The 288,358-nt window shown below is 46.6% G+C and overlaps 8 protein-coding genes and 3 long non-coding RNA genes across 15 annotated transcripts in view; 6 read left to right on the forward strand and 5 right to left on the reverse strand.

The window, feature by feature from the left end:
* Window positions 1–153: 153 nt before the first annotated feature.
* Window positions 154–9,188, reverse strand: LOC119381570 (ganglioside GM2 activator). Its single transcript, XM_049412828.1, has 5 exons — window positions 9,109–9,188; window positions 7,339–7,549; window positions 5,882–6,049; window positions 2,437–2,592; window positions 154–379 (listed from the first exon to the last, which is right to left on the reverse strand). Exons 1-5 carry the CDS (start codon window positions 9,186–9,188, stop codon window positions 230–232), a joined length of 765 nt encoding a protein of 254 aa, XP_049268785.1. The 3' UTR covers window positions 154–229.
* A 20,148-nt stretch (window positions 9,189–29,336) lies between these two features.
* On the forward strand, window positions 29,337–38,795 carry LOC119382925 (toll-like receptor 4). The gene is made up of 3 exons (XM_037650841.2): window positions 29,337–29,518; window positions 34,305–34,447; window positions 36,096–38,795. Exon 3 carries the CDS (start codon window positions 36,125–36,127, stop codon window positions 38,720–38,722), a length of 2,598 nt encoding a protein of 865 aa, XP_037506769.1. The 5' UTR covers window positions 29,337–29,518; window positions 34,305–34,447; window positions 36,096–36,124; the 3' UTR covers window positions 38,723–38,795.
* A 4,397-nt stretch (window positions 38,796–43,192) lies between these two features.
* LOC119381571 (solute carrier family 23 member 1) lies at window positions 43,193–56,525 on the forward strand. Its single transcript, XM_037649346.2, has 9 exons — window positions 43,193–43,252; window positions 46,092–46,232; window positions 47,222–47,379; window positions 47,997–48,126; window positions 48,822–49,003; window positions 49,962–50,076; window positions 50,603–50,744; window positions 53,168–53,421; window positions 56,211–56,525. Exons 1-9 carry the CDS (start codon window positions 43,193–43,195, stop codon window positions 56,523–56,525), a joined length of 1,497 nt encoding a protein of 498 aa, XP_037505274.1.
* Window positions 56,526–66,421: 9,896 nt separating this feature from the next.
* Window positions 66,422–80,606, forward strand: LOC119382927 (uncharacterized). Its single transcript, XM_037650847.2, has 8 exons — window positions 66,422–66,641; window positions 68,303–68,603; window positions 71,203–71,515; window positions 75,448–75,605; window positions 77,718–77,827; window positions 79,261–79,287; window positions 80,368–80,436; window positions 80,495–80,606. The coding sequence occupies exons 1-8, from the start codon at window positions 66,422–66,424 to the stop codon at window positions 80,536–80,538; spliced, it is 1,242 nt and encodes a 413-aa protein (XP_037506775.2). The 3' UTR covers window positions 80,539–80,606.
* Window positions 80,607–86,400: 5,794 nt separating this feature from the next.
* LOC119382926 (sodium-dependent dopamine transporter) lies at window positions 86,401–202,428 on the forward strand. 4 transcript variants are annotated; one of them, XM_037650844.2, is made up of 16 exons: window positions 86,401–86,567; window positions 127,423–127,635; window positions 170,626–170,824; window positions 180,044–180,184; window positions 181,667–181,810; window positions 182,755–182,869; window positions 183,884–184,016; window positions 184,083–184,217; window positions 184,918–185,146; window positions 192,971–193,218; window positions 195,650–195,749; window positions 196,119–196,219; window positions 196,844–197,023; window positions 197,797–198,036; window positions 199,612–199,836; window positions 200,813–202,428. In XM_037650844.2, the coding sequence occupies exons 2-16, from the start codon at window positions 127,555–127,557 to the stop codon at window positions 201,044–201,046; spliced, it is 2,505 nt and encodes an 834-aa protein (XP_037506772.1). In that variant the 5' UTR covers window positions 86,401–86,567; window positions 127,423–127,554; the 3' UTR covers window positions 201,047–202,428. The 4 variants fall into 4 exon arrangements, with proteins under 4 accessions (XP_037506772.1, XP_037506771.1, XP_037506773.1 ...); XM_037650843.2 differs by lacking the exons at window positions 86,401–86,567; window positions 127,423–127,635 and adding an exon at window positions 127,111–127,342; XM_037650845.2 differs by lacking the exons at window positions 86,401–86,567; window positions 127,423–127,635 and adding an exon at window positions 142,736–142,900.
* Window positions 202,429–214,000: 11,572 nt separating this feature from the next.
* On the forward strand, window positions 214,001–216,597 carry LOC119382928 (uncharacterized). The gene is made up of 2 exons (XR_005181580.2): window positions 214,001–214,719; window positions 216,243–216,597. It is a non-coding gene; the product is annotated as an uncharacterized LOC119382928 (long non-coding RNA).
* A 5,145-nt stretch (window positions 216,598–221,742) lies between these two features.
* Window positions 221,743–222,980, forward strand: LOC119381574 (uncharacterized). The gene is made up of 2 exons (XM_037649348.2): window positions 221,743–222,202; window positions 222,763–222,980. Exons 1-2 carry the CDS (start codon window positions 222,106–222,108, stop codon window positions 222,978–222,980), a joined length of 315 nt encoding a protein of 104 aa, XP_037505276.1. The 5' UTR covers window positions 221,743–222,105.
* A 33,707-nt stretch (window positions 222,981–256,687) lies between these two features.
* LOC119382932 (cytochrome P450 3A14-like) overlaps window positions 256,688–288,358 on the reverse strand; it is a 39,143-nt gene continuing 7,472 nt past the window's right edge. The window contains exons 3-5 of the mRNA XM_049412829.1: window positions 259,818–259,909; window positions 257,898–258,038; window positions 256,688–257,172 (exon numbers count right to left, since the gene is read on the reverse strand). Coding sequence (XP_049268786.1) covers window positions 256,872–257,172; window positions 257,898–258,038; window positions 259,818–259,909 — 534 coding nt within the window. The 3' untranslated portion in view covers window positions 256,688–256,871. The remainder of the gene's footprint in view (window positions 257,173–257,897; window positions 258,039–259,817; window positions 259,910–288,358) is intronic.
* On the reverse strand, window positions 263,983–267,297 carry LOC125757139 (uncharacterized). 2 transcript variants are annotated; one of them, XR_007415076.1, is made up of 3 exons: window positions 267,043–267,297; window positions 264,701–264,832; window positions 263,983–264,076 (listed from the first exon to the last, which is right to left on the reverse strand). XR_007415076.1 is itself a non-coding variant. In XM_049412349.1 (2 exons), exons 1-2 carry the CDS (start codon window positions 267,278–267,280, stop codon window positions 264,744–264,746), a joined length of 327 nt encoding a protein of 108 aa, XP_049268306.1. In that variant the 5' UTR covers window positions 267,281–267,297; the 3' UTR covers window positions 264,668–264,743. The 2 variants fall into 2 exon arrangements, 1 of the variants encoding a protein (XP_049268306.1); XM_049412349.1 differs by lacking the exon at window positions 263,983–264,076 and having other exon boundaries at window positions 264,668–264,832.
* Window positions 272,376–276,202, reverse strand: LOC119382934 (uncharacterized). The gene is made up of 3 exons (XR_005181584.2): window positions 275,601–276,202; window positions 273,506–273,558; window positions 272,376–272,484 (listed from the first exon to the last, which is right to left on the reverse strand). It is a non-coding gene; the product is annotated as an uncharacterized LOC119382934 (long non-coding RNA).
* On the reverse strand, window positions 285,977–287,595 carry LOC119382933 (uncharacterized). The gene is made up of 2 exons (XR_005181583.2): window positions 287,431–287,595; window positions 285,977–286,321 (listed from the first exon to the last, which is right to left on the reverse strand). It is a non-coding gene; the product is annotated as an uncharacterized LOC119382933 (long non-coding RNA).

Here is a 288,358-nt window from a genome sequence, read left to right on the forward strand (position 1 = left end):
CGCAGCTTGACTGATAGCGTAACTATTAAATGATAGCTCACAGTCTCTGAAACGCTTTATTCCGTTCACGCATACTAAAAAAAAAAAAGAATATTTACACTCTTTTGAACACTTAACACTGTAGTCTTCTTTGTGTCTTCCTGGAGTAGAAGCACGTTCGTGTATAAGATGAGTGGACTCCGGGCTAAGCGAACAAAACGTAGCAACGTAAAACATCTTGAGATCGACGTCACTTCAGTGACAACGTGAAGTGTACACAGAAAAGGGGTTCACTCCGACTTCTGGCTTTCACAGTGACTTGGTAGTCTCCCGACGTTATCCAATCCGGAAGTAGCAGCGCCGGCACTTCGAACTCCTTGTTACGTACAGAATAGTCCCCCTGAAAGAAAAAAAAAACGACAAGCAAGGCTTCACCTTAAGAGTTGCACAATATTTTCCGAACGTCTAAGATTTTCTTTTGTACAAGTGCCTATGTTGACAAGATCTGAGTAGGCCATTGCATTTATTCTGTATTGATTGTTTTCGTAGGCTATATGCACGATGACTTTGTATTACCTGATGAGATACTCTAATGTGGCATACATTAGCTGAAGATATATTCTAAAGTAGTGTGTTCAGATCCCACCGAAGGAAAAGGCGATTTTTCGTCCACTTCAATTCATTTCAGTTTTACGTCACAGTTAGTACATTACAGTTAAAAGACAACAATTAACGCTCTCTGTGTTTTACCTGGCCTAATTGTCTGTTCGATTCAATTGGTTTTGTCAAACATATAAACAAGCCCCTCGGAAAAAATTCCCATTCTTTGGTTCATTAGCTGAAGTGTCATTTATAGTGACGTAAGAGCCAAATGTTAGGCAAGAAATATCTGTATTGCGTTGTAATCTAAAAAACTTACAAGCGTATTAGACTTCCAAATATTTACGGTTCCTAACATTTTCGTTAGAGAATATTAAAGCCAATCACGATACGGGACACATCATTAGCGAAGCAGGATGTCCGATGGAAAAACGCAATTATGAAAGAGAAGCACTGTGAACACGGGTCTGGTTGCCGCAGGATGGCTGGTGTTCCTATGATACGGTTGATGCAATCAGCATTGTTTGAAAACTATTTTCACAATATGTTTTCGGATGAGGACGTTCTTGGGAATATCGGCCAGAATGTCTGATACTGGTGACAACGCTGAGACGTCATTACATTTGTACTCTACTAGCAGGGACGTGAGAACTGAGCATATCGTGAACTTCTAGTAATGACTTATTATAACTTACGCAAAATGAAATCGCAGCCGCGTTTACAAAGTAGATGTATCATAGCTAACAGCAGACATGTGGTTGAGCACATCGTGTAGCTGATGATGAGTAAGCGCACTTCATATTTTCTAGCATATACATGTACCAACAGGTCGACGTCTGCACAATGTTCATTAAGGTGTTACACCAGCAGGTAAACATCACCAGGATTTCGGGGCCTGTGCACGTAGCGCCATCTCTCGTCGGTAACAGCGGTGGCCTGCCGTAATTGAATGGGAAATAGGCGAAAAAATATCTGACGAAAAAATGCTAGTTAGCAAAAACAATTCCCGGTTCTATACAGCAGAGACTTATTTGAACATTCTTTAAAATTACAGTGTCCAACCACAAAGCGCGTGGCTTCCCAGAGTGTTTATTATTTTAGAATGGGGCCCCATGTGTTTCTAATGGGCGGTGTTGAATTTTCCCGGGAAGCCACGCGCTTTGCAATGCGATGATGTAATTTTACCGAAACGTTCCAGTGGGTCTCTGCTGTATAGAGCCCGGAGTCGTTTTTGATAAATAGCTTTCTTCGCGAGATACGATTTTTTCCCCCACCTATTTCCCGTTCAGTTATGGCAGGATGCCGTTGCTGCCGCCGAGAGATGGCGCCACGTACAGATGTTCCCAAATCCTATGAATGATTCTAATGGACTTGCACAATTTCTTTGTTTCTGTCATAAATAAGGGGGAGGGAGGGGAGCACCATATATGCACTCAAAGTCGCCGTTCGATAAGTACACAGATCGATATTCCTTTCTAGCGTGTCGCAAGAAGTGCTTTCTTGCGACACGAAATAAGACAAGCGTATAAACAGCGGTATAATGCATCAGCAAGTACAAAAAATAACATATCAGGAGCAAAAGAACGAAGAAAAGAAAATAGCAGTGTATATTGATGTTACATATTAAATATTTTAATCGAAGTTGATGAATTAAATTTGTTACTTATTTGACAGTTTTTCGCCTGCTAAGGGGTGTGATATCTAGAAGTCAAACACAAAATAAATTGTTGTGACGGCTAAAGCTACTTATCTTCCGCCTTTAGTTAACTATCTAGAGTGATCGTGTTTCACAGTGTACACTATTCCGGAAAGCTCCTACACACCGGTACTGCGCGATAAATGAAGTTTTGCGTTTACCTCTTTTATAGGGCATCCGCACGGCAGCCCCAAGAAATCGTAGAACAGAGGGCAGTCCTGGACGTCGCAAATGTCGTCGTAGTCGCAGGAACCAAAGTCATTGACGCAGGGAACTGTGACCCACAAGTAGACCTTCTTTTTCATGATGATGTTCACCTGAACAAAGAACGTAGAGAAAGTGAATGCTAAAGGAATACTTAGAACAGCGTTTAGAATAAACAAAATTGCTATTAGGACGGACGTTCTGAGGGAACATTGCGGCGTCTTTCGTGTATGCGCGAAGCATCAGCTGCTCATAGCTTACACCGGAAACACTAGCCGACAGTAGCCAAAAGTTAGGCAACGATTAATCATTGCTAGCGAACATTAGATTATATGCATGCAGTGAAATACAGTGGAATGGTTTAACATCCGTAACGGCTCCTTACTTAACATCGGTAACGGCTTTCCGATGGAAATTTTTGTCGACATTTATCACTATTCTAGTCCACATTTCGTCTTGATTTATTGTCTTATATGATAGTTATTATGTATATGATTATGTATATTATATGATTGTTATTATTCCGAAGCTCCAGTTTATAGCCAACAAGATGCTTCGGATCCGAATTGGAAGAGGATGAGAAAGTTTCCAATCTTTATGGTACATGTAACGTGCCGAACCAGATAATGAGAGCCGCAGCGGAGGACTGCGGGTAAATTTTTACTATCAAGGTTTCTTGACTGTGGACTTACACCTAAATACACTTAATTTATTATTATTATTATTATTTTCCATATAAACCCTGCGGGAATGCGGTTGTCGTTACCAAAAATCAAACCTGTGACATCTAAGAAGTACTTGTTGCTGGGCTAGTTGGTTCATCGTAAAGAGGGAAAATCTAGACGCCTTTAAAACCACGAAAGAAGAACGAGGAAGAACAGGGAAAGAGCGTCACTCGCAACTGATTTATTCACAGAAGAAACGGAGAGAATATATATACGCCGCACCACACATGCGCACACCACACTGCATCACCTAGTCACTACACATAAAAAAAAACACGAGGTCAATAGAAAGGCATATCTAATCGAGCAACGACGAGCAAAATTGGAACTGAGACATGCGCAAAACCAATGATGTGTCACTTACACACAAGTCGCCTTTCTTCTTTATCCAAAAAGCGTCCATTAATTCCCGGGCCAGAGCATCTGAGCTTTTGGCAAGAACAGAAACGATTGAAAACCTCGCCTCACAAGAACAGGAATGGCAATGTACAGGAAAATGTATGGCCGAATTATTTCGAGGTGACAGTTCATGTTCTCTAACTCTGACGTTCAAACACCGATTAGTTTGGCCGATGTAAACCCGACCACAACTAAGTGGGATTTCATACACCACGCCCACCGAGAAAACCACATACTTCGAAGCGTGTTTCTTCCCTCAAGTGGAGGCCCTCGGTGGTTTAGAAATGCGTGGACATAGGCCAGCCAACTTACGTGGCGCAGAAAGAACTGCAGGCACATTGTACCTGTTAGCCACGTTCGTAAAGTTGTGCGCTACCATATGAACATAAGGTACGACCATAGGGGTTTTGACCATGGGCTGCCTGCTTTTTCTTGTACCCTTCAACTTTTGAAGGAGGGTTTCGGCAACGGATACAACGACAGGGTTAGGATAGCCAGCTGAATGCAGCCGCCTGACTTGATCCATGTAACTATCGTGCATACTGTGAGGACAAGATTTCACCAGCGCTCTTCGAGACACATGGTCGTAACGGCCCTTTTAACAAGTTTAGAATGGGCCACATTAAAAGGTAACAGCTCTTTGCGCGAACGTGGGCGACATGCGCGTGTGCGGAACGAGTGCAGTGTGCGCATGTGTGTTGCGACGTATATATATTCTCTCCGTTTCTTCTGAGAATAAATCAGTTGCGAGTGACGCTCTTTCCCTGTGCTTCTTCGTTCTTCTTTCAGTGTTTTAGGCGTCTAGGTTTTCCCCCTCTCTGTGAGATATAGCTCAGCAACGGAATTAAAACGGCTTGTAACTTCAAGTAACATTCGAGTATTTTAGCACCAAGTTCTCAGCCTCCGCTACTTCTCGTTCGTTGGTTCGCCACATTAGTCACTTCGGACGAAGGACATTAGTCCTTCGCAGTGCACACTACATAGACGTGATTCTCTCCAATTGTGTATCACTGCACCTGGAGATGTCCACACCCACCGGCTTACCCCCCTATTCTTTCACCCTCACATTCCTCCTGGGAGGCTGCGCCGACCAGCTCAGAGCCGAAGGAGCAGCGTCGGCTGATGCAGCGGGCACGGGGAATGGCGCGAGCCAATTGGGACCTGAACTAAGGACTTCACCCTACGAGGAAGACCTCTTATTCTTGCACAAATAAAAGTGTTTTTTTTTTCTCTCTCTCCAACTGTTGCATTCTCTTGAAAATGCTAAAATATTAGAGACGCAGTGAGAGCAGCGTGCTAGAATGTAGCTACGGAAGCGAGAAATTTGAATCTGATCCCACCGGGCACGCCGTTGGTTCACCTCCTTGCAATCCTCCTTGTTCCTCTTTTTCGACGAAGCTGCTGTACTCACGCAAAAGCAAAGCAATGCCTTTCAGAAAAACCTGACAATGGGATAGTTGGTTAAACATGATAAACTTTCTTTGCGCAAACTACGACAAGCACTGGACACTGCGAAGAAATACACATCCAGAACAAACATCAGTGCAAACTATGGACTGTTTAATGGAGTGATGAACATGAGTAATATACAGAGACTACACGCATGCGCAGAGATGCCCTAGAGTTACTGTATATGCTACCTTTAGGTAGCAGAGTTGCGCATAAGTCTGGCTAACAACCACAGCTATATGTGGCGAAGACGCACTCCGTTTTTGCAGGCGACATGCCTAGCAGGTCACCGATCGACACGTTTGGCGTGTCGAAGACCAGTGATTAACATTACTGTGAATGACTAGTGTCAATTCAGTTCGCTGCAGCGCCGCCATCGAGAAATACGAAAATTGGCCCGAGCGTCAGCTTCTCCGCAATGCATAGTTGCTAGCGGCGTTTGGAAGACAGGTGCGCAACTCTGCTACCTAAAGGTCGCATATACAGTAACTCTAAGATGTCCTAGCTACCGACGCCATCTAGCCTCGTTGGTCAGCCTGTTTCCTTTTGGCTGAAAGACGGAGCGCTTACACACGCGCCTCGTGCAGCCATTTTGATAGTCTATAGGCTTGGACGACCTTGTTTTGTAGGCTTTTTTTCGGTAACTAAGGTATCTCTGCGATTGCGCGTAGTCTCTGCATTTAACGCCTGTTCATCACCGCATTAAACAGTTGATAGCTTGCGCTGATAGGTTCTGTACGTGTCTTTCTTAGCAGTGTTTTGTACTTTTTGTAGTTTGAGCGATAAACGTTAATAAGTTTCAGGCGCCGCCGGTGCGCTGCGTGTTTACCTTGATGGGCGCGGTGACGTTTCTGGACACCTTGATGGCCGACGTGACGAACACGGAGCCCGGAAAGCTGAGCGGGTCCGGCCTGAGGCGCAGCTCTTCGTACTGCACCGCGTCGTAGCGCGAGCCGCAGTTCCGCACGGAGTACTTCCGCACCGAGTCGCCCCATTTCTGGAAGGCCAGGAGCCACTGACGCCAGGTCACACACCGGAACACTTTAGAGTGAACCACTACTATACGTGCATAAGCACACGCTCTCCCTTACGCGGTCACTGTGTAACACTTAAGCTATTCAAATTCTGAAATCTGCATGAATGAAAGTAAGGAACACCACTCTTCTTAAGTAATAATAGATGAACATAACCCGGATATCAGGTGGACTGGAAACATTATACGCTAAGCTATTGTTATGTCATTTCCTTTTGCTACGCGCCTTCATGCATATTTATAGCTTCAAAGCCGCATTTACCCAAGCAATATATGAAAAGCCCAAGAAAAATACATTTTAGTTCTGCAATCTCGAGTTTTCTCAATTTTGTCAAAGTACGCGTCACAGAACTTGCTGCAATGCAAATAAGACAGAAGCTTAGGGAGATGTGGAGGTTTGAAGAGATGAAAAATCGTCGAGCAAAAAATGTCACCAGCCGACGCATCGACAAGGGGACTTGCATTCGTCAATTCCAATGTCGAAACGTTCGCTTCAACTACATTTCTTGTTGGACGATTTCTTATTGCTGTAATAGTATTAACGAAAGAAAGGCTCGTTTTTCTTTGCTAGATACAACAATAATGAGAACTAACAGACAAGAAAGGCAAGGAAAGTATAGGGAATATTATTTGTAGTAATTATGATTAAATGCGAAGTGGACGAAAAAATAACTTGCCGCCGGCAGGGAATGAACCTGCGACCTTCGAATAACGCGTCCGATGCTCCATGCCACTGAGCTATGGCGGCGGTCATCCTCAGGTCCACATTATGGGGTATATATGCGCATTTAAACCTAGGTGTGTTAGTCAGCGCCGCTAGTAGCCATGACGGCGAGTGTGGAGCACTCTTTTTCTGCGTGCTGGCGTCACGAAGCACGTGATTTTTTTACGAGCTGGCAGCTGACCAATAAACCCTCGCATGCAACGGAAAGCAATCCAGTCTGCCAGAACGAGATCCTCGCTATGAATGAAGGAAAGAAGGGGGATCTTAAGGGCTCGTTTTTCTCTGCTAGACACAACTTTCTGTCGCTTTCCAGTCTGTTAGTTCTAATTAATGTTGTGTAATAGTAATAGAACTTTATGTCATGAACAACATTTCGCAATGCAAGCGCAATAACGATTTCGGTTAGTCTGTTTTCTCAAGCGCGGCTCAAGAACTGCTGTTCTACATGTGACACTAATGACACGCTGCGTGTCCTTACGGGAAAGTGATTATAGTAGTAAATGGTGTTGTGAAGTAATGATGTACTCACAGCTTGGGGAAGGTCTGGAATGTACCGCTCTGGAACCTGGGGCGTGGACAACAGGAGGAGGTACCTTTCCCAAGTGACGTCGCGAATCTTTTGAACGTCTACGCTGTGGTTGAACGCTTTCAACGCAGGGCCGAACGGATTTTTCGCCACTGCTTCAGGTAGGAGGGCAAGCAGTAAGGTAACCGCTACAACAGGTGATATCACGGAATTCCTGTTGGAATGAACAAAGAAGGTGTCTAAAACAGAAACGGAGGAAGAGAAACAAGAACATCGTAACATTTTCCAGCGCTTGTGGTGACAAATATTGCTACCATCGAGAAGTATGCAGCAGCGTAATCCCATGCGGATAATAAAGAAGTCGCGAGATGCTTGCTACACTGTTACCTACGGGTAATGCATGTAAGACCCGTGTATAATCCTTTTGACGAGTGTCATTTGGGCGTGGCATTAAAAGTGAAAGAATTGAGGAAAGCTGCGCAGATCACGCGCGCAGTGTTACATGAGGCCACCCTCGCCTTGTACAAAAGACAGGAGCTCGTTTAGCCGCCTCATGCAAATGACAATCAAGTAGGCAGGACGGGGCACTCCAGTGGCATAACGTTTTTCGAATTGTTGAGTACAGCTCCGCGTGAAACGAGTCGCCTTCCTTATACTGCAGGGAATAAAATAAACCTGAATATGAAGCCATGTTTTTCTACACGTTTTTTTTTTTTAAGTTCTAGTTCTCGATGCCCATTCGAGTTGCAGTCTCCTTAGTTCTAGTTTACTTGCGTTTCTTGCAGTATTTGCTTCCGTACTGTTGCCACTGCTAATCTGTCGTCATTCTGTTTCACGTATGTCCTAAAGGGAAACCCCAACAATCACTACGGTGCATCTCAGTTCCTATATATACAGTTGACATGTCTCCAATTGCTGGGACGGGTTTTTCAGGGTCAAGTATGCTATGTTCTTTTGAATAGCACTGCATGTACATACACTGCACCCAACTTTTATCTTTCTCCTTTTTTGCCACAGCCTCGTTCAAAAGGTAGCCGTGCTCTCATCAAACACAGGCTGCATTAAACGCTCATCGCCTCTCTTCGTGCTCTGCTCAGGAGCTCTGTAACAAGGGCACACGCATTGGAAGAACGAAAGAAGATAATTTAAGGGAAGAGAATTCAACCAACAAACAACAAAGCTGAGGAAGGTATAGAGGACGTTTTTTTTTTTTTGTCTTTCAACTTACTGTACTCATTATGATATGAACAGGAAGAAATTAAAGTGGACGAGAAGATAAGTTGCCACCGGTAAGGGCCGAAAACCTGCAAACTTCAAATAGCGCGCTTGATGGTCCACCCATTGAGCTGCGGTGGCGGTCGTCCTCCCGTCCACATTATCGGGTGTTTTTGAGCATGTAAACTTGGGATTTAGTCAGCGCCGTTCGTAGCCATGACGGCGAGTGTGCAACACTCATTTTTGCCAGCTGACGCCACCTAGCCCGCGATCTTTTAACGAGTTGGCAGCTGACCAATAAGCCCTGGCATACCACACTGGTTATGAATGAATGAAAGAAGATCATTTAAGGGCTCGTTTTTCTTTGTTAGCCACAACCTCAATGAAAACTAACAGACAATGAAGCCAATGATAGGGGACGCTATTTCTAGTCTGAACTTATTATAGTCATTATGGTGTAAATAAGAAGAAATTAAGCGGACGAAAAGAGAACTTGCTGCCACACACGCATTGGAAGCGGTACAAGAGCACCGATCATCGTAAGGCATTGACACGTACCTGGCAGTGATTCCGACGGACCTCTGTCTGGTGTCTTCGCAAGTTATCTTCCGCTGCCGCCGGCCCTGGTCGGCCGCCATCTCTACGGCGGCACAGCAGCAGAAGCAGCGGCGGCGCGGGCGTACTCACTCCTTCTTGACGGTAGCCGAACGGCGACCGTGTGCGATGTCCGCGACTGTGGCTCGCGCTGATCTCGTGCAGCGCTGACCTAACGCGTCTGCTGCGACGCCGACGGTACACGTCCGTGTCACACACTATGGTTGCCCCGACGCTCGCGCAGCCGCCTCGCTTTCCGACCTCCGGTAGCGACGAGAGGATGAGGAGGAGGTAGAAGCGTCGGTACAATATTTGCCTAATGATGGAAGTAAGAGCAAGGAGAGAGGGAATCGTAGGGGGAGCCGCTTGCCCACCGCCGAAAAAGTGCGGCGCCAGCCCGACCGACGCCTCTCAGTGAGTGTGCGTGTGTGTGTGCGTTTGCTAGCCCCCGAACGACACGTATAGAATGCAGACGCTCCATGAAGAAGAGAGCTTCGCGAACACGGATACGCGACAGCGAAGAAGCCTCCTCGTGCAGCAGAATCCGGGTATCAGTGTGGCCCCCACCGAACTCGATGAGAGCCTGTTCTCGAAAAGGGAGCGGTGCCCTCTTCCCCCTTATACAACCACCTCCGTCCGAAAAATAAAGCGCAGAAACAGGACCATTGGTTTTGCCGATGTTGCTGCGATCGCTCCTTAAAGTTGGTTTTCTTTTCTTTCTTTCGGTGGCCGGGCCGTCGGATCGGACGAAGGCTTGCGACTTTCGAAGATTCAGAAAAAAAAAAAAGGCGGACAAGGGCGGCGTGCGCTGCGCTTACTTTTGCTGACCCCGAAAACGGCCAGCACGGTGCGAACCTGCTTTCAGAAAGGATACGCTAGGCAAGGACGTCTACGTAATGTTCCGTGGAAAGTGTGCCCATTTTAATTTTTTTAGGGGGGGGGGGGGGGTAAAAGCAAATACGAGTGTATCAGCGTGTGTCTAGGTGGCTGGAAGGGTGCGGGACTCCCGAATAAATCGAAAAACGAGTGTCTAGATCCTTGATCTTATGTTAGCTTATATGACCTCTCTAGTATCAGTCGTTATTAAGGAGATCACTTCGTGCTTGCCTCATGAAACCAAACGCGAAAATTGACCGTCGGCGTCAACAGAAGCGATGCAAAAATTCATCATGCGATGACATCACAATATGACGTCATCGTGACATCATCGCGTTGCATCGCGGCTTGCTCATAGGTGGGCCAATCTCGGAGGCATCTAAAGTGCAGAAAACTTGCAATGCCTCCGATCCCGGAGGCGGTGCAAAACCACGCTAGGTGCAGAAAGCTATCGGAAGCGGGAGGATCAGTACAGATGAGTGAAGAAAAAGATCGTTTTTACCTTCTACTCATCTTAGGCGAATGCATAAGGGATCCTGTGAGTTTTTCTTTTCACCACAGGGAAAAGGGGAGGGTATCCTGCAAGAGTCGATTGAGTGGACTGTTCATATCAGCGAGCATGGACTGGACAGGGCTCTAGAGGCGACAACCAGGCGATTAGTGACCGTCGGCTCTAGAGTTCTGTCGAATCATCGTGGGCTCACCCGCTGAAAAGGTCAATCGGCGAACTTAGTGGACTCTAACAGAATAAACTCCCGCAACTGACTTCACTCCACCTTCTGCAGAAAAAGGACATTTATTGTAATATCTGACTCGTAAATATACAGCGCCGTCAGCTTTATTCAGTGTTATTGAATATTATATGTGTCGTTCACAGTTTCGATAAAGATTTGTGGGCTTCATGCATTGAAATTTGTTCGATTGCTGCAGAAGTTTGGTGATCTTCAATTATGGAACGAGAGAAACAATCTCGTTCGGATATAGTTCGTTGGCTTGGGGAGTTTCACGTCCCAGAGCGACTCAGGCTATGAGGGACGCCGCTGTGAATGACCGGAAAACTCTGACTAGCTGGAGTTCTTTAACGCGCACTGAAATCACACTGTACGCAGGTCCTTAGCACTTCACGTCCATCAAAATGCGGCCGCAGCGGTCGGGATCGAACCCGCGTTTTCCGGGTCAGCAGCCGAGCACCGTATAACCACCGCGCCACCGCGGTGCCTATTTGTTCGGCGCAGCTTCCTTTCTATTACGTAATAAAAAAAAGAGTGTGATAAGAAATTTCACGCACTAGTAGGTAATTGGGGCGTCGTCATCGTTAAAGCAGGAAAACAAGATTGAAGGCAACGTCAAACAAATAAAGAAAACTAAGCAACGATCTCACTAACAGAGAGGGCAACAACACCATCGCCAGGCCGGAAACAATACACGAAAAAATAACCGATTAACATGTAAGCAAACAACAATAACAAGCGTGACAAGCGAAGGCTTCATGTACTAATGGGTTATCCGCACGTTGGTAAGCTGACGCGCTAGCGAGATATTAATGTCCAAACGTACAAAACCGAGCTATGCAAAACATTCTCAGGTGGTCGCGTACAAACAAACGATTCTGGTAACGCGTGAGCAGATCCATGTCAGATGAGGCACTATTTGGATCGCGAGCGCGTCCGGGTGTTTGCTTCTCGTCCCTATGGTTCCGCCGAGGACCAAGGCAAGCGTGACGCGACGCGCTGCCGGCCCCAAAACCGGGTTTTTCTACTTTTTCCTCTTCTCTTCGCTGGTAGCACGTAGCACGCGTCGCAGCTACCGTTGCATGACGTTGCCCTGGCTGCAGAACGCTCCTGGTCTTACAATGATCATTCAATTAAACAGGTCTCGTCACTCTGTACTGATTGCGACATCGATGCACATATAAATCCACACGAATTCTGGAAGCGCACCCTAAAGGACCACAATAACGATTGTCATCCATCCATCCATACAGGAGACAAGAGAGAGATAGAGAGAGAGAAAAATTGGGGGACGCTTAAGCTTCGCTTTTAAGAGTTGAACGCGATAGCGATATCTTGCCCCTAGTGCGCACTTCGAACACTACGAGTGTTTAACCGAATGCGCGCACTAAGGTGTGTGCCTTATGTAATGGGTAGCATGCTTTAAACCAGGAGCAATTATGCGCGAGAACCTTTTTTCGAAGTTGCGATGCACCCACTACGTGGTCTTATGGGAATACGCGCAGTAATGTGTGTGTATTTTGTAATGGGTGGCTGTCTTTAAACCACCAAGTCGTTATGATATTGACATGGTGTGACGCCCGATGGCAATGTACGCCTGTACCACGCGATATTACTGCGATATTACGTATCGTACTATGACACCTGTATACAGGACGCGTATTTTTGGGAAGCATGAAAGTTACATTTAATGCAGCTCTAAGCAGAGGCTTGGCTGTGTGGTAGAACATCTGCTTACCACGCAGACGGCCTGGGTTCGATTCTCACTCGGACCCAACATTTTTATTATTTATTTTCTTTCCAGCTTTTTCGATTTTTCGGTCACGGACAAGATGATGATATTTCGCTCACAACCAACGGCGCCGACGCCGACGGCGGAATTTCTGCGATACGAGCTCTTTAACGCTATCGCGTTAAAAACGTTTATTGTGAGCAAGCGCACTGTGCGCCCAAGCTGAGCGGCCTCTTCATACCAGGTAGCCGCGGGCCTTCACCATCTCTCGTGCCCGTTGAACCAGGCTGCGCTGATTCTTCAGGTCAGGGTCTGATAGCTTGGCCTCCCACTGCTCTTCGGTTAGTGAGCGGAGCTAGGATTTTAACGCGTTAGCGTTAAAGAGCTCATTTCGCAGAAATTCTGGTGTCGTTGTCGGCGCCGGCATCGGTGTCGTTGGTTGTGAACGAAAAAGCCTCACCTTGCACGTGCCCGAAAAATCGAAAAAGATGCCAATCGAATACATAATAATAAAAACCTTCGGTTCGAGTGGGAATCCAACCCAGGCCTCATGCGTGGCAAGCAGGTGTTCTACCACAGAGCCCCGCCACTGCTGGAAACTGCTTCGAAAAAAAGAAAAAAAAAATTATACGAATGACCTGTAGTGGTGGGAGTTTCCTTAACGCATGCGCGGCAAAAGCGAAAAATCGCGCCAGGCGTCAAAACATGTGAATTACGCAACGAGCGGCTGTTTTATAGGCCCACCCATTATTACCAAGCGCTCACACATATTTAATCATAATTATGTGACCTATGCGTTCATATTTAATCATAGACATTTAAATCATCATCATTTATGTGACCTATACGTTCTCGGGAAAACATTTGTTTGGTTAAAAAAAGACAACGTGGCACTTCAAGGATCACTTGCTGCCTCTAACAGAAATGTTGTATTATACACAACGCCTGATAAAACAGAGGCCGGTTTATAGCATAAACTTAAGTGATTAATAATGGCGAATTAAGGAAGTCATTATTTGTAAACATGTGTTTTTCTTCCGATGCGCTGATTTCATGCCATGGCATCCTTTGTCATCCTACTGTTTATCACTCGATCCCAATGACGTTGCCTTCGTGTATTTTTTTTAAGTTCGGCTTCTTCTATGCGTTGTTATTCTATTTTATTTTTTAAATATAAATAAAGGAGAAATCTGGTGGCTGCTTTCTGTATGCTGCATAATGGGGCATCCCAATGTTTCCGTTTTAGTGTTTCTGGGGTCTGTTCTTCAGCGCAGCCTCCTCGCACGTTGTGATGAACGTCTTGTTTCTCGGTTTCATTTTCCGTCTTCATTTTTTTCTTTTTGATGAAACTACAAGTACCGAGCATGGCATGGGTGGCTCCTTAATAGCCTGTTTTCTTGATTTTATTGATTCATCGTCATTCGGTCGGCAACAATATACGTCGATAATTTCAGCCTGTGTTAAAGTCACTGCTTGCTCTCGAAGCACTGTCGGTAAGGCTGCTATCATGAAGTTCCGTACCTGATTGTAAGATGGGCGAGTTAATTAGTTCGGGTAGCCAGCCAGTTGGAGCCAGTTTAACGCTACCTTTTAGGGCACGAAGTACTTCTACCACGGAGAATTGAGGATGCAGCGTGACCTTGTTTTTTTTTGTTTTTTTTTCATACGAACCCCCGAGCGTTACCGGAATTGACTGCGTCTGTTCCTACAGGCAATTTTACGCTGCCCGTACCCGGCAGAAATATATTTTTCCGCTTCACTTTGCGCAGCGTGATTGTAGCTTCCTGTATCTTTGGATCTGGAGTCGAGCCAACACTTCAACCGGTCTACTAGTCTGTCTACGTCTCAGTATCCGTTGTCTTCGTTCACCTTTTTTGAAATGTTTTGTTCGTCGTTTCCTCCGAAATGGTCGCCCTCTTGCTCCGGTACGTACGTGCGGCTCTGTTCGGTGTAAGCGTTTGAGACTCGTAAAGCTGCCGGTGCTGCCACATTCAAGGCCACGGACCTTGCACCACGTGCCTACATGGCGAAAGCTGTCTCACGAGGCGGCCTCGTGTAATGGCTTCTCTCTAGCGACTGTACGCTTCCAACAACCGAAAAGAAGGATAAAAGCGTCTCGTGCAGGAACATGTACACGAGAGGCTGGCGTGTTCTCTGAACGCTGCTGTCTCCAGTATAAGCGCTACCTGCAACCAATGCGTGCCGGGCTGCGTTTGAAAGGGCAAACACTTGACACCTGTACTTCAAATGTAGAAATGGTCATGGAAATAAGAGCAAATGAACGTCAAAGTTTTATTGTTTCAACGAGTATGTTTTCTTTAAAGTGGGCCTATTTCAACGTCCGCTGTAGTATAGACCAACGACTTAAGCTTTAGCTCGCCCTTGCTGTGTTGCGCTAGTACTCTAAGCCGGCGTGTGCGCCCCGTTATATATCTAATAAGCTAACTTTTGAAGGTCGCCCTCCACGGCGTCATCCTTGATGAGTTCAAGATTCGTCCACTGCTCTCTCGCTGCATCGTCGGCGGGACACTACTTCGCAATGTACCGGGGCAGATTTTCTTACTTCTATAGTCAATATACGCATAAAGCGAGAAGCGAACTTGGATGTTTTTTTGCGATCATCTGCGGTGTGACGCGCCGTTCTACTTCCCGCAAGACCGTATCCAAAAACACGGTTCATTTTGCCTCGGCAGATGCACTTCTGACAGTGTTTATTGATTTCACGTCCTGTGCCTAAGAAGCGGCGTCTAAGCCTTGACTATCATCGACGCTTGTCACAAGCCACCCGATTTCTGAGAACATAGTTAAAGGGCACCTTCACTTTATGGCCGTTAGCGCAGTGCTCACTCACACAAAAGAGAGAGGCTCCTTTCCATCGTCAGAAGATACTATCACAATTAAGCATAAACATACGGTGTATCAGTATAAAGCAAATGAGTAGGGTGCGCAGTTTCGAAAAAAAAAAAAAACATAACCGCAGCCTAACCCCTGATAAGCGCGCAAAAAAGCTCCGACCGAGAAATAAGCAAAAAAGAAAACAAAATCTAAACAAAACAAAACACGTCGGGTATTAAAGCGTATACTATTAGAATAACAATTTTGCGGAGGCACGCAAGGAGTTGGAGGGTTTGTGAAAGGGATAACCGTCATTCATTTGGTGTTTATGCGCACGCCTCTAAACCATGCCCCAGGATGCGCGCGCTCTCCCTCTCCCAGATCCTCCCACGTCACAACATATGAGACAAGCCCATCCACTGGCCCACAATGGTGCCATCTAGTGCAACACTGATCCAGGCCATCCATCCTACCACATGCGTGGTGGTTATGCCGATGCTCTGTACAGTCGCGCCCAATATGACTGTAACAGGGGAGCACGTGGCCTCCCGAGTGCAAAGACTGCTCATGGCTTCCACTAGCCCTTATTTCCATAACTAAACACTGTTCTCGCACTGAGAGATGATTCCATATAAGAAAATATCATTTAGTTGCTGAAACGAAAAAAGTTGGACCAATGTACAATCTTTGAATTCATGAGGCCACATATTGAGCGCTACTGTACGTATAATGATATAATGGAACTCCATTCTTCAACGCCTCTCGCACCCCTCCTTGAGAAAGTTGGACAAAGGGCCCAAGGTGCACTCAACTAACGCTCTAGCTTTCTTAAGTGCCCATCTAAGGGGGCTGCACCACGAACCTCACCACAACCACCACCATGTGCAATCGCCATCTGTACAAAGAACGGCGACGCGGACAAAACGTCGAGACAAATACACGTTTCATTCTTATTTTGCAGCTTCGTCACAGACAGCCAGCTAACAGCTCTATCTCGCGTGGCTAGACAAGAGACCGCGCAAGGTTATTTCGAGGCTGCTACCTTAAGTCGACCTTCGAATGAATTATCATGACCGAAGAATTAGCGCTGCTGAAGCATGCATCAACACGTTTCGTAACTCGCTCGCTCACGCGGGCATATTAGCTTTTCTTTTAACTCTTTACATGAACCGCGCAAAGACGAGAGGGTCTCGGCAAATGTCACTCATGTGCGAACGTTATCCTTTCACCAGCGCCTGCAAACAGGCTGATCCGCAAAGAACGGTTTTGAGAGAGGAGAGCCTTTGGGGCTGCAAGAGGCTGCAGCTCCTGCAGCGCCATTCGAGGTCCCTCATCCACGGCGACCGTGCTGGCACGTGCTGTGGGAGGCGGCTGCGGCATTACGCTGTGCTGCACTCGAGCCAACCGGCGAAGGACGTAAGCGTAGCGAGCAAAACATACCTTGCGCGCCTTCACGTAATTCGCCGCTGCGCGGTGGCTGACTGCGCCACGGGACTCGACGAGTAGCCGCGAAGGCTGCGCGAAATTCAAGCGTCGCTGTGGAAGCAAGCTTTCAGAGAGCTGCTAAGGTATTTTCATCTGATGAGGATGAGGAGGAAAATGATGAATGCCGCTGTCAGAATTAATCAACTATGGAATCGAGGAATGATACACTGTAGAAAATAATGAAAAAATAATGGAAAGGGGATTGGAAAGGGAAATAATAGAAAGGGGATTGGCCATCACTCGACCAATTCCTTGCAGTGGGTATGAGCCAGGCTCAGAGGACAACAGCAACAACTACGACAACCCGTATCTGCAAAGCGCTACCGACCACTGTGATCATCCCGATGCATCAGTGGAGCATATCACCATAGAATGCCCGAAATACGACGAACAACGCGCTCAACTAAGTGATCGATTGAACAGCCTCGACAGACGACCACTTACAATCAGCAAAGTGCTTGGACCGTGGCCACATCCCGATAATCAAAGACGCGCAGTGAGCGCTCTTCGTGATTTTTTAATGGACAGAACTTTAATGAACTGTTTATAGTCGTTATTATCGCTCCCTTTAATAGCGTTGAATTAGTAATGAACATATGTCATAGTCATCATATATGTAATTACCCCCCATAATTATATGTACGGACTATAGAGCACTGCACGGGCCGTGATTCTCTGCCAGGGCCCGGCCCGAACCCGGAACTCTTTGGAGTTTACCCTCCCGAACGCGGCCCGCGGTGACTCAAAAGCGAGACCCGAGAAAAAATTTCACCTACCCGGCCAGCCCGACCAGAACACAGATCAGTCCCGACAGGGGCCCGAGCCAATAATCTAGATGCTGCTGCCCGCAGATAGAATCGGCAGCAAGGCGTTTTAAGTAGCAAATATTTTCGTTTTGTTGGCGCATGCTAGGCAAACAAGTACGCTTTAATCTAAGGTAATTCATTGTACAAAAGGGCGTCCGCCACGGTGGATCAGTAGTGACGGTGCTCGGCTGTGGGTTCGATCCCGGCGGCGGCGGGCGCATTTCGGTGGAGGCGAAATGGTAGAGGCCCGTGTGTTGCGTCAAGCCAGTGGACGTTGAACGCCAGAAGGTCAAAACTTCCGGAGCCCTCCACTGCGGCGTCTCTCATAATCATATTGTCACATAAGTGTTTGTGCCACTGTGGACTAGAGGACGCTACTAGCCGAAGACGAAGTTGAAGTGTCTCGGGCTTAGATCGATGCTGCTGTACTGGTCATAGTGCGTCAACGCTACACCTCTTACGTATTGTAAATATACTGTAAATACTGCAACTCTACGCGTAACATTTTGGTGGAGGTGCGGGGTAGTCTCTACGAAAATCGGACCTGGATCTCCGCAGCGGACGTCACATCGGTTCCGCTGCTATGGCTACCGAAAGTGTCCCGGCCACTTCGACACCAGTGCAATACGTCATGAACCCGCTACGTGATCCGGGAATCTTCACCGGTACTGGCAAGGTAGACGTCGAAGAGTGGCTGGCGATGTACCAGCGCGTTGCCAACAGTTACAGGTGGGATCCAACCCTTATGCTGGCGAACGTGATATTCTACCTGGGGGAAACCGCAAAGGCGTGGTTTGAGACGCACGAAACCGAGCTCACAAGTTGGGACATTTGCAAAGAGAGGCTACGTGAAATCTTCGGGAGACCAATCGGACGCCAAGCGGAAGCCCAGAAGGAGCTAGCCTCCCGTGCCCAGACGTCCACCGAATCGTACATCGCCTACATTCAGGACGTTCTGGCACTTTGCCGAAAAACGGACAGCAACATGCCGGAGGCAGATAAGGTCGGACACATTATGAAGGGCATCGCCGACGATGCATTCAACTTCTTGCTTTGTAGGAGCTGCACAACAGTTGATTCCCTCATTAAAGAGTGCCGCCACTTCGAACAAGCAAAAGGCAAGCGCATCGTCCAACGCTTCGACCGGCTTCCTAATACGGCTCCGACCTCATCCTGCAACGAACCTGCGCCGTTGCTTCAACCAGCATCACCAACTTTGACGCAAGCCATACGTCGCGAACTTGAGGCTATGGCTCCGAGCGCTCGTGGTCCTCCCCATACGCATGACAATCTGACAATCTCACTAATTCAAGCTGTTGTTCGCCAGGAAATTGCGAATATGGACATCCCGTCCGCCGTTAGCCCCCGTCCCACCTCTACCGCTCCGATCATTGCTTCTGCTGCACCTCGACAGTATTTCTCGAATCGGTACCGAAACCCATCTGAGTGGCGAACACCGGACGACAGACCAATCTGCTTCGTGTGCTCCCGGATCGGCCATATCTCTCGCCACTGCCGTGACCGCTGGAATTCATCGCCTCGACCATATGTTGACCGCCGCTACGAACGCGCCTCTCGTCCTCTGTCACCCCAAGCCGACCCGTCCAATGCTGGCCCTGCTGCTCCTCCATTCACCAATAGCCGTTCGCCCTCACCGCAGCGCCGTCAGTCCCGTTCGCCTACATCTCGGCGTCCCCCGTCCCCATCCTACTCAGGCCGCTTCTCGGGAAACTAACCAATGCAGCCCCTGGAGGTGAGGCTGCGTTGACGACCCTGACTGCAAAACCTCTGTTGACCCTTGCTCCTGAACGAAACCTAATCGAAGTTTTTGTTGATCATGTGCCCGTTAAAGCCCTCATCGACACTGGTGCTCAGGTGTCGGTCATGCGCTCCGACCTTCGTAGCCGTCTTCGAAAAGTACTAACGCCCGCCGAGTCGCCTGTCCTGCGCGTAGCCAACGGCAGCACAACAGCCGTAATGGGAATGTGTACAGCCCGTATTACCATCGCCGACCGCTCAACGTTAGTTCTGTTCACTGTACTTGCGGAGTGCCCTCACGAGGTGATTCTCGGAATGGACTTTTTGACTGTTCACTCTGCCCTTATTGACTGCTCAACCGGTATTCTGAGGCTTGAGCTACCCCAGTGCTGTGCCGACACCACCGCAGATATCCAGTCCCGACTTCGCTGCACTGAATTTGTTCGGCTGCAACCTGACGCTGCGACTTATGTGCTCATGTCACCATGCCCACCACTACGGGATGGTAATTATGTTGTGTCCCCACTTTTCGACGTCCTGCTAGAGCGCCAAATCGTTCTCCCTAGCTCCATCGTTACAGTCACCAACAACCGTGCGTGGCTTCCTATCCTGAACTTTGGCTCGTCTCCACAAGCTCTTCCTGAGGGTGTGTCTCTCGCTGTGTTGTCCCCTTTGGAAGAGTCCGGAGTGTCTGCTCTCAGCTATGAACAACCATCTCAGTTGGCTCAACCTTCGGCTCCGACGATGCTATCTAACGACAAATTCGCCAAAATGATAGCTCCTGACTTACGACCTTCTTACGCTGATGCCCTCCGCCGCGTTTTGATGTCCTACGAAGACATATATGATTTCGACAATCGCCCCCTGGGTCCAACCGACATTGTAACCCATCCGATCCACACTGGCGACGCTCCGCCCATCCATAGGCGTCCCTATCGTGTGTCGGCGGCAGAACGTCATGTCATACAAACAGAGGTCGAGAAAATGCTCTCGAAGGACATTATCGAGCCCTCCTCCAGTCCGTGGGCATCCCCTGTCGTCTTAGTAAAAAAAAAGGACAATACTTGGAGGTTCTGCATAGATTATCGTCATCTGAACAAGATCACGAAAAAGGACGTTTACCCACTTCCGCGTATTGATGACGCCCTGGACTGCTTACATGGTGCCAGTTATTTCTCTTCCATCGATTTACGTTCTGGTTACTGGCAAATCGCAGTCGATGACAGAGATCGCGAGAAGACGGCTTTCGTCACCCCAGATGGTCTCTACCAATTCAAAGTGATGCCTTTTGGACTATGTAATGCCCCAGCCACCTTCGAACGCATGATGGACTCTCTTCTGCGTGGTTTTAAATGGTCCACGTGCCTATGTTACCTTGATGACGTTATTGTATTTTCACCGACGTTTGACAGCCATCTCCACCGGCTCTCGGCCATCCTTGACGTCTTCCGACGAGCAGGCCTGCAGCTCAATTCTGCGAAATGTCATTTCGGCCGTCGTCAATTACGAGTCCTCGGTCACCTGGTGGACGCTACTGGCATACAGCCGGATCCTGACAAAGTGCGCGCAGTCCGCGAATTTCCACCTCCTCGTACCTCTGCTGATGTCCGAAGTTTCCTGGGGCTGTGTTCCTACTTCAGACGATTTATTGAGAACTTCGCCGAAATCGCTCGTCCTCTCACCAATATTCTCAAAAAGGACAGCCCATTCAAGTGGGGACCAGAGCAAGCTCAGGCATTTTCAACGCTTACGAGTCGCCTTGTAAATCCGCCCGTTCTGGGTCATTTTGATCCGTCCGCTTACACTGAAGTTCGTACGGATGCAAGTGGCCATGGCATTGGTGCTATTTTGTCCCAACGACAGCGGGAGGTGAATCGTGTCATCGCCTATGCTAGCCGCCTTCTATCGCCCTCAGAGCGCAATTACTCGATCACAGAACGTGAGTGTCTCGCCCTTGTTTGGGCCATTGCCAAGTTTCGACCATACTTGTTCGGACGACATTTCACCGTGATAACAGACCATCATGCCTTATGTTGGCTGTCCTCACTCAAAGACCCTACGGGACGCCTCGGTCGCTGGGCTTTACGCCTCCAAGAATACACATTTTCTGTGTCCTACAAATCTGGACGGCTACACAAGGACGCCGACTGCCTCTCCCGATACCCCATCGACCCACCTGACACCACCGAAACTGATTCGGATGCCTGTGTTTTGTCGCTCAGCGACTTCCTACACGTCACCGACGAGCAGCGTTGTGACCCACACTTGCGATCTCTTATACAACGCCTCACCTCAGAACAAAGGGACGGCACCCTCCGTATGTTTGTCCTGCACGACGGCACCTTATATCGACGCAATATGACACCACACGGTGCTGAACTGCTTCTCGTTGTTCCTCAGCACCTGCGACCATCTATCCTCTCGCAATTGCATGATGCTCCCACCGCTGGACATTTGGGCGTTTACAGAACTTACGATCGCGTGCGCAGACGTTTCTTCTGGCCTGGCCTATACCGCTCTGTTCGGCGCTACGTCGCTTCCTGCGAGCTCTGCCAACGCCGCAAAAAGCCTCCTCTCCCACCCGCTGGGTACCTTCAGCCTATAGCTGTCCCCAGCGAACCATTCTTTCGTGTCGGCCTGGACCTCCTTGGCCCTTTCCCGACGTCGTCCGCGGGTAACAAGTGGGTGGCCGTAGCGACTGATTATGCCACACGTTATGCCATCACGCGAGCCCTCCCTACCAGCTGTGCAACCGATGTCGCTGACTTTCTCCTCCATCAAGTCATCTTACACCATGGTGCTCCTCGTCAGCTGCTGACTGATCGAAGTCGCTGTTTCCTTTCGCAAGTTTTCGACGACCTTCTCCGTTCTTGTGCAACGTGCCACAAGTTCAGCACCGCTTACCATCCTCAGACAAACGGACTTACTGAGCGCTTGAACCGTACACTCACGGACATGTTATCCATGTACGTGTCTGAGGATCACCGCGATTGGGACTGCACCTTACCGTTTGTGACGTTTGCCTATAATTCGTCGCGTCACGACGTTACTGGCTATTCTCCGTTCTATCTGCTGTATGGCCGCGACCCGCTCTTGCCTCTCGACTCGCTACTTCCTTCAGAGGCAAACTCAACCACATTCTACGCTCACGACGCCATCGCTCGAGCGGCGACGGCACGTCGCGTTGCCCGTGATCGACTCCTGGCGTCTCAGGCCGACCAAAAGCGCCTGTACGACAGTCACCATCGGGACGTGCGTTTCAGCCCTGGCTCCCTGGTCTTGCTCTGGCTGCCTTCGCGTCGCGTTGGCCTGAGTGAAAAACTGCTGCCGCGCTACGCTGGACCTTACCGAGTTCTTCGCCAAGTAACCGAAGTCACCTACGAGATCTCGCCACTCACCCCCAAGCCTTCGTCCCCCTCACCAGCTACTGAGACTGTGCATGTTTCCCGACTAAAACCCTACATCACGTACACCGACCCGACGCCCCGAGACGGTGCTTCTGCCGCCGGGAGTTAATGTCACATAAGTGTTTGTGCCACTGTGGACTAGAGGACGCTACTAGCCGAAGACGAAGTTGAAGTGTCTCGGGCTTAGATCGATGCTGCTGTACTGGTCATAGTGCGTCAACGCTACACCTCTTACGTATTGTAAATATACTGTAAATACTGCAACTCTACGCGTAACAATATCGTGGTTTTGGGACGCAATACTCCAGATATTATTACTATTGTACAAAAGGGCCTCACTGTGGTAACAGTAGACCGGTCTTATATGCATTCATATATTCATATACAAATTGATTAAATTCGAAAATATTTTCTTAACACCGCTAAAAAAACAGCCTGCGAAAGGCTAGTAGTTAATGTACATATAGGGTGTTCAGTAGCAAAAAATATAGTTAGGTTCGTGTTTATTCAAGTTCAAGATAATTCACTTATTTTTCTGTATGCATGACAACAAGAGTAGGGATGTTTATTACATTCACAGGTCCCATAGTAATGAAACTCGAACGTAACTCCTCATAGTAAAATAAAAAGTGGGCATTAAGTGCAGATCATAGCATGAAATACATAAAACGCTTTCACAAAAGAATAGTATTACAGACTAGAATTGTGCGCCTTTAAAGAAGCAATCGAACAAGTAATGGCCCGCACTTAGTGGGCATAAATGGAGAGTGCGTAACCAGCGCAGCCCACTCGTTTGGTGTTGGGCACGCTTTTGCCGCCACTTACGCATTGTCACGCGTGAATGACATGCTTGACGTGGTTGCCTTTCCTTTCCCGATTTGCCGCTACTTGAGTCACAAGATCGTGGCCCGACAGTATTCAGGAGCAGAGCTGTTTGCAGGGCGACTGAAATATTGATAGAATCGGGCGCTATTGTAACGCTGCGACAATGCCTTGCGTAGCGTGTCCTTTTGTTCGCAACAGCCTTCCTCATAGTTTACGTGCAATGGTTCGAAAAAAAAAATGGTATTGCATCAGCCATATATCTGCGCTGCATTCGCTTGGTTGTTTCCTGCCATTCACAACCTCACCTCACTAGACTTCAATATACCAGAACCTAGTTGTTAATTCCGATATCTGTGCTCTACGGTAAATCAAAGCTGGAAAAGAAGACATCTAGCTTGTATATACTATAGTAGTTATCAGGGGCGAAGACATCAATCTTTTTTCTTGGGGGGGAGGGGGTATCTACTACATTTTTAGATATGTTCGTGTGTGCGTTTAGTCGCGCGTGTACGCAAAATCAAAACATTTCAGGAAAATTTAAATCCCCAGCACCCCCCCCTCCCCGCCTCGCTATACAGTAGTTATGAACACTGAGGTTGTCGTACAAGAGCATTACTACAATGCACGTATGTTGGAAACGTCTCATGGTTGTCACGTAGAGCGCAGACAGTGTACAGCGTTGAATAATTTAGACTGTTCGGCTAGAACACATACAATTTATGGATTTGTTTCATAGCATGCGTTCCACCTACTCGATATGACAAATTGTTCGGTGCTATTCGCTGTTACAAGCCATTCCTAGCTGCAGAAAAATAAAACCGTTCCTTCGTAATGGGAAAGAGTTATGGGCATCTGGCTTATTGGTACGTGCTACAGTCCATGGCTTTGTAAAAGACGGGGAATTGTTCGAGAGGCTCGTTTCTTTGTTAGACAGAACAAATGGAACCAACAGACAGTTAAGCCAAGGAAAGCGCAGGGGACATTACTTGCTTTTTTTTTAACTGTAGTGTAATGGTTACAACCTAATTTGAAAATCATTAAAGTGGACGAAAAAAGAGCCTTTCCGTCGGTGGGATCCGGACCCACAACGTTCGACGATGCTCTACCAATTAAGCTACGACGGGGGGTGCTGCCTCTTTCACTTCTTGTTTGGTATGCATGTGCGTTAAATCCCTGGAAGTGTTAGCCAGCACTACTCGTAGTCAAGGAGGCGAGTGTGAAACACATTTTTTTTATTTGCCCGACGGCGTCACGTTGCACGTGATCTCTGCAGGAGATGGCAGCTTAACAATAAACCCTCGCATGCTATGGATTGTAGCACTCAATCGTCTTTAACCGTAAATCATTTCGTTCATGCATCCATGCGTTTACTTATGGAGGAAGCTTTCGGAGCACGTGAGTCCCTTGAAAGAAAATGTTACAAAGAAAGGAGGGGTTTCGAATAAAGCGCGCGTAAAACCAAGGTCAAATTAACGTCGTTATGGAGACGGCGGTGGTACACTCGTGCGGTGAAGGACGCTAAGACAATTTCGCGCGCACTGAAGCGGTGGCCGTAGAACTTCGTAGGGAATTTCCCTTCTTAGCACCCGCGTGTGGTGCACGGGTCAGGCAGCCGCGTGCCCTGTCCGGCGCCAAAGTGTTGAAGACACAAAAGGCATCGCGACTGATGCGAACACTCTTTCGCCGAACCGTTTACCTGGCTGGATAACTGTTATGAGAATTCGCTTATGTAGAGAAATAAAGAGAGCCCTCGCAGAAATGGTTACGTTGATTCATCCGAACGCTCCTTGCGTCCATCCAACATTACCTCCATCTCCGTCAGTGCGCTTTTCGTGTGTGTGGAAGGGCTGAGGAAAATAGCACCTCTTGCTTTCCACAATAGTTTGATCAAACCTTCTCTCCCTCAATCCCGCCTTCTCTCGAAACTTCATATATGATAGTTCTCTACACAATTCTATGTACAGATGTATCTCTCGGAAAAAGCCGTATATATACTGTAATGATGCAAGAGCACAATACGTACTGCTGCTGTTGTTGTTTTAAGTGCGGAGCACTTTAGGGGGCCGGGCTGTCGTAGGCTGTGATCGTATGCTGTCGTCGTAGTTTGTCTTAACGCAGGCAAAACATACCATAGCCATCTGAGCGCGCGCTCGTGCCAAAGAGAAGTTTTAATTCTCTAGTTCTTCGAGCGCCTTGATGATGATATTAACGCAGGCAGAACCACATATAGCATAGCTAACTGTAGTATATTGAGCGCGCGCTCGCACCAAAGAGATGTCGTCTTCCTCTTGTTCTTTGAGCGCAGGAAAAAACCACGTATAAAAATAGAAAAAAAGAAAGCAAGCGGAAAATGGAAAGAGAGAGAACGAAATAAAAAAAAAGAGGAAGAAACATAGAAATAAATAGAAATAAAGAGAAAAAACACAGAAAAACTGGAAAAGAGAGCAAGAAAGAAAGAGAGTAGGAAAGAAAGAGAAAACTGAAGAGAAACAAAGAAGGCTGCGCAGTTCCGTTCCTAAAATTATTGTGGGTTCCAGGTCACTGTGGATTACAATTAAATGAAATGGCCGATTGCTTAGCGCGGGCCTCAATGGATGGCCCAATAATGTCGGTACTTCCAGTAGTGGAATATCCAACAGCGATCAGATATAGAAAATTTGCAATTTGTACAGATATAATGGAAACAATAACGAATTGGACGGACTATCAGCATTTGAAATTTCCATGGAAACCTCAGTGGAGTCAACCTAGACGATCGGAAGTTATGATAACCAGATTTCGATGCCGTGTCCTCCCATTAAACTTATATTTACACAGGGCTGGCCTGGCGATATCGCCTCTCTGTCATTTCTGTCAAGAAATAGAAACTGTTGAACATTATTTTTTGTCATGTCGCAGGTATTCACTACTTAGAAAACGACTTTTAGTTATTCCATTTTCGAAAGTAGATTTAAATTTATCTGCAGAAATAGTACTAAGCTTCGGTGCTTCCGTTTTGGGACATTGCCGCAGGGATGTATTCGATACGGTGTGCAATTTCATTCAAGCTACGAAACGTATCCCATTTTAATCTCTACTTTAATGAACATTCTTACAGTAATTAAAATGTGTTGAAATCTAACAGTTTAAATTGAAATCAATTCCAAATTGTTTGGGCCAGAGGAATAGAGCTGTCTGATCTGCTCACAATTTTTTGCACAATTGCGGAATTGGAAAATTTTTAATACATTAGCTGTCATTTCCTTTTTTTTCAATCTTTATTTCGTTTTTTATTATTATTAATAATACTCATTCTTGAAGTTATCAGACAGAAGTTACGATACGCAGTCTTGGCCAATCCCCCAGAGTGGGTAAGTGCCATAATTTTGAGGAAACAAACAAAGAAACAAGCTCCGCACTTCCTTCAGGCTTGACGCGACTAGTGAGATCGAAGCTGCCTTACTTTTTTTTTCACCACCGTACTGCCATGTAACGTATCCCTTTAAAGCATTGCTATTCGAATGTCGTTACGGTACTGCAGACATAGGAAGGTCGGCCAATAAAACGAGTCGTCGTCGGAAAGTTCCGCGTGTGGTCGATCCCCATTTCTTTCGACGCCAAAATGAACGGAACTACACAGGTGCCTTGGGACACGGTGAAAATGAGAAAAATTAGGAGGAGGCGTCAAGAAACACAAGTGAAGGAAAAAATAAATAAATAAATAAGTAAACGAATATCGTTGCCACACGAGATTGCCACGTCAGAACGCGCATTCATTGCAGGCAAAAGCTATGGCAGCCCAGCCCTAAGAACACAGCCAATACGCCGCGTCTCAGAGGTCATGCGATGGGCCGACACTGCGAGAAAAAAAGCTTCGCGTTACGTCGCTTGCCTGGGCTGGCTGCGTGATGTAATACTCTCTCTTCTAGTTTATTTCTTCGCCCGTGCTGTGGGATTTGTCGTTTTTCTAAGGTTTGTCTACAGCGTCTGTGAAGCCATTGTCGTGTTTCCGTGAAACCATTTACGAAGAAGCGGCCACCAGAAATTGTCCTAGAACTCACCTGAATGGGTGCTTGCTTGCACTGCGGCGTTGAACGACCCTCGTTCGCTGCCGACGAGCGCTGCATGCTTTCCCTATATTTGTGGCCACATTGCTTCCCTGTGCTGAAGCTGGCCCCGCCACAGTGCGTCATCTGAAAGGACAACATATTAGAGCTTATTTTAATTAGAATGTATTGTAACAAGAAAGATCTTCGCAACGTGTCGAAGTAAACTGTAAACAGGAGTAGAGTAGCTGCACAGTAGCTGCACAGCTTGCAATGTGAAAAAAGCTCGAATCTATCGGTTCAAAACACTTTTTATAAGGCTTCTCGCTGATAGGTGTCATTAGAGAAGCAAGAAATAACCGCACTAAATTATTCGCGTAATTTTTCACGGGTTGCTACGCTTGGAGTGCTTACAATATTATTGCTTCTTTAGAAAACATTCTTTTGCGTAGGTCATCCCTAACTGCGTGTTGAAGGTTGCGACGGAACTCGCGGTCTCTACCAACAGATACGTGGCTAAGACAGGAATATAACATCTAATAATGATTCCCAAATGTTTTTCTTTTCACCCCCATTTTGTTTACAAATTCATAAACTAATTCTTACGATTTATTTACACGTAGTGTTGTCAGAACAGTTGTACCAGTCCATCTTTTTTTTATTATTTTTTTAAAATTTCGCCAATATTTACCCCTGCGTAAACCTGCAAGTAGCAGCCTAGATCTGCAATGCTTACTAGAGCACGTCATCGATTAAAGCTGCCGACTTTAAGCTATACCTACAGCCATAGGCGTGCTCAGGGTTCTCGAATGGGGAGGGGGGGGGGTCAAGTTTTACCACAGCCTCCTAGGATTACAGTGGCAGTAGAGCATATATGAAATAAAGCAAGCTTCGCAATGGGTGCAAGAACGATAGTTTTCGTTGCCGGTCTTCGGGGGGGTAAAGACGCGATGTAAACAGTTCTTGGAACAAGACATCAGGTGTCCTCGACCGCCATTGTCGACGAAAACCTGCATGGCCATAACCCACACTCTAAAAAAAAAAATGACGGGAGAGGACCGACCGAATAAAGCTGCGGGGTGGACTTGGTGCCCTCCTTAGGTCAGGGGGCGGGGGGGGGGGGGGCATCTGGGCGTAACTCTATGGATACAGCTGCTCATGCATACTAATAATCACCAATAAAAACGTCGAAACTCGGAAATAATTTTTCATTCACATTGCCAATGGTTAGGCGAATGCTAGGTATTGCTTCATATCCCTCATTGCGCTAAACGCTTGGCCAGGAGAGCTACGATGATAGTCGAAACACCGGCCTTTTGATCCAACAAACCCTTTCCGGTGGGACTACTCGTTTAGTATGCATCCTTCGCCTGTATTGACATTTGGCTTTCTAGCAGGCACGTGTCAGAAGTACCCGTACGGATGGTTCCGTAGTCCTCCGGTGAATGGGTGCGTCACCTTAGCGCTATCAGCAAAACTCATCGTCTCCTTCCAACTTCAGCGACGTGTGACGTTTCGGCCTCAAAGGACGCGCCGCGGAAGCGGCCGTGTAATTACCGGACGAGGCGTAAAGGCCCGCCACGACAGTGACGTCGACGGGACGCAGCTGATGACGTATAGCCTCGAAAAGCGCTCGGAGAAAAACTGCGAAGAGCAGTGGCAGCCAGGTTTCCTTCGACGAGTCCCGGCGAGGCTGCTGCTGCTGCTGCCCGATGCGAGCGTGCGACGTGTGTAGTGAGGAGTACGCCCTTGAACGTGGTCGGGCCTACAACGAGAGAAAGAAAAAGCGGATTCCACGGGCCGAGCAAGGCGGGATACCGAGGCTGTGTCTTATTCGCACGTTGGAGTCGGTTGCTGCAGCATCGATCCTCAACTGCTTCGTCTCGTTGGAAACGTGAGTAGCCTTCACTTGGCGCGAGCCACGTCGTTAGCGTTAAGTAACAAAAACGAATCGGAACAGTACCGGCGACATCATATATGCTGAAAAACGGTGATTCCGTTGTCTCTCGGGATTTAATGGCTTCCATTCGGCCTTTAGAAAAATCGCGATCGTCTTCAACGACATATCGAAGACGAGACTGGCTACCGTTCTCCAGTTTGGTTTGACTCAGAAGTGAGGTTCATTAAGTGTTAAGAAAACATCCCGCATGCGTACCTCGAGCCCTGAAGGTCATACTTAGGGACATCGATTAGGCGCGCTTTACGTGATGTGCACAGCATTGCTCGAAATAAAGCGTGTGCGTGCATTTCTTCTCATTACTAAGACCCTTATTCTTCCTCGAGCATATGTTTTAAGAAACACAGTTTTGTTACCATTCAAGCACTGGTTATAAATATTTCGTAAACAAATTTCGCAGCCGGTAATAGGCTGCATTGTGGAAGCTCCCTTAGGTCATAGCCCGCAATTTTTATACCTCCCTGGGGAAATCGGAGAGAAATTTTATATTTACGAGTCTGCATAAAATAAAGTACGAAACATTTTTCATACACTCTTTCAGTTCAATGTAACAAAGCAAAGCATACAGACTTTGATGTGCAGACATTTTACGGCCCGTAATACAGTTGTAAACAAAGATTCATTAAAAATGGCTTCTGAAGGCGCTGAAATGGCAGATGCTAAACTACGTTTTAGAATCTTAGCGCACCAAGATGCTTCAAGTGAACACTCGTTACGATATTTGGCACCTGACGTTAGCTTAGCGTATTTCTAGATTATTTTGTGTGTGTGTGTGTGTGTGTGTGTGTGTGTGCGTGCGTGCGTGCGTGCGTGCGTGCGTGCGTGCGTGCGTGCGTGTGTGTGTGTGTGTGTGTGTGTGTGTGTGTGTGTGTGTGTGTGTGTGTGTGTGTGTGTGTGTGTGTGTGTGTGTGTGTGTGTGTGTGTGTGTGTGTGTGTGTGTGTGTGTGTGTGTGTGTGTGTGTGTGTGTGTGTGTGTGTGTGTGTGTGTGTGTGTGTAGGGGACTGTTGTTGCTTGGGTACCCGCACTCCCGTATGACTACAGTAGCAGAAAAACTTGGCGTAACTGGCAATAAATATTCAAAGTTGACTGAACAGCGCGAAAACAGGCAAGTAAAAAGAAAATAAAATATCTGTAGTTTCGGGTCAGCCCTCGTGTGTGTGCATTGTTTTATCGGTCGTTGTTTCTCTTAAAACTGCCCTGTCAAGTGTCACGAATAGACGCGGCTATGGTACACACTCAGCCGTCAACTGTACTACATATATGCTAAAATTTGCTATCGAACGACATCACTTTTCAACAGTCCATCTACCATTGCTGTGATGGCGGGCTGCTCTTACTTGCGCTAGCACAATTGTGCGCCGTACAGTTCTATGCTATGTACTGTTACATTGATGTTAATCGGTTCACTATATACCGAGTGAACTCACCTTGTATGCACTCTGCGACAAACCTTTTTTTTTTTTTAAGCCGTAGACTGTTCTAGCCCCTTGCACCAACTTTAGATTTAAGCCCATGACAAATACGTCTTTATTCTCTCTCAGCATATACAACACAGAAGTATCCATGGTACTTAGGACATTGAAAGAACAGCGTGATTAACTATCGCTGGAGGGTTTGTAAACAGCGAATTTCCATTTTAACTTGAAATCTGCCAATAAGAATAAACCGTAATACGCCGTGTGTGCCACTATAAAATACAGAACTGGCTCGGGGTGTTCGAAGATACCATGCTTTTGTGTTATATATATACTGAGAGAGAATAAACACAATTTTTTCATGGGCTTAAATCAAGTATTCAAAAAGGCCCCCATGTGGCCGAGCAAACTTATATCTAAAGTTCGTGCAAGGGGCCAGAACAATCTACGGCTTGGAAAAAAAGTTTCTCACAGAGTGCATACAAGGTGACTTCACTCGGTATACTGAACCGATTAACATCAATGTAACAGTACATAGCATAGAACTGTACGGCGCACAATTGTGTTAGCGCAAGTAAGAGCAGCCCGCCATCACAGCAATAGTAGATGGACTGTTGAAAAGTGATGTTGTTCGATAGCAAATTTTAGCATATATGTAGTACAGTTGACGGCTGGGTGTGTGCCATAGCCGCGTTTATACGTGAAACTTGACAGGGCAGTTTTAATAGAAACAACGACCGATAAAAAATGCACACACACGAGCGCTGACTCGAAACTACAGATATTTTTTTTTCTTTTTCCTTGCCTCTTTTGGCGCTGTTCAGTCAACTTTGAATATTTATTACCAGCTACGCCAGTACTGTTACAGCAAACAGAACCCGCGAGTAACCTCGACTCTGCTGGACTTGAGAATACATTAGAGACACTCCCATGACAAAAAACGAAATGACAAAACAACATTACACGAGTAGGAGCCTATTTCCTCCTGCACACATCCAACTTAACAGGGCGCAAGCAGTGACAAACAATTACAAGTACGTTCACATTACTCAGCTGTTACAATACAAGGAGTGGCATAATATTCAAGCATGAATACTATATGTAAAGCATGCAAGGTAGATGATTGTACACTAGAACATTTGCTCAGGGAATGTGGGTCGCTTTCCCTGGCATTACTCGTGACAGGTCCTCAAGCATTATCAGGTAGCAAGACCACAAGCCGCAAGTCCTAGCTGTCCAGTACGCCCATCATGGGGCCACGAGGCTTGACCTCCCGGTTACAACGTGGGAGTAATTAGGCGGGCTCTCCAACCCTGTGCAGGACATTCAGTAAAGTTTATCCCTGCTCCTCTGATTGACCTTCCTGCATTTCCTTCCTCCTCCTCCTCTCTCTCTTGCATCTTCAACTTTTGAAGAAAACATTGGAGGTGATATGACGAATACAAACTTTGTCATTGCGTCATAACGGGGAACGGAAACACGCCTTGGCGGAAGCGATAGGAATTAACTTATTGCCGCCATGCATTGTCATGCGAGGTCAACACGTGAGGACCTTTCATGGACTCGTCGACTATAGTATCGACAGGCTTAGGACGGCCGCGTGTAATGGAATATTCCACCTAGCAACTGCGTTCCGTCCAGAGAAACAACAACGAAACACCCGTGCGCTGCCGGCGGAGGCAAACGACCACCTTAATTTCGAGAAAGTAAAAAAAAAAAGAACAAAAAAACACAAAACAAGCTAGGCTAAGGCATCTATTAGACGGTGCTTGGAATCGAGGAAAGAGCGCATTGTCAAGCTCCCGAGCTTCACGTTCTGTGCCGCTTGTCGTATTCCGCGGACGACCTTGAGGTATATGAGATGTGCCCGGGTGATGGGGGCTCACGCTGTAGTCGCTCATATCGTTTCTCTTTCTTCTTGATTTATTCTTCTTCGTATTTCCTTCTTGCCTTTTTCTATTTGCACGACTCCTACATGCGTTTGCGTTTACATCGAGAGAGCCGGCCCATTTCGTGGAAGTAGAGGTTACGTGCGCACGCTCGACAGCTCGTCACCTCGCCAGGGGCTGGTTAAAACCGTGCAGTATAAAGAAATCCATAGTTGGCGTCAGCCAGCAAGTCAGCAGCTGAGTTTGCGGAGTTATTCACGCGTGAGAAATATCTAGTGACAGCTGCTCGCTTGGCCAGTCATAACAATCGACGTTCGCCTAGATTTCCAAACCTATGACGAGAGCCAATCGGCAATCGCTTTTACGAGCAACAACCGGCTTCGCTCTTAGATTCACCTCCTGACCGATCGACCCCGCCTTGTCTACCGCTTCACGCTGTTTTTCCGCTAGGTCCTCGTTTGCGCAATTCGCGTTTTAACTTCGCAAAGTGAGGGTACAGTCGTGGCGTTGCGCACCAAGTCGATGCATTTGCGTGGCGGAAGATGCTGTTTTCAGGAGTAGCTTGTTACACGTGGTTGGCGTCAGCAGATGCAAGTGAATTTATTTCACCTTAAGTGCACAAGGAGGTCACTCTGTGCTCCGGAGAAAAGTTGATAGTGCGGTGCTTCCTAACGCGAGTAACATGCATTTGTCCCGAAATGTGATAATTCTATTTATCTGAACCCACACTGCGTTATATATTTCTATTTTCGACAAAAGCAAGCGATAAAGGTGTACAAAGGGACACGCTAAGCTGCAGAGTTAGACGCGTGGATATCAAAATTATTTTTCTACCTTAACACGATAACTTAATGACCTTTCCATGACAAACCTGTTGTTTCCGTTCCAATAGTTCATTTTACCTGAAGTACTTGCTATGAATACTGATGTAAAGGTTGTTGTTGTTGTTGTTGTCCTCTGTGCATGAAAGGTTTGTACATGTTCACTTGAAGAGATAACACTCTTTTATAGATGTGAAGCCCCCCAAAAAACAAAAACTCCAATGTGCTGAAGATTGCCTAAGCGAGATTCACAATAACTTGAGCCTAGCGGCGACAATGTTTCTGCACCCTGCCACTTTAGCTTCAATTTTTGCTGCGCTGGCGTGATTGCTACAAAGGTCGCCAATGCAAAAGTGACGCGCGCTGTTGTTTACCTCTGGGAAGCAACATAAGCACCCCAACATCCAGGATCTTCCTTGTGCAACAGGAATGGCATAGAAACAATCCATTATCTTCGTAGGAGCGTGTTTATGAAGCCTCACCTGTCCTGCTACCTTGAAGGTTTTGGCGTTCGCGTAGTCTTAAAGCGCCTACTTAATTCAAAACCAAGCTCAATTACGTTTGTGACATAATATTGTGCATTCTTGCCTCTTTCAGCGCAGTGTACCAAAGGATCTCTACACGATGGGCGTGAAAAGCTGTTTTCATCCGACCTACCTGCCAACCAGAGTCAACCGCAGGAGATAGCGGCCGCGGTGGAAATGTGAAGCAGCTTGTAGCGTGGTTGAACATCACGACAGGCAAGTAGTAGCACTTCATCTGAATTACAGGGAAACAGAGCTCATAGAAATATACTTATTCGGTATATAAGATCAATACACTTTTTATGCAAGCGCCGGCCGGCTAAAAGACACACTTTTGTTTTAACACGAAAGTGTTTTATGCGGGGGGTCCACCACGGCTCCACTGACGTATTTCCGTCACGGATATGACGTTGTAAAATATATAGACTAACAGATGGCAAAGAAAAAACTAGAAGAAAAAGTTCCGCACCGGGAGTCGAACTTACGACTCCTCGCTCTGCTGCGCGCTTCGCGAAACGACTCGGCCACAGACGGCACGTTCTTCGCCACACTAACTGCGAGCTATTTATATGCACCATTTGCCGGTGGCGGTACTCAGAGATCGGTGGCAGAAATCGGAGCGTGTTTTCGTTATCACCAGCGAGATGGCGCGAAAGGTCGTTGCCCCATGTGTTGCGATGAGCGCGCCTCTACTAGGCGTGCTCACTTGTACGCGCGCGCTTATCTCGTGGTGGCGGTGGTTTGTACGTCTTGTGCTCTCACCGCCAGTGTGCGTTGAAGTTACAGAGAGCACGAAGGTCCCTTCGCTCACTGCAGCGGCCGCTTTTGCGAAAGGAGTGTGCTGCTCACACACGAATAAGTTACAACTGTGACAGTTCACGCTCATCCTGTGCATACTTGTGCGTTTGTTTCATGCGTCCTCCTTTGCGTTTGAGCAACGCGATTTAACTGCCCAGCTGTGACAGTTGTTCGTTCGCGCTCATCCTGTGTATGTCCTTCCCGTGCATCTTTTCTGCTTGAGCAGCGCATTGCAAGTTTCGAGCTGTTTGCCGTTCTTCGCATGACATTACAATTTCTTGCTATAACATTCATTCCTTCGCCCTTGTGGCGAAACAATCCACAATAAGCGCTCAACTACGTCCGTGAAGACACGTGTCACTTTCGTGTTATACCGATTCCTATGACAGAGGGATCAACCATGTTTTTTTTTTCTAATGTATACAAACTGTCTCTCATCAGGGCTGGATAGAATATTTTTTTTGGTCTTACTGGCAGTGTATAAATCTGCTGACATTCACTTTAGATAAACGCTTAACAGGTCGTCGACAAAAATTTAACTCATCTATTTCAGAAATATTTTACAGACACGTTAGGAATGTTTTATGGACACTATGGCTAAATGCTTATGAGAATGACCACATTTTTTTCGTGCATAAGGCCAGTCACTTTTTTAGTGTTCTAATATCAACGATTAGCAAGAGCAGCTATTTCTGTCTTTTTTGTATTTTTGTGTGAAAGATGGCACAAATAGTTTTCCATGTCCAGAAAACTGAAAATGCCATACAAGCGCGAACACAAGCAGCGTTAGTTGGCAACACAATAAGCAAGTAAGAAACTAAGCTTTCTTTCCCTTCCAATACGTTAATTTTTACCATTCGGGTCAGTAATGCGCAGTAGCCTTACGTAATCTCATGTTAAGTGATATAGTGGGGTAGCTACAGCTTCAGTAAAATGTACTCACCTCAGTCTGATGAAAGCACTTCGTCATATGACACGTCAATTTAAGACAGTTAGAGACAAAAAAGTTTGTAAGTTTTTTATGTATTATCTAAAGCACGCTAACCACACTTTTGCGCACACGCAGGCGGCGTCAATGCTCGGCACGTTAGAGCCATGCGAGAGGCGCCTTTCGTTCCGGCATGGTTCTGGCTCTGGCTATTGGCCTGGGGACCATGCTCTCGGGCCTGGAAGAGGGATGAGATGCCGTCTCACAGCAGGGTGCGAACCCTCGACTCGCTCTACATTTCACCCCAGTTCGCTGTTGCCCTCACCGTCGGCAGGGGAAAATTGCTGGCTGCCTGGTTTCGCAACAACTGCGGCCTCCAGCACACCAGCGACGGTGGCCTGGTCATCACCGGCCACCAATGCTACGACGTACCCACGGTCGACATGTCCTCGTGGGCCGTACCGGCATCCGGCATTGCGATGTACCTCACGTCAGTGCGTTACCTCTCGGAAAGAAGCTTCGCAGGCTACGGTCCTGTGCACCACGTGCACCGCCTGGAGATCTTACAGAACAAGATCACCAACATTCGTCGGAGGTCGTTTGTGGGCTTCTCCAACGTCACTTTCCTCAGCCTTGCCGACAATCCGATCAAGTTTCTGTCCGGCGAGGCTTTCGTCGGCCTCGACAGCCTCAAGGTTTTGGTACTGTTCCGAACGTGGCTGCACGAGTTTTCTACAGTCGTCGCGGCTGTCAGTCCTCACGTGCTGCCCAGTCTCGAGATCTTGAACCTCGGCGGTACGCAAATCTGGCGCATCGAAGAGTACGACCTCGTTCCCATGGAGAACTCATCGCTCAAGCACCTCCAGATCAACCTGTGCGACATGCTGACCTTCATGCACCCTCACGCACTAAAGCCACTAAAGCATTTAGAGGGCTTTTACTTCAGGGACAACTTGAACATGCCTCTCGACAACATCATCGACGTCATCACCAACATCACTCAAGAAACTTTTCGAGTAATTGACGTCAGTCAGCCCGTTTCAAAGACTGCCACGTACACAATCTTGCAAGCAGTGTCTCGAACAACGGCGGAAATAGTGATCTTTATTCGGCTTACAGACGCTACGTTGACCAAAGACTTCTTTCCCCTCATGCCGCGAGTTAAGTGCATAGTGCTAGAGTCTGGAAAGATACGAGACTTCAAACCCAAGGCCGTAGCCAACCTTCCGAATCTTGAAGAAATAAGTTTCGTCAGGAATCAGTTCCTGGGGATACCCTCCGGAATCCTGGAGCCAAGACTGAAGGTGCTGGACTTGAGTGGCTATGACCGCGGTTTCATTCAACTTGATGTTCCTGACTACGTATTCGGCAAAATGTCTAACCTTAGGGAGCTTTATTTGCGTTACAAAGCTTTGCCTTCTCTAACAGAATATACATTCTGGGGCCTGGTAAGCTTAGAGAACTTGGACTTGAAGAAATGTTCAATAGATTCACTTCCCGAAGGAGTATTTAAACACCTCATCAAGCTTAAGCATATTGATCTCAGTCGAAATCCAATATTTCGTCCCGGCTCCTCTGTTAATATGAGGGCGTTCCAAGGTATTAGTTCCCTAAAGACTCTCATACTTTCTGATACAAAGCTAACAGACTTGTCAACGTCATTATCCTTCGGAGATCTTGCAGGCTTAGAGTATATGGACTTGTCTAACAACTCCATATCAGCGCTACCCGATGATTTCTTTAAAAGTAGTCATAACCTCGAGCATCTCAACCTTCGTCAAAACTTCATAGAGAGTTGGAAGCCAGACAAGTCATCCATAACAAAGCTTAAGAGCTTAGATTTATCGCTCAACAAACTCCAGTATTTTAATCGCGACGCCTTGCGAAGCTTTGACCGTCTTCACATCCTAGACCTCTCTGAAAACGTTTTTTCGTGCACGTGTGGCATCCGGCCTTTCCTGGAATGGTTGAGGGGCACCAACGTCACGGTGCGTTACCTGCCGTACACTACGCTGTACACGTGCGGCGATCCTTTAGAGATGGACGGCAAGGCCATCCTCACAGTCGACTCTCTCCTGCAACGAACATGCAAGCCAACGCTCCTCGTCAGTATCGTGTGTGTAGGCATTGTTATTCTAGTCATCATCAGCTTGCTCGTAGCCGGCTACATTTATAGGCGCCGCTTCGACCGCTGGCTTCGGTCGCAGTCCACGGCGCGTTCTGCCGCCAGCAAAGTGTACCTGTACGACGCATTCGTCTCCTACAGCAATAGCGACACACAGTGGGTCATCAGCAGGCTGCTGCCCCAGCTGGAGTGCAGTACTATAGGAAATCTTAAGTTATGCGTCTACGACCGAGATTTCGTCGCTGGACGCAACATCAGCGAATGTATCCTAGAGAGCATCAAGCAAAGCCGAAAGATCATTCTGGTGCTATCCAACAGCTTCCTCCAGAGCCCCTGGTGCAAATTTGAAACAGACCTTGCTCAGTACACGCTTCTGGAAGAGAATCGCGACGCCTTCATCCTGCTTAAGATCTCTCGCCTCGACGAGACGCTCCTGTCGCCAAAGCTGAACTACCTCCTCAAGACGCGTATCCACCTGAGCTGGTCTCAGTCGCCCAAGGAGGAAGTGGTGTTCTTCAACAAGCTCCACAAGGCACTAACAGACGACAGAACTCGACCTCTTTGCGAACAAAGTGCGCCGGCTGCCGCCCCAAAATTATTGTTCTTCAAGAAAGTCAAGAGGAAAGCTAACCTTGTCTAGTTCAGGCTCACGATTTTCTCAAAACCATGTGTTCAGTGCTGTGTGCTTGGAAAATGTGCCATGTGTGCTGCACGCAGTCGTGCGAGCGAAGAAGTCAGTGTTGTTGGTGTTTGTTTCCACGTCTTACGCGTCCAATAAAACTTGGTGCTTGTTTTTGAAGTGTTTTCGCGTTATCTGCGATCATGCGACGCAAATAATTGCTCACAAATAAATCAGATACAATCATGTAGAGTTTCATCAAGTACTCTGGCACAGTATTTCCACCAATCAGCCTTCCGAACAGGTCACTTGTGAGTAGGAGCTCTGTGATCATGTTAAGCAAATTACACCATGCATCAAAATCTGTAGCCAATAAGTTGACAAGGCAGCAGCCCTTGCGGTACAGGGCAAAGGTGCGCTTTATGTAGGCGTGATATCTTGGCGCAATTACTTTCGTTCAACGTATGCGTTTTTCCGGCACTGTGCGAAAATAGTGCATTTAGCAAAAAAGTGGCAACGATAATATCCGTAAACACTGACGTTTCTGTTTCAAAGTCACCATCACTGTGGTTTCGGAAAAAACAAAACAAAACAAGTATACAAACGGAAAAGGGACTACATGCAACCCCTTCTGTTGCGAAATGCTGGCAAAAAATTGCCACGTGAAAATACTCGTTAGGGGAATTCCGTCAGCCTATTATAATGCTTAGCAGTGGCCAACACGTGCCGCGGAATCGGCAGGAGAAACCAGTCACACTACCTTAGATTTGACGTGAAGGGCTGTGCATAAATATTTATTGAAATGTGCATGTCTAATACGCCACACCAGCTACTATCGTCCGTAGTATAGAAGCAGGTGCTATCTTAATCTGACTGTTAATGACGAGTTTCCGTTAGCAATAAGTGATACTACTTGCATTTTTTGTGAGTTGTATTTTACTGACCGTAAATTCCTGTTTTGGAGAAGGGAACGCTCCTGTGAGGTTATCTCCATCTTTCTGTTGAATGTCCAAGTGAGCTTCGTGAATGTCCAAGTGATCATTCGAAGCTTCTTTCAAACGCATTCGAACTCACTACATAGTGTCAAGAAAGAGCTTCGCACGTCTTCCCTGCGTAGAAAAAGATATATTTCTACGGCAATTTTTTGCGCGTGGTCGACACAATGCTTATATATGTAACGTGCGATTTCTTATGCCGAATGTACTAAACATCCAAGCCGTGTTTATGTTTCTTTTCTTATTGCTGTACAGCTGTGCGTGCGCTTCTGAATGAATGCGCTTATGTGGTTATAAACCTCGCACTAAACTCGCACTATAATGCCAATGGCCACTTCGGAGAATTAATGATTAATTAATTATTAATTAATTAGTTCATTCGGATGCGTCGAGTGGAACACGAACCAACCTTTGTGGTTTTGCTTAATCGATCCTCATCCAGCCAAAATGAACACAGAAATGTAGCCACCACCATAGTTACACGGTGGTGGCACCATTGAAGCAAAGTGGTGGCTGCGTTTAAGACATGATATTTCATAACACCTTAAGCACAGTTGCATAAATTCAGGTGCGTTACATTTGTAAAAGCGCATAAAGCCAGAAAAAAGTGGAGCGAAATTCATTCATCATTGTTGGTCCCTTACTGATGCAATGGAGGGGAAATGGCGTGCTTCCGTGTTTGTGTACTAAGGCTCCTTGTCGGTACTGTAGCCGTACATCAGAAGATCCGGTTGGTTTTCCGCGGAACAAGGATTGAACCCGAGCAGCTATCTCGCGCACGCTTGGTACACGAGAGGGATTGTTGATTCTGAAAGTTGCATAGCCGGAACGTGTACATCTGCCTGTGTTGTTGTGAGCGCGTTGCATGGCGTAAAGAAATAGAGCAAATTCGAAAACATCGGCGTCCTTTTTTCTCTTTTCCCCTTGGGGCCTGAAACAAAATCCGTCCTCAATAGAAATTAGTCAACGTTATTTAGTTAATCTCGCCCTGTGGTTATACGCAACACGTCTTTCGAGATGAAGGACGAAGACGAACGCCAATCAGGTTCACGCAGGCTCGAGCTGAAGAAGAAGAATAGCTGCACGCTCAAACGCTCACGTTCACCGCTGCGTCTTCATCGATTCAGCAGGAAGCCGCAAAATGGTGAGGAGCCCTAGGCATTTCAGCAGCGGAAGCGGATATCTATTCTTACCCCTTTCTATGGGGAGAGTTCTAGAATGTCAGGCTGTGCGACGTTGCTATAGGGGCGATTTGCTATTCCTCTAATGTCAATTAGCGACAGCCGTTCCTTCGTGTAAGAGGCTCGCCCCAAACAATCCGCGCTGACGTGTTCTACGCTGAATCGCTCTAATGAAAAGGCTATACAGTTGAAACTCGATTTAACGAAGTGATGAGGGCGCTCGAATTATTTCGTCAAGTCGGGAAGTTAGTAAAATTGAGAAAGCAATTTTTCGGTCCTTCGAAATCATAAATTCTAACGTAGCGTCGCCCGAAAGCTACCGCGGCATTTTATTTGCCACTAATACACGCCTGCGCGTGTGAGAAGTGTGGTGTATTGGTTTCGGTTCCGCTTTCGGAACCCGTTCTTCTGCTCTCAGGGGGCTGGGCTCAGGGGTATCGACGCGGCCGTACGGGACGCCGACGCCGAACGAAGAACCTAAGGGCCCGGCTCCCGGAGCGCCGGCCGGGAAGAAGTAAGGAGCAGCAGCCGAGACCCAAGCGGAACTCTTCATTGACGTCAGTGTGTCTGCCTATACACAATGGAACTGCGCCCCCTGAGGGCAGAAGAACGGGTTCCGAAAGCGGAACCGAAACCCATACACAGAAGTCCGCGGGGACAGCCCGAGCATGAATTCCTCCTATGTGCGAGCGATACAGGCGAGGAAGCTAGGGCAAGCTGCCGATATTCAAAGACTGGAATAACGAACGCAGTTCATGTGCAAGCAGGCAGATGAAGAAAGTTACAAGGAGGCGAACAATGCCGTCTGTCACATAAACTATTAAATTGCCGTAAAGGAACCACCATGTTCCCTGATTAGTATTTGCAGAGAAAACAAACACATACCCCCCATCGCCAACTATAGTGTCGGGGCTGGGGTGGTTAGATGTTTTAACGCGATAGATTTATAGCGCACGTCTGAAGAAAAGCCGTCTATGTAAACACTGAAAATAAATCACTGCATTTTTGCTCCCCTATTTGCGGAAAAACTTCGTTAAATCGAGTACAGTGTCATGAAAGCTTCGTTAATTCGAGTCGATGACAACATTGAACCCTTTGGGTACCTGCCCGGGGCATGAAAATTTCCTCGTTTGATCGGGAAATTCGTAAAATTGGCTTTCGTTGGATCGAGTTTTAGCTGTATTACCGGTGTCACACGGTCACTTCCGATTGCGGTTGGGCCTGACCCAAATCAAATTTCTTGATCGTCATTGGCTCCTTTACGCAAACTGCAGGAAGAAATCCACTCACTTTTGAGAAAGTTGAACGCGATCAAGCTTAATCGCGATTAGCAGTGCACCGCGTGACACCGGTATGAGTGTTCGTGCTCCGAGAGCTGCGAGAGATTCAAAGCTTGATAAACAGGGAAGACGAAATGTTCAGGTAGCTGCCCACTGAGGATAGGATAACAAACTCCAGGGTCTTTGACAGTCGCATGCTGCTCGAGAGGTGTGTCCCACAATGCGGATAGTGTTCAAATTGCCCCCAGCAGTTCGACAATATAACAAACGTCCCAAATGTCTCATGGGCGCCATGGAAAAGATAACGCGCGTGACACGAACATCGGTAGCATTGCACACTTGTTCTACTTACCTAAATATCATGAATGTTGTAATAAATCACGATTGTTGGAATGAACACCAGAGAACATCTATATGAAGGCGCTATGTTCCGTCTGTTCAAGCATGTGCCTGTGGAGCAGATAATCAAGAATTCTGTGGTAGTGTACAGAATGCTCAGAATTAAAATCCCGCCGTGCCCGTAGCCAGAAATTTTTTCGAGGGGGGGGGGGTGGGGTGGGGTGGAGGAGCCCACTTGCTGAAAACCTTGACTATTTCAGAAAAACACCTCGTTTCATTATTTATTTTTGGTAAAAACACTTACTTCACCAAAATTTCGGGAAAGGGGGGCCGGCCCCTAGCCCCCCCCCCCCCCCTGGCTACGGGACTGAATCCCGCAGACGGAAAGTTTTTGAACATCTTTATTTTATCTAATGTACGCATGCCCTGCGTTGACGTCACCTGCTTATGTGTATTTATGGGTGACGTCACACCGAAGGGTGGATCGTTCACCGATTCGTAATCTGTCAAGTTAGCCACAAAAATGTCCTCCGCAATTATAAAAACAATACGCTCTGGCCTCAGGACATCTCGGACTACAAAGTGGGAACGCCACCTCGAGGCCTCCAAGACGTAAGTTCTCAAGCTCGCTCACTCAAGCTTGCTAGAACTTTCACATTGCTTAATTTGTATCGCGTGCTTCGAATGCAGGTATCGATGCTCCAATCGCAGGAAAATGGCATGCCCTCATCGTCAAGAAATCGCTTCCGCGTTCTGGTGAGTGGCGACTGTGGCGGCATCTGTGCCTCGTCCCAGAAAACTTCTAATGCGCGGACCTTCCGCCCCCTACCCCCGTGCTTCTGAAGTGTGGTAATGCATCCGCCGGGCGGCTAATTCGAATTGCAGCAGTGCGCGCACTTTGTGCCGCACGATCCCGTTAACAGAAATCTTAGAATTGCTCAGAATCCTAAAATTTGAGACATTTGACCATAACTACCTGAATGTGCAAGCTAGGAAAATGAACTATATGGGGATACCATAGGCTTTCTTAGACGGGGTAAATTGTCTCGGACAGAAAGTATGCGAGCTAGAACGCAGCAGAATCGCAAATCGGTTCTGCGGAAACCCGCAAGGTGGCGTAAGAGTTACGAAAGGGAAATTGACAGCCACCCGTTTGTAGCACGAAGCCACGAGGAAATACGTGCGGATTTCTCAAAGATAGCTTCTTAGTTGCCGAAGCTTCTTAGTTGCCCCGGACCAGGACGAATTTATCGGCAACTAAGAAGCGTTACGAGAAATCCGTATGGATTTCCTTGTGGTTTCGTGCTACAAACGTGTGATTGTCAATTCGCCTTTCTTAACGCAGCAGAAGCTATGGTAACGTAGTTACGTAGTTAATGGTTGCAACTACGTAAAACAGAAAATTTCGAAACGGGACTTAACAAGAAAATAAAAATGGTGAACTCAAGAAAAATGTTCGCAGGATTAAAGTTTGTCAGTTGGAAAAAATATTCAATTGAATTAGTTGTGATCATTGTCTGCCGGTGTGTCGGTCTCACTGAATGTGACAGCAGTCATGAGTTCATGCGTCACAGCGAAACCACTCGCCCATTTTAAATGTCGTCTGCATTGCGTGGACACAATATCTACGCTTGCTTCTGCCTTCGTACACTTCTAACTTTTTTGACTGATAAGCAAGTGTAAAAAGGGCCGGCGCAAACTCGCAAATACTACGATGTCAAGGCTGTCTGCCCAAAAGCCCGACTCGTAAAACGCGTTCCAACTTCAGTTTCAGTTTATTATTTCTTTCAAATATAAAGGTACATGGTTAGTAGTATGCAGACGAGGGTCCCATAATCAAGTGACTGCAGTGGGACCCTCGGTTAACAATAACGTTGAAATGATTAATCATTACAGCATGTTAAAATTATACAATCCAAACGTGAGTGAATAGTGAACATACTAGTGAAAAAAACACGCATTCGATGCAATATAACGATTACATAAGAACTTGTTACACAACTAAATGAGCACACCATAAAATATAAACCTAAATTTACAAACATTTTCAAAGTTAATTACGCATACAGTTTTACATAAGAAATAATTACCGTTGACATCCTAATTATACAATAAGAAAAGTTGAAGTTCACCTTTAAATGCATGCAACGATGATGATTTTAGTGTGTAGGGTAAGTTATTCCATAATTTGATCGCTGCGAAGGAAGATGTCATTTTGCCATAGTTGGTGCTACATTTAGGAAAAAGGAAGTTTTGATTGTGGGCAAACCTAGTGCTATTAGAGTTTATGAGCTATCTAGAACCGATTAATTCACACGCAAGCTGCTTGTTAAGCTGTTTAACTAAAGTTATGATTAAGTGAAAATTAAACAAGCCAGACACAGGTAGAATGTAGTTAGCCTGAGGGAGTGGAGTAGCATTAGAATAAAAAGAAGTGTTGGTGATAATGCGAACGGCCTGATTCTGAATGTGCTGTATGGTCGAAAGATGAGTGTTATATGTATTTCCCCATGAAGTAATGCCATGGGTGATGTGACTATGTATGAAGGCAAAATACAAAGACAATAAGGCATCAAGTGAGAAAAATGGACGAGCTTTAATGAAGGCTCTTATACCAAAGGCAGTTTTCTGTTTCACGCAAGCAATATGATTTGTAAACTTCAAATAAGAGTCTAATGTTACGCCAATAGAACATATACAGTCAGCTGCAGGAATGATATGGTCAATCGACACTTGTGGTATGAAAAGGGAGCACTCTTTGAGAAGTTTTAAAAACCATGAACTGAGTTTTAAGTGCTTTTAAAATTAAGTTCTTTAAGCGACACCATTTAACAACATTGTTCAGTTCGTTGTTCAGGTTAGTGATCATAGTTGATAATGACTTATGTGACACGGAAATCGTCGTATCTTCAGCGTGTAGGATAACTTTAGAATCATTAAGGCAATTAGGTAAATCATTAATGTAGATGCAAAGCAGTAAGGCCCCAAGTATAGAACCCTGCGGTACCCCTTAATTAATTATTTTAACATTAGAATGAACGCCCCCTATGCAGACTGATCGTTCGCGATCAAGTAGGTAATTTTTGATGAAGGTTAAGGATGGACCAGTGATACCCAAAGGTTCTAATTTGGTAAATAAGATATTATGACTAACAGCGTCAAAGCTAGGCTTTCGTGAAATCAAGAAATACAGAACCGAAAAAATTACCGTTATCGAGCTGACTTCGAGCTGTCGAGCTGAACTTCGAGCTGACTATAACATTTTGCGCAGTTCGCATTTCTATCTCGTACATTTAGTCACGTGGTGCAGTTAATTGAGACGAATGTTGAGTATGCCACGTCCTTTCTATGTATCCTGCTATTCTTGACCTCCCCAGTAAACGAAGAATGTCCATTCCATTAGATATCCATGGACTGCCATGTTAATCTAATGGGCATTTGTTGTTTACTGGGTTGACTTGCATAAGGCTTAAGCTTAAGGTTTGTGCTCCAGGAACAAATGAAAAGCTAATATCTTATAAAATACATTTTTGTATAAGCCGCGCATTACTGGTCAAGGCATGGAGAAATTCATCGGACGCACGTCTCTCGACAGGGTAAGCTTCGACCGAAGCTTCCAGCGATGCTTCACTTCGACAAGGAGCAGCCGCACAAGAGGAAGCGAAAGAAGCTGGCCGCCTTCTACGACGTCCACGAGCAGCCAATTATTATGCTGTCCTTTCTTTTGAGCCTGCAGGTAAGGCCGCCTTAATCTTTTTTTTCAGACGCGTAGAAAGTTATCCTCACGATAATCAATTTTCTGTCTTCTCAATCGCCTATTACTAAGAAACACTAGGAGGGAGCGTCACATGACAATCTCGAAGCCTAGTCATGAAAAGTTTAAGGCTGAAATGGGTTCTGGCCACGTGATAGGCAAGTGCTACTATTGGTCGGCTCGGTTTGGTTGCGTCTGCTGTGGGAACTGCGGAGGCCTAATCCTACCCAGGAGGTACCACGCGCTGGTCGGGATAGGCGGAATCGGAGGAACTTGGCTTGCAGAGGCTAGTGGAGTCACGTGACACTCCTTCCTAGTTTTTTCTTGATCCAATCATTACGCAGCGTGCACAGTCACGTTCAATATGAGCTGGAACACGGTGGCCGAGGTAAAAGAGGCAACGGCGCCGAACACTGGCGCCGCGATAAAGTTTTTCTTAATAAACTCTGCTCCAGTCAACACTATTTTATAGACCGATATCACGTTTGTCGTTGTCGCCGTTCAGGCTCTGAAATCACTTTGATCGTGGGGAAACGTGTTGCAGCTCATATTCGGCGTGACTTTACCTTCGCAACCACATCGTTCATGAAGACAATCAGGTCACTTAAGTAACAACGGCATTGCTGTCTATTCTCGGAGGTGTGCAGCGTGACACAGACGGAGACAGGAGACAAACACACAAACGAATGACGCCGAGTGTGAACCAAGTCGCTCAAGACAAAGTATTATTAGAACACATTCATGCGATGAGCTGTAGTCGAGTGACACTGGCTGATAACTATCATGCCGCAGTGCAATGTAATACAGCCACTGAGAACGAAATTGTAAGATTAACTGCCCAGTGATCGGTTAGTTGGCGAACTGTTCTGCACTACCGCTACCGATATGCTTCATTTTGGCTGAACTACCGCACAGACATCCTGCACAGCGACTTCTTCGCTGTAATATTGTCACCGACCTCTTTCTGGCAGCACTACATGACAGTGCAAGGCTTGGCGGTGCTCCAGCCTAAGGCACTGTCCAAGTTCCTGTGCACGGAGGAGGACAACCCGGCCATCGGGCTGCTTGTGGGCTCCACCTCCTTCATCGCGGGCGTCGGCACGCTCGTCCAGACCACCGCTGGAGTCAGGTGCGTTACTACCTGCACACTGCCGGAGGATTGCTTGCTATCCTCAATTATAAATTCTACATCGCTGGTAGGAATATCATCTGCAGTGCACTATATTTAAAAAGCTGAAGCGGGACTTTTACCGTCACATGAACCCGTATTAATCGGCGCCGTGGCAGCTTGGCACCTAAGGTGGCACGCTGCTAAGCTCGAGGGTGCGGGTTGAATTCAAGGCCACGGGGGAAGCAACGAACACCTGTGTGCTTAGATTTAGGTGCACCTTAAAGAACCCCAGGCGGCCGAAATTAACCCGGAATCCTCCGCTCCGGGTTAATTTGCTGGCAGACTAGTTGGTTATGCATCGTTCATATGAATAACAGCACAAACTCAACGAGAAACCGAAAAGACATAGGACAGAGTGCATATTGATGGTGTTCCATAAATATGCAAGCTGACCTAAAGATAAACTGTCAAAAATCAACCCCTGAGTGATGGGGCTACTGCGGACGAGGACGAAAGGCAAGCGCCATTCGTAATGCCCCTTTATGCCGCAGTTGTTCACCCACTTAGCGATAGCATAAGTAAAATTCTCTCGGCTTTACGAGAGGGAACTACACGAGGTCTCACTGTGCTTGCAGGCTTCCCGTAATCCAAAGCGGTGCCCTCACCATGTCGTCACCCGCCGTCGCTGAGCTGAAGTACGACAGCGTCCCGTGCCCGGACAACAGCACATTCGACGACGAGATCTGGACCTCAAGGATTCTCGAAGTACGCGTCTGCTAATTGTTTACAATATTGACATAACTGGCGATATCTTCCCCATGAAGATGTGAGAAAAAAAAATAGAACCCTGATTCAGTGGGTCAAAAAAAAAAAGATGGTTTTCTAACTGGTAATAGTTACGTCGACACCCTCAGATCGAGCGAGGCCTTTTGTCAGTGTAAGGAGCCAATTCAAAACTCAAATAAAACATGTATCCTCGCAGCGAATAACACTGGGTTAACGAAGCGAACTTCCGTCAGGTGAGATTGTGTGTGTTGATTTTTTGGCAGATATTGGTATTGCAAACGCATATCGAACTCGCATCCCCATAGGCGCGCGCACGAAGGGAAGGGGAGGGCCAAGGCGTTCCCCCTCCCCCTGATCATCTAAAGGGGGGCACAATTTCTGCCCCATACCTCCACTCAGCACGACCTTTCACGTCATTTTTAATGCGCAGGGTTATGGCTACGCACGTTTTTGACAATAATGGCGAGCAAGGACACTTACTGTTACATTCGAAGAGCTGTTTACTTCCCACCTTTACCTCGGAAAGCCGAGGACCAATGGCAGTCCTTTGTGAGAAGGACGTCATCGCTTCATTTTCATCTTTCCGTCCATTGCGGAGCTCGTTTTCTTTCGTACTCCACCAACGGCTTCGTAAAGATATAACGCTCACAACAAGGAGGGCGCGGCGATTGCAGGTGCAGGCCAGCACAGCCGTTGGTGCCTTGACTGAGCTCTTCATGGGTGGGCTGGGCTTCGTGGGGCTGTTCCATCGCTGGATCACGCCACTCACCATGACGCCCGCCATCGCGCTCATCGGCCTTTCCAACATCTCGGCAGCCACCGAGCCCGCGAGCACGAGCTGGACCATAGCCGCCATGTGAGTCATTGCCCGTTCACGTGCACCAAGTTTTACAACTTTGAGAATTTTAATCCGCAACACAACTGCGTTGACGACAAGCAAGACAGCTGTAGGTTGCAGCATGTATGTGCATAATGTGCGTGCTTGCGTGTCTGCGCGTTTGTTTGTTTGTGCAACAGATGAACGGTCAACGAATGGATAATCAGATTATGTGTGTTAAGCTAAATCCTAGAAATCTTCCATATGCCATTCCAATAATTCCGTGTCTTTCCGTAAAATTTTTACGGAAATATATGGCAGCTATACGGAAAACATATGGACTCTACGTACTACATGGATTCCGTAAGGAAAGAGGCACCTATTGGAGTGGTATACGGAACGTTTCAGTGAGGATGCATGGCGTCTGAGCTATACAATTATAGCCAGTTGCTTGAGCAAGTTGGGATATGTATAGCGGCTGCGCTGAGCGAACATCAGACCTTATTTGCGAACCTTGCTTTCTGTACGTATGGCGTCTGTATTGCGTATTTTCTTTTGTTTATTTACATAACACCACCAGCCACCCCTTAGCTCCCATGCCAATGATATAAGCCAAAATAGACTTTTTTCGAAAGGAAATATGGAACAAAAGCAAATCCCTACGTGGGTGAAACCTCAATAGGAATATGGAATCTCGTGCATTAAGCGAAATGAACAAAGCGAAAACAAACAAAGCAAGCAAGTAAAGCAGACTTTACAAGTAAGCAGAGACTGGGTGAACAAGTAAAGCAAACACGAGCAATCACGTACAAAACAACATAACAGTGCCAACATTGTTATGGCAAGAAATAATAACGAAAACGCGAAAGTAAAAGCGACACAAGTGACGCCCATGTAGGGAAATCAGCGTAGCAAAGTCGATCGCAATGTGTAAATTTCATGTCGATACAGCCGATAAAGAAAGATTCCGCTGGTAAGCACGTGGCCTGTTTTACAGCACCGCGGGGCTCATCACGCTGTTGTCGCACTACCTGACACCGTGTCGACCATCTTCGGAAATCGCGGTCGTGAAGAGGGTGAACGACGGTATAACGTTCCTCTCCATCCTACCGGTGAGAATCAGCGGTATTTCAGCAGCAGAATCAGCGGCTTCTCCTGATGATTATTACCTGTAAAGAATCTTTTGCTGACAAGGAAGCCTCTCGGCTTCAGATGACGCCAGTGTATGTCATGTTCAACACGCTGGATATACATATGTAGACATGTCTAGCTGCTTCCAAGCATGATTTATGTGCGCGTGGAAACATGGAGTAATGTGGGATGAGAAAAGTTAGCACGTCGCAGACAGCGACAGTGAAAGTGAAAATGCTTGGTCCTGTCTCTCGATTTGAGCGGCGCTGCACCGTCTTTAAGCAGTTTCGAGGCAGAGATTGGGAAATGATAGAATCTAGAGAATACTAGTATCGTAACATTGTAACGACTTCGGCTGTATTTGGCTGTATTCATTTCCAAGGACAACGGCATGTGGAGTATATAGCTATACATTATATGAAAGCATGCCACTGTTCTTTCTGTCTCGTTTTTAATACTGCGCCAGTAATACGAACTCTGGTTTCAGTAATGTATCTCTCCTCGCAGATCTTCGTCACCGTAGCCATCGTGTGGCTAGTGTGCCACATTTTGACGGTGAACAACCTTTTCCCGCAAGATCACGCTGGCCGCACAGACCAGATGGCCAGCATCATAAGAAATACGACGTGGTTCCGCGTGCCGTACCCATGTGAGTGAGCAGAGATTGAAGACGGTACACAATACACGAGACATTGTATTACGATTTTTGAAGTAGAAGCTTGATGAGAGCCGACACCATAGAGTTTCATACAATACCCCAGAGAGGAAACTGGCGCTGCGATCGTTCAACCACCATGGGAATGATGGGAAGTTCAGGCTTCGGATTTGATAGCGTTAGCTAGCGAACTGTCTATGGATCTTTTTCTACAGTTTCAGTTTCGTTCTTTTCGAGGCGTGGGCAGTGGGGCGCGTTGCAAAGCACTCAAGCAGTGCTTTTGTTCAAAGAGTTGTATACCGCTAGGTTTCTTGGTTTGCTGCCACGGTGCAGCTTTACAGGTTGCATTTGACAGTTTTAGCAAAGCGTCGTGCACTCACCGCTGCGCATAGATGTAGCGTCCCATGACAGTGCAGGAAACTGCATAGACTTCACGTTTTGTGATAAGCGCTACTTGTCAAAACTCTTTCAAATCGACTGCAAAATGACGGCGAAGCTAAGTAGACGCACTCTCACGCTCCTCTGACTCGACTTCACAACAAAACGAGAGATGCGTTGGGGGCAGACCACTTGGACAGACGCACCTGGCATCGCAGTAGATAATACGCAAATTGTTTCTCACTCAATATGCTACGGTTATTTCCATAAATAGCTAATGCGTACTTTCGAGGGAAAGACAAGCGCGTTTGTTTTAAGTGTTGTAAAGAAAATAATTCATTTTATCGTGATACCAAATCTGGAACGCATTTGCAGAGCAATGCATACCATGGTGGTTGAATTTGTCCGGGTTTCACTTCCATTTCACCGTGACGCAAAACTTTTGCAATAAGTTTTACGCACAAAGGAATGAAGCAAGTTTTAATTGGAAACAACTTCATATCTCTTTGTTTTACATTCGGCAAACAAGCGTTGCGAATCTCAAGAACCTAATCCATCCGAAGCAAATCCGAAGCCTGTACTTGCCATCATTCCCATGGTGGTTGAAGCGCCGCTGAAGGAGCCCGCGTAGACACTAGCGCCAGATTCCCCTCTGGGTATTATTGTAAGAAACTCTATGGCCTACACGAATCTAGGTGGACAATATATTAGCGAAGTGGAATCACCGGTCTGCAAACCTTTATGCGCGCCTCGTCGTGAAGTACAATTCTACAGCCAACGCTCCGCGGAACTTTAGTACGAGCCTAGTACCAGGAGCTGAGACGCGGTGTTGGTGCGCTACAACGAGTAGTCTTTAGAGCTCGTGCAAGCTGCGCTCGGGCTAACACAGTTATATCATGAAAGTGCCAGTATTAACGTCTCAAAACTTGGAGGACGCTTGCGCTTCGCCTTTAAGAGTAGAACACGATAGCGTAGTAGAGCCCCGCACGCATCGCCTTCTCAATAGCTATAGCTTCGGTTCTCGGTGCATGCCTCAGCCGTGCCGTAAGGAGACGAATGACTGTGTGCGTAACATTGGCCGTTTCAAACTATCCATGAATGCCTACTGCAAGTACAGTTGTTAAGTGCCCATTACGCCATAATTCTTTTTACGAATCAGCGAAGGGCCCTCTACGTGTCCGTAAGGCAACACGCGAACCTACGCAGCTGCTCACTTCGTTGATGCTTTTGCAGCTGATGATGATGAAATATGTCTGAGCGCTCTGTAATGGCGTGGGCCTTTATAACACCCACCGGTTTTGCAATTCACAAGTTTTGATGCCTGGCGCGATTCTACACTTCTGACACGCAATATTACATGCGTTAAGGAGATTCCTTCCACTACATGACATTCAGTTATAGTGTTTTTTTTTTCGAAGCAATTTCAAGCAATATCATGGCTCTGGTAGAACACCTAGCTGCTTGTGACGCAGACGGCCTGGATTCGATTCTCACTCGAACCGAATATTGTTTATTATTTATTTTATTTGCATTTCTTGATTTTTCGGTCACGGACAAGATGATTTTTCGCTAATAACCAACGACGCCGGCGCCGACACCGGAATTTCTGCGAAGCGAGCTCATTAACGCGCGTTAATATAAGATTATTCTGTGCATTATATTACTAAATTATAAAACTGAAACTTAAATGACGAATAAGCTTAAAAAACAATACAATGAGCAACAATCGATGGTACAGGTGCAAAAATAAGAGCGACGAATAGAACAACATATTAGCGGCAGCCGTGACAGCATCGACAAACATCCATGATTTATCAAAGCACGACGCCCTGTTGTAATTTTCGAATAGCTTGACAGTTTTAGAAAAGAGGCTATACTGTGCTTCAGCAGATGCAGACATACGAACCTCAGCTGTTTCTTCTTCACTTCTCTGACATTTTCGGACAAGTAGTGTTCGAGGCTTGAAGAAAGCTTCCCACCGAATCCATCGTTTCATGGCAATAAAAACCTTGCGCGCTCTCTATCAATGCTTGGTGCAGTCCAATGGGGCACACCTACGGCTCAATGGGAATCCATGGTGGCCATGGGATTCGTGAGCTTCATCGGTATGATGGAGACGGTGTGCGACTACTACGCGTATGCCGTGGTCGCTGGCCTGCCTCCGCCGCCGCCGCGTGCCCTCAATCGCGGAATCTTCATGGAGGGCGTGGGATGCCTGTTGGCGGGCTGCTTCGGCTCAGGCATGCTGTGCGGCTCGCAGGACTTGAACCTCGGCCTCATCGCCCTCACCAGGGTACTGAATGTGTTCGCGCATCTTGCGCTGCCTCCCTCACAACTACTGGTTGTCCCATGTATCCAGCCATGCTACTGTTGCAATAGTCAGAAGTTCAGGAGAAGATGAGAAGGAAGAGGATAACAAAACCTTTATACTGAGCAAACGCATTGTTCGCCCCAGTTGGGCTGTCTCCGTAGGCAATGGTCATCTATCGTGCCCGTTCTATCAGGCTACACGATTCTTCAGGTCCGCGTCTGATAGCTTAGCCTCTAATTCATCTCCGGGTATTGCTCGATGCGTATGCATCCCCATACCATATGGCAGATGGAGAACGGAAAAATCCTTGAACAGGGGTTGTCATAGGCGTGCGCGGAGTTCCCCATCAGGGGGGGGGGGTGCGAATGTTTATCGCAGCGCCCCCCCCCCCACTCTACTAAGTCAACGTACGGGGCAGATTTTGCGCCCCCCTTCTTAGGTGATTGGGGGGCGCCCCCTTCCCCCTTGCCCCCCTGTGCGCACGCCTATGGGGGTTGTGCTGGAGCCAACGTTTCGACAAGTGATTCCAGCGACACTCCCTGTTTAAGGACTTTTCATCCCTTCCACTGTGATGTTTATTCAGCACGCGAAACAGCATCGAAGCCACGACCTTGTCACGTGTGGCAATGGCGCACCCTTGCAATGTGATGCTATGCGTGAAATATACGGAAATAATACAACACACATTTCCCTAGGATCTTGTGAATTTCTTGTCCGGATGAATTGACATACTCGAACTTAAAAGAATCGGCCATTCTCGAGGAAGCACAGCTGCATTCTTTAAACGTCTACTGCGCCAACCGGATTCTATTCGAGGGCAAGGCGTTGCAGGAGAGTGCTGAACTGGTCTGGCTGGGGCATATCAAAGCGGAACAAACAGCGTAACCAGTGGCTGTAGTAAAGACGACATACACAGCACCGTGTATGTCTGTCGTTTTTACTGCGTCCCGAAGTTTCACTACTTGTTCCACTTTGAAGGCGTTATTTTTGTGCACGTCATTTTTGTTTGACGTTAACCGCAATTTTGGAGCCTGCGTTCCCACAACCATTAAGCAGTGACACTATCGCTTCGAGCGCTCGTGTGACTGGCTAGCCGTAAGTAACACTTCCTTTCAAGCAGCGCAATGGTTCAAAGAGAAGTAATTGATACAATGTCGTTGAACAAGGATTGTCGCTGGAGCGTCCTTAGCATCTTGGAAGATCTGAAGGACGCTGGAAGGCTTTCTGGATTCGTGGCTTTCGCAAACGAAAGTCTGCAATCCAGAAAACCTTCTTCCGGAAACGGTAGTGACCGAATCACGCCCTCGCCAACATCTTGCTGTTGTAAAGGTACGTTGGTAAATGTCGCACTACAAAGCAATGCGAAGGGCGCCCGCGGTGAACGACTTCTCGCCATGCGCTATGCAGGGGGCCAGCATGTGCACAACAGTTTCCACTGCATTGCTTGATAGCATGCCACAGTCACCGCTAAAGAAAAGGAACGGGACAACGAGACTGCTACTCGAATCTCTGCTGATACTGACGACACCAGATCCCTTTAACAGGGCAGGCGGAAATGTGTCTCACATTTATGGTCGGTCATTACGTCATACGTAGTACATAGGTCCGCTGTATTGCGAACGAGCAAGCTGGGCAGGTTCCGAAACGTCAAAAACTGTTCCTTTTTTTAAATGCGAAGCATTTCTTAGCGAACTTCTGCCACTTTGAGCGTATCTATCTATCTATCTATCTATCTATCTATCTATCTATCTATCTATCTATCTATCTATCTATCTATCTATCTATCTATCTATCTATCTATCTATCTATCTATCTATCTATCTATCTATCTATCTATCTATCTATCTATCTATCTATCTATCTATCTATCTATCTATCTATCTATCTATCTATCTATCTATCTATCTATCTATCTATCTATCTATCTAGCCGCCTACGACTTTGTGCTCTCCTGCTCGTTTCGTTATCGAATGTGCACCAAAATTGGTATGGCATAACATGATTGTATGACGAACATGAATGACGAGTCATAACATGAAAATCATGATATGCATGTCATGAATGACATGATATACATGCCGCAGTCTTGGTGCTTTTATGGCCGTTTCGTTAACTTGATATATACCAAAATTGATACGGCGTGACAAGAGACGAACATAACTGACAGGTCCTAACGTGCAAATCATGACACGCATGTCATGTACAGCATGATATACATGCCACGCTCATGGTGCGCTCGCGGCCGTTTCGCTAGCTTGATGTATACCAACATCGGTACTGCGCGTCGTTACTGCGTAACGAACATAAATAGCACTAGCTAATATAAAAATCATGACACGCATGTCATGTACACCATGACTTACGTGCCATGATCATGGTGCGTGCCATGATCATGGTGCGCTGGCGGCCGTTTCGCTAGCTTGATCTACCCTGAAATTGGTATTGCGCGACGTGACTGTGTGACGAACATAAATAACATGAGTTAACATGAAAATCATGACACGCATGTCATGTACAGCATGACTTACGTGCCACGCTCATGGTGCGCTGGCGGCCGTTTCGCTAGCTTGGTCTACGCCGAAATTGGTATTGCGCGACGTTACTGTGTGACGAACGTAAATAACATGAGTTACACGCATTTTCCTCAATGACAGACAAGACGATGTATGTAGATCTTTGCTGGCTGCTTCGCATTACATCGATTCCCACAATGCGTGGGATCTGGCGGCTTTTCTTACTTGGTCATTGACCGTAATTTTCGTTATGTGCAGTGTGCCAGCCTGCGCGTGGTTCAGGTGGCCGCCGTGATCATGATCGTGTTCGGGCTGATCACCAAGGAGAGCATGTTCATGCTCAGTATACCGACTCCCATTGTTGGCGGGATGCTTCTCGTGCTCCTCTCGACTCTGGCGGGTGTAGGCTTGGCGCACCTGCGTTACGTGGACTTGACCTCATCGCGGAACGTGTTCATCGTGGGCGTTTCCCTCGCCATGGGCCTTGTCATACCAATGCACGTCGGACCCGCGAGCGACTTCGTCATGACCCGCAAGTCATCTTCCGCTGTATCTTTGCAAATGTTCAGATAGAAGATAGCCGGCACGTGTGATTTGTAAAGGTACCGTGCCCGCCGCAGTAGGTTAACGGCTAAGGCATTGCACTGCTGAAAGACTAGAGTCACGAGCACGATTCCCCGCTAAGGCTGCCGCATTTACATGGGTCCGAAACCCAGAAACTCCCGTTTACTTATATTTAAAATCGTGTTGCAGAGCCACATGCGGTCAAAATTAATTCTGACTAAACTATACCAGAAAACAAATCCAGTGTGATACATGCCAATGATGCTTTCAGCAGCCTCACTAGGGGCGTTCATAAAGTTCATATTATTGCCATGAAGAAACAAACAAACAAATGAATTTTTAGTGGAAGTTTATGCTTTTTCTAAATTCACACACTTCTACCAATCATGCACGAACTTCACTTGAGCGATGACTTCTTCCAGGGGCGTAGCCAGAAAATTTTTTCGGGGGCGGGGGGTTCAACCATACTTTATGTATGTTCGTGCGTGCATTTGTATGTGCGCGTGTATATATACGCCAGCAGAACTGAAAAATTTTGGAAGGGGGGGGGGGGGTTGAACCCCCCCCCCCCCCCACCCTGGCTACGCCCCTGACTTCTTCGTCGTCCTGAAAAGGTTTCCCGCGCAGGTGTTCTTATGTGAAGGAAGGGGAAGAATTGATTCAGTGCGAGATCAGGTGAATTTGGTGGTGAGGCAAAACTTCGTAGTCTAAGTGGGCCGCACGCGTAACGGCCAACTGCGTTGAGTGAGCCGGACTTTCCCGGTGTTCACTACCATTTCTGTTGCGTGGTGTGGCGCGCTATTATATAACACAGTAGTTTTATATTAGCGCTAAAACGAAACAGACGCACACTCATTTTGATGGATATTGTGTACGCCTTTTATAAATCTATCATTACACTGGTAATACGAACTTTATGAAAGTCCCTCGCATTTGCAATTAAAAGCAAACAGAACAAAGCAAGAGCGTGTTTGGGAATGTTTGTTTAACCATTTTTCTGAGGCAGGTATCTTTCAAGTGCATTTGAAGGACCCTTTGTTCCCTCTATTAGACGTGATATCACGTTCTATTGTGCACGTTACAAGCAGCAACCATCGCAAATAAGTTCCGCTTGAATGCCGTAGTCGAGATGTCTTCAGCAGTAAAGTTCTGGTGCGAGCTTATGCACGTATGCAATTAGAAGGCGCGTATTGAAAGACGGCTCCGAGACATAGGAAGCTATACTTTGTTTCATAGAATAACGAGAGAGCTGACCTAGTTGGTAAGTATTCATTCCAAAAAGACAGGGCGTGCAAGCACGGACACAAGAAAGAAGTCGGGACACCACAAACGCCTTGTTTCATTTGGTTACAGATTACTTCGCGATATTTTTCAAGTTGTCCCACACAAGTACATTTTCTTATCTTGATCTATCGCATGAAAACATGCCATCCTTAGGAGGAATTTTAATTTTTCTTTTACAGATATCAAAGTGATCGACAGGGTGATCTACGCGTTCTTCTCAACGGGGTCTGTAATTGGAGGCTTCGTGGGTTGCTTACTGGATCACACTATCCCAGGTAAGAGGTGTTTTCGCTTTCGTTTACGAGGATAAAAAAAAGTATTCCTGAACCTGCTTCTAGTTGTGATGACGACTCAGCATGGAGCGATTACTCTGCGGTAACGGATAAGTTTTGCAAGAGAGATCCACACAGTACGAAAATCGGTGACATCACGTCATTTGCCCTAATGATTGCTTAGTGATCATTTTAACGAAATCTTGGTGATGAAGTATTTATAAAGATACGATAGCCTGAGTTGCTTGCCTATAAACTGCTGCATGGTGCTGCTCTCTGCGTCTCGTGTAAAAAACAGCGGGGTACAGTAAAACAAGAAGCAACCCTTAGTAGTTAACTCGCGGTTCCAGGCTGCACGTCAGTGAATTCGTGTAAATTCAGCTTTAGCTCAGATTCCATGTAGCGACAAATATCTGATGCCAGTATAAACACCTGCCTCCACGTGATTAATCTATACTCTATTTCATACATTGCGTTTGAAGCTGTTGATGCTTTCAGATGCGTTCGCACCAAGAAAGAGTTCGGTGTTTCTACCAGCCAGAACGTGATCTTTTTATTTAGCCCGAGTTTTTAAGGAAGATATATTCAAACAAGACAAACTCCGTTAGACGGCGGTTAATACATTGTTACAGATCATTTGGCATTTAGTTTCCGTTTTCTAGTTTGTCATTCTCAGCCCGTCGCGACGCCTCACGCGCGGGCTTGTGCGCGGCTGGCACGAGCATTTATAACGACACAATCTGACCTCGATATGCGCGGATTTATACATTTAGATGGCCGAACTTCTGGCGTGGCTTCCGCAGCGCTTTACCTGATGTATGAAACAAATTAGGGTAGGGCGGGGCAAAATGCGACAAAAGTTTGAAAATAGCGAATATTTTTTTTTCACTCGTTACCATAAAACATAAATGCAGGAACTTTCTTTTGGGTACAAGGCATGTGCTACATATATATGGCGACGTTTAGACTGTTCAAAAGTTTATTTTAAAAAGAAAAAAAAATGCACCAGATGTCTCATTCTGCCCCAACCTGCGGGGCAAAACGAGACGCTGCGTGAGTCAAAACGAGAGTGTGAAAAAAATTTATCCTTTGAGTTCTTGCAGCAGAAGCGCTTCAAATTCACTCCGTGGGCCCCCACGCAGTCTTCATGAGCCCAGTCTTTGCACTCCACGCATTGAATCCAAACAGATCCCGATGTGTGTTGCTCCGAAACTCCTGAAAAGCATTCAGTGCATTTTTCATCTCGTTTTCCTCCCAGAAAACTCTAGATGATATTCTCTTGTACGTCCGTACCATCCTAAACAAAAAAAAATATTATATATAATGAGCGTAAATAAATGGATCACTTAATAAGACACTCTCTTAGGCAATTCAACGCCTTTTTCTCGCGTTTTGCCCCCTCTCACATGCCCGAAATAAAAAGTATTTTCCCTTTGGCCCACGGCACCAAATGAACTAAACTTTTGGTGGAATGTAGCTAGTAGTATAAAGTAACAATATAAATACTTACGTTGTTGTACTGACGCCGAGTAGCTTCATGCGTGGATCCGAAAATTTGGCCGAGCAGAATTTCGCCCCCTTTTTGGCGGGTCACGAACACACTGACATCAGCTGCGCAATTTTTTCCGCCCGAACGCTGTGAGCAATCAACTTTTACACAAAAAACGTCGAAAACTACCGCCACCTATTGCTGAAATAGAGAAACAAAGAAAAGCTACTTTTTGTATTAGCTGTAGAGGGCGGCAAAGTCAAAATGTCGCGTTTTGCCCCGCGTCTCATTTTGCCCCACCTTACCCTAATTCAGGGTTTAATCAAGGAGGTTTTAAAAAACAGCTCCAGTGGAAGTCATGTTTGGAAAGTGAAGCCAGGCGTCCGTTATCTTACTCTAGGCACGATAAAATGTTAGTATACAGCAAAAAAAAAAAAAAAAAAGCGTTTCCCTCACACGCCGTACGAATTCAATATGGTTAATTTTCCCGGACAGGTACTGCTCAACGGGTGACAGTTTCCTGAAGAAGCATGAAAGTCTTGGCAAATTTTACTAGGGATCAAGTTATCCAGATATAATACTTTTTTCTGGAACAGCGACCTCTTATTCTAGATTTAGGCTATACCGATTACGTTAGCAGAACAAACGCGCTTTATCTCTGATCAGGCATCACACGAGAAGGCCGTTTACACCATTTACATGGTGTATAAACACCAGCTAAATGCTGGCTTAACATCTACTGCTGTGGCCTTCTGAAAGCTGAAGGATGTCCGTATGTCTGTCGCATGATCACGCTAACAATCAAGTTGTAGAAACAGGCCCAAAACAAGGCTAAAATTGCTCGAATCTAGTTCGAAATAAGCTAACATGATTCCGAATAACTTAAAATACAGAAATAACAAGGAATTAATCACAATAATTTACTGAAGATCGCTAAAACGCTTCCGCATCCTCAGGCAAAAGAGGGTGCCACCGCCTCACCAAGCGCGCGATTTCTCCACCCAACGGCGCTTCTCCGGCATCCAGTCATGCCATCCTATAAGCACTTTCTCACATTTCGCGTTTGTGGGGACGCATCTAGCGCGGGATTTAGAACTACACGAAGGCCTACACAAAGAACTTTAAACCCTCCTTGGGTGCAGAGAGAGACGCGCCAGCGGGAAGCGGAACGCCTTCCCGCGTTCGCAGCTCAAGCTACGAAATCTGCCGACGTGATGTGTGGTATATATGCATGAGCACAGGTTTAGTTTGTTTTCTAAACTTCCTATGGTTTAATTAATGACTACGAATATTTGTGTACGTGTGCAGGTACTGAGGAGGAGCGGGGCATCTTGAAGATGCGCGAGTGCTTCGACGAGGCCGGCGCACGCGCCATGGTTGCGCGTGATCCACTTCGTCACTGGCAATACTACAGCGTGCCGTGCTTCGAGAAGCTGCTGACGAAGTTTCCTGTGCTGCGCAAACTGCCCATCATGCCCGAGCGAGAGCCGCACGTCTCATACGTCGAAGACGAGTGACGCCATTAGGGCGCACTCGTTAAGAAAAAAGATTATATACTGTAATTATTTCATGTACGTTTCCTCGAGCGTGAGGTTGTGTGGAGACACTTCAGCATGTGCTATAAGCTTAAATTCAGGCTTTAACAAGCCGACAGCCAGTGCGAGTTTCCAGCTTCGCCGGTATTTTTTAGATGCGAAAGCATCTCTTGCTCGGGGTATATGTCCCACGCATGGGCGTCGGCGTCCGCACTTACACTACGCATGCGCAACTCTCCTCCTTCCCTCTCTCCAGCTGGTGACTTCTCTCCCAGCACCTGCTTGCGCTTCTCCTGCATTCTCGCTTCTGCTCTCGCGGCGCATGCGCTACTATCCTCCTCTAGTCGCCTCTCCAAGCTGGTAGAGCGCTGCGCGCGTTGTCCAGCGCTTGCTTCGGTTGACTCCTCTGAAATGCGGGCTCGACATGCCGAAACTCTCTCTTGCGCAACGCCGCGATGTGCGCCAGCGCATGCGCGTCCCCTCCCCCTCTCTCTCCTCTACTACGTTGGCCCCCTCTCGCAAGCCTGTCGACCGCGTTCCCCGCGATCGCCCTGTGAGAATTAACGGCCAGGCTAGAGGGAAGGCACGACACGCGTAGTGTTCCTCTTCGCGTTCCACGCCGTGAGGTCGATAGCATGCCCGAGGTCGGTAGCATGGCCAACGAACGCCAACGGAACGCGATCGTGCTCCGGCTTCGCATCGCCTCATGGTCCCCTTTAGCGGGAGATGGTGTAATTTTTTGCAGGTGATACCGGCAGTGCCCGCGTCCAATTATATTTTCTTTGCGTTTAAATTAATGCGTTCAACTAAACTGTGCTGGTTAGAATTTTTCTTCCTGTTTCTATTTTCTGCTGATAAGAATGGTACCTCTTCAATTACGGTGGCATTTTAGAAGTATTGCGTTCAGTGTGATATTGATGTAACGAGCAGCATATTCCAGATATATTAATTTTACTGTTTGAATTTGCGCGATATTTATAAATAAAGCATGCACTGTTGAAGCCTAAAGGGACGTATTATTCACTATCCAACTGTTTGATTGATCTGCTTTACAGACTTGGTTACAGGACTTGCAAGACTACACTAGCTTTATGCGATGTTCCGGGCCACTCGATGTTCGTGTTGTGTAGTAGCGATCGCAAAAGCTTTTGAAATTAGCTGCGTAGAATTTCAGCGATTTCTGGTGCTTAATAAACGTATCTTGTTTTTCGTCAGTGTTTATGAGGTCTGTCTTCACTCTTGCAGCATCCTGTCTGGTTCTTCAGCACTTGTTTTAATGTTGAGAATATCTGACCGACTACCCAGGAGCGAAATGTTAACAGATATCATAGAATAATCTCTTCACGAATACTGTAAAACGGGTTTATTTTCCTGTGATTTCTTATAAGTGGCACAGATATAGAGACAACAAAATAAACCTGAAAAAGAATTTCAAGCTGATCCACATCTCCAAATGTTTCGCGTAGACATTTAAAGGGACCATGAGGGATATTTTAAGACGACCAGTTTCGGCGACTGCGTTGCTTTGCGTGACGTAGCCTGGGGCATCCAATGACTGACTCGACTACTTGTCTGCCTTTTCTCAACTAGCCAACCTGCGCGCACTGAAAGTGATAAGGCAACATCCACAACTATGAACGCGACCCCACGTGTGGGGTCGCGTTCATGCTGAACATGAATATTGGCAGGCATTGTTTTTCAAAGCTTCAAGAGCGCGATGACTAACAATTTATTTGTGTTAATGTTTTCAGTGGACGCTAGGTGACGTCTCAATTTGATGATTCGTTCGGTTGCATGGAGGAAGGAAAAAGATAGGAGGGAGCATTACGTCACGCAGCCAGCCTTGGCAAGCCAACTGGTTTTGAAGCCAGGAGTGTCGGCCCAACACGTGACCATTTGCGTCAAAATCACGCAAGAAATGAGGTTCGCCGAGACTTCGGGTACAGCGCCCGGTAGCTTTTAATCGAAGCCCGCTCGTTCGGCGCAGACCGGCTGGATCACAGAGGAGGTTCAAAAACGGAATACCACCGATAGTACTAAAACCAACCGCGCGCTCTGACGTTTTGATCACGTGTTGGGCCGACACGGGGCTTCGGTCGCGTGACGTAATGCTCCCTCCTTTCTTTTTCCTTCCTCCATGTTCGGTTGTGGGGGGTGTAGGAAGGAGGGGGCCATAGAGTTTCATATAATACCCTAGAGAGGAAACTGGCGCTGCGATCGTTCAACCACCATGGGAATGATGGGAAGTACAGGGCCCGTATTCTCAAAAGGCGACAATCGCAAAAGTATCGCCTTTGGTGCGCGCTGATTGGCTATTGAGCAAACCGGAAAAGTTAGGGCGCCATCTGGTAATTCCGCCGACGTCAATTTTGCGTCATGGTGCTCGACGGTGCTCTCGACAGGGGCGTAGCCAGAAATTTTTTTCGGGGGGGGGGGGGGGTTCAACCATACTTTATGTATGTTCGTGCGTGCGTTTGTATGTGTGCGTGGATATATACGCAAGCAAAACTGAAAAATTTCGGGGAGGGTTTGAACCCCCCCCAACCCACCCCCCCTTGGCTACGCCCCTGGCTCTCGACATATTTCCAATAAACGAAGGCACCGTTAACCGGCGGTTCGTGGTGAAGTCTAGCATTTCAATGACGTAGGCGGTAGCTTATAGTATTCAATCCTCGGTGGATATACGCAGCATTTTTTACGCTGAAGCTTTCATCGAGCATTACCTTGGGGTGTTATCAGCACCATTTCTTTGCCAACGCGGTTTTTTTTCGTGGTTTGAACGTCCCAGGAACGTGAACCGTGCGTTGCTGGCGTGGCTTATCGCGAGCCGGCAACATGTTGAGATCTTGAGACGATGTCGCTGCGGCGGCACGCTACAGCTGAACTCTCCGAGTACGCCGTGTTAAACTCTCAACGAAAATACGTTTCACGTAAAGTTGCATTCTTGAAATATTATACTGTGCATTAAATATTCGAACAAAAAAACGTTGAAAGCACTTTCAACACGTCTTCAAGTAGCCACAGCCAAGCTGGCCAAGCCCGGCCACTGCGTAGAAGCAGTAGCACACGCTCGAAAACGGCGCACTCGGATTGTTCTGCGCTAGTACGGTGCGCTCACTCCTGTGTTGTGAAACATTCGTGCACCAACGGCCAGTTGCAACAATGACGTCACAGGCAAGTGTTTTTTTTTACTTATTGAACGCATCAAATTCTACGTCACCAAACGCGATACTATCGCCTTTTGCGATCGTTTGAGAACCTCCATGTTTGAGAATACGGGTCCAGGCTTCGGATTGGATAGCGTTAACTAGCGAACTGTCTATGGATCTTTTTCTACAGTTTCATTTTCGTTCTTCGCGAGGCGTGGGTAGTGGGGTGCGTTTCAAAGCATTCAAGCAGCGCCTTTGTTCTTCAAAGAGGCTGAAGACCGCTAGATCTCTTGGTTTGCTGCAACGCTGCAGCTTTACAGGTTGTATTTGACAGTTTTAGCAAAGCGTCGTGCACTCACCGCTGCGCGCAGATGTAGCGTTCCATGTCAGTGCCGCGAACTGCATCGATTTCACGTTTGTTTGATAAGCGCGTCTTACCAAAACTCGTTCAAATCAGCTGCAAAACGACGGCGAAGCTACGTCGACGCACCGTCGCGCTCCTCTGACTCGACTTCACGACAAAACAAGAGATGCGTTGGAGGCAGAACACTTGAACAGACGCACCTGGCATCGCAGCAGACGATACGTTAAGTGTTTCTCACTCAATGCAGTACTGTTATTTCAATAAATAGATAATGCGTACTTTCGAGGGAAAACCAAGCGTGTTTCTTTTCAAGTGTTGTACAAAAATAATTCATTATTTGGTGATGCCGAATCTGGAACACAATTGCAGAGCAATGCACACCCTGGTGGTTGAATTTGTCCAGGTTTCAGTTCCATCTCACGGTCACGCAAACTTTTTGCAATAGGTTTCACATACAAAAGAATGAAGCAAGTTTTAATATGAAGTAACTTCATATCACTTTGTTTTACACTCGGCAAACAAGCGTTGCGAATCTCAAGAACCTAATCCATCCGAAGCAAATCAGAAGCCTGTACTTCCCATCATTCCCATGGTGGTTGAAGCGCGTCGCAAAGAGCCCGCGTAGACACTAGCGCCAGATTCCTTTCTAGGTATTATTGTAAGAAACTCTATGGAGGGGGCTGATTGCGATCTTCGCAAACTATCGCCGCGGGATTGTAGCAAGCTAATTTATTCTCCGGCTCACGTTTCAATCCAATCCAAGTCGTCCGGCGACTGTTCTATCGGACGGACCGGTGCCTCCGTCCGTTCTGTGCCCGTTTTTTGCCAAAATTATGCACAGCACTGCCGTTTCCGGCTGCTATTGTCACGTCTGACCGTCAGACGAGCCTCCATAAATACCGCGCGGCTGCCTCTCGTTCTCTCGTGACGTTTCGTTTCGTTCTGTCCCAGAACGTGTACAAAATAGCCCCCCCCCCTCCCCTGCTTGATAGACTGCGAGTTTTTTTGCTCATATCGCAGTTAGAAAACCTCACAGGGCCCCTTATGCATTTGCCGAAGACGACTCGAAGGCGAAAGCCACCTTCTTTTTCTTCTCAGTCAATGTATTGAAACTGGGAACTTTTTTGTTCAAACTAAGGTGACACCTTGGATTTGAATGATGTCCTTGCATTCAAGTGGCCATCCACAATCCCATCTCGAAAGTGATCTGCGAAGCTGATAACATCGTGCGTGATGTTCTCTTGCCAACGTCTCTGCTTTTCTGCTATAATAAATTTCGCTTTCTCTCTCTCCTCGCTATTATCATCACCGTCACAATTATCTTCATCATCAACACTAAAGCACAGAATATAGTAAACTAGAATTCTAGTTCGCTATAGCACAGAAAAAAAAATGAACAGCATGTTGCTCGAACGTTGGATTACACTTTAATTCCATTATTCTAATTATTCTAATTCTAAAGGATAACCATTTAGCTGTCTGGTCTGACTGTGCAAATAAATAATTATTGCACTCTTTCCTTTATCTATTTGCTTTCCTGTTCTGTTTATTCACTAGTTAATAGCATACATATTTAAAAGTTCCTACGAACAATTCTTGGCCCATCTCCCGGTGCGGGTACGAGCCATATGTGAGGGAACGTCATCATCATCATCGCCGTCGTGTCCAATGTAGCCGAATGAACTACAGGGGCGTTTCCGCCTGTCCCCGACCGTCACTTGTCTAACGGAAAGCCGTCGCTGGCCAACGAAAGCGCCTCCGATCCGAAGCGCCTCGCGTAGTCCAAGCGTCACTGACGAAAGAATCGTCGGTATGGCCGATGTGCAGAGCATTTGCGAGGTCACGCCGGGGTCAGGAGAAGCCGTCTTGACTCTGAAGGACGCAATGCCTGGAAAGGCGCTAAGCAGGGACGGTTCGACCACGTGCGTGGACAGGCATCAAACATTCGAGACGCGGCGACTGGAGGGGACGTCGATGGAGGGCTTGAGCGGCTGCACATCTTCAGGTTTCACTACACAGACCGATGCATCTGGTTCGTGTATTGGCATACTCTTGGTCAGATTTGGAAGATCCACATAGCACTCCTGTATATAGCACTCCGCTATATAGAATACCTTCTCTTAAAAACTTGGTTGATTGTGCAGTATCCGTGACAAATATGTACAGGGTTTCGTAGCTCCTTTAATGAAATACGGTTGTAGAAGATGTCATCGAAGGCTAGAGACGTAACGCACCGCGTTGTTCAGAAACCTCGCAAACAGCGCTCGTGTCTCGCGTCTTATGTCATTTACTAAAGCAGAGCTTCTTTTTGCTCTTCAGTAAGCACACAATACCACAAGTTTTAGCACTTTACCACGTAAATGCCACAAGTATTTGGCAACAAGAGGAATAGTTATCTAACCTAGTTCTCTCTAAGCGGCAGGCCCGTAGCCAGGGAAAAGGGGCTAACCCCCCCCCCCCCTGAAATTTTCGTGAATTAGGTGTTTCTATCAAAAAGAAATAATAAAAATAGGTGTCTTTCTCAAATAGTCAGAATTTTCAGCTAGTGCCCCCCCCCCCCCCCCCCCGAAAAAAATTCCTGGCTGCGGGCCTGCTGAGCGGCCATGTTGAAATTGGACTCCATATCTTAGTCGTTATTAGACGCGATCGTGGACTCTATGCAACAGTTTTGCCTGTTGGCAGCTTCCATCCTAAATGAATAGAAGCTGCCAACAGGCAAAACTATTCTTGTGTAGAAATAATAACACATAAGAGAATACGTGCAGAAATCTCAGCTAAGTGCGAACAATGTCCGCCATGGTAGTGTAGCGCTTACAGTGCTCGGCTGCTGACCCGAAGGTCGCGTGTTCAATCTCGGCCGCGGCGGTCGCATTTCGATGGAGGCGAAATGCTAGAGGCCCGTGTGCCGTGCGATGTCAGTGCACGTTAAAGAAAACAGGATGGTTGAAATTTCCGGAGCCCTCTATTGCTGCGTGCCCCATAATCACATCGTGGTTTCGGGGCGTAAAACCCCAGATATTATTATTAAGTGCGACTAATGCAGCAGTTTCAAGTAACCGAAACAGCGCATGACTTAAAAGAAAACTTAAAAAAAAACCGCTTGTTTTAGCTTCTCCAGAAGCACGTAAAGAAACGTTATTTTGACTTTTGTATAGTCTGTCTCAGGGTAACCGCAGATGAAACTCACATGGATATTTCAGAAGAGAAACCTTCTAGGTTGCAAAGTTACAGGAAATGACATTATGGTTTTTGTGCATCGAAGGTGACTTGTCTATAACTTATTCGGTACCACGCCGCATTACTGGTAATCCGTCTAGTGCGTTCACATAGCGGCAAGCTAAAGCTCAGCACATACAGGTGAGTGATGTTGCAAATCCACAATAACAAAAAATGTTGGCAACCAGCTGTGAATTTAGCATTTTCCTTTGCTCTACCCATTGCGGTGGTCTAGTGGTTATGGTGCTCGACTGCTGACCCGAAAGTCACGGGATCGAATCCCGGCCGCGGCGGCCGCATTTCGATGGAGGTAAAATGCTAGAGGTCCGTGCGCTTACACTTAGGTGCACATTAAAGAATCGCAGTAGGTCAGGATTTTCGGAGCCCTCCACTACGGCGTCTCTCATAATCATGTCGTGGTTTTGTGACGTAAAACCCCAACAATTATTATATTTTCCTTCACTCTGCCCCGACCAGAACTGCATTCGGAAGGCAGGAGAGGCAGCCTCGTACCAAAGTCAAGCAGCCGTTCCGTGCCGGAGAAGAGCTGTCGGAGCGCGATGTTCCACCTCAGCGGTGATGTCGGCATGACGTCCGCTTCGCCAACCAAGTCCTACGAGCGCCGACCGCCCGTCTTCCGGAGCCCAGGAACGGAGTCACTGCGCAACTCCAATGAGCGCCTGCGCGGCGGCCGAGACGGTCCTGTGGCCCACGATGCCCGCACCGGATTCGCCACAAATCTAAAGCTTCTGGCCGAGAACCTGGTCAACGAGACCGCGTACGCCCTTCAACTACGATATACACCAAGTATATTACGCCTTAAAAACTCGTCCCCACGCGTTCTTACGTACTGACCCTTTTACCTACAAGCCTCTTCACGCTCGCGCCTCTTACGTTTACTTCCCGACAGGCCACTTCCAAACCACGAGAATGACACAAGCGAGCTGTAGATCTACAAGCCAAGTCTGATCGAATGCGATGCCATATCATTATTATTTTAACACGAAAGTGTTTTATGCCGGGGTCCACCTAGACTTTCATGACATATTTCCGTCACGGAAGTACGTCAGCAAAATGAACGCCATTAATGACAAAGAAAAAAAACTAAGAAAAGTTCCGTTGACGGGAATCGAACCCATGACCTCTCGGTCCGCGACGATGGCTAGCGGGCGTTTAGCCCACTGAGCTACTGCCAAACACATTATGAAGGCGACATGAACGCGCCTTTATGTTTCACACTTGCCTCTCGCAGTGCTCTTGGATGGATGGATGCTATGAGCGTCCCCTTTATAACAGGCGGTGACATCTGTGCCACCAGGCTCGAAAACAAACAAACAAACAAACAAACAAAAAACTTGCCGTTGCAACGGCCGTCTATTCGGCGCGTTTCCAATGGAAGTTTCATTTCGTCAACGCTTTAACACACCGTGAGGTGGCGGCTTTAGCGCAAGCCTCGCTCATAGCATCCATCTATATCGACAAATAGCTCTCCGACGCTCCCCTGGCTGTCGCACCGCGTTCCCCGCTCGCTCTGTGAGAAGCAGGGTGTAAGAAACCGTGGTGAGAAATAACGGCCAGGCTAAAGGGAAGACACGACACGCGTAGCGTTTCTCTTTGCATTTCACGACGCTTTGAAGGAGTGCATATTGAGCATTAGTGTTTATTGTGTGCTTGTTGATGCCATCTTCGCGCGAGATTCACCACATGCGGTGTACACGAATATGCTAAGAACTTCAGCTACGGCAAGGGTTGAATCATGATCATGGGCGTTTGTCGTCGGTACGGGGATGTGCCACTAGGCGTCAACGTGAGGGAGATGCGTCCACATCAAGCGGTGCTATGTCTGCCAAACAACAGTAGACATTGTACAAGCTCTCCATATGCCAATTCACTATAAATAATATACTTCTGTGACGAGACGTTTCACTTTCGTGTTATACCGATTCCTATGAAGGAGGAATCAGCCATCTTTTTTATCTATTTATTGACTATACAGCGGACACGAGGTCCAGACATGGAGGGTGACAAACGCTACATACAATGAAAATAATCTTGACAACACGAAACAATATTAATGCAAGATTAGGATGCGAATTAACTTTACGGTGGTGTGTCGTTCTGGTTAATAACTGCGATATATATAGTGATGGGTGTAAGGATAAATTGCTAGTGTGAAGTTGTTTAGGGAATTCAAGTCTATTTCTGTCCTCCAAGATCGAACGATGGGATGTTAATTTTCATAAGATCGGTGGGGGAATCGGATCTTGAAAAATTGTTTAAAAGAAATAAAACTGGCTGCTCTTCGCTATGCTCTCTCAAGACTATTGATATTAGTTTTATTGCGCGGATACCAAACTGAGCATGTTGATGATGGCATAATGATGGCGCCTTCCATACCCATGACTACGTTGCTGCAGGGATCGACATTTCTAAATACATAGCACTCTAAGCAAAAAAGAAAGATTATACGTTACTCTTTTCGGTGAGTCCTGGCTTACCATGTATATGACTTTGTTATAATGTCTCTTTACAGAGACACGTTAACCCGACTCTCCGACGCGAGTGTAATAATATCCAGAGAGAGTTCACCGCGGGTCTCTTCAGAGAGAGTCATATACGTATCAAGTCGGTACTCACAAGAAGAGTCAAGGGACTGTTTTTTTTAGAGTGTGACTTTTTTATAGCAAATAAACATTCATCTCCATTACGCGTCTTGACGGCAGAAATACCCGCTTTGTCTCAAAGTATGACTATCCGCTGCACCAGCAGTGTAGTGTCTCTACGACTCGATTGCTCTAGTCGATACACCAAAATAGGAAACGTCCACGCAGGAGGAAACGTCCACGATGTGTTCCCGAGTCCTCCGGGCTCTCCTCCTTGCAACACACACACACACACACACACACACGCACGCACGCACGCACGCACGCACACGCACACACACACACACACACACACACACACACACACACACACACACACACACACACACACACACACACACACACACACACACACACACGCGCGCGCGCGCGCGCGCACACACGCACGCACGCACGCACGCACACGCACACGCACAAAACAACCACTGACACTGGTGCACGTGTCCCCCGTTTTATGGCCCACTTCGCAGGGGAGCACAATAGCAGTTTCAGTCAGGCGCGCTTTCAATGTTCCAAGGCCACGGACATGGGGGCCTTATGCTAGACGCGTGGCTCTTCCCAGCACTCGAAACTCCAAAAAAAAAAAAAAACTGTCCGCGACAAGCAGCCTATAGTTCTAACATAGCAGAGGGAGCGTAAGCTAAACATTGCAACGAGCTCACGCAATCTTTCGAAATATGACGTGTTGTTATCACACATCTCGTTATTTCAAAGGCAGCGTGAAGGAACTTCACCTCGGGCATGTTCACTAGCACCAAGCGAAGTTCCCAGTCAAGACGATGCCGAGGTCCGACCGCAGCCGACCGAGGAACCGGCGGATGGAGCGAGCATGACCCGATTGGCGTCACAGATTTCCGAAGAGGCGCCCGCAGGTTTGATCGAAGCGCCTTCCACTGGCGCCTTCACTCCGTACCCGACATATTCTGCGTCAGCGTACGAGATTGACGCGGCAGCCAATGAACCACCACCCCTGGAGACGGTTGTGGTGCAACCTGCTCCTCGCCCCCAAAGCAAGTCTTCTGTGCAGGTAAAATAACACGCGATGGGAAAGCATTCACAATAAGAATTCAAACGTACTTAGTGCTAAAAAAAGAAAGGAAAAAATCTCGCAGGGCCCTTATGCACTCGTCTAAGACAGCCTGAAGGCGAAAGCCATCTTTTTCTTCTCAGTCGATCCACTGATCTTCCGCCATCCCCCACCGAAAGATTTGTGCGCCTAACGGGGTTTTGCACTGCCTCCAGGATCGGAGGCAATGCCTCACCTGGTTTTGCGTTGCCTCCGTGATCGGCCCATCTTTCCCCAAGCGATACGTCATGTAGTGGCATCGTCATGTGACGTCATGATAACGTCATGGTGACGTTATAAGTTATGACGATCTGTGAGGTCATGGTGACGTCATGTGGGGACGTGATCACATGATGATTTTCTTGCATCACTCGTGACGCCTCGGGACGATGGTTGACGCAGATGGTCAATTATCGCGTTGGACGAGGCATCTAAGACTTTCGCCTTAATAATAAATCAGCCGTAACGTAGGTGCTTTATGGTTAGGTTATTATCTCATGTCTAAATTATTGTGAGACCTACCAGAAAACACAACGATAGTATGCAATACTTCTAAATAGGTACTGTTGGGTATCGGGTGTCTCAGCTTGCGGCTGCATCTGCGCAGAGCTGATAGATAGAGTGGACAAGGCGATGGTGAGTTAAGGCAAAGTTTATGTACATATAAACAGAGGCGTTACATATTCGGCACTGGGGCCGACAGCTTATTGGGCTCGCACAGAGGTGCGACGACGACCCGGGATTTCTTCACTCGCTGACCCTCTCTCCGCGCAGCTTGGTTCTTTTATAGCCCTGGGCGATCGCTTGCATCAGCCAGTAGTTCGAAGCCTCCAATCAGGAACCGCCGTTGGTCGATGGCTGGAATCGAACCCGTAGAGGAGAGGGCTTGCCGCACGTTGCGTGAGACATTTCCGTCGGTTGCGTCAGACGCATCGCAGGAGTTGCCAGGGGTTGCATGATACTCTGGCCTCGTTGCATTAGCTGGTGTTGACGCTGGTTGCATCAGACAGTCTATAGATGTTGACGCTGGTTGCGTCAGACGTTCTACCAGCTTGAATGCCTTGTCGAAGCAAGGAAGTTTGGGTTGAGAGCCCTGGCATAACAGTACAAAACAAGGGCGTTATATATCAGGTGACACGATTTTCGGCATTGTAGACACCAGAAATCGTGCCTTAATTCCTGGTTAACTTGCATTTAGATACAATTCAATTCAATACTTTATTTTTAGACATCATTCGCTTCATTTCAATACTTCAGTTTTCTTTAATTTGACAATGAAATCAAGAAGCAGTCACGAAAAGCTGCTACGCTGAGTAGCTTGACTAGTCGACTGCCGTCTTATAACGGCGGCAACGGACAGTGCGTTGAAGCATAGGGCGTACGGGCGGGGGAGAGGGGGGGGGGGGGAGAGTTTGAAAGAATCGCGAACGGCGTGACGCGCTGTTTTCATCGCTCTCTGACTTTAGTGGCAATAAAAAGATGCAAGAGTGGTTCTTGATTATCTCATGGATGACTATATCGGCATTTTATTACCATACCAGCTACAAGCACATGAAAAGAAATGCGAAACAGAGAATGTAGATGCCGCGCTGGTCGCGTTTCTTTCAGTTATCATGGTACATCGGTAAAAAATGAAAAATGTCTAATTTATTTCAGAAGCTTGCCTTTTTAAACATATGGAGCTGCAGCTAGTGCTCAAGGCGTGGTTACACGATAGAAATCCTAAAGCTATAGTTGCTTTTTAACACGAAAGTGTTTTATGTCAGGGTCCACCAAGACTCATGAAGTATTTCCGTCACGGACGTACGTCAGCCAATTGAACGCCATCAGATGGCAAAGAAAAAAACTATACGGAAAAGTTCTGTACAGGAGTCGAACCCTTAACCTCTCGGCCCGCGACGTTGGCTGGCGGACGTTTAGCCCACTTCGCTACCGCCTAACACATAACGGAGGATACATGAACGCGCCTTTTATCTTTCACAGTTTCCTCTCACAGTGCTCTTGGATGGATGGATGGACGCTATGAGCATCCACTTTATAACGGGGCGGTGACATGTGTGCCACCAGGCTCGAAAATTAAAGAAAGACTTCGATGCCTCCGCAATGAGCTCCGGAAACACGCCATTGCTACGACCGTCCCATTCGGCGCCTTTCCAATGGAAGTGTAATTTCATCAACGCTTTAACACACCGGGAGGTGGCGGCTTTATTTAGCCCAAGCCTCGCTCATAGCATCTATCCATATCGAAAAATAGCTCTCCGACGCTCGCCTGGCTGTCGCGCCACGTTCCTCGCTCGCCATGTGAGAATTAAAGGCCAGGCTACAGGGAAGACATGACGCTCTTCGCGTTTCTCTTCGCGTTTTACGACGCTTTGAGGGAGTGCATATCGAATATCAGTGTTTACTATGTGCTTGTTGGTGCCATCTTTGCGCGGGATTCCCCATATGCGGTGTCCAGGTATATCTTGACAACTTTTAGAATGAATATCTTGACAACTTCAGCTACTGTTAAATCATGATCATGGGCGTTAGTCGTCGGTAGAGAGATGTGCCACTAGGCGTCAGCGTGTGTGCGTCAACATCTAGAGGTGCTTTATACAAGCTCTATAATACCAGTGCACTATAAACAATCAACTACTTCTGTGACGACACGTTTCACTTTCGTGTTATAGCGATGCCTATGACAGAGGGATCAGCCATCTCTTTTCGATATATCAACTGCTAAAATCTCGCTGTAATGTAACACTGGTGTTAATAATAGTTGTTGGGTTTTAACGTCCCAAAACCACCATATGATTATGAGGGACGCCGTAGTGGAGGGCTCCGGAAGTTTCGACCACCTAGCTGGGGTTCTTTAGCGTGCACATAAATCTAAGTACACGGGCCTCGAGCATTTTCGCCTCCATCGAAAATGAGGCTACCGCGGCCGGGATTCGATCACGCGATCTTCGGGACAGCAGTCGAACACCATAACCACTAGACCACCGTGGCGGGTATATAACACTGGTGTTTCACGCAGTATCGCGTAGTTTTGCTCCCAACTGCACGAAGAAGCCTCTCTTCATTCAGATAACGCAGCTGTAAAAAAAAAAAGAAAAAGGAAAAAAAAACCGCTCCGCGTCAACTTGGTACATGAATGCCAGTGTGATTACATGTAAAGTTAAAAGGGACGATAAATTGTTAAATGAAGTCAGTCAGATCTGGTTGGTCGGTTTATGGTTTTCAACATCCCCAGGCCACAAAGGCTATGAGAGGCGCCCTAGTGGAGGGCTCCGGATAATTTCGACGACCTCATGTTCTCTAGCCTGCACTTACATAGCTCAGTAGTCTGGCCCATTATGCATTCGTGGAATTGCGACCGACGCGACTGGGATCGAAAAGCAGCCGCGCACCGTAACCACTGAGCTATAGCGGCGGCTCAGTCAGGACTGGTTAGAGTATTGTTTGAAAGCCTTAGTTTAATTTATTACGTTAAGCAGATTGAATATCAGTAAAAAATTTAACGCACTTGTTTTTTTTTTATGCTGTAGCGATGACTCATCGCCGGTACATCAGTAAGACGTCATGAATTTTGCTATGTAGAAGGAATAAGTTAAAGTGGGCAAAAAGACAACATCCCACAGTAGGCATAAAAATTAAATTAGACGTACGTCGCTCTTTTTATTGAGCGATACCGCGTCGCATTCTCCCTTGCCACATTCTTGGATATTAGATTTTTGGCTGTTGCATAAACAGTCAAGAAAGTGGCCGTATAAATGGCGCCGCAGCAGCTTAACAGGTAGAACAAAGCATGCGGGAGTGCAAAATCTTGGACTTGGTTCCCACCTGCGCGGAGGTTTATCTTTGACCTGCCGTTTAGCTTAAGCTGCCCTTCACCATCTCTGTTACTTCAGGTTCTCAGAGTGGAAGTCCCAGAAGCACCTGTTCGCCCCGAACACTTCTCCGGCTCTGAAGCGCCCATGGCCGGATCAACATTGCCCCTCAATTCAGAAGCACCTCGAACCGACAGGCCGCCACAAGCACTGCGCCACCCACGCCCGCATGCTATACCGTGAGTTCATCGTATGCCAGTGTTCACTCTAAATCTGGAGAGAGAGAGACAGAAGGCAGTGATGATAACCAGGTAACCAGGTTAAACAAGCAAAACGAGAAAATGTAGTTACGACAGGTCGTGTGCTCCCAAACAACACTGCACTTACTGCGCATTTGAACGCGGTCGCAGCAATTCCAATCGCATTTAAAGAACCACATCATCGGAATGGCCGACGACGCCCAAGCTCGTTTAGCCTGCACATCAACTTTAGTGAGCCCCCGTCCATATGGTTCAGGGTCCGTATTCACAGAAACGTCGTACGTTGAAAAAACTTTACTTACGAGCGAGAACCTTTGTGAATTCGGCCTCAGAAGAGCAGGCAGGTCATGTCATTGATCACAAAGCGAAGTGGTAGGGCATGTTATCGATGGGGGTGTTGTAGCAGCAAACATCGCATTGTCTGCCCTCCCGACAAGCAAATGGTAGCTTTGTTGTTGTTGTTGTTGTTGGAAGAGCCAGGAGCAGAAATTGCGTCCTTGTACCACATCTAGATAGAGGCATAATAATACACAAGATTTTTTGTTTACGAGCTGTTAGGCTTCACTCCAGAAGACGAGACATCTACCCGAATTTCCGAAATCCCTATGTCTACGTTCCCCCAACTGTTAGATTTGCAAATTAATCGAGCGAGATACGCACAATGTCACCCCATTGTTCTTATGCAGCGGAGAAAAGTGCTATTTCTTTTTGCCTTTGCGGAGAAATCAAGGCAATGTTCGCACTTTCTTCCCACGGTACTCATCTGGTCGGCGCTGAGTGCGTTCCTACGACCTTGGCTATAAAGGACTCGGTGACAACTTCGGTTTAGGTTTCACCATGTGTTTTCTTGACGCGCTTCTAAAGTTCTATTCCGCTGGACTACGTATTTGCATTTATATTTATACTCTTCCACTTCACTGACGTTGCACTGATGCTACGCGGTCGAGAATCAAACCCAAGACATTGGACGCATCGAAATCGTGTTTTAGCCTGGGCACAAATCCAGTTTTAATAAGGAGCACGAAGATAGCCATAACTGCTTAAAAAGAATTGCAAGGTTGAATTTTAGTGCTTTCTTGTTTCTTATAGCTCAGGCGTCTCAAACTCACATCAGCTAGCGGACCGCAGTCACGAAATTTAGTCCCATAAGCGTCGGCGCAGTGAAGATGGTGAGAGCAGAAGAGGGGGAGGGGGAGTTAGAACAAAATGTCACCTAACATTGCCATTTGAAAGAACGCCTTTCCCATACCTCATATATGGGCCATTTCTGAAGGGGCGTCAGGTTTCGACAAATATATCGATATCATTTCCACAGTGAGTAAAATATGGACGCCGATTCTGACACATAGAGTTTTCGTTCCACGGTGATGTTTCAACTCATGTGACCGCAGCAGTGCCACTAAATTTGCTAAGCACAATAGAAGCACTGCATACGATGAAGGAGCCAGCGACCGACGAGTCGGTGACGCTGCCTCGGTGTCGTTCATTAATGCAGCAACACTTATATTAGCCTAGCTGTTCTTATTGCTACAGGCATTATTAAAGTTAACACGAAAACGCAGTTGTACGACATTCACGAAGTGCCAAGTGACACGATACTCCACACGACGTCCCGAGCTGCATCTCTTGCGCAGCAATTTTGAAAATTCTGAACCAACAATTCTGGAAATTCCCACAGTCGCTGTGACATATCATTGAACTAGAGATCATTCAGATAATAACAAATGAGAAAATAAACATATTTCACTAAAACATCCTTTTTACTCTGTTTAGGGTTTTTTCACTCAGTTTATTACTGTAAGTAAGAGGGAACGTTGACCTCTGATTACTATGACATGTTTAACTATATACAAAAAGATCCAGAAAACATGTGTAAGACACGCTGACCTCATGCAACGTCAAGCATCAAAGCTACAATTGTGCAAACGTGCTTCCCAGTGTGACAGCGTAGAGCACTGCTAAGGACAACAGTATAGGCATCAAGCCAAACATTAGTCCTCATGTTACATTTTTATCATTGCGAACACGTCAGGGTGTAGTTGCCCGTCTACGTGCAACGACTTCCTTCGTACACTTTTCTTGCACATGCAGACCCATTGCAGCACCACTGTGTACCCGATGGTGCTGTGCTAAGATCAGCATGATATCCATGGCAATTATGTCCCTCTTCGCCGCCTTCATGATCTACGCATTCAGGGAAGGTAAGTTTGTTAAACTTTGTCATTACTTAGATGTACGCCTTCGCGCACTTTTATACCTGAAGCGTCAGTCGCATAGAGCATATTCTAGCTTTCGTCATGTGTCACGTTTGCGCGCGTATTCTCCATCGCGGAACGTTGTCAGTGTTGAAGCCACCGACTTTTTTTTTTTCGCTTCACGTGCTGGCTATCCACGGAATGCATATCGACCGAAACACCCGTGCGGGTATCAGGTGGAGGGAAAGACACACAACAAATGGTGGACCACATATGCGTTAGTCGCGGTACACACCCCATGTTCTAGCGTTTTTTTTTTCTTGCATTACCGTACAAGAGCCGTAAACTCGAGCAATGTTCGTTCAATTTAGGCACGCTAATGAGATCTGTAGTACGGCATCCTCAAACAATCGTCCTCAAAGAAACCTTACGTTTTAACAGCAACAATTAGCTGTTGAGTGCGATGAGACATACTGCCTTTCTCTGTGTAACGAGTGTGACTGCATGGAAATCTAGAAAGTTGAAGCGCACGAATGCTGCCACATGAAGGTACTAAGACAATCACGAGCACATTTACGGAAATTCTCCATTAATTGCAGCTTTACCTAAATTATAACACCTCTACAGTTGTTGCCAATATTTGTTGCATACAAATCTACGTCAACTTCAGTACGTACAACGAGAAAAAGAAAACTTCAACAAAAAGACGAGGCTTTCTGATGCGTGGTTTCTTTGCGGCCTTTCATTGGCATACCGACTTGGTGGGTATATCATTTCTTCGTTTGATCCTGCGATGGCAGCAGTATGATTAGAGTGCCGTAATGGTCTCACTTACACGCATTTGGAGGATCTAGTCTTTCTTGCTCCATTTCCGTATAATAATAGCAGTTATTAGTGAGCGCGCACGTCTGTTTATCCTGTGCATTTCCACTAGTACGCAATGGACATGTACGTGGGCGTGCGTGTGTGTCAATGTCTGACTTGTTATACTACAGGTAACAGAAATCATAACTAACACCTATCTAAGGTCGTGGAGCGCATTTTTGAATGCTGCAAAACTCATCCTAAATCAAACACTAGTTGAAGAGCAAGTTTGCTAGCCAGTAAGAGTCCTTATTTGCACAATGTGGCAGCCTGCACATTCTGTTCGATAAGCGGTAAATTTGATGCGATATTTCTTGCGGATTTGGCAATGTCTCTCGGCACTTCTGTTTGTAGAAAAAGAAAAGCGTGTTGGTCTCGCTTATTTTGCTTAGAAATTTCCTACAGCTTGTGACGTGACAATACGGAGAAGAACTACGAGGGTCGCGAAACTTAACTCATTTTGCTCACGTTTCTCCGTGTGACTTGAGAGGCTTCTTGAGGAGACGCTGTCACCTTGTCGTTTATTCTCTCTCACCTCAGCCGCTAAAGAGTACCTTGTGTCATCGTGGTTTCAGATACTTTCGTGGATCTAGTTAACTGGGGTAAGCATATCTATCGTTTGTTACTTGCTGTATCTAGCCGAGTGCTTAGAAAAGCGTTTTAAACTCAGACGTGGCTTTCACCATAAAGTCCAGTGGCATGCCTTCAAAGCCAGTGTAGCCTGTGATTGCTTGCGGGAATTCAAAAGCCTGAGGTTGAAGCAGTATTTAACTTGAATAATGAATCACCAAAGCACAGTAGCATAAAAATATTGGACTAATATTATTGTTTGATGACTCGGGCAGCGAAAGCAATATAGCTTCATGACAGGTCATCTTAAAGATAATCGAACATTCCATAAGTGCACTTAAGCTGCTAGTCATCTATGCCAAGCACAATGAGTAAAAACATTTTTCATAAGAGATCCCGAAGTAAGGCAGATTTTATCACCGCCCACCTGAAGCTACAAAACAGTCATTGGTCTTTTTTTTTTGTTTATCAATGTCGCAGAGTGACAGATGACCATATGTTGCTTAGTTGTCCCTTAAAGGCTATAAATTTCGTGCAAGGATGAAGTCCTGCCTCTAGGTGTGCTACTACTTCCGCAATTCTTAACGAATGCATGTAGCCCCAACTCTTCCCCAGACGAAGTTCCCTGCGCGAAATGCTTTACGGGAGTTTTTTTTTTAGTAAATTGTCCGCACAGAAACCTATGGTACATTAGTACAAAGCATTCCATGCTCTCTACTTGTGCACCACTGCACTATCATGCCTAGCATAAGGACCATTTGATGCTATGTGCCCTAATGATGGCCGTGTAGTTGGTTAACGTAAAGCTAGAACGAACCTAGCATAAATATCGATCCAACGTGAACTGCAGTCAATCTGCTACATGTGCGCAAACCAGAAAACTGAAACCAAGGCAAATGTGACTTCTTTGCGAGTGCATCAATTAACACAGCATTCGGTGTCATGGCCTACTAGCTTAGATCTTGTTAAGATTACTTTCAACAGTTCAGTGCATTATTTCCTTAAAAAACATTTGATAATTGCACACAAACGCTTTTACGCGTTGGGCTTATTAATGCTTCTACACTACGCTCAGCGACTTTGGTTTCAAGTGTTTGCTTCTTTCGATACAGCTGCAACGTGGAACACTTCGAGCATCAGAGCAAGGTTCGTAGTAACGCAGGCTCTTATTCCGGAGGCAGGTAAGAGGTGCTTTCCGGAGAACGTTGAACACTTCTGACGGCACGCCTTTGTTTCTAGAAAACATCACGGAATCCGGGATTCTCAAGCAGAACTTGCCTTGAAGCATATGTGCTTACGGCTTGACGTAAGGACTCGTCAAGGATGGAATAAAGGACATCTTTCCTTTTTTTTCGTGCCACACGCATTTAAACAAGTAGTTCTTGTGTTATTGGATTTGTTTATGAGAAAGAGAAAGCTGAGCGAGCCATGCTGCTAATACGGTAATATATTGGGCATAATAAAGATACAGCATTCCTTCATTTTAACGACGCTAAGACCTGAACTGTTAGTTCTACTGGCGATATACTTTTTTTTTTCAGCGGAAACACGAATGTACAGGCTGTTTCACACTTAGGGGAAAGCTCCTAGCACGCTTCAATGCGATCCGAGTTTTCCCCTAAGTGTGAAAAAGCCTGTACATACTTGCTTGTGGTTGCACGCTTAACTTGTACACTATCACGTGTTAGCGGGATCGACTGAACATTTCTTATGACATAATATCAGAATTCTATGCGTAATTCGACTTGGCCTGAGAGAAATATTTCGTACTGCACGATTGCTTGCGGATGCTTGAATATAACGCAACAAAAATGAGTATTCCTCTTGTCGAAACGTACTTGGGAGTATTTTGTGCTTGTAAGAGTTTTCTCACGTTAATACGCTGGCAAATAATCTCCTGCTTGCTCCTGTTGACCCTTGCACGTTCTTTTCCGCTTCTTTCGTAGCGCATAAGTGAATTCACATCGACCATTAACGATTTATATCACTGTTGCTAAGAAGCGAATGATCGACGTGTCAACCCACGGTACCAACCATTTCTTAAATATCAAGCTAAGGCCTAATAAACTGATGCCTTTTTACGTGCCGAAACCACGATATGACTATGAGGCACGCCAGAGGGGAGGGTCTCCGGAATAATTTTTTACCACCTGGGGTTCTTCAAGGCGCACTTTAATCTAAGTACGCTAGTTTTCTTACATTTCGCTCCCATTGAAATGCGGCCGCCGTGGCCAGGAATCGTACCCACGCCATCGAGTTTAGCAGCGCAACACGTTACCTACTAAGCTATGTCACGGTTGGTTGTAAGCAAAGGTCTAGAAATCTGCGAGATTCGAACAAGTGTAAAATTTCCGGAGCGAAACCCACAGGTCCCCTTATGCGTTCGCCTATAAGGCGACTAGAAGGCGAAAGCCGTCTACTTATTTTGCTTGACATTCGACGTACTAATCCCCCCCCCCCTTTCTGAAAGCTTTCTGCACCTAACATGGTTCTGCGCAGTCAGCAGGATCGTAAGCATTGCGAGCTTCCTGCCTCACCTTTTTCGTGGGTGAGGTACAGAAATGGCCCCTGGGATCGGCCCACCTTTGACCTAGCGACGATGACATATGTGACGACGTCATGAAATGCAATCGCGTTATGTGACGTCACATGACGTCATGACGATGTCACAAAATTTAGCGAAATTTTGTGGCGTCATGATAGCGTCACAGGGTGACGTAATCACGGGACGATTTTTTTGCATCACTCTTGTTGACCCCGACGCCGCCGACAGTCACTGTAGCGTTTGATGAGGCAAGTCTTTCGTCTTAAGGTTTAGAGAACAAAGGCAACAGCCGTTAGGCTGGGAACGCTTAAGCTGCGCTCTGCAGCCGAGAAGCTGCAAGGATAGACTGAGCATCGGCTTCTGTCTGGCGCCGCCGCGTACGTCGACGATAAAAATTTGCTCTCTTCCATAAAAGCGACGGAGCGCGGCCGAGGAGCCATCGGCATCAAGGTTAAGATCTTTGCAACCTCCGCCAACCGTGCTCCGTGAAATAAAACATCAGCCCCAGAAGGACCCGGGACAAACCGAATAACTGGAGCGCTGGTTTGGCGCGTGCCGAACTATTTTGTCTGATCTCTCTGCTTCGAACACGGATTCCTGAAGCTGTACGCGATGGTATGCGACTGTTTATGCGAGCCCTCTCCCTGGGCACATTTTCACGCTAGCTCGTCGACATGTGTAAGCAGGGTTGGTTACTTTAAAGGCGAAAGAATAAAAGCCGTGCGCTGCGTGCATCAGATAGCCCGAATATGGCCTTGACTCGTACCTTTTGTGCCGTGAAGGAGATTTCCATAGCAGCGTAGAGTTGAAACGTGAATGAACTTATGAGGAGCATGGCGGGACGCCTGATGTTTCGGTGCCGCCTATATAGAAGTCCGGCAAGGACACAGCTTCCTGGTTAAACATTTGATAACGTGAGTACCGGTGTTGCGAGCGTATATCCATACAAGGAGAATTTTAGCTGCACACTATGAGTAGAAAGATGTGCGTAAACGGCTACATATTAGGAGACACTAATGTTCTTTTCGTGATGAACTACTGGTAAATTAACAGATACCCTCTATGTAGCTTAGAGGATATACATTGCTACGTATTCTTTTCTCTTCATGACTGTAGGTTTTATTTCGCACTAACTTTGTACTACTACTACTACTACTACTACTACTACTACTACTACTACTACTACTACTACTACTACTACTACTACTACTACTACTACTACTACTACTACTAATAATAATAATAATAATAATAATAATAATAATAATTTACGTCCCAAAACCGCGACGTGATTATGAGAGAAACTGTAGTCGAGCGCTCCGGAAATTTCAGCCACCTGGAGTTCTTTAACATGCGCCTAAATATAAGCACACGTACGGGCCTCTAGCATCTCGCTTCCATGGAAATGCGGCCGCCGCTGCCAGGATTCGATCCTGCGAACTTCGGGTCAGCGGTCGAGCAGCATAACCCCTACAGCACCGCGGCGGGTTTCGCACGAACTTTCGCAGACAGTGATGCACGCAACTAATAGGGTCATATCGTCAGCGGCACGCGTATACAACATGGCTAGCATGCACCTTCAAAAGTTTTTCTTAAATATAAACTAGGCTTTTATAAGCCCCTCCACGAGCACAGTACGGCACATCCGCGAGCTTATCTGGGTGGCTGCCGTGTGTGAGGCAGGCGCTTGTCTCGGTACAGCGCCAGGGCGAAGAACCTTGAACTGGTTCAGCCGAGTCTCTACACGCGTCCTGGGAAGAAGAGATAGAAGCCACGCCGGAAAAGCACAAATAAAGGCAGCGAGAAACGTCGTCGCGCGGCAACTGTTGAAATAGGGGGCTTGCGCAAAGTGTGAGTATGCATGTACGTACACACGAAGCTGACTACATTTATGCTTAAGTTCTTAATGTAAGCACGAGGTACGGTGTCACAGAGGCTGTCTGAATAAGTTCCGTCGATGTGCGCAGCCAGCCAGGCTCAGTGAGCCGAAGTGATCACGAGCGTTTAAGAGCAGAGGACTTAACGGAGCTGATGACCACTTCCAGCGGCGTTAGGGCAAAGAAATATTTGCTGCAGAAGCAGTTAGACATGACGGCACCAAGCAGCATGTTAGTCCACAGTAAAGGCTAACAGTGACTCTAAACTTGGGGCTGCGGGGTCACAAAGAGGAAACGGGCTGCTGAGGCTGAGCGACAGCGTTTTCTATTCGCGTAGCTTTTAAGGCGAAATCCTTAGATGCCTTATCTAACGTGAAAATTGGCCGTCGGCGCCAACACAAGCGGCGCAAAAAAAATCATGTGATGACGTCACAGTCATGACGTCACAGATTGCCGAAATGTGTGACGTCATGATGTCACATAACACGATGTCACACGATGACGTCATCACTCGACATCGTCGTTTATCAAAAGTGCGCCGATACCGGAGCCACTGCAAAACCTCGTGAGGTGCAGAAAGCTTGCAATGCCTGCGATTTCAAAAGTAGTGCGAAACCACGTAAGGTACAGAAAGCTTTCGAGGAAGTAGTGGGGGGGGGGGGGGTGGAGGGATCAATACAGCCGACCTTGCAGCAATACGAGCGACGGAGACGGGAAAGGAGCATTCGTCTTCGAGTCGTCTAAGGCGAAAGCAAAGGGACCGTCTGACTTTATTGCTTGTGAACCGTCGACACTTAGGCGGTCGATGGTTCACAAACGATCGGTCTGGAGACTTGTGCTGCTGCTTGTGTTCAAGATTTTCTACGTTCACTGTCCCAGCTATATACCAGGAGGGAATTCTTTGGCCTGCAAGACTGGTTTATACGCAACAGCTAATAGCCTGTGGCGCATTAGGACAACCGGTCAATCCTGCCCCAATTAAACGATACTTGCCCTCCCAACCGTAGATGAACGCGCTGACAACGATGGCCGTGCAACCGCTTTCATTCAAACCGGCCAAAGTTTACCTTGGCGCAGAACTTTCTCCAACGGCATACTCTAGGAAACAAGCGGTGTGCAAGGCGATCCCCATATACTTTAATCCTGACGGCTATGAACCCTGCTGCTATATATATATATCACGTTTGTAGCACAGTCTAGGGGGCGAGAATTGATTTGCTCTGCTTAGTTTTAGGGCGTGTTTTCCTCCCCAGATGTCTTCTTGTGTCGAAATTGAAACAGGCTCTGTGATAGACGATGGAACGTACACCGCAGAATGTACGATGTAAAATTTTTTCGCTGTATAAGCCTTCTAGATAGAGTGAGGAGACGTCCATGACCTTTATTCTTACGGGGCTCTTCACCCGTGAACGCAGTAGTTAAGAAGCTGGATTCCTGCCTTTTCCGTCATTAGGCTGGTAGGCAAGAAAGATAATTCCTATCAGGGCAGTATCTTTGACAATTCATGTAATCATTTTGATACTGTATCGTTTTTTTTTTTTTTTCAGAGGCACGTGCCAAGATTGTGCATTCATATGGACCTACTTTGTCTTTCTGAATTACAGTTGAAGTTTGGGCCAGTTATGTGTACTTGCCTTTCTTCGTCCGTCTTATTTTTTTTTTTTAGTGCAGCTCTGCTGTGTGTGTTAGCCGAAACTAGCGGAAACAAGAGATTTTCCGATAAGCTTCCTTTATGATGAGCTTTTTGTTCGGCTACATGTACGGTAGTAGCGGATCCAAAAGAAAATGCTTCGGAGGTCAATGCAGATGCACAGTGCACTAAGAATAAATAGCACATGCGCTCGTGTCATCTAGCTTCTCAGTCGTGCACATGTTTCACGCTACTTTCAGTTTGTACTCGAACTGCAAAAACTGGCCCAGATATCAGCCTAGAGCAAAACTGCGGGTGGGTCAAGTGTTCGGATTAAGAATCCAGTATAGGGTTCCTACGTCGCTTCTACATAAATTAGCACCAACTTCAAATATTTTCGCGGTCTGATACATTGAGGTGCCCGACACTAAACAAGGGTCAATTCAATCTTGGCATCTCAGCTCAATCAAAATAAACGATGATTTAATAATACGTGTTGGGGGTTTTGCTTCCCAAAACTACTATATGATTATGAAGGACGCCGTAGTGGAGGGCTCCGGAAATTTCGACCACCTGGTGTTCTTAACGTGCACCTTTAACGTACACGGGCCTCTAGCGTGTTGCCTCCATCGAAATGCGGCCGCCACGGCCGGGATCCGATCCCGCGACCTTCGGGTCAGCAGTCGAGCGCCATAACGTCTATACCACCACGGCGGCAAATGATGATTTTAGGAAACTTGCTTCCTAAGGAGCTGGACGCGTTTGCTTTACCGTAGTCTGAAACGGCCTAGCCAATTACCGTGCTGATCAATTTTCAGTGTAGCGCAGCGCAACCTTAATTTAGTCTCCAGCCGTCCTGCAGCCGTCTAACACGAGGCACACAGTACTGCCTTCAGGTCTTGTTACCGCAACCCTTCCCCGAGGGCGTGTGTGAGAACGGTCATGCTTGGCTCGACGAGCGACGACAGCGTGCCTGCAACCGGATGCCTTCGGCGTCGCACACCGCCGCGGAGGGGGTTGCGGGGAGGCGGAGCCTTCGACGGGGCAAACATGGCGAGCGCCGCGTTGCCGCCACTTCGGAACGCGCCTCGTGCCCAACCGGCTGCTGCTGGCCACCGTGCCGCATCGCTCTCTGCCGCCGCTGCTCGCGCTGCCGAGCGCGCGCCGCCCTGGTGAAAGTGTCGGTACTTGCGATGCGAAAGGATAACGCACGAGAAATGTAACATCGGCGGTTGTTGCTGCGGTTGCTGCTGCACATGAGTGAGTAGAACGTAGTTACATCTCTTCCTCGCTTTTGCCTGTCTCTGCGACTGCTCGTCGCGTGTGCTGATCGTTATCTATGCCAGCGAAGTGCGCATGCTAAGGCGTCTCGGTTGTGGGAGCCAGTTTGCTCGGTCTGACAGAAGTTTCCAGAGTGGGCATATGGAAGCGAGGGGCAACTCTATGCCGAATAGCCACATACTCGCGACTCGCCCATTCTCAAGTGCTGTTCTCGGTTTTACAGCCTGCTTGAGTGATGTCGACACTCCGTATCTCCGATGCCTCTTTGCTCTAGGCGTGTCATAATCGATCAGAGTTCGGTTTTTCACCCTGCCACGGTGTTCTAGTGGTTACGGTGCTCACGGTGACCCGAAGGTCGAGGGCTCGAATCCCGGCCGCGGCGGCCGCATTTTCGATGTAGGCGAACATTCTTGAGACCCGTGCACTTAGATTTAGGTGCACGTTAGAGAACCCCAGGTGGTCGAAATTTCCGGAGCCCTCCACTACGGCGTTCCTCATAATCATATCGTTGTTATTGAGACGTAAAACTCCAATTATTATGACAGCTGTATCGACGAAACGGGACGCTGCCGGCGGGCAGTCGACTGGCCGGGGATGCAACTGTATGGTTGCACGATTTTCGAATGTGGCCTTTTTTTCTCCGCGTGAACTTCCAACTTTGGTGTTGCACGATGCGCCAGTAACACCGTGTCAAGAAGGAACGGCTGTCATATGGTCTCGGCGGTTCCATAGACGCTGGTGGGCCATGTGTACGATTAGTCAGAAACCTGCCGGGCTTCCCCGCGTTGTGGAATCGTTGCCTGCATTGATGTCGTCAGCGACGGATGTGCTCCGTACCCACGCGATGCGGCGGTAGCACCCGACACTTGACGCTATCGCATCGCACATGGAACAGTCAGCCTGTCTCGGTATTCTTGCAGACGGCCGACTCGAATTTCAGAGTTAGAATACCGCTCGGTAACTCCAGTTACTCCAGTAACTGAGTCAGGTGTGAGCCAACCAGAGCCAACCAGACGTAACTGAGTTGGGTGTGTTGCTGTTGCGTCACAAAAGCACGTGGAGTATTTACGACACATCTGTTTTGCGTCATGGCAAAACCGACAGCAAGGGTTCGCTTCAGATAAATCAGACTTCCCTTGCAACTACTATCCTGCGTGACGTGCATAGGTAGAGGTGGTTTCACTCTGATAGACAGCTCCGAAGAAAAGTACGCAGTTTCGAAAACGGTGCAGGAGTGCTTGTACAGACGGGTCCACAGTTAAAGGGAACAGCTGCGTGCAGAGCATGTCGAGATTTCGCTTACTTTCAAAAGCCCAGAGGCTAAGCTTTGCATAAGACTACAGGTGGTCGACAGTTAGGACTCCTTTTGACAGAGTAGTGCCGTGCACGAATAATGTTTCAGCATGCACTAGAAAGTTGGGGGACAGCAATATGAAATGTGCTCGTTGGAGCGTTTCTTTCAACAGTGAACCGCACTGTACACGTACTCCTGTATTGACACGTTCAGATTCACTATGCAAAACGGATCGTCACTGCACAGAAGTTCGGCACAGGCAAAGATCTGTTACTCGACAAGCAATAGTGCACCAAAGCCGACCTCCCAGAATTTTTACTACTGGTTTGACGACGTGCTCATCTGGACCCGAACAGTGCTCCGACCTAAAACGGGACATTGGACCATATATATATTTTTTCGCCTTCAGGTGCTTCAGTGATGCCGAAGGCATTTTAAGCCCCGCTTAACCTAATACCTCGCTAAGCGGCATACTAACCTCAAGACCGGTTGACCACCGCGTAAAGGTAAAACATGTGACTGGATCGAGCCGCAAGAGAAGGAGAGATGTAGAAATGCAAATAAAAAGTGAGGTTGGTGAGGATGTCAGCTGTTTTCCAGTGACGTAATGAAGAGACTACAAGAGAGGAAAATTTCGAGAACCTGGAAAGAATTATAATGCACGAGCTAGGGCGGACTTTTCCTTCCACCTTATCTGGGATAAGATCGACGCACAAAGAAAATCTCGCGCGGCTTTCCGCGGAGTGAGTCAAACAGCTTATTTCGTAATTGCGCGCTTACACTCGGAGCTCAGATGTTGCCTTGCACTGCAGCGAATGCGAGTTGAAAGGCGTCTTGTAAGAGAATGATGTCTTTTGTTTACAATAGTGCTCGAAATGCAGCTCTGTGTTTATGATAAAGCGTGTCATAGTGTGCATTTACGTACTTGTCACATACACTGACGAGGTGACCCTAACTTTTCATCTTTCTGTATTGTCCACATGCATCTTTCATTAAAACGTACGTTTGGTGTCGGGAAACATTTACACCGAAGGGCATTACTAAATACAATAGACGTGTGGCACTCGCATAGTACTTCGTTCTGTCCCCTCTTATATAGGAATATTAACCTCAAAAAGGTGCGTAGACAACCACATTTGTAGCACTGAGCCCATCCGATGTTGCAGAATTTGTGTTTTCCGAACGGTATGTGCAAAGAAATGAGGAAAATACAAATGAAGACAGTGTTTAATAATGATAGCATTGCAATCTCCATGAGTGGAGCAGATAACATGTCGGGCTGCCTGTGTCACTTTGTGTTCACGCGGGCTCGAAAGGAGCCAATTCACCATTGAAATAATCGAGGTAATTATTAGGCAGCTTTCTGCTTTGCGAATACCGCGTTCTTCCTGGACTGTATCACTGCGATAATGTTTATTGGGTGCGGTGTTAGTATCGTGAGTTATGTACAGCGGAGATCAAGGCTAGCTGTGCTTCTCTTAAACAAACGCTTTTATTTTTGGGGCTTTAGAATAATGGAGCTTTGGAATCCACCAAGCTACCTGTAGAACTTAATGATAAATATACTTTACTGTTTATAAAAAGAAAAGTGTCAATGGAGGATATCAACAATTTGTTGTTGATATCCTTCAGTGACGCTAGCGATCCGGGAGACTCCGTTCGACTCAGCAGTTTGCAGATGACTCAAACGTTAAATCTCATTGCAGTTTATTCTGATCCATCAACAAACATAGCAGCCAGCTGTGCGCTGTATTAGGTTTTTATTCAATTTCAACAAAATAATCGTGATAATTCGTGTAGTCCAATGATAATAACCTACTCAAAGAAGCAGAATACCAAATTCTGGAGTCGAATGCTTCGATTCGACAGATCAGTATTAGGTTTCTAACCAGAACTTCCGGTGCTTCAGTTCAAGTGTTTGTGTAACCTCGTACTGAAATTAGGGCGAGGTTGCAGGAATTAATAATTGAAGAAGTAGCGAAAAACTGACAGGGTCCCCCTTATGCGCGCGCGCGCGTGCACGCACGCACGCACGCACGCACGCACGCACGCACGCACGCACGCACGCACGCACGCACGCATGCACGCGCACACACACACACACACACACACACACACACACACACACACACGCGCGCGCACGCGCACGCACACACACACAAACGCACGCACGCACGCACACACACACACACACACACACACACACGCACGCACGCACGCACGCACGCACGCACACACACACACACACACACACACACACACACACACACACACACACACACACACACACACAGCCCAAGACGACTCGAAAGCGAAAGCCATCTGCTGTTTCCTCTCAGTCGATGTATTGGTCCTCCCCGGCCCCCCACCGAAAGCTGTCTGCATCTAACGAGGTTTTGCACTGCTTCCAGGATCAGAGCCATTGCAAGCTTTCGACATCTCACCAGGTTTTGCACTGCCTCTGCGATCGGCCCACCAATGACCAAACGATAATGTTATGCCATGGTGGCATCATGTGACGTCACAATATTTTGCGATCTGTGATATCATGATGACGTCGAATGGCGACGTCTTCGCGTGACGATGATTTGTTGCATCAGTCGGTGTTGACGCCACCGACGCGAGAAGCCGATGGTCAGTTTTCATGTTTGATAAGGCATCTAAGGCTTTCGCCTTAAATGACAAGGACGCAAGAAGGAACAGGAACACCAGACGAATGCTCGTCCGGTCTTCTGGTTCCTTCTTTTGTCCCTGTCTTTTGCGCTATACTTGCTCAATTAATCTTGCACTGTTCTTCAGTTCAAGTACCGGCAAATACTGATGTTACTACCGAAGTGCGGAATTTAAGTGCGAGAGCCAACGCGCAGATAGTTTTGTTTCGCGATGAATGGAGGAAACGCGTACCTGAAGCTAAGAATGCGCCTGTGCTAGGAAACGCCGAGCGATTGGATTACACCGCGCACTGCAGCGGGCCGCGCTTGTGCAATCCTTTCTCGCCACACACGGCAGACTCGATCGCTCGAAGGCTCTGTAAGGACGGCAAGGACTAAAGATTTTGTCGCGCACAGCTCGAGTCGACCTATTCACCCGCCGCCTAGTTCCCCTACGTTGTCTAAATACAAATCGACGATGACATCGCCGTGAATCACTTGACACGTGGGAGTTCGACGTCCCTTTGACTCCTCCTCGGCATCGTCTTCGTGAGTCAAAACTTGACGTTCGAGTCACCGACGCTTATTTCCTTAACCCTTACCTGTGCAGTCATTGTCTCTGACGCAACGAAAGCATATTCGGTGACGCTCATAACTGAAAGAAAGTGTTAAACGAGAACCGGATTTCAGTTCGAGAGCAGTGTTTTCTTAATCGTATATGAACGGCAACATAGTACGCGGCGGGGAGCTTATTGAAATTAAAACTTCTAAATTTCAGTTCCAGTGTGTTTTCAATGAGCACGAAATCTTTATTTTTGCGTTTTTGTTCAGTGTCCGAGATATATTACACATCGGTGATAGTCTACAAAAATGTGTACATGCGTTTCGTTGACCAGAGCGAAGCATTACTGTACTGCACAAGGTTTTCGTGGAAGTTCTGCTCAAGGTATAGCGGCTTGTTTGCATGCACTTCCTTGCTCACAAGCTCGCATAAAACAGTGTCAACGGCTCCAAGTAGGTATACAGCGCAATTATGATAAGACGCTTCAATCTTCTATCCGCGCATGGAGGATGGGCAATGAACACCGCGCGAAGTCATATTTAAGGACTGGCCAAAGGTAACAGAGTTGGCAAAGGACAACGTCGGAACCATGGATCGCGTCACTCCTTACAATTCAGGTCGTCCGCCGACACACTAACTTACACATTGAGTTCTTGCCACACTAGTCACAGCGGCTACACTATAAGGGGGGGGGGGGTATTTCTCATCGCGATTTGCGTGTATGAATGTGTATGGATATGTGTGAGTGTAGTATACATACATACATACATACATACATACATACATACATACATACATACATACATACATACATACATACATACATACATACATACATACATACATACATACATACATACATACATACATACATACAAACAATAGGTGCGAGCTTCCGCACCTCCCCCTGCTTCGTTACTCAGGGTCGTCAGGATGTTTTTTTATTTTCTTACGTCCAACGTCCCTAAGATTTTCGTAGTGAATCATCCGTGCAGGAATGATTGAAGAAAACTATTTTAAAAAATGAAGAAAAAAGAAAATGGTTGTGGGTCAGGTGCGTGCATGTGTCGTTCGTGCCTTACTCAACTTATTTAGTTTAGCTTTGTACATCACCTTGTTTTAAAGCGAGTAACCTTCTTTCGTTAATCCAGCTGTTTTCGTGGTATGAGGTTTCTCGCTAAGCACTGACACAAACGCCCCGACACATCGGGTGCCCGTACAAGCACATTGTCGGGATGCGTTCGTTGCCGGGCGCTAATAGTGTGCTGTCCACCAACACATACAGATACGTTATTTCTCTATGAATTACGGAAGAAAACTAACGGCATACCTAAATATGTAACAAGTGTATGCTGTCACTCGTGCCCATCCAATAACCAGCAAACCCGTTTCTCGAAGCTCTCGGATATATTAGCTTACATCAATTGACGATCATCGTTGGCGGTGTGTAGCATCTTTTTTTCCTCCATATTATTGTACACTGATAGTCGAGCGCTCAGTGCCTTTCAAGAGCTTTTGGTATGCTTATCACCATTTTCTTCCTTCCCTGCTTGTTCTGTGTTCTGCAACCTTCATATTCCTTTCACTTCTAGACAAACGGGCGCTTTACCTCTTTGGTCTTAAGGCTCGTTCATATCGGCGACTAACAACGGTCGCGCGACTAAGTTAGTCGCAAAGCGACTGGTCGCAAATGGTCGCAAATGGACGTTTTGTTCGCAAAGCGACTGGTTTGGCTCAGCCGCTTGCTGCTCGATTTTATTGCGATAGCAATTATATGGACAGTCTCGGCTGGGAAATGTCCGTCCCTGTCGCCGTCATTCACCGTATATGTATAAGTATGTATATATATAGAAAAGCCATAAAGAAAAATAATTCAGAAATTCTTTCCGACGCGCGGAATCGAACGGGCGACCTCTCGATTTGCAGCCCGCCGCATTAGACGTTTCAGTCGCGCGACTGCACTCGCAAACCTCTGAACCAATCAGATGCGCAGGAACAGGACGTCAGCCTATTTTGCGAGGCAACGGCAATGCAAGCTGTATACGAGCAGACGTGAATTCTATCTGGCGACGCATATAGGTCGCACGCAGGTGTGAACATCGGTTGCTTTGAGTCGCTATTTGACCGCCAGTCGCAAACGGCCGCGCCACCGTTGCTAGTCGCCGGTGTGAATGATCCTTTAGTTCTCACAGCCGGCAAACTTACCGTCCCGACACCGCCATCCGACCATGACGGAGCGCTTTGTCTCATTGTTTTTATTTTTTAACCCAGGCGTCGAGGGGGTTAAGAGCACAAGTGAACGTCTCACCGTGGCGTGTCATTTTAGCGAAGAAACAGCCGGAGTGACGATGTGTCATGGCGGACGCCGGCGTTGTGACGGATAGTTTAACAGCTTCGTGAACCAAGCCTTAAGAGAGACGCCGGTGGCGTTGGCCGATGCTTTTAACGTCGCCGGCTTCCCATTAGTGAAAAAGAAAGCGGCGCGAGAAAATGCTGTGTCATGATGGGCTCCGGAGTCTTGCGGCAGACAGGGCGAAGCGCTTGACGGCTGTCTAAAGCATGCCTTATACGGAGGCTGTTGCCGGCCCTTTGTCTCGATTTCTACGGCTGCTATATAGGTGAAACTTTCGAAATATCTGGAATACAAATATTCAAGAAAAAACGTGACCTCCGCATGCGGGATACCTCATTTCTTTGTAGTGCGAGTTCCATGTGGTTGCAAAACGCGTTTGTTATGTAACAGGGCAGATTGCTGAGCTAGGTGGTTCTTTACTTGAGGAAAATGGGTATCGCTCTTTTAAGCGGACGGGGGCGAATTGGAAGACACGAACCGACATGGCATCCGTGTTTGTCAGTTCGCGTCTTCACTTCGTCCCTGTCCTTTTAGCGCTATACCTATTTTCCGTTTATAATAGTAAAGAGGAGGTGCATCACAACGCACGCGCGGAGTGCACTCTTTGTTTGCGTTTAGGCATCCATGCTGAAGCGCACGTCAGTAAACAGTTAAACGCAGCGTGCTGAAATATGAAACGAGAGCGGGCGTTGACGGACAGTTTACTGACGCCTATGGGGGTTTCGTTCGCTCGGCACATAACACGAGCGTTTCTATAAAGTCGAGGGAAGCTCGATGCTGCATGCGACAGTGGGGGCATGAGGGAGGCGGGGTGAGTATAGGGGCATCTCGTCTGAAGGATCGGCAACAGCGCCGGCTTGGAGTCACGTCCGCTTACTGGATGACTGAGCTGGCGCCTCGCGGTTTCGAGTTTCCCATATGGCACGCATGCGTCGTGCACTGGTGGTGGGAGATTGCTCGGCGCCGTCGCGGAGGCTCTGACCTTCCGCGTAACGAAGTGCGGCTGCAGCTGCTCTCGCCAACCGATCGCTGCCGACCGAATGACAGCTAGGCGTCGCGCGTTTAAGCGCCTTCGTAACCGTGGCTGCGGTATTCCAGACACCCTCCGGAAGCGGTGAGAATGCACGGCTGCTGGCCGCTGAAGAGATCATTACTCCGGAGCACACTATAGATGGCCTGCATTGACGTCACTGAAACCACCGTGTTGAAGCACCAGCATGGGGGGGGGGGGGGGACGCGACGTTTGCGATGTCACATTAATGTTATCACATGCAGGTTCCTTCGATATTCACGCACAGAGGCGTTCCTGCCACGTCGTTATCGCATTGAAATGAAGCAGGTTAACTGCAACTCGTTTGTCATCAAAGCCGCCGTCGAGTAGTGCCAGTACGTTCGGAAGCTGCGTCCATCAAGTCACGTACATGCTATCTGTAACGCACTTGGTACCAGCCCAAGCTTTCAGAGGTCAAAGATCCGTCTCGCCCTCTACAACGCCCCACATTGTTATAAATTCATTATTCAGGTAGCAGCGCAAAGAATCACACGGACGACGAAAGAGAAAGACGGGACACGGCGCTTTCGCCGTCCGTGTGATCCTTTGCGCTACTGCCTGAATTATGATTGAGGTAGAAGTTCAGGGGAAGATGAAATCTTGAAGAGGTGAAAAAAATCCTTGGAACACGGGGGGGTCACTGGAGCCAACGTGTCGACAAGCGGACTTGTCTTCTCCAAGGCTGCAACAAGAACACAAGTCCGCCTTGTCGAAACTTTGGCTCCAGCGACAACTTGTGTTCCAAGGATTTTTGAATGCCTAAATTATGTACTACCAACTAGCCCATCAGTATGTCCTTTAGATTGTTCTAAATGCTGAAAGCGGTATTTGACAACCACCCAATTTTAGCACGAAGTCACAAGGAAAGGTAATCAGTGCGGATTTCTCAGAAAGGAAAGCTTCCACAGTTAAAAAAGTTGTCCTGGTCCAGAGATTGAACCCGGGACCAATGCCTTTCCGAGGCTGTCGCTCTACAATTGACCCGTCATGCTGGTCTAGCGGTTATGGTACTCGACTGCTGACCCGAACGTCGCGGGATTGAATCCCGGCCGCATTTTCGATGGAGGAGAAATTCTAGAGGCCCGTGCACTTAGATTTAGGTGCACGTTAGAGAACACCAAATGGTCAACATTCCCGGAACCCTCCACTGCGGCGTCTGTCATAATCATATCGTGGTTTTGGGACGTTAAATGTCACCAATTATTACTCTACCATTTGAGCTAAGCAGGATGCTAGCAGGCTCTTGTGCCATGTTCTAAATACTGTTTCAGATTAATACAACGCTCACAAATCTCTACGTCTCTACAGCTCGTTTCTTGCTACAGAGGAACGCGACACTTTTTAAGCCGTATACATTCATGCGCATGGTACTTGCACATAATGATGAACTGCTTCATTGTTTGTTCCGTTATTTATACTAGGAATGCGACCTCTGTAAGGCGGTTTGAGCTTTCAGACATGTGTGTACAGCAGAAATCCTGGCAGTCAAGGCTAGCGACCGCGTTTGTCTTATAAAGATGAAACTTGGTAACTTCTATTTTTTCTTTGTAAACACGAATAGCATCTCTTTAGCTATAGCACGACTGGTTTCGGAGGGCCGATTATCTTGCCCGTGACATCAGCCGCCACCTCCGGATTGCACGGCGTTTGCGATCAGCTGACGGCGCGGCTTCGCTTGCCTCGAGTGACGTCAGACACGCGTGCGAGCGCGAATGACGTGAGCGCTACGCATGTCGACACCAGACAAACGAATTAAAGAAGTTTCAAAATCCCCCGCTGACAGGGTTTGACTGTGGGCCTCGAGTACCGAAGCAGCTGTCTTACTTTACTTCTTTTTGTGGCCTCGACTGGCACATTCAAACGCGCAGTAAAGGCAAACCAATACGAGTGACAACCTCTATGAGGCTAGCATGAATTGTGTAACTCTTATTTCTTCGCCTACTAATTATTATTACGTCGCATCTCAGGCTAGGAATATAGTGCCAATTCGTGTTCGATTATGTTCATTTCGAGCAGAGAAATATACTTCTGACGTGACTCGCGGAAAGCGGAAGCGTCGAATGACTCTTCCAACTTGATATAGTGCCTTCAGCAAATTCGTCATATGCAACAGTGCGATGCGAAATTAAGTTAAACGAAGACGCATTTATTACGCAGGAGGTGCGATTCATCCAATCCTCGATGTATGTTGCTCGCTCTTAGCCACTAGTCGATACAAGTAGCAAGAACAAGTGGTGTTCACAATTGTGTACAAAGCGTCTCAAAGGGCGGCGTGCAAGCAAGTGCCTTCAGCTGCCTGGCGCGTTTACACAATGCTGCCGGAGTGCCGTGTCTGAGTTATGTCATTCTCAGTGACAATGGTTATTCACACAATTTCTCCTGTAATCTTTTTTTAAAACCTAGTTGGCCATTGAAGATCCGCACTGCGCACGTGCGCTCACGTACTTTGAGGCGTAGTACATTCAGTAGCCACTGTTTTTGGACCAGGTGAATCTTCGTAGAAAAATGCGATAACGAGACGCGGAAGACCGCTTCCGGGATGCGCGCCCCGCACCTACGCGAACTGGGACTTCCTGCTAGCCGTCGTGCAATAGACGATACGCGACGACATTCGAACGCGGCTACGGTAGTAAAATGTCGCGCACCTCGGGCAAACTTCACCGCTAGCACTGACTGGCTTGGCGTCGCGTAGCAGTTTAACATCTGAGTGGCCCGATTCGATGCCAGCGAACAGCGGCGCGCGTCTCGTTGTATTCGGGCATGCGTGCGTCTATCTGTGTGACGCAGCTCGTTTGTTATCGTTTACTTTCTCGCATTACGTGAGCGATTTCACAAGCGCGCCCGCGGTTGTCGAGAGTCAGTGAACCAATTGGACTGGCCTTAAAAAAATCACAGCATATCCACAGAGTGAATGATGATGAGTGGGCGAAGCTGCGGAGGTATCTTCCGTGAATTCTGCCCAACCGACGTGAGATCGGGCGCGTTTATACTAAAGGTTCGATGAGTTATGACGACTTGCAGCTCACTTTAATTTTACATGTACGCTGTGAATTTTCATTGTTTAGAAAACCATTGCTTTAGAAAAATCTGGCGTCTTTCGTTAAGCAGCTGGCGTCTTTTCGTTTTGCTTTAGAAACATCTGGCGTTCTTTCGTTTTGCTTTTACAAAACATCTGGCGTGATTTATTTCATCAATCAACGGCGTTTTGAACAAAATTTTTATTGTTTAATCACGCACAGGAGAAATCTCACCAGGCACTACCTTGGAGGTAAACAATGGCTGCTAATGGGAATGAGAGACAGAAGAAGTCGGCTTTTAGCTAACGCTTACACTTCTACTAACGTTTCCTACTGGAACATGCCAATGGCTGCTAATGGGGAATGAGAGACAGAAGAATTCGGCTTTTAGTTAACGCGCACGCTGCGATTTTTTTATTGTTCAACAACGCACAGGGAAAATCTCCCACCGGCACCACCTTGGAGGTCAAAGCGTAAGACTTGTTACGGACTACGACTACTACTACTGCTACTACTACGACGACGACGACTACGAGGGACGAACGGGTGCCGCCTTAAGGAGCTTCGCCCCTAAAAGATTGGGCGTGGGAGGTACTGGGCGTAAGTTAACTTGCTGGGATGACATACGCACCCAGGAAGCCGGTCTCCAACGAGCTGCCTTTAACGATAAAGGCGCTGTTGGATGAACGCCAGTAAACATGCACCCTGAAAATATTTTGTTGCGGAGCTTCAAACTTTATTATGAAAACTGCGAACAGGCGTTGTCTTGCTACAGCCTGTTCCCTTAATATTTGTTGAGGCTTGACGTCCCAAAACCATGATATGATTACGGGAGACGCCGTAGTGGAGGGCTCCGGAAATTTTGGCCACCTGGGGTTCTTTAACGTGCACCTAAATATCAGCACACGGGCCTCTAGCATTTTATCTCCCCCGAAATGATTCTGTTTTCTTAATTGCGGGCTTTATTTTTTCGTTAGTGTCAGCGGCTCAGCGGCTATATCTGCAGATACAAGCGCTAACAATTACGTGGGTTTAGGTGCGCGTTAAAGAAAGCTAAATGGTCAGATTTAATCCGGGCTCTCCTGCTACGGCGTGGATCATGCTCGTATCGTGGGTTTGGCACGTAAAACCCCAGAAATTGTTATTGTGGTGCACAGCAAAAGCTTTCTGCTGACTTGACAAAACAGACAGTTTCCCACGCGATAAATTTCAATTCGGCATGTGGCTCGCAGGCCACCACGCGGCACAGCACACATTACCGTGCTGCTTCGTCCCGCTGTAGAACGCGACATACACGTCACCTTGCCAGCCCGCAAATGAAGTGTGACTCAAGACGCGACATTAAAAGAGCATTATCTCGCGTTGACACACGCTTCGCATACGACTGGCTAGCAGGGATGAAATGTTAAATGTCGGTGTGGGTGCAGGAGTTTCACACATCTGGACCCTCCACAAAGAATCATTAAGCGCAGAGGCCAGACGGATAGTTAGCTGAGATTGTCGCGCGGCCCAAGACGAGAGCCGCTGTTGTTCGCTTCGCTAGAATGCAATCGTTTGACGAAAGGAAATGGGCCACAATATTTTCCACGCCTTTCACACATGCGCAGACGTTGCAAAATGTCAAGCGAATTCGCAATTCACATCCTCCATGCATGAGCGCTTACTCTTCATTTTTTTCGCCCCTGCTTCGTGGGAGACTTGTGGGTGGTACCGCTTAGTGCGAGCATGAAAGGCAGCCTCTTGACACGGAATTTTCGCGTTCGAATTTGCTTTGCAAATCAAGACATGCACATGCGGCGCTGTCACCCATCACCTCCTTACGCGGCTACTTATTCAACTCTGTTTCCGAGACTTTTCGCTCATGTAAAACGTAAAAACAAGATAATGAATGTGAGGTCTTCTTGGTCTGAAAGCTCTAGCCGTTCTGCTTTTTAACAACAACGCCGATACACAGATAAAGCAGGCCATAGGACAAAAAAAAAAAAAGAAGGCCGTGATTAGCAATGAAGTTTTATTGATACACCGCAAGGTTTTTTGTATACGCATCACAATATATACATATGCACGAGCCCCAATAACCTATACTATACCTGTATGGCACTAGCTAGTACCCTTCTCATAACTCGAGATTTAGATGGGCCAAGGTTTTTTTGTGTTTGTTTTTTGCGAAGGCTGACGCATGACACATCAATATTGCTGCCACACACACACACACCCAAACAAAATCAAAACAACTTGAGACGAAGAAAGAGCTTTGGGGTCAGATGAGGCGCACTTGTCATCTGCAAATGGAAAGAAAAAACTGGAGAGAGTAAGCCTGTCTGAGGCACTTTTTCCCGTTCAGCAACTTGTATATCGCATTGTACTTCCATCCGTCAGTCCCCACATGTACATACTATGGAATACTAAGCGTGTAGCACCTTATACAGACAAGACGTTTCATCGCTTCTGTAATTGACTAACTTTGGACGTGTGGCTGCGGGTCAACTGAGAACGACGACCATGATAACCTTCGCGCTGTCCTTATCGCGTGCTTGCCGCCAGCGCTCGCTAGCCACCAGCTGCTCGGTTGTATGTTGTTATAGGTTGTATTTCCGACAGTACTCTGCTGCCATATGAGGGCCTTCAGGCGCATTCAAACTGCATGTCGCAGAATTTCACCTGGAGGACCCCTTAACTAACATGTTGCAAAATAAATACATTCTGATGCTGAAATCCGCGTTGTGCTGGTGGCGCCGACAGGCAATCATTTGAGTCCAAATGATATGTGATTGCTCTAAACGCTAGTGCGAGAGTATACGGTAACATGGTTTGTAAAAGCGAAGTTCTTGAAAGAACAGGAATAATATTTTCTGCTGTGGTTTTACCTGCAAGAAACAGGATATGATTATGAAGCACGCCGTAGTGCGGAACTCCGGATTACTTTTGACCATGCACCTAGTGTACTTTAGCGTGCACCTAAATTTAAGTACATGGGTGTTATTGCATTTAGCCCTTATCGGAAGCAGCGCGACATCTCAGTCTGCTGAGTTACCACGGCTGGCCTTGACAGAATGGCCTGTGTGTGTTTGTGGCGCCCAACTTCTCTGTCTATATCTTTCGGTAGCGCTGCTTTTCGAAATGATAAGCTGGCTAGCCTCTCCATCTTTTAAAAGTACCCCTTCTGTCTTGGAGGATTCTGTGATAACGCCTACTCTTCATGATCACGAAAGTCATTCTATGATACTCAATATCTGTGGTGTAGACCACGGTGTTAGAATAACACCATGGTCTAACCGCAGATATGGTTAGACCACGGTGTGCAGACTAACACCGTGGTGCAGACTATGACGTGAAAGTACTACGGCAGCCCCACTATTGGCTAAAGGAGCTAAAGGCGCACCAATTTGTTGATATAAAAAGAAATCATAGACTCCAGAAGGCCAAGATTGGCAACTGTGATTTTTTTTTTCGCTTTGGCTCACGAGCAAGGGAATAACGGTAAGCGGTATCTGTGCCAGGGGTGGCACCGTGAGGATGCGGGGAGGCGGGGAACTTATGAGTAGAGCTTTGGCAATGTTTGCTCTTGGGGAGCAAAGCGCGTGACAGGCGAAAAATGGGGGGGGGGGGGGCTGCCCCCCCCACCTCATCCCCCCTCTGTCACCGCTACTGATAAGTGCACCCACGAAAGAGAAAGCAGAAGGGGGGAAGGGGGTGATAATTCTGGAGGGTGCAAAGATAAGCTTTCGGGAGGCACGACCAACGGCTTTGGAAACACGTTCTTGCATCGTGAGAGTAAAAGACTTTGACTCAAGCTTACAGGAATTATATGTAACCATAGTAGCGTATTCAGCGGGCCTACCTTTTATAGGATATAATGTTTCACTCGGAAAACGAGCCCCTGTTTTTACGCCGAGAACCGACGCTACGTTCACATCTGCGCAAAAAATAGGCGGCATAAACAAGGGCATCCATTACACTTGCCAAACGGGGCCACCATGCAAAGCGCATGGTCTTGTCGCGGCAGCCGCAGTTTGCCAACGAAACAAAAAATAAGAAAGATAGGCGCAGTGCCACTGGTGCTGAGTCAGTTTCTGCGTATTTTATCTACCTAATATGCCAGGTGCAGAGAGCCGATCGCGATACGTGCTTGTGAATGTGCGCTTAGAGATAACGCACCAGAATAGAGCCACTGCAGCCACGCGCAAAGCCATTGTCGTGTTTACCTCTGTGAGCCATCGCCGCGAAAGTACTACGTTCGTCCAGGGAAATTTTCGACAGCGGCGGAGTTTCGGTCAGAAGACGCGCACGACAATGCTCGCGAGAATACGCCGAGTCGTACGTACAATACTCTCAGTCTCATTTATATGTACTAACATTTTACAGCATACATACGTATATACGTGGTGACCGTAGATTTCCGGGATCCGGTAGCAGAAAAAAAAATCATGGGCCGAATGTCAGGAACGTGGATAGGCAACTTCACCTTCTTGTGTATTATTAATAATATCTGGGCTTTTACATGCCGAAACCACGATATGATTATGAGGCACGCCGTAGTGTAGGGCTCCGGAAATTTCGACCACCTCGTGCTCTTTAACGTGCAATAACATCGCACACTACACGGACCTCAAGCATTTCACCTCCATCAATATGCGACCTCCGCGGCCGGGATCGATCAACTACTGATATACGTGTAATGAACTTGACCAAAACACTGTTGTACCATTTAATGACTGCAAATTAAGACTGTGCTGGCACTGAAAATTTTTGCGGAATTCGTGAGAGCTTGTCAAGCCCTCGCGCGCGCGTGTGTTTGTGTCTGTGTGTGCATGAGAGAGAGAGAGAAAGAGAGAGAGAGTGCGGTGAATGCGTACTTCTTATCCAGATTGGTTTTATTTTCTCACCTGACAAGTACTAAAGCTATGACGACTTAATTGGTCAGCATTAAAGCTGCCGAAAAAATGATGTGAGATTCTTGATCACGGAAAAATGAGTGCTTTACACTGAAGCTCATCGATACAAATAGTTGCGTACGTGTACGTTCTTTATGCAAATTTAGTTTACACAACAGCTGTTTCTAAGCTAAGTCCAAGCACTTTATTTCAGATCCACATTTGTTCTTTCCCTGATTACGCTTTCAGCAGCACTGACGTTGCTGCTCCATAGTCGGTGTCATTATAAGCTAGAACGAATAGACTAAAACAGGCTTCATGATTTCGCATTACTTATTCAAGAAAAATACGTTTAGAGAGACGGGGCTCTAAGTCTCGCTTCCAGGCCTCCGCGTCCTCAATCGCATACACTTGAGGACGACTACAGTGTTTGGAGCCAAGAGGCTTGCCATCACTTCCTTCGCGAAGTATAACGCAGACCTGTGCAGCTTTGCAGCCATATCACGCGGGCTGGGCCACTTCTCGCTGCACGAAACGGATAGAAGCTCCAACAGGAGCGGCATTTTTAAACGGCACGAAATAGCAGCACGCGCTTGCACGTTGCTCACTCACTGCATGGATGCAACTGCTTTGGAACGTCGTTTCCTGGAGCAAAAGGTCATCGGTTAAAAGCCGCGGCCATCAGCGCCTGCAGCAGCTCCGCCGGCCCCGCCAGCAGCCCGAAGAAAAACAAAGTGAGACCCTCACTAGATATGTGCAGCACTAGTAAAGCTATTCGCAAAGTATTGTTTCGGCCTCTGAGAAACTCACTGTTTTGTTAAAGCGCTTTCAAGGCTAGAATGCAGTACAGGCCGCAATGTATGCTGTTCAGAGGCATCACAGCAGGATTAGCATTTTTCGTGGATGCTAAGTCTTATATCTTGCACGAGGCACGGGCTGAGCTTATCTGAGGAACGAACCCGGCAACAGGCGGTGCAGGTATAAAACTGTAGGGAGGCACGTGTGGTTTAATTTGCATGGCACGTCGTCTCATAGGTTACCGGCAATCGCCTCTGCCAAACGTTTGTGGCAATATGCGACGCGGAACGTAGCACGGTTCTCCGCCCGAAATGACTCCGGTGCGACCTGTTATTGAAATGGCCGAGTGCGTGCAATTTTGCATAGATAACTGTAGTAAGAAAAGTATTACACACGGTGGCATTGAAGTTTGAAATATTCGAAACGACGGCTACGTAAGGGCATGCGGTTAAGCCGATGACGTTTATATTTTTTTCGCGAATCTGAGCTGAGGTTATGATAATGGTAAACTTAGTTTGTTTATCAGGAGAGCGTAACATCGTAGTTCCTCTGAAACTTTGACATGCTTAATATTATGGTTCGATCTAATCGAAGTGTGGTGTACGCTGAACTTCTCAGCAACTGTCTTTTCCTACACTATAAGGCTAACTAGGGTATTGGGGCGTCCTTATGCCACGAATCGCCATTTGGCTTGCTCGCGTTTGCGCTCGCTAGTTTCACATCACGAATGTTTTTCACGCTGATAGCCGCACGCCGTTCGTTGTAGCAAATACCGGGTGCGCGGCGATAACGCAAGGAAAGCCGCTAAGATAGATGACGATTACTGTTGCATGGCGGAAAGACACCACAAATACGCCTTTTTTGTCTTTGAGTGTATGAGAAGTAGCTTGCGCAGAAAAGTACTGTAAGCCCTGTAATCACAGCTACGTAAGTGTAACGCAGATTAGTAGGGTAAATAGTTGACGTATAACACAACGTGAGTAGCTGCGTTAAGTGAAACGAACCACATTACTCGCGAGATTTTAATTTTTAACCGTTGAATTACGCTGTGGCTAATTTTTAAAAGCACATGCGATAATCGATCTCAGCCTCTTTTGCATAGTCTTTCGGGAAGCAACAGGGAACGAAAAGTAACGACAAAGGTGCGCTGCGATGAGCGCTTGGCTTATATCTTGTAGATTAAATTAAATAATGACGCCTTACGTGACAAAATTATGATCCCGTTATGAGGCGCGTTGTGTTATGAGGGTCCCCGGATTAATTTTTACCACCTACTGTTCTTCAACGTGCACCTCCATCTAGGTACACGAGCATTCCTTGCATCTCGCCCCCTCCCACCTCCTACAGAAAGAAGGCTTACATGGAATGGATCGAACCCGCTACATTTAGCTCGTCAGCGCGCCGCCATAACCACTCAGCTAGCGCGAGGCGTTTAATGTGCATTGTATGAGGACTACTGAACAACGAATCACCATAATACTAAGTAAAATACATTAAGCTAAATCTGTCTTACGGAAACTCGCAAGATAGAGGAAGGTTTATAAAAGGGAATAATTATTATATCCGCACTTTTCTAGCATGAAGCTGCTAATTATGTATGTGTGGTATCAGTGTGCATTTATCAGAAAGCTTCTAAGCTGATGAATCAATTCCACTGAACCGATTTGCCGTATTTAATGTCCTTGAGAGCTTTGGGTTTTCGATTACTTCGTTCTCATGATTGATTCACTCTTATGGCGATATTATCGCCATCATCAGCCTGACGATCCACCCAGTGCGGGGCAAAGGCCTCTCCCAATTAAACCGTTCCTGTGCTTGTTGCGGCCACTTTAGAGCGCACTTCCCCACAAACGTCTTATTTCATCTGCCCACCTAACTTTCTTTCTGCCTCCTCCTCGGCCGTGCGATATCTGCGCACGTTAAAGAACTCCAGGTTATGGACATTGTCCTGAGCCCTCCACTACGGCGTCTCTGATAGACTGAGTCGTCTTGGGATGTTAAAGCACGTAAACCAACCAATCAACCAACCAACCAACCAACCAACCAACCATAAGTCAACTATAAGATGCGGAATTTCTTGCCATTAAACTTTAGTTCCCAGTAGCGCATGTCCTGTGTGTTCTTTACTGTGTCCTGTTTTTTTTTTCCTCGCGCTTCGCTTCGACATGAACCAACCAACCAACCGTTTCATTCTACGGCACAAACCTCGCGTGTGCTTCGATCTGCCGGTATACCGGGGCTACCACAAATCCAAGAATACGAATAGAGAGAATTGAATTCTTTTTTTTCAAGTGCACTACACGCCTGTATTAAGGTATTCGCTGCACAGATTTGTTGCCGCGGCGTCCAGTGAGACAAACATGTTGGTGGGCTGCGCTTGTGGGCACCAAATGTTGCGAGAGCTCTTCCGATGGTAAGGAGCGGCCTTCCGTTTCCAGGAAGCCAATTTGCGCGCGCAGTTTCGCCACTTCGCCGGGTTCGCGAGGAGACATCCGCAACCGTACACTCTTAAGCAAACCTGTTTTTATGGAACGACTGAGCGTCACTTTACAGGTGCACTTACGAGCTGCTTTGCTGTCCAAGCACTGTCTAAATGTCCCCCACTTCTTTTTTTAAAGGACTTCCTGCACACGGCTGGTCTATACGGCTAATTGGCTAATTACAGCGATGGCAAATGCTTGCAGATGGCAATTACAGGGGGCTAGCGCTCGCGCGATTAACCGAACGGTTACTATGTGAGGCTTTTCTCTTACCGAAGCAAGAGTCAGCGCATTGCAGGGCACGTCAAGCGCAGCCTGACCAAATAACCCCGCTCTTGGGCGTCTATGCTGCTTGCAGCTCTCATCTGCACCGAACGTTGCCGAATGCCAATCGAATCGTAGCTTACATCTTGCGCTGAAACCCTATACCGCGATGATGTAGCCTGCTGTGCCATTCAAACTATCAGAGCAATGATGTATGGTTACTGATTACAGCCGAGATTAGTCGTAAATGCAGGCCCGTTTATCTTATATTATAGTATTGTAATACTGAAGAAGTCACGGACAACATTCGCACTACGTGGTATTCTTATTTGTTTTAGGTATTACATGATAAATGGAGCCCCTCACTAATAATTGTTTTTTTTTTTTCAAAGTGGACCTTGATGTCATCTGCTCTCTGAGACAATAAAAGAAAAAGAGTACCTGTTCGTGTGTGGTGATTCCTGACTTGTCGCATATATAACTCTCTATAAGGATACGCATTAACTCTCTTTGAGGAGTCACGCCTCCAACGACTTTTCGAAGTGAATTTAATGACCCCCAAGGGAGATTTAAAATGTGTCTTTAAAGAGAGTTATATATGTAGCAAGCCAGGACTCACGAAATAATGTAAAAGCACTCTTTTTTTTTCTTAGAGTGTCGTGCAAACTCGCAAATATTTTTGCAAACACTTTTTTGTGGCTGTAGTTAGCTCAGAGCGACAGCAAAGTGCATTAGCTCCATAATACGAGTGCACTCGTGCAGTACACAGAGCGAGATGGTCATATGCAATGTATTTTTGCACTTTTTATTTAGCATTGTGAGTTTCCGCTTACTCTTAAGTTATGAGCGCTTCGGTTTCACAAGCTTTCGCTGATCTAGGCAGAAATTCTTTTTCTCGTTACTGTGATTTCTGTATACTCGTCGCGTAATTTCTTCAAAGATGCGAACGATGAACTTTTTCGAAATAGGAGTCCTAATTTTTGGGATAACCATGAGCCATGGACACAAAAGATTGCAATAAAATGTACAACGAAGCTTGGTGTATTTGGGTACGCAATCATGCTTCGGGATGCTATTTTAAAAGCTCGCTAGTCCGCACTAGCACACTTTATGCGAGTATATGTCGAGACTGTGGTAAGTATTAAAAATTTTTTTTTTTCGCAATGCGCTTTATTTTTATTCTTTCATTTAAATTTATTAATAGTACATCAATGCAAATACTACGAAAATACAAAATAGAAAGAGGTCCCTAAGTAAAAACTGTCAGGGGGACCTGCTGTCGGTACATGTATAAAAAATGTAGAACAAAAGATTGGCAACTGAGGTAAAAACAGCAAGTGAAAAAAAATCAATTTAGTGTGCCTTAACCATGCAATACACGGAGTCATTCTGAAATCTCCGCATATCTTACCGCGCTAACGCGTTAACTCTTTATGCAGCAGTCTAAACCTGTTTTACAAGTATTAACGGCTCGAAGGTTTATGCGTGCAGTGCGGAGCATTGCAATGGCGCAGCTTTAAGCTTTCTCGCAGTGCACTTATAAAAATAGTTCACGCATAGACACCAGCGAATCGTGGAAAACCAAAATATATAAACTGTTCCACCGATGAACTGACCTTCAAGGCTACGTGACGCTTAGATATTGTGGTCTTATACGTAGGAGCCCGCGCAATTTGTTGTTTGTTTTTTTCATACGCAGTACAGAAAGGGAGTGTAGAGCTTGAAGAGAGAAAATAGAGAGTTGTCGAGTAATACCGCCCGGCTGAGGATGGAGAGATGCATATCGAAATAACCCTGCGGAATGGCTCTTTCCTTAATATTTAGCCAATCTTTTTAATACAAAAGTTGGAAAAAAAAAACCCATTTACTGTGCGAGAAGTATTTATTAAACAGCTCTCTCTATCATTTTAGTCTTCACCATCAAATGATATTCAGTACGATAGAAAATAAAGGCGGGAGCTGGCTGGTATGTAGTGGCAGGAAAAATAAGCCACTTAACTGTGTGTGTATTGAACTTACTGCTTGCGTAGTTTGACCGCCATAGCAGTCATAGTAATGCACCCTGTGTGACTAAACAGCGGCTATGACCTCACATGAGGTTGTGGGTTCGATACCGGCCGAAATCCGATAGCCTATGATACAAAAACGCTCATGTGCCGTGCATAAGGGGCGCTTTAAAAAGAAACACCAGCTGACCAAAATTCCAAGTCCCCCCAATATGGCCTGCCTCATAATCGGGTCACGGTTCTGGCGCATATAACTATAGAGTTTATTTAGCAAGTGCGGTGTCCAATATATCGTCAGAAATATCAGTATAAACTGCAGCGAATTGTATACAGCGCTGGTAATGCGACTGCAGTCGACTGTTAATGCCATCTTCATATAAAACTCCACTAATGTCGAAAAAAATCGGGCACAGTGAAGGGCTTCTCAAACAGTGCCCTCTTGTATCTGTATAACACGTAGCTGCGACAGTAGCGTGAAGAAAGGGCCTTTAACGCATTAGCAAGGATTGGGAAACGCAGCCGGTTACAATATCTTTCATGTATATGCGCATATACGTATAACGCAAGCCGAGGCCACGTCTACCAGAAATTGTGTACCGCTGGCATATGTGTCACGGGCACGGTATGTAACTTTGCGGAGACGCGCATCACTTTACTCTTGTGCGACCGTATAAGTCGTGTGCACGTGCGAATATACCAGACACGCTTGATTGCCTTGAGGCTGCCGGAACGGAATTGTTCGGGTTCGCCGGCGAAACCTTCACCGGGTCAGGGTCATTGACGCCACTGCGTTGTCGCTTATAAACAGCCGCGTATTGATAGCGCGTCAAGGCAGCCGGTTAGGTTTCGAACGCTCAAGGGTAACGTGATTCTTTACCATTACTCCGATAAACTAAACAGGCAAGATAAACGTGTATAGAATAAGGGAATGACAAGTTCACGACCTACCATCGCTTGTGCGGCCTTGGTTTGCCACCAGCCCAGCGTACTGTGATGACTGTGGTGCGTTAGAAACAATGGAACATATTTTTATTTAATTTTAATTATTATACCCTCAGGATACAGACGTACATTGAAGACGGGACGTGCAAAAGTGGATTATAAGTACAACATTAATAGATAAAAAATAATTAAAGAAACATATAAGAAGTTTCAGTGAAAGCGGCAAGGGCAAGACACTTAGAGGTGAAATAATTAATGAAAAGGAAAACCGGCAGTTGTCCCGGAAATGTTGGAACAAGTAGCTAATTGAATGAATTGCAAACAGAGAAATAAGACGGCATACGTACTCTGAAAAAAGTGTCAGAAATCATAAAACTAAAACACGACAAGCATAACAGAAATATTAAACATGACGTAACTTATGCGGCGTGTTTTACAAACAAAAAAACAAGCATAAATGAAAGCGTACTTTGAACATAAAGCATTAAAACAGGTCTCATACAGAAACATTCATATTAATCTGAAATGAAACTTTGCTGTGCGATTTTGAAGTTGTTGGGGTTAGTTATCCTTGTAACTGATGCGGGCAGGTTAATACAATCTCTGCTCGTTTCGGGAAGAAATGAATATGAAAAGCCGACGGTGTTGCTGTGTGGAATGTTTACTTTCTGGCGATTGTCAACGCGAGAAGAAATGTATGGTGGCGGTTGAATAAATATAGAACGTAAGTATCAGTTGTGGTAATAGATATTTCGTAGGAGTGCCCGAATTGCAAGGATGAGAGGCCTTCTTTAGATCGTAGGATGAGCTCATATTCCCAATCTTGCATCACGGAAGCATACTGAGTGCGGTGGTGTTATTCTTCGCAGCAACGTGAAGCTTCAAAAAATTTGTTATGTTCCCCGAATTTAGTTGATAAGCTCTCACTCGTTTTTATCCCACCTGTTACATTTACCTCACCCGTAAATACCACGATCACACGTTTTCTTGCCCCTTTTCTTTCCTGCCATCCTGCTTCTGTCACCCATCCGCGAGGTACCTGGAACTTGTCTGCTTTTTAAAGAGCCCCTAAACGACTTATGAAAATACGGAGAAGGAGCGCCTTAATCTCTTTTGGTGTTTCCCGTCTCTTGAGCACAAATCGTGACGCCAGCAGTCTGTTCACTTGACGCCATGAGGAAATGAACTCTCGATTGGTTCATATATAAGGAATATCAGTTGTATCCTACCCTGCTTTGCCATGCAGTCACGCGTCCGTTCTGCCTTGTCTGGCATCAGGGGCGTAGCCAAGGGGGGGGGGGGGGCGAGTTGGAGTTGGGAGGTTCAACCCCCCCCCCCCCTCGAAGTTTTTCAGTTTTGCTTGCGTATATATACAGGCACAGATACAAACGCACGCACGAACATACATAAGGTATGGCTACCCCCCCCCCCCCCGGAAAAAAATTTCTGGCTATGCCCCCGTCTGGCATTACTGTCGTGCGCGATCACCAGATTTCACTTCGTTTTGTGCCTTTTCAACTGCGTAAGCGGAGATAACAGCATGTAGCCGAAAAGCGAGAAATCCTGATAGGCTCAAGGCTTAGTCAGCTTAGTCCTGACATTGTTCACGTGTTCTATGAAGAAATAAGTGGCGAGGAGGAGCTAGCGCCTGCAGGAAGAGTAGTGAAGGCGAGAAGAAAACCACGCTCTCGTCTTTGAAGTCGGAGTGGTTTAGGGGCCCTTTAAAGGGTATGTACAGCATAACGCAGGAAAGGTGAAATGCCAAGTGATCAAATAGTAGGCAATGATTTCTGTCGTTTACATGACTGCGTTTAGGCACATGCTCGGCTTGCTCACCCCGCGCTTCAAAAGAACAAAAAATGTTTGAGCTGCATTTAATGTAGGTCTTCTACGTTTCTCTGAGAACAGGTGAAGTATCCCAGTTGTCTAAATTCTCCGGGTGCGCAACTCCCTCCCACATTTTTTTTCGGCTTCCGTCGTCAAGTGGAACTAGAGTCGTTGTAGCTCTAGGTTTTGAGTGTAAGCGATGTCATTTGACGTTTAGAACTACTGCGAAGCGGTGCGGCCGTACAGCAGCAGTGGAAACGGATATCATCGTGCAGCGGAAATCGTGGCCACGGAACTTCCGAGAACGGGAATTTCGAACGCGGAATTGGTGTGAACGGTGAATCAGGGAACGGCGGGGCGTGAATGTAAGGTTGGTGCTACTTCTTCAAGACGGTGGTCGAGGGAGGGGTAGAGGACATAGATTTTCCTACAATATTTACTGGCAGAAACTGTAGCGACGCGATCGTTCAGTCCCTGAGGAAGCCTTCTTCCTTGCGGCTTCGAACGCACTTGTGGCTCTGTTACCTCTTGAGCTGATTTGAATAGGTGAATGTAAGGAGCTCAGTGGGGTGAAGTCGGGCTGCTGAATTAGAGGTGTGCACGGGCTCCGGGTAGCCCGAAAGCCCGAGCCCGACCCGGCCCGCGGGCCGGGCTCGGGCGGGCCGACGTATTTGCACCTCGGGCCCGGGTCGGGCTCGGGCTACTTGGAGATTTATCGGGCCGGGCTCGGGCCCGGCGCAAAGCCCGACTCGAGCCCGAAATATAGAGAATGAGCGGGAATTGTTTACCAGCACGCGTACAGCGCCTTTTCCGCGACCGCCCTTTACCGCTTTTCCTTTCCATTGCAGTTCTTCAGCGAATAGAGCGACAGTAGTGAGCTCTCCGATTATCTCTCTATGGAATCGCCCTCCTGTCCATCTGAAGTTTTAGTCTTCTGGTTTAAACAAGCAGCAGAGATATCCCAAGCTTGCCAGGCTGGCAAAAAAGATATTAGCAATTCCGGCGACGAGTGCCAGAAGCGAACGTAACTTCAGTTCGGCGGGCTACATAATGCAAAAGCGCCGCACTTCGTTGAAGCCGGAATCGTTGGACTGCTTGCTGTTTTTGCACGAAAATTTGTAATCTGTGTAATAGAGACTGTTCGTCATGTGTCGTTTGATCATATTTGATACGCTCAACAAAATGCCAAATTACCGGAAAACGATGTTTTGTTTTCGCAGCGAACCTTCAAAAAGGCGGGCCGGGCCGGGCCCGGGATTGTGTTTTTGTATGTCGGGCCGGGCCGGGCGGGCTCGCAGCCCTTTGCCGTCGGGCTCGGCCGGGCCTTCGACAAAGTCAGCGGGCCCGGGCCGGGCTCGGGCTCGGAAATACGGCCCGTGCACAGCTCTATGCTGAATATCGTCTTGCGGCAAAGCGGCTGCACGACACAGCAGCCGAAAGAACGAAGCTTAGGCAAATCTATGTACTACCTATCATTCCCATGCTGGCTGAAGCGTCATACGTTGCAGCTCCCATGGACACTAGTGCCAGATTTCCCTGTAGTGCACTATTATGAAACTATATAGTAGAGGGCACTGGCGTAGAAAGGGGGGGTAGGTTGGGGGATTCAACCCCCCCCCCCCTTTTCTACGTTCAATTTTGCATATGCATATATACATGCACATACAAACTCACGCACGCACGAACATTCGTCAAGTATGGTTCAACAACACCGCACCCCCCCCCCCCCGGCCGGAAACATTTCTGGCTACGGTACTGGTCGAGGGTTTTGCGCTTTCACACACGGTGACGAGCACACGCACTGCCGACTTTGACGGTATTGACGGACGCACACTATCGGAGCAAGCGCTCTGCACGACGTGTTTGACGTTCATGTCTGAAGGTGGCGACACCTGCTTCAGTCGAAGGGGGTGTCTGTAGGTGCGTTTGTAGACTGTCTATTCGGCGCTCCGACGTGCTCTCGCTAAGGTTGCCGAAGTTAGCGTCATCCTCTCCTTATCTTCAAGGACCACTACATTAGCCAATCTTCTCCGATCGCTTAACGGACAGCTTCGGGCGGATTTAATATACAGTGCACTCGGAATACCTCTCTCTAATTTATCGTCGAATACGCGTACAGTTTTCGTATGCGAGTATGTAGAAAATACGGGGTGGCTTGCATTTAGCGCATAAGGAAAGAAGCCCGACTGCATTTTCTTGTCCGCGGCTGGTATTTACCTATAGTTCACAAGGATTCTTCTGAGCTGCTTCCTAGTTCGTGCAGCAAAGTGTTGTGCGTCTTTTCGATCTTCGACGTTATTCTTGCGAAGCCATCTCATATTTCTCGCTTCGCGAGGACTAAAACGAGACCTATAAGATGGCCGTGGCGTACTTAGCTGTCAGTTGAATTACCTATACATCGAGTATTGGAGGACACCTTACTGGCCTATAAGACTTCTAGACATTGTGCGAAACCAGCGCTTAAAACGGAACATAAGGACGGAATGGAACGATGAATTTTGTCTTCTCTTGCAACCGTAAGCTCAAACGACCTACACGCGTAACTCCTTTGAGGAAGTAAGCGCTTAAGCACTCCCTACACATTTAGAAAATACACACGCTTTGGGGTGTAATTTTGTGGCAGAATGATACTTATCTCTTGCGCCGTGCCTTTCTTTCTTTCTTTCTTTCTTTCTTTCTTTCTTTCTTTCTTTCTTTCTTTCTTTCTTTCTTTCTTTCTTTCTTTCTTTCTTTCTTTCTTTCTTTCTTTCTTTCTTTCTCTCTCTCTCTCTCTCTCTCTCTTCTGACGCTGCGTACCCCTAACTTTCCTGTTGTTAACGCCATGAGTGTCCCACCGTCTCACAGTGTTCCCAGCAGGAATGTGCCAAGCGTGATACGTTTAGATAAGAAAGGGCAGGCTTGATCCATATGTGCTATTGTTCTGCAAAAAAACACACACATTAGATGTCTTACGTAGAATCTGGAAGACAATGAGAAAGAGTCTGAAGTTGAAGATATCACCCTTGTTACAGGCAGCGCTTACTTCAGATGAAATGTTTGAAGTGAAGAGACCAAGAACAATGTAAAAAAATAATAATAAGTTAGGAATAAACGAACAAATCTTTCCATTGTAACGCAAACGTGGCCGACGAGCAATAACAGGTACGCAAAGAAACACATACACACGCAACAATTAAGGCCAAATGAATAAAAAAAAAGTCTATGAGTCCTAGAAGACGTAAGTATTGCAACATGGCTTTCCTGGCTCGCATAGCGCGATCTAAATATGTTAATAATAATTGTTAGAGTTTTATGTCCCAAAACCACGATATGATTGTGAGAGACTCCGTAGTGGAGGGCTTGGGAAATTTCGACCACCATGGTGTTATTTAACGTGAATCGAGCACGTTAAAGAACCCCAGGTAGTCGAAATTTCTGGAGCCCTCCAATACGGCGTCTCTCATAAGCACACGGGCCTCGAACATTCTTGCTCCATCGAAATGCGGCCTCCACGGCCGGGATTTGATCCCGCGACCTTTGGTCAGCAGTCAAGCACCATAATTACTATACCACCGCGGCGGGTAATCGAAATACTTTTAAAGATACAGTGGGTAGAATGTCTTGTGGCAGTAAAACGTTCCTTGCATTTTGAAATTCAACAAACACGCGAAAGGTATTCAAACGTGGCGCATGGACGTCACTTCCGTTGAGGAAGCTGAGAAGGCTCTGTTCACTCTTATAGACTATACGTGCTCCATTGTTTACAAACCCGCGAGAGGTGGTTAAACGTGACACATGGACGTCACTTCCGTTAAGGAACTTGAGAGAGCTCTATTCACTCTATAGACTACACGTGTTCCATTGTTTACAACCACTCTAACGGCATAACTTCCCGCGACATATACGGGAATGTTTTCTTCCTATTCGCTTCCTTCGACACACCTTTGTGTAACTCTCTAGTGCATCCGTAGCTGCACGTCTGGCATGGACGAACGAAGCGGCAAGGCCGACGGCAACCTCTCTGCCGCCGCCCGAATTAAAGTGGACGAGAGCCGAGCCGCTGGGAAAGGCGCGAGCAATTTCCTGCATCTGCGGCGCGTGTGCGTGCTCTTGCGTGTTCGCGAGCCGCGCAGGGTTGCCTCACGTGCTACACCCGCCGCTTTGTTTTTGTACCGCGCGCGTTGTTTTTGACGTCCGCTGCAGCAGGAACACGATATGCGCGCAGCACGGCAGCTTGTTCGGTGTGAGTGACGGTCACTAGTAGATATAGATATACTCTAGTAGCCGCGAGGCACGTGTATAATGGACGGAAGAGCAGCGCGAAGAAGTTTTACTTAGCGTTATCGTGACGGTGATACTTCGCCCGTAAACCTCTGTGGAGTCTCGCACATGACGCTGCATCTGAGAAAATTGACGTTCTGTTTTCGAAAAAAGAAAAAAAAAAGAGATGCAGCGATTTTGGTATCTGCGTTCGCCTGGAATCTACAGCGAACATTATTTTGCGACTGAAGCAAGCAGTACGGACAGCTGCACAGAATAGACCCGTCGAGTCGCTTTTATATGTCACAAGGACTAGCCTGGGAAGACGGAACATGTATTCGCCGGCTGAGACTCGACGTTGCCTATACGAACTACTTTAAGCACAAGATTAAGCAGTCGTATGGTCCTACGTGCACCACATGTAACACTCGGGAAGGCTTAAAACACGTCCTGTGCGACTGTTCCCGTTACGACTCAGAGTGACAGAATCTGAAACCAGCACTTCATTTGCGATGCGGCTTCAGCTTGGAGCTGCGGTACCTTCTCGGCCCGTGCCAAAGCGGCGTTTGTTCGATGCGCAACACAAAAGCGCTGTTGGGGTTTTTGAGGACTACGCGCCTTAACGAAACTTTATGAATGACTCTTTTGTGTATATGTGTATATATGTGTGTTTGTGACTGTACGTATTATTTGCGCGTATATGTGATCAATGTATATATCAGCCAAGTCGTGACCCGACACCTCGAGTAGCAAGCCCGGTGATAAATCAGGTGAACATCTCCGTATATATCGTTAAACATTGAGCACTATCTCTTCCTCTCTGTGGAGTCACATGGTTGTTAAGTAGGTTATGCGGAAATCCACGGCTTTGCGCATTGCCAGTTTTTAGACAGCCTTAACCGCTTTTTTTTTGTTTGTTTCTATTGTCCCCTGGCATTCTTGGTTTTTATTAACATGGCGGCGTTGTCCCTTGTGTGTCAGTATGTGGCTCCGTGGAACTCTCCTTCTTGCACTACTGTGACCGCTGATGTTCATCATTATCTAACATAAACTGACAACATTGTATTTCATTCGCTGTTGGCTTCTTATATTTGTGACTAACTGAAACTGGGCCCGTCAGTTCGCTTTGTTTTCGTTCTTCACTATAAATCGTGGAATCTTATATCATTCCATGCAACTGTTGTACTTCGTGCGCGCTGCGTGTACGCGGCATATACCCGCGATGAATTCTAATGAATGAATGAATGAATGAATGAATGAATGAATGAATGAATGAATGAATGAATGAATACAATTACCAAGACAGTCGCCTCGGCTGTTCGCTGGTTACCTGCAATCTTTGGAGTGCCTGCTCATTTACGCCAGAACCGAGGGTCACTTACAGGGCAACACTTTTTTTTTCAATAATTGGTGACGGTTTACAGCAGTACCGGCTAAGGCCGCAACTTCCGCCGCGCATAATGCATTGGCGCTAGTGATGCAGACTATCGATGGTACTATCGATACTATCGATAGCTGAGTCACTATCGAACTATCGATGGTAAAAGATACTATCGATAGTGCTATCGATAGTTTAAAATCAACAGCGCGAACTCATTGCAGAATAAATTTGGTTCCCCGCGCGCGTGGTACATGGTGGAGCCGGAGGAGCAGGCTGAAGGGCAAGAAAGTTGACATGCTTGCGTTCTTCACCAGAGTGCTTCGCTGACTCATGGTCATAAAGACAAACTATTCAGCTGTAGCGGAAATGAAGCCGTTACATGGGGTGGAACTGCGCGGCTTCAGTTTTATATTCTATTTGATGATTGCAAAATAAAAAATTATTAAGAACTAAGTTTGTTAATTGTAAGATGTAACTGGTTGCTTTTAAATATTAATTTATTGATGGACAAATGCCGCCATTTTCACTGCGCAAATAATTTCTCTCGATAAAAATTTCCTCATAAATTAAGCGAAGCTGATAGTAGGCTATCGCAAATATTTCGGCAATTTGGCCACCCAGCAACAGCATCGTTATTCGCACCAATATGGATAGTTTGTCACGTGGTTGTGACGGTGAAGAATGCTGCAGCAAGACTGGGAAATACGAAGCTCTTTTTTTGGTCGAACTTGTGCCCAGAAAATCAAAACTCAGAATACAAGCGATACACGCTGCGCACTGATTGCGGCGAGAACAGTCGCCGGCCGTCGAGTAATCTGACAATCGGTGGAACGCTTCGTCCTTTGTACATCAGTCATCAAACCTTCCAGTGTTATTGCTATTGCTCGCGTAAGCTCTCGAATAAACTTGAATATTCGCGTCCGGCGCGTAACCTTATATTGTCAAACAATCGCGAAACTTCTAAAACATTGCGGCGCGGTCTGCGTCAAACGCAGCTAACAGTCTGTGGGTGAAACCCGAATACATCAAAACAAAGCAATAAAGACGCGTGGCAGTAATATCGCTACTAATATTACCAATGGTACTACCGATTCGACTATCGATAGTTTATCGATAGTAGTACTATCGATAGTTTGTTTACACTATCGATAGTTTCAAAGAAACTATCGATACTATCGATAGTCAATTTACCGATAGTTCTGCATCACTAATTTTTTGGCGCACGAGCGACTTCCTTACGATCCTTGTATGTCGTATGCAAGACGCTATGCGCGTACATGTGTTACGCAAACATTTATATCTCGTTTCCTTTATTTTTTGGATGATGATCTGTCTCTGCGCTGAAGCTTATAAGCTATAGGCCTGTAGGCTCTCACTGCAGCAATGAAAGCAGCTAGCGACTTCTTTCCTTCATTACTGCTTTCGCATTTTCAGTAAATATCCACTTAATTGTGCGCTGGCTGCCCACTGTTAAAGGGGTTGATACACTAAGAAAGGTCAATGGTTGCAAAAGTGGACACTTATTTGGAACGTGGAGCTGCAGCGCTGAGCCACTCCTACCGATGCATTTCACAGCTGCCTAGCAGGCGCTGTAAATGTAGAGGGTTTTGTTTGTACCTTGCTCTTCAGCCTCACCTGTTCTCCGGTACATATATCTTACGATTCCGTGTGCTTCAACTGGATGTTTCACAGCAAATAATTGCGTTAATATTATCAGAGGGGAAAAAAACATCGTCTTGACTGCATCGACCTTGCTTTTGACCTTTAACAAGTTTCGGTTACGCATATCCAGTGACGTCAGTTCGCTCGAATGTTGCGACGCAATTTCGCCGTCATTCCAACTATAACTCGGCGAGAGGCTGATGCGAATGATGTGTTTCGAAATTGCTTCACCCGCTGTTATAATGCGTTGATGAGCTTCCCGCATAGCGAAAGCGCGAGACATTACACGTTGCTGCGTCACCGCAGATGGCGCTGCGTGAGACTCCATTACGCGCCGCCGCTCCCATTTGCGCATGCGCCACTCAGCAGCCCGTTTAGTCTAGGAAACGACAATCATCCCTTGTGTACCGGTATGTGCGTTGAAAGTAGCGTAGTTGTTCGTTCAAGGCCACTCGCTCGTACATGCAGCGAGCTGGCTTACAGCATGTACGAGCTGTGCTTTCTCTATAGTCACAAATTATGTGTTAATAGCAGCGACAGACGTAGCTTTTATAGGAAACAGCGGAGAACCGTATGCGGCACCACTCTCGCCGAAATAATGTTGTGGAGAGATGCGGACGTCATCGTTGCTCCAATGGTAATGTGAAAAAAGATGTTCGCTGAGTTATCGCTTCTTTTCATATCGGAAAATTTTACACTAAAAACTTCGAGCACGCTTACGCTGCGCCTTTAGGGGTGCAACGCGATAGCGTCATTGGGCCCCGTTCGCGTCGCCTTCTTATACGCTTGCCATGGTTTGCTTCTCGGTGATACCTCAACTGCGCCGTAAGGAAAGGAACGTCTTGTGCCCGCGACATTGGCCGTTGCAAACTCTCCTAGGGCGCCTACACTCTTAAAGGTTGTAGTCATAGGCGTGCGCACAGGGGGGGGGGGGGGAGGGGCGGCCGCCCCCCCTAATTACCCAAGAGGGGGGGGCGCAAAATCTGCCCCATATATTGACTTAGTAGGGTGAGGGGGGCGCTGCGATGAATCTTCGCCCCCCCTAATGGGGAACCCTGCGCACGCCTATGGTTGTAGTACTTACTAACTTCGGTTTTCTAACTACTTGTCACATATGTTACTACCCTGTTAGTAAGTGCGGTTAGTAACGGGGAGGTTAGTAACCGTTACTACCCTCGCCGTTACAAACGCACTAGCGGTTACTGCTCTTCTCGTTGCTAACTAGTAAAATAGGTAGTAATGGTTAATGCCAAAAAAGATTAGTAACCGTCATGTCATGAATCAGAACAGCACACACACACACACAAGGCTACGCGACACGTATAATTCATGAGCGGTTCCAGGAGTATTTACAGCCCCGCCACGGTGGTCTGGTGGTTATGGCGCTCGACTGCTGACCCGAAGGTCGCGGGATCGAATCCCGGCCGCGGCGGCAGCATTTTCGATGGAGGCGAAAATGTTTGAGGCCCGTGTACTTAGATTTAGGTGCACGTTAAAGAACCCCAAGAGGTCGAAATTTCCGGAGCCCTCCACTACGGCTCATAATCATATCTTGGTTTTGGGACGTTAAACCCCGGATATTATTATTATTATTATAGGAGTATTTATAGCCCTGCCTCTGGGGTACACAGCTGGTGCCAGTGAGCAGGTAGGCTTTAGGATGAATAGTTATGTGCCTATATTTATATAGCGTACAATTTTATTAGGCACGCGAGGTAACATAGCGTAGGACTTTTAATCAAGCACATTAAGACAAACAATATGTTATGTCTATTTTGCGTAATATCGCTTCAGTGTGGCTTAATATACAAGACCCAAGACGGGGGTACTAACCTTACAAATATGGCCTCAATGAATTTGAATGGATTCCCGTGCTAGTGAATAGGTTGTAAAAAGCTCGTAATAATAACTTCTAAGATTCGTTTAACAAGTTCGTTTAACAAGTTCGTTTAACGGGTGCATGGCAAAAAGTTAGTAACGGTACGCAAGAGGTAGTAACCGTTGTGCAGCGGACATTACATAGTTGTCTGGCAACCTTGGGCTGCGTCCCCTTCCGAGTGCTCTAATAATAAACCGGCACTTGCATCTGAGACGCTCCAGGTGCCGCAGCGTCGTGTGGTCTCTCGGGTCTCGGTTCGTCTGTTCCTATAGCATGGCTTAGGCCCAGCGTCGGTTACACGTTGCAACTTTTAAGTGTCCACCTACGTAGGTAGGAAAAAAAAATCACAGCATATCCACGGAGTGAATGATGATGAGTGGGCGAAGCTGCGGAGGTTCATCGGTAAACCGTGAATCTTCCATGAATTCTGCCCAGTACATCATCACCGACGTGAGATCGGGCGCGTTTATACTAAAGGTTCGATGAGAGTTATGACAACTTGCAGCTCACTTTAATTTTACATGTACGCTGTGAATTTTCATTGTTTAATCACGCACAGGAGAAATCGCACACACGCACTACCTTGGAGGTCAAAATCCAGTGCTTATATATACGGGGTGGTCAGTGAACGGTTGTGCAGCGCGAGCGTTCGGTTTTTTCAATCGACACACTGCCGCGACGCTGCCTCGCGACGCTGCCTTCGGCGCCGCTGCGCCGCGAGGCAAGATAGGGGGGTGGGGACCGTAGGAGAGGAGAAAGAGGGGGAAGCGTAGGAGAGGAGGGGGCGATACATATCACGTACTACTGTCGCAGCACATTGTCTTTAGGGAGCCTTCATGTGTGCACGCCCCCTCCGTTTTTAAGACTGGTTACACACTACTACGACGGGGACGAACGGGTGCCGCTATAAGAAGCTTCGCCCCTAAAAGTAGCAAGAAGTTAGTAATGGTCCAAGAAAGCTAGTAACAGCTGCTGTTGCTGACTATTTGCTCGTGGTTACAAGCTGTTTCCTAACTTTGTTTCAAGAGTGTACCTACTGTAGTCACAGTTGCGACGTACCCATATATACGCGCCTGTAAGAAATTACGAGCACCTACGCTGCTGCACACGTCGTTGATGCTGTGACTGATGATCGTGATGATGACAATGATAAATTATAGCTGATCCCTTTGTAATGAGTTAGCTCTGGTCAAGCACCAACTCGGCGCGCTATTCGCATGGTGTGACGCCTTGGACGAGTCTATATATACACGCTTCTGACAGGGAACGTTACATCCGTTAACATGACTCCTCGCCCGACGTGACGACTCATACGGTCTTTTACGGAATCAATTTCAAACACTGGCGTGGCTACATGGTATAATACGTCGCTGCTGCGCAGAATACCTGGGTTAAATTCCGACTCAAACACTGATTTTTATTATTGACATCCATTGAAAATTTTTCGCTCACGGACAATGCCGCCGACGCCGACACTGCATTTTCCGCGACATGGGTTCGTGAACGCTATATCGCCTTGATAGGCGTTCCTGGAAGAGGAGAGAAATGTCTAAAAAGAGAGAAACATTTCTTAGAATTCGGCCTAGAGCACTGCACGGGCCCGGCTCGCGGGACGGCCCGTGCAGTGCTCGGACGGCCTGGCCCGCTCCTCGGGGCGGTTCGGGCCGTCCGAAGCGTTTTCCGGCAGGCCCGGGCTGGGCTCGGGCTTGAAAGTGCGGGCCTGGGCCGGGCCTGAGCTTGAAACCGCGGGCTTGGGTCGGGCCCGCGCTTGAGGCTTCGGGCCGGGCCCGCTCATTAAAAGGCCTAAGTCGGTCCTTCGAGCACAAGCGAACGTTATGCATGGCGTGGTCTAAGGCATTCTGTGCCAAGTTGAAGTGACACGTGCAAAGAGCTGGCTCTTAGTAAAGCTTAGCAAAGGAAATAGAAAAACAGTTGAAGTTCAATTTTTTCACCAGTATGGATATATCTATACTGCTGATTTATTGTGTACTGTATGCTCATGAATTCACCTGTGTGTGTGTGTGTGTGTGTGTGTGTGTGTGTGTGTGTGTGTGTGTGTGTGTGTGTGTGTGTGTGTGTGTGTGTGTGTGTGTGTGTGTGTGTGTGTGTGTGTGTGTGTGTGTGTGTGTGTGTGTGTGCGTGCGTGTGTGCGTGTTTGTGTGCGTGTGTGTTTGTGTTTGTGTGTATGTATTCGTATGCTAGATGGCCTGATAGGACAAAATCGTACGAGCAAAGTAAGTAAATACATGTGCACCACCGTAGATATGAGAGCACTAATAATGAGTCAGATCACGGTTGTTCCCATGGGAGGAATAAAGCTCTCGGTCTTTTATTTGAGGTTGACACATACGGTACATTTCATTTATATTCCTTGGTATTACGTGCCAAAACCACGATATGATTACGAGGCACGCCGTAGTGGGGATCGGATTAATTTCGATCACCTGGAGTTCTCTAAAGTTGTATTCCCACGACGGACGTGATCGCTGACGGATCAGTCACGTGACACGTGACGTGATTCGGATCTCTCCGCAGCCAGCATTCACACGACAGTGGAGAATTCACGCTACAAGTGAGGATTTCGGCATTGCTCCCCGAGGATACCAACTGTGATTTGGGCCTCCGTCGTTTCACGAATCGCTCCGCGCGGACCGAAACGGGGACGCGGGAACGGCTGACGTATGGTGACGGAGTACGCAATCCGCAGGCTCGAATCGCGATTTCGTCCGTCGTGTGAAGACAGCTTAACGTGCACCTAAAGATAAGTACACGGGTGTTCTTGCATTTCACCCCCATCAAAATGCGGCCGCCGGGGCCACGGGAATCGCACCCGCGTCGTAGGACTTAACAGCGAAACAGCCTAACCACTGGGCTACCACCGCGGGCAGAACAACATTTCGACGAATGTACACACCGCATTTTCTGTCCGATCGCCCGCTACAAAACGCAAGGCATCATTAATAATCATCATCAACAACTAATATCCTCTAGCGGACCTGGGCTGGGCCTGGTCATGAACACGCGCGCCCTGGATAGAGAGAGAGAAAGAGAGAAAGAGAAGAGGAAAGGCAGGGAGGTTAACTAGACGAACGCCCGGTTTGCTACCCTGCACTGGGGATAAGGGAACGGGGAACAGAAAGAGGAAGAGATAGAGAGAGAAGGACAGCACTGCACGTGCAAAGGGGGGTACAGTCAGTCACTGAGGCTGGAGCTTCTCTGACCTACATGACATCAGCGTTCTGAAATACCACTGGGGAATCGCGGCATTTGAGAGGGCCGTGGGCGAGCAGTTGTGATTACTGCAGCGCTGAAAACACTGGATCGAGAATTTCCAGCACTTGCAGGGCAGTTCGGGCTGAGGGAGTGTTTAGCTTATTCAAGAGCATGAATATGGTGTTCAGAAGAGAGCGAAGCATCGCAGCAATGTCCTTTTCTTTCTCCGGCAAGTCGTGGGGAACCAGCGCTGTTGTTGACTCGGTCTGTGTTTGCTGCGACCATTGGAGTCGCTGTGTATGGTGCTGTGGCTTTGGCTGCGGCTGTGGTTCTGGCTGTGGCTCTGGCTGCGGCTTTGGCAATGCCGCCCATGCTTCAGTGTCCATGTGCTCTGGTGCGGTCTTGTCCTCAGAAATCGACTCGGGCGTGTCTAGTCTAGGAAGCAGAGTATGAGGTGTCACCTGTGAACTGCGCTTCACAGAGTTCCTTGACCTCTACGGCGTCGGGAGCGTCGCTTTGTGACGACAGCAACAGCTTCCCGACGAGACGAGCGGTCTCGTACCATCTGCTTTAGGATCGCGTTTTCCTTCTGTTTCTTGGGGCACTCGTTTGACGAAGCGTCATGGGACCCGAGGCAATTGCGTCACTTGAGGATCGTGACATCACAGGAGTCTGCAGCGTGCGGTTCGGCGCAGCGCGAACAAATAATCGTGCTCTGACACACGGCGCTCACGTGTACAAACCTCCTACATTTGCGGCATTGGAGTGGCCTTGGAATGAACGGTCGTACAGGATGCCGAAAGTGGCCTACCTTGACATGCGGGGGCAGAGATTCACCCTTGAATGTTAGTTTTAAACAGCGAGATGAGCCCATGCGCGACATATGTATTATAGGGATGATATCTACTGCTGGTTTCACCAGACTTGGCAAGTATGTGCTGGAAACAGAGACGTCCACGTCGTAGATGACACCAGTAGTGGTACCACTGCCCAGTGGGATGTAGGAGCGAACTTTTATGCCATCAAGTTCCGTTATTTTACTCAATGTGCTCAGTGCAGTCTCATGTGCAACGTCGACAGCCAGGACATTTTTTCGTGAGTTGACTCTCACGTCCGTTACTTCATTTGGCACCGCCGCTTCGAGAAGCACCGAGACCGACTGTCTGTTGAGTTGTCTCATGTTGTCGGTAGCGAGTTCTGGTACGAAAATAATCGTACTGACTGCGGTCTTCCGAGTAGATTTCAGAGTTGACTTGCCTGAAGACAGGGGGGACCCGGTGTTTCTTCGCTTCGCCTTCCTGCGTCGTACGAGCTGAAAGTCGTCATCGGACCAGTCCTCACTGCTGAGCGAGTAGACACTGGTTTCGTCGCTGTCCGTAGCGCTATGGAGCCCACTGCGCTTCCTGGAGACTGCCGCCGCTGTCGCTGCCATCCTCGGCAGGGCCCGGGGGCGTCTATACTTGCATCGGCGCCAGAAACGAGGCGGATATCCAGCGGTGAAGGCAGAAATATTAAGAAACTATCGGATCGGTAGTCACAAGCGTTCTGTAAAGCGAACACTTATAATTTAGCAATAAACGCCCGGGCCGGGCTCGGGCTGGGTTCGGTCATGTACGCCCGGCCCCGGGCCGGGGCTGGGCTTGGAACCATGGGCCCGGGCTAGGCTTGGGCTTCATAAAGCGGGCCCGGGCCGAAAAATCAGGCCCGTGCAGTGCTCTAATTCGGCCCCTTTCCAGGGCAAGGCTCTGTTTGTAACGATAAGGAATCCATCTCACTTATTCTGGATACGTTATATTTGACAAAGGTATGGTATCGGTTTTATCAGCAGCGACGGCTGTGCAGGATAGCATCCATTTAGGAACGACACTGCCGCACTGCTACTTTGAGCCTTGGTGCGGCGTGTAAGCTGCGTTATTCAAGGAGTCAAAAGACCTTGTGTTAAATATTTGGCTTCAGGTTTATGCAATGTGCAGCACACAGCGTGGTCAGTTCACTGACATCTGCTTCTGGGATTCGGACGAGTTAGTACCGAAGTACCGTCGTGAGCTTCGGAAGCTTAACGATCTTCTACAAAAAATTCTAAAAGGCCCCGGCTAGATTTTGGTATTATTAGCGAACCTCAGGTCGTATGTCCGAGAAACTGCCATTGACTCGACTTGTCCTTTTTGCAAGCACGCAAAGGATCAATTCATCAAGAATTTTCTAATCCTGCTCTGCCGCAAAAGTTCGTGCAAAGCTCTTGATACCTATCACATACTTGCGGTTCCTGCAAACGAAGAATGACGAAGGCCTTGTTACACAAAAACACAGCCGTTAACCATTTCACGCGAGCATTATGGATGTGGACGCCAATATAGAATACGACGTTTGTAAGAATGTTATAATTGCAAAAAAAGCTGCAAAAACTTACACGTTACCCCTGTACTCACCTCACGGGGCTTCCTCTTTCCGTGACTTCTCCGTAAACAAGATGTACCTGCGGTAATGTTCATGGACAGACCTTCGCAGCTTCTGTTTAAGGAACTCCAGCTGCGATTTGTGTCACGATTTGCTTGCTACACGTTGCAGTAGCCACTTCGTCTGTGTGCTGCAAGTCTGATGAAAGAACTAAAGTTCAGTGGCTCACTTTAATGCAGCGAATAGTGAAAGGCTTATATTTCTGCAGAGACCAGCTATAGCCCGTACTGCCGTGTTGTTTCCGAAAATTTGAATTTTGGAATATTGTTGTTCGTTTAGAAGAGCCTTTTTTGTCTTTTTGTTACTGGCGAGATGACCACGTACGTCGTCGTCTTGATGCACGCGTTGTTTATGTTTAAAACAAGACTATAATTCCGCAGTCTCTCGTAATAGCTCTTGCGTTTTTCATTTAGAAAGCTGCTGGCGTGTTACCGTTTATCGTAGCGCCGGAGCTCCTGATGAAACTTTTTATAATTCCATGTTTCAATCTAACCATGAATTTGTTATGTTCTTATTATGAACGCAGTTTCTCCGCGTGCCTACTCTCTATCTTCACTTCTGTCAGATCGATCTACTGGCTACGACAAAACCTAGCATTAGCCTTTGTGGCTGCTTTTTGCGCTTTGGTGCCTTGATGTGTGATGTGTTAGTGTGTCGATGCCTGCTCCACTCCCTGTCTGTTTTTGTAGATGCAAACTTAGAAACTGAACCTTTGTGTCTGTAGTTATTAGGGAGTTTTAGAAATACATGACGCAGGGTTAAATTATGGCTGTTAGGCATTCAAAACAACGCAAATGCGTACAAAGAACTTCTAGGTTATACGCAAAGCCGTTTGCTACCGCTATTTCTAAACCTCCCTACTGTAGTTGTGTTGCTTGTGTGCTTCACGTGTTCGCTACGCTGGAGCGAACAGATACGATCCTGCGCGTAGTCGCCCTTCCCAGATCCCCGCCCTCACGCTCCTTTCGTATCTCTTCGCGCCGTTGCATTCCATTCGTTGTGCTGCCACTGTCGTTGATGGACACCTCTAGTCCGCTATCGGCGCCTGGCGGAAAGTGCACTCCTGTCCCTATCTACGGTCCTCCAGAACAAGAGAGAAAGAAAAGAAAGAATAATACAAACGTAACGAACCAACAGACGTTATAATCTCATTCTCTCTCTCTCTCTCAGCCGCACGGCGGCGTCTTTTGGAAAGGACGCAATTGTGTCTGTGTGTGTACGCAGCCACACCTAAGGAGAGGCAACACGTACTCGCTTCCTCCTCCCTCAATCTGTAGCGTCCTACCTATACCAGCCCTCGCCTTCGCCAACACCGAAAGCGGCGCCACTCTTAATGCGAATGAAACTCGGCTCTGGCTTACGCGCGCGCGCGCTCGCAAATGCACGCACGCACGTAGTCGTACGCACGTGAACGCAGCTCGCATCCGCGCAGCACATCCGCCGTGCTCTGGTGGAGCCAAGATCGCGTCCTCCCGTGGTGGTTGATCGCGCTCTTCGAGTCTGCCAAGACGAGAGAGTGTGTGTGTGTGTGTGGTGTTCCGGCATCCTTCGGTGTTGTGCCGTCGACCACCTTTGAGTCTCCTGTCGTCTCCCCTCCCGAGTCGCCCTCGTTTTCTCTTTCCTGTTTGAGAAAAAAGAAATCTAAACTGTACTCCCGGAAGAGACTGTCCGCCGGCAGTCCAGAAAGCCAGGAACAGCCATGTTGCAGGCAGCGAGGCGTTTCAGCACCGCGGTCGGGACATCTTCGAATCCCATGCTCCTGGCCGCGAGGCGCTTTAGCACGGCTGTCATCAAAAACCTGGGGGTGAGTGCTGCCTCACGCTTTGCTGGTCTTTCTTTTTTTTCTTTCCTTCCGTCCTACCCGTGGTGGTCGGGCGGACATAGGTGGTCGTGGTGGAGGAGAAGGAGGTGAAGGAGGTGTGGCGAAAAGTGTGGCCAGTCCTATGGAGCAAGAAGTGCGGCCGGTGCTGGGCTGAGACGTGACGGCGAGTTTTTGGCAACAAAATTTTTGTCGAGATGCCGGACTTGGTTACGCTCGGTTTTTCTAACCGGCGTTACTTGCCGATGTACCTGTCCAATGAAAGCTACACCATTGAGGTAAGTTTACATTCCCCATAAGCCTCAGCGCCTGCTGCACTTACCCAAATACGTGCCACGTATTTACTAACCTTCCTCACCTTATGCATATTGCACTTAGGGCCAGAAAGATCGGACATCGCTAGAGAAAATGTGATGGACAGCTGCAGTGGTCATCTAGGGCCCCGCTATGGGGGCAGTTTTCTGTTGAGTGTTTTGTGAGGGGATGTCGTCGTGCTTTGGCTATGCGGCAAATCAGTTCTGCAGAAATCCGCTAGGTGGTTTCATAACAAGAAAAAAAAAAAAACCTTGGCAAACACCTAGAAGTTCTAGCCTTCTCTTTTCTAACTGATGATATCGCGTTTCATGGTCGTTCATTGAAGCTGACTCGCCGCCAGTGTAGACAAGCACACACGATCTCGAGCCATATTGGTGGGTGAATACAGCTTTCTTTCTTTCTTTCTTTCTTTCTTTCTTTCTTTCTTTCTTTCTTTCTTTCTTTCTTTCTTTCTTTCTTTCTTTCTTTCTTTCTTTCTTTCTTTCTTTCTTTTATGATATGATGTAAAATGAGATGTTAGCGCAGAAATAAGGCGCAGGCTACTCCTTAGCTCTTGAATGGATCGAGCATACAACACAACATACAAACACAAGTACATGGAATATAAACGCACAAGCGCACATATGTGAACACATACACACGCGCGCACACACACACACACACACGCACACACACACACACGCACACACACACACACACACGCACACACACACACGCACGCACACACGCACACACACGCACGCGCCCACATACGCGCGCGCGCGCGCGCGCGCGCACACACACACACACACACACACACACACACACACACACACACACACACACACACACACACACACATCAGATCAGACAACACCATCTTAACGGAACAGAAAATGTCCTAAAGGCAATTAAGAATGTCTCTGATAATGTCTCTCGTCATCATTGAATCGAATCCGCACTTATGGGCAGCATAACAGTCAACACGTCATAAACTTCAGTGCATACATATAATACGTATTATATAACAATACATAACAATAAGTAGGGCATACATGTGATAAGTGACATAAGATAATATGAACATAAATTCCTTAATATTTGCCAGCAATGCCGCTGTCTTCAAAAAAAGCACTTTAGCGCTTTTAATGCGTACGTCTGTAAAGCTCTGGTTGGACACAGGCCCGTCAATAGCAAGAATGTGTTACGAAGTTCTCAGAGGCAAAAACTGTTAAGGCTGTTTAACATTCTGCGACTGCAGCAGCAAAAAAAAAAAAAAAAAAAAGAAATCCTTGCGTTCGCTTTATTCGCTCTCTTCGCAACCACCGCTTACGCCGGTTTCGTTTCACATGCGCTGCGAAGGAGCTGTGATTTTCGCTCTGCGAATTCCGCGGCGAGGAAGGTTTGGTTGCCGCGGTTCTTTGTGGCAGACACCGCATACTTTTTCAAACGCAATGTGAACGTCTGTGCGTTATGATATTGTTAAATTTTCATGAAAGGTAGCGAAGAGCATGTCTGTTTTGTCATTTAAAAACACTTTCCAATCTCAATTCATTTGAAAGTGCGCAACAGCGGCCATAACCAAAACGAATTCGTCGGCGTGGTTTCGACGGCTCGGCGCAGTTTCGACAGGTTCCGACCAAAAAATCGCCTTCTCCGCTGCCAACAGAGCGGAAAATTTCCAACGTGTTGGTCGCTCGCCGCTGACCGCTGCGGCGAGAGCGATCGGGCGTTTTTTTCGCTGCGAGCGAATTCGCCGCCTGAAAATCGCTGTGTTTTGTATCATGTGAAACGGCCTTTAAGCTATCGTCCGTTACTCAGGACTTAGCGGTTCAGTTTCCTTCTCTGCAATCGGCGCAGGTCGTGCCAGATTAGTTCTGAACACCTGCTCTTGTATATCTCGAGTGTTAGCCGGGCTTACAGATGACCTGGATGGAGGTTGAGAAGTAAGTCGGAATGCTCGAAAACCACATTGAACGTGAGCCAAGTGACGAGGCTCACGGCACGTGCCAAGGTACGATTAGTCTGTGCTGCGTAGAAAGGGGCTCGCGTCACAATCGCTTTTGTTCTACATGTGCGCGCTCGGGTTACTGGCTATAGTGGCTTCGTTTCTCGCTCGGAGAACTGGTGAATTATCACAAGTGCCAGGTTTCACGAAGCCATACGTTTAGCCGGCCAGACTATAGCCGGCGCATTGGGACGAAGCCACGTAAGTTGAAAAAAAGATTATTAGCATGCCATTTGTCGTTCGCGTGCTTCGACTAGAAGTATGCTTGTGCAGCCTGGTAAACATTGTATGCTTGTACAGCAGATAAACATTGCTTATCTTGTGGTGAAGAAGTGATCTTTCTTTGAGCACCTCTACAGCAGCAGCAATTATTCTTCGTGGTTATAGCATGCAATTTAACTGACTGGTCTTCCGGAAGGAAGACCAATCAGTTACAAGAAGAAAGATAATCGGCATGTTGCTATGCTTTAGGGTAACTTGTTTCAACACGTCATCGATTTAGAGACGATTTCTTGAAGTGAGTTCCATTACAAAAGTCTTCATATGTATTCTCATGTCTTTTTGTTCACTTTCTGTGTTTTGAATAAACGTTTTGTTGACATGCAACTGAATAGCATAAGCCATTTTTTGTAAGCGTTGTTTTGTGCTCTGTGTGTCACGTAAGGTGTGACGTAAAATATTCTTGGCTCAACATTAGAAAGAATACCTTCGCTAATTCGCTTGTTCGCGTGTGAACTTGGTGTCTGCCATTAGCATGCGTCACATGTTGTCAAGGCAATACTTCCCCGTCGTTGCTAGTTTTTGAATTCGCATTAGTGTGTACCTGGCGCTGTCAAAGGGGAACACTCCAAAAGAAGGAAATATTCATGTTTCCTGGATCTCTAGCTCCTCAGCGTGCGCAGAAAAAGAAATAACGACAAAACGACAAAACGAATCATAGCTGGGGATGCACTGAAGCAACAGACTTGTTAAGCAACTAAAAGGAGTGGAATACAGAACTGCGACGAACAGCTGCATATCACGTGGACGGGAAATCACACTTGGAAAACTCCTCTAACCAAAGCTGCAGCAGCGTTGGAATAACCGCGTAATAATAACTCCTTGCCACAAACGTCGCACCCAGCCAGCCAGCCACCGTTTTCTCAGTTGATCCATTGATCATGCTGTAAGGACGGTTTCATGCTCCGCTGTCGCGATAATTGTTTGGCTAAGGAATGAAGAACGTTATAATTAGACTATTTACTCTTCGCGTTCTCGTGATTCGGACGCGCTGTCCTTGATTTAATATGCGCGAGACAGCTCTGATAGGCCATTTCCGCGAGATAATACTACAGCTACGTTATGCTGCGCCAAGCGTTTAAGCTTTGCCTCGCGGAACCTCGCAGTACTGGTCGCGTAAATTTGTATCGCTACGAACTTAGCCATGGCATAATTCGTTCCAGTGATTTAGCGTTGTGCCCAAGTTCAGTACGAATTCGACTGATTTAAATCTCGCTTTCCTAGACGATGGCAATGGTCGTTATTCAGAGCCTTCTTGGATATCATTCACTCCCTTATTACACCTTCTACGCGCATAAAAACAAGGCAGAAGTTTTACATCAAAGTGCTCAAAATTATTCATTTTCACTGCAATTTTCTCACATAACCGCCACCGTACGAAATCCAATAAAGTGCGCGAAATATTGTTCGTGAACCGTTGCGTGGGTTGTTAAAAGCAGAAGAGGACCAATTCATATCTTGGTCGTCGTTAGATGTCAAAATCAGTTCGAGATGTTATTTTTCGCAAGAGTACTCAACGTCTGATCTTCCTTTTATTACTTTTGACGTACAAAGTTTTCTAACGAAGCTCTGTTCATAGGTGAACTACCTTAACACTACAAACGCCCACAACTTGCCTAGAGCATTTGGGCGCGTCCCTGCAAGGTAGATAATGAGAAATACTAAAGCAACCATTGCAGTGTTACGATATTTCACTGCAGCCTGTGTTCCTTTCTTGTGCTTCCGGGTATATTTTTTGTCGCTCTCTATGTGTTTGCTTTTATTTTTATCTCTCTGTATTCCCCTCTCCAAGTTCGAGGTATAAAAGTGGTTGTTTATTTTCACTGGTTAGCTATCCCGCTTTTACAATTCACTTAAACCCCCTATATCTCTTTACGTGTTCTTGTTAATGTACCGTTGCTCGCGAGCATTCTATACTTAAGTGGAAACAGAACTCAAGAAATATTCAGGCTTTAGAAAGATTGTTAATGTTTAGATTGACGAACTAATCTTATTTAACGTCCCAAAGAAGCACCTCAGCAATCAGCAATCAGAGACGACATAGAAGAAAATTCTAAAGTAAATTTAAACACCTTGTGTTAAGCACGTGCCTAAATCTCAGGTGTACGCGAAATGTATTTGGGGACACCGTAAGCTGTTTCGCCTTGCTCAAATCGTACTAATGAGGCTGCTGGTGAAGTTAGCGTCCTGAAACGCCAACGAATCGAGGCCCCACTTTGCTGCTGTTATTAATTATTCGCATTTTGACTGAGACTGCCCATTCACTTGATTTATTTCGTTCAATTCCTTGTTTTATTTCATTTATCCGTGTTTGGTATTATTGATAATACGGGAATACCTGTATCATGGGCAGCTAACATTGTTGGGAACTTCTAATATGAGGAGCAGCTGTCATATTTCCCAGTCGATTTGTACGCGTGATGAAAAACACAGCCAAACTCGTGTGAAGCTATAGGCCTACCCCACGACCTAAGTCTCTTCAGAAATATGAAAAAGAATTATTTTTTTTTCTCTCCTTTATCTGCCTTTACGCTGACACTGCACTTCCACGGCCACGCATCTAACGGCCTGTCGCCTGCGACCGATATCAATTCGACATCTGGCCGCACGGCGCACGTGATATCCTACTAGGATGTGTACTACTTATCAATTAAATAATCTATCGTAAGCAACGGCGTACGTAAGCGTTATTTTTTTTCTCGCTTAAGTATTTATCTTAATGGAGCGAAGAAAAGAATACTTGGCAGTTGCTCTTGCATTGCACACCTGTGAAGTGCTTACGGCTTAGTCGACAGATAAAATGTAGGGACTTTGAACAATGGGAGCTGACAAACCTTACGCCCGAAGCCATTCAAGTTGGAACTCTACGAGGCAGACAACGAAAAATGCAGGCAAGGCAGGCTCTGTAGGGTTAATGTACTGTCACGCCAAACAAACGCGATTGACAATAGTGGACTTCCGAGTTACGTGACATCTAAGATTACTGCGCTGTGTCCTGGCATCACACATCACGGTATTATCCCCAAGTGCTAGAAAATCACCTTTTTAATTATTCGAAGCACTCAATGAGCGCTGCGTGTAATGACATTACAGTATGACTATTTAAAAGTTGTTTAAGATCGTTACGCTTACATTTCAGTGTCATTTTCAGTGTGCTTTATGAAGGGATGAAGAATTCGTCAACCCGGGAAGATGTCCGGAACCTCGGGACTTGATTTCGTTATAACTCTAAATCAGCAATTTTTCGTCTATTCAAGCTTTTATCTTCCTCTGAACTTCCGCTTTATGAAGGGTCACTCGTGAAACTTCACTGACGCCAAGGTAAAATCGGAGGATATGCAGGTACTCGATCACACCGCGGCATAGCGATGTTCACTTTAAACAAACGGGATCGACTCGAGTCTACACAAAGTCAAACGCCTTTATAACCAAGGTGCCACAAAACACTTCGTTGTACAGTTGTACGTACAGGTGACTTCATCGTATCTGTACTACATCGTAACGCCAGTACATAGGGAGTTTTTCGCCACACGGATCATTTTGTTGGAGATGATTCGCATAATGTAGGCGCACCTATACATAGAATGAATGTTCTCTTTCGTATATTATACGAAATTGAGTTGAAATAAAGTAACTTGCGTGATAAAGGTAATTACAGTATCAGATTGGCGCACTATGGCGATGAAAAATCGCGAATACAAACGTTCTTGAAGTCTGGTCGACTTCAAGAAACACAATAGTGCTTTTGTGGCCTTGCGCATGTACGATACGGTAGGTCAGGGTCCGTGGACCTTTGTTTCTGAAAGTGGTCTTGCATCAAGGTGATGGAACATGGCTTCTAGAGCACATCGTTGAATCTGGTAGGATGGGCAGTAACACAGAATGTGCTCAATCATCTCACAGCCACATAAGTTGCATGCCGCACTGTTGGCCATTCCACTGACAGAAAAATATTAGAAAAATATTATTGTATAATCTTTATTGTCTCTGTTACATAATACACACACACACACACACACACACACACACACACACACACACACACATATATATATATATATATATATATATATATATATATATATATATATATATATATATATATATATATATATATATATATATATATATATATATATATTAGTTTAATTATCTCGTCTGAATCTCGCCGACCTATGGATTTAACACTTCGGTCTTATGCACAAAACGACGGCTATGCGCACTCGTTGTCGTGGCTATTCAATTAGTTAACTGGTGACGCGCATGGCTGGTGGAGCGCAGCGGAACGGTTCCTGGCAGGCGTGTTTGCAAAGCGATGTTCGCCAGTTGTCAGACGCATCGTACTTCCTTGCCGCATAGATTGCTTCCTATCTAACTTCCTTCATGCAGGAAGCAGCCGTTTATCGCGTACAGTCGATGTTTTCATACCAGCGTCGACCTTATTTTCTTGCGCCAGCGAACCGTGCATGCAACGTTCCAGAGGCGCTATGCATTAGGCATCCTCACTCGAGCTAGAACGGCGCCTACTTGGATTGCATCGATAAGCAGTGCTGGCCTTGTTTTTTATTCAATCATTGCTCGTCGTATCCCCTCGGTCGAGTATTATGGTCTTTCAGGTGGCCTGATCTATTGCACCTATAATAGATGTGTTGAAGATGTTCTCTTGGTTCAAGCGTCGTTCATCGATGTCCAGCACTCAGCTAAAGGTAAATGAACTCTGCAACAATTCTGTTTAGTTGCACATGTAGAACATAATGATGATTTGTGGTGTTCTATGGTTCACAGGATAGCGATAACGCTAATAGCGTGAATAGAGTTGAAATGTGCAACCTCCTTAACCCTTCCGCCACCTTTCGGGACTCCGCGGAACCTATTTGCAGCATTCTATCCATGCGCTTTGAGCTGTCGATTAATTCGCCATCGCGCTGCCAATTGCGAGATTCTTGGTTAGCTCAACTGGCAGAGCGACCGCCCCGGAAAAGTCATTGGTCCCAGGCTCGACCCCGGATGAGGACGAATTTTTCGGCGACTAAGAGGCTTTCATTCTGAGAAATGCGTATGGATTTTCTTGTGGCTTAGTGCTACGAACTTGTGCATGTCATTTTCCCTTTCTCAGAGTTGAAATGTACGTACTCCTGAATGGCATGACGGATATTATGAGCGCTGAATCATTCTAAATCACCCGGATCACTGTACTATGCTTTCTTTATTTACCTGTGACCATGGCTGGCGTGCTGCGTGTATTGTGTACAATTTTCACTCATCAAGGTCTTGAGCTATCTGGGTCACACTCAACGACTAGGTGGCTCCTATGGTCCCACATTAGCTCAGACGTCTACAGCGGGCCGCACTGCAACTAAAACACATACAATGTTTCTGCCAAGCCCTCTTCTCGTAGCTTCGGCTCACCTCGCGTTCAGTGGAACGACGTGCCCTTCCAAGCACCGCGGTGGCTGTCTTTGATAACGCGAACCGGACACACATAGAACAAAAGACCCAAGCAGCCATGCCGGCTGTGATCGCTATGCCCCAAACCCGTGCACATATCACTGTACTGGCTTGCCCTAGAAGTCAACGTAGAGCGGGACAAAAAGGTTGAGTAGTGCGGCTAACGCCGGAAGATGAGCGTAAACAGGGTCATGCGAACGAGGCTATCCAATCCGCTGATCGGCCTTCATATTCGGCCCAAGCTCAGCGGAATCGGGACGGAATAACACCGTAGCTTATGGAAACATCCGCGGCCGGTGTACAGTTGGGGTTGGCAAAATTGTATGCAACTGGGCCGCACTGTTACATCTGTAGACATCTGTTACATCTGTATACATCTGTTAGAGGAATCATGGTACATGGTAGAGCCTTGTAACGACAGACAATGAGAATCTAGGTCTGTGGCGGGACTTGGTACGCGTTCTTAAAACGGACGGAGGCGGTCCGTTCTATCCAGCCACACGCGATTGGTCAATGTAGGAATGGTCATGCGAGATGTCAATGTAGGGCGGTGACGTCTGTCACGGTGATCGCCCGGCTTGCTTTACGGTGCCCTTCACTGTTTATGTTGACGCCCCGGTGGCCCAAAAGAATAAATAGGCTGTTTTATCCTACAAAACCTGAGTGACCCGAGCAGCGGACGCTCGCACGTGCGTTATCGGGCGATAACGCGACTGAGAGTGCGGATGATGTTGGAGAGGCGCGGTGGTCCGGTGTTGACATAGTGGCGGCGGCGCGCGTTGAAAGCCCGGTGGGACCCGTATCGAAACTCGCTACCGGCTTTCAGCGAACGGCTCCCCTTGTTATGTGGTTTTCTCTGAATGCTTCTACATCGTCCCCGATAAGGGCTCGTCACGATGAAAGTGCAACTCGACCACATCGCTCTGTGGGTAGATGAGACGATCCCGGCGGCTACCGTTTGTCCTGGTGGTGCATCTCCGTAATGTATCTTAACAGACAGTTTCATCGGGCTAGTTGGTAATGATCCATCATTGTAGGCAGCGCGAAACATTAGTAAGGACAACCTCTTGTGGCTTGTCCTTCTTTTATCTGTCTCTAGTAAAGTTTAGCGCTACCTACAGTGATGTACCTCTGTAATAGTTATAAGAGCGAGTGACATTCACGTAGTTATCTACGGGCTGTTGCGATGAGCAGACGGTTAATCCTTCTTAAAGTGCGGGTGCTTCTCGAAGGTGATGCTTGCAGAGCACAGGGAATCTCAACTGTGATTCGCGAGTGGGGTAGGATTGCGAAAGAGAAGAGTGGGGTATGATTGCTAGCGCAGAAGGAGAAGACCGAAGGTATGAGTCGCGCAAACTCGCGACGTCATGGCAAACGTCTCGAACAATTGTCGTCGAAACACGTGGTCTGGAGGTGAAGCCGCGCTGTCTCTCCTCACCTTTTCCATGTGTAAATGTGAGTACTCTGCTCTTCTACGGGTTCATGATATGACGTAGAAGATCTCGAAGAGCACACAGGCTGAATTGTGTGTGTGCGCTATGCGAAAGAATGCACAGCGTTTCTGAACTGAACGATAAGAACGTCGTGTGACAGAATGTGAGTACAGTGCACGAGACACGTCAGCGCACGTGTATCTAAAAATTCATATACAGTCATCCCGCTCTGCTCCAATGTACACTACTTGATTACTAACGGGGGACTTCTTGCATGTTCACTCCTACTGTCACTTTATTATAATTACTTTACGACTCGCTGTTCGTATCCTATTCGTGAAGTTGACTCATATGAATGGGATCCTTCTAATAGCCTTAGTCTGGAGAATGCATTGCTGTATTCTCGAATCATACGGGGAGGCATCAAGCGCTTGAGTACAGAATCCAGATTATATATTATCGTATGTATGGATACTTTTCCACGTAGACTGAAGCGGATATGAACAGTCAGTCATCGGGATCGAATATTCGAAGTTTCGTATAGCAATCGTGTAGCCTTTGTTAATCGATTCGCATTGTGCAATATTCGTTTCCGATCGAATATGACGAATAAAAAAAGTTATCGGAGAGTCTGGAGAGAAACACTGATAGGGGTGGAGGCTATATCGATAAAATGATTGTTGCTGTAGAAGAGCCGCGGTTGTTGCGCAGGAGCACCAGCTTCTGAGCAAAGAGGCGAAGCGAGAGAGGTGTTATCTTGGAAGCTCGTATCGAGAAGTGGTTTTTATCATCTCTTTCGTACGGTAGAGCGTTTCACTTTGTGTAACATCTCTCATCTCTCCGCCGAAATCACACGCGCGCACTTTTTTTTTTTGTCGCGAATAAACAATTCCACACTATAGAGCTCCGCGTAGTAGAACACATCCAGTGTAGAGATAAGATTTCACAACCACCTCGCATGGTACGTGTGTTTCCTCCTCCTTGCGCAACGAATGCATCGACACATAAGTGCGGATATTGCGATTTCTGAGTACGTAATCGAAGCGGTGATCGTTACTGTACAACTGACCATAGACTTGCGCTTTTATCTACACGCATTGTTTCCATGTCACAAAGGGCGAGTGTTAGTGATATCAAAACACCAACAGTTCTTGCTGCTGATCTAGGCCCGTATTCTCAAAAGGCGACAATCGCAAAAGTATCGCCTTTGGTGCGCGCTGATTGGCCATTGAGCAAACCGGAAAAGTTAGGGCGCCATCTGGTAATTCCGCCGACGTCAATTTTGCGTCATGCTGCTCGACGGTGCTCTCGACATATTTGCAATAAACGAAGGCACCGTTAACCGTCGGCTCGTGGTGAAGTCTAGCATTTCAGTGACGTAGGTGGTAGCTTCTAGTATTCAATCCTCGGTGGATATACGCAGCATTTTTTACGCTGAAGCTTTCATCGAGCATTACCTTGGGGTGTCATCAGCACTCGTTCTTTGCCAGCGCGTGTTTTTTCGTGGTTTGAACGTCCCAGGAACATCAAGCGTGCGTTGCTCGCGTGGCTTATCGCGAGCCGGCAACATGCTGAGATCTTGAGACGATGTCGCTGCGGCGGCACGCTACAGCTGAACTCTCCGAGTACGCCGTGTTAAACTCTCAACGAAAATACATTTCACGCAAAGTTTCATTCTTTAAATATTATACTGTGCATTAAACAATCGCACAAAAAAACGTTGAAAGCACTTTCAACGCGTCCCATATTTCAAGTAGCCACAGCCAAGCCAGCCAAGCCTGGCCACTGCGTAGAAGCAGCAGCACACGCTCGAAAACGCCGCACTCGGGTTGCTCTGCTCTCGCACGGTGCGCTCACTCCTGTATTGTGAGACATTCGTACTACCAACGGCCAGTTGCAACAATGACGTCACATGCAAGTGTTTTTTTTTATTATTGAACGCATCAAATTCTACGTCACCAAACGCGATACTATCGCTTTTTGCGATCGTTTGAGAATACGGGCCCTAGTTTGTCCATCACCAAAATGTCATTTAGCGCAAAATAATGCGCTAAGTTACCGTACACAACATCTGTACTATGTGTCCACATCTCGTGCACGTACTATCGAGCTCAGTATGAGCGCGATAGTAGCTCGGCCGAGCGGACTGCAAAGGTTGTACAGTGGCGCCGATTGTGGTATATTTTCGAGTTACTGGGAGAGTTTGGCTATTCTTGCGAGCACGCATTGCTCCCATCATAGAGCTTCTTACAATTACCTAGAGGGAAAACTGGCGTTGTGAGCTGTTGCACGCATGGGAATACGGGGATATGTGAGCTCCGGACTTGACTCGGATTGGTATCGTTCACGAAGAGCCCGGACCTCGAAGACGCGTCGGGCTTCGACGCGTTCCTTGCATCAAAATAGTTGACTGCGCACTGAAGGAGCTCGTAGCAAGCTATTTCTGTTTTATCATTGCACAGAAGCGAGTTTTATTTAACTTTGTAAACCTATGCGTTGTGTACAATGTTGCGAAGCGTAAAAAGTAACGAACGCTCGCTAAACTTGGAAGGCGGAACACAAAGCCAGCGTTCATCTGCGACTGTTTGTCGTCTGTTTCTTTCTTTCGTTGTTTGTTTATGCCTTACAGGTGGGTGGATTTTTATTCTAGAATATAATACGCGTGCATGAGATTCATTTTTTAACGCGGTAGCGTTAGAGAGCTCGTGTCGCAGAAATTCCGCTGTCGGCGTCGGCACCGTTGGTTGTGAGCGAAAAATCATCCGTGAGCGAAAAATCGAGAAAGTAGCAAATAAAATAAACGATAAAATCTTCGGTCCCAATGAGGATCGAACCCGGGCCGTTCGCGTGGCAAGCAGGTGTCTTACCACAAAGCCACGATGTTGCTTGCAGCTGCTTCGGACAAAAACACTACATAAATGTCATGTAGTGAAAGGAGTCTCGACGCGTTTTGTTCGGCAGGTGTCACGACGAAAACGAGCCCATACGGTAGGCGCATTCGCGAGGCCATCAAACTACGTCGAAAAACGCCGGGATAGTGCAGCCATCGCCGCTAAATACACACACGAACTTTCAAACAGCTCTAAAAATGGACAACTATGTCCATCTAGAGGAAAACATATCAAGCCAACGCAGCAAACGCTAGATAATGTGCTGCCATCTGTGAGGCATTGTGAGAAATATGTCTCGCCTTTTCATGGCTTCCGAGAGGGCCGGAGCGCGGCGTATACCTTGGAGGCCATGCGACTCTTGCTTTAGATCGAAAGCCTGTAAAATTCGCGCGCGTGCGTGCGTGTGTATGTGCAACAATACACATTAATAAGTATGCACTTAGTGGTTGAAGTGCGCACTAGGGGCCGGATTTCGCTATCGCGTTCAACTCTTAAAGGCGAAGCTTAAGGGTCCCCCAATTTTTTATAAAAGCTTTCTTTCAAAGAAGCTTTATTTGCGCAGTCGTATCCGCTTTTTAGCCGAAGCCTCGCTTAACACCAGCCAACACAAGCCTCGCAGACACATATACCGTCATTCCCATCGCGGCAACGGCGCCCCTTAAGAAATTCGCATAGGCGGTGGCGTCATATTTCCTTTTAGGTATTATTGTGAGAAACTCTATGGCTCCACTTGCTTGCGTTCACTCTCGCCCTCCTTTATTTGAAGGAACTTATTGCAATTTATTTAGCTTTACTGGAGAAATATACGACGTTTGGGTGTCAAGCCACGGCGGCAGTTATCATTTTTGAGTTTGAGTTTATTCAATCACGTGACAAGTACATGAAAATACACTGTATACATGGTAGCTGATATCGCGACAGGGCAAAACGAAGGCGAGCGTGAAAGCAAGTGCACATGGAGGCGACGTGCACTTGCAGGCGCAGTCAAAGCCTCCCCTGATAACACGGAAGCATGTCACGATCGGCGCCACTGTACACAGTGGCATACTGAGCGCGATAGTACATGTGTTCCTTTTTAAAATCCAAACTGTCATTTTACGAACACTGATGATCGTGTCTAATTTATAGATGCCAGCGCAGGTTTCAGTACATTGCTACAGTTTGATTTCGCATGGGGCCTGCCTACGTTCTATCGCTTCAACGTCGCAGAAGACGCGATGAAAAATGATGGGCTTCCGCTGAGGGAAAACCGGCAGCGTTCTGTCAGAAATTATGCATTGAACTTAGACAGTGCAAGAACAGCCTTTTCCAAATATTTCTCAGTCAACCTTGGAGGACAAGTGATGTCGATGCATGTTGTTTCATGGTTCTTATACTCGATCTGGTGCTCGGTAGAGTGTATTGAATAGAAGCTGCCCCTCTTTATTTCTGGCGCTGTGGATAAAAACGAAGGAAAAACGACAGTAAGAGTTCCTTAAGGGATCGATAGTTGCTGACGCGCGAAGTGACTTGAAGCTTTTGTTAAATGGATTGTTATAATTTCCCATGGTTTACCCGTTCAAAAGTAACCATGAACCAAAAGGAACCATTAATTACCCGTTCAAAAGTAACCATGAATGGTGACTGAGAAAATAAATGGACCGGCATGGAACGACAGGGAGACACGATCTCTCCAATGTATTCACCGCGTGTTTACAGGAGGTTTTCAGGGCCCTAGATGGAAGAATTAGGGATAAGAGTTAATGGAGAGTATCTCAGTAATCTGCATTCGCTGATGACATTGCATTGTAGTAACGCGGGAGACGAATAACTCATATTACTGAACTGGATACGGAAAGTAGAAGAGTTGGATGATGGAATTTCCCATGAGCAAAGGGGGGGGGGGGGGGTCGTGACCATCGGCACAATAGTAGGAATAACTTATGATTGGACCTGAAATTGAATCACGTAAGTGGTAGGCTGCTTTCTGCTTCATCCTTTCATGTGTCTTCAGGGCGAAGAGACAAAAAAAAAATTAGCTATGTTATCTGCGAAGTTGTTGGGCTGTATACTCAGCGCTACAGTTCTGAAACAAGAACTGCTGAAGCTTATCCTAATTCATTACTAAACGTAACCTGTGAGCCCTCACAAAGGCAGTTTCCCTTGTCGAATCGATAGCAGCAGGTTCCTTTAGCGCGGTCACCCTTAATAACTTCCTCTCCATCGTGCTGCATACTGTGTCCTCTTCCAGCACATTAGAAAGCGCTTTATGCATCGTATCGCTGACACAGATAAACATACTGTATGTACATTTACTTTTCTGTCACCTTGGCCCAAGCGCAGTGTTCGAAACAATGTAACATAATACAGACTCTTACGGTGCCTTATGCAATTCAGGTTGAGACAGAGAAGCTAAAGCGAATCAGAAGCGACTGCTGATGGCGCTCCATGCGTGCCTTGACTCACTTGTTTATCGCAAGTCGCTTGGCGCCCCATGGAAATGTTTGGAACGTTTAACGCTTCGGAGAAGCAGGGCCCCCGCTGAACGCAGCCTGAATGGCGCGCGTCGCGACCTCTGCGGTCAGCTGAGTAAAGTGCTCTTTAACCTTCGCTCGTGGTCGTCGCGAGGCCGAGCGATTCATTGGGGAATCTCCTTCTTCGCGAAGTCGGCGACGGCGGTTGGCTTCGACGACGGGCGGCCCTGCCGAAATGACGTCGGCAAATAAAAGGGTTTAGCGTTTCGTTGCGACATCTCGATGGTGCGCTGCAGTTGCGCATGCCTTCGAGAGAGTCCTTTGTTACTTCGCTTCGTTTTCCCAACGGAAGAAAGAAGGGCGGAAAACAGAGAGAAAAAGAAAGAAAGGCCTTTGGCAAAAGCATTTCTTTTTCTTTCATTTGTCGTTCGGGGCGACACATTGAACGCGCCTTTCTTTCTGGTTCCGAGCTAATAGGAACCGCCCCCCTCTCCCTCCATCCGCGTCATGGCATGGTCGCGTGTCTTGGCGTGAGCGAGGTGGCCGGCAACCGTGGAGCGGACAGACACTGTGTCCGTGCTGATCACGTTAGGAAGCTTCTCCGTCGAGCTCATGCAAGCTGGCGCCCTTGTCGACCGCTCGTCGTCCTCCTATGTCCGCCGCCGTTGCGCATGGAGCTCGTGTTCGCATCGAAGGAACCGGCGCTCGTCATTCAGCACCACGATGTCTTCAACAAGGTACACGCCAAGCAGTTCCTCGTGCAGGTGATGCTCCAATCTGCAATGCGCTTTCGTGAAAGGTCAGAGGACGGTGATCTTAATTGCGTGCACCAAGAGGTGATTAGTCCTGATAGAGTAGAGGTGGCACATGAACGGGCAATATTGGTATACTGGGAAACCGAAATACGCTCGTTTGATTGCATTTTGAATCAACCCGCGTAACGCTATGGCTCTCAATGGATGTGATTTTGCCGCCGATCACGAGGTAGCGTGTTCGACACCCTACCGCTCTAAATGCATTAAGATACGGGGACGAAAAGAAAAACGCCCGTTCACTCTGGTCTGGCTGCTCGACAATGTTCCTTCAGGTGGTCGTAGATCATTTGCATTCCCTCCCGCTATATTTTACTTTAGTTTGCGCAGTGGGCTCAAAATAGTCATTTCGAATTTCTATTTCGTAGCGTTGTGGAGCTTCATATGACGTTAATGGCAATTTCTTTGTCTCTATTCTGTTGGTAAGGCGATTTTAAAATATTACGCCGTGAAACCACTGCTGAGCGAACGTTTCGCTTGAGTGATGAAATCGTTTTAGCGAATTCGTTGTCTTGACACTACAAGCCCCAGACGATCAAGATTGTTCTGAAAACCCTTTTCGGTGTGTTCCTCGCAGCCCAACGGTGCAGCTTTGAAACTTCAAGTTTTTGTTAATTAAGCAGGCCGGTGCAACAGCTGTCCCTTTGTTCGATCTAACTCCACGTATTCTTATCTGCCACGCTGACTGGTCGATCTAATTTTGCTGACAACTTAGATCGGACACTCGGCCCAGTTACGAAAACCGAGAAGTGTTTGAGATAATTAACGGAATGGAACCTCTTCAGAGAGCATTAGCCTTGTACGCATGAGCCTTATCATGGTAGTAGAAGTACAGATGTGACTAGCGGCGCTGGTGCCGTCTCTTATTGGCATCGTATTTAACCACGACGTGTTAAGTTGATACATTGAGCGGCTCTTTCTTGCGCAAAAAAGAAATTGGGGGGCAGAAAAAAGAAAATTTTTGCAAATGATTGCGTTGCTCCGGGCAGTACAAAACTTAATTGGTCATCGCCATAGCAGATACGGAACATTATGTTTTCCAACTACTGGCAAGAGAACCGGTTGTTTCTTTTACGTTCATACAGTATACGTTTTCCTTTTTGTTCGCTATTTTACGTTTGGCCACAAAGGCTTTGTGGCTACAGCCTACTGATGCTGAGCACGGTATCAGAGGCTTAATTCTTGGCCGTGGTGACCACATGTCAACATGAGCTACTTGTGATCTCGTGTACTTCGACTGAGTTCTTGTTTAAAGAATCCGCGCAGGTGGTCGAAATTAATAAGAACTCCTTGACTACAGCACATATCGTAGTCCCAGCGTTGCTTCGCTTCAAAATCAATCAATCAATCAATCAATCAATCAATCAATCAATCAATCAATCAATCAATCAATCAATCAATCAATCAATCAATCAATCAATCAATCAATCAATCAATCACAAAGAGCGTTTTGGCTGAGGATATACTATAGACAACGTATCACCAGCAACGTTGACGTTTAAAAGCGCGATGTTTAAAAACGTTCCATTGCGTTATTCATCTTGTGTGTAAGTTAACCTGCTTGTCTCGCTCGGCAATAATACCTGTCCTTTGTTCTGACTCTTAAGCTTCAGTGGTCCCTTTATGCGCCGGTATACTAACCAGTCGATCGAGGTAGTCATTTAGTGAGAGAAGGATGCACGAAGTCGTGATTGAAGGTCTGCGCAACGCTTCGGCATTGGGTGGTCGTAAACAGCTATATTAAGAAAGGTAGCCTCGCTTTCCCTTTTCGCATATGCAATATAACTTTTTTTTTTTCTCGATGGTGATTCGGCGAACTCCTTTGCCGAATCACCATATTATATGCGAACGTTGAAACAGCTTACGTGACGTCAGTGTGCGCTATTTGATTTGGTAGTTGCATGCGAAAAAACTAAATTGCGGTGTCGTGTGGCAAGCTCGATGTCTAGAGCTTATTTCGCGATCGCGAAACGGATATTTGCTCTGATTAACCTCCCTGTTTTTTCGGTGTTTTGTGCTGCAGAACAGCGCGGCAAGGAAACCATATATGCATAACCATAACACATGCAGCCAACCGAACACTTCTAGAGGTTCAATAACGTATCTCTCTACATTGGAATACACTGGGTTTTGTGCTTCTGCATAAATATTCGCAAGACAACGGGCTTACAGCGCAGCTTGTTCGCTGACAAGAAGATGGTGGTGCTGTCGTTCTTGGCAGCAACAAGTTCGCTACTTCCTGGGCGTCTCCGGCTGCGGGCAGTCTATGGGTTCGTTGCCTTATGAAGACAAATGGGCGGACAGCCTTGGCTTTTAATTGTGCCTCACGTGTAATGAGCATTCCGGGCAGGCTTTTAGTTTAGTCTTGTAACGCGCATGGAGCTCGGCGACGTGTACAGACTTAGTTAACGTAGTGCATGGTCCCGCACTCTTCCTTAACGAGGTGGCGCTTGTATCATTAGGCTCACTTTTCAATTAGCGCAGAGGCGCGTGATTGTTGGCATCCTGTCATGCCAGTCACTCATGAACCGAGTACAGTAATATTACGTGACAACCTTACGAAGGCATGCAGTTTAGCTAGATGTATGCCAGTTGTTGACAATGACAACAATACTTCTGGATTTCACATACTTAATACTTCATAATTATGCCCAAGTAATTCTTAAATCACAAGTAGAATGCGCATATTCTTAATGCCATAATGGCATGGTTGAATTAAGAGCGCAAGAAAAGTGGCATTTTTTCGAGCTCGGTATTGTAGCAGGTAACAACCAAAATACTATTGTATTTAGCGATAATTACCCGTTCAAAAGTAACCATGAATGGTGACTGAGAAAATAAATGTGACCGGCATTCGCAGTTTTTCGACTTAACCTCTACACTCAATTGCTCCGAAGTAACCGAAGTCCTTGAAATATAATAGTAATAATATCTGGGGTTTAACGTCCCAAAACCACGATATGATTATGAGAGACGCCGTAGTGGAGGGCTCCGGAAATTTCGACCACCTGGGGTTCTTTAACGTGCACCTAAATCTAAGTACACGGGCCTCAAACATTTTCGCCTCCATCGAAAATGCAGCCGCCGCGGCCGGGATTCGATCCCGCGACCTTCGGGTCAGCAGTCGAGCGCCATAACCACTAGACCACCGTGGCGGGGCAAGTCCTTGAAATGGGATTTACGTAGTTGTTACCCAGTCCACTAAACGCTTGAAAAGCGTCTTTGCTATGGTTACAAAAAGGGCGTACATGCCGACACCTGAGTGAAAAAGAAGCCTGAGTTGCTTTCCACCTGGTTGCTGCATAATTCCTATAGCTTCAGCTACGCGCAACGCACTCTCAGAAGTCGGTGCCGCGTCACCATTTCTATGGCACGACGCAAGACCACCGCGCTTTAATCGCGGCCGACACACGTTTCATCCATAATTGCCGCGTTGAGTGCTAACCACGGCGAGTGCAATTGAGATGTGATTACAGCTTGGCCATGGCGCCGCCTCAAATAGACGCGTCGACGGCGTGCACCCCAAGTATACGTCTCGTGTAGTCGCCTGTTTGCTCCCTAAAGGCGGCGAAAACAAAAGGAAAACATCGCCTAATCCGTCACCTCCCTCCACTCATCCTGTCGTCGAAAACAGCAGAGCTGTCGGGCTTCCTCACTTTGACTTCCGCAAGGCCGACTCGCTATACCTCCGCTGCAGCCGTGCATCGCGGAAGGCTGGCGCGCGCGCGCGGCGATTGTGCTGTGATGCGGCCATTTGGAGGGAATCCCGCGTCGTGACATCAGCGCCCACAGCGTACAGCGTAACGCCGAACCTTCGTTGCGTCGTGGTGGGAGCAGCCCCATACCGCGGTGTATACTTACTCGCTCGACCGTGTGTTTCACATGGGGAGAGAACACACGTGTAACAAATACCACGAGAGGAGCGCACACACAAACACACGCTCTCTCTCTTTCTGTCTCGCTGCGTATATTTTTCCCGTCATCTGTTCTTCTTTTTTTTTTTCCTGAATCACTGGAACCCCTTTCCACGAGCTCGTGGAGGCAGCACGTACTGGAATTCCGCGGAGGAAGAAACCAGTCGCATCAGCCGCTTGTCGGTATCGGTCCTGCATGCGCTTTCGCACTGTGTGTGCCTGCCCTTCGTTCGTCGCTTGCGGTCCTCCGTCCACCAGTCCGCCACCCGCTCTCCCAAGGATGCCGAGCAGGGCGCAACATCTTCGGTGCACGACCACCGCTGCTAGCTCGGCGGCGACGCTTGCAACCTGCTCGTCGGGAGATTGTCGCAGGCCGTCACTGCCGTGACGTGACGATCACTGGTCCTTCTTTTGTCGCAAGGGCATCTTTGTGGGGGTCAGCTCAGCTCGGTGACTGGACCTGCTTTGTGCTGTTCGCGCTACGTTGAAGCACCGCCGACCTTTCCTGGCGGTAGCAGTGACGCTGATGATGATGCCGTCAGCGTGGCTGTCCAGGCCGGAACCACGTCGTTAGCCGACCTCGCAGTGGATATTCGTCGTTCACAGGCTGCGATGGCGGTTGTCGTGGCGACCACGTGGGACTACTTCCAGAAGAATGGACCGCAAGTGATGGTCACTCAGGTGCATTCATTTTGTTTGTTTGCTTGTTTCTCGAGGGGATGTTGCTCCGGTTCTCCTCGGCGTTGTCGGGACTCGGAAGCAGGAAGTCCGGAGTCGCGCCTAACAAGCCTATTGTGCGCCCGTGTTGTTCTACGACTCTGCTTCAAAGGCGCGTCTGTTGAGATATACGCATCCTTGCTATTCTGTGAGGTACAGGTCGCTGAGTTCATGCCAACGTTAGCAGGAATTCAGCTTGCGGCGCTCTAAAAAGGTATAGCCAAAGGGAGCAGCGTGCTCTCTCTCAGAACAGCGCTACTTAAGAGAGCATATTAATCTAAGTTGTTTGAATGGAACTGCAGTCCCTGACTAAACGTTTACTTTGCAGATTACACTTCAACGTATGGACGTTTCGTGCTACGAGTGAATTTGTCAAACGTATTCAAGGTAGAGGAAAAATCGGTTCACCGGTAACTAAAAAAGAAGTCTCCACCGCGGATGGCGGGAACCTTCGCTGTACAAACACTATTTGTAATGAATTTTGGTTTCTTTTACCTGTTTGGCGGTTGACTTACGCGTCTAAATATATGAATCCATGAGATCAGACCTCCAGGAGATAAAACCAAGACAAAGCATGCAAGATGATATAAAGTGGCCTGTTTTTATTCTAAATATAACCTTAAAACGAGATTGTGCGTCACTCGTTCGTCGTTAACCGTTTGACAAATTGTATATTAGTCCTCGCGAATACGCTAAATTTGACGACCCGCCGGTGCATCTTCTTAGCAACCGCTGTAGCACCCGAAGTCCTGATTACCATACTCCGAAACAAATAGGTCCAAATGCAGACTCTTATGGGGTCACTAATTTGCAGACATTTATGATACTCTTCGAAAACAGCAACTCCACAGCCCTTTGCAATGAAGTCACGTATCGTCTTTAAGCTCGAAAACTTTGAGCTGTAAGTGCAATCAATTTGCTGGAATAGGAAATGACAGACGTATGGCAGGTTGCCACGGGCAGTTTTCCTCGCGCATGCTTTCCACTTACCTTGATGTCGCACAGTTGATCGTATATTTGCGTCGCTTTTCGGTGGAGAAACCAGTTCTGTTCACAGGTACGCGTTATCTCCCTGCTGTACAGAGTATAGGGGGAAATCCGCTTCCTCGGTTCAGACGTGTCCATCCATTCGCGTGCGATTCAGTCACGCATTGTTCGCGAATGAGGGGCGGAATTTCCAAAGCTTTTCGTCGTTGATAAGTGTTGTTCGATATTCACCTTCGCCAAATGAATGTCAAACATCACCATCGGCTGGCATATGCGCTTGCAATCTGTTCTAGCACAATAACTTTTTTGGAAGACAGTGCCTTTAATGGCCTCTTAATACCACCCACATTCCGTGACGGATTGCGATGAATACTTATGACCGAACTTCACCACCATAATAACTCGCACACTACCAGCACTGCTTATCATTGGCTATAGTGTTAGTTAAATTATGGCTTATATCGTATAGTGCTGGCCAGCCTTGGCTAAATATTGGTAAATGAATCCCGTTGTTAGCTTTGCTGGATAACTACGGGAAAATGTCAGCCAGGCAAGCTAAATAATGGCCATTGATTACAAGTATTGGCTTATATTGACTAGTATTGGCCATTTCTTGTTATAACAGTAACAGTGTCTTCATCTAATCTCAATCAAATGATTGAGTTCTACAAGAAAATTTTCCGAAAGCGGCCAAAGCGTTCAAGAAGTTCGACTGTGTCTAGCTGTAAGCTGATTCAGTTATTACTGCACAGGGAATGACGCTGGAGCCAACGTTTCGACAACTGGATTTGTCTTCGTCAGGGCGGCCCTGACGAAGACAAGTTCAGTTGTGGCAACGTTGGCTTGGACCACAAACCCTGTTCAAAGATTTCTCATTACTTCGAGCCTCCGTGTTCCCTTGAACTTCTGACTCGCGTAGATTTCAGTTCATAGGCTAGAACTGATCGTAAGAGTTAAAGATAGGCTTTGAAGTAGAGGATATTTCCGCACCAGCATTTCACGCACTCGCTTGCCGTCTTCCTTACCTCAACCATTGTCGTAAAATATTAAAGTCATCGTTGTCGTCGTCAGAGCACCTCATCAGTTGCACCTTCAGTCTCGCACCATGGCGACGACTAACCTTTTCCCGCGACGAGTGACTGCCATTCGAACTCAAGCTTGGGTCTCTGTGGAAATTTGGACTATAGAGACATGGATACGCTATCCACTGCACTGTTGCGCAGTTTAGGTGCTTGATAATGTGTGCTGGATTCGTAGTGCCACTCATACTCTTGATAGTGGTGGCCATTATCGATCTGGGGACCACTATGCACGACAAGAATGGTTGTGTGAGCATCGCAAAAAAATTAAAAAAAGAAAATGATGTTGTTGGCGCTGATTTCCGCTTCGAAAGCTTGCTGATGGTGCCGTACGCTACTTTAATGCTAGAGAAATCGCTGAAGCCTGCTGGTTTTCTTCCTTCCTGCATCGATAAGTATTCCTTTAAAACTTGATTCCATACATTTGTCTTCTTATGTATGCCTTTATCGCTTAAGTTCTTGATGACCTTGTTATTCGGTTAAGTAGCTGCGCGTTCGGTCTATCCCTACCCTTATATTCTTTCTCAGTTCTTGCTTGCTTTGCCGTATATTTTTGTCTTAAGGTGCTCTTTTCGCGGCATGATACTTTTTTCATTGATGTCGTGTTTTACCTAAATGGCTGGTACGTGAGGAAAATTTCTGAGGCGTCTTAGAACGTTGCCACATGCTGTGCACGTCATAGAGGCCTTCTTGATGCGTTGTAGGAATTTGACTCCGGCAGCAATATGTGACGTGAAGAGAAAATTTAAAAGAGAAGAAGTTTTTAGCGTCACTTAGAGCGCAATAGGTAATGAACAAAATCTGGCACCGTTTCGAGCTGATCGTGTTATCTGTACACTAAAAAGATCGGCGCATTGCAAAAAAAAAAACAAACAGTTATGCAGTTTCTCTCGACGAACAGTATCTTTGTGGACGAAACGTATTACTCGGGAAATAAATGATGCCGGCAGGTTAGAGAAAAACATCAATTCGGGCAAGTTCACTTCAGCGGATTTACGTCTGCGACCTATCTTTCAGCGTAACTCAAATGATTCCTCCATTTCTGTGACCGTTTTCTCGCTCACTTTTGTCTTTTTTTATCTATTTCATGTTCTCTATGAAAGAAAAATGCCGACTGCACTTGAAGTTGCAGCGTCTAAATATATTGTATATACTACGTTTCTTATACAAAGATTGCCAAACTTAAGTTCAGTGTTTTACCTGCCGTGATAAGATTACGAAGCGGGCATAGTAGGCGAAACCAAATTAAATTTTATCACTTGGATTCTATAACGTGCACCTGAGTCTACGTACGCGGGTGTTCTTGCACTTAGCGTCCATCAAAATGCGGTCGCCGTGTTCGGGCGTCGAATCTCAAGCGCGTGGCGTCCTCAAGTAGTGTCCTTGAGTATCGTCCTCAAGCTTAGCAGCGCAATACCTTAGTCGCTATACACTACCACGACAGGTTATATAAAGACTTCAGACTTTAGATGAGGCTTCACCCAAAGACAATGTTTTAAGGGCCAATCAATTCAGTGAAGGGTCGCCCGGCTGCTTACGAAACCCGCATCGTGTCGATTAAGCGAGTCTGAAAGACGTGATCGTTAGTGCCTGCTGTCGCGAGCCATAAGGGTCGACATTTCGCGCCTTTCAACGACGACTCAAAGGATTTTCTTTCGTGGTGGGCTGAATTGTCCTCAGGGTTGCAGCAAGCTGAAGCGTGCGCTTCAGCGCAGTCCTTGAATTCCTATTGCACGACTGACTTGCGTGCAAGGTTGCGCCGTTTCGTTGTCGCCTATTCGGCTCTCCACTATGCCGTAACGGACGCCCGGCTATTTCGCGACACGCAGGGTTATGTATAGAGAAACCGTGCGCCTGTAAGGCGTGAAAGGTTTCACGGATTGTTGGGCAACACGTTCGATTCGTCTACTTGTTTTTCTCTCGTGTGTGCTCAAATTATATGCCTCATTGCTCCACGTTTCTATAAATGTCGCGGCGTAGCAAATGGAGAGCGCTAGGAAGCTAAAGATAGTTTGTGATCCCAGCTGATTGTGCTGACTCACCCACTTTTCCTATCGCCACAACTTGCTGCATACACGCGCTCTGAAAAAGTAGAATACACGTGATTGAATAATAATATTTATTGCTGGTGTTTTACGGGCCAAAACCACGATATGATTACGACAACTTCGTATTAACTTCGAACACCTGGGGTTCCTCAACGTGCACTTAAATTTAAGCACACGGGTGTTCTTTGCATTTCGCCTCCATCGAAATGCTCCTGCTGTGGCCGGGAATCGCACCCGCGCCCTCGAGCTTAGCAACGCGACACCCTACGTTCTAAGATACGACGGTGGGTAATACGGGACTTAAGGCAAATGTACGAGTTGAAGTTTGGTTAAAGAAAGAAAGGCACGCGCCAATTAAAGTGTCGCCTTTGTTCTTACCTTCGACATAGGAAGAAGAAATCATGTGAACTACATCATACGCACAGCACGGCCGCTCAATGAAAAAAAATAAATGTTTTGGCATTTAGCGGCCGTGCGCACAGTAACTTCAAACACTACCACTTACTTGGAATTTGTCAGTGCTTGGAAATACTTATTTTCTTGGTTTTCTAACTTATATTATCGTTTGCCAAGTGTGGAGTTAGTATAGTTGTCAATAACATATCCAAGGAAAACATCAAGTTAAATACGGCACAAAGCTTTGCACGTAGAGTCATTTGCACACATTCTAAGTCAAATATTAATGAGAACTAACAGACAATAATGCCAAGGAAAGTATAAGGGATGTTATTTGTAATAATTGGGATATAAATGTGAAGAAAGTAAAGTGGGCGAAAAGATAACATGCCGCCGGCAGGGACCGAACCTGCGACCTTCGAATAACGCGTCCGATGGTCTGCCACTGAGCTACGGCGGCGGTCATCCCCCCGTCCACTTTATAGGGTTAATATGTTATTTTAACATGTTATCTTTTCGTACACCTTACTTTCTTCACATTTATATCCCAATTATTACAAATAACATCCCTTATACTTTCCTTGGCATTATTGTCTGTTACTTGTCATTAATATTGTGTCTAACAAAGAAAAAAACGAGCCCTTAAAAGTCACCTTCTTTCCTTCATTATAAGTAAAAAAAAGTTCGTGTTCACTGTTCAACAATAACGCTATTATTGGCCGGCCGCTTTACGTAGTGATGTGTCCAGCGATGACTTCTGACTGGTACGTGCCCTAGGACTGCTTGAACACGAAATCCTTTTGTTGTTGTTGAATACAGGTGCTCTGTCTTTTCTAGAAGGTGTACTTGGACACTCGCTCGCAAAGACAGTCACACTGTCTTTCTTTAGACAGTCACGGTCACTATTTTAGCCTGACGGCCAGCGCCGGAACCACACGCGGTTGCGCGCGCCGTACATCAAGGCTGAAAGAGCGAGCTCCTAGAAGCCGGCGACATGTAATGGGTACTTACGCGTCGCCTGTTAGTACAGGCACACACATCGCTCTTGAGTCGATGTAGTGGTCGTGGGTTACTAAGCGGGTTGGGCGCTGTAGTCGCGGTATTTTCTTTTTTATAGAGACATGATTAGCCATCCCATCCACGTATCCGGAGAGTGTGGTCGCCAGGTACATTCCCAAGCAGACCACGATGAATTCAGTAGATGTAGATGGGAAAGTGATGGACAAGTAGAGGTCGGAGCAAATGCTTACACGTATAACGAGGCGATAAAAAATTGAAATATCAGCTTTTACGGTGCCGAAACTATGTAGGATATGATTATGAGGAATGCCGTAGTAGGGAACACCAGAATAATGTTGACAACACGAGGTTCTCATAGCGTGTCATAAATCTAATAACTCGGCTGATTTTACGTTTCACTTCCCATTCAACCACTCTCCCCCATCGAAATGCGGCGACCGTAACCGTGAGTCGAGCCCGCGACCTCGAGCTTAGCGGCGCGACATCTACAGCCGCGCTAAGTTACCACGACGAGTCCACAAGAACATTCACGTAAAAGAAATAAAGAAGGTGCGGTAGAACGCATCTTCAAACCGCTAATGCTGTTTTTCGCGTTCACGCACGTATCTTGCAACCGGCTCAAGGTACGGGTCGCGCCTAATTACCTCAAGGCGCTCCGCTCTGCTCACAAATGTCCTCTGTGTCCCAAAAATAAGAAGACAGCAGAGGTCACAGGCGCGTCACGTGGCGTGGGCGCCGTGGGAGCGGCGCCCGGCATTCGCGGTGCCTTCTCACTGCAGCTATAGCTTGTCCAACAATAAATGATCACGAAAGAAAAGGAGTCGGAAAGTGATGCATTGACCCTACGCGTGTGGGACTGCCGGTTTCGCTGCTGAATCAGCGCTTTTCATGGACGACTATCGGCAGTGCTTCAAGGCTGCCTGTCTATATAAACCCACCCGCTGACTATACGGGTAGCTCGCGCAAACAGCGTAAGAACAACAAGACTGCCACAAACTGGTTTTCTGTGGGCTGGAGAAACAACCAGTTTCGCTCAAAAAAAAAAACAACAACGACACGCAGAGAAAAAAAGAATGAGAGCGAGAAAATGCCTGTTGAAAAATTGTACGAGCAGCAGATAACGTACAAATGCGCGTCATCCGGTGCTCCACCTCTCCTACTGTGTCTCATAGTTACCAGTAATTTGTTAGAGGTTTCTTGGTTTGGATGGTTTACGTCGTAACAGCTACGGAGAAGAACGACAACAAACAAGCAAACAAAACGGCAAAGGAGACGTTCTCAATAAGATTGAGTTGCTTGTCTATAGTTCGTGGTCGTCAGCATTTCTGCTTGCCTGTGATGGCTCCCCCCCCCCTCCGAGCTCTTTCCTCTTGTGTGCGGTTTTCAAAACAATAATATGCAAACAGATTGCGCCAACCTGAGTCCAAGGGGCGAACCGTTTGTTCTTTTCTAAGTTTGCCCGTAGATAGCGTATTTCTTTCTCTCACTGTGTGTGTGTGTGTGTGTGTGTGTGTGTGTGTGTGTGTGTGTGTGTGTGTGTGTGTGTGTGTGTGTGTGTGTGTGTGTGTGTGTGTGTGTGTGTGTGTGTGTGTGTGTGTGTGTGTGTGTGTGTGTGTGTGTGTGTGTGTGTGTGTGTGTGTGCGTGTGTGTGTGTGTGTGTGCGTGTGTGTGTGTGTGTGTGTGTGTGTGTGTGTGTGTGTGTGTGTGTGTGTGTGTGTGTGTGTGTGTGTGTGTGTGTGTCGTTCTACCACGCACGAAAGAAACAAGAAGCAGAAAACAGAGAAAAAAGAGAAAGAAAAGAAGACGCCCACCCTTTCTTGAGGTCAATGCCGTCCTGTCCTGCTCTTGCATTTTTGGAAGCTGTGACCGCGCTTCACGCAGAAGCTGCCCGAATCCTGGATGCGACAGTGGGATTAAGAACACGCGCTGCTCCTGAATAAAACATGCGCGCGGTTTCTTCTCTACCTGCGAACCTCACGAAACAAAGAACCTCGGCGGTGCTTTCGAGGGGGGCTTCGCCGTCGCGGTGGTTGAAACGCTCCTTCCGAAACAGCACAAACCGGAGGCGTGTCACCGGGCTGGTTTCTTGTGCAGTGAGTTATGGTCCATAGACCAAGCGTTGCGGGTTGTAAGGAGCTCGAGGAAAGGCCACCATAGCTGCGCTGAAACCGGATGCTGACTTGTTTCTTATTTAATAAATCTGCCTCCTGAGAGATTAAGTTAAGGGGTTGAATGCCCCAACGATATAAGCCAGAGCTGAGTAAGGGAGGGGTGCGGAAGGCTGGGGAAGAGTGCTGTGGGACAGAGGGGTCCTCATTAATTTTGACTCTCGGGCACTCCTAGATGCGAACATTTTTGTATGTGGACGTTGAAAGGCAATTCTAGAATTTAAACCTCCCCCCTCCCTTTCCCCTTGTCTTCCCTCTCTATTTTTTTTATTCGGGTGAATATAAACATATGAATTGTCACCGATCGCTGGTGATATATACCCCGTTTTAATGATATTAGATAAGAAATGAATTGGTGCGAGAAATTTTTAGTACGTGTAGTGCAAACACAAATCAGAAGATATTGTCACGGTCATAAGGGTAGAATTCTTTCTAAAAAATCACAGCATATCCACGGAGTGAATGATGATGAGTGGGCGAAGCTGCGGAGGTTCATCGGTAAACCGTGAATCTTCCGTGAATTCTGCCCAGTACATCATCACCGACGTGAGATCGGGCGCGTTTATACTAAAGGTTCGATGAGTTATGACGACTTGCAGCGCACTTTAATTTTACATGTACGCTGTGAATTTTCATTGTTTAGAAAACCATTGCTTTAGAAAACATCTGGCGTCTTTCGTTAAGCAGCTGGCGTCTTTTCGTTTTGCTTTAGAAACATCTGGCGTTCTTTCGTCTTGCTTTTAGAAAACATCTGGCGTCTTTCGTTGGTTTATTTCATCAATCAACGGCGTTTTGAACAAAATTTTTATTGTTTAGAACTAATGGGAATGAGGAATGGCTGCGAATGGGAATGAGAGACAGAAGAAGTCGGCTTTTAGCTAACACTTACACTTCTACTTCTACTAACGTTTCCTACTGGAACATGCCAATGGCTGCTAATGGGGAATGAGAGACAGAAGAATTCGGCTTTTAGTTAACGCGCACGCTGCGAATTTTTTATTGTTCAACAACGCACAGGAAAAATCTCCCACCGGCACCACCTTGGAGGTCAAGATCTGGTACTAGCGTTACGACTGGTTACGCACTACTACGAGGGACGAACGGGTGCCGCCTTAAGGAGCTTCGCCCCTAAAAGGTTTCCTTGAATCGGAGTCTGCCGGACGTGTGCGGAGTGCACAAGTTGCGGGTGAAGTAATGAGGTCCGCTTGCACGTGAAGCGGTACAGTTAATTCCAATCTTCTTAAAGAAGCGTGGCCGTGCCTTCGTTGCTTTGCGATGTTGTACTTCAGATCGCTCTATATGCTTAGTACTCTCGTAAATGAAACGTCTTTTTTTTATCCACGACTACTCAGTAAAGCAATCATATTCGGTCACGTCCGGGGGATCTGGACATTTGTGAGCGAGGATATTACAGAACAGCAGATGTTTTGCCTTATACGCGCAATATAACGTTTGCAGTTCAGCGTATGCGTCGTGGGCGTTCTTCAGTCAGAATTTTTTTTGCGCTTCTCCTCGCGAAATGATGTGTTTCGTTAGGTGCCATATGCTTTAACCATAAAAATTTATGCTCACTTACGTTGAACCTTCAACATATAGCAGTGCCGCCCTATTGCCATACACGCGGGCGACGTAAAACGATAATAATTACCACGTATGCCGAAGGATAACTTGGAGGCCCCACCTGTGTTCACCACTCTATTATTAGAAATGTATGTACCGTTATCTTCTCTCGTTATTATTAAGTGTGCACGGCGCAACGCCAGTGCGCTATCTTTGCAAATATTTACACGACCGATGGTATGTCGGCGCTTTCATTTGTAAGCTTTACACCTGCCATCGTATCTCGACTGCTGCCGTTGGCTTTTGCAGGATCAAGGTTTTGTTTGGAAGACATTGCCGATGTGCGCCGCGGTCGCGGTGGAAATCATGAAAGAGCAAACATCCACAGATAACTCGCAGTTGACACAGCATTCTTGTTGTAACTATAGACTGCCTTCTTGCATCTCTCGCATTGCCTCGCTACAGCGCTTGTGCTTCATGCACACCGTCCTATTTGAAGGAGCCTATAAAGACCTATAGCACAAATTGAAGGAGTGTTCAGACGCCTTCATGGTCACGGTAAGGGATGCAGGCGACCGTGAACGATACTTGTGGTTTCTCGTTCAGATGTCCTTTCATTCGTCGTCTTAGTAACATCTACCGCGTTAGCTCCCTTTGCTTTAGTGCGACATTAAATCGAGAAAGGGTGAAATGGCTCAAGCTGATATTCTCCGCGCCCTTCACTCGCTATGTTCCTCCCTTCATATCCTGTGTACAAGTATTCTGTATTCTTAATTCAGTATTCAGTATTCATTCAGTATTCTTCTCTATGTATAGTCAACCGCAAAAGTTTACGGACCACGTGAGCGCGTCCCAAACTGCCTGTCAGCCACACCTTGCGGTTCCGTCCACCGCAGAGCTATGGGCGGGAAACTGGCCTTGTTATTCGCGGGTGTATCAATTGTCTGCTGCCGCGCAGTGCGTTGTTAGTTCCTTGTTTTCACGAAACGTGCGCATCAGCAGCCACGCTTCTACTTTTAAAGCAATCGCGGCATGCATCGGGCAGTCTGTCGTTGGGTGGATATCAGTTTGCGCGAAGGGTTGCGATTGATAACAGCTATATTGATATACTGCGCTCGAGAGAGAAGCACGTAGTCACGACTGCCGAGCGCGTCGCATTGAAAAGTAAAACGTAGGAAATATTTATCCCCAGTGGGAAAAAAAAGCCGGCAGATCCCACGCACTGTGGGAATCGATGTAATGCGAAGCAGCCAGCAAAGAGCTGCATACATCGTCTTGTATGTCATTGAGGAAGTGCGTGTCATGTTTTTCATGTTAACTCCTATAATTTATGTTCGTCACACAGTAACCTCGCGCAATACCAACTTCGAAGTAGATCAAGCTAGCGAAACGGCCGCCAGCGCACCATGAGCGTGGCACGTAAGTCATGCTGTACATGACATGCGTGTCATGATTTTCATGTTAACTCCTGTTATTTATATTCTTCACACAGTCACGCCGGAAGATACCGATTTTGGTGTATATCAAGCTAGCGAAACGGCCGCCAGCGCACCATGAGCGTGGCACGTAAGTCATGCTGTACATGACATGCGTATCATGATTTTCATGTTAGCTCGTGTTTTTATGTTCGTCACACAGTCTCGTCGCGCAATACCAATTTCGGGGTAGATCAAGCTAGCGAAACGGCCGCCAGCGCCACATGAGCGTGGCACGTAAGTCATGCTGCACATGACATGCGTGTCATGATTTTCATGTTAACTCGTGTTTTTATGTTCGTCACACAGTCAAGTCGCGCAATACCAATTTCGGGGTAGATCAATCTAGCGAAACGGCCGCCAGCGCCACATGAGCGTGGCACGTAAGTCATGCTGTACATGACATGCGTGTCATGATTTTCATGTTAACTCGTGTTTTTATGTTCGTCACACAGTCACGTTCCAGCTAGCGCTGTATCTCCTCAGTATGAATTTTCGTGCGTATGCCTAATAATCATAAGTTATGAATCCACGCGCTTAAAATATTAGACTTTCCTCGAGAACAATGTGGCCCTCTACATAGTGGAAGTTATAGCTGGCATCTGCAGCCTGCAAAAAACAGCGCGATCTACCAAATGGGAGACACCCTTCAGGATTGCGATGATTCGAATGCACGACTCTCCATATTGCAGCTTGGTTCAGATAGGTATGCCTCTTATAACTGTCACTCTTTCGCACCGTATATTATTCTCCTGTGACAATAAGCGACCTTATTCGAGTACTTTCGCGTTTGTACGCTGTGACAATGCAGAGTGGGCTGTTTATTGGAACACATATGTGTCGCTGCTAAACGATATATAGCACTCTCGAAACGCGACAGTGCTGTACGGCAAGGAGTGATTTCAGAGGCGTCTATAGCCAGAATTTTTTTTTTTTTTGGAAGGGGAGGGGGCGGGGAGGGGGGGGGGGGGTCAACCATACTTTCTTTATGTTCGTGCGTCCGTTTGTATGTGTGCGTGTATATATACAAATGCAAAATCGAAAAATTTCGGGGGGGTTTCAACCCCCCTAACCCCCCCCCCCCCCCCACCTGGCTACGCCCCTGAGTGATTTCTTCGGAGAGGAGTGTGTAGCTTGCCGGGTTACAAAACGAGTCTCCTGATCATAATTATTTGCTCGCTACCAATAAGTATTTCGTGCAACCACAGAGTTACTCCAGCTATCTCATCTGCCTTTCATATCTGGCTGTATCGTTCGGTATTTTGCGTAAACGGAAAACGTTATGAAAAAAGGAATCGTAGCGTTTACCTGAAAGCGTCGCAAAATCTTGAAAACGCGGGTTCCTCTGAATTCTTTTATTATAATTTAGTGTGACGAAATACAAATACAGGTCAACGGTGAAATAGGAATGAAACGCTCTGGCAACTGCCACCGAGAGGGGCACAACGCCTGCCAACTTTTTGAGGAGAAGGAAGTAGAAAGACGTTCTTGAGTATCTACGATGCTACAACTGTTCTTTTGTATATGTGCCCGCTGTAATCATTGTAAGCTGTCTTTCGTCCCTTGCACACGACTTTCTCAGCATTGATGACTTTTCCGCAGGGCTACAACTGGATTATTGTGACCAATAAATCTTGTTTGATTAGAATGGATACGGCGGTACCAAATAATTATCAACTGAAACAAGAGTGGCGGCTGCTTCAACACCTCTGCCCTTATAATGCATCGCATCCATGATACGTATGTATGTAAAATACTAATATATTACGCATGTAGGATGCGCCGCCATTACTTCCGCAGCGCTTCTGTGTGCCCTCTCCTCGACAGCGTGTGATATTTGTGCGACCTTTGTGTAGGCGTGTGCAACACGTTATTTTTGACTCGTCGCGTTGTCAGCTTCCTAATGGGCTCTTTATCAGGCCTCAATTCAGCCAACAGTTCTATCTCCTGTATGGGTTTGTCAATTTCCCACCCCATTGGCAATAGCGACCGAAGTCCACTTTTATTTTTACCCTCGTGACATGCGCTCGCACTTGCTCTCGGACATTGAAAGCAAGGGCCATCCCAAATGGGAGATGCATTCGTTTATCTGGCGTTTCCATCACTCAAAGTAAGGCCTGTGTCATAGCGGTTGTTTATAACGTAACGTGGTGACGCTCGACAACGGGCAGCAGCGTATCGACAAGTAGATGGCGGAACGGATGCTTGTCCGCAAGTGCACCGCTGGTGCTGCGTCGGGTTTTGCCGCAGGTTCCGTATCTATTGAATGTCTGCCGAAGCGCAGGACAGGTTCTAGAAGCGGAGAGTGATTTGAGCGAACAGTTTTCTGCGCTCTTGCATTGGGATCTACCGAAGGTCACCTGTAGTCACCAGTCTCTACGCGCGGGTATGCTTCCGACGACGGCTCCCGTTTGAGGCACGTATGACGATTCACGTTACACCATCCTGTCAGTGCTTTAGATGTCTTTTACTTTGAAGCCTTAGCGCTAACCAAGGCGTCTGCATTCGAGAAATGTTGGATCGCTTGAACGTCTGTTTGTCGCGATTCTTTATTCCAAGAACTGGTTAGCGCTGACTACGAACTGTCACTCTATACACTCAGGTAGGTGTCTCTCTAAGGATGCGCATATATACACGCACGGCGTGTCATGTATAAGACTTTCGCGAACGGTCTCCGATTGCTTCTACACTGGCGCATGGGCATTCCGCCGCTTTGTTTTATGGCTGGTCGGGTGAGTCCGCTGAAGTTATTTGCTCGTGTCTTTTTACGCCAATATAGCTTCCGAGCACTGCAGAAACAAATTCTACTTCAGGCATGCTCGTGACAGTCACCCCTGAATCGTTTTACAGGTCATATGCCCATTTGTTCTATTTGTTATAAGTATACCTACATCGCCTGATGGCATTGTTGCGGGGGGGGGGGGAGCTCCAAAGTGAGAAGAAGAAAAATATGAACAACAAACAAAACACACACCAAATATCAGAATCAGGACCAGCCGCACTGGTGAAACGTCGTAATAAAAAAAGTCACAGTTTCGCCGCAACGGCGAAGAAATGAATGCGATAGCGACAGCGACATATTGGAATGTAACGCGAAGAACGGAAAGCAGCTCGAAATTGCCAGCGCGTCGCTCGAGCCCAAAGGACGCACGAAAAGAACCCACACAGGACGAGCGTGGACTATCATGCGTCGCAACTCGACACTTGAAACGCGCTGATTAAACACAAAGCAGGACTCACGAAACGAACGAACAGGTACACACAGGGCGAGCGGGAACTGTCACAGTTAATTATTTCTGTTTGCACAGCGCGCTCCTTTCGCAAACGCTGCATCGAGCGAAGGGACCTTCGTAGGCTCTGTGACTTCAGCGCGGATATCGCGGGGAAAGCACAAGACATACAACCCCCCGCTCTCCCCCTCGCCCCCTTCTTTCCTCGAGATAAGTGCACGAAGGCGACCACGCCCTGTAGGGCGTAGAGCAACGGCGACGACCTTTAAAGCGCGCCCCGCGCGCACTTCGCGCCATCTCGGCGGTGACCAAAAAAGCACGCTGAAGTAAATGATGTATATAAATATCTCGCCGCTAGCAGGCCGAGAGGCTCATTTCTCGTGGCCTAGCTGTCTAACGCTGCGCGCTGCGGAGCGAGAGGTCACCCGTTCGATTCCTGGCTTCGAAAACAAATTTTTTTTTCTGAATTATTTTTCTTTGTGGCTTTTATATATACATACATACATGTACATACATATACGGGCCCTGACAGCGTCGACAGTCGCCGACGGCAAAAACCAGCAGAGAGTGTCCATATAATTGCTATTGCAATAAAACAATCAGAGCAATTCGCAGTCAGAAAATCCAGATTCATCTTAGCAAGCCGACTCCATTGCACTGGTGAAGCAAGTCATTAAAAATATCTCCGCAGGAAGCTCATTCCATGCACTAATAGTGTGAGGGAAAATGAGAATTCGAATAGATCAAGGCGGGATTGGTATTCTCTAGTTTTTGCATGATTACTCCTTGCTGATACATAAAATGGTTGCTTGATATACCTATCTTCGTCTATTCCTGTTTTACCACCATAAATACTAAAGAGGAGCTTAAGCCTTCGCAGTTTCGACGAGTCTCTTGTTGTTTCCTAGTTGTTTGTTCCTAGGCGTTTTCTAGTTGTTTGCTTTGAACGTACCGGTGCGTTAACTCCGATTCACTTTTCGCTGAATTCGTCATCCCTTTTTCACCGACACTGGCTGAAATATTTTATTGTCATCAGTGCAACTAACGACACGACACCCAAGCACGTCCAAGGAGGTAGAAGAGCCCGTAGTCTTAACCATTGCTACACCAACCTTGGCTACACTTTCATATATTCAAGCCTTCCAAATCACGGGTATGCGTGAATGCATACTTGTGATAGCGGTTGGTTGGCTTGCCCGTTCGTCGGACTATCTGCACTGTTTATCGGAGCTTGCCATACAAAGTAGTGATAATGAAGATTGCACATATGGGTGTTCATCAGAAGCACGTGGTGAAGCGATCTTCTTGTCGTAATCTGGTTACCCAGGCTTTCGCGATGTTGATGACACTTCGGTGGCGTGGCGCAGTGTTCATGTGTGGTCAAAACAACGACGTTACTAGACTTCGTATTTCGTGTTTAGAAAGACAGAGAAAGAAATAGATAGAGAGAGAAAGACATAGGAAGAAACAGACACAAAACATATAGAAAAAAAAATTGGCCGCGTATCTGCGTGCTTCGCTGCAAATGTCGTGTAAAGACGATAGAAGAGGCGCTGTGTGAGATATGGACGCCATCTGGCAATACGTCGGGAAACATGAGTGCTGTGTTGCGTGCTGGTAGTCCCGGCGCAGCAGCAGGCGAAGACCGGCGGTGACCAACGCGACCGGCGGGGACGCCAGCCAGCTCGAAAACGCGGTTTGGCGCGAAGCGCTGAAGCAGAGAAACGTCCGCACTCATCGAGTACTCTCCACACACTCTTATTTACACGTCGCCTGGGTAAAACAGGAACGCCAGAGCGGCGCCCACAACCGGCAGCCTGAAGGCCGCCCACAACGCTGCTTTTTCATTTTTAAATATTTTTTTCACCTTCTTGGCCTTCTCAAAACTAAAGTTTTTCAACACCAACCCATGGCATTCGTACGGTGCAATACAGAACCGAAACCGAAACACAACCATGAGCTCGTGCGAAGGGCACGGAGGAAGGCAAATTTCAGCGCAGTCGCATTTTCAGCTTTGTTGAAACAGCGCTCACTAGACGACGACGAAGTAAAAGAAGGCACAGGACAGGCAGCGCCTGTCCTGTGCCTTTTTTTACTTCGTCGTCGTCTAGTGAGCGCTGTTTCAACAAAGATGAACGCATACCAACTCGCTCACGCTTCCATTCTTATGCATTTTCAGCGCAGCTTAAGAAACTAGGGTCCTTAAAATTACGTATGTATGCATTTTCTATTAAAGGAACACGCCACCTAATACTTACCTAGTGATGTTGCACCTCAGATATGCATGACATTTAATTTTTGATCGACAACGTTCACAAGTATGAACAGCCGTACCAGTTCAAGACGGCTGGCCCTTGGGCAAGTGGTTCAACTTTGGCCGAGTGGCTGAATCGAGGGACGTGCCGACAAACAGAAAGACAGACAGACAGAAAGACAGACCAAAATTTCTGCGTTTAAGTTCCCCAAGAAAGACTGTCGTCTTTAAAAGACAGCAAGCATAGCCATATATAGCATATTATTGCAAGGACTGGGAAAGAGAGATGTGAGAAAGTAAAAGCCTAGCCAAGCCAGGAGCAACTTGGTGCGGGAGTTAGTGCAAGCTGTACCCATCTTGTATTTCGTTAAATCTTATCGGTACTACGTACTAATCAATTTGTTACATTTACTATGTTATCAGGAAATCCCATCATTGCCTTGACACTTCTGGCATCATTCATCCTCGAGCACATCTATGCAGCGCTTGTGTTTGCCTGTGGGGCATTTTATTGTCGCTTTTCGCGAAATTTAGTTCTAATCATGCTCCTGGCCTTACGCCACATTTGTGCGTCAATGTGTGTGTGTCTCAACTCTTAGCTCTCAATGCAGCTACTTTTACAAAGAGAACTCGTATGTTCCATTTCCTTGAAAGCCTGCGCTTTTGAAAGTTTCCTGCAATATGTTCTGCTGGTATTTGTTACTGCTCGACCACTGTTGCCACGCGTGCGCGGAATGTAAGTTTAAATATGGCATTCGTGAATATCCCTCAATTACATGAAGACATACGGAACAGTATTTTCGACCGTACACCTCTTGCGACTATTTTGTTAAAGTTACAAATATAAAAAACACCTTTCGAATACGTTAAAAAATACTGGAGGACGCTGAAGCTTCGCCTTTAAGAGTTGAACGCGATAGCGATATCGGGCCCCATCCTCATCGTGCTCTGTTTCGCTTGTCATTCTATTCAGTTGCCCGGTCTCACTCTCTCTCTCTCACACACACACACACACACACACACACACACACACACACACACACACACACACACACACACACACACACACACACACACACACACACACACACACCACACACACACCACACACACACCACACACACACACACACACACACCACCACACACACACACCACACACACACACACACACACTTGACTACCCATGGTAAAGGTGAAGGTGTGCGCCCTCTTCAACAGCACTTTTATGACAACGGTGTAACCACTACCAAACGAATGACACAAAGCGAAGCACAATGAAAGGCCAATTTCCGCTGGAGCTCCCGGCGTCGTCAGAGCAAAATATATTTGTGAGGCCCCTGAATTCCTTACTGTGCATTGTAGAAATTTCAAGACGTGGAACAGATATATTATATATATATATATATATATATATATATATATATTATATATATATATATATTAAAGGCGATTTATTGAGTGTGTAGCTGGTCGCTGGTCGCGCAATGCACCGAGAGCAGTTCGCTAGCTCGAGCCTCTGCTGCACACTCGATGATTCTGCCTCTGCGCCAGAGTACTTCCTCTTCGTTACAATTGCCCCGGTGAAAAAAAGGAGCCATCCTGGCGACTAGTCGTCTGCAGGGACCGTAGAACCATGATACGGCTTGAGTCTCTGAACGTGTACAACCTCGCGGTTACGACATCGCAGGTCAGACGGCGGCGTGAGAGGCTCAATAAGGTAGTTCACTGGAGAAGTCTGTTCTAAAACGCGGTATGGCCCATCGTACTTAGGAAGAAGTTTGGAAGAGAGCCCTGGTGTGTGATGCGGCACTGAAAGCCACACAAGGGCACCCGGAAGAAAAACGGGAGTCGAGTTCTGGGCATCGTGGATTGCTTTTTGGCGGTTCTGGTCACCGGAGGTAAAGCGGCGTGCCAGCTGGCGACACTCTTCTGCGTGTCTGGCGGCGTCCAAGATCGGCGGGCATTCGGACGTGTCCGGTCGATAGGGCAGAATGGTGTCAATGGTGTGGGAAGGGTGACGACCGTAGAGGAGGTAAAAAGGGGAGAAACCAGTCGTAGCTTGCGTCGCGGTATTGTAGGCGTAGGTTATGAATGGAAGAACTAGGTCCCAATTAGAGTGATCAGGTGTGACGTACATAGCGAGCATGTCACCAAGAGTTCTATTAAAGCGCTCTGTAATGCCATTTGTTTGGGGATGATAAGCGGTGCATGTGCGATGTACAATAGCACACTCAGCGAGCAGTTTTTCAACGACCTCGGATAAGAAGGCACGGCCACGGTCGCTGAGGAGTTCTCGAGGACCTCCATGACGCAGCACAAAACGGCGCAGTATGAAAGTGGCGACATCCTGTGCTGTAGCACTTTGAAGAGCAGCAGTCTCGGCATAGCGTGTCAAGTGGTCGACTGCAGCTATTATCCACCTGTTGCCGGTAGGAGTCAATGGAAGCGGCCCATAAAAATCTATACCGACCCGATCGAAAGGTTGGGAAGGGCATGGCAGAGGCTGTAGTTCACCGGCGGAGACGTGCGGTGGAGATTTTCGGCGCTGACATTCGCGGCAAGAGCGGACGAAGTTGCGGACGAAGGTATACATGCCACGCCAGTAGTAACGGTGTCGCAGTCTTTCGTACGTCTTGAAGACTCCTGCGTGGCCACACTGTGGGTCAGCGTGAAAAGAGGAACAGATCTCCGACCTCAAGGCTCGCGGGACGACGAGCAGCCACTTGCGACCTTCTAGTGCATAGTTGCGTCGATAGAGGAGCTTGTCGCGAATCGCAAAGTGCGGAACTTGGCGCCGGAGCGTTCGTGATGTTGGGACTTTAGAGGGGTCGGAGAGAAGGTCGAGAAGAGACGATGTCCACGGGTCATTGCGTTGCTCCACAGCAATGTTGTCGAAGTCAAGAGATGACAATGTGCTCTCACATGCGGAGTCAGCAGTGGCCGTCAGGGAGAGAGGGGAACGGGAAAGCGCGTCCGCGTCAGCATGCTTCCGTCCTGAACGATAAACCACGCGTATGTCATAGTCTTGGATTTTCAACGCCCAGCGAGCAAGGCGGCCAGAGGGGTCTTTTAACGTCGAAAGCCAGCACAGCGCATGGTGGTCGGTCACGACGTCAAAAGAACGGCCATATAAATATGGGCGAAACTTGCGAAGCGCCCATACGATGGCCAAACACTCCTTTTCTGTGACGCTGTAGTTGGTCTCTGCCTTGGTAAGTGTGCGACTCGCGTATGCCACAACGTACTCTGTGTGGCCAGGTTGACGCTGTGCGAGCACAGCACCCAGGCCTACACCGCTGGCATCGGTATGGAGCTCAGTTGGAGCTTGAGGGTCGAAATGGCGAAGAATGGGTGGCGTCGTGAGAAGCCGTCGCAAGGTGGTGAAAGCTTCGTCGCAGGCAAGGGACCACGATGATAGATCTTTACTGTCGCCGAGGAGTTGTGTGAGAGGTGATATGATGGACGCAAAGTTTCGAACGAATCGCCGGAAATAAGAGCATAAGCCAATGAAACTGCGCAGCTCTTTGATTGTAGTAGGTTTAGGAAACGCAGTGACAGCGCGCAATTTCTCGGGATCCGGGAGAATGCCGTCCTTGGATACAACGTGGCCTAGAATGGTGAGTTGACGCATGGCAAATCGACATTTTTTAAGGTTTAATTGCAAACCGGCGTTGGTCAAGCAAGTAAGGACTTGCTGAAGGCGGCGCAAGTGTGTTTCGAAGTCAGGGGCGAAGACCACGATGTCATCGAGGTAGCACAGGCAGATCTTCCATTTGAGACCACGCAGAACGTTGTCCATCATTCTTTCGAACGTAGCAGGCGCGTTACAAAGTCCGAAAGGCATGACGGTGAATTCATACAATCCGTCTGGCGTAACAAAAGCGGTTTTTGGGCGATCGGCCTCCGCCATCGGCACCTGCCAGTAGCCTGACCGCAAATCTAACGAGGAAAAGAATTCGGCACCCTGTAAACAGTCCAGAGCATCGTCAATGCGCGGTAGTGGATAGACATCCTTCAGCGTGATCTTGTTCAATCGCCGGAAATCGACACAAAAACGGATAGAACCGTCTTTCTTTGTGACGAGTACTACCGGAGACGCCCATGGGCTCTGTGAAGGTCGAATGACGCCTCGGCGGAGCATGTCATCGACATGGTCGGCAATGACGCGGCGTTCCGTAGCGGAGACGCGATATGGACGTTGCCGCAGCGGTGAGTGAGAACCAGTGTTGATGTGGTGTTCGACTGCTACGGCACGACCTAGAGATGTTTGTGCAACGTCGAAAGAAGGGCGGTAGTGGTGAAGGATGGTGAGAAGCTGTGATCGCTGCGAAGGTGTCAAATCTTCGGCGATGAATGGTCGAAATACATCTGTAGATGCTGGGTCAGGCGCGGAGAGGGCACCCAGTTCACAGACGGCCGTAGAAGACACCTCATCGGGGACGGGAATGATTCGTGAGGAGTTGACCGTCTCGACGTGGCCAAGGCATTCGTGACAAAACAAGGACAGCGGTGATGAGTGATGATTATAAATGGGCATCGTGGTGAAACCTTCGACAAGGTCAAGAGCAGCAAAAGGCAACGAAGGTCTCGTCGGGTAACGAAGATGTGGGATGGCGTGAAGAAGACCGTCCCGTCGGATATGGCGCTGCACGAGACTGGTACCAATGCCGTCATGCGCCGTCATGCAGTGTCGTCATGCACGACAAGTTTAGCGGTAGATTGAGGGTCAACGGAGGCTGGGTCATCGAGTAAGCATAATTCAACCTCAGCCCGAGCACAGTCGATTACGGCGTTGTGGCGCGACAGAAAGTCCCATCCTAAGATAATGGCATGGGAGCACGATGGAAGAACGATGAACTCTATTGTGTACAGAACGTCCTGAATGGTCACACGGGCTGTACAGACTGCGGTCGGTTGAATGGGCTGAGCGCTGGCTGTACGAAGCGACAGTCCGGAGAGAGGCGTCGTGACTTTACGAATTGCGCGGCAAAATCCAGCATCGATGACAGAAACAGCAGCACCGGTATCTACAAGAGCGACTGTAGCGACATCTTCGACAAATACATCAATAACATTGGCAGGACAAGAATGAGGACTTGGGCAAACCGAAACTTGCGCAGTTCTTGCCTCGGGAACTGCGTCGTCTAGTTTCCCTCGTCGGTAGGTGCGGGCCGTCGACGCATAGGAGAAAGCGAGCGGCGGCGGGGAGAGGGCGAGCGAAGATGTTCCATTCTGGCGCGGCGATCAGCCTGGTAGCGAGCTTGCGCTAGTGCGGAGGGAGCGTAATGCGAGTTCGAGTCAAATTGGAAGTAGGGCTCTCGGGGGTTGTCATCAGTGGCTTGAACCCGGCGGCGGCAGTACCTTGCGACGTGTCCGGGGCATCTACATGCGAAGCATATCGGACGATTGTCGAGCGTGCGCCACGGGTTGGCGGCGGCTGTACTGACCCAGTGAACAGGAGGTGGGTGGTAGTTCAGAGGATGCTGGAATGGTGGTGCAGGTGCTTTGCGAGTGGGCATGGCAGCAACCGCAGCGTATGTGAGTGGAGCAGCCACAAGGTTTTGCTCGCGGGCAGCTGGCAGCGCCTCAGCGACCTCTCCTTGAATAACGCCACGGAGGGACGATGGTAGTGTCGTGGTAGGTTCCTGAGTGAAGGGCACCAGAGAGAGCTGTCGCGCGACTTCTTCGCGGACAAAGGCTTTGATTTCAGCTATCAGCGACGTGTTGTCGTGGCCGTTGGTCAGACTCGACAGTGATGCCAAATCGTGTGCGGGAGGACGTCTTGTCAGAGCTCGCTGCTTCCGCAATTCGTCATAGCTCTGGCACAAGCTAATAACGTCGTTGACTGTGATCGGGTTCTTCGCCAGCAGCATCTGAAAAGCGTCATCATCAATCCCTTTCATTATGTGCTTGATTTTGTCAGTTTCCGTCATGGCAGCGTTCACGCGTCTGCACAGGTCGACAACATCTTCGATATAGCTGGTGAACGTTTCACCTGTCTCTTGTGCGCGTGTGCGCAAACGCTGCTCGGCTCGGAGTTTTCGGACGGCGGGTCGGTCGAATACTGCCGTAATTGACGTTTTGAACAGCGGCCATGTTCTGACGTCTCCCTCGTGGTTTTTGAACCAAAGGCTGGCCACGCCCGCGAGATAGAACGACACGCGTGTCAACTTGTCCGCGTCCGTCCATTTGTTTAGAGCGCTCACCCGTTCAAAGGTCGACAGCCAATCTTCAACGTCGTTGTCGTCTGTTCCGCTGAAGATTGGAGGCTCTCGCTGCGGAACAGTGCCAGGACAGGTGGCAGGTGGCGATGGAAGCGTCTGCTGGTTGGCGTCCGGCATAGCAGAAGGTAGCCGCCGAGAACGGAGATCCAGGATGGTAGGGGGACGGTAGAGGGAACGTTACCCAGCACCTCCACCAAATATAAAGGCGATTTATTGAGTGTGTAGCTGGTCGCTGGTCGCGCAATGCACCGAGAGCAGTTCGCTAGCTCGAGCCTCTGCTGCACACTCGATGATGCTGCCTCTGCGCCAGAGTACTTCCTCTTCGTTACAATATATATATATATATATATATATATATATATATATATATATATATATATATATATATATATATATATATATATATATATATATATATATATATATATATAATAAACAATGAAATTACAGACGCTATTTAATGTATCGTGTTAGGCATTGTATTGTAACTGTAACTAATTATTCATGTCATCAAGGTTTTTAAACCTATAGCAGCAAGTCGTTGAGCCCTGCCTTTTCGCGTTTCCCTGTTCGCAGATGCAAGAGCGCGAGTGTCCGCTGGACACTCCGCTGGACACCATCTCGCTGGACTCTGGCGAAGAGGACAACGACGACCGCGAGGAAGGGAAGGCGCGTCTCTGCTCGCGGCGCCTCACCTTCCTGCTCACCTGCCTGGCGCCCAGCGCTGACATCGTCAACATTTGGAGGTACCCTTACATCGCCTACAAGCACGGAGGTGAGCCTGCGACCAAGTTCAGGTGCAGCTATGGCGGCGTGTGGTGACCGATAAGGAAAGAGAACGATAGATAAATGTTATTTGATAGCGATCGACTCTAAGTTCGAGTCGTCCGTGTCGGAGTGGAGCTGAGTGAGTGGTCTTAGGGATCAGTCCATTTGTTGGGACCTCCTGATGAATTTGATGTGGCCTTTAAACACTGGCCATAGTATACGTTTAGGGAAAACGGCGTGCTTACTTGAACGGGTAAGATAAACCAAAGAACACGAACATTGGCATTGATTTATCGTACTCGTCCAAAACGTCGCGTTCTATACTTTGAATTATGCAGAAAAGCAATAGACCCAACTCTGACCACGCCTGCTGCACAGGCGATCCGCCCCGCCTCCCCATTACACTAACCACAGCTCGCACGGGCACAGGCAGGCATGCTTTCAATTGATTTCATCGATTCATCAAATACACCTATACTGAAGCGATTATGTAATATCAGCAGCGATTTTACAATAGCACGTGTCATCAGTGCATGTGACGGTAAATTCAAGGCACGAGGCCAGAAAAAAATTCGGCAGATCCCACGTACTGTGGGAGTCGATGTTATGCGAAGCATGCGGCGGGTAGGTGACTCTGGCGTAACTTCTTTTACTTAGCGACACGTTACAAAATGACGCTAAATATTTGTATATATTTTATACGCACACATATATACGTTGAAGAGCTGTATATGTGTTATATAAGCAGTTGTTTACGGTTGGGTAACGCTGCCAATGACAACGTGGGTATTACCAACACCAGAAGCGGTAAGCTGATATGTAGTGTTTATGCGTGTCCCGAGAACGCACGCGCGTTTCACGAACTCGTGTGAATGTGTGCAAGAAGTTCTTGACAGTTCTTGAACAAGGGCATCATCACCGTGATCAGTGCGCACCAGCAGCTGGTCATGACTTGTTATAGGATCCGGTCGTGATCGTGGTGAAGAGGGGTCCATGTGTATTGAAGTATGTGGTATAGTAGAGCTGTTGGAATTCGCGGATGCCTCGGTCATTTCGTCGACAAATTGTCTCTCGACAGAGCCGGCGACATATTGGAACCTGAAGCCACCTCTCGCGTTGGTGAGGCATAGGCCGTCGAGGCTGGTAGGCATGGATAGTGCTACGTAGACCATCATCAGTGGATGGTGTTTGTCCTATTCGTAGACTACCTAGGCGTATGTGGCCTACGTAGCCTAGTCTACAAATCGCTGTCAATAAATCTGACATCATCCTCGGTCAGCATGAGGTCATCGCCCAGCCTCTTAAGAAATGAAGAGGACACTTCATCGTTCTGGTGGACGAAGTGCACTTTACGATGCGGTGATGTGAATATCATATGTAACTTTCGTTAATGTATTCCTCCGGGGTCGAGCAATGCTTCAATATAGCTTTCTGAATCATAGGAATACAAACGTAAAGTTTATTAGAAAATGTTTGAGGCCCGTGTACTTAGATTTAGGTGCACGTTAAAGAACCCCAGGTGGTCGAAATTTCCGGAGCCCTCCACTACGGCGTCTCTCATAATCACATGGTGGTTTTGGGACGTTAAACCCCAGATATTATTATTATTAGACTGCTATAAAATCGGAGCCAACACTGGAACTACATACGTCAATCTGATATCACGCCCGTATCGTAGGAGTACACATCGTAGGAGTATCATGTAGTGTTTATTGCTTTCTTGTAAAATTAGATAGCCAGCACCACAACCACAATTGACGTTGCACCGATATTACGCCTGCGTAGGCTGCTTTTCCAAACCAATTTATAGACATGGCGTGGCTCAGTGGTAGAATACCTGATTGCCAGGCAGATTGCTTGGGTTCGATTCCTGCTGGGATCCTAATTTTCATTATTTCCATTCGTTGAGTCAACGCTGCCGATGTTGGTTTTAATTAACTCTCTAGCATTTAAGTGACCAATGTCCGTTCTCGTCGTTCCTGGGTAGATGTAATCTGTCAATCACCTGTGGCGCATACCCGTACACCGTGGCCCGTGGTAAACGGGTATGTGCCACACGTGTCTAGTGGAAAGGGTTTGACGACGTACGCGACAGGATTTTGACGTTATTTATGTCATGACCCGGCAGTCATATTCGTCAAATCCTCTTACCCTCCCATGCAAATTTTGGTCTACACCAAGTTAAGAAGGCGATCATGAGAGCACCCAGACGTAGGCGGCTAGATAGATAGATAGATAGATAGATAGATAAGTAGATAGAGACGCTCAAAGTGCCAGAGGTTCGCTAAGAAATGCTTCGCATTTAAAAATATTCTTAGGCTACAATTGTTCATTAAGCCATATACCAACCAATGGCATTGCGTACTATTCAAAAACGGCACACGAGCAAAAAAGCATTGCGAATCTGCGGTTCCAAGGTATTTGTTTTCTGCGAATGAGCGGGTTTCTAACGTACCCATAGCGGGGGGGGGGGGGGGAGCGCAGTAATTTGCCCAGTTAAACCGAATCATTCGATAGACAGCGGACGCTATTTTAGATGCTAAGCAGCTCTTTGACTCACGTGTGTAACGCCGTACGTTACGTGCGTCCGCACGAATGCGCCGCAACGCGTTCCCCTCGCCGTAGGTCACGCCACAGCTTTGCGTTGACGTCACGCTCCCCTCGCACGCTTCCCTCGCAGGTGCGCGCTGACGTCACTCTCTCCCTCACCCGCAGCATGCTCGCCGTAGCGCCCGCAGCTGCCGGCTGCTCCGCCCGCTCGCAACACCTCTGAACGTGTCACTTCTCTCTCGCTTCACCCGTGGTAGTCAAGGCGAAACGCGCGCCTGCTCCGGTCCAGCGCCCGTGTCTCGACTCTGAAGAAACAACGACTACGAAGTCTTGCCAAACGCTTTAATGAAACTTACACGAAACCCAACCCGCCTCCCGTGTCTATGCGTTTCAAACAAACGTTTACTCGAGTAAACGCTACACCGAGTTTCGCTTCAAACCGTTCTTACAGCACCCGCGTCGACGCCCGTTTCAACCGGGTCAACGTCGTGCGCACCGCTGCTGCTTCGCATCCCATCAGGGTTCCCTTCGGGGAGATGTTCAAAGTTTTTTCTCTGAACCCGCGCACTTTATTCGATGCGGCCGAGTGCAGTGGTGCGATTAAGCTTTATCGCATAAGGTACAGTGAAAGCCGCGTGCTTTCGGGTACCACCGCACCCTTTGAGGTCACGAAAGCTAGGAAAAGTACCTGTAATGCACTGCCCTGTGCCCTCTTTGTAAGATACTGTACCAGAAGCAGGCTGTGTAGGTGCCGTCCGGCCGGAGAACGCTTTCAGAATGTGTAAACATACGACGGTTATCTCGAGTGCCAGTGTGCCGGTGAATAAGTGTGTGTGCGCGCGTGTGTGTGCATGTGTGTGTGTGCGTGTGCGTGGGTGCGTGCACGTGTGTATTGCGAGCGAGTTAGAGAGAGAAACAAAGAAGGCGGAGTGGACTCTCAAAGGAAGCTTCTAAAGAATTTATCTGTCTCTCTTTTTAAGTGACACGAATACCCTTCAGATGGCTTTCATAGTTCTTTTACTTAAGGGATAACGTCGCCAATATCTATTTCAAACGATTGTCGTTAATATTACTTCCGCCTGACAAAAATATCGAGGTTTTTAGAGCTTATTCCAGGTGTGCTCTAAACTAGAAGCTCCGTTCTATAACAAGATCGAAATAGTCACCGCTATTTATTATTATTCGCATCCACAGGCGTGCGCAGGATTCCCCTTCAGGGGGGGGGGGGGTGGCGAAGACGGGCGAAGGTTTATCGCAGCGCCCCACCCTCCTAGGTGACTAGGGGGGGCGGCCGCCCCCCTGCCCCCCCCTCCCCTGCGCACGCCTATGTTTGCATCATTTATCGCTGACGCGATGACATTTTCATTGGTGTCCTTTCGGCATACGCATTCCAATGATTAAACGTTTATAAGCAGCTTAGTTGTGACTGCGCAAGGAAATCGATGAATGAATGGTGCCTCAATTATTAGACGGTTCCCCATAATTTCCAGCGTGCAGTAAAAACTTGCAATGGGGCCTGGTGAGGCGCCATTTATGGCTTGCGTCTCTCCGTCTCCGTTACTTTTAGGTGCTGTAACTTGCTAAACTTACGTCACAGATAACAAAGCTATAACTTTTCCCACATACTGCAGCATACTTAAACCTTGCTTGAAGTTTTATTAAGGTACGTGACACAAATGTCTGCCACAATTTTCTTTTTCGTCGCTTCTTTACGGCAAGAATACGAGCGTATAAGGATGAAACTTGGGCCTAACCTAGTCAGTATTATTGTGTAATCCCGGCGGCTACAAGTGACAGGTCATTTATTTTTTTCTAGAAACACTAGAATATCTTTTCTATGTGGCTTCGTGCTACAAACGGGTGCTTGTCAATTTCCTTTTCTTCTATGGCGAAGTATCAATTCTTTCATGCCGCGTCACTTGTTTTGCGTAAACAATATCTTCAGCAACAAGCGTCTTTTCAACTACAGTTGAAACTCTATCTAACGAAACCCGATTTTACGAAGTTCCCGATCTAGCGAAGAAATTTCCATTCCCTGGCAAATACCCATAGGGATCAGTGTTGCCATCAACCCGAATTAACCAAATAATTTAGCCTCCAAAGCCGATTTAATGAAGCTTGTGCTGAAATAGTTCAGTGAAAAAGCGGTGACTTCCTTCTAATTAGGACCGAGACTGGTTTTTCTTCGAGTGTGAGCTCTAACGCTATCGTGTTAAATCATCTGGGCGCCCTAGTTACGGCACTAGCTTTATTTTGACGAAGCTACACGCTGCGCCCATGCACGGAACAACGTACTCGGCAGTCGATAGCGCTCTTACATACCGCATGGTGCCAGATGCGGCTGTGGTTGCTTTGATTATTTCATGGTTTACGCGACATATAGCACTGATCATCTCCTCGCATCTTTCTCGTTTCGACCTGCTCACACAGTCACTGCCATAGGTCGGCACTGCAAGAGAATACTCACTCACACTCACTCACCCCAATATTTTCAGCCTTCGCACTCACTCACGTTCATATTCACGCCTACTCACACTCATAGGCACTCACTCACGTTCATACTCACGCCTACTCACACTCATAGGCACTCACTCACGTTCATACTCGCGCCCATTCACACTCATAAGCATTCACTCACGTTCGTACTCACGCCTACTCACACTCATAAACACTCACTCACGTTCATACTCACGCCTACTCACACTCATAGGCTCTCACTCACGTTCATACTCACGCCTACTCACACTCATAGACACTCACTCACGTTCATACTCACGCTTACTCACACACATAGGCTCTCACTCACGTTCATACTCACGCCCACTCACATTCATAAGCATTCACTCACGCCCATACTCACGCCGACTCACACTCAGACACTCACTCACGTTCATACTCACGCCTACTCACACTCATAGGCACTCACTCACGTGCATACTCACGCCCACTCACACTCATAGGCACTCACTCACGTTCACACTCACGCCCACTCACACTTATAAGCATTCACTCACGTTCATAGTCACGCCTACTCACACTCATAAGCATTCACTCATGTTCATACTGACACCTACTCGCACTCATAGGCATTCGCTCACGTTCATACTCACACCTACTCACACTCATAGACACTCACGTTCATACTCACGCCTACTCACACTCATAAGCACTCACGTTCATACTCACGCCTACTCACTCTCATAGACACACCCATTCACGTTCATACTCACGCCTACTCGCACTCATAGGCACTCACGTCCATACTCACGCCTACTCACACTCATGAGTGCTCACTCACGTTCACACGTCCACTCACACTCATGAGTACTCACTCATACTCACACTCACAACGTTTAAATGAGTGTGAGTGAGTGAGTGAGTGCACTCATGAGTGAGTGTGCCGAGCTATGGTCGTTGATCTTTTTGTAGTCGTTGAGTGAGACCGTTTGGGACGAACTGGTGACGTTGAGTCCAAGCGAGCCTGGCAGTTCTCAATATTGTTAGGGTGGAGTCCGCGTGCGTTCACTTGGAGAAAAATCTGATGTTTCTAAGTCCACGTGAATCCGGCTGAGGAAACCTCTCTTTAGCCTGAATGTAAGTGGGCTTGGCTGAATAGTGTTTTAGGGAGTTTGAGACCAAGTGAGCCCCATAAGAAGCAGCATATTTTTTGAGTGAACGAGTGAGTGTGTGCCATAAACTTTGCCGACCCCTGACACACATTCCTTTGTGCTTTTAACTTACCTTCATACTAACCTCAACTCTCACTCCTGAGTACTTACATTCAAAGTCATGCCGACTACCACTCAAAGGCACACACCATGGTTCCTCAATCACTCAGTTTTATTTACCTACCCACACTAACCGATACGTCCATAATAAGGTCTACTCCCACTAATGGCGTTAACTCATGTTGATACAGTCATACTCAATTACAGTCATACTCACACTCATACATTCGCACTTATATCCATATCTACTCACGCTCACAGGTCGTATTCACACTCAATTATCACTCTCCCAGAACTCATGTTCACACTCGCGTATACTCACACACATCGGTAATCACTCATCTTCATACTCTCGTCTACTCTCATTCATCGGCTCTCACTTTCATACTCACTCTACTCGCACAGTTAGGTACACACTCACTTTCATATTCACTCCACTCACCCTCAATGGTGCTCACCCACTTGCATACTCTTTTATATTCACACTCATCGGGGCTCACGTTCATTCTCATTTCCACTCACAGCCGTCGATACACACATTCACCGGCACTCACTCAGGCTCACACTCATGTATACTCACACTCATCAGCACTCACTCACGTTCGTACTCACTTCTACTCACACTCATGAGTACCCACTCACGTTCATACTATGCCTACTCACACAAATCAGTACTCACGTTCACTATCGCCTACTCGCACTCACTGGTACTCACTCACGTTCATAGGTCTACTCACGCTCACGAGCACTCAGTCACTGTTATGCTCACGCCAACTCACACTCATCGGTAGTCACTCATGTTCATAGTCGCGTCCTCTTACCTTCGTCGATACTCACATTCATACTCACGTCTATTCATTTTCATGAGAGCTCACCCACGTTCACACTCACGTCTACTCACAGTCATCGGTAATCACTCACGTTATACTCATGGCAACATACAGTCGATACTCACGTTCATTCTCAGGTCCACTCACTCTCGTCAATACTTACTCACATACAGCTCCCTTCTACTCACGCTCAAGAGTACTCACTCACGCTCATACTCACGCCTACTCACACTACTCGCACTCATTGGTACTCACTCCCGTTCATACTCACGTCTACTCACACTCATGAGTACTCACTCACGTTCACACTCACGCCTACTCACACATGAGTGCTTACTCACGTTCACGTCCACTCACACTCACGAGTACTCACTTTCATACGCCTACTCACACTCATGAGCACTCACTCACGTTCATACTTACACCTACTCACACTCATGAGTGCTCACTCACGTTCATACTCATGACTACTCACTCTCATGAGCACTCACTCATGTTCATACCTACTCACACTAATGAGTGCCCACTCACGTTCAAACTCACGACTACTCACACTCATGAGCACTCACTGACGTACATACTCACGCCTACTCACCCTCATGAGCGCTCAATGACGTTAACACTCACGTCCACTCACACTCATGAGCACTCACTCACGTTCATACTCATTCCTACTCGCACTCATGAGTACTCACTCACGTCCACTCACACTCATGAGCACTCATTCACGTTCATACTCATACCTACTCACACACGTTCATACTCACATGTACTCACTTTCATGAGTGCTCACTCACGTTCACACTCACGTCCACTCACACTCATGAGTCCTCACTCACGTTCATACTCACATCTACTCACACTCATGAGTACTCACTCACGTTCACACTCACGCCAACTCACCCTCATGAATGCTCACTCACGTTCACACTCACGTCCACTCACACTCATGAGCATTCACTCACGTTCATACTCACGACTACTCACACTCATGAGTACTCACTCACGTTCACACTCACGCCAACTCATCCTCATGAATGCTCACTCACGTTCACACTCACGTCCACTCACACTCATGAGCACTCACTCACGTTCATACTCACAACTACTCACACTCATGAGTACTCACTCACGTTCATACTCACGCCTACTCACCCTCATGAGTGCTCACTCACGTTCACACTCACATCTACTCACACTCATGAGTACTCACTCACGTTCACACTCACGCCTACGCACACTCATGAGTGCTCACTCACGTTCACACTCACGTCCACTCACACTCATGAGCACTCACTCATACTCACACTCACAACGTTCAAATGAGTGTGAGTGAGTGTGAGTGAGTGCACTCATGAGTGAGTGTGCCGAGCTATGGTCACTGCATTCGTTCTCCGCGTCATCGCATATCGGTAGTCTGTCATAGCTTCACGTGACCGCCTACCTGGCCTGCGTCGCTACGTTACAATATTACAGTATGATATTTCGAAAGACCGAATAATCCCTTTCTTGATATTACGAAATTCCCGATTTATCGAAACAATTTGAGCGCCGTCATCACTTCGTTAAATCGAGTATCATCTGCATATCTCAAAAACCTTGAAGACACCCCTCTAGCCCTTATCTACACCGTAAAGGCCTTACCTGCGTCCTCTAAAACAGAAGAATAAAGTGTAACGCTGTATTAAAGGCGGATCACTTCCTTAACGGCTTGACCTGAGTCATGACAATAGACTTAGAAGACGACATAGCGCAGTGTGTCGTCTTCTTTCTTGTTTCTGTGTCCTCGCGCTGTAAGTCTACCGATATGGATTTCCAACAAGACCAAGCCTCTGACCTTGACTTGAGTCACCACATGTTTTCTTTGGCCTCAGAAGGCGATGTCACTTTACCGAAGTACTGCAGTATTCCAGAAGTGCGTGACTGTTACTGTCGAACGTACACGGAAATAGTCATGATACCGCCGATCAAAGGAAATCGCTTTGCTCCACATTAGATATATTCCTTGTAGAAGCACATTTATCCTCTAACTTCTTGCGTAAAAGCCTCGCTACTCTTTTCCGCGTAAATCCACGGAATTGTCTAACAATACGTCCTGTTTCTCTCACAACTTTGCAGGCGTCGTGTTAGTTCCGTGCATAATCCTGTTCGTACTGGTGGGATTCCCACTCTATTACCTGGAACAGACCATCGGGCGACTGCACGCCAACAAAAAGGGCGGCGGACAATGCCTGGGACACCTCGTGCCTATCTTCAAGGGTGAGTGCACGACCTGTTTCACCGCTTGCGCGCTTCCATTAGCGTTCCCGATGGGTGCCTCTTCATCGAAAAGTGCGCTGATCGAGCCCAGGTCTGTGTAGGGCCACCTTATCGTCAGCGTTGCACACAATAAAGGTGTCGTTTCCTGCACTACGCTCAATCAGCGGCTCGGTCGCAATGGGTGCTGCCGATGATCGGTGCTAAGTGCCCCTTGAAGTGTGTGTGGCATTCGCTATCTATACGCCCACGCAATGCACAGAGCCTGCAGGATTCGCTTTTCTTCTTTTCATTCCGTGTCTCTTTATCTATTCACAGTCCGCTCACACGCGCCTGCCTTGTAAATATGCGTTAGAGATTCCTAGGTGTACGAGGTTGATCTTCCTGTTTTAGGCGCGACGTATGGCGCTCTCCTAACGTTTACCGGAAAGATTGGGAAATTAAAGGCTGGAGAACTACAAGTACGAAGAATAATCTTTGTCTGCTTAGGTGAAGGTGACAAAGAGATTTGTTCGAGGTGGCAGAGGGGTCAGCCTTACATTGCTTCACGTCCTGTAGCCTGCTGTCGTTCGCTGTCAAAAGAACACGATGTCCATGAGGGTATAGGCTTAGCACATTTGCAAGTCTGCGTCACCTCATTTGGCATAGCACCGCGTCCCCACCTTTGGCATAGCCAGAGGGGCAGTTTCAGCCCGCTCCCTCCCCCCACGAAATTTTTGTTTTGTATGTATATATGTACACGCGCTCATCCAAACAAACCAAAACTCACTAACGAGCATAAAAAAGGGATAGAAGCTCACCACCCCTCTGGAAATAAATTTCTTGCTACGCCCCTGGCCACCACGGCAACTCAACAGAAAAGTTGTCAAAATAAAGAAAGTTGGTACAGCCAGTGTTTTGACAAGGGACCGTGTATACAACAGAACTGACATTCGTAGAGAAAGATGGAGCTTGATCTTAAGTAACACTGCAGACGAGGACACGTGCACTGGTACTGGCCTCTCCTGCGTCTTCTTAATTTCTTGTCCGCGTCTTTAGGACATGCTTTTTTTACCTAAGGTGTTGAGTTGTGCTCTACGGTGCTCTCTCCAGTAAAGACCAATCTTCCTGACCGAATATTAGCTCCTTTCCTGAAGAAAAGTCCCCTTGTCAAAACATTGTCTTGAGGCACCCATAGCTCGACCTCTGTTAATCATATCAGGTCTCATGCCTCCATCTTGTTAATCTTTGTCTCAGCAAGTAATACACAGGTGAACTACCTTTCTCGATTGTTTGCGTCACTTTAATACAGCATACGAACGGCCATGCTGTCTAGCTTAATCGTTCGGACGAACTTTCAAAACCTAGTTTCCGGAAAGACGTCCGAACATCGCATGCCGTGTTCTTACAATAGTTTTGACGTCCTCAATCTTGGCGTAATACTGGCACAACCTAACCGGTACCGCCTCGTCTCTCCACACGTCTCTTTCACCCCCTGTTCCGCAGGTGTGGGCTACGCCTACTCAAGCCTGCTGGCGCTGATGTCCATCTACTATATGGCCATCCTGACTTGGGTGCTGCTGTACCTGTTCTCCTCGATGCAGGAGACACTTCCGTGGAGCCATTGTGGCAACGAGACCGTCGTGAAGGGTAAGCGCTTCCATTTCGTATCGTTCATCTCCTTACCAGTTAGGTACGGCATCGCGTTCGCTATCAGTCGTGCGGTATACCGCGGTGACCTTGTTACTCACTTATGCGTTCCTATCGTCTGAGCGGCAAAATTTAACTGCATTTGTATCCTAAGTACTAAATAATATATATAGTTGTAGAGATACAGAATTAAGCAGAGGACGCCAGAAGTGTAGCCCTGGCTGTCGGGACCAGCTTCAATCACATTACAGCGGGACATGTACAAAGCTAGTATACTAGCTGTTCCCCACCACTCTTTTGAATCGGAGCATCGGGATTTCGAGTCAGGTTTCAGTATAAGCAGCGGGTAGAGAACTTCAGCCGAAACATCTGCATTGTTGAACAGTCAGATTGTTAGGAATTCTGCTAAAGGACGGTGATTGCTAACGTCTACAGGCAAGTACTCGAATGAATTCCTACGGTAGTGTGTTCGCATTACAGATGCGGGATCTCTAGGTAATGGGACCACATCTAAGATAGCTAATGAAACAGATCAGAACTTAATGATGTGGGGACGACCAAAACCAATTTGAGTTAGCAATAAATTGAGCTAGTTGTTTCATATTGATCTTAGAGCAGCATTCACTTTTTTAATATGTCACTACACGAGGAACGGAGAGAAACACAGGTTAACAGGGCTGGCAAGAAACACATTCCAGCTGCTCGAAACCGTGTTTCTGTTTCTTTTCTCTTGCGGGTGTATACTAAATCAGTGCGTGTCCTAAAATAGACGCGAAACCCGTTATTTTAGAACCGAACGTGCCAACAAATCCTATTTCAGAGTGGTGCGCATGGCTATAATTGAATATTTCGTTGTCACAGTGAAAGAAACAACCAAAGGAACCATGCTGCAGTTGTAGTCCGTACTGGCAATAACGGAGGCCCCTGTCATTTCTGATGCCCAGGCTGTCCTAGCACCGGCGAACCAATGTTCCACCCATGTATCCCGACGAACTTCACGGGCAACGGCAGCGACACCGATCTCGTCTGGGTCCGGGCGCCAAGCGAGGTGTACTTTCAGTAAGACTTTCCCAATATCTTGTACTTATACCGGTGGCTGCACATGTCTTCCTGCATGCATTACACAAATCGATGCATGACTTCTTTTTTTTTTTTGCCTTGTGAAGAGTTGAAACCTAAAGGTCATAATGACTTCAGCTCCGTTGCAAATCGCACGGAAAATCACACCGACAACGTTAGAGAAGATTGATGTGAATAAGCAACAAATGAAGTCCTTATTAACGTTCATTTTCAAGCTTTTAGTGTAATTGTGCACGAATCGCCCTTGCAATGCGATGTACTACGAAGCGCGACAAGAAGTCGCAAATTTCATCGCCTCACGTGGTATCCATCGTTTCATAGCAATGTAGCACGAAAGCAGCAACTACACTGGGTATGATGTGACGCTTGAAACTGCTCGGCACTGAACGGATGACGCGACGGAGCGGAGGTTATGCAACGCAGGGACTGCACCATGGTTGGGGACACGCCAATTTGCGGGACAACTTTTCGGATCGCCTGACGCCGCCTATCAACTAAAATGTCCATAGCTTGAGGGAGGCGGCAATTTTTGGACGAGGGCTGCGAGTCATGTGGAACACAGGACACCGATAGCATGTGGCCTGTCATTATCGCATGCTTGCCGCCAATGTCCGCTCGCCGTCGGCTGTGCCGTAACCAAACCCTCATTCCATCTGGTTGCGGCATCACATGCATCGCTATCGGCATATATGTTAATCTCCATGATTGCATCGAATCACCTATATTTTCTGCGAGGCACAAAATATGCGGCGGGTACAAGTGTTTGAGCCTTAAGATACTTTTCTTTCCGGGTGTTGTGACTTGTCCCAGTGCCACACTCTTGTATGTCCCGGAGCCACGACATTATTTCAAGTGAGGGCAAGTTACCTGAACGCACATATGGGAAATGTCCATACATGCTTAATTTTAAGTGTTCGTAATTATTCTTAAATCTGGGTTTGATGACTTTATGAAAGAGGATAGATTTGTGACGCGACGTCCAATTTCTCCCAGTGAAGTAGTGACCAAGTTGACGTCCGAAGTCCGCTCCCTGGGAACCGTCTCATGGCCCCTTTTGCTGTGTCTGCTGGGAGGATGGATAGTTACTTACCTCAACGTCATTCGGGGAAAGATATCATTCCGAAAGGTGAGTTGAAACATCAATATTTGCCATTTCGCCTCCGGTAACAATTTTCCGCTCTGCTCTTTACAGACGGCCATTTTACCTGCCATAGTGCTAATACTTTTCATGTGCGCAATTTTTGGAACCATCACCAGCGACCCCGGCTTCTTGAATGGACTACACTACTTCTTTTCCTTTGAATGGAAAACCCTGAAGAAACCAGACGTAAGTGATTTTACGCACGTGCAGAGCCTGCTTTTTTTTTTTTTTTTGTCTTACTGAAGAGCGACGTTTATCGGGCGCATGAGGCTCCGTCTCAATTATAGATGTAGTTTTCTATTCTTTGTATCTTTTGCAAGCTTGCGATATCGTGCATATTGCGATGCCGTCGCGCATGCTCAACACATCACGAGCTGGACTTGCACCTCTAATGTGCAACTACACGTGTAAGGCTTTAAGAAATGTGTTACTGATGAATGGATAGAACCCCTGTCTTGTAGTACAGCAGCCCAGTGCTCCAGTGTCGGACAGAATTCACATACATACCTCTCTCCCGCGAATGTCAGTGTGTGGAACGTGCAGGCGCGTGTGTCAGGGAATTTATCGACTATTTAAAGTGCCAACATGGTCGTCTATGACAGCTGCGCAGCACGCTGTCACTACGGCGAGAGGCTAAAACTTGGCCTTGGATGATGCTTGTACGGTAGTAATTAATACAAACTTAACAGGCGCTATGAAGAGTTCAAGATAGGTTAGAACCACTGCAGGTAGTCGAAATTTCAGGAGCCCTCCACTACGGCGTGCCTGATAATTATATCGCGATTTTGGGACGTAAAACCTCAACATTATTATTATCTTTATATTCTGTGAAGGTATGTGAATTGGACTGCTGAGTGTTAAATTGCATGGCATGTGGCTTTCGCAGGTGTGGAACGACGCGGCGGCGCAGGTGGCCCTGAGCCTTTGCACTGGCACAAGCCTGCTACAGCTACTGGGGCGACGCGGCAGCAAGTACCGTGGTCTCGTACACGATGCGGTCATCGTGGTGCTCGTCAACATTGTCGTCTCCTTCTTCAGCGGCGTGGTGGTTTTCTCCTGCCTGGGATTTGTCTCCAAGGCCATCAACAGAACATGTATCAAATTCTTGCAGGAAGGTGAGTTGTGCACCTGACCAGCCTGCCTTCTGATAGGTCGGCCGGTCGGTACGTGCGTGCGTGTGTGTGTTTAATCACTGCATTTACAATAAGAAGGTCCTCGCACGCATAGCTGTAGGTCTTCAGGGACCTTATGTGATTGTAAAACAGGGCGAGTGCTGTTCCTTCGTTTGTACTACGTCTCCTTTTGCGCTGTTCTGTCAATTGCGCTGTTCTGTCAAATGTCTGACCGAGTAGCCCAACGAACCACACTTATATTGTCATTGTCATGCGAGACGCTACAAGGTGCACTAATGCTGGACAGTACGTGTCCACACTTATATTGTCATTGTCATGCGAGACGCTACAAGGTGCACTAATGCTAGACAGTACGTGTGACTCACAAAATTTTTATGCGCATGTATCCGTTTAAAGTGCACGTATCATCCAAAGCGAATCACTGTTCACGGTCCGCACTGTCAACGCCCAGGAGTTCTGAATGGCAGCCAGAATGAGCGCAGGTTTGAGCGCTGTAGAGTAATACTGCGAGTCACTTCAATTTGCCGCTCTGAACTACCTATGCCTGCATGGGAAACTGCTTTCGCGAACGCTGATTGGCTGGAAGGAGTAACTAAAGTAGTCTTCAACACTCCTGGACGGCAAATCGAAAAAACCTGGTTTGTGCCGTCTTGGTACTCTCGCTTTCCTGCGATGTCCGCATAACCTCTGTTTCAGAGAGACACGGACGCGGTAAGTACTGGTCCGCGGATGTTAACTGAACCCTCATGTAATGATTTATGGCGAGGTGTAACGCTATTTTAACGGTGTACGTGGTTGGTGTCTGCCGGCAATGGTTGCGTGTCAACAAGGGGTCCATGTAGTACGGTTAAATTTTCGTGCGTTTTTGCGGTGTGCTCTGGTTGCCTATTTTAATTCAACTTCGGCTTAAAGGTCCAGTACACTGTGAAGTGTTTCAAGACTTCGAGCCGTGACGATCGTCGATAATTCACTGCGAATGTTAATCACATACGTGGAAACTCCTTCTACAGTGTACTATGTGGAGCTCTCAGACTGACTAATCACCTTAAACGAATAAATAAATATGTAGCTTACAACTGCCTCTGGCGTTTTAAATTTTAGTAACCGGAAATAAATGTTGCGGAACTCTGCAGTCAGTTGACGTTCGTGCTTTTAAGATAATCAGTAATCGGTTGTTGCACAGAGCATAAGCGTGCGCACAGGGGAGGCAGGGGGTGACGCAAAATCTGCCTCGTACATTGACCCTTCTAGTCACCTAAGAGGGGGGGGGGGCGAAATCTGCCCCATACATTGACTTAGTAGGGTGGCGGGGGGGCGCTGCGATGAACCTTTGCCCCCCCCCCCCCCCTCCCCCCCCCCCTCCGATGGGGAACCCAGCGCACGCCTATTGCACAGAGATATTGCTCAAGCGTTCTATGACTCCCTTCGCGGCTCCTCCAGATAGTTGACGATACCGGCTTACGCAACGCAGGTTTTTTAAGCAGCTGATAGCTGGACAATGTGCAGCTATTGATAATGCGTGACATGCTCGGCAAGCAACCGGTATCAGCAGCGTATTTTTCAGCGTAATTTTCCGACAAAGCATGAACTCGCTCTCCAGTGTCCGTTCCCGATTAGGCGCTGGCAGGCGACCTAAAAAAGAGGTACTCGATCTAAAACGGCCCTTATTTTTTTATCTCGGTTTAATTGCGGCGTGCTGTTGAACTGGAGCTTAGCATTTGTTTCAGTTCCTTTTCTGATTTCCCGGATGTGCCGCCCTCGGCAACTCCAATGTCACCTCGGCCGTATCTTTTGGCTTGATACGCGCCCAGTAGCCGTGTCATGCGATGCCCACACGTACCAGATTCCGCCGGCAGCCCCCTATCTGGATGGCCACGCGGCGGATGCGCCCGGTTGCCTTGATAGTGGCTGCGCAGATCGGCGAGTAGTTGTATGTACACTTAATATAGGTCTAATGTGAAGCGAAATTGATGGTCTTTAACAATTCGAACAAGACAGAAGTTCAGGGGAAAGTGGACCCTTGAAGTGGTCAGAAATCGTTGAACGAAGAATCTCGCTGGAGGCAATGTTTCGACAAGATTTGTCTCCGTAAAGGCAGCAACGTGAAATCTATGACACATTTCCTCCAATTTTATGTTTTATTGTGCACAGCTGGCGAGTTGAATAATTTAAGAAATAATCAGTTGTTATGAGTAGTGATTATTGCATTCGTAGACCGAGTCATATAGGGCAATATCCGATTCGTTATTCGAGAAGCGTACGGCAAGGTGCTAGTTGGTAAGACAGAAAAAAACATAAAACTACGCCTACATACGGGACACAAGAAGAAAGATGTGGACGGGACCAGCGCAGAGTAACAACAGATTTATTCGGATGACGCCGAGGAATATGTATAGGTTCTAGTGTGGTGCCTGTTCTCACAGAGATCTTTTCAGCTGAATTCGACGTTTCGCCCTCGCGTATCCTTACTGATGACCGCATCACGTGTGTGTTTAGATACGTGGATGATTTTTTTAATCCTTTTAAATACCAACCCGGGTAATAACCTAGAAGTGGTTGCCTATGAAATTTTAGTGTCTTTTAACTCGACAGAGTCTAGTTTGAATTTCATCTGTGAACTCCCCGAGAGTTCCCGTTTACAATTTTAGACCTGGAATTATTTTTTAATGATGAAGACCACTTATGTTGGGAACACTTTCCTAGGTCAAAGAAGGCTCTTTTACCTCACGATTCATGCCACTCTATGCTTGTTACGCGAGGAATCGCATCCTCGTGTCTGAGATCATCCCTTCTTAAGTCTTGTCCGCTCATGGTTCAGTTCAGTTTTGACAGTCAGGTGGAGAGGCTTCGTAGTGCCGGGTTTCCTCCCACTCTTCTCAAGCCTGTCGCGGAATCGTTGTTGAAGACCCTTAGGGGTAATACAAAGAGCTCGATCAAAGCGAGAGGCGGAAGTTTGATATTCTTCCATATATGCACAAGATCTCGCACTGCCGGGAGAGAGTGGGAAAGGAATTTGATGTGAACGTTCACTTTTCTGCGCCTTGTAAATTGTCCCGTCTCTGCTCACTAACCAGCAACAACAAAAGCTTTCGAAAGAAAGAAGGCTGTAGAATAGCTCACAGAAATATGTACGTGCTCTGCAAAGCGGAAGTCGTCTACGAGATTCCACTTAGCTGTGGTTTGGTATATGTCGGGCAGACGGGACGCTGCATTAATAAGCGTCTGCAGGAGCACAGCTATTCCCTCACTCAACACAGTGGGATGCACCTCCCGAGGCATTGCTAGTTTTGTAAAACAACAGGAAAAGGGAAATGCGTGCCGCTTTTCAGGCAGGCAAAGATCATCGGCCGTGCAAAAGACAGAAGGGCGCGGGAAATAATCGAAGCCTTGCATATTATACGATACGGGCCTGATAAGTGTATCAGTGAAGCTTCGTTACACATATAGAAGAAAGAAGTTGAATTTCTTAAGTTGTCTTACACAATGTACGGTTATGTTTGATGGTGCGCATGCGCTTTGGTGTCGTGGGGAAAAGGCGTCATCCAAATAAATCAGTTGTTAGTCCCGCTGGTCCCATCCACATATTTCTTCTTGTGCCCTGTATGTAGGCCTAGTTTTATGTTTTCATCGTTATTCGAATGTTTCGAATATTCGCGCACCCCCAGCTGTAACGGAAGTTTTACAACTCCGTCAGCTCAGTGCGCTCTGGAAGTTGTGGATTTCTTGGAGCCAGCCCTTGCAAGCCTTTTTTAACATCTCGGATTGTAGCCTATATCTGGACAACCGCAGAGGAACGGATATCAAATATTTCTCGGTTGTAACTGTCTGCGCGTGTATGTGGTGAACTCTGATGTGTGTGCTCGTATAAATTGTTCCCTCTTTCATCCTTGCTCTCTCTATTCTTTTTCTCCCCTTCCCCCTCCCCCGTGTAGGGTAGCAAACCGGGTACAACCTGGTTAACCTCCCTGCCTTTCCTTCGCTTTTATCTCTCTCTCTCTCTCTCTTATTTTTAAAGCGAAAATGAGAGAGAAACACCTTGGCATTATCTTTAACTAATTCAAACTGCTTTGTGCGTGGCACGGCTCCACACGAACGCACGAACATATAGTTTACCAATGCACGCAGCGTCTGACAGACGTCTTCTCACCGCTACGTAACGACACACTCAACAATTAGTCGTTGGAGGCGCGATTGTCGCAAGTGGACGTGGGAAGCCAATCAGCGACCTTCGACCAAGCCCGGCAAGTTGCTATAGGGGCCCTGGAAGAGGGGCTCCACTCGCATTACCCATGAACACTATTTGTTTCAGCATAGTCTATCGCTGACACTTTCTTCCACTTTACTCGCATTAAAACAACGTGAATTGAAGAAGTTCAAATCAAATCAAATCAAATCAAATCAAAATGAGTTTATTAAGACATGTATACAAAAAATGCGTACATAATATTTGGACCAATAGCCTACGTGGCTAGTAGCTGGTCCAATAGAGAAAATACATAGAAGTTAGCAACGCACATGATTGGTCATGAAAAATGATTGGTTTTATACATATGGAAGTTTCAGTGATGTACAATCTACGTACGGAAGGTGATTACAATTCATTAGACAAGAAAAAGCGTTTGCAAGAAAGGTTGAAGTTACGCGTAGTTTTTATTTCCAGAGGCACAGTGTTCCAGGTTACAGCTCCGAAGAATTCTAGCAATCGTTCGCCATAAACGTTGTTACAGGGAGGAAGATTTAAATTTAACTGACTTGTTTGTCTGGTGTTTGCACGCGGGAAGTTGAATATGGTGTTGGGTAGTGGAAAGTTTGTGTACAGTATTTTGTGAACTAGGCAAGCTACCTTATAATTTCTTAGCGCCGTAAATGAGAGAATATGAAGATCATTGAATAGGGTGCCACTGGGGTAATGAACGGGGGAGAGTGTTATTATTCTTAAAGCACGTTTTTGTAACTGGAGTATAGGTCTTAAATAAGTTTTGTATGTTAGGCCCCAGGCCTCACAGCAGTAGCCGAGGTGTGAATGAAACAGAGAAAAATATATGCAACGAAGTAGAGAACGAGGAAAATATTGGCGGGAACGGACCAGTGCATAACAGCTGAAAGCTAGTTTTCTACACACAGCATTGATCTGGTCTCTCCAGTGCAAGTGATGGTCAAAAAGAATTCCCAAGTATTTGAATGAGTCGACCCTATTCAGAGTTTGGTTGGCCAGAGAAATATTAAGGCTGCTGTAGTTCACTATTTTTCTGCTTGAGTGAAATACGACGTATTGAGTTTTCTCAGTATTTATGGCTAGCCTGTTTTCTGTAAACCACTTATTTATTATTGTCATTTCTTTCGATATAACGTCTTGCAGTGAAGGAAGTGAGTTACCTGAGTAAAGTAATGCTGTATCATCAGCATACATTAGGACTTTTGTGAATTTAAGAGCCAGCGGTAGATCATTGACGTATAAAGAGAAGAAAATGGGACCCAAAACCGATCCCTGTGGTACTCCGCATGTGACATCAGCAAAAGTAGAGCAATGTTTGCCAATTACAACTTGCTGTCTACGTGCGTGGAAATAGCTCTGGATGAATTGAAGCGCGTTTCCAACGACTCCATAGGACTCTAACTTTTCAAATAGTCTAGCATGACAGATTGTGTCGAACGCCTTCCTTACATCGAGAAATATTGATACTGCAACGTCCTGCCTGTTTAGAGCGGTGTTAATGAATTGTGAAAGTGTTGAAACGGCGGTTGCAGTAGATCTACCTGCAATGAAACCATGCTGCTGCGGGCAGATAATGTTATTGTTCTCAAAGAATGCATTTAGTTGTAATGCAATGAGTTTTTCGAATAGGGTGTTCACTGTACTGAGAATAGTTATTGGTCTATAACTACCCGGGTGGTTCGGGTCACCAGATTTGTACACTGGAATGACTTTACCAACTTTCAATACGTCTGGGTAACAGTTCATGCTCACTGCGTGATTGAACACGTGGCAAAGGGGCCTGCACAAGATATCGATATTGTTTTTCAGGATCCTAACCTGAATACCGTCTGGTCCAGATGCCTTATTTGCAGATAACTTTCCTACGATTGATTTTACTTCATCAAGTGTTATTTCACGAAACTGAAAGTCATATTCAATAGATCTTTCAAGCCTGGTTGTGGAAATTGTTAGGGCAGACTGTTTGTATATGTTCACACCGATTCTTGAGAAATGATCATTAAAGTCATTAGCAGTCTGAACAGATACATTTTCTGGGGTAACATATCGTTTATCTTCTAATCCTACTACATCTCTAACAATTCTCCATATTTGCCTTCCATCACCGTTTTGTCGCTTAATTAGGTTGGTGTAGTAATTCTTCTTTGCTTTCCGAATTAACATAACTGATTTGTTTCGGAAAAACTTAAACTGGCCTCTATAATACTTGTTGGCTTTGTTGTGTTTTAGTTTATTGTAAAAGTAATCTTTCCTTTTTATTAAAAGCAGTATGCTATCATTCATCCAGGGGCATATGGCGTAGTCATAGTTGTGCTTAGAATTGTACCGAGATTTTTCTATAGCTTGAGTAATGCAGTCTATAATGTTTTGACATTCCGCGTGAACGTTTTCACTGTATAGGTTACCAAAGCACGTAGTGTTCAGGATTTCACGCACGCGTGAATAGTTTACCCTTGTGCAGTATTTAGAATTTGTTTGGCGAAGAGGAGTCATGTAATCTCGAGGCAAAAACAAATATGTTGGGCAATGGTCAGCTATTGCAGAGTCATAAACACCTGCCCGCACATCAAGATCAACATTGCATAAGATATGATCAATGAGCGTCGAAGACCTGTCACATACTCGAGTAGGTGATGAAATCACGTTCCTAAGGTTGAAAGATTGCAGAAAAAATACATAGTCGTAGCAAGCATCTCTAGACAGGTCGATGTTCATGTCACCACAAATAATAATCGGACTGTGGACAGATACTATAGGGTCAATAACACTTTCCATCAGAGAGATAAAATCGTTAACACATGAGTTTGGCGGACGGTAAACCACACCTATAACAGCGCCATTTTCAAGCTTCACAAAGAGGGTTTCAGCGCTTTGACAGCTGTAGGAACAGTCAGGTAGATAATGGAAGCTTATGTTGTCCCGTATAAAAAGCGCGACACCACCGCCACGTGCTATGCTTTCTCTTGGTTGCGATAACATGGTATAACCAGGTATTTTTATCTTTTCACCCTTTCTAAGCCATGTTTCCGATATCGCGATGATGTCGTAGGAAAAGGTATGTTGAGATATGTAGCTTAAGAGCAAGTCTAGGTTTTTAGTAATACTGCGCAGGTTGCAGTGAATCAGTGATAAGAAATCACGCCCTTGGCGTGTTGCATCAAAATGAGGGAAATCCATCGTTCCGTTTTTTTTTTTCCTCACCCTTACTGTACCTGAGCAAGGTCCTCAGCACATGTCACATGAACTACACGCGAATTTTCTGTTTTGCGCATGAGTATCTTCCCATCAGATACCCAAGTGAACTTCCATTTATGCTCTCGCTTTGCATTCAGCGCTTTGCTCAGAAGTACTTTGTTTGCAGAACACAGATGCTCATTAATGAAAATGGGAAGGTTGTCTTTCAAACCCAAGGACGACGTGTTTAGTCTGTGTTTTTTAGCTGCTTTCAGGACCCTGTCTCTGACTTTGCGAGATGCAAACCTAACCACAATGTTTTGTTTGGTCTTATCCTTCGTCGGAACACGATGAATTACTTCGTCGGAACACGATGAATTACTCCCAAAGGCAACAATGTGGCGTACCTTGCGCAGGATTCGGCACCTTGTTCGCGGTGATCCCCGCTGCACTGACAAGCCTTCCGGGCTCGGTGGTGTGCTCCATCCTCTTCTTCGCGCTACTGGCCCTCCTCTGCCTGGGCCGCATGGAGCAGATGATGCTCGCGCTGCTCACCTGTCTACTCGACAAGTTCTCCAGTGCGCAGATCCGCAAGCGCTACTGCCTCTTCGTGCTCGGCGTGTGCGGCGTGCTGTTCGCCGCGGGTGTTGTGTTCACCACGCCTGTGAGTATAAACATTGTGTACGCTTGGCGCATCATTGGCATCGACACTACAACGTCCGAATTGATTACAGTTAACTTGTGGCAGTTATGCTTGATCGCACTAGTTCCGTGCAGTACAGCGGCAGTTATGTGCGATGGCCGGTGCATAATCGACCTTGTGCTGCTGAATCTTTTTGCCATTGGCCTTGTCATGACCAGTATAGGGCGGCAGTAGCAAATAAAATCCATGAAGGGCGACCTGAAGTTTTCAGCTCGGTGTCTTACGCGGGGGAGTGGTGTTCCACGGGAGTAGATAAAGAAAACAAATGAGAGACGGGAAATCAGGTTGCTTACGTATGCACTAGACAAAACATAGCGTCTACACGAACAGATTTAATATCTCCGACAAGTTGTTAACCGTCTATGTCCTAAAGACGAAGCAAGAATTTAAAAAAAAAAAACTTGGAAGATGCTAGAGCTTCGCCTTCAGAGTAGAATGCGATGGCGAAATCGGGCTCCGTGCGCATCGCCTTCTCAACTGCTGGCCTAGCTTCGGTTCTCGGTGTATGTCTCAACCGTGCCGCAAGGAAACGAAAGTCTGTGTACGTAACACTGGCCGTTTCAACATATCCTAGAATGTCAACTGCAGATGCAGTTGCGCAGTGCGCACTACGCCAAATTCTTTCTTTTGCGAATCTGCGAAGGGGCCCGCTACGCGTCCGCAAGGCAACACGCGAATCAGCAGCTGCTCACTTTGTTGATGCTTTTGCTGACGATGATGATTAAATATGTCAGAGCGTTTAGTATTGGGTGGGCCTTTAAAACACCCACTCGTTGCGCAATTCACACGTTTTGACGCCTGGCGCTATTCTACGCTTCTGCCACGCAGTGTTAGATGCGTCAAGGAGGCTCCTACTACTACAAGACATTCATATACTGCTTTTTTTTTCGAATCTGTTTCAAGCAATGGTGCGGCTCTGTGGTAGAACACCTGCTTGCCACGCAGAAGGCCTGGGTTCGACTCTCACTCGAACCAAACCTTTTTATTATTTATTTTATTTGCACCTTTCTCGATTTTTCGATCACGGAGAACGCTGATATTTTGCTCACAAGCGACGACACCTACACCGACACCGGAATTTCTGCGAAACGAGCCATCGTGTTAACACAACAATCTGTTTAGTATGCTTGTATGCCCCCTGTGCAGTGGAACGCGCAAAACTTTTGGAGGACGCTTGAGATTCACATTTAAGAGTAGAACCCGATACCGTAATCGGGCCCCGTTCGCATCGCCTTCTCAATAGCCAGGCAGGCTTGGCTTCTTTTGGACGTCACAAACGTGTCGCGAGGAAAAGAACGTCTAATGCGCGTAACATCGGCCGTTTTAAACTATCCTAGAATGCACGCCTACTGCAAGTACAGTAGCGAAGTGCCGCCATGATTAGTCAGCGCCAAATCTAAGAGCGTTTATACGTGAACCTACGCAACTGTAAGCAGCTGGTCGCTTTGTTGATGTTGTTGCTGCTGACTATGATCATTAATGTTGCCTGAAAGCTTTGTAATAGGTGGGCCTTTGAACAACCTACTCGTTGCTCAATTTACAAGGGGCGACGGCCGGCGCGATTCTACGCTTCTGCTGCGCTATATTACATGTGCTAGCGCAACTGTGCAGAGCACGGTGTAAGAAAAATTATTTCTCTTACACCGTGGTATAGGGATATTTTCCGAAACAGTTGCAAACGCCACGCCGGTCCTTGAAACACCTTCTTGCCGCTCAGTAGGCCTGGGTTAAATTACCGCCCGGACCCATGATTTTTATTATTGTCATCTATCGCGAGTGCAGTTCAGCAAGCCCGTGAGGTGGCGTTGAGGCAAGGCCATGACGTCCCCCCGCGGCGGACCTAAGGCCGTGTCGCGTTAAACCTGGCCGGACATTCAATAAAGTTGTATCCATCCATCCATCGCGATTTTTCGATCACGGACAACGCCGTTAGCTTTTCGCTCACAGCTAACGACGCCGACGCCGGCACAGCAATTAGTGGACGCCATAAGGGGAGTCGGCAGAGTCTAACGCTCGCAGACAGTACACGTACTTGATTGGAGCATCACTTTCGTGCTTTTCCCTTGTTACTTCCGGGCTGTTCTTTTTAGCGCATTGTTGCTTTGCACTTCTTGCAGCTTGCATTGACCGAATTTCGCATCGGTGCTTGTATAATAACCCTGCGAACATGTTTTCACCCAAACAAGTTTACTGGGTGTTCTTACTTTTTTTAAAATATTAACAATGATGCTGTAAAGTGCATATTATAATATCTAGCATTATTACGATGACCTGCGTTATCGAGTTTGTTATGTATTTTAATCAAACATTCATCGAAGCTAGTGAATATGTAACATTCGAAATTTAACAGAGAAAACTCAATGACCAGTAAACATGCTCCACTTTGATGCAGGCCGGAATTCACATCTTGGCGGTGATGGACGCCTATGTCTTTTCTTGGACTGCGTTAATGCTGGGATTCCTTGAATGCGTCGTCATAACTTGGATATACGGTAAGCATGCTTGTTCTGCGGTTATCGAACATTCCTGTTATAGCATATTTTTATGCGGGTGCAACATATTCAATAAACAGCAATTTCAGCGTTTATCGTAATCAGTAAGTATGACTAGACAATAAAATAATACTCCAAGGTTTACGGTCTAACTTACTACATCCGGAGCGCAGACGGCGCCATTCAGGAAGTTGAGAAAAATTCGCTATAACATGCAGAAAAATTCAAATTAAGGTAGCTTGTACATGTAAACACGATAATACTTCGGGACAACAGAAAAAAAGAAATAAATAAAAAGTCAGGCAAACATTAGGCAACACTGCGCTAATGAGAACTCATTTTCTTCTTTCTTTTTTCTTTTCCTTTCAGGATTCAAGCAATTTGCCGAAGACGTTGACACAATTCTTCAGCAAACACTTGGGAGAGGATGGATGGTTATCTGGTCATTCGTCACTCCTGGTATTATTCTGGTAGGTGAAGTTTGTACATAATTTGGAGTTTGCCGAGTGATTCTCTGATATGTCTAAGGTCAGTCACGTTCACGATGGCACAATTTACCTTGGTTGTGTAAGGACAATAATATTGGTGTAGTGGCCTTCCGCATCGTAAGACGCGGCGTAGTGTACACACTGCGTCTTCCCTTCGGATGCCGCAATGCGGATGCATCGATGAGCAGCGTAGCAAATCGAACTAGTTGGTATAGCATGATCTTCAAACAGCGCACAGACACAGAGACACAAGGAACAACTGACGCCACAGCGCTCGTGTCGTGAGGCTTTCCTCGTGTCTTTGAGTGTTTACGCTGTTTGTAGATGGGTCGGTGAAACGGGCATTTAATTTCTAAGTTTTAACCGAATGCGTTGTAGAATTCAAAAGAGCGGACTCATGGGCTAAGTACATAATCCATGCAGTAGCTCGAAGAATCACACGGACGGTGACAGAGCGGACACAGTCTTGCTCTTTCGCCGTCCGTTTGATTCTTCGCGCTACTGCATTAATTTGCAGAATTCGCCATCTTTTTTGAAAGGTTTCTTGAATTCGTACGCACAATTCACATCAAGCTCATTCATTTCTATTGTTCACCATCGCTGTAGGTCACATTGGTGTTCACCATATTTGGGAGTCCAGACATCTCGTCTGGTCTCTTCAAGAACTCCTTCTGGGGACCCATACTAGGGTGGACACTCTTCGCTATGGTCATCTGCCATATTCCGGGATACGTCATTTACAAAACCGTCTACACGGGCTGCTACACGGACGGGAATCGATGGGACGTAAGTGATGCAAGAAGTCTTTTATCGGTGGTTCTCTCTTGTTTTTATAACCAGACCAGAAAAATATTCAGTAATCATTCACACTGTAAACAAACCTTGACCACAACTACCGGTAGAGTTTTTTAAACATGCGTACACCACCATTAATGAACTAATTAATTCTTGGCTGACTTCAGACTCTTGTTCTGTCTGGCTTTACCTCCCTGCGTCATCGTTTCTATTGCGCTCCAAGTCAAGTATGAAATTCAATAGGCTCACCCAACTCTCAATTCATTCATTCATTCATTCATTCATTCATTCATTCATTCATTCATTCATTCATTCATTCATTCATTCATTCATTCATTCATTCAAAGGCCTTTATGCATCCTACATCAACGAATGCAAGGACGCAGTAATTTAAGCGAAGACACAGGCACACGTAACAGGCACGATGATACGTGTTTTTATATTGCCGTTTAGTTCAACCTAGACAATCTGTGTTAAGCCTGTAAAAACTTGTCGAATTTACTGGATCACGCCAGCGCTGTCACACTTTACCGTCTCGTATCATTCAATGATACGAGGCGGTAAAGTGTGACAGCTATCTCTATAAGCGCTGGCGTGTAAGTCGGTACAATGTAAGCAACATCTTCTACTTGGGCCAGCTGGTTCATCTTTACAGCGTGGGAGTTAGCGCGTCCGTGCAGGTCGTTTGTATTCTTTTCGCGTGGTCGTTCAGCGTGTACTATTTTAAGAACACCGCGTCACAATGAAATCATCCGCGATCGCAGGAGTTCAAGAGCCTGGTGAAGCCCGTGCCCCTGTGCACCAAGGTGATGAAGGCCGACAAGAACGCCAAGGCTGGCAAGGAAGCCGCGCCGGCACCGCGCATCCTCGTCATCCGCAAGAACGAGGCCAACCAGCAAGGGCAGCTGTACATTCCCTACGGCTTCGTCGTCTGCCCGGAGAAAAGTCCCAAGGTGAAAGGAGCCGCCCACCCGAACAAGCTGGTCTTCTCATTTCCGGACGTCGTAAGCGAACGTTTCGTCTTTCTTATGCACCGCGTTTCACTGATGTGACGCGTGTTTATCTATAGAAATGAAACGAGCCGCTTCCTCCAGCACGAGTCGAGCGCACACCAAGGTTTCTAAGCTGAAGACAGAGAACTTACCACGTCTGTCACACGTTAAGGGTCACTAAAAAGAAGGCCGATTTTTCTCGTATCAGTGCGTCACTGTTTCACTATACAAAAATCACCACGCTTGCCGCGAGAAGACGCTTGGTAAGCGAGAAAAAGGGCGAGAAGAAAATGCGGACGGCGACGCCACCTTGAAATTCCCGCACCAAACGCCGTGACGTCATAGATTTTGACGGCAGTCTAATAAGGCCTACGTAGTTATTAATCGTTGAAAAATGAGGCACATTGTCTTCTCAGGTAGGCAGAGATTTAACATACCAAGTTTTAGGAAAGTTCTTTGAGCCAATGCTGCCGAAATACCAAAAATGCACTTTCAAATTCGCGACCTCACGAGCGGGGATTTCGGCGCGAAACATAAAAATGAAACTTTGACCTTGATTTGCTCCTCTGTTATTGAAGCTATGAAGGTGAAATTAACGACATTAGAGTTTTCCGAGTTAAATTTATCACTCTAAACCAATCCATTTTTTCACTTTAGTGTCGACACCATTAAATGAACTTTTGTAAAAGAAACCGATAAAACGAGTTGGGTGGGGATTTAATCGTAAACGAAAAATAAATCTCTTTTAGCACCTGGTACATCACCTAACGCCTCCCTCACGCTCGTGGAGGAGACCTCCAAGCTACAAACCGCGGCATTCCCGGTCATACTTAACTAGCAACATAAAACTTCACCCGACTTCTGGGTACCCAATTCCAGTCTTCATTTCCCTTCCGATTCCCACTTCGTACATTAGCTGCACTTCTATTACCCGTTCCAGGCTTTAGGTTCTCTTGCGGCTTTAAATTCCGGCCTCCTTAACCTGCTTCCGTTTACAATATTTAAACGATCGCATCAATTTATGCTTAATTGACATTCAATTAACGTTTCCATCTGTTTATTTCTGTTATACGTCATGTCTACACGTCTGCCTTGGACCGGCTGCTAATGAACATTCAGTTAGCAATGTCATCTCTTTATATCTGCTATACATCACGTCTGTACCATATTATGGCCAATGGTCAAACAATAAAGAATGTCGCTGGAGTGAGCCTTTCAACAAAGTGACATGCCTTCGTCAGCCGCATCTGTTGCTGCCCGTTGTACTGTCTATTATGATGTGTCGCTAAGAACAGTTATAATGCGTTTCATTATTGGAACAACATTTTGAATTGCAGATCTCGTAGGTGCAACAAGCAAACACAATACGACGGAAATTGTGGAGTGGCCACCAACACTGTTTTGTTTAAGTGTGCTTTGTTCTCGTATATGTAATTATTCTAGATATCTTACGGTCTCGAAGACTAGGTTCCAACTACTTCCAGTCTACGTCCCTGAGAATTAACGTTTTTCCCGTTTGGACGCCACATAATAAGATGACAGTAGCAACAACAGCCTGAGCTGAAGTCGTCGCCTCTCTCCGTGCAGGATCAGTCGTACAGCTTGACAGACAGCAACGTGACTCGACTGATGCCACCGCCGCGGTGCGACGAGATCTTCTTCTACACGCCGCAGATGTCGCAGATGCGTAAGAAGCTCCAGCTCGGCTCCATGGAGCAGATTCCCCAGTCTCCATCCAGCTCATCGACGCACGAGCTATCCGAAAGCTCCAGTTCGGACCAGTCGGACGCTCCCAGGAGGGATGAATCGCGCGTGAGTGTTTTTGTATAAATGCATAGACGCTGTCGTTTTCTATAGCCTTGGTATTGACGAAGCTGTATAACGGAACGGTAGCGTAATCTCAGCTAATGTCTAGCGTGAGCCATACACAAACATACACGAAGTCCTTCATTATGAGGAAATTGACATTGCTTTAGAGAGCGTGCAGCGAAACTTACCGCGGAATGAAGTCATGGTGCAGGGCTTCACTGTCCCATCCACGCATTTGCACGGTTTCTTCGCCTTAACGCACTCAACGTTTCTCATTTGCGCTTTTGCTGGAGCACAAATGTTACGAACGTAGAGAGACTTCATTTACAAGTGGCTGTTTTCCTAGTAGCCCACGCTCGTGCAACGTTTAAAGGGAATACTAGAGTACCTGACAACTACTTGCTCTGAATATACGCTTCGAACAAGTGCTGGACATGTATTCCTTTCCGCAGAGAGTAAATGTCGGAGGCAGCAAAGTGCATAAACTATCACACGTTTCTGACGCGAGACACGTCATCAAAGCACACCTGGATCAAACACCGGCTCTCCCGTTGTTACCTGCGTTTTCTTCTTCTGACTAGATTTGTTCATCACTGATTGTTATATAAATGGCAATCAACACGGACATTTGAAATACCCATGATAAACGCTGGAGCGCCGTTGTTAGAATGGTATCAGGGAGTGTTGGTACAGCTGTGTCCAAGTAACAAAGCTGACAGGTTTATAAAGCTCGACAGGCAATTCCCAACCGTACAAACGAGACATTGTGCACTCCGCCCCCCCCCCCTCCCTTGGTTAAAGAGAAGGAGAAGGAGAGTTTGAAGAGATGAAAGGCGCTATTTCTGCAGTCCCTGGTGAATATGTGGCCTGTAATGTGTACGACAGCCTTCCGCTCCCCTGAATAAATGTTTTGCTACCTAATATCCTTCGTCCCGTGTGAGCCAGATGACGCTAACCGACACGTGCACATACCTTTCAGGGACGTCGCGTGAGCTTGGTGTTCACGACGGGTGACTCGACCGACGACCGCATCGTCCTTTCTCCATCGTCACTTTCCAAATGCTCCGAGAGTCCCGAAGAAGGCGAGGCCAGCTCGGAAAACGTGAGCGTGGGTGGAGGAGCCCGCGCTCGCTGCAAGCGTCGTTCTTCGCTCGGCGTGCTCAGGACGAGTGAACGGAGAGACTCCGAGTCTGTAAAGACGTCCCATGTCTGACACCTGTGCTTGTGGACTTGCGGCAACGTTGGTGCCCTCAGCAGACAGTGTCGTACGCTCCTAAGTGTAAGGACGGCCCTTGCATCGCATCGAGATCGGACCTACCAGCTCGGGCTATCCCCAAGTGCCGAACTTTTGAACGCGTCACAGTTGTGCCATATTGAGTACCGCGTGCGGGTAGCCGCTTTTTTCGCAGCTTGCAAATTAGGAGATTGTAGATTGGATATTTATACAATGTTCTATAGGCCTGTCTGTTCTCCAGAGAGGCAAGTTTCGAACGTGTGTCATTTATATGCCTGTAAGGCCACCTGTGCACGATGACACTTCTGGACAGCATGTTGAGGTGGTAAACCGTGATTCCTGCCACGCTAAAATGTTCTGCTCACCACAGTACCTTAACCTGGTGAAGTATTCTCAGTCAGAAACTATACATCATGTCGCATTTCAGTACGCTCCGGTGATCAGGAAGAAGACGCGACGGAAGGACCACCGCGGGCGGGTATATTATTGGTGAGCGTTATCTACACGCTGTGATGCCGCTGCGGCAAGGGGAAGCAGAACCTTTGCGACATCAGCGTTATGGTACTTTAGACAGCAATAGCAATAGGTTCGATTACCAATGTAGCCCCAGGTTATGGATTGTGTAATGTAATGTGTCGGAGTATTCATGTATCGCGCTGCAAACTTCTTAAAGATGTGGTGTAACGCTTTATGAATACTGGCTGCAGGAAAGTATTACTTCACCAACGCAAAGCGGTGAAGCACTACTGTGGGCAGTTTCACGATGTCGTCAAACGGCAATCTTATGTGCCTTAACGGGTCTGCGGGCCGGCATCTGTGGGCATGCAAGTGAACGCACCGGCAACGCATCGGCAATTGTGAATATGTAATTTTGTTTTTTGTTTTTAAAAGATGTTGAATGATATTACGAACGTGTGTTGTTTGTTTTGGCATGCTGTTATCGTTCTTTGTTTGTTTGTTTGTTCCAAGCGTCATAATTGATTGTACTCACTTCACTTGAACATCGTTTTTAGTCTGTTACAATTTTAGCAGCCATGCATATGTTCCACGCTCTCGTCATATATATCGGCTGTATATTTATTCTCGCTTAAAAGGCATTTTGGCCAGGTTCACTTTGTTTTTTTCTTTCCTCATTGCATCTATCGTGTGCGGACTGCAGTATATATTTTGTATAGATGAGATATCATCGCGCTCGATGACATGTGGGCTTCGCATTCGCCAAGTAGATTATTGAGTCCTTGAGCGTGCCGGAAAGAGTCGAGGAGTGCCTACGCCGATGTAAGCGAGTCCATTGAGAAGCCTTTCTGTACGAACGCCTGTTGAAAAGCAGAAATAAAAACTGAAGTACAAGTTTTTCTTTTACTCAAGAGTGTTGCTTGAATGCGAAAGAGCTTTGCTTGAATGCTGCAATGCGAATGTAAAAGGAAGTACAAGAGATTGGAGCGTCGTTCTAACCACTTGTGCCACCCAAACGGCAACTTAATTTGAAGGTAAGTCAAAGGGAACCCGATGCAGTGAGCACTTAATGTGGTTAAATGTGCTCCCAACATTAAGCGTCAACGTAAAGCAGTCACCGACGAGGGTAGTACCACAGCTTAACATCTTTTACGTCAACAGGGAAACCTGCTTCTCGAATTCTGTTATGCTGAATTGAAGGGATAGTTTAAAAAGCGTTGTCAGTAATATCGATGATTAAATGCATAAAAACGAGTTAGGAAATCTTTCTTTCACACTGTTCTTTGCATACCTAAACAGTTTTTTTACTAACGCCGGTACAGATTAATCTTAAAACACGGAGGAAGCTATCTTGGATTTGAAGCAGTGTCTCTGAATTCTAGCCAAAGTTCTTAAATTGAAAACGTCGATTCAAGCATGATGATCGTGGCGGTGGAGATGATAAGGAGCAACGCTTTTTAATTGAAATCAAATAAAGAAGGAATTATTGTAACTCGAGCGACCGGACGCCCTTGCGCACTGGCGAACTTCAGTGACCAGGCTATGCTGAAATTTGCACAGACAAGATTTAGAGTTCATTAAAGTTCCTTTACAACTTTTAAGAAGCATTACTGCGTGCTCTATCGATAACCGCCTTTGTCGAAACACGTCCCATGGGCTGCCGTTGGTGGCTACACTGCGCCAAATTGGCAACTTCACTAGCCCGCCTGGCGACGAAAATTTCAGGTTGGCTCCATGGCTACTGTATGGCTACTTTTGAATTTATATTTTGGAGCATTAAGTATCCATCTTCTGTTATTATTTTCACATCAAATACAATGTTTCGAAGTTCTCCTGTCGTGTTAAACAATGCGCGCACGCGACTTCCCCTCACCAGCAGGCTACTGCGCATCGAGGCACTACAGCGCAGCGCGTGGTGAAGTTGCGTGCATGTTGGCAAACGCGTGGCTAGCGCGCTGTTCACGGTGCTCAGACTGCAGATTGTGTACTCGTATGAACTTGGCAAAAACAGACATCCGTAACCGAATGTCCAGGGCTGTTCATCTTCAGCCAGATTTCACTGGCTGAAGCTGGACTGATATTATGTAAACTCTGTTAATAAAATTTGGTCTACGACGTCAAAGAAAACCTGCTTCAACGTTGAATGTCCCTGCTGAGGTGTTGGCTGGAATGCTCTGAAGTCGCTCTGCATGTGGCAAGAACTCTATCTATTCTACATAAACTATGGAGGCGCACTGAATTTATTTATTTATTTATTTATTTATTTATTTATTTATTTATTTATTTATTTCCGACTTATCTTTGACTTGGAGACCAAGCAAGAGGAGAAAAAGTCACACTTTCACCGCAAGGGCGAAGCAATGAATGTGATAGCAACAAATTGTAGTGTTACACGAAGTGAGGCTGGCAGCTAACTGTTTTGTATCCGATCTCGCGTAAATACAAAACGCTGGTGTAAGAGAACACGGTCGCTCCAGGGAGAGATGCTCTCCGCATAGTCACTTCGCGTTGAGAGCGCAGCACGTAGAAGGGTATACGAGCCGCCCGCTGTGATGGCTTTCGAGATAGCGCGCGCACCAGCGAACGCGACCGCGCCCTTAGATTCAAAGTTCAATGTTGCTGCTCACGCGATAGCACCCCCCCCCCTCGCCTCCTCGCGTCTTTTAAGGCTCCATAAAGACGGGCGGGTCGTTTCCTGTCTGCTTCGACGGCAGGCCTCCCGAGCGGGGTAATGTTATCGCATGCACCCTCCGAGCGACGAAAATGGGCCGGCTCATTTGAACTCTGCTTCGGCCACGTTCGTCGCCGTGCCGCCGCTCGCGCGCTTTTACCCGCGGTAGAACATACAATGCGCGGGGGGATTCTATCAATTTGGACTTCATACCGGAAGGACATGACGGCGACGGCAACGGCGACGGCGAAAACCCGTCGAGACTGTCCATATATTGCTATCGCAATAAAAGACGGCCTCTTATTTCTGTGGTCATGCTTGCATTCAAAAAGGTAGTATTTATTGCTCAATAAGGAAGGAAGGAACAGGAGAGAAAGGAAAGGCAGGGATGTTAACCAGCCTAGAGGGACCGGTGTGCTACCCTTCTCCAATAAGGAAAACTCTACTAATAATACAGCTTCTGTTCTATTTGGCTACAAACATCTGGCACTGGTGTCTACGGGGGATCCTTTAGCGGCGCTTCAACCCCCATGGGAATGTTGGGAAGTACAAGCTTCGGATTTGCTTCGGATGGATTAGGTTCTTGAGATTCGCGACACTTGTTTGCCGAGTGTAAAACAAAGCGATATAAAGCTATTTCCAAATAAACTCGCTTCATTCTTTTGTGCGTAAGGCTTATTGCAAAAAGTTTGCGTGACCGTGAGATAGAACTGAAGCCCGGACAAATTCAACCACCATGGTATGCATTGCTCTGCAAATGCGTTCCAGATTTGGTATCACATATAATCAATTAACGTTGCCCAACATATTAGGCCCAGTGCCCGGCCCTTCTAAACAGCGACGGGTTTTACAGTCCCTGTTCAATTACTTGTCAAACATTGGCCTAGTAGGAAAGCTTTAATGATTGCACCCCCCCCCCCCCGAGTATTTCATACAGCAAAGGCTTCACTTACCTGACACACTCGTTGTAAACATTTCTATCAGGTTCACTTGCGCAGTTCATTTTTTTATATTCTTTCTTTTTATTATTATTTCCTTCTCTCTCTTCTTTAGTCTGTCAACCCCCTTCCCCATCCCTACACAGAGTAGCATGCCAGCGGTTATATACTGACGCCGGCAAAAATCTCTGTTTTTCCAATAAAGAGTCTCTCTCTCTCTCTTTACAACACTTAAAACAAACGCGCTTGTCTTTCCCTCGAAAGTACTCATTAGCTATTTATGGAAATAACCGTAGCATATTGAGTGAGAAACAATTTGCGTATCATCTACTGCGATGCCAGGTGCGTCTGTCCAAGTGGTCTGCCCCCAACTCATCTCTCGTTTTGTTGTGAAGTCGAGTCAGAGGAGCGTGACAGTGCGTCTACTTAGCTTCGCCGTCGTTTTGCAGTCGATTTCAAATAGTTTTGATAAGTAGCGCTTATCACAAAACGTGAACTTTATGCAATTTCCTGCACTGGCATGGGACGCTACATTTATGCGCGGCGGTGAGTGCACGACGCTTTGCTAAAACTGTCAATTACAACCTGTAAAGGTGCAACGTGGCAGCAAACCAAGAAACCTAGCGGTCTTCATCCTTTTTAACGCGATAGCGTTAAAGAGCTCGTATCGCAGAAATTCCGCCGTCGGCGTCGGCGCCGGCATCGTTGGTTGTGAGCGAAAAATCATCTTGTCCGTGACCTAAAAATCGAAAAAGCTGCAAATAAAATAAATAATAAAACTTTTGGGTCCAAGTGAGAATCGAACCCAGGCTGTCTGCGTGGCAAGCACGTGTTCTACCACACAGCCACGCCTCTGCTTGGAGCAGCACTGCAAGTAACTTTCATGCTTCCCAGAAATACGCGTCCTGTATACAGGTGTCACAGTACGAGATGTAATATCGCAGTATTATTGCGTGGTACAAGCGTATACATTGCTATCGGGCGTCACACCATGTCAATATCCTAACGATTTGGTGGTTTAAAGACAGCCACCCATTACAAAAGGCACACACATTACTGCGCGTATTCCCTTAAGGCCCCGTAGTGGGTGCACCGCAACTTCGAAAACGTTTCTGGTTTATAGCATGTTACCCATTACATAAGGCACACACCTTAGTGCGCGCATTCTGTTAAACACTCGTAGTGTTCGAAGTGCGCACTAGGTGCAGGATATAGCTATCGCGTTCAACTCTTAAAGGCGAAGCTTAAGCGGCCCCCAATTTTTGGAACAAAGGCGCTGCTTGAGTGCTTTGCAACGCACCCCTCTGCCCACGCCTCGCAAAGAACGAAACTGAAACTGTAGAAAAAGATGTGTAGACAGTTCGCTAGCTAGCGAAATCCAATCCCAAGCCTGTACGCCTGTACTTCCCATCATTTCCATGGTGGTTGAACCATAGAGAAAGAAAAAAAAAAGTTGGTTGAACGATCGCAGTGCCAGTTTCCTCTCTAGGTCATTGTATGAAACTCTATGGCTACAAAACTGACGATAAAATTAATTGGAATGGCTACTTTGGCTACTTTTGAGTTCTGTCTCCTTTTCAAATACCCAACGGCAACGCTGCACGTCCCTCTTCAAGAGATTTACCACCAAATGAAGAAGAAGAGTTGTACGCGCATTTGATTCCTCGCGCAGCTCGAGATCTGTTCGTGCCTGGCCCACGCAAAGAACGCTGGACACCGCCATGGTAAGGCGCCATTTTCTAATCTCCTGTTTGAGGTCTTCAGGGCAATCGGCTTCTGGATTAATTGCTCAGTCAAGAGAAGAGCAGTGTCTCAGAAACGCTCATGAAATACCCGTGCTGTCCACATGAGAGAAATCAACAGATCTGTCGGATCCAGTTTCACTCTACAAAAGAATAACAGCCTTCGCGTTGAGACAATTACTGCATGTCGGATGACCAGTTGCAGCCGCAGATTTACTCGTTCTTACGAGTAGTGAGGGTTAATGTAATTTTATAGCATCTCGCTTGTACGTTTGCCTGAATTGTTTTCGATGAGGTGAATCTGAGTTCATTGCGCGAGCTTGGATTAATCTGCACTGCTTACTTAACACTGATTATTAAAGAAATAAATCTTGGAAAACGAACTGCGAGCTTGGAAACTCGTGTCGTAACTATTACAATACATGCGATTCCTCATGTAGTAAGGAGTGCAAAGCAAGCTCGAGATTCTTCCCGAGTCCTTTGCCGGCAACTGTCGAGATTTGGCTTACTGTCGAACTTGCCACAGCGTGCAGCGGCAGCGCTTGTCATTGATTCCATCATGTTGACGCGTTTACGCCTGTTGCTGTAGGTCAAGAAACTTTTAAACTCGTGCAGCTGCTGATGCACGATGTCTGTATCTTTCTTATCTTGGCAATTTTTATAAGCGCTGATCATTTCAAGATACGAATTTCGTTTCGGTGTGTGGGTACAGATAAATTTCAGCGTCCGCGCACGCTTCGCAGGGCAATGCGAGAGTACGAGGCTCCGCCAGCTCAGGGAAGCGCCCGAGGTACGACGCCATGTGTGCGACTTGGTCTCGGACTCGCTGTCCGACGCCATCGCCTTCGACCCGGCGCGGCGCCACGGACTACTCGAGCCGACAGCGACGACGCAGGACCGCGGGCGAGGGCAGTGTTTGGCGACTCGGGCGTTTCCGCGGCCTCGCCGGCGCACGAGACGCTCGTCAGTCACCGAGAGGCGCGGACGCTCGACCATGGAGAAGCCGGCGCCGGTAAGAGCGTGCAGTGCCTAAATCTCACTGTGCGCCGAATGCCTAAATTTCTGGGGTTCTTCTAACTCGGCTATTGATACCACTTGTGTTCTTATGAACTATTTGGAACTTGCTTCTCATCGCACACGGAAGATGAATAGCTTCACCCGATATACCGAAGCCAAACACTCGTGCATCCCCATGTAACAGGCGAGCATAAGCTTCGTCACGACTCGTGTCCACAAAGCGCTTGCACCATTGTCATAGTGTAGCGCGAAGACACAAATACAAAGACACGGAGACATAAAACAAAGCGCTGTGTTGTATGTCCCCATGTATTTGTGTCTTCGCGCTACCTAGCCCAACAAAAATTCATCTTGCAGAATATCTTTGTACCATATTTTCCTTTACTCCATCCTGAAAACTCAGTTGCTCAGCTATACAGTGATGGGATTGGAAAGCCTGCGGTCGTTGCGATCTGAGCTACACACCCGGATATTGAAAGCCTGTGGCTGTTGAGGTCCGTGAGGAGACTGTCTTTAAGAAACTTACCCCAGCTCCACCTAGTGCGAAATCTACAGAATCAGCGGTGCTGCGGTCCTCCCGTTGCCTTGTGATACGCGCTTCGTCCGCGACCGAGGCTGTTACGCCATCTATGGGTGTATCTGGGAACCATATTTTTGAGGGACGACTTTAATCTCTATTTATGCTCGAGCTGCGCTTCCCCGTTTCACTGTGCACGCGGCTACCACTGCATCCGCCACCTAGAGTCACTGTATATGCTACCTTTAGGTAGCAGAGTAGCGCATAGGTCCGGCTAGCAACCAGAGCTATGCGGTGAAGTCGCACTCCATTTTTGCAGGCGACATGCCTATCGCGTCGCCGATAAACATGTCTGGCGTGTCGAAGGCCGGCGATAAACATTGGCTGTCGATGACTAGTGTTAATTGAGTGAGCTGCAGCGGCGGCGTCGAGAAATACAAAAATTGGCCCGAGCGTCAGCTTCTTCGCAATGCATGGTTGCTAGCGGCGTTGGAAAACAGATGCGCAACTCTGCTACCTAAAGGTAGCATATACAGTAACTCTACCGCCACTGAGGCAATTACGCCATCTATGAGTGTATCTGGCAACCGGAGTGTACGAGTGTATCTGGGAACCAGCGCGGACACTCCTCTGCGTCAGGCCCAGCCCTCTAACAGATCTGCCGGATGTTAATACCTCGATACGCATGCGGCCGCGCTCACTCCTGCGACATTTTCTGCAGGCCCACGTTGTGGTTCGCGCATGCCTGGGCACTCGCAGTCCCTTTCATGGTGGCCGAATAGGTCGCAGTAACCTCCGAGTTACAAGAGGTGGCGGTTGCGTCCAGAGGGTCTGAAGACGCCACGGGTGTTTCGGAGCCGACGACGACGGCGACGACGCTGGTGTTGAAGGCGACAACGTCGTCAGCAGCGTCGCCGCAGCCCAATGACCGATGACGCCAGCCAGCGCCTTCTGTGACGCTGTATATATTTTATTATCTTTTGTACATATAATAACGTTGTTTTAATTTTATTCAGATACACCGTAGTGCACTACGTATGGTTTGTACAGATCAAGTAAAAATTTTTGCGTTGAACCTTGTTTTGCTGTTTTTGTTTAGCTGGTCGATGATAAAGGCCTTAAGGGAAGCATGTATAGCATAGCAGGAGGGAAAATTGTTCTTCACCCGTTTTTGGCACGAAGCTATACAGTATATAGTATACAGTATAGTACAGTATGCCTATATAGCTGTACAGTGTATACAGTATATAGAATATACCTGTCGAGTACATATAAGCAACACTAGAAAACGATCTTTCATCTACCTTAAGGCTTTCCGCCGGATTTAGCTGATGTATTCAGTGTGTTCGAACTGTCACTAAAGAGTGTTTCCTTAGTTTACTTCTTTTCCGTATGCGAGATGAACATTCGTACCACCTGAAGTAGTTTTACTTGCTTTCCTGAGTCTTGTGAAGAAAACACATTCAGAGAAGTCCAAGCAGTTGAATAAGTCTTGCAATTACAGATCACGTAGCGCAAAGTTTGACACAGGACAAGAGAACGGACGAAGACGAGCGCTTACTTCCAACAAGGTTTATTTCGAGGAGCGTACACATATATACTCTCGAAATGCAAAAAACAAATCATTCAAGAAGCCCACAACTGCCATGCGTTAAAAATCTTACATTCTCAGGAAAGACAATTTTTTTTTTACAAAGCCCGAGAGAGGGAGTGCTGACGCAGTTCAGCCCTGATCTACAAATACTCTCTGCCTCAATAATTTTTCTTGTCGTTTTATTTCTGTTTTTTTTTTCAACGATAACGGTGTCATGCAAAAGCGCTTTGCAGCCACACGTGCTGCAATGCAATGCCAAGAACCCATCGCGACCATTCTTGACGTTACAAGCGTTTTCCCGGAGCCGCTCATTAATACAGCGGCCAGTATGTCCTATGTACTGCTTGCCGCATGAAAGAGGTGTCTGATGAATTACATTTGCTGTACACGTGACGAAAGGGATTTTGTGCCTTTTGAACAACCTCGTTTTGCATTTGAAACATCCTTAGTGCACAAGTACGACAGCTTTTTCGGGGCAGAAAAAACCACCTTCACATTGGCCCGCTCACCAACCTTTTTCAAGTTATGCGAGACTCCATGTAGACACGGAACTACAGCAAGCCTCTGAGGCCTGTATGTGAGAGGGGTACCCGGTATTCGCAAGTCGCTCTGCTTGCTCTTTAAAACTAGCGGCCGTTAGATGTGGGCAAGACTTTTGTAGTGCATTGCGAAAGCACAAGTTTACAATACCTCTTTTAACGAGTTTTGTGTGGGTGGAGTGGTGCGGAAGCGGAGGTTTGTTGCTCCTGGACTCGTTCGCCCAACAGGTGAGGTCTTGGTGAAAAGTGAAGGCTATGTCTACAAACCTGAGAGTGTAGTTAGTGGCAACTCGTAAGTTACCAAGATGGGTTTAAACCGCTCCTTGGCGAAACTGAGGATTTCTAGGGCACAGGACATGGGGTCACAGTCAAGAAGAATGAGAAAGTCGTCAACAAATCTAAAAATGCGCGTGATTTTCTTGTCGCATAGGTCGGCGGAAATGGTTCTGTCAAGCTTTGCTAAAAACTAGTCACTTAAGGTTGGAGCAATACATGACCTGATGTATATACCCTCCTTTTGAAGGTGAGGCTTCCCATCCCATTGGATAAAGGTAGCTCTCAAATAAGCGCATAAAAGTTCTAAAAACTACTAGATGGCACACCAGCATTGTTCTGAAACGCTATACTACTGAACTTGTAAATGAATTCTTCTACACAACAAAGAAGTGATTCATGAGGCAGCGAATAATACAAGTATTTTACATCAATGGAAAACGCGCACATGCGCTGATTAGAACGGGGTTGGATGAAATCAAGAACTTGACCGGAATTTTTGACGAGAAACGGGTCATCTACTGCTAAAAGGCCAAGCTTACATTGCAAAAACGACGCTACACATTTTTGCCACGTGCCATTTTCTGATACGATAACACTAAATGGTTTTCAGGCTTATTGTTTTTACACTGCAGAATGCCTCACGAAAATCTTGTTTGCAACTTGCTATGCCGCTAGCGAGTTTAGTGAGGTTAAGCTTTTCACACAGCTTATTAGCCTCAGATTTGACTGTCGATATAAAAACATTGTCGTTACATTTGAATACCGATGAAACAGCTTCACTTGCTTTAGAATTGAAAAGGTAGCACGGGAAACCCTCCTTCCTTGTCGGCAGGAAGCACGGCGAGGGCGTTGTCCTTGAAGTAGGCCTCCACTTTTCTCAGCGGCAACCTGGATGCGTGTTGCTTCGAACGGAGGAGCACGTCAACGCCCGCTGAAACACATCGGTCTTGTTCCGAGTGTGGTACCCGCCCAGAAATTTGACGGACCAATGAGAGCCTTTCTGATGCGGAAAGCCTCGGCTCAACGGCAAACTTTGGTCCGAGTGAGAGGGTGTCAGACACTTCCGGTGGCAACTGTAACGGCTCTAGCTTGTGAACTCTGCTCTATCCTTTCTCATCTTGCCTTTGCCTTGATTTGGCGTCAATCGTCAGACGAGCTAAACAACAGGCCCAGATGGCTCCTGTTAGATAAGGAGACGACCTTTCTGCTTGGCAAAGGATTGGACTGACGTGGCGCCTCTGTGCAGAGATAAATATTTGACGTTTCCTGGAAATAACGCTGTTGAAATTAGCGCAGTGTGGTGTCGTCTCTCTTACCTCCTTCTCCGCTAGCGCTGAATATGCTTTCGAATTCAGTTTACCTGCGCGCCCCAAAAATGGCAATGCTGAAAGAAACTTAACCTCGCGACTTCTTGTCGAGTCATTACTAATCGAAACTACTGATACCACGCTGAACCGCAATGACGGCAGCGTTCTTTCCGTTTACGCGCCCTGTTTGCGCATGTACATAATTATGCCCTTTCTTCTGCCATTGCTCCCGTACGGGTGTCGATACCTCCGCCGTTTTAAAAATCTTTTTCTTTTTTGTATTTTTTCGGCGTCTTCCTTTGCCTTTGAACATGACCATTCTCGACTAGACGAATTTTCGTCGAACCCTTGATTTCAAGACAAAAGGTTGTCGAATGAATGAATGAATGAATGAATGAATGAATGAATGAATGAATGAATGAATGAATGAAACAACTTTTATTAGGTCCAGCAGTCGAAGCGCGTTTTTTTGCATGCACGAGATTACCACCCAGTAAGGAAGAACAAGTTGCACGCGCGTTGCGCTCCTCGCGCACCTCGGGCTCTGCTCGTTCCAGAAGAACGCTGGATACCGCCATGGTAAGACGCCATTTTCTAGTCTCCCATTCGAGGTCGTCGGGGATGTTGGTTTCCGATTTGACTGTTTAGTCATGACGTGTTCATTGTCTCGCAAACGCCCATCAAGACGTCAATCTGCGCGAAACATATCGACAAATCTAAAACATCTAGTTTATTTCTAAAAGGGTTCATCGGACTTCCCGAGTTATGACCGCGTTCCCGCTCGTCGGTATTTCCGTGATTCTAGGCAAGCCTTACTTTTGAGTAGTGAGGACGCAGATTTGAAATAATTTGGGATATCGTTTGTACAGTTTCAAACTGGCGTTTCGAGTGTGACGTATCGATTGAAAGCGTAGCCTCGAGACCATCCCTCCATCAGGATTTCAGGGAGGCCCGAGCCCCTAGACCGAATTGCACGGCAGCACGCCATTGTTGCTGCTTGTTTTGCTTGGCCACATCTAACCTGAAATCTTGCTGGGTCTTTTGCCATTTATTTTCTGTTGATTTCGGCTGACATTTTCGCTTTTACTGTGGACGGCTAGATAGCTCCCAAGACAACTCCGTCAGTGTGGGGCACCACAACCTTAAGTAACATAAAGACAATTCACCTATTGCAAACAAAGGGCACTGCGGTATATTGCAAATGTCCCACGCAATACTTCTACAGGTGCATTATTCCCACGGTATAAATAATCAATATGAAACACACATTTGATTTCCGGCTAAATTATAACTATTTCTTTGCAAAGGCACAAATCTGAAACGTTTATTAGGTTTACCCAACATAAACATGCAACTCACTGATTCACGAACCCCAAGCGCCGACCGGTGGCTCGTTCCTCGTTCACGCAAGACATATGTCCTACAGTCCCTTAGATGCACACTTCCGCGCCTGCTCAATAAATATGTAGATAATGACCCTAACTTTTTTGTTTACAAAAACAGAAATGCGTGAATATTTTTTCACCCTTGTCTAATGTCTTTTTTTACAACATGCTGTATTAACACGACTAGAATGAAACCACTATTCTTTCGCGTATCGAGCTTTGTTTTTGTCACGTTTATTTTTATTATTGTTCGTTGTATTTATGAGTGTACATATGTAGTTATTTCATTTCATATATGTCTATTTGTTCTATATTCTTATATTTGTACAATATTCTGCTAATTTGTTTTTCTATGTACTTTATTCGTCAAAAGCCTGCTTTGAAACTGCTGCCATGTACGTAGGCCCTCGGGCACTTTGAAGTGGTTTTTAACCGCTTTTCGCCTGAGGGACCCCCAGCTCTAGTTGGAAAAATAAAGATTTGATTGATTGATTGATTGATTGATTGATTGATTGATTGATTGATTGATTGATTGATTGATTGATTGATTGATTGATTGATTGATGTGTTTCCTATTTTTGTACGTTGAGGAGCTGTTACTCTTGCGGTTTTCAATAGGCGCACCATGTGTGTATCCTTCACATCCTTGTGTTTGTGCTTCTAATGCGGTATTACGCAACACGAGGGAGTGTTGTCGATTCCTCATAACGGCAGATGCATTTAGATGGGTGTTTTTCTGGAGCCCCTAACCATTGCGTTACTCATATCATGGCTTTGGTTCATAACACCAATTAGACTTTTTTGCTTCTTCAAAGCGCCGAGCTTTCAAGTCGGAAAAGTCATTTGTGTGTTCTGCGAAAATAATTCCAGCGTCCGATTATATACGTTGCGCAGAGCAAGGCCAAGTTGTTCGTTCGGGCTGGTTATCGCCTAACATCCGGCCGCCGACGCAATATCGCGACCCCCCTACATCAACAGCACGCCCGGAGTTCAGCCCCGGACGAAGGACGCGGCCTGGACCCCGCTATCCGGCGCCTTCCACGTAGCGCGGTGCCACGAACGACTCGAGCGGACAGCGTCGACGCTGGACCAAGGGCGAGGGCAGTGTTCGGCGACTCGGGCGTTTCCGCGGCCTTCCTGATGCATGATGCACCTGTAGTACAACGCCTGGAGGCCCGGACGCTCGACCACGCAGGAGAAGCCGACGCTGGTGAGAGCATATTTACACACACGTGCTGCTTCGTATCATCTGACGAGCTTCTACACTAAGGAAAAATCGAGTATTTGGGGAGTATTTCCGCCATGCATCTATAATCGTCATCCACCTCACGTATTTTCCTCGCGATATCACCGCGGTGCCGGCGCGTGCGTTATCAGCGTGACGTAGCATTCTTGATAGGAAAGTGACGAGAGCCGGGTTTTCAAGAAAGGAAACGCGAGCAAACCAGATGACGATTATTGTTGTGTGGCAGAAATACTCCCCAAATACTCCATTTAGTGTAGACATGGTAGAACTCGTTGTTGGCCTACATAATCGAGTAGAAAAGGTGCCTTTTTGTCCCACAACAGTTATCGTGCGTGTCTTTCCTTGCATTATCGCCGCGTACCCGGCATTTTCTTGGCCGCGAACGGCATGAGCGTTATCAGCCTGACACAGCATTCTTGGTAGGAAAGTGGAGAACGCCGCGTTTTCAGGAAGAGAAATGCAAGCAAGCCAGATGAAGATTGTTGTGGGACAAAAAGACGCCCTTTTTACTCAACCGTGTTTGAGAGTGTAGTCTATTATGCATATACTTGTCGAATAAACAACCAATTCGGGCTTGTCCTCGCACCCTTCCTTGTGAGCATGTTTCTTTTTTTTCGCGCAGCCTTTCACTTTCTAGTCTTGGCCTTCCATTATTATATTAAGCATGCTACTGGAGGTTTCCGACCCTTTAGTAAATGGCTACCCGTTTCCACGCAAATGTTAACGACTGCAATGTTTTCGATTAAAAGCGAAACTGGATGTCTCCCCTATAGCACGGGGTCTGCCTTCATGGCAAAGGACAGGTGAGAAATGCAAAAGTGCTAGGATGATGGTCAGTCGTATGTATACGCAACTCGGCATCACTCTCCTAGAATGTTCGTCTTGTTCCTTTCACCTTTTTATTCTCTCCCTTTTCTCTTTATTTGTGACAGCCTTTCTTTGTTTCATCTACACATAGTGCCCCGTAACAGTCACGATTGGACTCTCGGTGTCCTTAAGTGATCGGATGTTTGAGCGACTTGGTTTAGCTTTGTAGCAACGGGCGCATGAACGATCAAGAACGAAAAACTACAGTTTCCCACAGCAACCGCTTGTTTCAAAACCAACAAAATCCGTAGCTACTTTATTAGTTTTAAAACAAAAGGTTTATGTTAATAACCTGACCTACCGCGGTGGTCTAGTGGTTATGTTGCTTGACTGCTCACCCGAAAAATCGCGGGATTGAATCCCGGCCGTGGCGGCTGCATTTTCGATGGAGGCGAAATGAGTGGTACGTTGAAAAACCCCGGGTAAGCGAAATTTCCGTAGCCCTTCACTACGGCGTCCCTCATAATGATATCGCAGTTTTATGACGTTAAACCCCAACAGTGAATGATGATGCTGTGAATAACATGCAGTGCAATTTCAGCACTTCTGCGTCTTTCTTCTCTATGCGCTGTTCGCTCTGCCCGTTGTCTTCCCGCTCAGCAGTGTGACCTTTCGTGCAGGCCCACCTTGTGGTTCGCGCATGCGCCATCGCCCTCCGCCCTGCACGTGGTGGCCGCGCCGCTGGCCGTAACGCACGAGCTGGCGGAGACGCGGAGAGTGGCCACGGGGTCAGACGACGTCGGCGGCGTCTCGGACGGCGACGACGACGGCGATGACGGTGACGCTGAAGGCGCTGAAGACGTCGCCAGCGTCACCGCAGTCCGCCGACGCCCGCCGCCTGCCGGCGCCTTCTGCGGCGTCTTTTTGTTTTGTTATTTGATGTGTATATAATAATGTTGTTCAAATTTTGTTCGTCCACATTGTGGTGCAGTAAATGTGTTTTGTACATATGAAATAAACAATTTTAATGCGAAATTCTTGTTGTTTCGCTGGCTATGGTGGGCTCTTCGTTGAACTGGTTGAACATTTTCGTGCAGAATGACCCTTTAATAGTGATTTGTGCAATTGATGCCTGGAGTAAATGAATTGGATACTAAGCTTTTCTGAATTTGACATATACTACAGAACAACTTAAAGATCGCGCTAGATGTTCATGAACGCTGAATAAAACTAGTGAAATAACGCAGATTCGTTAGGTGAAGTAAAGCACGCAAAACTGCTGTTAAAGAGCTGGACAGTATGGCAGCGCCAAATTCTGGAATTAAGAGGGTTATACTTTAGACGTAGTCTGATTATGGCATTAAGATAGGGCAAAAGCGCAAACTTCAGACGGTCGCAGCGACACCTAGGCAAACGTAACAACGAGCGCAAGGCAAACGAGCACTAACGTAACTCATTACTTTTCGCATATTACGTTTTCTCAGTTTTCTAATTTAATGTTTACTTTGTATAATGGCTAACGCTGATTGTAGCTCAGGTATCTTTACCAGCAGGCAGCTACGTGTAACCAATTACATTACTGGCAAAATAAGCTGTAAAGAGTGACTCAGAATTGAGCACTTGCGAAGTCAGGAAATATAAAAACTCACTAGGGTCCCTTATGCATTCGCCAAAGACGACTCGAAGGTGAAAGTATTCCGGTGTGGCTATTTCGTTGTTATTTTCATAATCATTATCACGGGAGCTTGAGAGGACACGTGAGTAGCTCCACACTTATACTCCATCTCACAAGCTGGTTGCAGTACTGTGGAAGCTACGGGGCTGCTCAGGCAATGGGAAGAGCGAGCACACCTCACGATGTATTCATGCGCGCCGCGTTTTCTGTGCTCGGCGTCCCCGTAGCCGTAACGTGTTGTGCGAACAGAGCGAGCACGCGGGAGCAACCAACGCTGTCGCAGCAACGGCAGCGCCGCAATAATAATATAATAATAATAATAATAATAATAATAATAATAATAATAATAATAATAATAATAATAATAATAATAATAATAATAATAATAATAATAATAATAATATAATAATAATAATAATAAATAAATAAAACATGCGTTGGGCAGTAGCGGTAGCACCGGGGGAAAAAATAAAAAAGAAAGAATAACATGGCAGCACACGTCGACGCTGGTTCCTTGCGCCTCGAAATTAAGAAATCGCCGTAGAGAGCCGTGCGGCCCGTAAGTTCTAAATTGACACTTGTGTTTGCGTTGTATTTGCGTCCCGTTGCTTCGACAGCAATGTATTCGCGTCTATTTTGCACTGTTTCCAAGATTCATTCTCAAATTCTCGGTGACAAGGCTTAGCAGGCATGGCTGAACAAACAGCTAATATCAATATTAAGGACAAAACGCGCCTGATACTTTGTCCACAGCGTGAGATGGCACAAAGCGATAGCAGATTCCACCGTTTATTTATTGCTGTCAGGACAGTGTGCAAGTAGCAAGCGCCAGTTTCGATCGAAGCGCGGGATAGCGTCTGCATGGGCGCTGCCATGTTGGTTCGTCATCACAATTATCGGAAGTTACCGAAGGAATAATTAAATGCTCGTGGCGTACCTACATGCGAATCCTGCTTAGCGCATCACGTATTGCTGTGGCACGTAGCACCTCCTCCAATTATAATTCAATTACAAACGGAACTACGTTTTGCTGCGCAGGCGTGTGACTTGCTTACACCTCGTAGCTTCCACCCTGCTGCAACCTGCTTGGGAGATGGAGTATAGTTGATACTATGGCCACTGATGATGATCATGAATTATAGACTTTTTCGCTGTTTGCAAACACAGCTCCTAGACGGCTTCCGGTTTTGTGCGCCGGCGTAGCCTAGTAGCATTGGCGGGGATAAAAAGCCTTAGCGAGTAGCCCGCACATTTTCAACACTTTTCTCCCTGTGTCTGGCCAAATATTTTAAATAAATATTCTTCTGAGCTGCACACACAGCAGTACAAGAGTTAGGCCTTCACTTTAAGCGCCCTCCTTTTACCTGAAAGCGAAGAAAGAGTCTTTCCTTATTTTGGCACAACATAAAAAACACGCTTTCTGCTTCGCCGTTAGAGATCTGATGATTGAAGTGACCGGAAGTTTCTTGGGGTGCAACACGTGCTGCTACTATCGCAATCTTCAAACCGACCGAAAAGGCGAATAAGTCAGACCTTTGCAGTGGGTAGGTTGCTTTAAACCACCCCCATATTACACAGAGTCGCACGACGTGACGCCTGCTGCGACTCTACGCTTCTGCCACGCAATATTACATCTGTTAACGTGACTCCTTTCACAACATGACGGCTATATAGTGCGTTTATCCGAAACAGTTTCGAGCACTGGCGTTGCCTTGGGGTGGAATACTTGACTCCGACGCAGAACAACTGGTGCGATTGCGGCTCGAACCATGAATTTTATCTGTTTTTTATCTGAGGTCACGTGATCTTTTCTATCCCACACCTCGGTTTTGAAGGTTAGCTTCTGCTGAGGCTATCCTAGCTTTCGCCTTCAGAATTCGTTCAGGTGACATCCGTTAAAGTCCGCAGCATTTCGCCGGTATTGTACTAAGAAATCGCGTATGGACAATTGAGCACGCTACATTTAAAAAAGGAGCCTAGCACAAGCATGTGTTAAGCAACCAATATGCGTACATTACGCACAATGTCTTAAAACTTTTCAACACCTTCCTCTCATCCTGCGCGCACACTGAGCGAGCTCTTCAAGTTCTTGCTGTTGCGTCCACAAGAGAACCACATATAAAGACGGAGGATGATTCTGAGGATCTGTTATTGTAGCAACTACAAACAACATGCAAAAGGCTGCTAAGAACACTCTAGAAGAACCGGGCCAGCTCGTTCTATATTTGCTAAATATGTGCGACGTTAACACAATTTGGGAAGAAAGCAACGCAAATGTAATCGATCCCTTTTAGTAATCATAGCAGTAACTGAGCACTGTGATCAATTAGAGTTTTTAATAAAATAGATATAACTGTAATAGGTAAGATTTTTCTAAACGCGTGCAAGCCTGAAGAACATGAAAAAGTTAGAAAAAGAAAGTCAGGCAGAATGAGTTAGAAGTAGTTCAACTAAATAAATAACGGCTTCTCTAAGGTACAGGGCGCACGACTGCTTTGTACTGTAACTCAACCTTTCATTTTTTTTTTCATGTAGCCGTCATTAGTAACAATACTTTGTATGATCTACAGATCCTGCTTCTTGGTTTGCAGTACACAAGCTTGTCAACAGGTCCTTTAAGGGATTGAACAATGAAGGCTGATGTTCTAAAGCAGCACAATAACTATAGAATGTGATGTGATGTATTACAGGAATGCAGATCTTTGCCACCCGGCAAAGAAGAAGCTCTACGAGCGTTTCATGTCACAGATATTCAATTATTAGAAAAAGACTTCTCATTAATCCGCTTTCAAAGATAGGATTAAACTTAACTGCAGAAATTGTACTAAGCTTCGGTGCATCCGGTTTCGGATATTGCCACAGGGATGCACTTAATGCGGTGTGTATTGCAACCCCTGTATTCTCATCCAAGCGACTAAACGTACACCGTTTTAATCGTGACTTCAATTATTCGTAAATAAAAATGTGTTAACATTTAACAAGTTTATTCGAAATTTTTCTGATCACGTTAATACGGCAGTCTGGACTACTAGCGAAATCGCATGCAGTAATTTATTTGCAGTATTTATTTGGTATATTACCTATTTCATTTTCATTAATTTTTTTATGATTCAACATTGTACGATATAACTTCTAAATTTGAAACTACAATTTTTTGGCCAATCCCCCAGAGTGGGTATGTGCCACAGTGTTGAAAGCAAAACAAGCAAACAAATAAACTTTCGGTTCTCGTGTCTCGCGCATCTCGCGCTGTCTTCGTTCCAGGGCTGCAGTTAGAACGACCGACTCCGCCATGGTAAGTCGACGTTTCTTGGTCTCCCATCTCACGTCCTTCTTGTTCAGGCAGAACAGTAAAGCCGTGAATCATAAGGATTCTCTCAAGGCTCATGAAATAACCGCTTTGGCGAAGATTAAGCCGATTATCTCGAGTTGCTCTCGCGAATTCGAAAATCGGACTCGGGAGGTACTCGAGTTTCGTGAAAGTGATGGAACACTGCGACTGCCCCCGGATTTTTTTTCAGTCCTCTTGCACGATGGAAGCAGTAGCATGTATATCGAAGTGTTCATGCGAAGTCTTTCTCGTGCTTGTTTAATTTTCGCTGTCATGTTAAACCCACTAGCTCAATCTTCAACCCTACCATGTACAGACTTGGCCTCTGTTAAAGGGAATGCGGGAGCTCGTGGCTGCACTCCACAGAAGCGCCGCCACCAGCGCCTGCGAAGGCTTCGGCTTAGGCGCAGCCAAAAGCAGTTGCGAAGCACCCGGCATATAGTCTTCGTTGCCACACTACCAGAGTTAGCGTTAGCGACGGAGAGAGGAACCGTTGCAGACGGGGCCGTACCCAGGAATTTTTTTCGGGGGGTGTTTGTGTGTACAATGGCTCACTTTGGCAACTGGTGGTCGCTGTGAAGGCGTGCAAGTATTTTAGTGTCACCCGAAAAGATAAGCGTGAAAAAATTTCGGGGGGTGTCAGAACCCCCTCAACCCCCCCTTAGTTACGGCCTTGGTTGCAGATGACGCGCCAAACGGCTCCGACTATCGCTGTTACTGAAATCGATGGTTTGACGACGCATCGCCTGGTCGGGAAGGAGCATGAAGAAGAAACGAAATGAAATAGCGCCGACCAAATGAAAGGTTTTATAAACATTTAATTTGGTCGGCGTTATGTCATTTCGTGTCTTGTTCACTATCGCTGTATTACTGTGTTACTGTGTCTGCGCCATGGCTTTTGCCTAGTGTTGACGGTGTTCCGCGGAGCGTTGTCGCTCAGCTTTATCCGAGATTTCTTAGTGAAAGCTAGAAGATATAACCAGCACAGCATGTGAATGCTGCACATATGAACCGATGCATGCCTATTGTGAAGTTTCTTGCAGTGTCACGTGCTAATTATAGGTGTCGTCACGAGCAACGACTTGCATTGTAAATATGTAGATATATTGCACCACAAATGTAACATGTGCTTCAAGAAAGGAGTTCGTGTTCTTCTGCGTTAGACTTGAGTGGCGTGTTGCGCCCGTTCGGCCACCTGGTCTGGCCGATCTAACACGTCTGTAATTTGCTCTGCTGCAACAGTATCATTAAATGCAAGGGGCACTTAACATTTCTTATTCCATTAATGCCTTTATGCTTCGCAGTACAAGGTCAGGGTCAGCTTTTCTGGCGCCCATCGCACGCACTTTGGGCGCGGCAAAGAGGGCGAGACGATGCTATCACCAGGCCACATTAGGATCTGCACCGATTCTGTGCGATGTCGACTGGGCCTCGCTGTTCGACATCATTGCCTTCCATGCATCGCGGTGACGCTGGCGACACGAGCCGACAGTGAAGACTCTGGATTACAGATGCTAGCAGTGGTCTTTTGGCGTGGATGTTCCCGTGGCTTTCCTTTTGCTCCAGGGGTGCTTGCTCAACCCTCCGAAGGCGCAGACATTCCGCGATGTCGGAGGAAACAAGTGGCAGTACTGGTGAGTGCGAATGCGCGTATAGTATTGCGGCTACATGCCGTGCTTACGACGCATGCGAATAACTTGAAGCAGCTCGAAAAAACGAGGACATGGAAGGAGCACACAGACGAGAGGACCAGCGCTGGTGTGTTCCTGCTTTGTCCTACTGTTATGTGGAATTATTATTAAGTGGAACCCACTATTATGTGGAATTATTGTGGGAAACGCCAACCTAAAGTTTGGTTCTCAAATACAAAGAAAGTGAGATAAGCTGTGATGAATAAATATTGTACCAAGTGATGGCGAAAAGCATTCTTAATTAGAGCCGTAAATTTCAGAATAAAACATCAAATAGTTGTTTACATATATAGCTGAAACCAAGGTGATGCATTTACCCTAGCCAGCGCGTAGAGGAGGAGCATACCGTTGTTTGTTGTTGTCTGCTCACTGTTGGCTACGGTTGGCTATCCGCTATTGGGGAATCATCCTCATTCAATCTCCATTGCAACGATTGACTTGTTCACCAAATTAACTTCTCTTTTTTTCTTGAACTCCAGTCACGACAGTTGCATTGTGCGCAGGCCTGCCCCATAGTTCGCGCCGATCTCGCCAGTCACCGTCGCGTCGGTCGTCGCTACCCTCGTCGCTGTCAGTGCGCGCTGCGAGAAGCCCGTCGGCCGCTAAGGAGCCCACGACGCCGGGCTTCTCGCCGGTCGTCAACGCCGACGACGACGACGAAGACGGCCAGGGTGGTGCCGGCATCGTCAAGATCGCCCTGAGCCCCCGACCTACACTCTAAGAAAAAAAAGAGTATGCGTGACTCTTTTCGGAGAGTTCTGACTTGCCACGTATAGGACTGTCTTTAAATAGTCACGGTGACTCTCTTGGTAGGTCAGGGTCGGCTCGCTCTAGGAGAGTCCCCTGACCCTCTAGGAAGAATGGAAAGACTCTCATCCGAAGGATCACGTTACCACTTATAGGGAGTCAGACGACTCTTGCCGGTAACACTCCTACGGGGTTCAAGTGAGCCACACCGAAGCGTCAAGCGACTCCCCAAGTGTTTTAAGCTACTCCTTTGACCCTTGCTCTACTTTTGCGCGACTACTGTTGAAAATAGTGGAGTATTCATTTTAAGCAAGTGCAATAATACTTGCCGTTCTGCCCAGCGACTGCAAAAAAAGAATAGTTCGATTTTAGCATTATTTTAATAAAACTCATCAAAACAACACATATTTTCTAGCAAAGTTATATAGAAAGCACGAAAAGATGGTCAGTGATTTCCAATTAAGAAGTTAAGGTATTCCTCATTTACATGCTTGTATGAGTATAGCCAACTAAAATGTGTGACGGTGATGTGCACAGTGTCATATGGTGCTAAATAAACAGCAGAAATTGGCATCATGTTTCCATATTTATTCTTATGATTAAGAATAAATCTAGAAGTGGTGACGGCTGGAGACATCAGACTTGTGGCTTGCTAGGTTGTCGCTCCTGTTCAGCGTGAGCACCATGGAAAACGGTATCTGAAAATAAGAACGTGATATTAAGATGAGAAAATGAAATTGCAGTAAAGGTTTGCAAAACCTACACAATAAGTGGTTCACACAGACATAATAAAGGCTAACAATAAAGCAACAAATCCAAACAGGCATGGTCAGGAACCAAGTTTTTTGACGTCGAGATCAGACATGTCATATGCTAGAATTACCGCACACAGCTCCCACAATCACGCACACTCACTCGATTCTGTAATAACGCCCAACGTCATCGCAGTGTATGCAAATCACGAAAACAGCAAACAGAAACGAGGGAGAGTGCACGGCCGCGGCCGCACCAACGCGCGCCGTCGAAAGTCTAGAGCTTTTTCACTTTACCAATGAAGCGTGTCCAACTTGAATGACTACCGCGTACGTTCTGGAAGCACCGTACTATATCTGCACCTCAAAATACCGTCTTTAAGTCAACAAAAACCATTATATATAGTGCGTCTGAGCGTTCTGTACACAGGCAATTTTTTTCTCACGTTCCCACGCGCCGAAGCACGCTACACACTCAAGGTCGATGGAAATGTTATGAAGTAGACTAAAGTGCATCTCAAAACGACATCTTGCATATTCAGTAGCGCAGACACAACGTGCGATCAGCAAAAAATGACCCTTGATAATTGTTTGCATCGCTCACTATAAGGGAGCTTGCACAGTAACGCGCATAGCGGTGGCATCTCGTTAACTGACAGCTTTAGTTGGGCATCCGCAACAGCCCTGCAGACACAGGCTGCTGTTGGAAATGGCTGGCAGAGAACTTCCGCAGAGCTGCTGCAGACGCCCAGCTAAAGCTGTATAATTAGTACCTACGAAAGCAGTACACTCACCGTTAATTGGCGCCCGTTGTTCCTGTCGGCAGCTGAAGGAATATTCCGTCCTCCAAGCGTCACCGCGTCACTTCGTGCACGGAGCCGGCGTTGGCGTCAACACCAACGCCACCGAAGACGCGCATGAACAGGCACACAACCCGCGCAACCAACACGCAACGCATTCCAATAGACGAGGAGACCGAGAGGAAAACAAGCGGCACGCCACCCCGGCGCTGCGGGGTGGCGTGCCACTTGTTTTCCTCTCGGATTCTATCAATTTGGACTTCATACCGGAAGGACATGACGGCGACGGCAACAGCGACGGCAAAAACCCGTCCAGACTTTCCATATATTGCTATCGCAATAAAAGACGGCCTCTTATTTCTGTGGTCATGCTTGCATTCAAAAAGGTAGTATTTATTGCTCAATAAGGAAGGAAGGAACAGGAGAGAAAGGAAAGGCCGTGATGTTAACCAGCCTAGAGGGACCGATATGCTACCCTGCTCTAATAAGGAAAACTCTACTAATAATACAGCTTCTGTTCTATTTGGCTACAAACATAGAGTTTCTTACAATAATACCAGACGGGAATCTGGCACTGGTGTCTACGGGGGATCCTTGAGCGGCGCTTCAACCCCCATGGGAATGATGGGAAGTACAGGTTTCGGATTTGCTTCGGATGGATTAGATTCTTGAGATTCGCGACGCTTGTTTGCCGAGTGTAAAACAAAGCGATATAAAGCTATTTCCAATTAAACTCGCTTCATTCTTTTGTGCCTAAAACGTATTGCAAAAGGTTTGCGTGACCGTGAGATAGAACTGAAGCCCGGACAAATTCAACCACCATGGTATGCATTGCTCTGCAAATGCGTTCCAGATTTGGCATCACAATATAATCAATTATTTTCTTTACAACACTTGAAACAAACGCGCTTGTCTTTCCCTCGAAAGTACGCATTATCTATTTATGGAAATAACAGTACCGTATTGAGTGAGAAACACTTAACGTATCATCTGCTGCGATGCCAGGTGCGTCTCTGCCCCCAAAGCATCTCTCGTTTTGTTGTGAAGTCAAGTCAGAGGAGCGTGACAGTGCGCCTCCGTAGCTTCACAGTCGTTTTGCAGTCGACTTCAAAGAGTTTTGATAAGTAGCGCTTATCGCAAAACGTGAATTTTATGCAATTTCCTGCACTGGCATGCATGGGACGCTACATATATGCGCGGCGGTGAGTGCACGACGCTTTGCTAAAACTGTCAATTACAACCTGTAAAGTTGCAACGTGGCAGCAAACCAAGAAACCTAGCGGTTTTCATCCTTTTTGAACAACAAAGGCACTGCTTGAGTGCTTTGCAACGCACCCCACTGCCCACGCCTCGCAAAGAACGAAACTGAAACTGTAGAAAAAGATGCGTAGACAGGTCGCCAGCTAACGAAATCCAATCCGAAGCCTGTAATTCCCATGATTTCCATGGTGGTTGAACGATCGCAGTGCCAGTTTCCTCTCTAGGTTATTGTATGAAACTCTATGGCTACAAAACTGGCGATAAAATTAATTGGAATGGCTACTTCGGCTACTTTTGAGTTCTGTCTCCTTTTCAAATACCCAACGGCAATGCTGCACGTCCCTCTTCAAGAGATTTACCACCAAATGAAGAAGAAGAGTTGTACGCGCATTTGATTCCTCGCGCAGCTCGAGGTCTGTTCGTGCCTGGTCCACGCAAAGAACGCTAAACACCGCCATGGTAAGGCGCCATTTTCTAATCTCCTGTTCGAGGTCTTCAGGACAATCGGCTTCTGGATTATTTGCTCAGTCAAGAGAAGAGCAGTGTCTCAGAAACGCTCATGAAATACCCGTGCTGTCCACATGAGAGAAATCAACAGATCTGTCGGATCCAGTTTCACTCTACAAAAGAATAACAGCCTTCTCGTTGAGACAATTACTGCATGTCGGATGACCAGTTGCAGCCGCAGATTTACTCGTTCTTACGAGTAGTGAGGGTTAATGTAATTTTATAGCATCTCGTTTGTACGTTTGCCTGAATTGTTTTCGATGAGGTGAATCTGAGTTCATCGCGCGAGCTTGGATTAATCTGCACTGCTTACTTAGCACTGATTATTAAAGAAATAAATCTTGGAAAACGAACTGCGAGCTTGGAAACTCGTGTCGTAACTATTACAATACATGCGATTCCTCATGTACTAAGGAGTGCAAACCAAGCTCGAGATTCTTCCCGAGTCCTTTGCCGATAACCGTCGAGATTTGGCTTACTGTCGAACTTGCCACAGCGTGCAGCGGCAGCGCTTGTCATTGATTCCGTCATGTTGACGCGTTTACGCCTGTTGCTGTAGGTCAAGAAACTTCTAAACTCGTGCAGCTGCTGATGCACGATGTCTGTATCTTTCTTATCTTGGCAATTTTTATAAGCGCTGATCATTTCAAGACACGAATTTCGTTTCGGTGTGTGGGTACAGATAAATTTCAGCGTCCTCGCACGTTTCGCAGGGCAATGCGAAGTTGGGCGAGAGTACGAGGCTCCGCCAGCTCCAAGGCGCCCCGAGGTACGACGCCATGTGTGCGACTTGGTCTCGGACTCGCTGTCCGACGCCATCGCCTTCGACCCAGCGCGGCGCCACGGACTACTCGAGCCGACAGCGACGAGGCAGGACCGCGGGCGAGGGCAGTGTTTGGCGACTCGGGCGTTTCCGCGGCCTCGCCGGCGCACGAGACGCTCGTCAGCCACCGAGAGGCGCGGACGCTCGACCATGGAGAAGCCAGCGCTGGTAAGAGCGTGCAGTGCCCAAATCTCACTGTGCGCCGAATGCCTAAATTTCTGGGGTTCTTCTAACTCGGCTATTGATACCACTTGTGTTCTTATGAACTATTTGGAACTTGCTTCTCATTGCACACGGAAGATGAATAGCTTCACCCGATATACCGAAGCCAAACACTCGTGCATCCCCATGTAACAGGCGAGCATAAGCTTCGTCACGACTCGTGTCCACAAAGCGCTTGCACCATTGTCATAGTGTAGCGCGAAGACACAAATACAAAGACACGGAGACATAAAACAAAGCGCTGTGTTGTATGTCCCCATGTATTTGTGTCTTCGCGCTACCTAGCCCAACAAAAATTCATCTTGCAGAATATTCTTTGTACCATTTTTTCCTTTATTCCATCCTGAAAACTCAGTTGCTCAGCTATACAGTGATGGGATTGGAAAGCCTGCAGTCGTTGCGATCTGAGCTACACACCCGGATATAGAAAGCCTGTGGCTGTTGAGGTCCGTGAGGAGACTCCCTTTAAGAAACTTACCCCAGCTCCACCCAGTGCGAAATCTACAGAATCAGCGGTGCTGCGGTTCTCCTGTTGCCTTGTGATTAGCGCTTCGTCCGCGACCTAGAGTCACTGGAAAAATTTCAGAGTATCGCATCTGTTTTCCGCGCGCCGCCACCGCCGCGATTGGCTTATTCGCATCATGTGACCTCTCGGCGCCATATCCCATCCAAGCGCTTTGGGTGCAGGCGCGTTCAATGCAGAGCGTGGCCGGACATTTAGCTGTACCGCGGTCCCCAGAAGTACTTCGTCGCTTTTTTAAACGCGTCATGCAGACAGGGGCGTAAGGAGACATTTTTTTCGGGGGGGGGGGGGGGGGGGGGCACAGCTCGGTGTGCCGCCCCCTGGCGACGCCACTGCATGCAGATGCCAGAAGAGAGTAGCTCACCATCAATCGAACGTTACTGGTGAGCTACTCTGGGAATCTCGTTTGCCGTGTGGGAAAGATTAATGTCAAAGAGCGCCGTTCTACGTGGCTGCATAGTTGGCCTGAACGAATTCGCCCCCCTCGAATAACACTCCTTCCTGCAGTGAACTACATTAATTTTGCTGGAAAAGATCTTATGCGACAGGATATTTCACCTTTTCGGTTCGCTGTGGTCAGCGATATTGCAAACTACATACCTTTCTATTTGCTCGGCCCTTTATATCTCGATCTGTTGAACAGATTACGCATGCTATCCGAGTTATAAGCGTGCCACGCACGAGAGCGAAATCGAAGATTTAATAAAAGAATAACTGTTTACTGGTATACCTTGAAGGCAATTGTGGCATGATATTTGGCACTGCACAAAACAGAAGCGTGGAACTCCGTTGATAAACTTGGTGTAAGGCAATGTTATCAAGCGTACTTTTAAATTTGTTGCAAAAAAATGCCGCTAATGCTGCATTGCACCGAGCGTACCCTTAAAATACTGTATAGTTGGTGGGAAATGGTCACAGAAAAAAAAAAAGCAGATCCCACGCATTGAGGGAGCCGATTTTATGCGAGCCCTAGGTCTATATACATACTGTGTTGCAGTAGCATGCGCTTTAAAAATTCCGGGATGTGCTATTTCTGATCAAAAGAACATAAAGCACCGTGCCGAGGAAGTTTTAATAAGAGTGCATGATGAAAAAAAAGTGTAGCAGTGCAGAAACCGAACCCCAGCTGTTTACGCGCTGGCAACGCCAAAAAAAGAAATGTTTTGTCGGAAACAGCAAAATATTTGCAAATTCATTGCAACGTTGGGAATATTGAGGAGACAAGAAATAGGAAATGAAACAATTAAGTAGTGATGTCAATCATTTTTGATGGTCTATTTTCTACGTATCGTAAGATAAGATGCACCTTACCTACCGCACGCCGATTCGCCCGTGCGTTCGGCTGCTGGCGTGCCGAATCAAGACGTCGCGCACAACTTCCAATTACCGTACACACACAACTTCTATTACACATATGAACCAGTTGAACAGCAAGCACGGCGCGCAAGCAAGCTATGCGTCAGCGATCAGTCGAAGGACGCAATATTGAATGTTCTCGATGTTGTTCGATAACGTTCTCGAGTGCAGTGAACCTGAACACCGACTGCAAAGCTAGCGCAAACAGTCAAGATTCATCAAATGTCGAAGTAAATGGCATCTCGCACGATGTCACTGCGCTAATGCAACGATGTTTACAGATCCAGACCTAGTGAACACGCCCGGGCGTGACACGAAAAGAGACCGATGAAGCCATGAAGAGAGTTCGCGAGCACATGGCAACATTCGCCGTACGTTTCATTAGTTACACCGCTAACCGCGAAGTCGATCCATACCTGTCGATGACTCGAAATCACTTCTAATATCCTCTTGAAGAAACACACACATACAATGCCGTTCTGCCGAGCGTAACACGGCGCTGAGGCTAAAAGATCGGTCACTTCTCAACACACGCTAGCAACGCGCCGGACGTTCTGGAAGGGAAGTGGCCGCGGCCGCCCAATGTTGCCCGCGTGCAGCCTACCTTTGCGGTACTCTGATTTTCCAGTGACTCTACGCGACCGAGGCTGTTACGCCATCTATGGGTGTATCTGGGAACCATATTTTTGAGGGACGACTTTAATCTCCATTTATGCTCGAGCATCGCTTCCCCGTTTCACTGTGCACGCGGCTACCACTGCATCCGCCACCGAGGCAATTACGCCATTTATGAGTGTATCTGGTAAGCGGAGTGTACGAGTGTATCTGGGAACCAGCGCGGACACTCCTCTGCGTCAGGCCCAGCCCTCTAACAGATCTGCCGGATGTTAATACCTCGATACGCATGCGGCCGCGCTCACTCCTACGAGGTTTTCTGCAGGCCCACGTTGTGGTTCGCGCAAGCCTGGGCACTCGCCGTCCCTTTCATGGTGGCCGCATAGGTTGCAGTAACCTCCGAGTTGCAAGAGGTGGCGGTGGCGGCCAGAGGGTCTGAAGACGTCACGGGTGTTTCGGAGCCGACGACGACGGCGACGATGCTGGTGTTGAAGGCGACAACGTCGTCAGCAGCGTCGCCGCAGCCCAGTGACCGATGACGCCAGCCAGTGCCTTCTGTGGCGCTGTATATATTTTATTATCTTTTGTACATATAATAACGTTGTTTTAATTTTATTCAGATGCACCGTAGTGCACTACGTATGATTTGTACAGATCAAGTAAAAATTTTTGCGTTGAACCTTGTTTTGCTATTTTTGTTTAGCTGGTCGATCATAAAGGCCTTGAAGGAAGCATGTATGGCATAGCAGGAGGGAAAATTGTTCTTCACCCGTTTTTGGCACGAAGCTACACAGTATATAGTATATACAGTATAGTACAGTATACGTATATAGATATACAGTGTATACAGTATATAGAATATACCTGTCGAGTACATATAAGCAACACTAGAGAACGATCTTTCATCTACCTTAAGGGTTTCCACCGGATTTAGCTGATGTATTCAGTGTGTTCGAACTGTCACTAAAGAGCGTTTGCTTAGTTTACTTCTTTTCCGTATGCGAGATGAACATTCGTAACACCTGAAGTAGTTTTACTTGCTTTCCTCAGTCTTGTGAAGAAAACACATTCAGAGAAATCCAAGCAGTTCAATAAGTCTTGCAATTACAGATCACGTAGCACAAAATTTGACACAGGACAAGAGAAGGGACGAAGACGAGCGCTTCCAACAAGGTTTATTTCGAGGAGCGTACACATATATACTTTCGAAATGCAAAAAACAAACAAATCATTCAAGAAGCCCACAACTGCGATGCGTTAAAATCTTACATTCTCAGGAAAGACAATTCTTTTTGACAAAGCCTGAGAGATGGAGTGCTGACGCAGTTCAGCCTTGATCTACAAATCCTCTCTGCCTCGATAATTTCTCTTGTCGTTTTATTTGTCTTTTTTTCCAACGAGAAGCGGTTTGCAGCCACACGTGCTGCAATGCAATGCCAAGGACCCATCGCCACCATTCTTGACGTTACAAGCGTGTTCCCAGAGCCGGTCATTAATACAGCGGCCAGTTTGTCCTATGTACTGCTTGCCGCATGAAAGAGGTGTCTGATAGATTACATTTGCTGTACACGTGACGAAAGCGATTTTGTGCCTTTTTGGACAACCTCGTTTTGCATTTGATACATCCTTAGTGCACAAGTACGACAGCTTTTTCGGGGCAGAAAAAACCACCTTCACATTGGCCCGCTCCCCAACCTTTTTCAAGTTGTGCGAGACTCCATGTAGACACGGAATTACAGCAAGCCTCTGAGGCCTTACTGGTTGACCAAACTTTGCGCCTCTGGAACCTGTATGTGAGAGGGGTAGCCGGCATTCGAAAGTCGCTCTGCTTGCTCTTTAAAACTAGCGGCCGTTAGATGTGGGCAAGACTTTTGTAGTGCATTGCGAAAGCACAAGCTTACAATACCTCTTTTAACGAGTTTTGTGTGGGCGGAGTGGTACGGAAGCGGAGGTTTGTTGCTCCTGGACTCGTTCACCCAACAGGTGAGGTCTTGCTGAAAAGTGAAGGCTATGTCTACAAATCTGAGAGTGTTGTTAGTTGGCAACTCGTAAGTTACCAAGATCAGTTTAAACCACTCCTTGGCGAAACTGAGGATGTCTAGGGCACAGGACATGGGGTCACAGTCAAGAAGAATGAGAAAGTCGTCTACAAATCTAAAAATGCGCGTGATTTTCTTGTCGCATAGGTCGCCAGAAATGGTTCTGTCAAGCTTTACTAAAAACTACTTTTTAAGGGCTCGTTTTTATTTGTTAGACACAATATTAATCAGAACTAACAGACAGCAATGCCAAGGAAAGTATAGGGGTGTTCTTTGTAGTAATTAGAATATAAATGTGAAGAAAGTAAAGTGGACGGAAAGATAACTTGCCGCCGGCAGGGACCGAACCTGCGACCTTCGAATAACGCGTCCGATGCTCTACCACTGAGCTACGGCGGCGGTCATCTCCCCGTCCACTTTATAGGGTATATATGTGGATTGAAACTTAGGAGTGTCAGTCAGCAAACTAGTCACTTAAGGTTGGAGCAATACATGACCTGATGTATATACCCTCCTTTTGAAGGAGAGGCTTTCCGTCCCATTGGATAAAGGTACCTCTCAAATAAGCGCATAAAAGTTCTAAAAACTACTAGATGGCCCACCAGCACTGTTCTGAAATGCTATACTACCGAACTTGTAAATGAATTCTTCTACACAACAAAGAAGTGATTCATGAGGCAGCGAATAATACAAGTATTTTACATCAATGGAAAACGCGCACATGCGCTGATTAGAACGGGGTTGGATGAAATCAAGAACTTGACCGGAATTTTTGACGAGAAACGGGTCATCTACAGCTAAAAGGCCAAGCTTACATTGCAAAAACGACGCTACACATTTTTGCCACGTGCCATTTTCTGATACGATAACACGAAATGGTTTTCAGGCTTATTGCTTTTACACTGCAGAATGCCTCACGAAAATCTTGTTTGCAACTTGCTATGCCGCTAGCGAGTTTAGTGAGGTTAAGCTTTTCACACAGCTTATTAGCCTCAGATTTGACTGTCGATATAAAAACATTGTCGTTACATTTGAATACCGATGAAACAGCTTCACTTGCTTTAGAATTGAAAAGGTAGCACGGGAAACCCTCCTTCCTTGTCGGCAGGAAGCACGGCGAGGGCGTTGTCCTTGAAGTAGGCCTCCACTTTTCTCAGCGGCAACCTGGATGCGTGTTGCTTCGAACGGAGGAGCACGTCAACGCCCGCTGAAACACATCGGTCTTGTTCCGAGTGTGGTACCCGCCCAGAAATTTGACGGACCAATGAGAGCCTTTCTGATGCGGAAAGCCTCGGCTCAACGGCAAACTTTGGTCCGAGTGAGAGGGTGTCAGACACTTCCGGTGGCAACTGTAACGGCTCTAGCTTGTGAACTCTGCTCTATCCTTTCTCATCTTGCCTTTGCCTTGATTTGGCGTCAATCGTCAGACGAGCTAAACAACAGGCCCAGATGGCTCCTGTTAGATAAGGAGACGACCTTTCTGCTTGGCAAAGGATTGGACTGACGTGGCGCCTCTGTGCAGAGATAAATATTTGACGTTTCCTGGAAATAACGCTGTTGAAATTAGCGCATTGTGGTGCCGTCTCTCTTACCTCCTTCTCCGCTAGCGCTGAATATGCTTTCGAATTCAGTTTACCAACGCGCCCCAGAAATGGCAATACTGAAAGAAACTTAACCTCGCGACTTCATGTCGAGTCATTACTAATCGAAACTACTAATACAACGCTGAACCGCAATGACGGCAGCGTTGTTTCCGTTTACGCGCCCTGTTTGGGCATGTACATAATTATGCCCTTTCTTCTGCCATTGCTCCCGTACGGGTGTCGATACCTCCGCCGTTTTAAAAATCTTTTTCTTTTTTTGTATTTGTTGTGCGTCTTCCTTTGCCTTTGAGCATGAGCATTCTCGACCAGACGAATCTTCGTCGAACCCTTGATTTCAAGACAAAAAGGTGTCAAATGAATGAATGAATGAATGAATGAATGAATGAATGAATGAATGAATGAATGAATGAATGAATGAATGAAAACAACTTTTATTAGGTCCAGCAGTCGAAGCGCGTTTTTTTGCATGCACGAGATTACCACCCAGTAAGGAAGAAGAACAAGTTGCACGCGCGTTGCGCTCCTCGCGCACCTCGGGGGGGGATATCTCGCGAGGACACGCCGGTCAGACTGACGGCTCGGGACTAGGATCGGGCGGCAGTATCCTTCTTCTCGTTGAGAGTTTATTTCGTTTTTCTTGCTCATTTTATTACCGGTACTAGTTATATCGGTCTTTCTGGGCTCAAGCGAGTCAGACCATCTCGATGTCATTTTCTTCTCCTGGTCAAGGGCACTCCCCTTGGCTAGCCTCTATACCGGCCAAGGATTGGCCTATTGATTCTGTTTTGCGCAGTGGAGTCAGCAACGTCCCTGTGGCTCTGGTACCTACCAATGGAGGTGCTATACCGATGAAGAACCCAAAGGCGCTTCAAGTGGAGCTTCGTAAAGCCACTTCGCATTACCAGCAGATTACCGAGGTTCGCCAATTCGGTCGTGGAGGTATTCTGTGCTGTTCTGCAGATCAGGAATGCGTTCGAGACCTCCTCAATTGTTCCGAGTTTTCAGCACATCCGGTGAGCCCGTTTATTCCAGCACATCTTGCATGTTCGAAGGGCATAGTCCGCGGTGTAGATACGAGCATGACACCTGCAGAAATACTGGATTTATTCTCGGTAGCCGGTGTAGTTTCAGTCTACAGGTGCACCCGAATGATTGACAACAGGAAATCACCGACCGAATCGGTGATAGTAACCTTCGTAGGAACAGTTAGGCCATCAGAAATTAAAGCATGGCCACTCATATATAAGGTAGAGCCACTTTCCCCAAAACCCCTACAGTGTTTGAGATGTTGGCGATATGGCCATAGCGTAAAAGGGTGCAGGTCAGTTGCTAGATGCCGTATCTGTGGCGAGAATCATGACAGCCGCGATTGCAACTCTGCACAAGAGAAGTGCTGTTTATGTAATGCAGCCCACCCTGCTGACTCTGTAGACTGTGTGGCAAGAGAACGAGAACTTGGGGTTCTTGAAATTGTGGAACGAAGGCGTTGCTCCCGTAGGGAAGCAGTTGCGGAACTGCAGGACAGATCAAAAGGCTATGCAGGCGTAACAGCGCGTCATTCCGCTGCCATGGATGCATCTTTGGCAAAATCTATAGCAGAGGCCATAGAGAAGGCTACTGAAAAGGCAATGGAACGCCTGGCAAATAATCTTTTTGAAACCTTGGCACAAATGCTATCAAATCAAGTGACTCAAATCCTTGGTGTAGTATCAACGAGAGATCAGGAGTCTCAGGCTTTTGTGACTCCAAAGCGTACGGAGATGGAAAAATTGACAGCACATCAGCGATCTGGCTCTCCTCAAGCAGGACCTTCCAAAAACTTGGACCAAGCTGATCTGGAAACCCTAACAGATGATTCCGAAGATATTGCAGATATGGACGCGGACTCTCAAAAGACACTGAAGCGTACTAGGTCGCCCCCTGAAAAAATGTCTCCTCATAAGTCGAAATCAAAAAAGTACCTGTCAAAGAAAGACTACTTTGAGAACCTCTCTAAAAAAGACTTCTTGAAAACGGATATATTGGATCAAGCAGTTTCAGCTACTGTTCTAGCATCAAAATAGGCTCCCGATCGATTGCTTCGGCCGATCGATTGTTTCGGCAGCCACAGATTTATCATACATTTCTTTGCAACTTTCCCCAGACCTCATTGCTCTCCAAGAAACCTGGCTTACAAATGGTCAAAAATTTTATCTAAAAAATTATCGACTATTTCGATTGGATCGACCTGGCAGAGGAGGTGGACTTGCCTTCTTGGTTTCAACTAAGTTTAGTCACAGAGCCAAGATATCTTATCAGTGTATGGCTACTGGCTGTGAAATTCTCGTATTAGACGTAACACTGCCAGACTGTTCTCCTTTTTCTTTTGTTAACGTATATTTTCCGGCAGGAGTGCAAGACACGAGATGTCTAGACGTCATGTTAGCTTCCTGCAGAAAGGACATATTACTGACTGGGGACTTCAATTCACACCACGTGGCTTGGGGTTTCAGAACAGATTTAAGTGGAAGACGCTTGTGGGAATGGGCTGTTGACAATAATCTATCTTGCTTGAATTCGCACGTTGCTACTTTTGTTAGAGGTCAGTCTAAATCGGCAATAGACTTGACATTTTCGAGCTCCTCTTTAAGTATATCTTCATGGAAAACTTTAGACTGCGCTACAAATAGTGATCATCTGCCTATTACCTTTGACATTAACTTTCCGAGGATATGTTTCGCCGAAAAGGTTGGCTCATTTGTTAATTATGTAAAATTACAAAAAGACTTAAAGGCTACTTTGATTGCTCGCAAAGACATGCACGAAGATATTAGGGCTATGAGCCTGTGTGCAGTATTGAAAAGATCATTAAAAAACTCAACTTTTAAATTAAACTCGGGCACAGGAGGATCTTTTAGTCCATGGTGGAACGCAGAATGTATGAGGGCTTATAGAAAACGAAAAGCTGCGTGGAAACAACTGCTAGTGAACCAATGCCCCAAAAATTGGTGTGATTATAAATTCATAGCCGCTGATTTCAAACGCACTATACGCAAAGCAAAAGATGACTACGATATTAACAAATTTAGTTATCTTTCTCGGGCTAAGAATAAAAAAGCGCTTTTTAGATTTTTACGTTCCCGAAAAATGATTCCACCGTCAGAAAATATAGATTCTACAATTCTTTCTCCCCGTGAACTCTCTGAATTATTAGAAAATATTGCTAAAGGATTAGAAGATAGATTTACATCAACTATGCCAAAATACATGGTGAACCCAATTGCAGGTGAGGACTTCGATGAGGTTAATGTAGAAGAACTGGCGGATGTAATAAGGCATTTAGCTCCTGCAGCACCTGGACCAGATGGGGTGACCTCTGCAATGATCAAAGTAATATTCGAAATATCGCCAAATGAAATCCTTAATCTGGTCAATTATTCTTTGAAAAATGCTTGGATACCTGCAGATTGGAAGCTATCCAAAGTAATTCCGATACTTAAAAAACAGGGAATTGGATTTGCCCTTGACAATATAAGGCCAATATCACTCACGTCTAACCTGGTTAAACTCATAGAAAGAGTTTTGAATGTCCGGTTAAATAAATATATAGATGATCAATCCATACTAAACCCCAGTCAAATTGGCTTTAGAGCTGGATGCTCAATATGGTGTGCGCATGTTGATTTAGAGAGTCGCATACAGCTGGCTCGGCGTCGGCGAGAATACTGTGCGTTAGTTACTCTGGATTTAGCTAAAGCGTACGATAAGGTTGAGCATTCGATACTCATTAAACAGATGGAAAATTACCGATTTCCAAACTACATAACAGCGTGGGTTTCAGAGTTTTTAAGAGAAAGGGAATTTTATTGTTTTAAAGATGGCTGCTCATCTAATAAATATAGGCAGAAACGTGGCGTACCACAAGGGGCCGTGTTGTCGCCCGTATTGTTTAATATATTCTTAAGCTCCATTCCTACTCATCAGGATATTCAATTGTATGTGTACGCAGATGATATTGCTTTCTTCGCGTCAAATAATGATCTGCACTCACTATATCTGACGTTACAAAACTATCTCAATACGCTAGAATCATGGCTTCAAAATATTCATATGACGTTGAACGTCAAGAAAAGCGCGCTTCTTGCGTTCTCTTTTAAGGAGCCTGTCAACATCTCGCTGATTTACAGCCAAGAGCTCATTCCACAGGTAGATTCCCTTAAATATTTGGGCATCATATATAATAAAACATTAAACTGGCGATGTCATATTGAAGAAGTTTACTCTAAGGCAACACGTGCAATGGGGTGGCTGCGGAAGCTTGGTAACCGTAGAACGGGATTGCGAAGAGATACGCTGTTAATGATTTATAAAATGTATTTGAGGCCTATCTTGGAATTCGGGTGCGTTTTATTTTCTGGCAGCGCAACTTATAAAATGAGACCCCTAGTACTATTGGAAAGGGAAGCTATGCGTTTGTGCCTTGGACTTCCAAAGTTTGTTGCTAACAATGTGTTGTACATGGAGGCGCGACTACCTTCTTTGTTAAGTAGATTCAAATTACTTACTGTTCAAACATTCCTCAAGATATACGATTCGCCTCAGAGACGATCATATTACGTTTTCATTAAAGAACCGAGTTTATTCTTTGAAAAACATTGGTCGAGACTACACACCCCACAGATTATATTTGTACAAGCATTGCTAGAACCACTGAATGTAAAAATTAAAAATATTGTCTCAACAGGTAATCCTAATTCAAATCTTCAAATACAATTTCACGATATTTTCCCTTCTAATGCGAAACAGATGCCATTTCGGTATCTAAATAACCAGTTAGAAGATTATATAGCTCACCTGAAAATAAGCAATATAATTGCGACTGATGCATCAGTATCAAAGGAAAAGGCGGGGGTTGGCATCTTCTCTCCTTTTCTTGACTGGTCTTTTTCGGTTCGACTGCCAGATTATACTCCTATATTCATAGCAGAATTATTGGCAATTGTTCTAGCATTACGCAAACTTCCCTCAAGTGAATCAACAGCAGTGATAATTACAGATTCTCTCTCAGTATGTACTGCACTTTCTGCGACAACAAATTTAACACTCATTCGTTTGTTTAGTCACCTAATACCGGCAAACTTACAAAAAGTTCAGTTGCTATGGGTACCAGGACACCGCGGATTAACTTTGAACGAAATGGCTGACTCATTAGCCACAATCGCCATGAGTGGACCCCTCATCCCAATTTTACCAGATACGGCTTACGCGACAGCATTGAGATTCAGAAGTGCTTGTTTGCAAAGCGAAATAGGCAAATTCTCATTGGATAAATTTAAAGACTTCGCACATCTAAGATATGGCTGGAATAAACAATGGTGTTTATCTCGCCAATTAGAAGTTTCATACACCAGATTAAGATGTAGAATTCCGCAATTGAATTATTACCTACATAAAGCTGGCCTCAAGGCGTCCTCGTTATGCATGTTTTGCAATGAAATTGAAACAATAGACCATTTCTTTTTATTTTGTCGCCGCTACTGTAATCAGAGAAAAAGATACCTTGTAGCGCCATTTAAGAAGTTAGGATTAGCAATGAATGTTCCAGAAATTTTATCATTTGGCGGCACTTTGTTAGGGTATAGCCACAGGGATGTCTGCTCTGCTGTGTTCGATTACATCAATGAAACAAAAAGATTACCGTGTTAGTCTATTTATCTCTGTCCATAATCTTGATTCGAAATCTGTTATTATTTATCTTAGAAACTACCGAAACGATAGTCTGTTCGCTTGCTCCTTCAATTACATTTTTTTTTAACCTAAATTTAAACATTTGTTTAGTATAATTAGTGATTACTTCAAGCATCCTGCCGCCCGGTTCTTGGCCCATCCCCCTTTGTGGGTGAGCGCCATAAAGACGAGGACATCATCATCATCATCATCACCTCGGGCTCTGCTCGTTCCAGAAGAACGCTGGATACCGCCATGGTAAGACGTCATTTTCTAGTCTCCCATTCGAGGTCGTCGGGGATGTTGGTTTCCGATTTGACTATTTAGTCATGACGTGTTTATTGTCTCGCCAACGCCCATCAAGACGTCAATCAGCGCGAAGCATATCGACAAATCTAAAACATCTAGTTTATTTCTAAAGGGGTTCGTCGGACTTCCTGAGTTCGGTCACCGCGTTCCCGCTCGTCGGTATGTCCGTGATTCTCGGCAGGCCTTATTTTGAGTAGTGAGGGCGCAGATTTCAAATAATTTAGGATATCGCTTGTACAGTTTCAAACTGGCGTTTTGGGTGTGACGTATCGATTGTACGCGTAGCCTCGAGACCATCCCTCCATCAGGATTTCGGGGAGGCCCGAGCCCCTAGACCGAACTGCGCGGCAACACGCCATTGTTGCTGCTTCTTTTGCTTGGCCACATCGGACCTGAAATCTTGCCGGGTCTTTTGCCATTGATTTCCTGTTGTTTTCGGCTGACATTTGCGCTTTCTACTGTGGACGGCTAGATAGCTCCCGAGACAACTCCGTCAGTGTGGGGCACCACAACCTTACGTAACATAAAAACAATTCACTTATTGCAAACAAAGGGCACTGCGGTATATTGCAAATGTCCCACGCAATACTTCTACAGGTGCATTATTCCCACGGTATAAATAATCGGTATGAAACACACGTTTGATTTTCGACTAAATTATAACTATTTCTTTGCAAAGGCACAAATCCGAAACGTTTATTAGGTTTACCCAACATAAACATGCAACTCACTGATTCACGAACCCGAAGCGCCGACCGGTGGCTCGTTCCTCGTTCACGCAAGACATATGTCCTACAGTCCCTTAGGTGCACACTTCCGCCCCTACTCAATAAATATGTAGATAATGACCCTAACTTTCTTGTTTACAAGAACAGAAATGCGTGAATATTTTTTCACCCTTGTATAATGTCTTTTTTACATCATGTTGTATTAACACGACTAGAATGAAACCACTATTCTTTCGCATATCGAGTTCTTTGTTTTTGTCACGCTTATTTTTATTATTGTTGGTTGTATTTATGAGTGTACATATATAGTTATTTCATTTCACATATGTCTATTTGTTCTATATTCTTATATTTGTACAATATTCTGCTAATTTGTTTTTCTATGTACTTTATTTGTCAAAAGCCTGATTTGAAACTGCTGCCATGTACGTAGGCCCTCAGGCACTTTCAAGTGGTTTTTAACCGCTTTTCGCCTGAGGGACCCCCAGCTCTAGTTGGAAAAATAAAGATTTGATTGATTGATTGATTGATTGATTGATTGATTGATTGATTGATTGATTGATTGATTGATTGATTGATTGATTGATTGATTGATGCGTTTCCTATTTTTGTACGTTGAGGAGCTGTTACTCTTGCGGTTTTCAATAGGCGCACCATGTGTGTATCCTTCACATCCTTGTGTTTGTGCTTCTAATGCGGTATTACGCAACACGAGGGAGTGTTGTCGATTCCTCATAACGGCAGATGCATTTAGATGGGTGTTTTTCTGGAGCCCCTAACCACTGCGTTACTCATATCATGGCTTTGGTTCATAACACCAATTAGACTTTTTTGCTTCTTCAAAGCGCCGAGCTTTCAAGTCGGAAAAGTTATTTGTGTGCTTTGCGAAAATAATTCCAGCGTCTGATTATATACGTTGCGCAGAGCAAGGCCAAGTTGTTCTTTCGGGCTGGTTACCGCCTAACATCCGGCCGCCGACGCAATATCACGACCCCCCTACATCAACAGCACGCACGGAGTTCAGCCCCGGACGAAGTACGCGGCCTGGACCCCGCTATCCGGCGCCTTCCACGTAGCGCGGTGCCACGAACGTCTCGAGCCAACAGCGGCGACGCAGGACCAAGGGCGAGGGCAGTGTTCGGCGACTCGGGCGTTTCCGCGGCCTTCCTGATGCATGATGCACCTGTAGTACAACACCTGGAGGCCCGGACGCTCGACCACGCAGGAGAATCTGACGCTGGTGAGAGCATATTTACACACACGTGCTGCTTCGTATCATCTGACGAGCTTCTACACTAAGAAAAAATCGAGTATTTGGGGAGTATTTCCCCCACGCAACTATAATAGTCATCCTCCTCACCTACTTTCCTCGCGATATCACCGCGGTACCGGCGCGTGCGTTATCAGCGTGGCATAGCATAGGAAAGTGACGAGAGCCGGGTTTTCAAGAAAGGAAACGCGAGCAATTAAACCAGATTACGATTATTGTTGTGTGGCAGAAATACTCCCCAAATACTCAATTTAGTGTAGACGTGGTAGAATTCGTTGTTGGCCTACACTCTAAGAAAAAAACGAGTAGAAAAGGTGCCTTTTTGTCCCACAACAGTAATCGTGCATGTCTTTCCTTGCATTATCGCCGCGTGCCCGGCATTTCTTGGTCGCGAACGGCATGAGCGCTATCAGCCTAACACAGCATTCTTGATAGGAAAGTGGAGAACGCCGCGATTTCAGGAAGAGAAATGCAAGCAAGCCACATGACGATTGTTGTGGGACAAAAAGACGCCCTTTTTACTCAACCGTTTCTTAGAGTGTAGTCTACTATTTTTTTCGCGCAGCCTTTTACTTTCTAGTCTTGTCTTTCCATTAATATATTAAGCATGCTACTGGAGGTTTACGACCCTTTAGTAAATGGCTACCCGTTTCCACGCAAATGTTAACGGCTGCAATGTTTTCGATTAAAAGCGAAACTGGATGTCTCCCCTATAGCACGGGGTCTGCCTTCATGGCAAAGGACAGGTGAGAAATGCAAAAGTGCTAGGATGATGGTCAGTCGTATGTATATACAACTCGGCTTCACTCTCCTAGAATGCTCGTCTTGTTCTTTTCACCTTTTTATTCTCTCCCTTTTCTCTTTATTTGTGACAGCCTTTCTTTGTTTCATCTACACATAGTGCCCCGTAACAGTCGCGATTGGACTCTCGGTGTCCTTAAGCGATCGGATGTTTGAGCGAGTTGGTTTAGCTTTGTAGCAACGGGCGCATGAACGATCAAGAACGAAAAACTGCAGTTTCCTACAGCAACCGCTTGTTTCAAAACCAACAAAATCCGTAGCTACTTTATTAGTGCAACCGCTTGTTTCAAAACCAACAAAATCCGTAGCTACTTTATTAGTTTTAAAACAAAAGGTTTATGTTAATAACCTAACCTACCGCGGTGGTCTAGTGGTTATGTTGCTTGACTGCTCACCCGAAAAATCGCGGGATTGAATCCCGGCCGTGGCGGCTGCATTTTCGATGGAGGCGAAATGAGTGGTACGTTGAAAAACTCCGGGTAAGCGAAATTTCCGTAGCCCTTCACTACGGCGTCCCTCATAACGATATCGCAGGTTTATGACGTTAAACCCCAACAGTGAATGATGATTCTGTGAATAACATGCAGTGCAATTTCAGCACTTCTGCGTCTTTCTTCTCTATGCGCTGTTCGCTCAGCCCGTTGTCTTCCCGCTCAGCAGTGTGACCTTTCGTGCAGGCCCACCTTGTGGTTCGCGCATGCGCCATCGCCCTCCGCCCTGCACGTGGTGGCCGCGCCGCTGGCCGTAACACACGAGCTGCCGGAGACGCGGAGAGTGGCCACGGGGTCAGACGACGTCGGCGGCGTCTCGGACGGCGACGACGACGGCGATGACGGTGACGCTGAAGGCGCTGAAGACGTCGCCAGCGTCACCGCAGTCCGCCGACGCCCGCCGCCTGCCGGCGCCTTCTGCGGCGTCTTTTTGTTTTGTTATTTGATGTGTATATAATAATGCTGTTTAAATTTTGTTCGTCCACATTGTAGTGCAGTAAATGCGTTTTGTACATATGAAATAAACAATTTTATTGCGAAATTCTTGCTGTTCTTGTTTCGCTGGCTATGGTGGGCGCTTCGTTGAACATTTGCATGCAGAATGAACCTTTAATATTGATTTGCGCAAGTGATGCCTGGAGTAAATGAATTGGGTACTAAGCTTTTCTGAATTTGACTTATACTGCAGAACAACTTAAAGATCGCGCTGGATGTTCATGAGCGCTGAATGAAACTAGTGAAATTACGCATATTCGTTAGGTGAAGTAAAGCGCGCAAAACTGCTGTTAAAGAGCTGGACAGTATGGCAGCGCCAAATTCTGGAATTAAGAGGGATATACTTTAGACGTAGTCTGATTAGGGCCTTAAGATAGAGCAAAAGCGAAAACTTCAGACGGGCGCAGCGATGCCTAGGCAACACGAGTGCTAATGTAACTTATTACTTTTCGCATATTACGTTTTCTCAGTTTCCTAATTGAACGTTTAGCTTGTATAGTCGCTAATGCTGATTGTAATTCAGATATATTTACCAGCAGGCAGCTACGTGTAACCAGTTACATTACTGGCAAACTAAGCTTTGAAGAGTGACTCATAATTGAGCACTTGCGAAGTCAGGAAATATAAAAAATCATTATCATGGGAGCTTGAGAGGACACGTGATAGCTCCACATTTATACTCCATCTCAGAAGCTGGTTGCAGTGCTGTGGAAGCTACGGGGCTGCTCAGCCAATGGGAAGAGTGAGCACACCTCACGATGTATTCATGCGCGCCGCGTCGTCTGCTCGGCGTCCCCGTAGGCGTAACGCGTTGTGCGAACAGAGCGAGCACACGGGAGCAACCAACGCTGTCGCAGCAACGGCAGCGCCGCAATAATAATAATAATAATAATAATAATAATAATAATAATAATAATAATAATAATAATAATATAATAATAATAATAATAATAATAATAATAATAATAATAATAATAATAATAAATAAAAAGTGCGTTGGGCAGGCGCTGAGTTGGGCGAGTAACACGAACAAGCGGTAGCAACCAACGCTGTTAGGGTTGGGCAGCAGCGGTAGTATGGTGGCATAGCGGTAGCACCGGGGAAAAAATAAAAAAAGAAAGAATAACATGGCAGCACACGTCGACGCTGGTTCCTTGCACCTCGAAATTAAGAAGTCGCCGTCGAGAGCCGTGCGGCCCGTAAGTTCTAAACCGACATTTCTTTTTGCGTTGTATTTGCGTCCCGGTGCTTCGACAGCAATCAACGTATTCGTGCCTATTTTGCACTGTTTCCAAGATTCATTCTCAAATTCTCGGCGACAAGGCTTAGCAGGCATGGCTGAACAAACAGCTAATATCAATAATAAGGACAAAACGCGCCTGATACTTTGTCCTCAGCGTGAGATGGCACAAAGCGATAGCAGATTCCACCGTTTATTTATTGCTGTCAGGACAGTGTGCAAGTAGCAAGCGCGAGTTTCGATCGAAGCACGCGATCGCGTCTGCATGGGCGCTGCCATGTTGGTTCGTCATCACAATTACCGGAAGTTACCGAAGGAATAATTAAATGCTCGTGACGTACCTACATGCGAATCCTGCTTAGCGCATCGCGTATTGCTGTGGCACGTAGCACCTCCTCCAATTATAATTCAATTACAAACGGAACTACGTTTTGCTGCGCAAGCGTGTGACTTGCTTACACCTCGTAGCTTCCACCCTGCTGCAACCTGCTTGTGAGATGGAGTATAGTTGATACTATGGCCACTGATGATGATCATGAATTATAAGTTAGACCTTTGCAGTGGGTAGGTTGCTTTAAACCACCCCCTTATTACACAGAGTCGCACGACGTGACGCCTGCTGCGACTCTACGCTTCTGCCACGCAATATTACATCTGTTAACGTGACTCCTTGCACAACATGAAGACTATTTAGTGCGTTTATCCGAAACTGTTTCGAGCACTGGCGTTGCCTTGGGGTGGAATACTTGACTCCGACGCAGAACAACTGGTGCGATTGCGGCTCGAACCATGAATTTTATCTGTTTTTTTTATCTAACGTCACGTGATTTTTTCTATCCCACACCTCGGTTTTGAAGGTTAGCTTCTTCTGAGGCAATTCTAGCTTTCGCCTTAAGAATTTATTCAGGTGACATCCGTTAAAGTCCGCGGCATTTCGCCGGTATTGTACTAAGAAATCGCGTATGGACGATTAAGCACGCTGCATTTAAAAAAGGAGCCTAGCACAAGCGTGTGTTAGGCAACCAATATGCGTACATTACGCACAATGTCTTAAAACTTTTCAACACTTTCCTCTCATCATGCGCGCACACTGAGCGAGCTCTTGAAGTTCTTGCTGTTGCGTCCACAAGAGAACCATATATAAAGCCGGAGGATGATTCTGAGGATCTGTTATTGTATGATCTACAAATCCCGCTTCTTTGTTTGCAGTACACAAGCTTGTCAACAGGTCCTTTAAGTGATTGAACAATGAAGGCTGATGTTCTAAAGCAGCACAATAATTAAATATAATGTGATGTGATGTAATATAGGAATGCAGATTTTTGCCACCCGACAAAGAAGAAGCTCCACGAGCGTTTCATGTCACAGATATTCAATTATTAGAAACAGACTTCTAATAATAATAATATCTGGGGTTTAACGTCCCAAAAACACGATTTGATTATGAGAGACGCCGTAGTGGAGGGCTCCGGAAATTTTGACCACCTGGGGTTCTTTAACGTGCACCTAAATCTAAGTACACGGGCCTCAAACATTTTCGCCTCCATCGAAAATGCAGCCGCCGCGGCCGAGATTCGATCCCGCGACCTTCGGGTCAGCAGTCGAGCGCCATAACCACTAGACCACCGTGGCGGGGCTAGAAACAGACTTCTCATTAATCCGCTTTCAAAGATAGGATTAAACTGAACGGCAGAAATTGTACTAAGCTTCGGTGCATCCGGTTTCGGATATTGCCACAGGGATGCACTTAATGCGGTGTGTATTGCAACCCTTGTATTCTCATCCAAGCGACTAAACGTACACCATTTTAATCGTGACTTCAGTTATTCGCAAATAGAAATGTGCTAACATCTAACAAATTTATCCGAAATTTTTCTGATCACGTAGTAATTTAATTGCAGTATTTATTTGATATATTACCTATTTCTTTTTCATTAATTTTTTATGATTCAACATTGTACAAATTAACTTCTAAATTTGAAACTACAATTTCTTGGCCAATCCCCTAGAGTGGGTATGTGCCACAGTGTTGAAAGCAAAACAAGCAAACAAATAAAGTTTCGGTTCTCGCGTCTCGCGCTGTCTTCGTTCCAGGGCTGCAGTTAGAACGACCGACTCCGCCATGGTAAGTCGACGTTTCTTAGTCTCCCATCTCACGTCCTTCTTGTTCAGGCAGAACCGTAAAGCCGTGAATCACAAGGATTCTCTCGAGGCTCATGAAATAACCGCTTTGGCGAAGATAAAGCCGATCATCTCGAGTTGCTCTCGCGAATTCGAAAATCGGACTCGGGAGGTACTCGAGTTTCGTGAAAGTGATGGAACATTGCGACGGCCCCCGGGATTTTTTTCAGTCCGCTTGCACGATGGAAGCAGTAGCATGTATATCGACGTGTTCGTGCGAAGTCTTTCTCGTGCTTGTTTAATTTTCGCTCTCATGCTAAACCCACTAGCCCAGTCTTCAACCCCACCATGTACAGACTTGGCCTCTGTTAAAGGGAATGCGGGAGCTCGTGGCTGCACTCCACAGAAGCGCCGGCACCAGCGCCTGCGAAGGCTACGGCTTAGGCGCAACCAAAAGCAGTTGCGAAGCACACGGCGCATAGTCTTCGTTGCCCCACTACCAGAGTTAGCGTTAGCGACGGAGAGAGGAACCGTTGCAGATGACGCGCCAAACGGCTCCATCTATCGCTGTTACTGAAATCGATGGTTTGACGAAGCATCGCCTGGTCGGGAAGGAGCATGAAGAAGAAACGAAATGAAATAACGCCGACCAAATGAAAGGTTTTATAAACATTTAATTTGGTCGGCATTATTTCATTTCGTGTCTTGTTCACTATTGCTGTATTACTGTGTTACTGTGTCTGCGCCATGGCTTTTGCCTAGTGTTGACGGTGTTCCGCGGAGCGTTGTCGCTCAGCTTTATCCGAGATTTCTTAGTGAAAGCACACCAGCACAGCATGTGAATGCTGCACATATGAACCGATGCATGCCTATTGTGAAGTTTCTTGCAGTGTCACGTGCTAATTATAGGTGTCGTCACGAACAACGACTTGCATGGTAAATATGTAGATATATTGCACCACAAATGTACCATGTCAATAAAGAGTAGACATGCTTCAAGAAAGGAGTCGTGTTCTTCTGCGTTAGACTTGAGTGGCGTGTTGCGCCCGTTCGGCCACCTGGTCTGGCCGATCTAACACTTCTGTAATTTGCTCTACTGCAACAATATCATTAAATGCAAGGGGTACTTAACCTTTCCTATTCCATTAATGCCTTTATGCTTCGCAGTACAAGGTCAGGGTAAGCTTTTCTGGCGCCCATCGCACGGACTTTGGACGCGGCAAAGAGGGCGAGACGATGCTATCACCAGGCCACATCAGGAACTGCACCGATTCGGTGCGATGTCGACTGGGCCTCGCTGTTCGACATCGTCGCCTTCCATTCATCACGGTGACGCGGGCGACACGAGCCGACAGTGAAGACTCTGGATTACAGACGCTAGCAGTGTCCTTTGGCGTGGATGTTCCCGTGGCTTTCCTTTTGCTCCACGGGTGCTTGCTGAACCCTCCGAAGGCGCAGACATTCCGCGATGTCGGAGGAAACAAGTGGCAGTACTGGTGAGTGCGAATGCGCGTATAGTATTGCGGCTACATGCCGTGCTTACGACGCATGCGAATAACTTGAAGCAGCTCGAAAAAACGGGGACATGGAAGTAACACGCACACGAGAGGACCAGTGCTGGTGTGTTCCTGCTTTGTCCTACTGTTATGTGGAATTATTATTACGTGGAACCACTATTAAGTGGAATTATTGTGGAAAACGCCAACCTAAAGTTTGGTTCTCAAATACAAAGAAAGTGAGATAAGCTGTGGTGAATAAATATTGCACCAAGTGATAGCGAGAAGCATTCTTAATTAGAGTCGTAAATTTCAGAATAAAACATCAAATAGTTGTTTACATATATAGCTGAAACCAAGGTGATGCATTTACCCTAGCCAGCGCGTAGAGGAGGAGCATACCACTGTTTGTTGTTGTCTGCTCACTGTTGGCTACGGTTGGCTATCCGCTATTGGGGAAGCATGCTCATTCAATCTCCATTGCAACGATTGACTTGTTCAGCAAATTAACTTCTCTTTTTTTCTTGCACTCCAGTCACGACAGTTGCATTGTGCGCAGGCCTGCCCCATAGTTCGCGCCGATCTCGCCAGTCACCGTCGCATCGGTCGTCGCTACGCTCGTCGCTGTCAGTGCGCGCTGCGAGAAGCCCGTCGGCCGCGAAGGAGCCCACGACGCCGGGCTTCTCGCCGGTCGTGGACGCCGACGACGACGACGAAGACGGCCAGGGTGGTGCCGGCATCGTCAAGATCGCCCGGAGCCCCCGACCTACAAGGCCTAGCGGGTGCCGCCGCGGGCACACTGAAGAATTAATTGTTTATTGTACATATTAGATTGTAGTAATTATTTTTTCTCTCGCGCACCTTCACGCTTTAAGAACTTGTTCATTAATGTTCAGGTACACTTTATTTCGGAATGAACTTCCCAGTTTTTTACTCCCTACCGTATGATTAGAAGAACGCCTTTAAAACTAAAATTTACGCCATGGCGCTTGTGTGCATGTGCATGTCATTGAAAAGTTAAATTGACGCGATAACAAACAAGTGACAAGATGGAAGGGAGACTTGGCGTTGACTGCGCGCACCCGTTTAATACAGCCACCCGAGGTTCTAGATGCATCGCTTCTTTGGCGCATGGGCGTAGAGAATGAAAGCAGGCACTGACGTTCGTATACTGATAGTGCCACGGGAAGACTCCAGAGACTTCACGATCCTGCGGTAACTCGGAGGTAAAACAATTGGCCGCGTGTCTGCCGCGTGCATGGCCGGCGAGTGCGCCTAAAGGTCTACACGCATGTAGTAATGATAATTAACAGACAATAATTAACAGACAACAGACAATAGGAATAATTCCAAAGAAAGTACAGGGGATGCTATTCGTTGTAATTAGGATAAGTGTGAAGAAAGTAAAGTGGACGAAAAGATAACTTGCCGCCGACAGGAACCGAACCTGCGACCTTCGAATAACGCGTCCGATGCTCCACCGCTAAGCTACGGCGGCGGTCATCCTGCCGTCCACTTGGGTATATATGTGCATTTAAACCTGGGAGTGTTAGTCAGCGCCAGTCGCAGCCATGACGGCGAGTGTGGAACACTATTTTTTTGCCTGTTGGCGTCACGTAGCACGTGATCTTTTTACGAGCTGGCAGCTGACCAATAATCCCTCGCTTACTACCTCAAGGCATCAAGCCTGCCAGAACGAGACCCTCGCTATGAATGAAGGAAAGACGATTACTTTTAAGGTCTCGTTTCTTAGTTAGACACAGTATTAATGAGACCTAACAGACAATAATGCCAAAGAAAGTATAGGGGCTGTTATTCGTTGTAATTAGGATACAGTGTGAAGAAAGCCACGCATGTAGGCCACTTTGTGTAGTATTAAGAATAGACTAGACTGAACCGATAGAGCAACAAGAGCACACATGCGTTGTATATTTCTTCGTCATTTCTGTTGATGCTACTGTGTCGTTATCCTTGATAATTCACAAGTGTACAAGGCAAAACGCATTATAACGTGAAGTGCTTGATGGATCCGGGCTGCCCGCGCCTACGTGTGGTGGCCAATGGCACACTTCTTCAGGTATAACACGGTGTATATCGCAAAATGTGTTTGAGCAGCGTGACCGCAAGAAATACAAACCATCTAGCGGTGACATCCACGTACTTAAGTATATGCAACGGTGCACAAAACCAACCTGGGCAAATAGCACGCACGATACGTGAGCCACATCGTATATGTTCATCGTAATTAAATTGTTCTCTTATCTAAGTTTTAGCTATTTTACCTCACTTGTCCGACTCTTGGCCAATCTTCCAGGGTGGGTACGAGCCAGACGTTTAGGATCTGCATCTACATTATTTTAATATTTTGCGCCACCTTGTTTCTAAACTGCTGCGCATAAATTGCTGCGGCCGCTGTGTGATGTCATCCCATGTGCGGAATCTCGTTCGTTCGAAATTTGAATAGCGCTAGAGTTGTTCATAGACAGGTCAATCACAGTTCAAAAATACATGTTCTTTTTTTAATGTGTGCTGATAAAATTTTTGTTAACATTCCGCATTTTTTGACTCCTCTTTGGGCCATGCATTGGCCTGCAGTCTTTCGAAATAAAAGAAAATAAATACATACCGACGTGTCAACAGTAAAGCCGTAAGACACGTCAATAACGTTTGCTGGCAGCCTAGTTGGTGATACATAGTTCATAGGAAAAAACAGCACGAACGAAACGGAACACAAGGAAGACACGGGACCGAGTACTAACTTCAGCACTCTGTCCCGTGTCTTCCTTGTGGTTCCTTTCTTTTGTGCTGTTTTTACCTGCGAACTACGTAAGACACGAGTGCATCAATGTACTACTTCATGGTTCGTATCGACCAAGAAGACACGCACTCGCTTTTCATATCGCGCTGCCTTTTCTGCGTGATGCTGCAGAAGCGGGAACACGAGGGCTACAGTTTTAATTTTTTTTTTTCTGTTTGCAAGGTTGACCCTCGTATTCTAGAACGTGCCTTCACTCAACGCTCCACTTTGACTTGAGAAAGTCGATGGGATCGCCGTCTCGAGGCAGAACAAGTCACTACATATAAGCGATAATCTGCAGCGATTCTTGAGAAGCGCGGCGTCATTTTCAGTCGAGCAGCGGCGCCGTGCTCAACTCGGTCAAGTGAAGGACGAAATTCGAGTTGAGGCTTGATTGAGAATACGGGGCGAGTCTAGTGGGTTCGAATTATTGAAGTGAAACGCGTTCGCCGCGACGTAGTTGTCACGGTTTGAGTCACGCATCTCCCTGCGATGCATTTGTTCCGTAATTTCTTCGGTAGCGCCCCGTAACTTCAGGCTTTCCTTGTCTATACGCACACGTCCAGTGTAGGCGGTGCGTTTGCTTTGCTGGCCACGAAACATGGCGAAAGTATGGAAGAATTATGGAAGTGCGGAAGTACGTAAGAATCTAGAGGACACTCTGAGAATCGGTGAAGAAAGCAAACGGGGTGAGTCACTTGCGCTTCGCTCTTATGAGTGTCGCGGCGCATAAGGACTGTGAAGCGCAGGCTTGAATTCACGCCTCGAGCTGTCATACCTCGAGGCGTGTATTGACCCCTTTCGCGGAGAAAGAATGCTCGAGGACGAAATGGGGTGGGTACCACCTTATACTCCGTTTCATGCATTAGGCGCAACCCTGTGGAAGCTCTATGCAAGAAGCTCGGTCATCAAAATGTGTAGGTCCGCGCGTCTCGCGCTTCAATGTCGTCGTTGTTAACGTGGCCTCCGCGACTGGCTCCGGCTGCGCGCTACCGGAACTGATCGCGGAGGCCACGTTACGAAAACAAAGATACACTAAGCGATCCAGAACAACCTATTGACAACCGTGTAAATAACGGAGGTTATTTCTAAGGCAAAGCTTCTTCATTTATTACTCAGTCAAAGAGCGACAAGAAATGTCACTTTAAGGGTGGTATAAAATCGTTGAACTAATTCTTGGTGCGAATGCATTGACTCCAAGAAGTCTTGTTAGCTTCCATAGCATTGCACCTGACGTATGAAAGGAGTGCCTGTGCTGTCACACATGGGGCTCGCTGTTCCATGTATGCGCCATGTTGTGTTTTGACATTCACAGCTTTTACGTTCGCTGTTGTACTGACATTCACTGCTTCAAGTGAGCTCTTTCTGGCACACTCTCCATATTCGTGTACTTTCTCAGTTTCTGCGTAGAGCGCTGGTTTTTTTTTTAATTCAGGGGCAAGAGGCTGTGCAAATAGTATTCCTGCTAGGATAAATAGAGCTAAATAAGCGAACATTGAACTAACTTGTGTTCTTTTGGAAGCGCAGATATGACGCAGAAAATGACAATTTTGTAGCTTGTTGGTTGATTCAGCTGCTCGAGCGAAGAATGGGCCGATAGCGGGAGTCACGCGACATTTGGAAATATTGCGTACGCATGTCCAAACAGCTTACGTTACCTAACGACCTTAATGTATAATGAAAACACCTTACCTAATGACAATTTTCATGGCTGCAATAAACAAAAAAAGTATCAGAAAATGAGAGGTTTGCAGAAAAGTCGGCATCAACAATGCGTTGTTTGCAGTTGCGCCAGCCGCCCAGGTCTTTCGTTAAGCAAACGTGAATTGTTTGAAACCTGCAGTTACACGAACCCGCTACACCTTTACGTGCGAACGAACGATAACTTATCGCATAATAAGAAGCGGAAGAACGGAGACGGAGAAGCTACGCAATTAAGCAACTCTGGCGTCGCAATTCTCCCGCGAGCCCCAATTCTGCTCTTTCTACGATAACTTCTGCCTGTTTTCTCCGTTATCTATGACTGGCCAAAACATACTATCTTACAGGCATGATAAACTATAGCAGGTGTCCCCCCACCATACTGTCACCATGGAAATATTCTTCCTTGTATGAATTCGGTGAAACACTTTAGTGCTCGATGAGTTCTCTCTTCTGCTCCCTTTATAAAGCTCTCCTTCTTCACTGTTAGACAAGATATAATATAAATACCTGAGTATTTCGTAGAAGTAAATGCTGAGAAAAACCGCTATACATAAAGAGATGACATAGTCTACTGTGACTTAGAGTGTATATGTCTGTAGTAACTTATCATCACCAGTAGCCTAACAAAAATGTGCTCTCTTGGCGTATTGCTGATTTATGAACCGCACTGGAGGCCGATTAGCGTAGCTTGTTGTGGCGCGTGCCTAGGTTACGGCCGCAGAACAAGAAACGCAGAATAAAATCTACTACAGAAACTTTCGTTTTAAAATTTACCAATTGCTTGCTGTCCGATAGAACCGTAAGTTACCACTCCGTTGTGTCATGGCATGTCCTCGTTGGTACTTAAGTGGGTGAAGGCGTTCACTGAGTGATGACGGCACCGTCATACTTGACAGAGATGTGTTCCCTTAGCCCTTTATGAACGTTTTGCTTGTGCCGGTGATTTGCTTGGCTTTCCTAGCGTAAGCGTATGAGGCTTAACCTTCAGTAGGGCACTCTATGTCCTCCTGAAGACAATCCAGGGGCCCACGGCTGGTTCTGAAACCATGGCACGGCTACCGATGTCGAGAGGTCCCTGTAATCAGCGCGATAGCGAACAGAACGTCAGTTTTGCAACGGTTACTCGCACTGGCCAAGGCCAACAAGCTGCCAGCAAATGTTTGACACGTATTAAGAAGCTATAATGCGCGTACGGTCGGCCAAATCTTTAACTATAGCGCGCGAGCGCCGACTCTTTTGTGCGTCAGCGCCGTACGACGAAGCCAAGTTGCAAACAGGGCGAGAGTAAGCGCCCCTCTTACAAGGAAAAAAAAAGCGTTTGCGTCGCCAGATAACAAATGAACGGTCCACATTTGTCAGCTTATATATCTCATGCGCGAGGGCCTGTTACGTCTGCGGATTTCATTTTCGCGGTCACTCGCTCTTGGGACGCGCTGCCTGTTCGTCTGAAGTGAGTTAATGCAGCGTGACGTTCTCACGAAGGAACGACCAAGCAGACGATGGACCCAGCTGAGCGCGCTTCGTGGGCATGCGCTTACTCTCGACCTGCTTGCAACATTGCTCCGTCGTACGGCGCTGACGCACAAAAAAGTCGGCGCTCGCGCGCGATAGTTAAAGATTTGGCCGACTGTACTTCTTACAGAAGCAGACATACAAGCCAATCGTCTTCTTGGAGTTTTGTTAAACGAAGTGTGTCCAGCAATGGTAGACAGCACTCATACGGACGAAAAGCTACGTTAATTAATGTCCACGCTTCCTCTTCCAAGTATTATTTTTCTCAACTTTAATCTCCATGAGGAAAATTATTTTTTAAAACTAAAGAGCTGATCAAACCAAGCCAGAATTCAGCGAGAACGTGTAACGGCGTCAATACGACAGCAGGGTCTATAACAAAATTACATTAACAGACCTGCTTAAGTCCTGTGCGACATTTTTTTGTATCTTTCTTTAAATCAACGCTGCACACGCCTTTGGAGTGCCACTTACGTCCCATTTCTATCTGGACGCTGTTTCCATCGACCATGTTCTTTCTAACGCGGTCCAACGTTGCTAGTGCACGGTTACGCTAGCAACCTATTTAAGATACAGATGGTCAGAAATGATTCCGTTAAAGCGGACACAAATCATGCAGTCCACTGGCTGCCAGTATCACGAAAATATGTCTTCGGTCCGACTTTCCTAGTGGTTTATTTTTTTAACCCTTTTGACTTCTGTTGACCTCCAATGCATGTTACCATGTCTGAGAGGTGCACGGTACACGACTCGTAGCCCTTCAGCGCATGTCAGTTAAGAAGGCCATGGTGAAATAGTAGTGCATGATCCTTGCAAACTGCGTGTACCGTCACAACTAAGTGTGCCGCGCAGCCTAAGCTGAAAAGAAGCGGTATTTCTAGAGCTCTCTTCGTGCGACTGCGGCAAGTACATTTGCAAGGTACCCACTCCGCCATAAATTACTTGGCGAAGTAGGAAGGTACCCACTATGTCATTATTCATCATTTTGCGAAGTAGCGAGGTACCCACTACACGTCTGTTCGACAATACACTCACTTTCGTAGTTGCACACTTCGTTAATGTGGCTGATGATTACGAAGAATTATGGCTGAGGCCTTTGTAATGGGAGGAAAGCTTTCAACCAACCACTCAATACGCAGTTCACTTTGTGTAACGCCTGCTGTGTTACTCTTTTGCCACGCAATATTACATCTGCTAGATTCGACGCCCGACACGAAGCCTTTTTGGGTGTTTTTGCGGTGAAGTATCAAGCATCGGCGTTGGTCTGTGAGCTTCGTGATCTGTTCAACGAAATGAGAAGTGCTGGAGCACCGAGGGGCAAGCGATGAAATGATTTGTGTATTAGATATATTGAAACAGTTAAAAGTGCGTAAGTAGATCCAGCCAGCCTTACGCATGCTGGTGTGCGATGTGTGGCACATGTGTATATAACGCATTAACATTGCAAAAAAGAAAAAAAAATCGGTGTGGGTCTGTGGTAGAATACTCGAATGCCACGCAGGTTGCCTGGGTTCAAATCCCGCAAGAACCTTGGTTTTTTTTTTTAACACGAAAGTGTTCTCTGCAGGGGTCCATCAAGACTTCAGTGACGTATTTCCGTCACGGAAATGTTGTCGAAAAAATTTACACGACCAGATGGCAAAGAAAAAATGGTTCAGTTTACGAGCATCGAACCCACGACCGCTTGGTCCGCAACAACAGATGCCGGGCGCGCTATCCACTGAGCCCCGGTTAAAGACTCTAGAGCCTTTACAAACGCGCCTTTTATATCTACCACTCTCTTGGTCGGCGGGGTGGTGTTGCCCTCTGGGAGCGGTAAGGTAAAGTAATTCGTCATTACTATGGCCTCCGCGATTAGCACCTGTAACGCATTACACGTCCGTCCCATTCGGCGCGTCTTCAATAGAAGTTCAATTTTGTCAATGCCTTAACACACCGCGAGGGGGCGACATTAGCCCAAACGTCGTAAAAGCCTCGGCCTCGCTCATAGCATCACGCTAATCCAAACCAAAAATAGCTCTGCGACGCGCGTCTGCCTCACCTGGCTGTAACACCGCGTTCCCCGCTCAAGCGTTCCCCCCGAGAAAAGTCGCGGCCGGGCTATCGGGGCGGCGCGCCGCGCTTTACGTTTCCCTCTAGTCCGGCCGTGGTGTTCAATCACATTTTAACATGCCGCGGGATGGCGACCAAGTTCTGCGTCCAATATGCGACGCTCTTCTGGCTATCACACCTCGTTCTCTGATTACGCTTTCACCGTTAGCTACTACAGCTACCACAAGGGTTTGTTTATTCATTTAACATGGACATTAGTCGCCGGGATGGCGATGTACCACCAATCATAAAAGTGGGTGCATACACGTTAAACGATGCCATTAGCTGCCAGACATCAATATATATTGTGCAAATTCTCTTATATGAATGTACAGTAAACATTCAGTTACTTCTGTAAGGGCAAGCTTACTTTCGTGTTATTTCGATTCCTATGACGGAGGGATCAAATATGGTTTTTTTATTCACGTTCCGCGTGAGAGCTGTTACGGACACCGGCGGTGGCGGACAACAGCGCCACCAAGATCGGCGATCGTTGTGAGCTCTTAATGGCTTATGCTGTAATAGGAATGGGAGAACGGGGTGCACAGAAACTGTCCTCGAGTGAGCATACCTCAACCCGAAACACACACAGGGAAACGAGGCTTATTTGGGAATGACAGTTGCTGTGAGAGAAAGGAGGCGCAGGGAAGGAGGAAGAAGTCGTTGTATAACGAGCATATCCAGGGACTGCAGTTCCCGCGATATCTGCTTCATTGTCGTAATGCATGGCACACCTACCTCTCCCTGCGAAGGTCCCAAATGTAAGTGAAATCGCTGAACCAACCGCGCTATTGTTAAATTGAGTGCCATGAGAGCCATGCGCATCCCTACGCAATAGCGTGGACCAATGCCGAATGCCTGGTATGCCACCTTGCGGAAGTTGCCTTCATTTTCTGGAGCAAATCTGTCATGGAAGAAGAACAAGAAAGATGAGCAGGGGAACAATGCAGTAAGAACAGCAGCGATGCAAGCAGCAGTTTTATACTGTGAACTTTGAGCATTTAGACCCACCCGTTGTCTCATTTGCCTCCTATATTGTCTCATGCTGTTGTCCACGATAAAGCTTACCCTATGGCCGTCTAACTCCAAGTTGTGTTAAACATTACTTCCAGTAAGTTCTCAGTAAAATTCAGTGCAGCACGTTACGGTCCACTACACTACAGGGCAATGCTGTTCCGAAAAGTACAAACGCCTCACACACCTTTAAGCATATTACACCAGCATTCGAAGACTTTCTTCTAGTCTTGTGCCGTCGGGTGGCGAGATGGGTACTTAAAGTGTGCCTGAACTGAGAAAGCATCGCCGATGACAACATTCTATTCGCGTCGAGTTGAGCGTTATCCGAAGGTTGTAGGTTCGGTCTCTACCTGCGGCAACTCGATTTTTCGTCCAATATAACTTCAGTCCATTTCTGTCATTATTACTACACTCCAGTTAAAGACTGCAAATGTTGTCCTCCATGCCTACCTGAGCTTCAGTGTCTGTTGGTTTCATTAGATTGTGTCTAACAACGAAACGAGCCCTTTATCCGTTCCCTTCTTTTCGTTAAAGTATAGATAGCGTTTCAATCTCTCTTGAAATTAATAGACAAAACCCGCACGGTCACAGATAAGGGTCGACGCTTCTTACCTTTCCGGATTGAAGTTTAGTGGGTCAGGCCAGTAACGTTCGTCCCTATGGATGTGTAGCGTCGGAGACAGGAAACACGTACCCGCCTTGTAATGAACGCCATTGTACTCAAAGTCATTGACAGCCTTCCGCGAAGTGAACCTGCGCAGCCGAAATCATGAAGGCGAAAGAGTCGTGTGCGACAACATGTCAACTGCCAGTATCGTGAACGCAAGAAACGTATACGGCGTTAACTTCGGTTAACTTGGATTTAAGTTACATATTGTTAGCGCACGGGGAAGAATTAGACTGAAAACGGGCAGATACAAGAAGTGGGTGAGAAACATATTTCATAGCCTTCTATGTAACTCAATGGTAAATGAAAATTAACTTCACTAATGGAGTCGCCGTGATTTTCGGTAACAAAAACAAGCCGGTAAATTTCGCTCACAATGCAAATGGTAGATCATTTTCCCGTCTTAGTGACTTCAAACAAACAAAACGCAATGAAATTCCTCTGTGGACATTATGATGGTAGATTTTCAACATCATGTTGACATCTTATCATTGCCCACTTTGGAACACAGGCACACACGTGAATGTATAATATTGTTAATTGCACAAGATCGTTCACACGCCATCCGGTGTTCAGGCACCCTTCTATTTTATATCCTCTAGCGCACGTGACACTAGACAAGCTCACAGATTAAATTTTCAGGACACACATTCAGGATACACATTCGCTGCTCTAAATTTTCATTTTTTTTTTCATTCACAGTTGAAATTTGGAACAACTTCGATGGTTCACTTCGTGTATTGCCTTATGAAGAGTTCGTTGAACAACTACCTAACCATATCACATTTTAATCTGTTTTGTAGAATCTTAGCGCTTTTTTTTTGTTTGTACTGAAATCTCTACCCACTCCTGATATTTCTCGCAAATCGAGACAGCAGTATTTGTAAATAACATAAAGAATGCGCTGAAATAAAATACGCGTGAAATAAAAGTGCAACACAAGGGCCTTCCGCTGGTCCTCTTGTCTTACGTTCATTATTCTGAAACAGCGCAAGTGACGGTAGGGGAGTGCTGAAACAGAGAACACAGTGCGCTGCATGTCTGTTTCAGTTTTTCTTTTATTCTCTTATTCAAGGATTTCCCCGCATTGCCCGAAGGCGATATAGCAGAGGGGTTACAGGAGCGAAAAAAGCAAAGAAACAAACCTTCACTCGTGCTCGTGCAGCACACTTGCTCTTCACACAGCTGATTCCACTGCGCATTAATTTTGACAAAGGAAGGATTTGCAGACAAGTTCGTCCTAGTACGGTACTCACGTATATTAATATGATGGTCATTACGCCTACAAACGTAGTGCGGTTGTTTAGGATAGCTTTAGCTACTAATTCCAGTCTTGCTATTATATATGAAAACAAAAAACTTCAGTCTCAACTTTTTTCTGTCGAGAGGAAAGCCGTTCCCTATCGAATTCATCTTTCATTTCACTCCGCCCAACTTTCACTCCGCCCATACCGTCCCAAGACGAACCTGTCAGCTCGGTTTGCTATTTGTTCGATTTCTTTTTTCTTTTTTTTTGCGCGATGTCCCAGACAACGCAGGCGTATCATCTTGTCGTTTGCGCTCTTTAGCAATAATGAAAGTGCAACTTTGTTCGATTTCTGCACAAAAGGCGCACAGTTCGAGAAATGGGAAATATAAGGAGAAGTTGCTCTTTTATTTTCACAGAGTAGGCGAAATTGCACGAGGTGATGTTTGCGTGCTGTCACGTACACGCGCGCGCTCAAAATTAATTCCTTACATTTAGCTTGCATTTTAGCAAGCAATTTCCTGCTGTCACGTTGAGGCCGCACGATTTATTTGTTTTGAACGCGTTGGGAACGTTCTACCTGCGTAAAACTTTGTCGTGACTTCTGTAAAATACTCACGTGAGTACTGGTGGGTACAACCGTAGAGCCTCGTTGACGACTTGACTCAGGTACGGCAGCTTCCTTGTCACAGTTTCATAGTCCAACTCTTCCTGTATAAATCAAACTTTCGTAAATATCACGGAAGAAGCGCAATGATTCTGCAAAAAAAAAAAAAAAGAAATCGGCAGATCCCACGTACCATGGGAATCGGTGTCATGCGAAGCATGGGTGGGAACGTGACTGTGGCATAATTTTTCACATTGAGCAAAACATGACGGAATGACGCTAGAAAAATGTGCAAACGGTATACGCACACATATGTTAAAGAATCGCACATGTGTTATATAACCAGTTGTTTACAGTTGCGTAACGATGCCAACACCAACATGGGTGTTACCAACACCAGACGCGGTAAGCTGATATGTAGTGCTTATATTCTTCAATACTGGATAGCGCAAAATCGAACAGGACAAAGAAAGAACACAGATGAACAGGACAGGCGCTTCTCGCAACTAAGCTTTATTCAGAAAAAAAATCTCTAGATATATAGAATGCCCAGTGGCACGCGCAGGTGCACTGCATGTACGTAACAATCACAGTTGCAGTTGTTACATTTATGTTTGTACTTGTCCGTTATGACGGACAACGCACGCACGTTTCACGAACTCTTGTGCATGGATGGAAGGGGTTCTTGACAGTTCTTGACCAAGGTCGTCATCACCGTGATCAGTGAGCACCAGCAGCTGGACAGGATTTGTTACCGAATCCGTTCGTTATCGCGGCTACGAGGGGTGTAAGTATAGTGAAGTGCAAGGTATAGTACAGCTGGTGGAAATCGTGGATGCCTCTTACAAAGAAATGATCTATCATGCCTCCTGTCCTGGACCTGGAAACGAGGTCTTGTGTGCCCTGTTCACATCCAAGCTGTCTTTCATGCAGTGTAAGAAGCAGGCGTTGTTGGGTTTTGATAAATCAATGTTGAAGTCATCGGTAATGACGAGGGGCATGGTCCCCTCGGCAGAGTTATTGTAGGAAGCATTGACCCCGGTTTTTGCGTGTTCTGTCACTTTCATTGCGTCTGCCGCGGTGGTGTAGCGGTTACGGTGCTCGGCTGATGAGCCGAAGGTCGCGGGTTCGATCCCGGCCGCGGCGGTTGCATTTCGATGGAGGCGAAATAATAAATGCCTGTGTAGTGTGCCGTGTCAGTGCACGTTAAAGAACTCTGGTTACAGATTGGCTAAAGAACACTGGAACCATGGTGACGGAGCCCTCCACTACGGCGCCTGTCATAATGATATCTTGGTTTTGGGATGCAAAACCCCAACAATTCTTATTATTACCACTTTCCTCGCGTGTCAATGTGTATGTTCGCGGTTACTGTGTTGATTGAGACTCTGTATCACCTGTGGCACATACCCGCATAACATGAAGTCTGGTATGCGGGTATGTGTCACACGTGACTGAGAGAAAGGGTTTCATCACGTACGCGACAGGTATTTTGCGTTATCCATGCCATGACCACTGAATCATGTTCTTCATGCACTAAATTCTCTGCTATGCGAGTTTTGGTATATTATAACCTATGGAGACGACCAGGAGAGCGCCCAGACGTAGGCGGCTAGATAGATAGATAGATAGATAGATAGATAGATAGAAACGGTCAAAGTACCTGAGTGCTAAGAAATGCTTCGCATTTAAAAACGCATTCCTTATGCGACCAATTCTAGAGACATAGCAACTGTAGAGCTCCACTTTCGAGTTGCAGTCTCGAGTTATGTGCTGCACTTTCTAACGGTTGCACCCGGCTGCGTACGCTCAATCTGGTAGATAAATCAATTCGATGCGGAGCAAGAGAGGATGGTGCACACATGCACTGCTCTTAACATGTTTGTACTTGTTCAGTCTCTTAACACTGCTTCTTTCTGTTGTCGTGAACCAAGGAAACCGGAAGTAACTTCTTGCCAAGCATGCCTATTGACACACAAATATTCGTAGTCAGTGACAACTTAATTAAAGTGTGTGTATGCGCCAGTAGGGCAAAAAAAAAAGATTTTGTGTAGATGCAACAGCCAACCACCATAGATGTTGACAGAGGCAGTTTCTTGCAACTTGGCGTTTTCAGAAAAGTATTTTTTGGAGAACAGGGGAACAAAAGCGCCAGTGCAGTATGGTTTTGTAGTTGGAGGTAGGTAGGTAGGTAGGTAGGTAGGTAGGTAGGTAGGTAGGTAGGTAGGTAGGTAGGTAGGTAGGTAGGTAGGTAGGTAGGTAGGTAGGTAGGTAGGTAGGTAGGTAGGTAGGTAGGTAGGTAGGTAGGTAGGTAGGTAGGTAGGTAGGTAGGTAGGTAGGTAGGTAGGTAGGTAGGTAGGTAGGTAACGTTCTTGACGATGACAGTGATGGTGCAATGGCGGTAAAGTTGCTGCAGTGACTCAAAAAGAGCAAAGGCACTATATGTATACTCGCCGTGCTAGAAAGGGCAGCATCGACTTCTCTCCGGACTCTGTCTTGAACTTCTTGATGCTTCGCCAAGAGGTATGTTACGTAACTTAAAGACGTAGACGTTGTGTCATACCTGTGAATAGTCGATACAGCCCGGTCTGAGGTACACACAGAGTGAATATTTATACCTACTTTCTTAAACACTGTTTTCAATTGGGCGACCACGTTCGTTAACCGCGTGTTCAATGTCATGACGACCTCTAGTCGCACCCTTGCGGCGAAACTGCTACTTTTAACAGTGATCGCTCTCTCTACATCCTCTTCTTTATCTTCGCCCTCTTCTGCTTAGTTCCCAGAACACGTGCGCCGATTTCTGCGGCGTGGCCTGTAATAACCCTGATGGGTGAAAGAATGAATACGGAGAGAAAGAAACAAAGAGAGGGAGAAATATACATAAAGAAAGACAAAGTGACAAATTCTCGCCGCGAAAAAAATTCTTGACGGGCCGGGATTCGAACCCGCGTACCTTCGATCAGAAGTCGAGCATCCTAAATCGGCTATCCAGGCACGCTAGCCTAGTATAACCTTGTATAGTATAGCGTAGCAGGGCAGTGGGAAAGCGAAGTGAGCGTGAGGAGGAGAGACGTGATGGCGAGGTGAAGGAAAAGGAGGAGGGGAGAGAGTAAAGCATAGAATAGAAAGAATGAGAAAGAGAGAGAAAGAAAGGGAGGAAGAGAAAGAATCAAAGAGAGCGAGAGAAAGAAATATAGTGAAAGATAAAAGAGAGAGAGAGAAAAGCATCGAAACAAGGATGAAGCAAGCGAGAAATAGAGGGAGAGAGAGAGAAAGAAATGTATCAGAGAAGAAGAAAGATAGAAAGAGCAAGAAATAGAGATTAGTAGAAATAAACAGAAGAAAAAGACATAGAAAATACAGAGAGAAGAAGAAAGAAATTGAGAAAGATAGAAAATTTGCAAAGTTTAGCAAAACAGTAAATGTCAGGGCTACCTAGGTGCCCCTCAGCTATGCTGTCTCTTTAGCATTGCGCCTTCAGTGCAGGCTGCGCTAATTTCTTTCTTAAGGGAATCACAGTCAGTATAGGTTAGGTTGATGATTTTAAAATAACTGTAATTTGTAGCAGTGACAAAAAATTTGCAAAGGCCGAATAGGACTGCTTACCCTGCGATGAACAGTATGCAAGCATTTGTAAGAACTTCATCCTTCGTCAGCACACGGCTTTTGGGAACGTTCGCTGTGGAATTCAACAGAAAATAAGTTATGAGGAGAAGGCTCATGCCATGCTTTTAAAGCCATTCGTTGCACCAAATATGGGCATTATCTTAGGCCTAATTACGTTACTAACATCTTTCTTCCAGAAGGAGGCTGAAAGGTAGCCAGTGTGAAATTTTACTTCTCTGGGGTAGAATTATTTGCTTGTGTTGATTGATGTTAGGAATAGTAATGAAGACTGTTGCTCGAAAGCTTGCTTACAGTGAACACTTCTCTTCTATGGTGTGTGCGTGATGCGGTCAATGTCGACTTTCTGCCCGATAGGTATGATGCTGCTTCGTCCGCATCTCTTTGTCCTAACACTTCAATTCATTATCATCAGCCTATCACATGCCTATTACATGACGAAGCTAGGCCTCTCCCAATAATGTCCGATGTGCGCTGTTTTGCTCAAACATTTCAATTTATTCTATTCGTGAGCATATTGATTATATGCATAGTGCAGCCTTACCATGTGCCTGGCCATTTTCTGATGCGTCGTTATCAGTATGACAGTCATCTTCTTCATATTCTGCATCGAGTAGGCCCTGAAGCATGTCAGGCTTCCGGAACTGATAGGAAAATTGAAGCGGTTGTGTTGTACTTTGATGAGAATTACGCCAGGCCTTGTCCTATACAAGCTGGTAAGGACTAAATGAACAATTTTAATGAAATGGCTTATATTGTTCTACACGCAAATGCGCTATGATGGTCGTGGTTATGGTTCCCGACTGTGGACTCGAAGGTCACGGGATCGAATCCCGGCCGCAGCGACCGCATTTAGATGGAGGCAACGTGCTAGAAAGGCCCGTTACTTACACTTAGGTGCACGTTAAAGAACCCCGGGTGAGGTGGTCGAAATTTCGGGAGTCCTCCAGTACGGCGTCTCTCCTATCGTAGTTTTGTGACGTAAAACCTCAATTATATATTATAATTAGTTTCTGCAACTGCTGCTGTGATTGGTGTCTGCAGTCATCTTAAAATGTTTGCGGCTACAGGAAAAGTAATAAGGCAGCGGGCAAATAACGCATTTCCCTTACTTTTGAGGACATTTGGACATATTTCTTGCAACAGCCTGTAAATTGCGCTAACCACCCACATTAAAAAAACATTGCTCATTTCTGACGTGCTTATGCAACGGAACCCATTGATCGTAGTCGCGTGTTATAAACGTCAGCGTTTTCAGGAAGACCCACCTCTGGGTTTTTTCTTCTGAGGTCGATCACTTTCGTCGCCTCTTTAGCCATGGCCATCGTCCGCGTAGGCACCCAGAAGCACGTTGATCCAGTACAGGGGCTTTGCGAATGCACCCAATGTAGATGTGCTCTCTGTGGCGAAATATGAAACATAGAAAATTCACGAGCAAACGTCTTCAGGTGGGGTAACCGCGTAATTAGCAATTTCGAGAAATAATTGTTGTCGCACAATTTTGAGCCCTTCCGACAGTGCGCAGATTATACAATACAATTTTTCTCATTTTTTCAATCTTAAAGTGCCCCTAAACCACCCAGAGGTCGAAATTCAATTGTGGTGTTGCTGTAGCGCACGAGTCTTCAACGAACAAGTAGCCACGAGAATTTTTCGAAAGGGTGCTGTAATAACGGAGTTACACGCGCTTGATGATGCAAAAGAGGCCCTTGCTTGTTTAGCTCTTTCCTTCGCTATGCTCTGTTCGCCGGCTAGTCCCTCCTTCTAGCCGAGTGCTCCTCCTCGCCATGCGAGGAGGAAGAGCGGCGAGCGGCCTTACCTGCGAGAAGACAGACAGGTTGTTGTTATGGATGACATGACCAGATGCTAATGATGACGTCACGACCGACGCTGAGGATACCAAAAGCGCGGAGAGGAAAAGGTATTTTTTTTCTTGGAATCTGTGGTGCGTCTGAGGTTCGTAGCACTGCCGCGTTTGGCATTGTTGATTGTGACAACATTCTGAACTTCATTAGCGAGTTTACTTGAAATGTTAAAAATTATCAGGGGTGCTTTAAGGGCCCTTTATTGCCGTTTTCTTTAATTTTATTGCGATAGTAATTATATGGACAGTCTCGGCTGGAAAATGTCCGCCCCCGTCGCCGTCATGCACCGTATATGTATAAGTATGTATATATATATAAAAGCCCCGAAGGAAAATAATTCAGAAGAATGCTTCCGAAGCGCGGAATCGAACCAGGGGCCTCTTGCTTCGCAGCGAATGGCGCTAGCCACTACGCCACGGAACGCAGGTCCTCCGCATAGCTAACGGCGAGCGTTATATACACACCCTTTGCCGCTGGACGGACTCAGAGATGGCCGACGCTCATAAGCGTTTCTTCATTACCAGCGAGATGGCGCTAGGAGCGCGACGAGCGTAGTGTGCCTCGATGTGTGCGCCACAAAACGCGCATCAAGGCACCCTAGACGAGCGCATTTAAAAGTCGTCGGCGAGCTCGCTCGCTTCTTCTTATATTTGCGCAAGGAGAACCTTGGCCTTCCGCTGTCTGCTCGCGCGGTTTTCTCGTGGTGAGGGCAAGAGGGATGTTTCAAGCTTTAACCGTGATGTCCGCGCTCATGTTACGGAGCGCCGCTAAACGACGCCGCTAAACGAACAAACAGAAGATGAGCGCGAACTATCAAGTGTCACAGCTCGACACTTCAAGTACGCTAGTTTCCTTCGCTGCTTCGGCCGCCTTTGTAACAGGAGCGCTGTTCAAACTAAGAGTATCCATTGGCGAGCCTCGCTTCGTATAGCATTAGTTTCTTGCTATCGCATTCATTGCTTCGCCCTTGCGGCGAAACTGTGATTTTTTGAATATATAATTGAAATTGTAATTGCGCAAATGCAGTAAAGGTAACCGACCGCCCGGCCGCCTGTATGAAAGAACCTTATGTTTAAGGAAAGAGGGTGGGCTTAGGGTAAAGCTTTTTTACCGGCTTCACACACTTTTGCAGCTACTGCCTTGCTGCTGTTGGCATAAGGAAGTGTGCGTACAATTTCAGTCACTTTATATGTGCCACTCACTTGGTCATGAGCCCTTGTTCCGACGACAAAAACAACAATAGCAACAAACCTTTACTATGGTTCAAGCAAAGCGTCGCTCATCATTTATCAACAGTCTACGCGTTGCGCCGGCTGTTTTTATTTCACTCAAGAAAGTGAATGCGCGTTAAAAGCAGGAACATGGTTAGGGCAACAAGAATAATACCTGAGATGATACATGAGTGAATTATGAAAACCACGGAAATACGCAGCGTGTAAATAAATACATGCGATGATGCCAGAATGAAATGTGTGACTGGAGCAACTATTCGGACCCCCTTATGTAATTGCCTTTCAACGTACAGCTTGGCACCGAGTTAGCGTACGAATACTAACAGTCAAAGCTCGATATAACGAATATGGTATAATGAATTAACGGTTATAACAAAGGTAACTGGAGAATAGTCTTGCCATAGATACACTGCTAGGAGCCTACGTTTATAACAAATTTTTGTATATAACTAAGCTATTTTCGCGTCAGATGGACTTCGTACGTGATAACAATGTTTAACGTCTTTCACTTACGGCAAATGATGTGGAACGGTCCCTTCATAGCACTCCGAAGTATAACCTTTGTGGCAGCTGCGAAAGCGTTTTCGGGTCCTCTCTGGAAACTGTAGTCGAAGCCGAACGCAGCACGACCCACGTAGTCCATGGTTAGCCTTTGGTAGAGCTCAAAGACGTTTACTTCACGGCCCATGTCAGCATGCTCTCCGGCGATGTCTAGGTAGATATCCGCACCTTTCTTCAGATCTGCCATCATCTAATGAGATTTGAGCAATTTTAGACGAAGCGCAAAATGGTGCCTGATAGAGATAACTTATGCTGTTTACTCCAGCTGACGGGAGCAGAGAAATTGAACGTTAATGGGGTCCTGAACGACCTCTCGTGCTTGGTGAAAAACGCTTATAGCGGAAAAGCAGGCGCTGGTGTGAACAGCTCAGTCAGCTGTTGCACGTGAGCGCGGCAAGGAGAGTTCACAAGCGAAGCTCGAAGTTTCCCCTTTCTCAAGCGCCCTCTTCATACAGAGGTCCGTACTCAAGCTCTTTGGAGGGCTGTCATACAGCACGTCTTTCGCCACATACGCAAGAGATTTCTGCTATTGGTCGGTAGCTGTGTGATGAAGTGTAGTGACGCGGTGGTTTCGGTGAAGTGCGGTGGCCTCGTGTGTAGTGTAAGACGCGTTCGTGCGGCGAAGACAAGACAACGGCATCAGCGCGAAATGTCATGCCTTAAACCAGGGCCCGCCAAAGGAAGATAATAGTCGCGGGAAAAAGCATGGTCGAAGGCCAAAAGAAAACCAATGGGAAGAGGGCATGGATGAGAAGAGAACAAAAAGAAGAAACGTTCGGGACACAGTAATTGCAGTATTTATTTGATATATTACCTATTGTTTCCTTTTTATTTACTTTTTTATAATTCAACATTGTTCAATTATCTTCTCAGTTTTAAACTACGAATTCTTGACCAATCCCCCGAGTGGGTATGTGTCATAATGTTGACGGCACAAACAAACAAACAAAAATCAATCAAACAAACAAACAAACGAACGAACGAGTGAGTCGAGGGCAGAAGGCGTTGGAGATTCTGGAGCGGCGATTGCTGGTGTCGCGTGACCGTGATGTCGGGTTCCGGACACGAACGTGATAGGTCCGACAAGGCCAGGACATTTCAGCTGTTCCCAGTATACTCGAAGGTACGTGGCCTCGATGAGTTCCGGCTGTGATGGTCCCAGGTCTTGTCTTCGCTCCTCGGGCCACGATTCCGGATCTAAACCACCCGTGGAAAGCGGGACTTCTGGGTGGATTTCCCTGCTGGGAAGGAGCCATTGTGACGGTTCGAGTGGAGACTAGGAGCGGCCACAGTTTACATCGGGCTTCGACGTGGAGGCAGGCACGTTACATCGGCTTCGACTGTAACCTCGTCAGCGTCCGTCGCCTCGTCTGCGAAGCTTGCCATCATTGAAACCACTGGTGACTGTTTCCCTTTACAAGCTTTATAGCGGGACGTCGTGAGACTAAACGTAGTTTGTTACTTAAGGCAGACTTTGTAGTTTATAATTCTTTCGTTTTTTTTCTCGTTTTGTCTTAAAGTTTCCTACATTTCTTGTTTCCGTTAAGACCGGCTTCGTATTTTCTTCTACGAAGGCTCTGTCTCAGAGCGAGAACATAGAGTATTCTAAAGCTACATGACAAGCTGCATGACGCGCTTCTTGCCACGGGGTGCGGCCAGGTGCTGGGTGCCCCTCCCTTTAATGGCGGGCGCCGCGTTCTATAGTAAGGCTATCCATTGACTCCTTTAGCATCCGACCTGGCGTAGCTCAACGAAACGCTGGCGTAAGGCGACTGTCACTGCAGCGAGTGAAGCGACCTTCGTCAACGCCAACACAGCAGAATAGAGCCGTCAGCTGATCCCTGTGAAGATAGCACTCACGCGACGCGTGCGAGTCAAAGTACGCAGTTTCTGATGGAGCCACGCCTGGAACACCGATGAGTCTTTCTCACGACGGACAGTCAGCGCGTTTCCTCTCCGCTTTCGACTCGCACATAGAACGTAAGGCGCGCGGGGTGATCTTATCGCACCTTGGACATTACACGGAACCTCACGGCGATGCCTGCGATGACGGCGAAAATGCGACGGCAGTGTAAATATAATTGCTATTGCACTAAAAGTATACAATACGTTGAATTGCAACTCCACGAAGAGTGAGCCAAATGGTATGTATGTTGGGGCTCAACTGTCGATAGCCAAGCAACAGAATTAGCATATAACGATTTTCGCCAGAGGTAGCATGCACCTTACCTGCTTCAACTTTGCGGGTGTAAAGCCGGAAGCCACGGATCGCCGTATCCTTCTCCATCGACTGCCTTCGGCGTAGATTATAGCGTTACGCAATAACGGATGTTTTTGATCCATCACCAACTCATCCTGCAAACATATGTGGTTGCTAACATCAAGCCCTCGATCACTTTCTTGTGACACTAAGCAGTATTATTAGCATGATCGTACCTATTCTTTGAATAAGCGTTTCGTTCTATACTAAAGTGTGATACATTTTTACGTCTTCCGTAGTAATAAAAATGCGCTTACGATATGTTCTTCACTGCAACGGCAGAAACAGGTCTTGGCCCGCAGCACTTTCAAGACGGTGAACATGCTTAGTCTTATTTTAAGGATTTCAAACCGCAGGGTAGGGCTGAGGGAAAGTAATCTCCTTCGGCTCTACTACGTGTTCCTCATGAGCAATATTAATTACGTCGTATCATCTCTAAATTGGTCTAAACGCGAGGAGGATAAACTCGACACTTAATGCGGGAAAGTATCAAAAGGGTGCTAGGACTCCCCATGAGTACCGGCACAGACAGGCTCATGAGCCAGGGCATGCAAAACACCCTCTCGGAGGTGATTGAGGCACAGCAACTAGCTCAGGTCGCGCGACTCTCTTCCACCAAGGCTGGGCAGCATCTCCCACAGTCGCTTGGATGCTATCATACGGGCAGTGCGGAACAGATCTTTTATCACAAACAATGAAGGGTACATACGAGGTGGAGTCCTTCTCGCGTAACGTCCATCCGCAGTACAATGTTGGCCGGCAAAGGGCACGGGCCAAGTCTCTGCTTGACTTCGTAGCTAAATCCCTGGGAAAGGTGGCTTTCGTCGATGCGGTGCAGTATGACCACTCCGACAGCTTTGCGGCCGTGGTTGTTGATCATCGCGGTCGCGTACTCAACTCAGTTTACGTTAGGAAGGTGTCTGCCTCCGTAGCAGAGCAGGTTGCGATCGCTCTAGCGATGAAGGACCCTTCGCGTCCTGAGATATTCACTGACTCCATGGCTGCCGTCCGGGCATTCTCTTCGGGGGTGGCTCAAGAGAGGCTGCCGCTATTGTCATTTAGAGGGGTGTAGTAGGCTTTCACCCAATTACATAGTTCCCGGCCCTCATAGCTCAGGGCTTCATCCAACACTTTCCAACGTCAACGAACTTGCCCATAACTGTGCGCGAGAAATCACGTGCCGCGGTGGTCTGGGCGTGTTCCCGGAGAGCTTCAGAGATCCACTTGGCACCTTCCACGAAGTTCCGTCTCACTATCAACTGCCAAGGCGGAGATACCACCCCCGCATTCCAAGCTTACTAGGCCGTAGTCGTCGGCTCTCCGGATGCTGCAGGCAGGTTCCTTCCCGTCTCGTAGCCCGTTTAGTCACTTTGCTGAAGGCGTAAATCGAGGATGCCCTAGCTGTGGGGTAGATAACTGCACACTGGCTCATTTGCTCTAGCAGTGCTCGGCGTTACTTAGCGCAAATTTCCGCACAGAACAGGACTGGGAGAGGGCTCTTAAAAGCTGCAAGCTCTCAGTCCAGCTGTCGGCAGACCAGGAGGCCTGAGAACGGGCGGAGGGCCACGTTCTTCCAGTACCGGCGTGGGCGCGGCCAAAAAAACGCCACGCCTGTGCTGAAACCGCAGCACAGTCACAGCGAAAGCTGGAAGAGCGGCGTTTCTAGAGCCCGTTGTAAGCTCTCTTGGGGCTACTAATACAAGTAGACTAGCAGGGTACCCACTACGCCATAAATCACAATTTTCGTGGAGTTGGGAAGCACCTAGTAAGCAATTATTCGTCATTCTGCGGAGAAGCGAGGCACCATCTACACGTCTGTAAGGCGTGTGCATTTTGTGACGCGACGACTGATGACGATGAAGAAATATGGCTGAGCCCTTTGTAATGGGTTCGAAGCTTTAAACGGCCCACCAGTTATGTAATTTGCATTGGGTGACGCCCGGTCGCTATTTCCCTCTCCCGTCATGCTGTATAACATACGTTGACGTGGGAGAGAGAGGGGGGGGCGAAGAACGTTACTGAGACCCCGAGGAAATTGATCATGCGCTTATGGGCTTCCTTGGCACCCAAGTATATTAACTCTATGAATCAATACATGTGCACTTTCGAGGAACCCACTACGCTATAAATCATTGTAATTTTTTAGAAGTAGGGAAGCAGGCACTATGCTATTCTTCGTCATTCTACGGAGAGCCGCGGTACCTGCTAAACGCATGTAAGGCATTATGCGCACTTTGTTGATGCTGTGCCTGATGACGATGAAGAATTATGGCGGAGCCCTTTGTAATGGGCTGGAAGCATTCAACAACCTACTCGTTGCGCAATTCGCATTGCGTGACGTCTGGTTACAGAATTTGGATTGTGCGACGCTTGGTGCTTATTTCACTCTTATACCACGCTTTATTGCATATGTTAATGTGGTTTCTTCCCGACATGAAGCCTGTATAGGACCTTTTTGCAAAGCAGTTTCAAGCACCGGCATGGCTTAGAGGTTGAATGCTGGTCTTCCACGCAGAGGGTACAGGTTCGAACCTCGTTCCATCCTGGATTTTTTTCTTATTTTTTTTTTTATTTCGAGCGATAGTGGTTACGGACACCGGCAGTGGCGGCGGCGGACAACTACGGTGCCAAAAACGGCCGCTGAAATGATCTCAAAACAGCTTTCGCTGTAAAACTGCGGCGGACCCACCTTATCATATGTGAAGCTCCGCAGGGTTGCTTTGTGTGCGTACAGGCAACCAACCGACCGATCGACCGACCGACCAAAACACTGGCTGGCTGGATGAATACTAACCAGTGAAGAGATAAATAGGTTCGCGTTTTTTCTTCAGTGAATGTTCTTAACTCCGCAGACGATACAAATATTAACGTAGGATCACTAATAAAACCAGGGTTCGGTTCACTTGATGCACGTATAATTTCTAAGTAATAGTCAATTGAAAACAATCTTCTTCGTATCGAACGTATGAACAACATTGTGCCGGCGTTAGCCACTAATAGTTCGTTTTTTTTAATGTTTTATGAACGTAATACCTACCCCGCGAGCCGTGAAGTTTTGAAAGTTGCGAACAAAGATATATTCCAAGAAGTCCAATTCTCTTGTCACTATAAAGGGTACATCTCCGTCGTAAAATCTGCAATTGGTAAAAGATGCGCTTATTGTCTTGAAGGACATAACCAAATAAGCAGCATGCGCACTCAGAACCTGGTGTTAAGTTGCGCTCTGTACATGTGAAAAAACCCGTGACAGCCACGACATCGACGAAACGCTATGAATAAGACTCTTTCAAAGCCCGTTTCCGAGCGCGAACTTACTTGAATACGCAAAATTGGCGAAACAAGTGTGTGTGGGCTCTAAATTATTCGATATCAGTCAGCCTATATATGTCCAGGATACAAAGAAAAAAATTTTTGACACCATTGTCCAGAGAAATATTTCACGCCATTGCACGTCTTGGAAAATGAGTATGCTTAAGGGCCGCTAATTGTTTTTAAGGGCTAGCGCTTCAACTAAAAAAAAGAATTCTAAGCCACTTAGCTACGCCCGTGCTCCTGTTCATAGAATGAGGTACATGTTAAAGAAACTGAGGCAGCTATATTTCATTCGGCGCTGTTCATCACCTCTCTGTCGAAGTCATTACAATGCTGCTTATGGGTACAACACGCCATTTATAAGGGAGAAAAATTATTCAAGGCAAGGAAATGGAGTGTGCTTCATTGTCGTGGCCGTATGCGTTTACCTACTTTCTTGTTTCTTGGCCATAGCTCAAAGACAATGTTTATAACAATTTTTTACCATGAATACTTACCAATTTGCTCAGCTCTCAATATTCTCATCTTTATAACCCACCGACTGCAATGTTAGTGACCAAAATCGCCAGGGGTAGGGGATCTATTGAACACTATATGCACGTTAGTCTTTACACACTTGGGTTATTTGGTTTAAATTGGTGTCATGTAATCAATTTGTTGATAGTCCCAATTTACAGCCCACGATTACAAAGGGAAGTAGGAAGGGATATTGACAGCCACCCGTTCATAGCCCGAAGTCACAAGAAAATTCATGCGGATTTCAATGTCACAAAGGGAAACACTAAAGGCTTAACGATGAGGGGTCTTGTTTTTTTGTTTCTTCTCTGCATATGCGGGTCTTACCCAAAGGTGTCGCCGTACTTTTCCAACCACTTGCCAATGACCTTGTAATGATGCTGCAGGAAACACAGACTTGAAATGCAATAAACTTGAAGCGTAAAAGAAAAATAAAGGGAACAGTAACGAACTGACAGATATGAACAGGCTGCTCCTCTTTTGGGATGACAACTAGGCCACTTTGAAATCTTCCTCAATGTGCAATTCAATCACCGATGTCATGTGTCTGTAGCATTTACGAAGCGAAAGTTGTATGTCGTTCTGTCAAACATGACACTCAAATACCTAGCATCAACATCGAAAAACGTGTGCTAAGAAACATGTTTCGTGAAAATTACTAGATTTCTTGAGCTTCACGCTGAGCTCATGTTGTACTCTGTTCGCACTCAGCTGTATGTTATGAACGCCCCTGACAAGCTCCTAACATCATGATAAAATGAATTAGTAGTAACGTGTGCTTCAAGATGGCGTGAGCAGCGGGAGGTAGATAATTTACTTTTTTCTTGAGTCATCGTCGTGCTATTGAAAAAGACATGCCACGTTCTCCAACGTGCTCTACTGACTGATGAATTATATACTTTGCGCGGCACGAGCAATGCTTTGCGTGGTGGATAGGCGAAAAGGCCATTGAACACCACACAAAAGCACACACAGACCTTCGATAAAGAGGTTGCCAAACGGGAACTGTAACGTTGCCTACACAGGGAAGAATAGCACCAGCGAAGCAATAGTTAACGATTTATCTCTTTAGTGGACGATCCTATGCCCAGGAAAACAAACAGCGCACAGAGCACGTTAGCAGCGAACCGAATCGCCGGTTGTCTAAATCTGATCGATGTACACGGGTATACTACGCGCCGGCAATATGTTTTGCACGAGTCATGGCACATTACAGCATGATCGCTGGGCCACGTGTACGTCTCACTATGTAGGCCTCCGTTCGCGTCAATCCCGCAATCTTAATGGACAATGTTCCGCCATAGGATTGACGATCAGTAAAGTTGAAAATTGGGCGAGTTGGTGATAGTTCATGTTTACGTGGGAAGCAGCGCAAATTTGACAAGGCACGAAAAGGAACGAAGAAAGACAGGACGACCGCTGCTCGTTCCTTTTCGTGCCTTGTCAAATTTGCGCTGCTTCCCACGTAAACATGAAGGATTGACGATGTCATTCGAGAAGTTTTCGGTATGTGTCTTGCGCTAAGCGACGCAGCTTTTAGCAGGTGAAAGACTGTTACCGCGAAAGGATCAACAAGTCCACGCGTCAATATCTTCAGAATAGCCGATCTTTGCAGCGTTTACTGATAATAACTCCCTTACGCTAACGTGTACGCCTGCATAGCTCCTTCCTCTTCCCATCATCACCCTTCGTTACTCCTTTTATTCCCCTTTCCCTTTTATTCTGTTCAGAGTAGCAGGCTAGAGCGCACTAGCTCTGGCCGACTTCTCTGCCTTCCAATGAAATATTTCTCTCCCTCTCTGCATAGCTGAACGGCGCATACGTTCTTTGTTTTCAGGATTAGCATCACACTACGAGTACTAGAACAAAATAAAAATAATGATAAAATGAGATGATTATCTTTTTTATTAATCACCAGACTCGCGTCAACCAGACGCAGTCTAAGTTAATTGCAAGCTACATCGATGTTCTGTTCAGCTGCTGATTTCCGGTGATGCCCAGCTACGCTAGTCGATTGACTGATTCGTTGCGTGATTGGGTTGTCATTTTACCAAAAGCGGCGAAGTACAAAGCAGCACTGAAAACTGAAGTGTATCGGCCTTTAATTATATAGTTTATTGTTCGTAATTAAAGGAAATACATATCTGGCATTCTATAGTCAAATGCCAGAGAAATATGCCGTGGAGGCAGTGATATTTTTGTTTCTTCGGATATAGTTATGACCTTCAAGGTTCACGTCAGCTTCCTTATCGCGCCGTGGTCGAAGTAGTAGTGCAGTTTGTAACTCATTTAATACAACTTAGCTCTCCAGGCTCGTAGCGTGTGCTAAAAAGTGTCAGGCTCATTGCTCCAAGTGCAGACGTTCTTTTTGCACCGCGAATGTGATTGGGTCTCATAAAGCTATGGTTTAAGGACTTCTCACCATTTCGTGATACTCGCGGATGTTTCCCCACAGCAGACTGGGTTCAGGACCGGGGATTCCCAAGTTTTCTAAGTAAGAGAAGTGCAGCTGGCGCCATCTGAAAACGAAAGCAAATAAGGTGCGTCCTGCTTAAGAACAAAGAAAGCAAATAACCGAGTCACTTTGAACAGTTTTAGCACTGTCAAATATAAAAAAAGGTTTTTGAAAATAACGAACACCTTAGGTTTATACTGAAGTTCTACTTCTGATCATCATCATCATCATCATCATCATTATCGTCATCATCAGCCTGACTGCGCCCACTGCAGGGCAAAAGCCTCTCTCATGTTCCGCCAATCAACCCTGTCCTGTGCTTGCTGCTGCCACGTTATACTTCTCAATCTCATCTGCCCACGTAACTTTCTGTCTACCCGTCGCTCGTTTGCCTTCTCTTGGAATCCAGTTTGTTACTCCCAATGACGAGTGGTTATCTTGCCTACGCGCCACATGCCCTGCCCATGGCCATTTCTTCTTGATTTCGACTAAGTTGTCCTTAACACCCGTTTGTTCCCTGAACCACTCTGCTCTCTTCTTGTTCCTTAAGGTTAAAAACCTATTATTTCCATTTCCATTAATCACTGCGTCGTCCTCAATTTAAGTTGAACCCTCTTTGCAAGGCTCCAGGTTTCCGCTCCGTATAGGTGTATACGTGCCGGTAAGATGCAGCTATTATATACCTTCATCGTGAGGGATAGCGGTAAACTTCTATTCATGATTTGAAAATGCCTTCCAAATATACTCCGTTCCATTCTTATTTTTCTAGTTACTTGAGTCTCATGGTTCGGCTCCATGGTTACTACCTCTCCTAAGAAGACACTTCCAGTGCGTCGCTACCAAACGCAAAGCGCGGTTTCCTTCCGAGACTGTTGCACATTGCATTAGTTTTCTGCATATTAATTTTTAGACCTACCGTTCGGCTCATGAATTGCAACTCATGATTACTTCTGATTACAATGTTATAAACAGAATTTTAGCGGGTAGGTATATGACATTCCGGTATACGCGAGGGGTTTACGGAATATCACGTTATTATCGACATCGTGTGACAGTTTGGCCAACCACAACAGATGTGCACATTTCTTTGTTTTTACCGAGTGTGTGAGAGGAAACTGGTTTAACAAGGCAACGCATTCGGAATTAGACCGGAATATACAACGGCAGAGAAGTAGAATACGCTAGGTTTCTACAGTAACGATTCTGTGTTTGCCAGGTTCTTCTATGCGCCGCCAGATGGCCTCTGCTATCCGGCCTCTTACGCTTACGGCTACCGTTATCCGGCATTACGCTAACGCAAACTAAAATTCTCAAATGTTATTTACTTGCTTATCATATGAAGCACTCAATCATTAAAGTCGTATATGCTCTGTAGCTACGTGTTGGTAGCTGGCTTCTGGGTCTGAAGAAAGGACGATATCCATCCGAATATTTGTAATAATTTTAGCGATTTCGCTGTAAACTATGCGGATCCTTGAGCGTTTTTCATATTCTCTTCTGCGTCTAAATTTGGTTCAGTACAAAAGTAGATATATTTTCGTGCTCTTTTACTGAACCTAGAACCTAGAACGGATTTATTTTATGATTTCATATTTTCTTTTCCTTTTCTGAAACGAGCATGAGCCGACGATGTATGAGGACTCCAAACTTTCATGGTCTTCTTAAAGTTTAATGAACGATAAAAAAAAAATACTATTACGGCAGCCCCAATCCTTGACTTTGGTAGTGGCAATCGCACGTCGGCATTCGTGTGCCATGGTATATTTCTTGGTTAAACTTTGTGTTTCGCGAGCTGCGCCATGGCGGATCTCCGAGGCCACGTAGAAGGCTGCTTCGTTGAGATGTCCTCCGCCAGGTGCCGCAAAGATCCCAGCTGCTCACAGTCTTTCAGCGATTTTAATCAATTATTTTTCATTAATTATTCTGACAGATAATTGTCCCTCAACTTAGGTAAAGTTATGCTCCAGTGTTACATGTATCCAATATAACTCCTGAACCAGAACCATCGATTTCTATTTTTTGGAAGACTTTTCATGGATATTCTTAAAACCGGAAGTAAGCGATCGACCGGAAGTGCTCGGAAGAGAAATTGGGTGGAGTTCGGTATTCGTGCCTCTAATACTTTGTAGACCTTATTTCTCTCTGGCAGGCGGCGTCGGTGTTGTTACACTGTCACTTCATTTTTATGAGACTATTTGACAAATACATCTGCTTGACAAAGCGGCCTTTCGTAGCACTCTGAACACAAAGAACGCAGGCTTGCGCCAGGCGCCGCAGAGCGCATCAATGGCACTCTGAAATGGAAGCGAAAAACGAAAAAAAAAGAGACAAACAAAGCAGAAAAAATAAAAAGAAATGTGGGGAACAGGCTCGACAGGCAGTCTTTATCCGGATACGTTTATTTGAGCTCAAATTTCTTTCCATGCAGGTGGCCACAGAGCGCCTGTGTACGGGGTCACGAATCGGCGCATGGAATGTTCACATTTAACGGTGTAGCTGTATCCTGATTGATTGTTAAAATCCGTGAGTGTTATTGACGAGAACGACGCCAAGGCTAGTAGGTGCTGCGTCTTAGGGTGCGCAGCTGAAGCACGCCGATTCCGTTCGGTACGGACGATGCAACACGAAATATGTTAAACAACAGACGCGCGTCTCTACCAAGGATTGGAGACATGCTTCTTTGGAACAGCAGTTATCTTGTTCGTGAAATGCCAGCGTATTCTATTGAAATCTTTTTCGTCCATGCACAAGGCTGTGTGTTTTGATATTGCTGCTATCGCGTCGCGCCAAATTCCAGCACTATAGTTGCTAGTGGGATAACAAGGGTAACATGTCGACCTGTAGCAGATACTAGAGACACGATAAAGCGTAATGCTACATCAATGTTACATCGATCGAAGTTTAATGCTATATCGATTCGGATCATGTGCAACCAACAAGCCCAGCTTTCTGCACTTTTGGACTACATCAAGCTTTATCCTTGTTATGTAGTAGCATATGTCGGGGAACTAACTCAGGAGACAACTAACTCAGACTCTCGGGCACATACGGAGCCGTGAATCTTAGTCTGAGTAAGCCCGGATGGGTAATCTAGTCTGTATGAGTCCCATTGAGAAGAATTTTAGTGAGTCTGTGTATGAGTGAGCCCTAAGCGCAAAATATATTTCTTGAGTGAGTCAGAGTAAGGTCCACTCTTCTTGCCGACCTGTGGTCCTATCTACTCCTCTTCAGCATTACAATGAGCCTTACGTCGGCCCACGTTATAATTACGTCTCACACAAACGTCAACGCACTATCGTTCACACGTTAGTTGAACATTTAGTAATCTGAGGCGTATGTTACCGACAAGGGGCGCCTTGACCTCACGCCCCCTCAACCCTCATCCACACACTCTTTCATGGGAAGTTCTTGATAAAATATGTCGTGTGCGCCGTGTCATTGAATAAGAATGTCCTTACTGAATTAATGATAACTCGTATTTGAGCCGTATTTCCGGCAAATCTGCATTATGAAAGCGCTAGTTTCCACTTTTCCAACTGTTCGCATGGCATTGCAGTTTGCCGCAAAGAAAAGTCGGTGTACCACAATGCTATGCTGACATCAAACGCTCCATAGAATTTGTGCAGCTGCAGGATTCCGGTCACGGGAGTCAGGGACGGTTATTTTTAACCATGCAATGGTAAAACGCCTCACTTTCAAAATTTCACAAGACTCCCAGAAACGTCAAGTGTACTGCAGTTAGTAAGTGTAGCGTGAAAATAATGACCTTACCTGAAAATCGCAACCAGGAAAATACCAATCAAGACGAGCGCGCCGACTAAAGGGAGCATCGCTGCGTCCGAGGCCCGCAATGTTGGCCGAACGCTTCTAGCGAGAATACCGAACGTACAAAACGCTCATCGCCGGCAAAATGAACGACTACATTCGCCCTGTTTTGGGTCTATGGGGGGGGGGGGGGTAGGAGAGGGTAATCACGAAGGCTCTCAGTGCCTTACGGGGGACGATACGGTAGGCGGACGGCCCGCCTACCGTATCACTGCGCGTTTAACGCGCACTGTCTGGATCTTCAAAGAGAGAGCAGTGGCTGCAGCAACAAGCTTCTGAGCTGAAGGCGCTGTTCGTGCAGCTATTAAACTGGGGCCGAATTTACAAAGGTTCTCTTTCGTAACTTCTCCCTGCCATTGCTAGCCGGCTTCGCTGATGCATTGTGCATTATCAGGATTGGTTAAAATTACTTCTTACGAACATTTTTAGCGTAAGGCGTTCTGTGAGTATACGGGCCGTGAGACCAGGAAATCTAATAAAATCCTGAGGATTTCGCTCACTGCTAAACGTGTCGTGCTTCATGCTTTTCAGCGAACATTAACCACATTCCTTACCCAAGAATGATGATGAGAAGAGATAATCGTAAGAGCTGCCGCGCTACTATCTGGCAATACAAACTTACGGGAGAAGGCACTGCCAGCTTTCGTTTAGGCACGCTAACATGGCCAAGGGTAGATCTTAAAGACCGCCACGAGCCGCGGGGCGGTGCTTTCGAGACGGCAATAACAGCAGCGGCCTATGAAGGATGCCGGACCTTACACACGACCAATAGAATTGCGATACGAGGAAGTGATTATTATTGATACAAGGAACGTGGCCCAACAAGCCAATATCTTAACACGGAGACTTGTCAGAAGAAACAACTCCTTCATAGCTTAAACGGGGAGGGGTAGACGAATGAGACAGTGGCCAAGTAAGCGGAAGTTCCCGATAAGCTCGGGCGCACCGATTGCTTCTTTTCCCACTTCTCCTCCTTCGTAGAGTGCTGTGGAGAAAATGGGTCACAGGCGTGCGCGGGGTACTGCATCAGGGGAGACAAGTTTCACCGCAGAGCCCCCCCCCCCTCCCTCCCCTCAATTGGTCGAGCCCGAAAGAAAGCAATATTTGCAATGGATTCCAACATGAAGCGATGACGTGCTTCTTGTAACATCCTGCCTGTGGAAGAATTGACTGTTGGGTTAGTTGGTCGTGCATTACTGGTCGAGATATATTAGCTCAAATAATAAAACGACAAGGAACACAAGAAAGTGAGACGAGGACAAGCGCTTGTCCTCATCTAGTTTCTAGTGTTCCTGGTCGTTCTGTTGTTTGAGCTAATATATACGAACCTGGCTTTGCTCTCCGGCTTTCCGGGAGTGAAGATGCGAAGTAAACAGTTCCTAGAACGCAACATCAGGCCTCCTCAGCCACCATTATTGTCAAAAACCGGCATGGCCATAACCCTGTACTTTCACTAATGGCGGGACAGGCCCTACTGAGTAGAGGTGTGGGATATATTGACGCCCCTTTTAGATTATTACACTGAGAGGCCGCTCCGCGTAACACGAATATACGCTTGCACTGAACTATAAGCTGCATATGATTAATAGCTCCATGCAGCTGTTGCATTTAGCTTATCAAAAGAAATGCAGATAATGATCAAAAGTAAAGATGCAAAATATTTCTCGAGCGAAAACTGCCTCCGATGAAAGCGCGAGAACACGATTTGATGGAATATTAACGCAGTAGGTATCAGTATTTTCTTCCACGCTCATCATCTTACGCATCATTGCCAAAACCAGGCCACTGAATATTTCCGTGCACGCAGTGGCGAATCTAGTTTACGGAAAGCTGCTTGGATTTCCTGCGGGATGCTACAGTCCACTCTAATAAGTCATCGTATGACGTGGCAGCGAAACAATATATGCGCGTTAATTACCTAACGATCACATGCCAAGCTAAGCATGTTACAGCCAAGCTCTTTATTACGCGCTTAATGAGCAGAAAGAACAATTACTTATGTTGGAAGACGCAGAACAGCGCAGAGCACTTCGCAAACGCATCCCCCTCTTTATTTTCAAAAAAAAAAAAGACATCATGCATACACAGGGTCGTGAGGTCATGAGTTATAGCGGACATGACGTTATGGTTGAACGCAGCGGTTAAGCCATGTTTTTGCTCGTGCTACCTGGTGGCAGTAGTCACTTTCTTACTAATGTGGAGTAGCACTTACCCCCGCAACGCCGAAGTGTCGTGGTATCCACGCATTCCTCATGAGTTTTTTTATCGGAAAAAGTCCGTGGCTGGTAGCCCTCTTGACTCTAAAGGGCGAATTCTCTAGTGTTCTGGTCTTCCGCTATCATTTTAGGGCAAGTTTCAAGTTTTAGATATTCAGTATTGCCGTAGGAGGAATACAGAGAGAGAGAGAGAACGGTAGAGGAAAGAAAAAAATCGGCAGATCCCACGTATCGTGGGAATCGATCTCATGCGAAGCATGCGCAGGAAGGTGACTGTGGCGCAGTTTTTCACATCGAGTGAAACGTTACGAAATGACGCTAGAGAAATATGCAAATGGTGTACGCACACACACACATTATAAAGAGTCGCACATGTATTATATAACCAATTGTTTACAGCTGCTTAACGATGCCAGCAGCAACATAGGTGTTACCAACACCAAATGTAGTAAGCTCATATGTAGTGCTTATATTCTTCAATACTGGATAGCGCAAATTCGAATAGGACAATGAACACAGATGCACAGGACAGGTGCTACTCGCAACTAAGCTTTATTCAGAAAAGTTTCTCTAGATATATACACAGCCGAGTGACACGCGCAGGCGCACTGCACGTACGTTACAGTCACAGTTGCAGTTGTTACAGTTGCGTTACAGTTGCGTTACGGTTGTTGTGCTTATACTTATCCGTTATGACGCAGAACCTTTCACGAACCCGTATGAATGTGTGGAAGCGGTTCTTGGCAGTTCTTGAATAAGGTCATCATCACCGTGATCAGTGAGTACCAGCAGCTGGACAGGACTTGTTATCGGATCTGTTCATGATCACGGCTACGAACGGTTTAAGTGTAGTGAAGTGCAAGGTATAGTAGAGCTGGCGGAAACCGCGGATGGCTTTTACGAAGAAATGATCTGTGATGCCTTATGTCCTGCACGTGGCACCGAGGTCTTGGGATGCCTTGTCCACATCCAAGCTGTCCTTCATGTCATCTAAGAACCAGGCGTTTTTGGCCTTTCATAAACCAATGCTGAAGTCACCGGTAATCATGAGGGACATGGTCCTCTCGGCAGAGTTATTGTAGGAAGCATTGACCCCGGCTTTTGCGTAATCCACGTGGTCGACGTTGTGGACCACGTGGACGAACGTCGACCACGTGGACGAGTGGATGGTAGCCCAGCTTCTTCCAGGGGTGTTCTGTCTTCAGCTCCCCGACAATCTTGCGTCGGCCGCTGTGGTGTAGTGGTTACGGTGCTCGGCAGCTGACCCGAAGGTCGCAGGTTCGATACCGGCCGCGGCAGTCGCATTTCGATGGAGTCGAAATGCTAGGGACCCGTGTACTGTGCGATGTCACTGATGGTTAAGGAATACCAAATGGTTTAAAATTTCCGTAGCCCTTCACTATGGCGTCTCTCATAATCATATCGTGGTTTTCGGACATAACACCCCAACAATTACTATTATTATCACTTTCCTTCTGTGTCAACGTGTACGTTCGCGGTTACTGCGTTGAGACTCTGCTATCACGTTGCTATCACGTTGCTATCACCGGATTCGTCTGGGAGTTGCATTCACTCGCCGCTATGCACACCTCATCCGCCGTGCGGACAGCCCGAACTGTGAACGATGCCAAGTACATGAAACAACAGCACATATATTTTGTGACTGCCCACTTTACGTGTCACAACGTAATGCACTTGCTTTAACGTTGTCAGGAATCGGTGTGGCAACACTAAGTGAGACGGGTATTTTGTCAGCTATGTGCGACCAGACAAAGTCACCAACTGCTATCAAGGCTGTGATAGATTTTCTTAGGAGCACAGAACTGGACACAAGACTATAGCGAAACCACTACGTCACGTGGTTATTGTATTATTGTATATACGCATATCTCTTTCCTCTCCCCATCATCACCCCTCATCACTCCTTTTTTCCCCTTTCCCTTTTCCCCTGTGCAGAGTAGCAGGCTAGAGCGCACTAGCTCAGGCCGACCTCTCTGCCTTCAAATAAAATTCTCTCTCTCTCTCTCTGCTATCACCTGTGGCACATACCCGCATAACATGAACTCTGGTATGCGGGTATATGCCACACGTGACTGAGGGAAAGGGTTTCATGACGTACGCGACAGGTACGTATTTTGCGTTATTCATGTCATCACCAGTGAGTCGTCTTCGCCATACACTCATCCTATGGTATGCAAATTTTGGTATATTACAACCTATGGAGACACCCGGGAGAGTGCCCAGACGTAGGCGGCTAGGTAGATAGATAGATAGATAGATAGATAGATAGATAGATAGATAGATAGATAGATAGATAGATAGATAGATAGATAGATAGATAGATAGATAGATAGATAGATAGATAGATAGATAGATAGATAGATAGATAGATAGATAGATAGATAGATAGATAGATAGATAGATAGATAGATAGATAGATAGATAGATAGATAGATAGATAGATAGATAGATAGATAGATAGAAACGCCCAAAGTGCCTGAGGTTCGCTAAGAAATGCTTCGCATTTAAAAAAACAGACGGAATAATGATTAAGAATGGCGATTCTGGCCTGCACGATAGGCAAATGATATTCCGCAGTGACAGTCAGTGGTAGTAGTGACCGAGTGTGACGGTACCTCTGTGCATATTCTTTGTTTCATCTCTTATCGTTAAATCCCCCTCCTCTTTTTCGGAAAGCTCACTGTTTAGATAATGGCAAATTCATCGCTGTAACAGATTTCTAAAGTCTCCCCGATTCTTTGTCAATCCTTCTGAGAAGGTAGGTACCATCATCTTTAATATCGTCATCGTAATCATCTTCAACTGTAGATAAAGTATGCGAACGAAATAAATATTAGGTTAATCAATATCACTGCACCTGAAATGTTAAGTCGACAATTACGTTTTGTAACGAGGAAGAGTGGAAGGCCAAACACCATACTTGAGATGATATGGAGCATTCGCATTTATGGCCGAAATATATACAACGGGAATTACGATGTGCCCTTTACGAGGCTTTGCTTGATGAAGCGAAAGTAAGGCACGAAGCAGGCGGGCTTGTATCTACGGGACTTACTCTGTCCCGAATGCGGTAGGGTGTTCTTACTTGTCTGCATTTTGTTGTTTATGCTTAAATATGTCATTTACTAATACTTTAATTCCAGTCCAAAACAAAGAGAGAGAGAGAGAGAGAGATCAAGGAGAATCGCTAGTTCAAAATCACGCCATATCCACGAAGCGAATGATGATTGAGCAGCTGGCTCGGAGATAATTGGGTAAACCGTGAATGCTCCATACAATTCTTAACTGTCCTATGAATGCGCACATGTTTTTTAAAGGTAGCGATTGTGTTTCAGGTTGTTGTGTCGAACCACAAGCGGTCGCAGACCTTGCAGCGGTGGCCGACGTGTGTTCGAGGAAATCGAGGAACTGTGATTTTGCCGGCTTTAATGTCATCATCAAAGGCGCTCGAAGAACAAGAGGAAAAGACTTTTCTTTCGCGCGAAAGCGTGCGCTGAGCTACAGTTGGCTAGCTATTTGTGTTTTGCCTGCGGTAATTATCATCATCAAGGCGCCGAAGACGAAGAGGAAGAAGACTTCTCTTTCGTGCGAGCTGTGCAACTGAAATGGGCTTTAGCCACAGGAACGTTTGCGCAGCCGTGTGCGAGTTTTTACGGGAAACAAAAAGAATAGAATGTTAAGTTTATGCACCATTTCACTGTTTCAACCTATTCAAATGGTTTTTTTTTTTCCTTTTAACATCTGGATTGTACCAGTGAATCTAATTTTTTAAAACATTCATTCCTAAACTTATTCGTATTGTAAAACAATTTAATTTCTAAAATAAGGTACCGCCTGTTTCATGGCCGATCCCCCGTGGTGGGTTGCGCCAAGTAACTGAGGACCAACCAACCAACCAACCAACTGTGCCTGTAGTGGTCGCCTGTATAACTAAGGTTATGCTTACGACGCGGGACATTGTCCCAGCTTAAGAACCTGGCGAGCTAGCTCCTAAAATAGTCGGTACAATAATGGGGTACCTGAAAGGAGCTTCCGAAGAATACGATGACGTTTCATGATTTATAAAAGCATTTTCGAGCGTTCGATCTGGATTATTCGTGGTGTGCACTACATAAATGTACAAAGTCCGTGCAATAGTCTAACTTCCACATAAAAACAAGCAGAAAAAGTGAATATAAAAGCGCTGTGCTGTCCCTGTCTAACTTCCCTGTGCCGACATACATCACATAGTGAAAAGATTTTCACCTTTCTCGCATCAGAGACAGAACACAAAACGCCGAATAGAATCTCGCGCGGAAGCCTTCTTATTTTGACAATTTACCACATGCTTGCTGTCTAGACAACCGAATGTTACCACTCCGGTGCGTCATGGGTTGTACATGTTGACATTTAAGTGGGTGGCGAAGGAGCTCACTGTATAATGACATCATCACCGTATTTGATGGTGTTGTGTCGTTTTCTTGGCTCTTCATGAACGTCTTCTTCGTGTCGGTGATTTGCGTGGCTTTCTTAGCGTAAGCGTTTGAAGATAAATATTTAGTACGGTACTCATGTCCTCCTAAAGACAATCCAGGGGCCAACGGCTGGTTCTGATACCATGGCTCGGCAACCGATGTCGAGAGGTCCCTGTAATCAGCGCGATAACAAACAGAACGTCACGTTTGCGTCCCTTACTCACACAGGCAACATAGTGGGCAGCTGCCGAGAGGTTTCGTGCAAATTTTGGACACAGCTCAATTAAAATTTCTCGCGCGAGTACTTTTTGTAAAAGTTTATGTATCAGCTAATTGACATCTTGAACTTTTTGTTAGCGAAAGCCTCCAACAATGGTAAAGAGCAACAATACGGACAGAAACATTCGTAAATTCTCGTCCAGTACAAGAGCAGAAGCTTGGACAGCTGATTTTGGTTAATGTCGGCGTATAAGAGGGTGGCGCGCGAACATAGGAAAAAGGGCACAGAGTAGGAAAAGAATTCTGACTTCCACCTGAGTTGGAAGTGAGCGCTCTTTTTCTACTAAATCCCTTTTTTTCCCTATGTTCGCGCGCTGTGTTATGCGCCTTCATGTTATCGTCCAGGTTTTGCCTTCGAAGTATTATTCTTCTAAAATTTCGTCATTCATGAGTGCCACCATTCTTTAGCTGATGCGTTGATAAAACGAAGCGAGAGTTGCAAGAACTCTGCCAGAATGTTTAACGGTGTCACGAAGGTTCTGCGATGGCAGCGCGTAAAACAAAACTCCATTAATATGCACGCTTAAAGTGCCGCTTACGCACTCTATTTCTCTACGTCGCATTTCTTAATGGAAGCTGTTTCCGTGCACCATGTCCTTCCAACATGGTCAAACACTGTCAGCAGATTAGTGCACGGTTACGCTAACAGAGTATTTGAGATACCGATAGCCGAACATCATTCTGCGAAAGCAGGCACGAACCACGCATTCCACCGGCTGCTATTATCACGAAGATTTGTCTTCACTATCAGCTTCTTGCAGGCTTCTTTCGACACCTTTTTTTTCTCTTCTTCTTTTACTCCTCATTACGTATGCAGAAAATGCCCCAAACGACTTTTAGTTCTGAACTCTGTCACTCTGCGCATGCGCAGTTAGGAAGCGCGTGGCGGATGTGAGACGGGAGCTGCAGGTGAGGAGTAAGACACCGGTACTTAAAGAGCATATCCAGCAACTTCAGTCCCTGCGGCATCCTTTTCCCCCTCATATTGCACTGCGCACCTACCTCTCCCTGCGAAGGTCCCAGCTCGAGGTGAAATCGTTGGACCAAACGCGCAATTGTTAAATTGAGCGCCATGTAAGCCATGCGCATCCCGATGCAATTGCGTGGTCCCACGCCGAAGGCCTGGTACGCCACCTTGTGGTAGCTGCCCTCGTTTTCCGGAGCAAACCTGCCATCGGAGAAGAGGAAGGAACAGCAGTAGGAAAATAAAATACATTAAGAAGAAACGTTAAAATCATGGAGTTTCCTACAATTACCTAAAGAGAACTCTGGAGCTGCGATCGTTAACCCGTCATGGGAATGATGGGTAGTAGACGGATTTGCCTAATCTTAGTGCTTACGGCTTCGAATGCACTTGTGGCTTTGTTTAATGCTGTGTTTTGGCGTTCGTTTCGGATAAAAGATAGACTGTTGTGAACTTCGTGACCAGATTTTAATTGGGGAGCCTAAAAAGGTTATAGTGGCGAAGTGAAAGTGCTGACTTTTGCTGAACTTCGTTTCGCGCAAAGCGGATGCAGGCGACGCGGAGCCAAACGGAGCCGAAAGAACAAAGTTTAGACAAATCCGTGTACTACCCATGTTTCCCATGCTTACTGAAGGGCCGTGCGTTGCAGCTCCCATAGACAACAGCGCCAGAGTTCCCTCTAGTAAATATTGTAGGAAACTCTATGGTTGTAACAGCAGCAGCAGTACAAACAGCCATTTTAAGTGTGGGCTATTAGTATAGACCCGCTCATTGTCTCATTTGCCTCTATTTTTTTGTCCATGACGTTTCTTGTCGTTTTACTCCTTCTACGCCTTTTTTTTTCAGTGTATGATACAGTGTGTCGGACCGGAACGAAAACCAAAAACGAAAAATGAAAAAAAAAACTGATATTTTTGACCGGCACGAAACCGTAACCGAAACGTTGTCTGTTATTCCGTTCCGGAG

Source organism: Rhipicephalus sanguineus, chromosome 2 (assembly GCF_013339695.2).
Source record: "Rhipicephalus sanguineus isolate Rsan-2018 chromosome 2, BIME_Rsan_1.4, whole genome shotgun sequence".
NCBI classification, from domain to species: Eukaryota; Metazoa; Arthropoda; class Arachnida; order Ixodida; family Ixodidae; genus Rhipicephalus; species Rhipicephalus sanguineus.

Coding starts and splice junctions, on each gene's coding strand:
- LOC119381570 (XM_049412828.1), bottom strand. CDS start 9,188: ATGGCGGCCGACCAGGGCCGGCGGCAGCGGAAGATAACTTGCGAAGAC. Junction 7,550..9,108: donor TCCGTCGGAATCACTGCCAG/GTACGTGTCAAT, acceptor TCATTCCAACAG/GAATTCCGTGATATCACCTG. Junction 380..2,436: donor GCGGATGCCCTATAAAAGAG/GTAAACGCAAAA, acceptor TTTTTCTTTCAG/GGGGACTATTCTGTACGTAA.
- LOC119382925 (XM_037650841.2), top strand. CDS start 36,125: ATGCGAGAGGCGCCTTTCGTTCCGGCATGGTTCTGGCTCTGGCTATTG.
- LOC119381571 (XM_037649346.2), top strand. CDS start 43,193: ATGCTCCAATCGCAGGAAAATGGCATGCCCTCATCGTCAAGAAATCGC. Junction 48,127..48,821: donor GGACCTCAAGGATTCTCGAA/GTACGCGTCTGC, acceptor CGGCGATTGCAG/GTGCAGGCCAGCACAGCCGT. Junction 50,745..53,167: donor GTTCCGCGTGCCGTACCCAT/GTGAGTGAGCAG, acceptor TGCTTGGTGCAG/TCCAATGGGGCACACCTACG.
- LOC119382927 (XM_037650847.2), top strand. CDS start 66,422: ATGGCCGATGTGCAGAGCATTTGCGAGGTCACGCCGGGGTCAGGAGAA. Junction 66,642..68,302: donor TACACAGACCGATGCATCTG/GTTCGTGTATTG, acceptor TGCCCCGACCAG/AACTGCATTCGGAAGGCAGG. Junction 80,437..80,494: donor GGCTCTTATTCCGGAGGCAG/GTAAGAGGTGCT, acceptor CTTTGTTTCTAG/AAAACATCACGGAATCCGGG.
- LOC119382926 (XM_037650843.2), top strand. CDS start 127,238: ATGTTGCAGGCAGCGAGGCGTTTCAGCACCGCGGTCGGGACATCTTCG. Junction 185,147..192,970: donor TATCAAATTCTTGCAGGAAG/GTGAGTTGTGCA, acceptor TACCTTGCGCAG/GATTCGGCACCTTGTTCGCG. Junction 198,037..199,611: donor TCTTCTCATTTCCGGACGTC/GTAAGCGAACGT, acceptor CTCTCCGTGCAG/GATCAGTCGTACAGCTTGAC.
- LOC119381574 (XM_037649348.2), top strand. CDS start 222,106: ATGTTCCCGTGGCTTTCCTTTTGCTCCAGGGGTGCTTGCTCAACCCTC. Junction 222,203..222,762: donor GGAAACAAGTGGCAGTACTG/GTGAGTGCGAAT, acceptor CATTGTGCGCAG/GCCTGCCCCATAGTTCGCGC.
- LOC125757139 (XM_049412349.1), bottom strand. CDS start 267,280: ATGATGGCAGATCTGAAGAAAGGTGCGGATATCTACCTAGACATCGCC. Junction 264,833..267,042: donor ACCGTTCCACATCATTTGCC/GTAAGTGAAAGA, acceptor ATTTCGCCACAG/AGAGCACATCTACATTGGGT.